General features: G+C 43.8%; 9 protein-coding genes across 18 annotated transcripts in view; 3 read left to right on the forward strand and 6 right to left on the reverse strand.

The window, feature by feature from the left end:
* Window positions 1-44749: 44749 nt before the first annotated feature.
* Vps36 (vacuolar protein sorting 36) lies at window positions 44750-58943 on the reverse strand. The gene is made up of 13 exons (XM_084601452.1): window positions 58706-58943; window positions 58522-58584; window positions 58363-58433; window positions 58191-58305; window positions 58058-58126; window positions 57849-57965; window positions 57358-57435; window positions 55971-56105; window positions 50744-50809; window positions 47029-47093; window positions 46585-46669; window positions 45310-45386; window positions 44750-44917 (listed from the first exon to the last, which is right to left on the reverse strand). The coding sequence occupies exons 1-13, from the start codon at window positions 58799-58801 to the stop codon at window positions 44821-44823; spliced, it is 1134 nt and encodes a 377-aa protein (XP_084457578.1). The 5' UTR covers window positions 58802-58943; the 3' UTR covers window positions 44750-44820.
* A 1335-nt stretch (window positions 58944-60278) lies between these two features.
* Taf1 (TATA-box binding protein associated factor 1) lies at window positions 60279-123520 on the reverse strand. Of its 4 annotated transcripts, XM_084601451.1 has the most exons (38): window positions 123367-123520; window positions 122819-122936; window positions 122513-122660; window positions 122234-122341; window positions 120831-120905; window positions 118265-118554; window positions 116671-116886; window positions 115384-115563; window positions 111856-111996; window positions 110352-110439; window positions 108404-108499; window positions 107194-107303; window positions 106956-107084; window positions 104283-104504; window positions 101597-101689; window positions 99211-99501; window positions 98007-98180; window positions 96246-96436; window positions 90451-90565; window positions 87322-87463; window positions 86916-87046; window positions 86261-86341; window positions 86043-86192; window positions 81064-81186; window positions 79865-79943; window positions 79118-79338; window positions 78491-78590; window positions 76561-76625; window positions 73757-73893; window positions 71701-71763; window positions 71526-71622; window positions 71075-71236; window positions 70324-70575; window positions 69162-69339; window positions 66252-66688; window positions 63761-63943; window positions 62296-62559; window positions 60279-60641 (listed from the first exon to the last, which is right to left on the reverse strand). In XM_084601451.1, exons 2-38 carry the CDS (start codon window positions 122921-122923, stop codon window positions 60339-60341), a joined length of 5940 nt encoding a protein of 1979 aa, XP_084457577.1. In that variant the 5' UTR covers window positions 122924-122936; window positions 123367-123520; the 3' UTR covers window positions 60279-60338. The 4 variants fall into 4 exon arrangements, with proteins under 4 accessions (XP_084457577.1, XP_084457574.1, XP_084457575.1 ...); XM_084601448.1 differs by lacking the exon at window positions 104283-104504; XM_084601449.1 differs by lacking the exon at window positions 104283-104504 and having other exon boundaries at window positions 123327-123481.
* A 2476-nt stretch (window positions 123521-125996) lies between these two features.
* Ilk (integrin linked kinase) lies at window positions 125997-143618 on the reverse strand. Its single transcript, XM_084601459.1, has 12 exons — window positions 143461-143618; window positions 143129-143236; window positions 141966-142131; window positions 138441-138536; window positions 137231-137327; window positions 137047-137127; window positions 135615-135700; window positions 135153-135384; window positions 133208-133329; window positions 130643-130742; window positions 129389-129519; window positions 125997-127824 (listed from the first exon to the last, which is right to left on the reverse strand). The coding sequence occupies exons 1-12, from the start codon at window positions 143616-143618 to the stop codon at window positions 127678-127680; spliced, it is 1524 nt and encodes a 507-aa protein (XP_084457585.1). The 3' UTR covers window positions 125997-127677.
* A 116-nt stretch (window positions 143619-143734) lies between these two features.
* LOC146191031 (MBT domain-containing protein 1-like) lies at window positions 143735-182409 on the forward strand. Of its 3 annotated transcripts, none has more exons than XM_084601456.1 (18): window positions 143735-143896; window positions 144822-144978; window positions 145727-145839; window positions 147229-147310; window positions 147956-148035; window positions 148439-148568; window positions 154769-154903; window positions 156072-156160; window positions 157239-157470; window positions 157966-158045; window positions 158547-158796; window positions 159228-159307; window positions 160549-160783; window positions 161284-161370; window positions 165951-166070; window positions 172503-172578; window positions 177620-177791; window positions 181783-182409. In XM_084601456.1, the coding sequence occupies exons 2-18, from the start codon at window positions 144822-144824 to the stop codon at window positions 181924-181926; spliced, it is 2262 nt and encodes a 753-aa protein (XP_084457582.1). In that variant the 5' UTR covers window positions 143735-143896; the 3' UTR covers window positions 181927-182409. The 3 variants fall into 3 exon arrangements, with proteins under 3 accessions (XP_084457582.1, XP_084457583.1, XP_084457584.1); XM_084601457.1 differs by having other exon boundaries at window positions 161284-161340; XM_084601458.1 differs by lacking the exon at window positions 177620-177791.
* Window positions 182410-185640: 3231 nt separating this feature from the next.
* LOC146191032 (uncharacterized) lies at window positions 185641-199925 on the reverse strand. 2 transcript variants are annotated; one of them, XM_084601460.1, is made up of 7 exons: window positions 199666-199924; window positions 199451-199585; window positions 199302-199385; window positions 197335-197459; window positions 195423-195468; window positions 193667-193929; window positions 185641-186362 (listed from the first exon to the last, which is right to left on the reverse strand). In XM_084601460.1, the coding sequence occupies exons 1-7, from the start codon at window positions 199789-199791 to the stop codon at window positions 186095-186097; spliced, it is 1047 nt and encodes a 348-aa protein (XP_084457586.1). In that variant the 5' UTR covers window positions 199792-199924; the 3' UTR covers window positions 185641-186094. The 2 variants fall into 2 exon arrangements, with proteins under 2 accessions (XP_084457586.1, XP_084457587.1); XM_084601461.1 differs by lacking the exon at window positions 185641-186362 and adding an exon at window positions 192629-192721 and having other exon boundaries at window positions 199666-199925.
* Window positions 199925-208677, forward strand: LOC146191033 (uncharacterized). Its single transcript, XM_084601453.1, has 5 exons — window positions 199925-200141; window positions 202022-202215; window positions 203690-203764; window positions 203863-207796; window positions 208519-208677. Exons 2-5 carry the CDS (start codon window positions 202031-202033, stop codon window positions 208621-208623), a joined length of 4299 nt encoding a protein of 1432 aa, XP_084457579.1. The 5' UTR covers window positions 199925-200141; window positions 202022-202030; the 3' UTR covers window positions 208624-208677.
* LOC146191034 (uncharacterized) lies at window positions 208642-219222 on the reverse strand. Of its 2 annotated transcripts, XM_084601454.1 has the most exons (5): window positions 219013-219222; window positions 218700-218844; window positions 213989-216599; window positions 211299-211493; window positions 208643-208848 (listed from the first exon to the last, which is right to left on the reverse strand). In XM_084601454.1, exons 2-5 carry the CDS (start codon window positions 218834-218836, stop codon window positions 208768-208770), a joined length of 3024 nt encoding a protein of 1007 aa, XP_084457580.1. In that variant the 5' UTR covers window positions 218837-218844; window positions 219013-219222; the 3' UTR covers window positions 208643-208767. The 2 variants fall into 2 exon arrangements, with proteins under 2 accessions (XP_084457581.1, XP_084457580.1); XM_084601455.1 differs by lacking the exon at window positions 219013-219222 and having other exon boundaries at window positions 208642-208848; window positions 218700-218840.
* Window positions 219223-219477: 255 nt separating this feature from the next.
* Window positions 219478-243438, forward strand: Mys45A (SDA1 domain containing protein Mys45A). Of its 2 annotated transcripts, none has more exons than XM_084601463.1 (20): window positions 219478-219606; window positions 219862-220065; window positions 225010-225192; window positions 225609-225674; window positions 226279-226371; window positions 226429-226506; window positions 226587-226688; window positions 231017-231086; window positions 231208-231311; window positions 231396-231453; window positions 231587-231645; window positions 231758-231834; window positions 231902-231999; window positions 232367-232443; window positions 233702-233816; window positions 236296-236450; window positions 238964-239193; window positions 239964-240048; window positions 240659-240814; window positions 243362-243438. In XM_084601463.1, exons 1-20 carry the CDS (start codon window positions 219517-219519, stop codon window positions 243404-243406), a joined length of 2145 nt encoding a protein of 714 aa, XP_084457589.1. In that variant the 5' UTR covers window positions 219478-219516; the 3' UTR covers window positions 243407-243438. The 2 variants fall into 2 exon arrangements, with proteins under 2 accessions (XP_084457589.1, XP_084457590.1); XM_084601464.1 differs by having other exon boundaries at window positions 238967-239193.
* Window positions 243439-244903: 1465 nt separating this feature from the next.
* The window catches only part of LOC146191036 (protein FAM114A2), a 17789-nt gene continuing 16853 nt past the window's right edge, over window positions 244904-245839 (reverse strand). For both annotated transcript variants that reach the window (XM_084601467.1, XM_084601466.1), the window contains exon 13: window positions 244904-245839. This exon is cut by the window's right edge and continues 1277 nt beyond it. The gene's annotated coding sequence lies outside the window, so the exon portion shown is untranslated.

Consider the following 245839-nt stretch of genomic DNA (forward strand, 5'->3'; position numbering starts at 1 on the left):
TTCCTTTCTCTCTTTAGTGTCCCTTTAACAGAAAAAGCATTGTGTTATGTGCTGAAGTTCCAAATGCAAACACCACGTCAAACACGTGCCTACGTAATATTATTCGATCAAAGAGGCACTTGGGTGCACCTTCGAAGAAATCTGGAAATACGTTCAGTATGCGCAAGAAAGCGCGTGTATAAAGTAATTGTTCTGAAGTTGTGAGACCGGCATGCTGCCTGTTATGGGAGCTGAGGCGCATTGTGGAAGCTGTAGAAGTTTTATATTACACTCTCCCGCGCACTGTTCAACAAAATCAGTGAAAGGTAGTACAAAAAATTTTGTCCACAAACAATCGTTGCGTTAATGATTCGCATATAGCAAGGGGTGTCCACGCTGTGCAGCGGGGTACAATTTCGGTCTTAAGTACAATCCGCGTGAATAGTGGCTCTTGCCGCAGGTGGTAACATTATTTTATTTGACCATTTGAACGATGCTTCTATTTGTCGCAGTTCTTATTATTTAGATCTGACCACGGTCAACAAATTAGTAGTACTAGTCACATCAGCTTTTGGTGTGCCTTTTCCGGTGAGCAGTCATACAGTCTTCATTGGAAAGGTCTCTATTGTGTTACCGAAGGCGAAGACGTCATTACGCTCTCATATCCACAGGTATCCTGAACTTTGAGAGACTACGAGTCACATCGCATATTTTTAGGAGATGAAAACTTGTGATAGATCCATGCTTCTGACACATACAATATTAACCTTGTTTGTTTTCGTATTGTTGAAGCGCTAAATAGACAAACAACTTCGCGTCGAAATACAACACGCCATCGATTGGTTACACTCGTGACAAATGCCCCTTTCTCGGCATACGTGTTTCAAGGTAACCTTGTTTTGAGACACTGTGGCAAAATATGGCAATGCCGCGGCTCGAGCACCGGCACTAGGCAGTCTCGTGATTAATGTCCGTGACGAGCGTTTTCGTATCACGCCTCGCCGATCGGCGTGTAGTACACCGACTCCGCTCGAATCGAACACGCCCGGACAGGACTGAACCGCCCTGGAATACAGTTTGTCCGCATGAAACGCTAGATTGATTGTCGTTTCAGGTTGCTTTAAAGCAAACAGAGACAAAGCGCAGCCGCCGAGCGGTGAGAATACGCACGGAGAGGCCAAGTGTTCGGCGCGTCATTCGCTACGCTAAGCATCGATAGGGATCGGGACACGAGTGGAGCGCGCAAGAACTTGGGGGCTCACGCGGAGGCGGGTTGGTGTGCAGGGAATAGCCGTGTTTCGTCGGATCGAGTTAAGGCGCAGATGCCGCCAAAGCTGCTGCCGCCTGGCGCGCCGCTCGCCAAGCATCGAACCGGTACATGGCCCTGCGCCAGCAGATGTGGAAGGCCCCACGCTTTTTTAGCCCGCAGTGAAGGATAAATGTTTGAAACGGCCTTCTACTAACTTCATTTCTCTTTGCGTGCGCTTTGGTGAGCGAGCTCGTAAAGTTGTCTTTGCCACATACTGACTACTATTGAGGCAGAGAAAGCTTTACAAAAACGCAATACAACCGACGGGTGGATTCCAATGCCAGATCGAAAATAAGCGCTACGGAATAAAAACAAGTAAACAAATTATGTGATGAGGCTTGGGCTCAAGGAAGTCAAAAATGTTTACTAACAAAGTGTGGCGCTGAATTAGAGCATTCTGGGCAATAAGAATCAATGGTAAGGGGAACCCCTAGAAAGTCGATATTTTGATTTCATTGCCAAATATATAGTAAACAATGCAAAGAGCAAACCGGAATCGAATCTCGGCCGCGACGGCCGCTTTTCGGCGGGTGCGGGAAGAAAGACGTCCGAGTGTTGTGCGATGTAGTGCGCGTTAAAGAACCGCATGTAGTCCAAATTTCCGGAGCCTTACACTACGGCGTCTCTCATTGCCTGAATCGCTTTAGGACGTTAAACTCCATAAGCCAAACTAAACCTAATCTGTAGCCAGTGTGGAACAGCTTTCAAAGTCATTTAAAAATGACATAAAATTTTGTGAGGCCTGGTGCTTAAAAAAATCACACGAAGGAGTTTGTTTATAGGCTGTTTTCATTTTTGCGTTGTTGCGGGGATTTTTTTTTTTTTTTTTACAAGACGAATGCACAGATCTGTAAAATGATTCAATTCCTGGCATGTTTATTACTACATATTGCAACTATTTTCATTACGGGCACGTTTTGTTGCTTGCTGTTTTCATCACATGTCGTCACTTTTTATTGTTTTCCTCTATGCCAGTGTACCTCATCTTGGCAAGAATAGTTACGAAGGAGATCAGGGAAATTAAATAAAATTTTACGTCGTACATTTTGGTAAGGAAGGTACTAGCGAGAAGACGCATCAAGAACTATCCCTGAGGGAAAGTCATTATGGTGTGGGTAAAATCCTGAGTCATACATTGAAGAAAGAAAGCTGGGCAGTTTGGTAATGAACAGTTTACTAGGAATAGAACAGCGCAAGAAAAGACGAAGGACAAAGGAGAAGAAGGCTAAACAGGCGAGCGCTGATGTGAAACCATACATTTTTTTCATTTCTTTTATTGAGAAGTAACCCACATTGTACCCATCATCGGCACGTGATACAAACAAGCCGAGAGCAATTGTGCAATAACTTAGAAGGGACACGTATACACGTATACATGTCATCTATCACGGGGTGAACAACTACCAGAACAACTCTCTCTCTCTCTCTCTCTCTCTCTCTCTCTCTCTCTCTCTCTCTCATTAGATAAAGTTAAGAATCCAAATTATCAAGGAACGAGACCTCTTTACCAACCAGCGCAACAGGAGGCTCGTCTGTGTAGTCACCTTCTGCCTAGTGCTGCTCCATCCTGAATGATCCCGTACCACATTCTTCGGCGCTTGAGTATGAAACAAGAAAACAAAGCTGCAGCAAACAAACTGTATTGCTTTAAGGTCGCAATCATTAGAAACAAAGTAACTTCAAAATTAAAATGTGGAGTAGCTTTTAGACATAAATAAAAAGCAACAACATTACACTCTCACACTAACACACCACCTTAAGGAACGCACGTGGCATGCCTTCATAGTTGAATGAGTAGCTTTGTACTATTTGCATGCTAATTTAGGAAGGAATAGAGCAACCTCTTCAACTCCCAGTAGGAAGTGCGAAACATAAGTTTTAAACCTTTTGTTTACACTGTTGAAAATATTTACAAATATTCGCAAACAGTGCGGAAGTGTCTACATCCTCTCCCGCATCACCAACAGCTACGCGATCATTTGCGTTGACTGCTCGTTAGCTAATACCTATTTACTCCTAAGAATTGTGTGTTCTCGCTTCCTTAGCAGCAAAAAAAGAAAAAGAAACCTGGCAGCTTCCGTATGATAGACCTTTTTATGTTTACGCTAACTGCTTGCTTTTTTTTTTTCTTTTGCAGCAACCGCATCGAGCTTTCTTTTTTTTTTTTTTTTTTCGTCAGCAAAGAACTTGGAAGATCAAGCAAAACGAAACAAACATAGACGAAAAAATCCAATAGCATGCCGGGCCAACGCGCAGCGAGGCAGAAAAAGCAAGCGCCGAAGGCAGCGGAGTGCCCGAGGCATCAGCCGCAGGATCAAGCAGGCCAACGTAGTGCCGATCGACAAAGGAGCCAAATAGGCCGCGGGAAAAAGCGGCGCCCGAAGGCCGATCACGACAGATTGGCTCGGCTCGGCACGTGGCTTCGGGATCGCCATTAGTCTGCCGGATAGAGAGGCGCGTGTCTCGTCTCCAAGAACGTAACTGAGAAAAGAAAGACAAGTCGGGACAAGGCGAAACACGGAAGATGGTGGAAAGTAGCGACCGCTGGAGGAGCGGTTGGTGAAAGAGTAGAGTACCAGAAAAAGAGTAGAGTGAAGGGGAAATACGAGACAAATTGTGTTATCACCGAAATTCCAAGCAAAAAAAGAGCAGGAGAAAGAGCAAATGAAAAAGAGCAGAAGCGTGCGCAAACGGAAAGAGCGCAAGTTGAGCATAAGTTTTGGTGGCAGTGCACCAAGCCGGGGGGAAGCGAGGCCCGCATAACAGATCGAGATGCACGTTAACTAGGGAAGCCTATACACGGCGACTTATTTCTGTTGATACCTGTAGTACGTCGCTGTCGGTTTCGTTAGCTGTGACCACCAAGAATGCTTTGTTTTTCTTTTTTTTTTTTCTGTGTATACAAAATGAAAGTTACAGTGCCCTTTCCGCCTGCTAGACAAGATTTGCGGCAGGTGGGCCTTTGACAGCATGAGACACAAAACTGGCTGGACGTGTGCGCCGTATCGTAATAGTTTAGACAGTTAGGTTGTATTAATAAAAGAAAGACCAGAGTTCATGCCGTTAAGTTATAATCAAACCCCGAACTAACGAGTGCCGTTCCCCTCCATCCGGAGTGCACCCATTCCCAAGCTTTTCTGAACACCAGAACACAGCAACTCAATCCAATGGGGAAAATGAACCACAGTCAAAAGTGTGGGGGAAAAAAAACGGACGAAAAATACGTTCGTGCGGCAACTGAAGGTATTCGTGGTGTAAAACGAATTACTTTCCATTGTTTCCTTCTATTATATTATGCTCACACGAACAAGTATTCGCGCACAGGCACCTCAATTGACCGGTGCTATGAGTGTGCATGAATCAGCAATGTTTCAATCCTCGCCGAGGCCAGAGGCATAGTGTCTCGAAATCGAAGGTAGCTTGAATTTGGTACACGTTGTTTTGGCTCCTTTACTTCTTTGGTCGTAGGTGCATGCAGCAGAAAAAGAGCTCACAAGTCCAAATCGGAGGTGTTCTTACTTTCCTCTCTTCCTGATGTTTGCATCGTCACTGAGGCGGCACCAAAAATATATTTTCTTATTTGGCGAAAGCGCACTGGCGTAGGTTTTTTTTTTTTTTTTGCTATTCTCTAACCCCGTTTCTTTCAGCCATAAGATGACTGTATTATTATTCAATACTTATCAACAGCACACTTGATGCCAGAGTCTTCACGCAGTGTTGAACGTAGAGACTATTTCATGCCCCTGTAGTTTCCCATTTAACTTTTCTGCCTATAATGATATGTCTAGTTATAATGTGATCTCCTCCGCAAACTTCCGTCATGGTTAATTTTACTCCTCTTTTTCTTCCAAACCTGATATTGACGTTCATCGCCCTAGCTAGAGGCACCCGTGCCCGTTTTAAAGGTGTTTCATTCAGAGAAGCCACGTGCACCTGGCTTCACTTGCTGTTTCAGCTTGTAAAGTTATGCAGGCTATACCGATTCCTCCACGAATCTTACTCGGAGGTCCCATTAGGCGAAACCCACGCTGGGTCCTCGATCTCCTGCCACAAACACACACGCCGACAGCCAGATGTGATCAATTCGTAAATCAACGAGACCTAGCTACATAAATAATTCAGGTCACAACTCCGACAAGCACTCACATCGGGGCGTTCGCTCCCTCACCGAGCAGGCGTATGCCTGTTGCTTAGCTTTCAGTTATTTCTTAGCTTTTCAGCATTTTTATCAATAACTAAAGTTTTGCTGTGTTTTGTCTTAGGCTTTAGAAAGACAGAAACCTTATCTCTGGTTATTATGTGTTGTTGTTTATTACCTTCCTTTCTCTCCTGTGTTACGCGTGCGTTTAAGTGGTAGGCTCACAATGAATACAACTAGTTCTACGATCAAGTGTTTCTGTCTGCAGCGAGGTAGTAGAAAAATAACTCTGTTGGTATAAAACATTTTTTCTTGTCTTCGTCATTTGAGTAGCTTCGCAGATTCGCTAGCAATCAACCTAAATGTTGTGTCCCAATCACTGCACTTGTAGTCCTGGAGACAAGAGCGCGCGATAATAGGGCGACTTGGAATAGTTTAACAACATCTAGTGAAAGCCCTGACCCCTTACACATGCGTCCATTGCCATTAAACAGGATACTATCTGCCCTCCAATAAATTTTTGAGAACGGCTTGAGAACTTCGCCTGAAGAGTAGACTCGAAGCGCCTTTAGCACTGCCTTTTCATTCCGCGATTATTTTTGTTTTCTTTTTGTTCAAGTTGTTTTTGGTAAAAGCAAGACGCATCACCTGTGTCTCTTCTCAATGGACACATACGCTCCTCCGCGCTACATATTGCGTCTGTTAGAATCCTTATAGTAAACTAGCTTCACAAATTGACTAGCAAATCTATGTCAAAGGGGAATGGAAATAGTACACCACCACGGTTGCGTCACTCTTTTCATACAAAATCAAGTGCAAATGTTCTCCTATACCGTTCCTCTCAATCTAAGTTACAGCGAAGGTTTTTCGACCGAACGAGCATTACCAACAGATGCGCACGTGAGGTTGTTTAGTTCTATTAACCCTCGTTCTTTAAAAATACTCATATGACCGCCAGAGCCGAGCAACTATCTTGAATCTTATGTGCCTTAATCTCGATTGGTCCCAAACGGACTTTCGCATAGTATCATTCATCTAGCTTGGATAGTTTCAGTGCTAAAGCACCCCTTCGCTAGGTCAAATCCAACCAATGATGTTGAGGCTTGCATAAGCCGAGTCGGACGAAAAAAGAAACTGTCATACCAGAGCGGATTCGAACCCGGCAATTTCTCGTGGGAAGCAAGTACGAAACGTTGTGCGTACCTCTCGCCGCAAGAGAAGCGAAACTTTATTGGGAGAAGAAAAGATGTGATAGAAAAGCTGGTCGGGAGGTACGTCAGAGGCCACGAAAATTTCTAACAAAGGCTCATGCCACGGTTGGAGCTCAGATGTCTGGGTCGTCGCTGACATTCACGTTATTCCACGTATCAAAAGAGGGATCAGAGGTGAGTTTTATAAAAAAAAAAAAAAAAAAAAAAAAAAAAGATGGGTCCAACAATCCAAAATGACGTGATTTAATGTTGCTGTTTCGCCACGAAGCGACAGGTCGGGCTAATGTCTGAGTTAAGGATTCCGGAAATGAGGCATGGGTTGGCGGAGATATCGGTTTGAAATTTCCTCCACACCACCTGTTACTTTCTGGATACTGAGCTGTGCGGTGGTAGGTATGTTTTTCTCCCGAGTGGGTGTTTTAATCTCGGTATGATGGGGGAGGGTCTCCAAAAGGCTCCAATCCAAAACGAGGTCCGCAACTCGGCTGAGTTCTATTCGAGCTTAAGTGCGGGCTGCCTCGTTGCCTGGGTTCTCAGCGTGTTCTTAGAGTGGGCACCCACACAATAGATCGATTTCTCTTAGTTGTTCACTAATTTCAAAGTTGATTAGTATGTCCCATGCGATGCTAGAGATTCTTTCTCATATATATATATGCATACGACGTGTTTGCAGTCAGTCACAATGATGGTGGCTCGGGTGTAGACTATCGCCGTCGCGGAGGCGCCTTCTTCCGCGGATAGGGAGTTGCAGGTTGTGATGTCTCAGACATGGTTACTCTATTTAGATTGTTTGACCCTACTAATAGTTAACATATGTGGGACATCTTCATAACTCACGGCGCCTACATTATAAGACGACTTGGAATTTTTCAGGTTTTTATGCAAGCCTTTGGTTTCCGCTTCTCGCCGGCCTTGCTGTGCTTGTAGGTTCATGTTCTAAAGTTGCGGTTTGATCCTAACCTGTTTTCTAACGTTCGTTGGCACTGGCCTTGGTAAGCAATAGCTGCAGCCGCTTGCCTAGAGTGCTGACTGCGGCACATTCGCGCACTGTAAGTTGCACGCTGTTGTCTCCATCAACTTCCATCTGTGCGCAAAAGCCTAATCCCATTTAAATTCTGTCATTTTTCTTTTGTCGTTTCTGAAAGCAACAGACAGGGCCTTATTTTGTAATCAGTTTTTTGCCCTTCTACCATTTGCAGGTGTGGGGTGTGAAATGCATGTGTTTATAGCTAAAAAAAAAGGGGGCAAACTATTTGCCCGCTCAGTTATCAAAGGAGTAGTTGAGCAAACAGAAGGAAGCCAAAAAGTTAATTGCGAGACGAATCGCCTTAATATAAGCCCTAATGTTCGCAAAAAATATATATATATAATAAAGTGGCCTTCTGTTTTCAACTCCCCGCGCATCTGAATTGTTATTATTTGCCTCCTTCCTTCACTTTGGTCTACTGTGTGCAGGGCTTTAGTGTACCGTTTGAAATAAAAATAAATATACGTGAGCAAAAAGGAAAATATCGGCTTTTGGAACCCAAAATTTTTTTTCACATGTGTTTTTGACGTTGCTGTTCCTTATTAATCAGCCGTGACCAAGCACGTGCAAAAAGGCGCCTTTCTGTGGAAACGTCTTATGTTGCGAGTAAAAGAGACAGCTGTTATACTATTTACTGTCTCGCATTTTCTTTGTATGGCAATTGAAATGCCAAAACTTATACTGAAATAAAAAAGAAGTTGTTTACGGGATGTCAAACTACGACCTTAAAAATATAGCCGCAGTAATGAACGGCTCACTTCGAGTATATGCGCCTGCGGCAGTTACATCTAAGAATGCAACTTTAGCATGGAACCGGTTTAAGAAGAAGAAGAAGAAGAAGGAAAAGAAGAAGAAGAAGGAAAAGAAAAAGAAAAAGAAGAAGGAAAAGAAAAAGAGAAAGAAAAAGAAGAAGAAGAAGAAGAAGAAGAAGAAGAAGAAGAAGAAGAAGAAGAAGAAGAAGAAAAAGAAACAGAAAAAGAAAAAGAAGAAGAAGAAGAAGAAGAAGAAGAAAAAGAAAAAGAAAAAGAAAAAGAAAAAGAAGAAGAAGAAGAAGAAGAAGAAGAAGAAGAAGAAGAAGAAGAAGAAGAAGAAGAAGAAGAAGAAGAAGAAGAAGAAGAAGAAGAAGAAGAAGAAGAAGAAGAAGAAGAAGAAGAAGAAGAAGAAGAAGAAGAAGAAGAAGAAGAAGAAGAAGAAGAAGAAGAAGAAGAAGAAGAAGAAGAAGAAGAAGAAGAACCTTATTCGGGAAAGCATTGTCGTACCTGGTAGCAAAAAGTAAAGGTAAATGAGGAAATAATGCCATGAGCCTATAACTAACGCTGAACTATTGCTTTACTTGAGACTGAGCGGGCGAACGAGAAACTAATTTAAACAGACGACAATATTAAAATATAACAAAAACTCGAGAACTTCCTTTCTACGCTCTGCGCCTATAAAATGTTCAGGGCGCTAAAGGAGGTTCGGGTCAAGAATCGGTGACAGCAAGGAAAGGTGGAGAGAGGGGAAGGGGTGGGCGATGAAGGGAACGAGATAAAATGAAAGGAAAGGAGAGAAAAACACACGAGCGCCTTAAAGCGGAAAAATCGAAGCTGGAAAATGTCCCACGCTACGAAGAGTGGAAGCAGAGAACGACACGGGCATGGACGAGGAAAGGAGATGAGCGGCAGAAGAACTGCGGGCGACAGAGAGTCATACAAAATGCAGGCGCCAATTCTGCCCGACGTAATGAAACAATTTCTGTCTACGGACCCCAGACAAGGCCTTTTTCTCAAAGAACGACACGGGGCGCCACGGGGGCCAGCCGTACACCGCGTCGCACGCTCCTATATCGCCTGTAACACGACACCGCTCCTGCTTCTCTTCCCCGTGTAGCTCTATCTCGAGGCGCAAGCGATTTCTCAGAGCAGCAGAAAAAGCAAACATGAAAATTGTCTCCTTTGTCTTTTTCTTGAAATAAGGCACAAGAAGACACTTCCTGCACAACACTCTGCCGTTCTCTTCGAAGCGGATACAAGCCAAGCAGCAACGAACGAACCAGCCGGGATAGCAGGTTCGACGACGAGCATTGGAACCATCTCTTGCAGGCTTGCTACGGAAAAACAAGCGGATACTAAACCTAAAGAGAAGTACGAGGGCAGAAGAAAGAAAAGCACCCTCCAAAAGCTCAGCCTCACTGTACAGGGAGAAAAGAAAAAATAAAATTATAATAAGAATTTAACGGCACATAGTAAGGCCACGAATCCCATCCGGATCGGCTAACAGATATTGTCTGTGTCCTTCACGGCGTGCAGTTCTTAAGCAGACCAAAAGACAGCAAAGCCGTGCAAGAAAACCGGGGGAAAAAATAGAAAAGAAGGAAGAAAATAGATCGAGATCAGCGGGATCTCATAGCCGGAACACGACGGTAGGCACACAATCCCCAGAGACCCGACTGTCGAAGGCGAAAGGTTGTTTTCCGTGTCCGACGAGAACAACTGCTGCTTTTGACGAATACAGCGTCACCATTGCGCCTCTATTGGCATTATTGATTCGGGCACTGGCGTCCTTGTCTGTGATGGACACAACACCGTAATTATACAAACCGTTTTTGACGAAGTTTTGAACAAGGGAAATGAGAAACGATATGCTTCATAAACTATTTTTTATTCTTCCAAAACTATACCTGGGCTTTAGAAAACTCGTTATAAATCTCCCCCTCCCCCTTAATACAGATATCCTCAACGACCGCCAAAACATCTCTACACAACTAAGTATTTTATTCTATTTTGCCTGCAGACTTTCTTTGGGCTGTAAAAGATCCTGTTCTTCACTTATCCACTGTAGCGAATAGAAAACGTGTTCCGAAGCATGCGCTGTAAGTCAAAGCCAAGCGTTTCAGATAACAAAAGAAACAAAAATTAAATGAAAGCCAAAAGCATTTAATGTCATACATCACCATCACGTTAATAGAGGTGAAGCGTCATATCTTTCGAGTTGTATCCTACAGATAACTCGAAGTTCTTTGCCAAGAAGTAGGAAAAATAGAGCCCTGCCCGTACGCGTCATTTAATGAAGAAATACGAGCTGGATGGTGACCGCATGAGTACCTCATTTAGCTAGTCGATAGATCTGCAAGACCTGTTGGCGTCGGTTTCGCAACAAGGGACGCGGGTTATCCGCGCATTACGGTTTTCAGTGACGCGTTACGGCTGGCTGCCAGCGAAGACGGCACCCTCAGCTGATTGTTACTAGCGCTCCTTCGTCGCGTTGCTACTGAGTCGAACACTCGAAAGGAGAGGAGGAAAAAGACAAGCACGAGGCTGACGAACATCTCCACGCTGTGGCCACCTCCGAGACGAGGCAGCAAGAACAGATTGTGTGCGCTCGTGTTACGAAGACAAAGAGAAACAGATTTTTCTCTACCCGCCAGCGGAAGAGAGAGGGGGGTAAAAAGAGTCCGAAGGGAAAAAAAATGAAGGTAAGGTCCGATAAGATATCCAAGTATTAAAGTTTCACCACACGTTGAAGAAGGACGCCGCAAAGAACAGGAAGAAGTGGCGCTCCGAAAGAAGGACGGAGCATCGAGAAGGAACGTCACAAGTACGCGCCTGGGAGAAAGCAGAAGTAGCAGAAGCAGCGGCAGCGCTGGAGGATCGTCCTCAACACCAACAAACAAAAAGGCGAAGCAACGACGAATGCACAAAGGAGACACGAATGGCTCTTGTCCCAAGGAGCAGCAACGAAGAAAAGGAGAGCCCCCGAAGAAAGGGAAGAAGAAGGGCAACAAGGCAGGAGGAGAACACAGCGCCGATACGCAAGAGGGAGATGCGCCGCCAGGATAACGGCGTCGGAGAGCAGCGCACACAGCGTTACATAAAATATTCAGCGACCGGGTGCGGAGGGAGCGGGCTTGGAGCACGCTGGTTGGCTGCCGCCGGACACTGGTAGCCAATTAGACGGCCGGCCTCCAATTCCGCTTCCGGTTGCCACGCCTATCTCTTGGCCGTCCTCACCCTCTTCCTCCCCCGCGTGCCCCCTCCTCCCCTTGGCGTTTCGATCTTTTTCCCCCTTTCCCTCTCGATTCCCCTTCTGTTGCGAATCTCCTTGCTCCTCTGTTCGTTTGCCTCCTTTGTTGGGAGAGAGTTTAAGCTGGACCGATCTTCTCTTCCCACATCTCGCGAAATAAAACGAAAACTCTCTTCCTTTCTCTTTTTTTGCTTCGTTTCTGCTAAACGCTAGTGCGGAACTCCACCGCCAGAGGGTGCCACCCGTCACGACAAGTCATCGCTGTCGAAGCACAGGTAGCCTTAGAAGCGCGTGCTTGCATCGCCATGAAAATGGAAACGTAAAGTCGGAACGAGACAACGAACCAATCGTCGCTCTAAAAGGACAGCGTTTTCCGCCATCCACCGCATCCCAAGGAGGCGCGACTCCAGCATGTGTTCCGCTAGCGCATCAAGAGCCTTCCAACATGCGAGGAAGTTTGGCGTTCGCGAAGTAATTTAAACTTTACAAAATTAGACAAGAATTATTTTTCTCTGAAAGGGGGCCTCGTTGAAACGTCATTCTGCTTCATAAAACCTCCTTCACAATCGGCTTTTCTTGTTCTGTAAAGCTGGTTCTTCCGCGCACTGACTAGTACTGCAAGGGTGCCCAACCTACAAAACACATGGTTCGCTGGGCAGCGCAGCGGCTCCATGTCCGCGAAATGAAATTAAAATTGCGAAATAGACGTAATTATTTGTCACACACAAAACTCAAAACAGGCTGCCTGCAATTAACTAATGTCTGACTAGTTGGAGTACTTTGGTATGGCCTAGTTGGTTCGACATGTTTGAAACAGAAAATCGGAGCGTATGAAACAAGAACAAGAAGGAACATAAACTAACAGGACTGGCATCAATGTGTTCTCGTTTATGTTCCTCCTTCTCCTCATTTTATTCGCGCCATAGTTTCTGTTTCAAACAGGTATGACTATAAACGTGAAAATCATAAAATTGCATTTGCCACGAAAAAAAAAAAGGGAAGAACAGCGCGGAATGCCGGGGGCTCACAATGTGGCAGGTGAACCATTAAACATTATTCAATTTGCAGAGTAGAGTTATTCAACTCTGATTCTCTTCTCTTGCGTTCTTTTTCTTTATTGCATCTTTAGCAGTGTGCAAAAACTATTCTATCCAATTATACTGAAATGTGTTACTCCGGTGGAGCGATTGCCGGCCTATTAAACGGAATGGCTATTTCTACATGCAGGCAACAACCTCAATCACAGGACGCCGACGGCACAGCAGTGCCTCGCTTGTATGTGAAAAGCGCAGCATAAAGGCAGTAATCCAACTGGTGCTGCGGTAATGCGAGCTTTCCCATATTTCGCTTCAACCATGGTGTTCAACAAACAAGGAACCTGCGGCCAAGTATTTCATCTCAACTTTGAGCGGAAAACGTTTGTAAGAGGTAAATAGTAGGAGATGTCGATGATAAAGAATTAAATAAAATAAGTAATCAATTGAAAATGAAAGATTGTGGAATACGGCCCCCGGTCTTTACCCTCAAAATGTAGTCCGAAGCGTGAAGGCAGGCTCTGCCACAACTCGAATTTTGTAGAAATTGGTCCCCAAAAGCGAAAAAGGATGTAACACCGCCAAGCATTTTACATTCGGATTAAGCCACTATACTTTGTATCGAGTTCGTAGGTGAGCCCCATGTGAGCGCTCGCCCTCTGCTTACTGGCAGCAAAAGTAAGTCACAAACTCGCAAATCAGCGATGTCCTACGGCTCTCCACCGTAGTCTATTCCTTCATCAAACAATGTCACCACTAACTGCTTTGAAGGTTTGTTACAGATTTTTGTTACAGATGCAATTGACCTCTACAGCATAAATTAGACTAAATAAAGCCCATAAATAGGTTCGTAAAAAGTTCTGCAACTATATTCAAATTCTCTATTCTAAAATTTAACGTAGGCAAAAAACTACCATAGCTATAGCTTTTTGCTTTCCTTTAAAATGTTTACAAACGCTCAGTAGATAAAGAGAAAAATAACGCAATTATGGAGATAGCTGGCTATAAAGTCAGAGAAAAAACTACGTGTCAGCAATGGGATCAAACTCATGACCTTCTAATATCGTGTCTGGTGCTCTACTAACAGAGCTACGGCGACACGGAGACTCAGTGCATGCTACTTCCGCTGCTATGAAAGAGGATGGCACAGGTGAAGACTCTCAAGGATAGGTTCAACGCAACATAAACACCTAGGAAAGCGTAAGCTTGTCGTTGTAGCCGAGTTGGTAACCCAACGCTAAATTCGGAGGTCATCGGTCCGGGTCCCAGAGGCGCCATGAGTGGTTGCTTTTTCTTTTACTTTCTAAAAAAGTATGTTCATGATTACATCACTCTTTCACATTTGTCAACACACACAAAAAAAAAAATACAGCCGAATACGAAGTATGTGAGCCACGAAGTCGCGTTTCACTTACCTCTTTGTTCGAAGCTAGGGTTTCAAGGTCAGTTTTCAGTCATAAATCGGTAAAGACAATGATTGGGGACATTACTGGTAACGAATTATAATATATTGGAGCCACTTAACGCCCCTCAAGAGGGCAATGCGATAGCGGTGTGTTCTGGATACATTGTGCATGGATGAATTTAATGAATACGACGACGCGCATTGCACAGCGCGAGAGATTGGCGGTTAAGCACGCGGGCTCTTCGGCTACGGCGATACCCTATGATAGCATATCTGCGTCGATGACGTGGTGCTCCAGTATAGTGACCAGCGGAGCTAGTCGGCTCGCTCCGCCCGGGATAGAAAGCCAGTCGTGGCACAGCAGCCGCCATATTTATTTTATTTCAATGTCAGAGGCTTCAGACATTCAATAAGCAGCGGCTTTATTATTCTTATTTCCAGATTTTTATTTTCAAGCGTTCTAAAATGTTTTCTTTGCATTCATGGATAGTATGAAGAGATCATACAAATTCTAGTTAGGTCGTTTTCTCCGCCCAGTGGAGTGAATGCGAGATATACAGTACCTGCGACCACGTTTGAACCGATTAAGAGTATAACCACGCGCGAGTACAGAATTATTTCGATGTGCTTTACGAAACGTGGTGACTAAGAACCTAGAATCTTCAACCGTCCTCTTAAACTAGAACAAAAGAACCTTGTGAGTGGGCGGCAGTCTCCTGATGAAAGAAAAAGAGGGGGGGGGGGGGGGGACTGAACGATCACCTTAGCTATTTGATAGCTATTATCTGTATAAACCTATGCGAACAAAACATTACTACTTCACACGATGCGGTGTCCAGCATACAAAGGACGTTCTCAAAGTTTCCCAGTTGAAACATCATTACCTCCGTCCGAGACTCGCACCACAAGCAAACTGCGTTTACTGTGGCTTCCAATTTTCCTTACACCGGAAAGGAAAGTAATAGCAATTGAAGAATAAAAGAAATAAACACATAAGAGCTAAACAAGTAAAGAGCACAACGCTTCATTGTGAAACACTAAGCCCAGCGAACAGGGGAAGATTAAAAACAATTCTCGGTCCCCATTACAACTGACATAGCCATGCGCATACAAGCACTGTGAAGTTTATGTTCAAAGCGTAAATTCTGTCAGAAGAGTTCCAGGGCTGAGATGGAATGTATGGAATTACTTCTTGTTTGTACCTGTCCCCCTCACTTTTAGTTTTAGAGCGCAGCTATTTGGCGCCCGTTCCTGGGTTTCGCGGCGGCGTCGGCATGCCTCGTAACCAGTTCCGCCCCCCTTTCAGCCCCCCCCCCCCCCCCCCCCCCTAGTTCGAGCATGTGCTGCGGCAACCGGAGCCTCGCAGGAAAACAGGAAAGGGGGGGGGGGTACACTCAGTGGCGAACGATGGGGGAAGGAGCGCGCGCAGCAACCGGAGAACACGAGGAAAGGAGTGCGGGGAGGGGGGAAGGGGTCCCCGGAGGCAGCGCTAGCAGCGACCTGATGCAGCTGACGCCACTAGCGAGTCAAGACAACGGGCTGCGCTGCGTAGAGAGAGAGAGAGAAGTGGTTCTTATGTGGAGGATGAAAAGGGGGACGGGCTGCGTAGAACACCGTCGCCGTCATGCAGAAAGAGGAGGAGGGCCCCCCCCCCCCCCCTTCTTCATGCGTAGTGGCGAGGGTGCTCTGCGGTTGCCGAAACGCCGCGGCTCGCTATCAGCAGATCACGGTGCGTGCATCCCGTTCTCACTCGCTTCGCTCGCTAGCGGCGTCAGCGGCATCAGTCAGTCGCTGCTATCTGTTCGTCGCGCAACATTCCTATGAACCCACGCGCTGCCTCCCGCAACATCCCGATAATTCAATTGCTCTCTTCATTTCTCCGACCACTAAGCTTCTTTCATGACAGCCAAGAACTGTTTAGTGGAGCGTTTCTTGAAGGAATACGTATGAAAAATTAAAAAAAAAGTTGTCTGTAATTGTACATACGTGTTTTTCTCGAAATCTTTGTCTTAGTCTATCGAAAAGGTGAAACAGCTGATGAGCTGCGCTCAAATTTCGCACTAGGAAGTAACGTTATCGTGGGCAATTTTTTATTTCACTGTCAAAAAATACTGAACAGGTCCACACCACGGCGCGCGCCTGTGTCCTCCAGGCTTGCATCCAGCTGGCCCCTCTACGACTCGATCGGCTGCAGCCTCGCGATCCGTGGTGTTTCAAACAGCGTATACGCTCCGCCAGCCGGGCGAGTCCGAGAGGCAGCCCACGGGCTGGCGCACTCGCGCGCGCCAACTTCATTAGCGAACGCTCGTGCATGTTTTAACGCTTTCGGTAATCCGGTGTGCTCAATTAGATTCGAGCCGGGATAGGAGCCAGGAACACTGGGGCTCCGGTGCACGAGACGCGCATTCCGCGCCCGACCGGCAAAGGACGTGGAAACACAGCGCGGAGCGTCCAAGGACACGCGTCATCCGACCAGCAACCAACTTGCTCAATCCTCGCCAATTATCTCGCAGAATTTTCGATTGCGAGGCGGAAAATTCGAGGTGGAGGCGGAAAGTTCGAGGTGGAGGCGGAGATACTCTGCCGCGTATGGCTATCTTGAGTGAATACGTCTAGTATCAAAAATAAACAGATTCTTCTTCCAGTGCGGGAAGACCATTTTCCTTTAGGTAGAAAAAAAAAGGAACAACAGGAAATAAGCAGTACAGAAAAAATGCTGGTTGATTAGATGGCACTTTTTTTAGACACATTCTAGCGCCTGCTATCGACAACTTCCATCCTTGCACTAGGCCGAGTGGGTTTGTGGTTGAATGAGATAAATGATGCAACACCGACTAACTTCGAAAGGGACGCCAAACTAGTAATTTGTTCATGTGGCTAATCAGGTTAGTTTATTAGCAGGTTGAATAAGCAAGTAAATATGTTGTTTTTTTTTTAATTATTAGTTGGCCACTCAGTTGTTTGGTTGGTATTGTAGCCAGCTAGATGATAAGTTGCTAGCTTACTGGTTAGCCAGCTTGTTTGCTAGTTTGCCGGTCGGTCGGTCGGTCGGTCGGTCGGTCGGTCGGTCGGTCGGTCGGTCGGTCGGTCGGTCGGTCGGTCGGTCGGTCGGTCGGTCGGTCGGTCGGTCGGTCGGTCGGTCGGTCGGTCGGTCGGTCGGTCGGTCGGTCGGTCGGTCGGTCGGTCGGTCGGTCGGTCGGTCGGTCGGTCGGTCGGTCGGTCGGTCGGTCGGTCGGTCGGTCGGTCGGTCGGTCGGTCGGTCGGTCGGTCGGTCGGTCGGTCGGTCGGTCGGTCGGTCGGTCGGTCGGTCGGTCGGTCGGTCGGTCGGTCGGTCGGTCGGTCGGTCGGTCGGTCGGTCGGTCGGTCGGTCGGTCGGTCGGTCGGTCGGTCGGTCGGTCGGTCGGTCGGTCGGTCGGTCGGTCGGTCGGTCGGTCGGTCGGTCGGTCGGTCGGTCGGTCGGTCGGTCGGTCGGTCGGTCGGTCGGTCGGTCGGTCGGTCGGTCGGTCGGTCGGTCGGTCGGTCGGTCGGTCGGTCGGTCGGTCGGTCGGTCGGTCGGTCGGTCGGTCGGTCGGTCGGTCGGTCGGTCGGTCGGTCGGTCGGTCGGTCGGTCGGTCGGTCGGTCGGTCGGTCGGTCGGTCGGTCGGTCGGTCGGTCGGTCGGTGGCCACCATGACATCATCAAACCTTAAAATCCGCGTGCCTCTCGAAGCACTGAATTCGCTCATTAACGCTGGACCTGCTTACCTTGGCCAACTTTGTTCAAATTGATCTGTTCTTTAAGCAAGGCAAACGTAACGTGGGCACAAATGTTATCTCGCTATAAACGGTAGTGTCCATCGTTATCTACAGTAGATAGGCGGCGTTCTCGTAGCTACAGCTCTTGTAAATGAACCATCCCGCTCAGGCTAGTCGGCGGAACTTGGCAGTTTCAGTTAATAACAAAGACCACGACTAGAACCCTAGTTTGGATTTGTATGTTGGGTATAGTATAGGATAGTAAACTAATCTTACTTCTCCGCTCCGGCTGTGAAGTATCTCTGAATAAACCCACGCTTGGCATAAACAAGGAAATGAGCGTGTCGCAGCGTTATCGAAAGTGTCGCACGCAAAAAGCCCTGCGCGGCCCAGTTATGGCTCGGTGCCCTTTAATCCTATCGCTGCGCACCGCGCCCAAAAGCAACCATCGCCGACAAGCGCATCTGGTAAACAAAATAACGAAGTTCGTTTTCCCATTTTCGGCGAAGGCACCTTTCTGGGGCGTCGAAAATTTGGCGCCGAGAAAGAAAAAGGGCTAAAAAATATAGATGGACAGTGCGCACACAAAATAAAAAGAAGGCGCAGATTTATGCCACAGACAACCCGCCCATCTATGAAGGTCTCGGCGCTAAGCTGGCAGCGTTCTGGTTGCACGTTTTCTTTTCTTTTTGACTCATTTTAAATATTGATGTTTTTTTAACCAGATGCAGGCGTGTCGCAGCGGGGAGGCGCAGGCAGGACTGCGGCAGGGTATTACGGGATAGAGACGCAGTAAACTTGGATCTAGCGTGCGTCGTAATCCCGCGGTTTCATTAAGGACATCTGCGCCTCTGCGATCCAATCTGCATTGTCCATGCACAGCTGTCTTTTTCATTCCTTCTTTTCCTGCCTTTTCTCTTCATTACTGAGCGTGTATACGAAAGTGTTGGGTGTTTTCACCGTACGCGCAACAAAACACGCCCAAAGATCGCTGAGTGGTGAGCGCGCACTGAAAGCGGTGAAGCCGGAGGATCGTGATTATCAACAACTATACCGCTGCATTCAGAAATACGCACAGAAAAGCAGAGAAAAGAAAAGAAAACATTTGTTCGTGACTAGATTCAATGAATATAATCTACGTTAAAGAATCTCGTTTCATTTTCTTCATCCGAGATGAGATGAGGGCATGTAGAAAAGCGCGTCATTAAAACCATCAAGAGCTGTTTACTTGAGTTTACCCATCGTTCTTGTGTCCTCCACGAACAACTGTGACGGACTGATGCGTGGTGCGCCGACAACTATGTGCAGAGTGGATCCATCACACAAGTCGTGATAACTGACAAAGCCAGGTTAGGAAAGTAGCCACTGCTCCACTGCTGCAGCCTCGATGAAGCAACACCCCGCCGGGGTGGCGCAGTGGTTACGGCACTCGACTACTGTTCCCAAGGATGCGGGATAGAATCCCGGCTTGGGCGGCCGCTTTTTGATTGAGGCGAAAAGCAAGGCGCCTGAGTGCTGTGCGATGTCAGTGCACGTTGAAGAACCTCAGGTGGTCGAAATTTCCGGAGTCCTCCACTACGGCGTCTCTCATAGCCTGAGTCGCTTTGGGACGTTAAACACCACAAAACCACAAAACGCAAATGTTTCTTACCGCCAATGCAAAAAAAAAAAAATGCTAGAGGGCACTTTGGACCCCTGAAGTGCGATAAGGCAAAAGCCATTATGGCGCGGTGGATCGTAGCCCTCCACTACGGCACCTCTGTCTCCCTCTCTTCCTTCACTCCCACCTTGCCCCCTTCCTTTACGGCGTGGTACATGTGTCCGCGGGGAGTTGTGACATATAATGCGCCTTTTTTATCCTGTAAATCAATTTCAAACGCCGCTGATGCCTGCTGTACTAATGCCTCCGAAATTTCCGGAGTCCTCCACTACGGCGTCTCTCATAGCCTGAGTCGCTTTGGAACGTTAAACCCCACAAACCAACCAGTCAATGAAGCAACGCATGGAACCTGGGATTATCATCTTTCTAGTCAAATGAGGTTGTCGCGAACCTTGCATACGAAAAGGGGCTGAACTTGACGACTGACGGACTTTTGGATTGCGTCAGTTCTAACGTCAGTTCTAACGTCAGTTCTAAGTCCGTCAGTTCTAACGACTGACGGGCTTTTGGAGCTAGATTTTCAAGTACATTGACTTTCAGAGCTAGCTTGAACATAAAGCAGATGACGCCTCATGAATCTGGTAAAGTCGGATCAAGGATGGAAGGCGAGTCTACACCCATTTCTGTCGGCTGCTTTACAGCTGTCTGAAAAACTTTATTGCAGAAAGGAAACTTGAGGTGGCGGGGGCCACCTCTCACAATCACAAGGTGGGCTCCTTATTTCAAGAGCCCATTGGCGACACCGCGGCTCGGGCTCGGTGGACCAGGGCCTTCTGACTCGCCACGACACGAAAGGCAGCGATTCGTTTGGAAGCGCGCAGCCGACTATCTAGACAGATTCATTCCTCTCGAGACGGACTGCTGTATTAGACGTCACCTCATTCTCGTGTTGGTGTGCCCTCCATTACCACCCTCTTTATTTTTAACTGTTTCGACTATACTGTAATTTTTTCGAGTGAGTCGTGTTAATATCCATCACTGGTTGCTCTGTATAGAGTCTGTGGCCTATTTAAACGCACTTACAATAGCACCGGGCTCCCGGCCTGAGAACGAGCAATGGCATTCTACTGTGGCTGTGAAAATAGCAAATACATGACTTAAGCACTGATAGTGCACCTTGTCACTGAACGAACACCAATACAGTAGAGTTTTTTTCTTAACGCGACTGCAATATTGCTCCCCTTCCGCCAAGGTCGTGGTGGTCAGGCGACCGTGCAAACAGCAACCACCCCAGCGCCACGAGTGAGGCGGAATTCCACTGGAACTTGCACCGTACAAGAAAGTGAACCGACTGAAATCGGTTCTTATCGTCGGTTCTTATCTTATCGCCGACGTTGCGCAGAATCTCAGTGCATTAATTGTGCCCCCTTATGCAATTTGGGCTGGGTGTTCTCGGCCCCTCGAATAGCGAAAGCATTGCAACAGCCCGACGTTCTCGGCGTGTCGTAATGGAATATCTAAGAGATCAGCAGCGGCGTTAAGAGTGGTCGAAATAGAATCTAAGCGAAAAATATGCAATTATCAAGCATTGCGATCGGCCCAGTTGGAAAAAGTGCGTCGAAAATACTCGATGCAAGCGAAGGCGAAACGATTGCCACCTTGGCGTTGCCGATATATCGCATCACAATGCATAACCGGGCATTAGTTTTCTATCGTTTCGATAAGATATTTATCTCATTTTTCCCCCAGTGGATCTGAGCTTTTTTTATCTTCCTTATAGACTACACCTTATATTAAGACAGTTAAGTTAATCATGATCACCACCACTAGGGAACAAATCTTTTGGTCCTTCTCTCAGTGAAGTTCTTATTCCGCTCAGCTCTGTTCCATTCGCACACAACAGGTAATATTTTAGTTTGCAAGCTGTTTCTGATTAAGCGACAGCACCGCGCGTCACGTACCAGGAGTTCGAAAGCATAAATGAAAAGCGACAGACAGAGGGCACGAGGTGAATAATTATTTCTTCTTACTTTACTACAAAAACAACAATAGTTACGTGCATAAAGTTAATTCCAGACAACTTCATTGCATTTTAGCAATAATTCATATCAGTATGCACAGAGTAAAAAGAAAAGACAATGCTGTTTAACGTTCACCTGGAGTGCGCATAGAATTCAAGGTTTCGGCTTCCTTTCATCAAGACGTTATACGCGGCAAAGCCACACTTACAGGGTCAAAAATACACTGGATATTCTGATGTTACCTCAAAGAGAACAATAACTCCTTCGAAGCTCGTAGGTAGGTAAATAACTGTGAACAACGAACAGATACACGTACGGCGACTGTCACTCGCATTCTCCAATAAAATAGAGCATCTGTCTCAACCATCCCGAACTACGATCCCGAACACCGCTCTTCGAAACCGCAGTCTATTCCCGCAACGGCAGCGGAACCACTCCGCTTCCTAAGGCGTGTCCCAGAAGAGACATTCATCGTAGCATAGGCTACCCTCCAGAGGCGTCTTCGGTAGTGTTGTCCAGGACGCGACAATACTAGCTGCTTCACATCTGATTTTGATGAGCTTACTTCTGTTGCAGGCACACCGAGATCCCCAGCAAAAAAGATCAAAGCACAGTTATATTGGACTACATCCAAACTGTTGAAAAGTGTCGCCTCTCTCTTTCCTGCAGTAATCCTCGCGTAGAAAAGAACAGATAAGTCAGAAAACCACCCTGAATCAAAAATGGGGGTGAGACTAATCTCAATAAACGCGGACAAGACCGTGCTGCAAATCCCGGCCGTCTCCCTCTTCATTTCGGCGACCGCCACCGGGCCGCAGTCCGAGCCCCCTCAGCCCTACACCGCGATCCATCCCACTCAATTCGCGGTGCCGCTTCAGCGAGCATCATAGGCAATATACCGCTCGCCGATGTGGTGGGGAGACCGGTGGAACGCCGAAGAGAAAGCTACAGCAGACGACAAGACCAACCACCGCGGAGCGTCGTCTGCGAGCTTCAACGTGCTCCCCCACCCCCTTCCTCCATCGCTTCTTCACGTCTCCCACGAAACCAGCGGCGTGCCACCCACAGCAGAGCCGTCGCCCGTGCAACCCCGTTGGAGTGGCAGCAGCCAGCCAGCCAACCAGCCTCGCGCCTTCTAAAGAATTCATGCGGCAGAACAAATATGAAGGGTGCGCGCTGCCGCGCAGTTCCGCGACGAATGGTCGCCCACCGGCCCGACAAGCGCGAGATGGCAACGAGAGAGAGCGCGCGCAACCGCCGCCAGCAATCGGCTTGGCTGCTATGACGCCTGGGGGAGCCACCCATCTTGATTTGTCGTGAAGGGGGGAAAACCTCTTTGTGTGTATGTGTGTGTGTGCTCAAGGGCTCTTCCTCGGCGCCGCTCTATTGCAACCGCTTCCCTCCGGTTTGCGGGTGGGGCTGTCGACAGCACTGCTCTTCGAGCATTCGTCATCGAGACCGAACGTCGGAGAACCTGTCATCAGACGCCGCTTCTCAGCGTCGACGACGTGGTAAGGTCGATCGGAGAAGGTATCCACGACGACACCGACAGAACGGTTGGCGCGCTCTCTCCGCGTGGCAGCGGCTGAAGGTTTAGCAGTCACGCGCACACAGTCAGGAGCATCTCAGAAGGGCCTGTCCACAGGTTTGCGTAAAGAGTCTGCGCCAGGCTTTTCAGGGAAGGCGAAAGCACGAACTGCGTAGGAGGCTGCCTGACTCGAACGTACAGGCTGGTAATCGTCGTGCTCGTCTATTATCCTGGAAAGTGCTAAATAACGTGACGAAGTGCGTTTTGAAGATATGGCCCCGGCTACAGGAAGATTTGGTGCTACGTTAAATTAGCTCAGTGAGTTCCTGGTGCCACGTCGAGTTGTGACCGTATGCCTTGCCGGTCACACGACAGCGCCATGAAATGACGCACATCGGAGGTCATAAGATGCACCTTCAGCTGATGTACTCCGAAGTATTACGCTTACACGGGGATTTCGTTACAGTTAGTGCCCAAAACATAGCGGATCCTCAGCCATTCTCGGTGTTTTCTTTTTACTTACCTACCTCAGCTGCATAAAAATGGGAGAGTTGGGAAGGTCGAAAAGCCTGGGACCTCTTGAGACAGGAAGAAAAATAGGACACTCATGCACGACCTGTTTAGTCTCGCAATGAGCGCGAAATATTTCACACCTTGCCGAGCACGTCTTCATAGTGTCGCGCCAGAAGCTTAAGCGAAACATGTAAGCAGGAGCCCTGAAACTCATCGGGCCAAGCCAGTTAGGCTGAAATGATAAAGTGGAGCAAGAAAAGCGATTTTTGGTGAAATATATTGAGAAACTAATTAAATCTGGTAGGGCGATAGTCTGTGTTCTGAAGCGCGCGGTAGACTGAAGGAGTCAGCTTCCTTCCCTCGAGACGTTATTTTTTTTTTTATGTAGAGAAGCTAGATTGAAAGGGACCTATAGGGTTAAGAAAACGCTCTCATTCGTTAAAGAAAAAAGAAGGGGGGGGGGGGGGAGGGGGGGGGGGTGTTAACCACTCTGAAAATGCGAGTAAACTCCCAAGGCCTTCGGAAAGTGTATTTAGCACCATGCTGCTAAAAATCGTGACGACTTGAAAAAAATTCACAGCCGATCAGCGAGAGTCATGCCGTATGAACTCGAGAGCGTTATTTCTCTACAGCAGGCTAAAATGTAATTATGTTTCGCCTACGTAAAGGAATGACATAGATATTAATGCTCGTTTCCGAGTCCTTTATTGTGTCATGGCGATTTCCTTATGGAAAACCTTGGACCGATCAGTGCCCAACCATGTCACCTGTCAACTATCGCCTGCCAGAGGCATGGTCGTGATTGTTCAAGTCCGCGTGGCTTCAAACGGTCAACGACGCCAACGCCGCGGGTACTTTTTCTTTCTTTTTTTCAAACATGGGAGTACCAACGCTCTCGCTTTGAAAGTGTAAAACAAAACCAAAGGTCCGGGGAAGTTGTCTGAGCAATTATTACGCCATAGCGTTCAGAGCTCCGTTCTGCAGGAGATCCGGCATTGGCGTTACCATCGTGAACAAAATATTTAGGTGAAAGCTTTTCTTGTCTCATGAGTGTGCGCACGATATGTCCGTAGAAAGTTCCCGCCTCCCCTGTTTTGACTCATGGGCTGTTTAACCTTTAAGAAAAAAAAGATCACCCTCCACCGGGAGTCAAACTCCTTCATCACCAGCCGAGCGTGTTGACTACCTACGCAAATCCGGGCATGTAAGAAACGCATCTTAATTCTCCTTGTTCACAAACTTTTATTCGTTTGTGATAGGTAGGGCTAAAAGCCCTGCATGTGCAACCTGCGGGTGCGATGAGACTATAGGTCCCATTATTTGTGAGTGCCCCATATGCAGTGCGGAAAGACGTGTCTCTGAAGTGCGCTGGAGAGTCTAGATGGTCGCCCACTGACTGAAATCAAGATTCTAGGTCACTGGCCTTGGCGATCACCGGTGGTGAAGGCCTCCCAGGCACTCTCTGCTTCATGAAAACACCGGGCCTGAACGATAGGCTGTGATTTTGCTATAATGTGAGGTGATATGGCTGTAATGTGACTATACTGACTTCACTCATCCCTCTCTTACCCATCACTTTCATATCCACTCACCCCCTTCCCCTACTGCAGGGTAGCAAACCGATTTCTCCTACCGGTTAACCTCCCTGTCTTTCCTCCTCCTCATCGTCCTTCTCCTTAATTTTCCTTGTCTAGCGTTCCTTCCGTCTCCATGGCAAGTAGGGAGTGAGGCAACGAAGGTTTCGCGAAGCCCCCGTCTCCAAGAGGGAGCGTGGCGTACGCCATCTGCCGCCAGCTATGAAGACCAAGCGGCGTAACGAGCGCGCGCCATCGCCGCTGAATGGAGCTAGAGCACTGCACGGGCATCGGCCTGGGGCTCGAGCCCGTCCCGAGCCCAAGACCCAAATCCCGAGTCCAGGCCCACGACTTCAAGCCCGAGCCCGCCGAATTATCGCTCTACTCAGCCTACAAAGCTCGTAGTAAGACCATGGGGCCGGTCCAGTCTCGTTCTCACAGTAACACATGGCAAATATACTACAGAAATTAATAAATGGCCGAAAAAAATGTTAAGTCAGTACAACGCTTCAATTTTTTTATTCGAAAAGAAGCGATAATGAGGCGTGTTTCTCCGGTCAGCTTTTTGAGCAAAGATCGCTTAGACGTGTATGGATAACACAGAGGAACACGCAAGGTTCAAGAGATAAATGAAAGAGAGCTTGCGTGCGGATGTTATAAACTATTTCGCTTTCCCGCAAGATGTTTAATAAGACATATTTTACGGCCCACTATGACTAAATATTAAAGCGTCCTCGCTGCCATTGTAATTACATATTTTATTGAGCACGGTTTCATGGGTTGAATTCATGGCCGAACTGGTCGCTTTTCACTAGAGACGAAAAACAAAATGGCCGCGTACGATGCACGGCAAGCCAGGCTAGTGCTCCGGATCATTTTGACTACCAGCAGCTTCCTTAACGTACACTGATACCACCCAGAAGACGGGTGCTATGCTTTCCGCTTCAATCGCAACGCAGCCACCACGGCAGGAATCAAATCAGCTAACGTATCCCTACTCAGTAGTCGAGCGCTTCAATGAGCCACCGCGGTGGGCCAAAGGTATATAAATGCGTCAATAAACCTTAACTTTCTTCTCAACGTACCCTATGGCTTTATTTAATCCGCGTCGCTGCTGTAACGCCCTAAGTATACTTCACTCAGCCATAGTGAATCAAAAGCCGGACACAAGAACTCTCATGTACGGGCCCAGGCCCGGGTCTGGCCCGCAATTCTAAGCCTGAGTCCGGACCCCAACTTCAGACTCGGGCCCGGCCCAGGCCTGACGAAATAGCTCTTCTCGGCGGGACTTTCCGGCCTGAGCCCGTGTAGGGCTCTAAGTGGAGCTACTCACTTCGAATTCAGTACGGAAGAAGCCACTTTCCTGCCCTCTGTCATCGGCGGGGTTCTGTCAAATAAGCACGACAGTAGAATTAGCCTCAAAGGAGTTCGCCTTATCGCTCTTAATGGGTCTTAAGTATCTCAAGAATTTTTCGCGTGTATACTTCCGGTAAATGGCAGTTGGTAATTGACATATCCAAGAACTTATTGGTCGGTTGGTTGTGTGACGCCACGTGACCACATGACATGGCTGAGTTGGCAGGAACTGCCAACCCGGATAGCTCTTTTGAGATGGGACAGTGAAATGGGAATAGATATATTCAGAGTCCTTGGACAACTAGTCAGATAAGCTGCTCCTGGACTACACAGGCAGGTTTGTGCGGCTTGGTTGGAACGAGGGTTTACATCTGCGCGCATGTCAAGTGGTCTTTCACATAATAGATAAAGTCTCTATGCTAATGAGTACGTGAGAGACAATAGAGCCGTAAACTAAAAGATTAGTGACTGAGCGACTAGCTGCATGCATGTACACGAACGAGGATACACAAGGAAAGCCGGCAGACGGAAGACATCAACGCGATCGCGTCATAGCCTTAGAGGAGAAGGTTAAGTGTCCCCCTTGTTTTGTTTCAACTCCAGAGCTGCTTATTCGTGGCTTATAAAAAGCATCTGGGTTTGCTTGTGCTGAAATCGCGTCGCAGGACACAGCCGAACATTCAGACAGGAAAATTAATCTATCATAGGAGCACACCGCTCAGTTGCACCTCCCTGCAATTATGCCACTGACCCGCCGGGGTGGCGCAGTGGTTACGGCGCTCGACTACTGTTCCCAAGGATGCGGGATCGAATCCCGGCCTCGGCGGTCGCTTTTCCGTGGAGGCGAAAAGCAAGGCGCCCGTGTGCTGTGCGATGTCAGTGCACGTTAAAGAACCCCATGTGGTCGAAATTTCCGGAGTCCTCCACTATACGGCGTCTCTCATAGCCTGAGTCGCTTTGGGATGTTAAACCTCACAAGCCACAAACCATCGGCTACGTTTACTGTGAAATTTAGCAGAACGGTGCTACTGCGCTTACAGGGCTGTATATGACTTGCCTCATCAGCAGCACAACCGCGCACTACCGTCAAGTGTGATGAAATTCCAATGCTTTTGGAACGTTGCCCTTGCTAATTGTTGCGGTCACCCTGCTGCAGTGTGTCCACAATTGCAGCGCTAACGGGAAGTCATTCGCCATGATCTCGGGGTTGTGGACTCCTAGCGTGGTGTCTTAGTGACGCTTCTGACTAAAGGTCCACACGCCGTACTCTACTCCGCATCTCGCGAACTGAATATTATACGTGCTGTACCCAAGCGCTCTGAGCAGTTTTCACAACAGACGACATTTGCGAGTGCTCATTAGATATTTCGAGACGACGAGGTATTCCCTCATCTGAGAGAGGTACGCCGTTTGACGGTTAAAGAAGCGTTCGGAAAGTTTAACGCACACCTCTGAGAGAGAACAAATTATTCTACCACAATTTAACGCGCGCTCCTGTTGCGTAGACACTAGTCAGCGACGTATAGTGCGGAACGTATGCACGAAATTTATATCAAGAAAAACGTTTTTGGTCTAACTTTGAAAGGTTCCGTATTCAACTAGAACGATGTCTAAATTTCTATGGCAGGCTGCATTTGCGTGATTCCCCATTTTCGCCCCTCTCGCTTTCTTTTTCCTTCCCAGCGGATGCTATGCAAACGCGGATATCCGCAAATCACGAGTTTCCAAGCGAAAACACAATTCGTCAGCTACTTTCTGGAAATGTGCCGTTCTTGCAAGCATTGATGCGAGCGCTCAGCTATGATTTTCAACCACAAACTATTGCCTCATTCAGGCGTGCCAGAAGTATTCGCACAAGATTATGGTGTTCGTGCACATTGTTTCACATTATCGTGTCCCTCTCCTAGTGTGGGCGCTTGTCATTAACTCATCTTTCATCTGCAGGTACCGACGATACCTGGAAAAGTGCGAACGGGGCTGCTCAAGTCAAGTCGTGGAGCGAAAATGCCGGCCTGGTTTGTCATCAGCCACAATGAACGGTCATCGCACCTATTACGAAATGAAAAATCAAGTGCGCCAGTATCTTTGTATAAATCGTGATGTATGAATCACCTAGAATACTGACGGCCACGGACGAGGTTTTGACCGCCGGCGCTCTGTTGTTCTGCCAAAAACCTGTGGAGCTGCACCGCGAACTCTGCTCTATTCCGCTGAGAAATGCGCGTCGTCAGGGTGCTTTGCGCGGCAGGTAACTTCGTTAATCTCGTGGCAACAAGCGTTCCCCTCTTCCGCGCGGACAACCGTGCCGTTCGCAAAGCGGCCCGCGGCCGACCATACACACGCGGTCTGCCTACAGTTGGCCACCGGCTCGCATAGGTGACTGTAATTGGCCGCGAAACGAAGGCGTTAAGAGACCGTTAACCGGTGTGTCGATTAAAGATTCACGGCCAGCGTGGACCGGTGAGCGGTGCTCGACCGCAGTTTCCCCGCCGCTTGCACAAACAACCTCGTGGACCATAAATTCGCCCCGTTCGCCACCACGTTCGAGTGCGCGGCGCCGCAGGCCAGCCGGAATAAATGATGCATGGACCGCCGAGTATGCACGGCCGGCCCGATGCACAGCGGGTCGCGCAGCGCCATCTGCACGCAGTGGATGGCGGCTGCTAACAACGCGTCGCTACTGGTCTTGATTGGATCGGAAAAGCTGGTTACGACACCACTGCGCCCGATTAACGACCTCGTGCAGAGCCTGTGCACTTGGAAAGCGCGCGGCCACGAGACATCAAGGAGAGGCTGTAGCGGGCGCCGTTCCTACCGGTGTTCGCCTACCGCCAGATCGGATAGCGTGGGATGTACTATATATAGCTCGCAAAAGCGCAATGCCTTTAAGCCTGGAGGTAGTATACAGGTGCCTCCAGGCAGGCCCGCAAGCGTGTGTCTAGTTGGACCGGCAAGGCATGGGTAGGTTGTACGATTAACGTTTGCATCAGTGATCTCACTACACACGTCCCAAGGAGGAGGAGAGGTGGGGGAGGGGGTGCACACCCACTTGTTTTTCAGAAGGCACCCGCTTAATTTGTGATCAATATTATCTTTTGTACACTACAGGGAATTCCTAATAATAGCACCGGAAGACGGGCACGTACAAGAAGGAACACATCGTCCATAGATGTCTTGTGGTGGAAGAAACTACTACTTCCACACGAAAGACAGTACAACTAATACGACAGCAGTCCTGACTTCAAAGCGACAGGACCAGGGTCCATGCATAGGAAGCGTGCCACAATTTTTCTTATGAATGTCGGAATCATAAACGTTTGTAGCCCTACGCGACACATCAACGACAAAAGTAAGAAAATCAAGAATGGCTACCTCCAGTTTCCTACCATCCATGCCAACCTATTCACCCCCACTAGAAATTTAGAACTCCCCCTCCCCCCTTATTTCACTTAGTGGAAAACCCCTTGCTCCCCCCCCCCCTCACAAGAAATATAAGAAAAGCTGCAGCAGGAATAAACTGAATATGTGCTCTCCCTCGCTTCATCCGCGAACTTTTTACTTTGCAGCAGCACCGCCAGGATTTTGATCTTTATGCCTGAATCCCTTGTTGCAAATTCCACCAGACGATTTAAAATAGGCAGCCGAAGTTCTTGCACTGCTATCAAATCCGCCACGCCACAAAATGGCTCAATCCTGATCGACCAGCGAAACGCAAACCTGTTAAAAAAAATAATAATAATAAAATGGAAGTTTAACGACAGTTGTCATGTTCAGTCGGTGCCAGAGCATATTATAGTGCTGGTATTAACCACAGGACTGAGCTAATCAGCGGGCTACAAGCAGAGGTCAATGTGCCCGCTGTGGACGTATTCGGGTTGATGATGATAATGCCGCTTATTAACACCGAAGCGTTTTCGTTTACAGCAAAGCTTCATAATTATACTCGGCAGTCTTACCGCGCAATTAACTCGTAATGACTGCTGCATTTAATCAGACCTTGCGACGAATATGACGCTATAATTATTCGTCAATCGCCAACTATATATTGCTCAGCTCTGTCTTCTTTGTGTAAGGCAGGTCTCCTGTGTCATACAAACTTTTGCAGAATAAGTTTACGGGACATACATTCATCCACAGCGCTCGAATGGAACGGCCCTGTTGTGCATTTCTCAGAATTGCCGCTACGTAGCAGGCCCGACACAGCTTTCCAAGACATGACGAGTTAAACGCTGTCGACGTGAACGTACAGGCGCGACAGGGTCAAGTTTTGAGCCCTGCGAAGCTCGCGAATGATAAAAGCACGGTGGATAAAAGTTTACTTTCATGTGGGCACTAGCTCACAACGCTCTAGGCCGATGTGTATACGACTGCGAATGTTCCTTCCCAACCACCAGACGACTGGCAGCAAGGTAGCGCTACAACAATTTTTTTTTTCCGAGTTAACGTACCTTTGCTGAAGATGGTACAGCATGGATATAATAAGTAGGGAGAATTATTGTTTGCGCACTTCCGTCCCCCTATTCCGCTATCTGAAGACTAAGTATATGGCTACAATGCAGCAAATTTCCGATGACGGGTAAGCGCCTCGCCCAGAGCAGTGTGCTAAAGTTACCTCGTGTGAAATCGAGGACAAAAGTGTACGAGGTTCTCAAGCAGCACCAAAAACTCGTGGCTTTGTTGTTGGTCGCTAGCGTGGCATCGCAGGAGGCAGTGGGAGGCAGGAGAAAGGAGGAGGCATCACGCCACTCATCGCAAGGCCTGTTTTGACGAGTCATTTTGCCGCCTTTAACCGTAATTTTTTGGGTAAGAGTCTATTTTGCGATATTCTTGCAGATTTATACCAAAACTTCACCTTCTAGAGACGTTGCACAAAAATTAGCCGGTATATTTAGATCCACTGAAAACTTAACCCTCTTTTAACTCCTGTTAGCAATGACGCGGCTCATATCGAGGACAAGATCGGAAAGTACGTTTCAGATGCAAGAGTCAAAGACAAGTTACTGACCAGACGATATATTTCCGACCTCTTGTCAAGAGCTACTGATGCTAAGGACGTCCTGCACAAATGCGCTTTTGCAAACTGCCACGGTGATGTTGGGCGAATTTTTTTACAGTGCATAAACAACGCCAGGCGAGTCTTGCACGAACACGTAAGTGGTATGCTGGAGATACCAAGTACGAAGCCAGATATTTTTCATGCATTCAGATATAATTCTCGTTTTTTTCTATAAATGAGCAAAATATCTGAGCTGGTTAAAGATTTCCAGGAATGTTTCATTTTTTTTTTTTACATATTTCTGCCAAAGAGATGGCAGTGGTTTAGCTCTGGTTAAACATAGTTGAGTTGCAAAAGCAACAGCTGCATGGCTACGCTTTAGATAGCTTAGGCTACGTGCTGAGCATTGGCCGGGGCGCTTATTACCAAACTACATCCCGTAGGAGCACTCGAGCAGACGACGCCCTGGCACGTGGATGGATGAACGGAATATAGGAGTGTCCCCTTTGAAACGGGGTGGTAGCAGTTGCTATCATGCTCATTTTTCACCCTATATCTTAATTATTGTTTTAGATTGGTTAACTATATCATCATTCTATTTATTGAATTTTTGTTTCTGCTAACATTATGTCACTTTTCTGTTATGTCACATTGTGTCACGGCACATCGCTGGATCGCAGGATCCGCGCTTCGCAACAGGGTATCCCAGGTTTATCCACTTGGATGGGACAAAATATAACAAGTAGGGAAGCCTGAAAATGACTAATTTTCCAATCACGTGAGCGGCAAAAGAATAACTGGCAATGCTATGGAATTTAAATTTAAAGGCAGCGTCCGTGTGCTGTGCTATGTCAGTGCACGTTAGAGATCCCCAGGTGGTCCGAAGTACTCCGGAGTCCTCCACTACGGCACGCCTTTTTCTCTTTCCACTTTCAATCCCACATTCCTCCTTTCTCTTAGAGCGCGGTTCAGGTGTCCACAGAATAAGTGAGACAAATACTGCGCCTTTCCTTTCCTGTGAACCCATGGCACAGCACAGCCCAAGATGGCATCAAGAGGAGCCGGAGCGCATTTTCCCAGTTTGGCGCATACGAGGCCCCACCATCAAACTAAGATGGCTGCGTCCAGGCATCGAAACGCATGCCTCGGTAGAATCCAGACGAAGCCACAGAACTATTGTCTGTTCTGAAAAAACGACGCCACGGCAAGCGAAGACATCAGTGATGGCCACCACCTAGGTTCTTTAGGCGAATTCAGCCAGGACTCCGGAATAATCGACATACTCTTGGAAAGGTTCGACCTGTATGCAAGCACCAAAGATGTGAATTGACATGAAATTATTTGTTTGCCATCGAGTACAGATCGAAATATTGTAGACAAAAAGCTGTCTTTGGGCAGCTGGTCGGGTACGCAATCCCTTATTTCGGCTGAGAGGCAGCATCGCATATGCTTACATACACTTCATATATACACACATAATAATAGGAAAAGTCTTCTGAACTTGCCTGGAAAGGCTTATGCGACTCTGCGTCGAAGCCCATACAAAGAACCTACAGAAGCTCTCCGAAATCACTATGCACTAAAATGGGCAGTGGTTACAGAGCGGTATCACTTCTACCAGCGAAAGCAAGAGCCGAACAGAAGCCTGGGAGAGTGCGTTGTCGATCTGAAAAATTTGGAAAAAACATGCTCGTTTGGATGTTCCTTGAAAGAAGCTCTCCAAGATCACCTTATTTCTGGTATGGATGCGGATTCTATCTGATGCCGCCTTCTTGCCCTGTCAGATGACGAAGTCACCTTAGAGTGAGTCTGCAAAATCACCACCGCCTTGGAAACGACCCCGAAAGGCACCCAAGAAATACTACCTGAGGTGGTCAGCCGCCAGTTCCGCTGACATCTGCTGACATCGGGAACCCACCAAGCAATCCAGGTGACATGCGGCGAAGGACAACACTGCTAGCGAAGAGCAACGTGCCCCCAAAACGACCCGGATAAGCAACGTGGGAAAGGCACTGTACGCACTTGTCATAGAAGCAGCAGCCTGCATGCGCCAGTGATTTGTTCCTTTCTTCAATGTTCATAAATGCTTCAAATGCTTGAAGTCAATAAGTTATGTAACGAAAATGTGCAAAACAAAGGTCGTGAAAAGTTGATCTCTTAGCGGCAACCGACTTGCTTGCGACGAATCCTGGTCCGACGAATCAAGTTACGGCTCACACCTATTGTGCTTAAAGTAAACGTATAGATGGCAAGGAAACTCCGATTAAATTAGACACGAGAGCCGCTTAGACCATATATAATGTCTGAAAAAGATTGATGAAAATTTCCCAAACCGCCCATGTTCGAAAGACGACCTAGGTCTAGGTAACCTGCAATGAAGTTTGCAGTGTCGATTGCCGCGCCGTAACACATATCCTAGCGAGAAAAGCAAATACTTTTGAGGCGGCTTTTTAGGGCGTTTTCACGCCACCTGCATGAGCTAACAGAAATCAGATTGCACTCTCTGTCGAAGCTTTGCATGGTGTGTGCCAGGTAACTGGGCTACGTTGAGAGCGCCTGGGCAAGGACGTTATCTGTCACACGTGTATCTATAATGGTGCTGAATGTGCTCGGTCGTTTATCGCGAACCAAGCGGCTAACAGCAACATTTTTGAGTCACGCTGCGGGACAATTGCAGCGCTACCTATGCAGTGCAGGTTTCCTATAGAGGTGTGTGTAAGTGTATGTCACTCAAAGTGAAAGGCGTAGCAAATATCAATCTTATCAGAACCGAAGCTATTAACTGTCTCCGATAGTTGCAAAGAAAGAAAATGGAGCTCGCATACCGATGCTTTTAGGTTGCATTTGGATGACGGCACTAAATGTTGATCTGCAGAATTTGTTGATAGTGCACAGGATGGCAGGAGGCAGATGGTAGCAGCGGAAGCTGAGATATTAAAAAAGCTGTACGATGATGTGTTTGGACAATGGTATGGTTCTGTCCAAGGATTTACTGGTAGCACTCCAATAAAAAACGATCTGCATCCTATCATTTGTAAGGCGAGACCAGTGCGTATGCGTTACGCGAACAAGTGGAGAATGAATCACATGAACTTGAAAAAGTTGACGTGGCGCACAGAGTAAGGCACAGTGCTAGGGCTACACCGCTAGTGATTGTCCCAAAAAAAGCGAAAAGCCGATTATGATAAGTGGGGATCATCAAGTGCGGGTAAATTGGGATATTGAACTCGACCACTGCCTCTGCCAAAGGCCGTATTCGCGTCACTGCTCGTTCTAGCTGTGTTCACTTTACTTTATTTGTCTAAGGCTTACCTGCAGCTTGAGCTTGATGAACAAACACAACTGCTCATGGTTAATACGCACATGAATCTGTTCACGTCCTGGCTTTTTCCGTGCGGAGTGGCAAGCGCACTCGCAATGTTTCAGGCCGTGATAACTGCTCATAGTTAATACGCACATGAATCTGTTCAAGTCCTGGCTTTTTCCGTGCGGAGTGGCAAGCGCACTCGCAATGTTTCAGGCCGTGGTAAACCAGCTAGGTTTTACTGAACATCTCTGGTAGCGCTTGTTGCCTGGAAGATGATAGCAAATAAAGACCTGACAGATTGCTATCACATTTCCAAGTGCTAAAAGCGTTTAGTAAGTACGGCATTTGTGTAAACGCAGGGATACAGACATATTTTCGAAAAAAATGTTACCTGGGCCATGAGCTAGACAAACATGGTGTGCACCCAATAGTGGAAAAAGTAAAAAGAATTCTAGATGCGCCAAAATCAAGCAATGTGACTGAGCTGAAGGCATTTTTGGGCCTCGTAAACTACTACGCCAAATTTTTGCCTGACCTAGCAAACCTGCCAGAACCTATCCACTAACTGCTGCGCAAAAGCAGCACATGGAAATGGTCGAGACATTGTGACGCATGTTTCAGACTCTAAGAATTTGATGAGTGAAAACATGATTTCATATCTGTATGATATCAAGAAGGAAATAGAGCTGACATGTGACGCTTCTACTCACGGCTTAGGTGCACGGTGTTGTCGCACGTGATTGGGAGTGCCGAGATACGACTCCTGCCGAGCGTAACTACGCGCAGGTGGAAAAATAGGTCCTTGCAGTTCTTTTCGTAGTTAAGATATTTTATAAGTACTACCTGTATGGGCGTAGGTTCAACGTGATCACTGATCATCAGTCACTCACCGTCACTTTTGGTGCAAAGCACCACACAAATGCAGTAGCTGCTGGTCGTGTGCATCGCTTGGCAATTTTTCTTGCAAACCACAACTTTCGCAATTTACACAAAGCAGGAATAAATATAGCCAATATAGATGGCTTATCCCGCCTTCCACTGCCGGAAGCTGGTGACGAGGCAGAGCAGAAATCTTGTTTTTTCGCCTATCAGTAAACTCTCCAGACTATTGACAGGTAGAAATAACGAAATACGGGTTAGTTGGTTGCCACAGTCAAGGTAAGAATAAGTGCAAAATGTCACGGTGCAAGTCAACGTTAGGCACCGTTTCAGGTCCGATAGCATGTGTGTCCTCCTCCTCTTTTCCAAACGTCATCGTCTTGAGTGCCACCTAATGACACCTGATAGCATTAACAGTCACGACAGTAATTAACGGCCACGGATAGGTGGCATGCACAGTCGCCGCCTGATTCAAAGGGTTTAGCTTTATCTATCGATTTATTCATTACAAAAGAAGCGTCCGTGGCGGCATGGCTTCGGCGGTTGCGAAATTTTCCCATTTCCAGTGACTTTTCAAAGATGTAGATGGCGACTCAGCACAATTGCGCCCGCATGAAACTACGTTATGCCCAAGAAAAAGTGAAATTAAAAGTAAAACTGGCCTCCAAGATCTGGTATTTTGAAGCGCCTCTCTCTGAGGCTGGAACGCTTCGCCAACTCCGCTAAGTGCGCTAAGCCCAAAGTCGGCCGCTGGGGCCCTATGAGAGTGGGGCTGTGGCAGCTCTCTTTCGGCGACCGAGTGTGAGTGAGTGAAAAACTTTATTACAGGGAGGAAGCTTGAGGTAGCCGGGACCACCTCTCGCAATCGCTAGGCGGGCTCCTCATTACAAGAGCCCATTGGCGACCACCGCAGCTCGGGCTCGGTGGACCAGGGTCTTCTGACTTGCCAGGTCCAAGCAGCCGAGCATGGCTGCCTCCCAGTCCTCCCGGGTGGGGTTGGGTTTGGGGGCGATTTTCGGGTTTGATTGGCGTGCCCACACCATGTGGAAGATGTCCGAAGACTTCTCCGCGCAATGTGGGCATTTTCCTGTACAGGCAGGATCAAAGTAGTTTAAAACTGCAGGGCACAGCAGCGTTGTGGTGTAAAGACGAAGGTGTGTGGTGCGTCCCCCCCCCCCCCCCCCCCGCACTAAAAGCACTCACTCAAAGGAAGCACGCTCCAGTGGGTGCTCTTCCCGCCGCCCATCTGTAAAATGCACATCCAGCCTATGATCCTCGCTCTATATACAAGTCGCCACCCGCCTACCTTTATTCCCCACCTGGTCCTTCGCGGAAGTTTGGGATTGAGATAAGTCGCGCCAAGCGGCGTGAACGGCGGGCAATGATACAGCGACGTCATCCACTTCCGCCAACAGCCAAAGGTGAGACTTCACCAAACTAGTGCTTTCGCATTAATACTAAATAGGTTTAGCCATATTAAACCACCGCATATATTTATTCAACTGTGGAACGCAGCCGACTAGCTCAAGCCTAAATGATCAGCATAGTATAGTCTCGTCGACCGGAAAGGGAGATGGCTCAGGTCCAGCTTCCTGGACTGAGGAGCCTATCCACCTTGAGCGAATATTTCACGCCTTCTTTGAATAAACGTTTATCCCTTTCAACTGCAGTGATACCGCTGCGGTTAGGCGGATTATAACGACTAATTACTCACTTTAATGAATGAGATGGCACAGTGTCGTGGTGCTTTAAGAATTGCTCAGAAATAAAGCAGCCAATGCTAGGCCGATATGCCGGTGATATGCGATCTCTGAGAACATAACATTACAACTTTGGATGTTTTGTCTTTTTTAATTAAACTGAGACAATTGTTTTGGGACAAACCAAACCTAAACATCTTACTTGTGTTTGACATACTAGCGAGAAGGTTCGGCTGCTGAGGAAACCAAGCGATATGCACTTCACATGACTTTCAGTAGCAAAGGTTTGCATCCACACGATGAGAAACTAATATTCTGAAGTCGCACTGAACAGAATAAATACAGTTTGGCTTCGTTAAAGCGAACTTGCTTGATAGGAATTCTCGGAAATAACGAACGCAACAACCGGGACCGCGTAATTCGTCATGTTTTATTAGTATATTAGTACTTTTTGTCAACGTTATGGCATTGGCATCATCCGCCACAGCTTGCGTGTCACTGGAAAGCTGCGACTAATGGGAAAGATCCCAGACTAAAATGAAATAAACGTTAAAAAATACATCCCTGGACTGGTTTCCCTGTCATGGCACTTTCGGTTAATTCAAGCAAACCTCAAAATTTTAGTTGGTTGGATGTGGTTTCATGCTTTTCGAAACCTATTGATTCCGACCGTGGTTTCGCTTAATTTCAAACTGCACTCCCGGTGCTGCGTAGTGGTCAATCCATAAACCCGCGACTAACGAACGAACGAACAGTTGACGACCTTTCTTTACTGGTACTGTTCAAGCCCATCACATGCTGGAATTTGAGGCCGCAGAAGAATGTCGTCCCGTGTACTGTGCTCGACGTCCACACCCATAAATATGTCCGCCATATGCTTATTAAGGCGCTCAGTGAGCCAGTTCGGTTGGGGTTGTATGCAGTAGTTCTGCGGTTGTGCGTGTTGCTCAAACGCAAAATCTCTGCTATGAGTTGGGACATGAACGCGGCACCGCGATCAGTAATCAAGACCTCGGGAGCACCGTGACGCAAGATGCTGCATTCGACGAAAAACTTCGCTACATCAGCCGCTGTTGCAGACAGCAAAGCTCGCGATTCGGTACACCACGTGAGGTAACACGTGGCAACAGCAATACAGCGGTGCCCCAAGTTGAACGTACGAAAAGGTCCAAGCAAATTCATGCCCACATGCTGGAATGGAGTCATCAGCAGCGGGATGGGGTGTAGATGCCTTGCAGACTGAGCGGACGGAGTCTGACGTTTTTGACATTCACGGCAGGTCCGGTGTAGTACTGATCAGTCTTAGCTAGTTGAGGCCAGTAGTACTTAGAAGCGAATTCGTGCGAGTGTGCGACAGACTGCACCCCAGGTGTTGCCGGTTGTTGGGCCACCATGACAAACCTCAATTTCATTACGTATAATCAGCCGGAACAAGCAGTAGTCAAGACCTTGTACTCGCTGCGAAGTTTTTGTATAAAACGTTGTTGCGAAGGTGTAAAGCAGATAGTATAGCACGCGGAAGAAGATGCGTAAGGTGGTGCCTGTATGTCCCAGATAGGCGATTTGCTGAGTTCAGTGTCGAGTCGTAGCCACGCCGCCATATCGACAGTGCTCAGTGCTCCTAAAAATGCGTCTTCATTCTCGTCGTCTTGACCTGCAGGTGCTGATCCTACAGGGGCTCTCGAGAGGCAGTCGACATCGATGTGCTTGCTACCGGACTTAAACTATCGTAGCGCCGAGTTCTTGCAACCAAAGGACCCATCGTGCAAGTCGCCCATAAGGCTCTCAGAGTGATGAGCCAACATAGAGAGTGGTTGTCGGTAACCATCTGAAATGGGCGTCCGTTTCCAGCCCTGCTTGTGCAGGGCAGGAACTTAGTAATAGCTCAAACTACCGCGAGACATTCTTTTTTAGTGGTCGAGTAGGTTTCTGCCTTCGATAATATCCGACTCGCGAATGCGATTACACGCTCGGTGTCATTGTTTCTGAATGGGCACGGCTGCTCCGAGGCTGGTAGCGAACTTCAGTCTCGGCGTCCTGGTCAAAGTGCCCCAGTAAAGGATGGTTTGGAAGGTCCGCTAAGGCGGTCGAATGCACGCTGTTGTTCATGTGACCACTGGAAAACTACGTTCCCTTTCGTGAGGTAAGTAGCAGCGGCATGTGAAAAAAGTCCAAGTACCTAGCTCCTCACAGCGTTCTTGTCCGACGGCGTGGGGAAGGAGGCGACGGCGGCTGTATTACCGGAACCTGGACAGACACCTGCGCTACTGACGAAGTGACCAAGAAATCTGAGTTCATCATAAGCAAACACTTGGTTGGCTTCAGGATGATTGTTTTGTGTTGGTTTGTGGGGTTTACCGTCCCAAAGCGACTCAGGCTATGAGAGACGCTGCAGTGGAGGACTCCGGAAATTTCGACCACCTGGGTTCTTTAACGTGCGCTGAAATCGCACAGCACACGGGCACCTTGCTTTTCGCCTCCATCGAAAAGCGGCCGCCGAGGCAGGGATTCGATCCTGCATGCTTGGAAACAGTAGTCGAGCGTCTTAACCACTGCGCCACCCCGGCGGGGCGGCTTCAGGATGAGGCCTGTGCTTCTTATAGATGGTATAGGAACATGCTTGAGAAAATCGCATTGTCAAGGTAGACCAGGCATGTTTACCCATTGAGCTCGGCCAAGACGGTGTCCATAGCGCTCTGAAAGGTTGCGGTACAGAGGCCGAAAGGCATCACTTTAAACTCATAGAGGCCGTCCGGAGTGATAAAGGCCGTCTTCTTGCGGTTGCACTCACCGACCTCTATGTGGCGGTGTTGGTAGTGGTTATTTATTGAATAATCGAACAAAAGGAAGGAAAAAGAGTACTGCCGGCCGCGGCAACTGCCATCTAAGATCTGAACCATCCGAGCTGCGACCGGCGGGAAAGCAATAAAGGGATAAAGAGAGGATAGCGAAGGGAAGTGCATATGGGAGCGATAGCAAGAAAGGGCAGGGAGCTTTAATACCGCTTTTCAGATCGATGGACGAAAAGTAACGAGCATTCCGTAGATGATCAAGTGCGTCATCGATGCGCGGAAGGGGATAAACGTACTTCTTGGTGACGTTGAGGCGGCAATAGTCAACACAGAAACGAAGTGTCATCCTTTTTGTTTGCTAGCACCGCTGGAGCTGCCCATGGACTGTGCGAGGGTTGAATTATATCATCGGTCAGCATTCTGCGCACTTTGTTCTGACTGGCTTCGCCTTCTTTGAAATAAACCCGCTAAGGCGACTGACGAACGGGGTAAGCAGCGTCATCGGTAATGATTCTATGTTTGGCAATGGTCGTCTGGCGAACTCCGGATGAGGTGTAGAAGTAGAAGCAGTCGTCGAATCCTGTAACTATCAGTTTGGTTCTCTCGATCGCAGAGATTTGGCGCAATGCTTACACCCAAAGGCGCACCCTTCTGCTGCGAAGATGGACGGAGAGGAAGCAATGCGCTCGATATATATGGTACCAAGAGCCGTGTCTTGCATTAAGGTGCTGCGGAGCGCTGCTAAACTGCGAAACATGATGTTGCCACCTCTTCCAGTTCCGTAGTGGCAACACCCTGTTCCGGCGTTTCGACCAATCAGATGACTCGACTTCACGTGAGACAGCGACACATCGATAACAACGCAAACTCAGAATACGCGTGCCTTGGTGACGTATGCGCACTGCGCAGCCTATATACAGCCGCGCGAGTCCTCGAGCAGCGCGATAGTCCCGTTCAAGTAGCAGCTCAGCAATTCCTTCCACTGGAACTTCCCCACAAGCAACCTGGTCGGACGTTACAGAGAGAAACACGCTCGACTGAAGCGATATAGCCACGTGCTCCGCCAAGCCGCGTGCCGTGTTAACCTCGGGCTTTGGTTGCGGAGGTAATGCGAGGTCAACGAAGCGTGAGGCGGAGGTCGACAAGGTCGATTACAGCGCTACAGTTGCTCAAAATATCTATGCCGAAAATGATGTCTCTAGAACAGTTCGGTAATACAACTGTGAAAGGGCACACGAGGCCGTTAATCTTAACACGTGTAGTGTATCTGCTTAATGGTTGCACGAGGGGGCATATCCAGCGGTTATGATTTCGGGGCCATCCCACTGCGTCGTTATCTTGCGAGGACGGCGCCATATAGCTCCCCACTCACAACAGAATAGTCTGCACCGATGTCAACGAGTGACGTCGCTTCGTATACGTCGATCACATCATGATTATTGCACACCGTCTTCTATATCACCCCAAACAATGCACACAAGAAACGCCACCAGCAAACGGCGTTGTGTATGAGAACTTGGAAGCACTCGAACTGCGCTAACGGCGCAGCCGCTAACCGGGACCCCGACGTAGACCCTACCGATCTGGACCAGGACACTTATCCTCTCTTAACTTTTCAAGAAATCTGTGCCTATTACCGGAACTCGCACCGTCAGTACCCGACTCCTCTCAAGGGACTAGGGAAAGCGGGCGAAATAATACTTCTTAGACATTTTACTAATACTCCACTGTGCCCGGCAGTACTCAAACATTTCGACCCTTCCTTTTCTGGCCTCTGCCCTTTCTGTGGAGAGGTGGCTGACACCTTTCACATGGTCTGAGCATGCCAGCTAAATCCTTCTCTTTTACCCATAACTCCTTCCCCTACCCGAGAGGACTGGGAGGCGGCCCTGCTCGGCTGCCTGGATCTAGCGGCACAACAAGCGCTGGTCCAGCGAGCTCGTGTGGCGGCCAAGACCAATGGACTCCCGCAATAAGGGACTCCACCTAGTATTGTAAGGGGAGCGGCCCACAAGGGGTAGCTCTTCAAGCATCTTCTTCTCCTTTTGTATTAAATTCTTACCACCACCACCACCACAACGTTGTAACGTTCGGGTTTTCCCGCCGTCCAGACCACCGCGTGCAACGCAGCCAACCGTCCGGCAAATGACGCTGCTTTTCAAAAAAGTAGGTCACGCGCCGCGGTGTGCGCATGCGTGTCTCCATATCTCCCGTCTTGTCGGCAAATAGGTCACCATGCTGCTCATAGGTTACTGTGCAAAGGTTACTTAACAATAATTTGATGGCAACCTGTAACCTTTAGTATGTGCAAAAATAAATAAAACATCACCAAAACATGAAAACTGGCTACTTGCAACCTTTACTACATAAGTACTGACGTCTAAAAGTTATAGGTTACTATGTTTAGAGTGTAGCTCTCACCGTCACCGTAACTGGTACACAGCTTCAGCATTCGCAATGCTGAAACAGTCACCGCAGCAGGGGAGGTTACCGTTGCGCTAGCCGACCCTAATACCAATATCATCACATTCTCAAACAGGCTATCCGTAACTACGATGCTAGCCGTATCTCCTGCCAGTGTTACACATTCTACTTTCTACTCCACTCTCTTCCACCTCTCGCTTATTTCTTTGGGCTCCAGCCCACGAGTCGCTCAGCGGAAATGCCCTCGCACAAACACTCTTGCCAGATATCTCAGCTGCCGAGCCGAGTGTGTGATCAGCCACTCCGCATCCCCCGACACCAATACCTCAAGCGCTTCTCTTCACCACTTACACGGACATCCTTTAGCACTACCGACTCAAAAGATGCACCGCGATCTAAAAGGACGAGAGGCAGTCCATAGGTGCAGACTACAAACTGGAAGATTTCCGCACCCCATCTTAGGCTCTTATAAAGCAGGATCTTTCCACAACATATAGCCCCCATGTGCAAACACTGCTTAACTCCGGCCACTCTCATACACATGACGTGGACTTGTACACACTACAACGCAAACACCCCAGAGACGTGGGAGCCTCTCCTGCGTACTTCTGAACCAGCAGACCAACGCCGGCTTTTCCAGCGCGCGGTGGAGGCCGCGCCATACCATGGGATTTCTGCCATGGCTAAGCCAGCGCAACCGGTCCTTGGACTGGCCCCCCGTTTTTGGGCGTATCAAAAGGGTTTACCACCACCGCTAGCCGTATCAACAGCAGGCGGGAGCATCTGTCAAAACTCATCTCGGACAACTTCGCGGATGATCTAACGCATGTTTGCGGCGTCGAGGAAATCGACCGGAAAGCGGTCAACTGAGAGGTTCGAAACGCTACTCCAGCAAGGCGGAGATAATATTCCGCCCGCGTAGTCAATGCTCGTTCGATGTTCGTCGCCTGTTACAAAATCAGCCACTGTTTTCGGCGGCGGATCTCGAATAAAACCCCCGAAAATGTCCCCCTTGACGCCCCGCATGATTGCGCGCAGCTTTTTTTCCTCGGTGACTCGGATGTCGGCCCGGCACTAAAGCACGACCGTCTTGGAAAAAAAATTATTTCATCATCTAGGTCACTGTATCTAGTTTGCAGGAAGTCTTCTGCTTGCTGTCGCCGATATTTATTGGCGAAAGTCCTCCGTAACTTGTCCTCACCGACGTCCCAGGATGCAAGGGAGGCCTCATGTTTTTCATACCAGTTACGAGCAGTACTCTAAAGGTAAAAATACAAATTCTGCAGACGGTGTTCGGCAGTCCAGCCAATGTGGCCGGCCACACATTTGTACTGCTTCAGCCAGTCCTCTACATTTCGGAGGCATCCCTATGGAACATAGCAGCTGTATGAGGAGCAATCTGTAGGTAGACCACGTACAGTGCGAGAAAAGAGTCCGTCTTTTGGTATTTGGTCGTGGTAGTCCAGGCCATTGTAAGTCATATCATACCACTGTTGCTGGAGTTTTCTTCTCACATAAAGGTTCAGAAATACTGCTAATATAGATGCACTTATAACACAAATAAAAATATCTGGTTGCTTGAACTTTGCATTACTGCAATGTATGCGAAGTACTACATAACCCGAACTGCTTCACGTGTGCTTTCCTTCTAGCTTTCATAGCAACCGCGAAGCATGCATAACTCCATGCAGCTTAGTGCCCAACCTGAACTCAGATCAAGGAAGAAAAAATACACGGACAAGATGCTTGTGCGCTGGAATAGCCAAATATGAGAGCTGGCGTACTTCCACACTTACGAGTGTGCGGGAGAAGCATGTGGCAGGTTACACACTTCCTCGGCAACGAATGGGAAGGTGCATGATGCAACTGCTTATAGTTTTAAGACCAATGTTGTTCCTCAGTGGGATCATATAGCATGCTTGTGTCATACTACAGCTGCCAACCACACCCACCTTTGACCATGAGTCATGCTATCCCTTTAATGCTCTTGGGAGCACTGAGTGCGTGTAATAAATCTTTTCTGAAGTACTTGTCCATTTCATTCACTGCTTTTATGCAACAGACATTGGGAACCATCTGGCACATTCCCACATACATGAGCAAGGTTACATGCCAGCATATATAATGCCGAAGAAATGGAGCAGTCATTTCAGGAAAACCATACTTACTAAAATTCTCTTTTGCAATCTATGTATGAAACGCAAAATAAACAGACCAATATGAACAAGAACAATTTATCAACAGTGCTTTTATATTTACACCTGCACAGTTTACCCAGAATGCACAACTCTTTAGTCAAGCTTCTCCAAGAGCAAGTTGGGGTAAAACCTGAGACCTTCAACGGAGTCATCCCGACAGAGCAGCCCTTTCTGCTCTGCGCAGATTAACCTGAAAACAGAAAATGAAAAAGAAGTACGAATACAGCAATTTGCTAAATTATTTGTTGAGAGCTGGTCCCACAATATAAGGTGTATTTTCTTCCCCTTAAAAGCGTACTTCCTTTTACGATATGGTATTCTGTCATCTATCATTATATTAGAGATACTACTATGATGCCATCATACACACTGACTCTTTTAATCTATGCTCACTCAAAGAAATACAAAATGAGCAATTCTTATAGAAAGATAACAATTTTCATTATGCAGCAGCAGCAACACAAATCTTTCAAATTTTAGCAAAGCTCTACAGACTGTAACCCAAGTTTCCCATTCAGAACACTCACATGACATCAACTGGCCCTGTTCAGTGTTGTCCATGTCCCCCAAAACAGCACTCACCGTTCTTTGGCTAAGATGACTGGAATATGCACAAGGGGCGATAGCTGCTCAGCTGATAGGGAACCATGCTCATCAACCTGCAAAAGAATAGCCATCGAGACAAAAAAACCTATTTTCTTGCCTTTGATTCAAACAAGGCTTTCTGTAAGTTAGAAATAGAGGAAGGGGACACTTAAGCTTTGCCTTCAGGGGTATGACGAGACAGCGTTAATAGCTCCCAATTGCTGGCATCCTTTGCAGACCCTCGTTCATGTACATGCACTTTGCTACTTGCTTAATCATTAATATTTTAATTTGGGCTCCTATTAAATACTGATTAGCATACACTCATAAACTACCACATTATATAAAATATCACTTAGCATAGCTATAAAGCCCAGCTTTACCCAGGCCTTAGGGATGAATGCTTGGTCTAGGGGCATCGTGTCTAACTCAGGATCGAAGGGTCCTGGAGGGCTGAATTTTGATCTCACCCTCCAATTTCAGAGATGAAGCTTGAGTTAGCAACACCTAACAAAAAAGCCACGTCATGTGGCCTCATGACATCGAGCAACCAATGACCAGTCAGTGCATGGCCATGTCACCTACCAAGCACCACCTGCCGGAGGCCTGCCCACGATTTTTGGCTCACAACACAGGTACTGGATTTTCCGGAGGACGGGGTCCTTAATTTTATTGCATTAAAATGCTAGAGTGACAGCTAAGGTATTTTTTACAATCCAAATTTGTCATCAATGTGAAGCCTGCTACCGGCTAATTGTTTTTCTTAGCATGGCAATAACTGCTTCCCTGCCTTGTTTAAAATGAATGGGTTTTGTCTAATTTCTTCGAAGCAGCAGTGCAAATTTCGGAGGTCTTTATACAAGCTATGGAGATACACGTGAACCCTGTGTCAAAAAGTAATGGCTATGCTAATTATCCCGGGAGGTGAGCAGAACCTAACATTTATCTCCCCTCTTCCCGTATGCTTCACCTTTTGGTGGTTTCATTTCATCCCCATATGCAAGCGGAACATTTGCTCGCTACGGCGGTTGCATTTGAGTGTTGTGTTGCTTTGTATTACTCGAGTGGAATAAAGCCTGCCTCGAGTACGCAATTCGTGTCTGTCCCCTCTGGTCCGGACCAGCTGTGGTGGCGACTTCTTGTACCGCGGGTTGAAGGTCACAACTCTGACTGCTATGACTGGTATGCTGGTGCTAGAAGATGACTCCCGCGTTTAGCCCTCGGAGCGTTACCACAAGAATAAACCCTATAAAGTTTGAAATCAATGCTTGCCATCTGCCGTGTCTCTCCACTTGTCTTCTCGTCATTTTCTGTTGCCAGTTTCAGCACTGTGACTCCACTTGCAAATACATGCAACCTGTGGATAGGCAATGATATTTGGCATATCGCATAAAGAGAAATATAAAAATAAATAAACGAAGAGAAATGCATGCATTCTCAAGTTCTCAAACATGAGTTGCAAATATGAAGGTGGTGAGAAAAAATGCATAAAAGGAGTAAAATTCTACAACCTGACAGCCATGCATACATGCCAGCTAACTATGTCTATGAAATGGCAGCACTATTGTGAGGTTAGCATGTTATGAGGTTAGCATGTTATTAACAGGCTGGCTGTCTTGGCTGACAACGGCCTCACTAGCACATATGGAGCGGCTCAAAAACATATGTAGACCCGTTACCCTCAATGGCACAATTTATTGACAATTTGATACTTACTTCAATGGAAGCTGCAGTGTTTCCATAAGCTTGCACGCATTTAAAAGGTCCTCTGGTGATAAAAGCTGAAAACATATTAAAAGACAGCACACCACAGCATGATCTCTTTAGGCAAAAAGAAGTGCCTTAGTACAGAATACACTGCTTGTTCACCTCAGAAATTCTACCCCTAAACAATGTTATCCCCCAAATATACCGTGTGTACGCATCACTTGAATTATTTAAATTTACAAAAATCACTCACAGGAGGAAGAGGTTTTGAAGTTGTCAAGTAAATAGTTTTTAGATGAAATACAGCAAACTTTCTTTAAGACTTGCTTGAAGGAATCACAAAGAATTGTTTGTCGTATTAGAACTGCCCAAGGAAAAGGTATGTGAAGACACTAGGTGTGTCAAATTATCCGTTGCACTAGGAGAATGAATAAAATTACCATTAAGTGGAAAGAGATAATTGCAAAGAGAGCACTATGCATGGAGTGAGCTGTAAAGTGAAGGCAAGAAACAAGCTCACATCCTATTAACCGAAACGATCATTGCAGCAGTTCTTTTTCATCTTTTTTTTATCTACCTTCCACAGTGATCAATATTTATGCTCTCTTCCTGCTTACTGCTTTCACAGCAGTTCCAAGTACACCGAAGGTGACCAGCTGGCTAGCCATGCAGTATAAACTCTGAAAATATAGGACTTTTCTCTCTCTATTATCACACTCCTGCTCCTATCACACTCCTGGAGCAGGAGTGTTATCAAATACCCGAGCAGGTTACTGTGCATGTGTCACTGATATATGGCCATGTCAAATGGGAAAATGATTGTTGTGACACTGCATCAAATTGAAAATTGGCTTCCTGCTAGCTGTGTAAGCACAGTGTCAATAAGCAGATGTACAATACACCTTTCGTCCGTCGCAGGCAATGCACGGCACCAGATACGCGCATAATGCTGAGAATGGAGCAATGCGGAGACAATGCACAGGAATCCTACCTTCCCTATCTCCGCTAGCAAGAATGCTTACCTGCACTTTTGCAGGAAGCTAGGGGGCAGCTACCTTGTGCAAGAAACTGAATTTAGGGAAGCTCTCTTGCGGGGTTTTCTTACGACTTTAAATTTTTTTTCTCTCTTATGTTCGAGTTGACAGTGCTGTTCAGATGCCTTGCGAGTAGAAGTACCCATATTCACCATGGGTTGCAGTCACTGCGAAAGTTCTTAACCAAAAGACACATGAAACAGCTCGTTTTAATAGAATGTTCAGTTGGGCAAGTTGGTATAGGTTCATGGTTAAAAAAAACAGCGTACAAGACTAGGGACCAGAAGAAAGACAGCACTCGTCCTGTGTCTGTCTTCCTTCTGGTCCCTAGTCTCTTGTGCACTGTTTTTACCAACATTGAGCGCGTCTTACGCAGATTTCTTTGTTTTTTTTATGGGGCTGTGGGAGAACAACTAGAAGTTCCTGCATTGCTCGTCTTATGTGAAAACCTGCCTTAGCAGATTTCGTCTTCATGGAAATATACTGAGCACTGGAATACCTAATAGGATAATTTGGAATGAACACTAAACTTATTATAGAAAGAAAATCAAGCTAACTCATAGCCAATGTCAAAATGTCAGCCTTATCGAGCTAAAAAGGTAATGATAAATTGCAAAAAAAAAACTGGCTGCCCCTCTCGTTCCTCATAAAAGTGCTTTTCGGGAGGAGCTCTATTCATAAGGGGAAACTGTAGGATCTGCATCAAGGGACACGAGCAAAACAGTCAACTCCTGTTCTGCCTCGTCAAGTACCAAACCCACGCAGCAGAAAGGTCACAGGCCGGAATAGCCTCATGTTCCTTGGCAACAAGGTGAACGTGGCGAATTACCTCTGCACTGCCTTAGTCATGTACCCCGTTAAAGGGCCACTGTCCGCCCTCCGGTCGAAAATATCTTCTTCCCCGGTGACTGTGAGACTTCTCCCCCAGAACGCAAGGCGGCAAAATGTTTTTGAAAAGAGTAACTAATAACGCAGTTACAGCCACCGCAATCACCCGATTCTGTCATGTTTCTCTCCTCCAGTTCTCTCGCAAAGGTTTTTCACTCTCCCGCCCGGTCGTCTAGCCACCGCAAGCCCAATTCCCCTTCCTCCTCCGCGTTTGGCGGATAGTGGGGCGTGCTGCTCTACGTGCGCGAAAACAAAACAAAACAAAACAAAAAAAAAACGAGGGAGCGCGCCACTGCATTCAGTCCGGCAGTGGCGAAGGAAAAGCGTGCAGCAAGCGGTGGACACAATTAGTGGTGTACGCCCATCCTTCTCCCGTCAGTCAGTGAGACAGACTAATGGATGTCGTTTGCTAGCCCGACAGGCCAGCGTTGAGAACGGGGAAGCTGGTTTCTCAAAGCGGAGGATGAGAGAGCTTTGATCTGCATTTTTTCTGCTTTGCGGCGCGCGTATCGCTATAGTATTTTGCACAGACTATCTTCGGTACCCGAACGAAGCACTGGGCTCCTTTGCTTAAAAGGTCATACCCTGGAGAGTGGCCCTTTAACACTCGCTGTCCCAACAGTGCTGTACAATTTAGCGCGCTTACATGGATCAGGCTAACAGCAAGCCATACAAATCATACAGCATTAATATGTGACCCGTAGGCACTGCAGAACTAGTTACTTACATATGCATATATCAGAAAATGCATACGATACATTGTACTGAAAGAACATATGCTAGAATGAAAAGGGCCCCAAGATAATCAGCTGCAGATGCCATGACAGCTATAAGCATCTCTATCAATGCTGCGCCATTATCTAGAAAGCCATTACAAAGGAATGAAGGGCTGCTTAAAATAATTTCACAATCTCACTCAGTTTGGCGCAGCTAAATTAGATTAAGTTATGCTACGCTAAGCTAGGCTAGGCAGGCTAAATACACACTATTCTAAAACAATGTAAGTCTAGCAAGTCTCCATTTGTCAGAGAGATCAATGGCTTTCCAATAGGAGCTGGCTTGCTAGTTCTAATGAAAGGATACTTGATCAACCATTAATCCACTGTTTCCTCTATTGCAGCAAAGACAGTACTTAAACTCTGTGCAAATAGACTGCTTGAGTGAGAAGTCTGAGAAGCAATGTCTTCAACAACCTCACATCTCCCCATCTTTTCCCACATGGGGGCCTTTACATAAAGAACTCTGCTTATAACCACATTCAACTGTGTCAAATGCTTAAAGGGCCCATGAAATGCTATTTATGAAAACTAGAAAATGCGCACGAGCAATAGGTATACCATCAGTTATCTCCGCAATGCAAAAATTTTTAAGCTATTTTTATTACCAGTGAAGATAAGGCCCCCGCAAATGATGCCCCTCTTCTCCCCCTCAACTGAGCCCATGCAGAAGCAAAAAAAAAAAAGCAAATGAGGCACGATGGCACCCCATCATGCCTTGTCCCGCCCACGTAACTCGGGAGCGTCCAATGAGCGGGAGTGCGCAGCGAGTCCATGTAAAGTCACATAGGAGGTTTGCATGCTGTGTGTGCGGGGATGTGTCACCTCATTCAATCGTGAGCAGTCACCAGGAGTACTTTTTAAAAATTAATTGTAAATTATATGCTTCACGCAAAGGTTTCAAATTTGACTCGAATACTTATAAGGACCACCTCTAGCATTTTTTGTATAAGAATACTTTAAGAGCACAGAAAGGGGGCAGTAGAATCTGCTTGACTAGAAAATAATAAGCGTGAGAAAACTCACCTCTAAGCCTCGTGCTCTGTTTATCCTACAGTAGACATCTGTCAGGGCAAGTATTCCTCCACTGTCCTTTTATTTAAAAAAAAAAAAAGAAAGTCAGAGGTAAAGTTAAACTAGACACTCTGGCAGCAATACCGTGCTGGTTCTTATACCACCAATAATCTTTAATCAGTCCTTAATGGTGAAAATGTGCACTAAAATCTAACGAAGTATAACTGAGGATGGCAGCAGGTTATAAATGACAGGTACTAGCAATGAAATCAAACAAGCAAGGTCTGTTCCTCAAATGGTTCAACGAGATAACACAGCATGTTGCAGCTAATTTCACACTGTGTTCCAAGCTAAACCAACATGAAGAGATACCGTGCTGGTTCTTATACCACCAATAATCTTTAATCAGTCCTTAATGGTGAAAATGTGCACTAAAATCTAACGAAGTATAACTGAGGATGGCAGCAGGTTATAAATGACAGGTGCTAGCAATGAAATCAAACAAGCAAGGTCTGTTCCTCAAATGGTTCAACGAGATAACACAGCATGTTGCAGCTAATTTCACACTGTGTTCCAAGCTAAACCAACATGAAGAGCTCATAATTAGCTAAGGGGTAAAATATTAAGAAAACAGAAACAAATGACCACATCAGAGCCTAGTCTTCAATTTTAGAAGCCTGTGATGGAGATGAACTTATCTGACTAGTACAGACTGCATAGCTTCCGAACTATATTTTGGCCAATGAGTATAATCTGCATCATCAAAAACTAAAATGAGACTTAGAAACGCACTTTGAAAGTAAAACAGTAAACCATGAATAATTTGGATTTCATAGGACAGGCAAAAATGCTGAGTCATACAAATGTCGCATTACAGGAGGAGCTTTGTTTCTTATAGAACCCTGTATTGCTTAACTGCTTCGTGACAGAAATCGGCAATCGGTATTTTTTCAGTTCCGCCAATCGGGCAGTTATTCAGTGTGCACATGCTGTTGCATAAACCTACACAAAAATTGTGCAGTACGCTAAGGGATCAACAGCCTCCCGTATGTGCACTCCACAAAAATAAAATGCACACCCTGCACAAAGAACAATGTAAATTGATTTCAAGTTCTGCAAAGACACGAAGAACAGTGACGCACTTGCAATGAAAACAAAAAGGACATGATGTAGCACAGCATAAAACAAAAAAATTACAGTATTTCAAAAACATTTGCCTTTCTCTCTGATTTTCCTTTCTTTTTCCTCTTTCCCCCTTTTCTCTTTCCCTCTCTATATATTTTTTTTTATGTAATTACTCATGCGATCAGTGTATTCAAACACACATTTGAGGGCTCGAACCTATGTTTTTGCTATCCTTGTCATCGGTATCATCGTCACTTATACCAACTATCAATATCCTTATCATCATATTGCTGTCACTATCACTAGCTATCACCAGCAACACTAATACTACCATTATTATCATTAACTACCATCCCTTCTACTCACTATCTTTAGCATTATCACTATCTATCATCATCAGTATCACTATCTATTTCTAGTATCAGTATCACTAGTATCATTGAACAATTATTTCTTTACTTGCTATGCGACTGATGATTGAAGTTCGTTCAGTTCAGTTCAGTTCAGGCGTTCAGTCGTGTCCGACTCTTCGTGACCCTATGGACCATGTCACGCCACGCTTTCCGGTCTCTCACTATCTTCCTAACATCACATAGCTTCGTCTGCAATGCCTCGAGAATGCCATCTAACCATCGCGTTCGCTGCCTACCCCTTCTCCGGCGACCCTCAACCTTTCCCAACATCAAATCTTTCTCCAGCGACTCCTCTCTTCTCATCAGATGACCAAAGTAGCTGAGCTTTAACTTTAGAATTTGACCCTCCAATGAGCAGTCAGGGTTTATGGTCAACAATATCGACTGAGTTGATCTTCTGGCAGTCCAAGGAACTCTTAACACACTGCATACATTATGTCAAAAGATTTGGACAACCCTGCAGTGGCCACAGGATTGGAGGAGGTCAGTTTACATCCCCATTCCAAAGAAAGGCAGTGCCAAAGATTGTTCCAACTACCGCACGATCGCGCTTATTTCGCATGCTAGCAAGGTGATGTTAAAAATCCTGCAAGGTAAGCTGCAGCAGTATGTGGATCGGGAGCTTCCGGACGTGCAAGCTGGGTTTCGCAAGGGCAGAGGAACTAGAGACCAAATTGCCAACCTTCGCTGGATCATGGAAAAAGCAAGAGAGTTCCAGAAACCCATTTACTTCTGCTTTATTGATTATGCGAAAGCGTTTGACTGCGTAGATCACAGCAGATTGTGGCAAGCTCTCCAAGAGATGGGAGTTCCAATTCACCTCATCTGTCTCCTCAGGAACCTTTATGAAGGGCAAGAGGCCACAGTCAGAACTGGGCATGGTCTTATTGATTGGTTTCCGATTGAGAAAGGGGTGAGGCAAGGATGCATACTGTCGCCCTGCCTATTTAACCTATATGCAGAGTGCATCATGAGGAAGGCCGGTCTGGACGAGTCTTCAGCTGGAGTGAAGATTGCTGGAAAACGTATCAACAACCTTAGATATGCGGATGATACCACTTTAATGGCAGAAAGTGAAGTGGAACTCAAGAGACTTCTGATGCGCGTACAAGAAGAGAGTGAGAAGTTTGGGCTTAAACTGAACATTAAAAAGACGAAGATCATGGCGTCTTGCCCTATCAAGTCCTGGAGCATCAGTGGACAAGAAGTGGAAGCTGTGACAGATTTTCTGTTCTTGGGCGCCAAGATTACCTCGGAAGGAGACTGCAGCCATGAAATTAGGAGACGCCTGCTTCTGGGAAAGAGAGCAATGGTTAGCCTTGACCGCCTAGTAAAGAGCAGAGACATTAGTCTGCCAACCAAGATCCGTATAACCCGTGCTATGGTCTTTCCAGTTGTGATGTATGGATGCGAGAGTTGGACTGTGAAAAAGGCTGACCGCCGAAGGATTGACGCGTTTGAATTGTGGTGCTGGCGAAGACTCTTAACAGCGTCGTGGTTGAGGTTTTGAAGCAACTCAGCTGGAATACCATCAATTCCGCTAGCTTTGTTCTTAGCAAGGCTGGCTAAGGCCCATTCAACTTCACTCTTCAGGATGCCCGGCTCGAGATCAGCAATCACAACCGTCCTATGTTGGGTTTGCACATCCGGGTCCTTCTTGTACAGTTCTTCTGTGTATTCCTGCCACCTCTTCTTTATCTCTGAGGCTTCAGTGAGGTCCTTGCCTCGTTTGTCCTTTATCACGCCCAGCTTAGCACAGAAGCTTCCTTTGATATCTTTGATTGTCTTATACAGAGCTCTTGTGTTTCTTAATTGGCTGTTGTCCTCAACTGCTTGACACTGTATGTTCAGGAAGGCATTCTTATCTCTCCTTGCTATTTTCTGAAAATCCGCATTGAGAACCTTGTATCTTTCTCTTTCCCCCATACCTTTTGCCATCCTCCTTTCCTCAGCTATTTGCAAAGCCTCTTCAGATAACCAGTTTGCTTTTTTGCATTTCTTTTGCTTTGGAACTACCTTAGTAGCAACTTCTTGTATTATATCACGAACATCAGTCCACATCTCTTCGGGCTCTTTGTCTTCTAGATCTAATTCTTGAAATCGATTCCTCACTTCCACAGCATATTCTAATGGAATCTGATCCAGATCATACCTGAAAGGCCTTCTAGTTTTCTGCGTTTTCCTCAATCGAAGCTTAATTTTGGCAACAAGAAGCTGATGATCGGTGCCACAATCGGCCCCAGGCCTTGTTTTTACTGCTTGTATAGCGCTTCTCCATCTCTGCCGGCAAATAATATAATCGATCTGATTCCTGTACAGACCGTCCGGTGAAATCCATGTGTACAGGCGCCTCTTGTGCTGTTGAAAATGAGTATTCGCTATGGTCAGGTTGTTTTCTTGACAGAACTCTACTAGCCTCTGCCCAGCTTCATTTGGCTCACCAAGACCGAACTTGCCTGTAATTCCGGATATTTCTTCACTCCCGACCTTAGCATTCCAGTCTCCTATGAGAAAAACGACGTCTGATGATGGGGTGCGGTCTAAAAGGCATTGTAGGTCCGCATAAAATCTCTCAACGTCAGCTTCTTCAGCAGCAGTGGTCGGTGCATAGACTTGGATAACTGTTATGTTGAAAGGGTGACCTTGGATCCGAAGTGAAATCATTTGGTCGTTTTTGGGGTTGTACCCTAGCACTGCTTTGCCCATTCTTCTGTTTACTATGAGAGCGACCCCATTTCTTCTCTTGGATTCATGCCCACAATAAAAGACATAATGGTCGCCGGAGTCAAATTCTCCCATTCCGGTCCACTTGAGCTCGCTGATACCCAAGATATCAATGTTCAATCTGTCCATTTCTCGCTTGACGATATCCAGTTTACTTTGCGTCATAGATCTTACATTCCATGTTGCTATGTGATATATCTCCTTGCAACATCGGACTTTCCGGTCGCTTCCCGACACATACACAACTGAGCGTCCTTTTGGCTTTAGCCCAGCCGCTTCATTCGTCCTGGAGCTACTAGGAATCGCCCTTTGTTCATCCCCAGTAACATGTGGGACGCCTTCCAACCTGGGGGGCTCATCTTCCGGCGCCATATCGATAATGGTATTGTGACTGGCCATAGGGTTTTCTTGGCAGGAAATAATGGAGTGGGTTGCCATTACCTTCTCCAGTGAATCACATTTTGTCAGAACTCTCTGCCGTGACCTGTCTATCTTGGGTGGCCCTACACAGCAGAGCTCACGACTTCATCGAGTTTCGCAAGCCCCTCCGCCACGACAAGGCAGTGATCCATGAAGTTGAAGTTCGTGCACACATATTTTTGCCCGACACGCTCTGTCTAGGCTATGCCAGCATGAGCCAAAATAGGCTTTTGCCTTAAAAAGTGCACATTACCTTCTGCAAAGATGATCATAGCAATATGGTGCCTTCACATTTCTAGGGGACACTAGTGCCACTGGCACTATAGTGGACTCAAACACCCCAAACTCTGGCATGCCATGCACACGCAAGCTCCACCGCCTGCCCAAATTAACCAAAGTGCAGCTGAATGCCTCTTCACGCCACAGAAAGGAACCTAAGTTGACCGAGATCAGGCGATGAGCCCTAAATATCTTGATTTTCAAATTAACAGCAGTCGAATTAATGAGGTTTTATTGTACTAAAGAACACATGTAAAAAGTGACCATGAAATACATACCTGAACTGGTTTTTCAAGAACTTCAGCTAGCTGTTTGGCAAGCTCTCGGTGGTAGGTGGCCCCTGAGCCATAGGCACTTTTTGTGACAGGGTCGCTGATTCCCAGAGATAACAAGTGTGACTTGAACATAATCGTCTGCAAGTACACCAGCAGTCAATAAGAACAAATGGCACTAAAAAAAATTAAAACCTGTTTGGCTAGTTTTGGACATGCTAACAAAATATTTGACAATGCATACCACAATTAAAACAAAAGATTGGATGAAATGAAAGGTAAGACACATATGGTAAGCATGTCTGTTTTTCTCCCCATAATTTTGTGCGCCCTAAACCATGATTAGGCTTACATCAGAAACAACCTATCCTCACCTGATACACTGCTTTTACATGAGAGGTCATACATGGTTATTTGTCTTGCTTTAACTTCTCCAAACCCTTGTGAAGGATCTGTCTCCCTGAGCTCAGCATCCATTAGGCAAAGGCTAAAGATGGTGCCTTTGTATTGCAGTAGATTGAGCTTGGTAGACAACGATGCTAATGATGAATGAAATGAATGTAAGGATGCCATGAACAAAAGCTGGCCAGTTTTCCTGCCTATGGCTACCACCTCATACAAATTATAGTCATAATAAAATTGCAAAGTGCGGGGTTTTAAAGCACCAAAGTGGCACATGGGCTGTGAGGCACATCGTAACAGAGGAATTAGGATTAACTAAGGCCATCAGAGGCTCTGTAACATGTGCTTACAATGCACAGCACAAGAGTGTCTTTGCATCTTTGCCTTCGTTGAAACGTGGCTGCTACAAACGGCTTGGGATTAATTTCCAAGCACCAAAGGCACCACGTCATCACAATGTGCGAGTCAGAAGAGAAGAATGTGCATGCATGCAAAGGTGAAGAAAGGACTAGAGAATTTTTACAACATGCAATTCAGTGCAAAAGCACAAGCTTTTTTATGGCTGTTTTTACTAATTTTACAGGCATGAATGACTGCACAGGGGCACATATAAGATGACTGATTCGATTTGCACTCCTTTTTTTTATTGGACAAGTAAAATTATAGAGGATTAACCCTGCTCAAACCTGGTAATAATGAGTGAAAGCACCTTCTATGGTAGTTCAATGGTTAAGATGCTCAGCTACTGAACCCAAGTACCCGGGCTCGAATCCACACAGCTCTGAGATTTCTTTGTGTGCGTGTGTGTGTGTGTATTGTGTGTGTGTGCATGCATGTTTGTGTGTGTGTGTGTGTGTGTGTGTGAGCGAGAGAGAGAAAGCATTAAATTCGGACACACAAACGTTAGACAATCTCGCTATGCTCTGAGCCTCTGGATAAGTGCTTTTGCATTTAAAATGCAACTGGACATAAAATAAAGCCCCTTGCTTGCCTCGTCATCAGTCAAGCTGCTCCCTTTCTCCTTCAGCTTTAGTGAGATGCTTTTGGATAACGACACCATGTCCTTGGCCTGAAAAGAGAGAAGCACACACCCCGAGTTTTTGTTCCAAGAAAGGAATAGACTATTACCAACAGGTGGTGCTGGTAATAACAGCGCCCCAGAAGCACCAGCAGTTTCAACGAACAACGGTAGCCAAAATAGTACACTAATGATAATGTGGAACATTCACATAAATTATTAATGTGACATGAACAAGCCATTTACAAGTTAGTCATCTAGTCAAACATGGCTTTAACTTTAGCATTAGCTTGTATCTAAACAAAACTAGCATTATGCTGCTTTGCAGGACATACTACGAAAACAAATCACACTTATCAACCTTTCTTTCACAATTTTTTTTTTAAACGAGATCACTTCTAAATGTTTCAACAAATTTTATTTATATACTATATACACATACAGGTAACAAATAAAGCACTTGCCATTTCCATCAATTTGCTGAGATCCTCGAAAGCTGCAGATATATTCTTGTCCGCTTCGTCATGTTTGGCCTGTATTTGACGTTCAATGCCAACTATTCCGGAACGAATCTTCTTGCCCTGCCAAACAAGGTGCGTTCTCGGGCTTCAAGCTGTCATTTCTATAAAATTTCGATGTCTTTATCCACTCGGAAGCATGCATAGTGGCTCACCCTCGAATCCACTGTCGGCATTTTCAGCCAGTCTTTCCTCTGCAGCGCCGTTTGCATTTCCTGGAAGAACTGATACCACAGACATACACGTCATTCGAACTCCGTTTGATCAGTCTTAAAATCCACGTCTAACCTCCGATGCGCCTCCACTTCGGAAGGAAAAGCGTACATAGTCGAAGGGGCTGCTCTGGACGACTCCGACGTGCTTATCGTCAGTCGGTGGGGCGACATGGGCCACTATCTTCGCGCTGTGGTGCGCCAGGACATTCGTTACACCACAAACAGGGGCCACACAGCAACCGTACCTTTTACTCCAGCTCCCACTCTGTTCCTCGATGAGTACCACCAGGCTTAGATGCAAGCTTATTCGCTGTTTCTGTATGATAAATAAATAACTCAATGAATGAATAAGTGAAGGATCGTGGACAAAGCGGCACTGGAAACGTGCCTGAGGGAACATCTACCTCGGGACCAGTCCAATAGACTTGATGCGATGTCAAGACCAATTCGCCGCCGACAAAAGGCGTCTGGAACGACAGCATGTCAAGCCCTCTTTTAGCAATGTAATTACACTGAGACCAAGAAAATGTGTTATTGCTGTGTTAACAACACAGCTTGCATGCGATCCCATCACCGGGAGCCCATCACCTTCCTTTCGCCGTCGTACAGCGCTACACCCGCTTGTTGCCGAAGGACCACTTCGCCGTTCTGTAGATTTTCATTCGACCATACGAACCTATTCATTGTGATGTACCAAAATATATTGTCTTTGTCACCTGAAGTCCAACACACGGAATAAATTAAAAACTAACATGCAATGATCGAAACACGGCACACCCACTCCACCATAAAGCGCCTTGCCGCTGTGCCGCAAAACGTAAACAAAGCGACGTTAACGCCACCTTCAACGAAACATAGGAAGTAGTCGTAGACAAAAAAATTCATGCTACACACTCATGTGTTTTTATTTGAGCTCGCAGCAAGGTGCACGTAAAAATTGCAAAACACGTAAAGCCTTTGAATAAAACACTAAACTTGTTACGCCACATAGTCATACGCACAAAAAAAAAAAAAAAGATCTGAAAAAAGAAAAAAGGAGGCAAATACAAAGCCGTGGCGTCCGAGACCACCATGTCCGATACAGACTTTTTGTGCCACCATACTAACGATACTCTGAATTTGCTACGTCCGTGGCTCATGTGTACCTAGTTTTTCCTTGATACACTTGTCTGTCCAATCTGTGTAATTTTGCGTAATCGCGCGCAAATCAAAGCTGTAACTACTAGTCTCGGAGGCAATGTGTTATTTCGTGTTTTTCCTAGTTTCCTGGCTGAGTAACAGCCTTAGTAAAGTGAGCTAGCCTTAGCTTCGCCTGGCTTCACTATGGCACCTTGCTTAAATCCCGCCCTCCAACGCGCCACCATGCGCCACCCTTGTACCATTCACGCGATTCACGCCTCTGAACAACACGCCGCGGAAAAATTCTACGGCGTGTGGAAAGCATCGGGGGTAAATTAAATTGCATTCCGTAATTTTTGTTTCTATTTCTTCGTTTTAATCCCTCATTCTTTTCCCTAGTTAGCACTTTCGCTTAGTGTCGCGCGCGCGCGCACGCACGCACGCACGCACGCACGCACGCACGCACGCACGCACGCACGCACACACACACACACACACACACACACACACACAGGAAAAAAAAAGTTTAGCAGTAGGCAAACTAACCTCTGCCAGCACATTTCCAAGTTTCGCCTGTGTAATCACTTCCAAGGTGACTGCAAGCTTTTGGAAAACTGTGCCGAATTTGGCCTTTCTCTGCAAATTTGCCCACTTCTATTATGATCACATTGTTAGAGCAAATGAACGAGAGTTTGCTCATTCAAGCTCTAATTGCGAGAAAAGTAAGCAAATAGGATGAAGCTTTATTATTTCTACGTCCCTTTTGGCCTCCAAGCAGCGTACAAATTACACAAATACATCTAAACCAATAGGTCATAAGTGAAGTCCCCAGCAGAACAACATTTTAACTGAAGCAATTAAGCTCTCTGCTAGTTAGCACAACAGTTATATTCAAAACGGCACATCAGTTTGCTGCTGGCCTGAACTTCGAAAAATGTGAGTGCTATTTTACACCTTGATGGCAGCCAATTTATTTTTGCTGTGCATCAATAAAACTAAACTCATTCCTTTGAGTGATGCTTTAAACTGTGACAGAACAGCATTTTGTGATGAGCAGATGATGCATGAGATGTTTATTCATATGTACAACAATATAACAAGGTTAAAACCACAGGTCCTCTTCATCTTTTTCTGGCGCATCTTGGAGGTTCAGCAGGTCCCCCCTGTCATCCTGCTCCTCTTCAGACTCTGAGACAGCTAAATCTGTACTGATGACATTGTCCTGGGCTGCAGATGAATCGACACCTTCCATGCGTTCAGCAGTCCCCACATCCATTTGATCCTCCTCTTCAGCTGCCATGGCAGGAGTGGCATCGCCTTCCATCTGCTGGAAATGGTACTTGCCCTGAAGAAGGAACTCTGACGGGTCATAGTTCTCGTCTATCATCTCCGTGTCTTCCATCACCTGGGGACAGAGCAAAACAGAGCTCACACAAAAAGAATACGAAGCAACTTGGCACTGCCCAATTTTTGTGAGCAAGGTAAGTGCAAAGACATGCTGTCATGTAAATACTAAGTTATGCCAAACACACATACTGCCACTCTAGGTACTGATTTATATAAGGAGTGGGAAATGCAAAACAGAAAACAAAAGCATACAAAAAAAATGCCAGCAGCATCCTGTACCACTCAACAAATTTGAATCTTAAGTAAAAAAAAAAGGTTTCTGGCAAAAACATTCTAGCTTTCAGAAGCTTGTGGGAAGCAAACATATTCATTTGCAGAGCCCAGTCCATTTATGACAAACCTAACGGCCACAGGGATTGCATTCTTTTCAGCTGAAGATCATAGAGAACGTTCAATATCGAATATATAAAGCCAAGCAAAAGTGGCATTTATTTTTTAGAAGAGTTAGTTATGCACCTAACAAGAACTTATCACAGCACTTTCCAAGCACTCCAGCTGGGTACTGTGCTCCTCACCATGACCAATGCTGCTGATGCACTATTTTAATGATGCCACATTACTAATCACAATTAGAGCTTTCATGCCAACTGGTCAGCCCTCTTGTCTCCAAATCTCAGCAAGACTTTACGGATGCAGTGACAAAGTTAGCCCAGCGTGCATGCTTGCAAAATGTACCACTGCCTGAGAACAACGTGGAAAGCCAATTAGACAGGCGAGGTGTGTTCATGTGACCAGCTGAACCAGCAATGATCAAATGCGACTCGCATTCAGCCTTCTCAGATCGCTACCACTGGCTGATCGCTAATCATGAACATCAGTTATGCACATGCATGCACCGATTAATCTTGTAGCTTGTCAGGGCAGTTCACTGCAGTGAACTTTCGTTAAATTTTCGTGGTTCTAATATTCTTTTGAATGACAAGGATCACAGAAATGGGAAGTGCTCTGTGGTCGCCACCCTAGTGGGAAGCGCTTTTGCTTTCGACTGTGACAGCAAGTTTCTGTTGCCTCCTCGTTAACTCTAACGGAGTTATGCAGCCACAGCAATTGCCATAACCCGTATTTTGGCTACAGCAGCACCTTCATTCGTAATCAGCGAGCATTCATTATATATCTGAGCCCAGCCAAACTTTGAAAACCATGAAGCCATCGCACAAACAGCGGGCATCACTACATGCGATAAATATTCTCCCAAATGCCGTGACCACTAACAAAAAAAAAAAAAAAAAGAGATAGAAGACAAAAATGAACTTTTGTTCATGCATTCTTCCAAATTTTCTTGACCCCAAGGTCAAAAGGAGGTCAAAGGAGACTTGACAATTGGTGGCAGTATCACAGCAAGCAAGAATAAAGTCAGAAAAATGGAGCAATCAGTTGTGATGTGTCCGAATAATCAACAAGGTCTGAAAAATGAGAGGTTTGAATTTTAAATCGGCGATTATACTAAGTTCATAATGACCCCTGGTAGAAAAAAAAGTTTTGTACACTGCTTAATTCTGCACAGCCCAGGCAAGTCCTGTCTTCATGCTAGATTTTTCGAGCCTCCTTTTTCACTCCTGTCCTCTCACTTTCAATGCTCTCAGTTTATAGCACTACACTTAATTTCTGCACAGTGCTCAGGGTGGGAGCTAAGCTCAGCAGCCATGTCCTACCTCTGGCTCCTGCACCATGGAAGCCCGAGTCATGAGCACATGGGGATGATCCTCATCCGAGTCTCCCGTCATGTCCTCTTCCTCGGGCTCACTGTTTTCAGGGGTGATCTGCAGGTCCTGGTCTAGGACGCTCTTGTCAGGCCCAGCTGCTGATGACGGACACCGCTCCTCAAGCAGGGAGGCTTCACCTTCCTCGTCCCCTTCCACATCCACAAACTCGCAATCCTCAGGTGCTCCACTGTCGCTGCGCTTTCGCGACGACGGCTGCAATGCACAAAAAGTACAAAGTCCTGTGAGGCTTGGAACACAAGAGTGAAGGGCATAGTGCTAGGAGATGTATACTCCCTTCAAGAAGTGAGAGTCTCAACATTTAGCTGTGAAACCTCTAGCACGAGGAAGCTTCGGGATGATGGCGTCCCAAAAAGGGCAGCTTCTTCCAGCAAAGAGCTTAGCATGTTGCCAAGTTGAAAAACTACTGTAGTCTAGAGTTTATTAGGTAAATGCAGGTCAGACAAGTGCAATTCCTTTTTATGTAATGTAAGTCTTGAAATCCCAATATGCTGTGCTTTTTTTTTACCAAACAATTTAGTCTGCATCAACAAGTTTTCTTGTTTGAAATTTTATTTCCATGCCCTCAAGTTCTTTTTTTTTTGTTTTAAGTGATAGCTTACAAAAAGCCGTCGGTACCGTGTGTCAGAAATAATGGAAGGCTGCGTGAAAATATCGTGCCATAGTAATATGTGATTCTAGTGATTGATGACTGACTGGTGTATGATAGGCGATGATGAGTTAATGAAATCAATGTAAGTGACTAATATATTAATTAAAGAAATGAAAACAAAAATTAGAAAATGGGAAATATTGGTTTCAAATGTGTCAAAATGCCCAGAACGAAGAGCCAATGCTTTATGATGCTAATTAAGAGTGTAAAATTAGCTAACTGAAATAATTGAAAACAAAAATGAAAAACTGAAAAAATAGGGTTTCAGAGGTGTCAAAATGCTCAGAATAAAAATCTAATGGTTGATGATGCTACCTAATTAAAAAATTTAGAGTGCATAATTAATCAATTAATTGAAAAAGTGAAGGACTAAAATATATGAAAAAGGGGGATCAAAAGTGTCAGAATGCTCAGAATGGAAAGCCAGTGCTTTTTGATGCCAAATATCGGTGTATAAAAAAATTTTAAAAGAGGAATGAGAAAACATCGTTCATGCATGGGAAATTCTACCGCATCATACCCTTAACAGCAGAACTTAAATGTCCCCTTAATTTGTTGGTGTTTTTAACTTGTTTTCATTTTACAGTAAAAAAATTTAAATGACTAAGAATATGTTATTGTAGAATGAACTAGCTGACAAGCCCTGCAGTGTCAGCAAAATGCAATACTGGTGCTGTTCAAATGCATTCTAAGCCATGGAACAGAGTGGTACCAAGTGAAGCAGTGAGAGAGTAATGTAATTACTCTGGAAGTGCTCGCATATGCTTGTGGATCCAGATCTTCCCGTGCCAGATCACTTTCAGCCAGTGTGCTGTCTTCCGCAGGGTAGGAGTTCCCTGTAGCCACCGAGTCAGTGTCAGCAGCCTCCAGCGCGGCTTCCTGGGCCACCTTGATGGCTTGCTCCAAGGCGCTCAGCTGACTGTCATGCTGCAAAAAAGAGTGCCAAATTCATGCCAACTATGCTTTTCACTTGCAGGTTCTTTATTTGCCAGAGCAGCTTGCAGCCTGCACTGCCAACCTAACTAGATAGCCAAGTAATGCCAGAGCGTGACCAGTCAGATTCAAGTTCTGGGACTCCCATAAATGCAACAAAAGTCACAAAACCCAAACTGAAACTTAATGTTTTTAGTTAAGAGTTTTGACTGCACTTACTTTTAGCATAAAAATACACATAATGATAATGCAAACACCTGGACCCATAACATGAGCCTAGCTAAGATTTGCAAGATTACTATAAATGTATGCCACATACAGCACCTCAGTTTCATCAGACACCCAATATGCTAAGAAAACAATGAGCACGGAGTAGCCAATTGCAATAAAAAAATGACTGGCAATTAATCACGGTTAGGTCAAAAGCGAATTAGGTTTACCAGCACTTCAGTTTTAACTCCGGTTTTAGGCTGCACACACTCATTAGCATAAAATCATCATTCTCCAATTTATATGAAAAAAAAAACTGACCTATCACGCTTCATCCATGACGTATGAGCGTACCTGCATGGCCTAGGAGCAGCGTGTCAGACTCCAAATTCAAGGGTCCGAGAGAATTCGATTCACCTTAAAATACTGCGCAGCTCCTGCCAATTCGGCCATGATATGTGGTCTCGTGACATTGCTCAAGCCAACAAAATAACACAGACGAGAATGCTGCACAAATGCTGCTGCCACACGAGCCTGCTCGCTTCAGACATCGCACAGCGGCTAAATGGCTGGGTGGAACCTTTAGTGACAGTGTACGAAATATATTATGCTGACAGGACTTCTATTCGCCGTGCCCCAAGTCAATAAAAGTTGAAAGCTCCATTAATGAAGCAGCACTGGTAATGCTACCAGTTTGGCTGCCAGTATGGACTGGTGGTAGTGGTTGTGAAAGTATTAAATGGCTCAGGAGGAGGTCCCCTGCGCAAGGAGGGCCCCTCTGCCCAGGGCTCTCATGGCTTTTGCTGCCAGCTTAGCACGCTGCACCAGCTGTCATTGGTCTTCCAGGCTACAAGTGGACAGCATGTCCTTGGACTACTCAGGGTTGGTGCGCGGGTAACAGAGACTGCTTTTACTTTCAAGCAAGGCCATGCTGTACGATACAAGGCGTCGCACAGTGGGCATTTGTTGATGTAATGTGGGATGTGTTGAACTGGCAATAAAGCTTGTTCAAGAATGCCTTTTTAATGTGCCAGCCCTACAGCTTCCACTATGCTGAAAAACAGTGGTCTGTCTGTCCAGTTCTCCTCACAAGCATGCACGCCTCTCGTAGGTGGTAGCTGGAAGGTGACGTGACCGGACATTGTTTAGTCAGTGGGTTGTGTAAACTCATAAGACCACATTCATGGTCGAATTAACAGAAGCTGTCAACTTGAGCAGCTCTTTTGAGATAAGAATCGAACCCTCTGAGACCCTCGGAACCCCAAGAAAAAGCACAGTACCCCTAAGCCATACAAATAAAGAAACAATAGGTCACACGACCTGGTGAAGCAATGGAATATATCATGTGACCCCTGTGCATGTGCCTGATGTTGTCCTGTAGGCGATACTCGTTTTGTAAACTGGCGTCTTCAAACAGAACCTTATCCTCTTTTTCGATCATTTTTTTAAGGATGAGAAATATCGATTAAACCAAAAACTACATGTTCGAAATAAACTTGAAAGGCATTACCAAACTATGACGGAAGTTTCAGCGCCAGCTGTACGTGGAAGCAGACGCACAAAACAGTATATGACAGGAAGACGCGTTTGGGACGTGACCAATCTATCATGTAGTGGCGGCAATGAATGAAGTGACCTTTTTATGCGATGACATCCCCTAATAAAGCTGAGGACTATTATACGTTAGCATAAAAAGCTCGTTGTGACAGAAATTTGGAGTCGTCAGGTAATGTCACATTCCGTCGATGTATATCTTGAGACTTCGCATGGCTCGTCATAAAACTCGCTATCTGTCAAGACCCAGAGTAGTAAGCATGCTTCATACACCAGGTAAAATTTTGTGAAAGGTGTGCAAGGAAAGGTTTCTGCCACAGTTATCTAAGGCACAACATTTAGAGGGCAACTGCAACCTCTGGGTAGCTACGAGTGTGAATACACCCGGTGATGAAATTTGTTGCACTCGAAGTATGCGTGTGTTCTTCACTGAGCATATACAAATGCGCTCCTTGTACATCTCCTGCTCTTGCAGAACTCTATTTCCCACTATAAAGCTGCCCGACCACATTCACACTGAACTCTCAAGGCCACCAACCTCATCGAGCGCTGCACGGCAAGCATCAACAATCTCCTTGGCCTTCTGAGTGAACTGGCTGTCGGCACCATTGAACTGCATGCTGTTCCGGTACAGCAGCTCCACTTCGGCAAAGAAGTCCTCCCGGTTGTGGTACTTGTGCGCCTTGATGTTCTTGATGATCGTGTCCAGATCCATGGGGTTCTTGATGACCGTGTAGTAGTCCTTGACAAACTTCTTGTTGACAGGCTTGTGAAAGGGCCACGACTCAGGGATGCTCTTAAGGTGGTCGCTCACAATGCCCTCCAGGATGTAGGACAGGGCCACCTGATCATCATCGTCCAGCAGCGGGTTGATGGCCTTCTCCAAACGCATGAGCTTCTCCTCTTTCTCGCCAAAGCGCGTGAGGCACAGCTCAAGCATCTTCTGCGCTGCTTGTGTTAGCGGGCTCTTGGCACCTGGGTGTAGCCATTATAATCAATGTGACGATTACATGAGTATATACACACACTGGTGAAAATTCAGATACCAAAGTAGTGTGCTTCCTTGTGGCACCTGTCACTGGCCTTGTCTTGCTAAGAGCTAACCAGCCAGGCAACATCAGAACGGTTTAACGACAACTGCTTTACGCTGCCATGTTGTCATTACTGGCTGTTTCTACATGAAGGAACCAAAACAGTTACTAATTGGAGTGTAAACAATAATGAGGCCTGAGTTTGTAATTCCAATATATGCCACAAGTTTATAACACATTCAATACAAGCTCTTTTTGAATCCCTGATGCCAATGTGTTGTGACACACGAGTAAGTCGACACCTATAGTCAGTTTCAGTCTATGTTTACATTTTGAGCAAGTACTTGAGATGTTGGCGAGAAATCCCAGGACCTGACGATATAGCCTAGCAAAACATTGCTAACCAGATGAAAGGTAATAAAAGCTTAAAGGTTTCTCCATAAAATTTAAGACTTTTATTTCATTTTGTCAATAAAAAAAGAAAAACGCTTGTGTCGGGAAACCCAACCTCATCTAACGCACCGTAAGCCGCCAGTGAGACCCCACATTAGGTCTAAATGATACAGAGGCTTGCCATTAGACCAGGCATTCTCAAAAAGGGTTCCGCGAGCTCCCACTTGACTGCGCGAAACAGAGGGTCGCGTTAAAGGTGAACTCCTTTTTTTCTTTCAAATTTGCAGCAGCATAATTGGGCTCATTATGCGAGTGGGTCCATTACGTGAGTAAATACGGTAGCCAAGATGCCCATTAGCCCTCAAAGACATGATGCACCATTAAAATAAATGGCGTAAGTCGATGTTGAGCGCTGCCACTCCGTCAAGGGCATGGAGCAAGAGTTGTGAAATTATATTTGGGACACGCACTGCTGTTGCTGTGAGTGAGAGATGCTTTGATGCCAGCGCCTCCACTATAAGCTGCCTTGACCACAGCCTGGCAGGAGAGGAGTGAAGAATGCGTGCACTAGTCCAGCAATGCCCTGACGAAGCACCAAGAGTATCCACGGCTGCACTGTAGTAAAACATGTCTCTACCTCTGCACATGTGCACTTCGGTGGTTTGCAAGCCATACCACAGAGTGGTTTTCTGTGCTGGGAGCTCAAGGGTTGGGGCGCTACAGCATATTAAGCATAAGCATCGCTTTGCGACGCCCTTCGCGGCTTCTGAGGGGCCGTCGCAAAATTGGGATTGAGCATTTCAGCAAAGCACCATAACCCTTCGAATTAACAGGGCTGGTGCCGGACATTGCTTCAAATAGCATGGTTAAATTTACCTCGGAAGTTATCCGGGACCGCAGATATTCTTCTAATTATTCAGAATTTCGAATCGAGCGAGTTTGAATTATTGAGGTTTTACTGTAATGTGAACAGCAAATTCAGGCCTTCACAAGGTTACAGTACAAAGAGATGCTCAGTGTGTCACAGGCAAAATGATGCTTGAGCCTGAAAATGGCAGACATAATTCATGATTGGGGTGGAAGCTTTAACTGACGTAATCAAAGGCCAAAATGAAGAAAATACAACAGATTACTCCAAAAAGCAGCTCCAGTACCCTTTGCCCATAAAAAAAGGGGAATGAATGTGCCTGCGCCAGTATATGATATGACAGACAAACCAGTCTTATAAATAATTGATCTCATTAAATAACTGCAAAGCTTAGAAAACAAGTTCAGTGTAAAAAGGCAAACGAAAGGAGCATTTTTATGAGACACAAAGATTATTCCTTAGTGAAAACCAGAATTTTCAAAGTGGTGCACGTAAAAAATTTATTTGCACATAAATTTAAAATTTTCGTTTCAATGAACCACACCACAGTGCAGCTAATGGAGCCTCCTTTTATATTAGTACGCAAAGAAAGATTTGAGGATACACATTGCTCGAGGAAAAGAAATTTTTCAGTGGCAAAATTTGAACGACACAAAAATTCACAAGAACTTAAAACATATCCAGTAAGTATAGATATTTAAATTTTATACACTATTATATGATAAACAGGCAGTATTCGAATTTACAGAACTGTTTCATGCCATCACCGCACTACAACTATATACTAACGAGTAGGCATGACCCAAACTGAAACCGAAGTGTTAAAGCACCTAATTTGCATTTGGCCTAAATCAGCCGCAATTTTTTTCAGATACCTTTTAAAAGACAAGACACTCGCTATTCACTATGCCTGTGGCAGCAGTCGTGATCTGAAGTTAATCCATGCAGTTCTGCAAATGTCAATATGCTCTTATGGCCACGACTCTACTGCCTATCAGTCCACCAGATCTGAACCTATGTAGTATACTGTTTACCTATGTACTATAATTTTCAAACATCAATGAAATTCTAGACAGTATTGTGCAAACAAGCTCATTTGAATGATGAAAACTTCTGCCAAACGATAAGCTGCCTATGAAAGTTTCAGGACCCTCACCATTGTAGAGGCTGCTGTTCTCAACTATCTGGTTGACGTCAGTGAGGAATTCCTCGCGGCTCTGATAACACTTCTCGTGCAGCTTCTCCCGTATCCGCTGCAAGTCCATCGGCCGAACAATGATCTTGTGGTAGTCCGGCACTGCCTTGGCACTGACAGGATGCCAGAATGGCTGTGTCTGTTTGAGGGATTAGGAAGACGTGCACTTAAGATGGCTTCGAATAATGCTCAAACCGTTTTCCCACATTTATTCTCTATGTAACCCACAGAATAGGAAGCATGATCTCAAGCATGTTCAAGATGATGCTGAATAACGAACATATGACATGGAAATGAAAGTGACAACTCGTGCTTGCATAGGAAGAAAGAATGAGGCCATTATGCCACAATCTCAGATGCAAGTGAAGTGCTGCGACAGAGACAACCTTGACCACAGAGGTCACGGTGTCGACTGTGTGATCAAAAAGAAGTTGTTAAGAACAGTCACATGCAGGCTTGAAAACACACACACACAAATGTCGACTCAAAATGCTTTTCTTTTTCTTGTTTCATAATAATGCCGCATCCCCTCCTTCTGGTCTGTACTCATGGCTACAAAAGAAACATATCATATCTACACGATTCTAAGCATCCCCTTTTTCCCATGATAGACTTGACCAAAGGGAAGAGAAGGAGGGGAGGGGGGGGGGGGGGTATTGCTTTGAATCAGGGAGTGCTTAGATTTGCCAAAATATGGTAGGCTTCAGACTTGTCAGTGATATACAAGACTTGTGCTGAATAAACATTCAGAAAAAAGTATAAACATACAATAACAAGGTGCAACCTGACACTGCTTAGCAACTAGCAAATAATGCTACGGAGCATGAAGCAAAAATAACAATGGCACTTTACAGGGCAACACTGAGTAAATTCTTTGTCAAAGGCAATTGGCATAATAAACAGGTGACTGAGGCTCATGCTGGGGCACCACAGTTTCGCTTCTATAACACAGTTGGTGCTCTGAGCCCCCAGAAAGGCTCTTCTTGTCAGTCTACAAAGATTCCAAACACCAGAGGAGTCCCAGTGGAGTTTAACACACCATCCACACATCAGCTCCAGCCATGCATACAAAGACTTGCATGCAAAGACTGCAGCACTAGGCCAGCAGTAGCTTGAGCCCTACCTCAGGCAGGTCTCGCATCTCATTCAGGATGGCCTCAAGCAGGATGGATAGGGTGACCATGGGGTCGGTGCGTCGGCGGTTGGCCGCCTTGTTGGGCTTGCGGAGGTAGTCGCAGTGTAGGACAGTGCCCGCACGGCGCCGCTTCTTCAGGGCCATGGCCTCCTTGGGGAACTTGAGCACCAGGGACTTGCGCCGAATCTCATCGGCATGCTTGATCAGCTGCTTGGACAGTACCACTCGCGTCTCGTCCACCTGAGGCCATTCACAACGACGACAAAACAGTGAGCAGCCCATCATGCAGATATCAGAGTATACAGCCACCTGCTTCTATGTTAAGCAAAAATTGTTAGTCGAGTGCTGACTTAAGCAAAAATTGTGTTTTCACAAATTAACAAAATTAAGGCAGGAACACAGAGCTACTCAAAAAGGTCAAATTAGGTTCCCAATACATTAACGATATGTCCAAAGGGTCGCTCACAAACTGTCCTTTTGAAACATGTAGCAACAACATACTGACGTGACTTCCCGTGGACAATGTGCTAAGACAAGACATCCATTCCGATATTCTACTTCTGCTTTCTTTTCTTATTTATAGACATAACCACAGCAAAGTATTCTAGTTATTCCCTCAATGCAGAAAAATGGTACCTGCTACATTACATGCATACTATTTCTATTGGTAGCTCCGGCCTATTATGCAACAAAAACCAGTGACTCTTAACGCTGCACAGACAGGCTGTGCAACACGTGCCTTGACAAGGTTGTCATCTTGCAGTCCACAGCCCTCCTCTTCTTCCTCTTGCTCCTCGGTCATGGCCACTTGCACGGGTGGCAGCGGAGCCATGGGCTGGTATTGCGGGCATGCCTTGTTGGTGCGCATGTGTCCGATGGCACCACATGCCCCACACTTGAGCTGCACAAGAGAAGCTCAAGTTTTAGGGAAAACCACAACTCAGCCACAACTATAACATAACATAACGAGATGCAGATAGCCAACTGCACACATTTTATTCCAAACCAGAAGCATTGAGGTACTATATAAAACACACGAAGATACAAAGGTATGTGCACATCAGGATCTGGCTTCTCCTCAAGAGAGGAATACATATCCTTCATACATCTGGTTGCATAGCTAGACAAGAAGGGAGGAAGGGGAGGGGAAAAACTCACGTGAAAGGGGGTTTCAGCGAGCTGGGACTGACCTTCAGTTGTGGTTGCTCCTTCTTCGGTTTCTTCCGCATTGGTAGATGCTTCTCCTTTTCAGCATTGCGCTTGAGTCGCCGCAGTTGCTCTTGAATCCTGTTTCAGTGAGGTTCATGGTGTCCGTGTCAAATCCACTGTTGAAAGCTTGCAACGAGAACACTGGAGTAAGCTCACCTTCGACGCTCCTTCCTGATCTCCTCCTTCTGATGCTCATCCAGAGTCGATGCAAACTGGCGTCTGCAAAAAGCAAGCACCACACTCCAGCCTGTGCACAACCACACCACTGCGTAAGCAAGCTCACAGTTCTTCATTTTTGGCCACAAAGCAAGAACAGGTGGACACGCCTGAAACCCCAATCTCTGTCTCTACCACAGCAAAACAATTCCACTAATACTGATATGATTTTATGCATTCATCCACCTTTAAAAAATGCCCCGCAACCTAATTTCTACTGTTAGAGGCGAGTACAAGAGTATTGGTACATACTGGTAGAACTTACCACTTGGTGGCAGTATCGAGGAAAGAACTTATAAGGAATTTATATTTTAAATTAATCAGGAAAGTCAGGTTTTAGTGAATGGTGGCGCCATACTGTGTTCTTTCATTGCTACTAATATGTCAACTGCTTGGAGTCTCTGCAGTGAATATACTATGTTTTATCACTACGCCACAGTTACAGCTTTTATTCTTTAATCTTCCTTGATTCCCTTTTAAAATGCATTCAAAACAGAAAACCGCACAACCAATCACGCCGCCATACTTGTAACAGTGCTGCTGATGGCTCTGCTGCTAGAGACAAAAAAGATTGTTGGTATCTGCGGTAGATGTCACCAGGATTATTTAGTTTAATTATTCATTTCAAGCTTTGTTGGTACCCTCAACTATATTTTAACAAATTCTGTGCATCTCAGTCAGACGTTCTGCACGCGACTCAAGCGGCGCTGCGGTTACTGTGTTCATAGAGCTGCACGGAGTTACTATACCAATTGTATGTCATGTCCACGATGTCAGTGTTTGCAGACGCGAGCTACCATAAAGAAAACGAGTCTTTCGTATGAAAAAATTAAGTTTTAAACAGTTCTGCCATGATTCTCACAGCCGGGCATTAGTTAATTTGAGGAGGAGCTATCCAATGAAGCAAAAAAGAAAAAGAAGAAAGAAAAATGGGGGCCCTTTGGAGGGCCCCCATCAAGGCAAAGCGTGAGGAGCACATCTTGCTAAGTGGCACCATTACAACGTTCTTTTTTTTTCTTTTTTTCACATGACCCCAAGTCATTTGGTGTTCTCGTCATTTGCTCATGTTTGCACGTTCTTTTTCACGTCCTCACTCATAAAGCTTTAATTGAAATTTCCTTTAACAATATATATTACATTTATTCTGAGTAATGAGTTATTATGCAGAAATAGAATTATCAGACAACATAACCAGCAAAATGAGAGCCACAATGGGCTTTTACTGATGATTGAATCCCGCTCGGTTAAAGTGCGATGTCAGCGCACTTTAAAAGAGCCCCAGGTGGTCGAAATTTCTGAAGCCCTCCACTTCTGCGTCTCTCATAGCCTGAGTTGCTTTGAGACGTTAAAGGGAAGCTGCAGAGGTTTTTTGACATTTGGAGGAGATACAATGATTCGAGTGCACTAAGTTTTTAGGTAAAGCATGTGAATTGGTTTTGTGCTAGTATTTAAAATGACAATGTATTACAGATTAAAAGTTAAGCCTTCTCCTCAATGCACCAGAGTAGTGCAGAGAAACTCGCGATGGCATCATTGTTGTCGACTTTTTAGATTTCCCCTAGCTCTACCAACATGCTGATGTGCGTCGTCCGATGTTGCCAAACAACTGTTCATGAGCTATAGGTTCGCTGGTATTTGTTTTCTCCCTTCAAGCAACCTTTCCTTCGCTTGAAACGTACTGCCGCTGTACATAACGTCATTGTTGCGGTCCACAGTCCAATGCAGTGCACTGCGGTGAAGTCTGAATGTTTACGTCACTTAATCGGTAATTCAAATGCTAGCACAAGACTTGGCATTTATTATCTGCAAGTTTCATACAATTGTCCCCTTTAAGCTTGCCGAAATCTGAAACATCTTCAGCTGCCCTTTAAACCCCATAAAACATACCATCAGTTTATTCAATCTGGCATTTTGGTCACAATTGCAACAAACTGCCAGACCCTTCCGAATTTGAAACACTGAAAGTCAACTGCATGCAACCTCTGGGATAGCTTACATGAAGTTTGGATCCTTGGTAGTACGTATTCGAACGTATGTGTCAATGACTGCTGGCTTTCGCACTGTCTCTATGCGGACATATTCCCGTCCTTTGGAATTGCGGAAAGTGCGAAAGATCTTCAGGATCCGACCATTCTGCAGGAAGAATATATTTTCGAAGACATAAAAGAAATGCTTGCAATAACGCTAAGTAAAATTTCCAAATGGCATCAACAATCAACAACTTTTGCAACGAGCACAGAATTCATGACCACAGATGATGTATGATGTCATGTACTAACCGATGGGAACAAGGTTGTTCAAAAATTTGTAATTAAGTGCCACACAAATCAGGACAAAGGACACATATCAACACAAGATGCATGGGTCCTGTCTATATGTGCTTCATCCTTGGCTCTACAGCACTCCATAAATCATGAAATCATGCCAAATATCAAAACACCAAGCTCTCTCCATTGTTCTAGATTTTCATTAGCAATGACTACTCTTGATGTATTGCCACCTCTTTTAATACTTTCCTTGCAAGTATCAGTGATGGCCACAAGCACACTGATAAAGTAGAAAAACAATGACATCTTGCACACTGCAACAAATAGAATAGAGCCTCGCTGATATGTTCCCAGTTCATACGATTTCCCGTTTCATATGTTCAAAATCGCGGGTAGTAAAACATCTCCCGTAAAGTTAACACTATTTTTCTCCCGGTTGATATGCTCCCGTATGACACAATTTCCCAGTTATTACATTTGAAATTTCAACAAATTCTGTTCATATAATATGTTTTGAGATCAACTGAACATGTGCTAACAAGCGCTCGCGATTTTATAAAAAACTGATCAGCGGTGCTCACCCGCCGCAGTTGCTTTTCCGCAGTGCCTAGGTGCAAAGGGGGCGAAGCATCAAAGAAAGCCAGTGAGCCAACATAAGAGGTGCCCGTTCCCACGGAAACATGACTTCATGAGGAGAAATGTGATGGCTTCTTTGCAGTGCCTTAAGGGTACAGGGGCAAACCATTTGATAACTACAACTATTCGCTTGCATACGAACGGGCCGAATCTGGAGGAAGCAGCACGAGCTAAAGCGCGGGGCGACTGTAAGCCACCACAATGGTTTCTCCACATGTCATTAGAGTAAGGGAGTGAAGGATCCTGAAACACCTATGGAAGCGATCCCGGCTCGTCATTCCTTCTACGAACCAGATCTGTAGCTAAATTTCCTCCGTGCTTAGGACAACGCATATGCGGACTGAATTCTGCAAGGTCTAAAAAGGGAGTTGTGCATACTTCATGTCCATAAATGCTAATATACACTTTTATGCAGTTTTAAGCAGTGAAAGTCTCAATTCTAAATGCCTTTGTATCTCATTCAGAAGTTAACCTTTTTCTTTAATATCAGGCAGTTTAGATCGTACGTTTTCACGGATAATAAGCTTTTTTCCGGCGTTTTCTTAATAACATATTCACGAGGATTCACCGTATTCCAGTACTTATAATCTTCCACAGCATTTCACTGAAGGTCCAGTCATTTCCTATTTTCAACCTCATAACAAGCCTAGCATTAGCTTGCATTTTAAAACCAACTCGCCCAGTGGAACACATTGTGTCTTTGAGGGCTTTCATTTGTGTAAGCATGCCTTGCTAAGAACTAACTACAATGGCACATAAATGATATTCAACAAGCTCCAAGCAGGAAAAAAAATTTACAAGATTAAAAAAGAAGTTGAAAGGCATAATCTGCCTTGATCTAAAGCAAAGCAAGAAATGATGAAGTGTGAGGACAACTGTAGAGTAACTAACTGAATGTGACAAAAACAACACAATGACACAAAGAGAGGTAACTGTCGAATGGTGTGAGAGGCACGAACATGAGCCAACTAGTTGGCTACCACCGCTGTATCTTCATAACACCATGATAACAGCAGCATGAATTATGGTGCAAAACCTTACTCCATCACCATCAGTCACCTGTGCAATAAGACCTACCACATAAGCGGGCACAGCTTGGTAGTGGGCAGTTCGATACATCCGTTTTATTTAAGGCCAACCATACTCATTACAAGAAGTAAGGATTGTATGTGTTTCTTAAAAATATTTTCAACCTAGCCAATAATTTGCAGCAACCATGTTCACTGTGTCAAAGTATGAATGTATAGTATGTAGATTTACATATAACTGCAGTATATGTAACATCAAATATTTATCAACTTCGAAAATAAGTAAAGGCCCAAGATATTTTGCAAACTTGGAAAAATTTTATCAAAAATTTCATGCACTGCGGTTCAGGAAACTAGTCCTAAATTGGAACAAAAAAACTGAAGGAATGTACTTTTGCCTCTGAGCCCTGACTCTCACAACTACAAAACAATTACTGGTCTTACTAAGTAAAGGGGCTTATCATTAGCTCAGCACAAAATCTGTTTGAAAACTGAAATCTTTTAATTACTCACTGACAATTATGACACTAATTTCTAATTTGCCGATATGCATGCAAACACACCCTCGCTGCCAATTCTTAACAGTAAATTTCTTTTAACACTCCCTATCTCTTAGGGCTACAGCTGGCTGCAATAATCTGTTAGCAATGTAATACAATATCCTCTATCACCTTCAGAGGCCCTTACATAATTGCTACCTATCTTTATGCCCCCATAACACTGCCCCTCTTACAATTAATGCACCTGGGCTGTGCTTGCCTTCTACAACAGCTCATGGTACTTACACACAACTATCCAATTTTATCATCTATTTAAAGGCAATACCAATAAAGCCTTCTAGAGAGATAAGTGCAGAGGTTGAAACTCACCTCATTGGACCGCAAACTTGCCATGGAAGCATTGTCATCATCCTTGTCAGACTTCTGCTTCCCATCTGTGAAGTTCAGAAAAAAAAAAATCGACTTCTATAAGAATGGTACATCAACAACTGGCGTGATGCACACTGTTTCCCTGCCTAGCAGGAGATGCCAAATAGCAACATTTATGGTAAAATGAAATTTAGGTCAAATAATACTAAGCAGTGACAATAAGCCACATTACAAACAAATGTTAAATGCTGAAAACTGCACTTGGAATGATTAGGCCCAAGCAGAAAAATCCAAATGCCCAATCCAAGAGAGCCACATATTCTATTCGGCAACACAATGCTCCTATCTGGCGCCGAAACAAGCCGTGCAATCACTTGAGGACACACATCACAGCTTGAATATAGCATAAAATTTGATAACAAAGAGGACGATACTGCTTTCTTTAAACCCTGCATGCACTTTGTGCAGAGCACCTTTCTGCACCGTTGTTTTTAGCCACAGCAGACATTATGAGTTATTGGGCACTGCAGCAAGCGTGATGACGATCTGAAGTCCCTCAGTGCTGAAATATAGCCCAATGACATAGTTTTAGTTTCGGTTCTCTTAACTCTTTCGTTGCCACGTCTACTCAGATCGATCACCGATGCTATAAATCACCGATTTCGACATGTTGGAATCTTTTCTCGTGCACCTAGTGCCACCTAGTGGTTAGTCTAAGCACTGCACTTCGTTCGTTATATCAAGGTCAACCGCCACAACATGTTCGTTACATGGAGTTTTCAAATACATTTACTTCAATGGGGCCGGCGTTGGGGAATTGAAAAACTTCGTAATATCGAGGAATTCGCTACATGGAGGTTCGTTACATAAATGTTTAACTGTATTCCTTAATAAATTTTTTGCTTTGTAACTTATGTTTTTGAAACGAGCATTCCATTACATGCAATTTGGTATGCTGTAACGTATTCTGCAGTATTAATTGTACTGGCAAAAAAATATCTTCCGAGACCTATGAAAGGCGGCCATTTTCCCGCAGCAACGAAAGAGTTAAATCCGTGCCATTCCACTGGTGCCGTCAAGTATGTGCATGAGCGAGTAGCGCCGTATCCTTTGCGCATCATTGTTTGCTTGTTTTTTTCCAGATGGCATGACGCCATTCTAATGCCTACGCATATATCTCTTTTGAATCTCATTATCGATGTGCTCCCTCTGCCCTAAGAGCATGCTAGACCGTTGCGTTTTGAGGATATTTCACTGCAACGTCCATGCAGTGAATCATCCTCAAAATGTGGCGGACCCGTTTGTGAAGAGGCACCACTATATTACTGCGTCACACAGCGAAAAGGTCTGTGGAAGCACTTATCATACTGGAGCAATTCTTCAATGTTCCGGACAGTGTACACAAAGCAAATCACTTGACGAAGCAAAAGACAAAATCATTGCAACTTTGTTTTCATCTCAAATTTATAGGTGACCTATATTCCAGGTGTTCATTAGATAAAGTGACTGTTATGCAAATGGTTGTCAGCAGTTCTTTACCGTCATTCAATAATTCTAAATTTCGAATAATTGTAAAATTTCTATAACTTCAAAAATTACTATTAATGACACTGACAACGCTCCTTACCTCAAAGAAAGGCCCCAATGCAGCCTGAATACTGCTACTGCTAGGCCTCACACCATCCTACTACTGCATCTTATAACTGCAGAACAGACTACAGTCACAATAATGAAAAAAAGCAACTTGCCGCCAAAAAACCAATACAATATAAAAAAAAAAAGAAAAAGAAGTAGCTTTTATAACTCGGAGAAACAAGCACTATGCTTTTACTCATTAATACTAATTAAGTTTGAAACAGCCAGCACACACAAGCCACACTTCCACTAACCATTAAAAACGGTTACAAATCTTTGCAATGTGCAAGTTTACCTTTGTCCTTTTTCTTTTTGTCGTCGCCAGCACAAGAATCCTCACCCATGATCAACTTCTGCAACTCTCGCCTTTCTGCCTCCTCCCTCTCGTGTGACAACTGCAAGGTAAATAAAGTGAGTCCCTGGTGAGAGCTAATAGTTGCTCAAGAGCAATGACAGCAGTAAGCTCATGTGAGACCAAACTAGATTCAAAGCCACGTATTTTCAGCAGCACGTGTACCGCGTACTGCCCATCAGTCGAGCATGGTGCCATGACAGGTGGCACAGGAAAGGTTGTGGCGCCACTGTGGGCCTTCAGTCTTTGCAACAGTAAGACGCAGAACAAAACTCCCTTCAAAAAAAGCACAGTGCAAAAAATGATACCAGATGTCACACGCTAATTACATGTAGCACAATGCGGCAAGGACAACCGGACATTTAAGATTAAAGATTGTCATTTGAACCGTCTTCGCAAGGAGTGCATGCTAAGCGATATTGGAACACATATTGCAAACCACCAGGGACAGTGTCGTACAGCGTGCAGAAATGTTCAAAAGGAAAAGCCGAATAATGAAAAAATAAGAAGACGCAGCCATGGAAGGGGAAAGTAAATGAATCTGCCGCGCTTTTGGTTGCTGTTCCCTACCTGTGAGCTGGTCTTCTTGTTAGACAGCATGTTCTCGATGTTCTTGCCCATCTCCTCAATGTCCGAGTCGTCCTCTGAGCTGGAGTCCTCATCTGTGGATAGCACCTCGTTGGAAGAGAGGACTCTGTTCTGCAGGTCGAAGATGCGCTGGCACTCCTCCTTGTAACGCTCCTGGTGCTCTGCTATGCTGAACCGGTTGCCCCGTGCAAACTTACTCATGGCTACAAGTGGAAGAAGAAAAAAGAGAACATCGCAATCTGAAACCCCTGGCACCGATACACAAGCACCTCAGAAGGAAAGAAACTGTAAACTGTCCTTCTTGTAAGTTACCAGAGTCACATAAACATACAGAAAGCATCCCAATTGTCTGCCTAGTGATGCATCAATTTTTTACAATCTGAAGAAATAGTTTACATTTCACGTTTATTCAGACAAGCTTTTTATTTGCACGAGACCTTCTATTGTGCTGCCTCAATCCATAGGTGAAGTACAGATGTAATTCTAGAAATTAGCGAGCAAACTGTTACACAATTAATAGCCAGCTCCAGCTCAAGGCACTCGTGAGTTCTTTAAGCAATGCTTGGTCCCTCTGAAAACTTTCAAAGGCCAACCTTAGCTCTCTGCAAGATCAGGCAGCTATGGTTCGTACCAGACTTAAGGCCAGCACGCTAATGTTCAGCTTCAAAGACGGCCTGTGCTATCATTTTCGAAGCTGTGCAATGTAACTAAAAAGAACACCGGGCTCACCTTCCTCTCCAGCCTTTGCCTGTTCTGTAGAGAGTGTCCGCACAACATCAATAACCTCCCATCGAGACAGTTTCTTGATCTGGAAAAACCGACACAAGGGCAGGGAAAAGTGAGAGGAACAAGAAATTAGGTAATGCTGGACAATGCTACCAACACTATGATATGCCAGCAATAGCAATAATGAATCAAAGAGGAAACCTACAGCAAGAAGCCATGACTGCACAGCTACAATTATGGTCAGATGATTGTAAACTATGCATGCTGCCATAAAAGACTGCTGTTTGCACTCCTGGTTACACAAGCAGCATGGTACAGCCCGTGAAGATTATTGTCTTTTAGATGGGTTACGTAAGCAGCATGGTACAGCCCGTGAAGATTATCGTCTTTTAGATGTGAGGAAAGATGTCAGTAAAGTACCGATAACCGAGAGTTGGCCAAACAGAGTTGCCATTTTATAAAGAACACCAGCCTCCATGGTTAGTTCTTTTTTCTGTATTGAGGAAGTGGAAGAAAAAAATCTTGTTAATAGAAACTAAACATTTTTCACCCTTGTTTTAAATGAACTAGACACACAATCAAACTTCGGCAAGTGTAGCACCATTACAGAATGCACCAATGATCTCTAGTTTCTGTTTTTCCCTCTTCCATCTCTGATGAAGCAGAATCAGCAGTGCAAATACTGTTTCAGCGCAACTTCTGTAAGGTATGGGTGAAGCATTACAGATAAGATGACTGCAAGAGCTGACACAAACGAATGTAAAATATTTTTCAGTGCTTAATAAGCGGCCAGTTCCATGGTATTTTACAGTTGAAAAGAACATTCGTGCTCACCGCGAACTCTCTTACAACAAAGTCTGCGCCTACAGTGTGCCAATCTGCTTATCCTCTCTGCAAATGGAACTCCAGACAAACAGAACATATTTACTGGTCCCTTAAGCTTACATTTAAAGAGAGCCCACTACAGTTCATTTCCTGGCATCAAAAGTAAAGCAAAATTCCTGCAATAAATGATGATGACAAAGTTCACCCACATATGCCCCTACAGCATACTATAACTAATACTATAACAAAGCCTAATTTGTGTAAAGAGAGACGAAAACTAGCTACAGTTATAAAAGTAAAAGAAAACACATTCTACAAGTCATGCACTATTCCTCCTGCAACCAAAGCCCCAAGTAAATTATCAAAGTGACACAAACCTCATCTTCAGGGACACCAAACTTTCTCAGCAACTGCTTGGCATTGCTAAGTGACAATCGCCGGAGATCCGCGTCAGTCCCCGTCACAGTCTTCTTCACTGGCTGCTGACTTCCACCGTCCTCCTGGAAAACAATTAGAGGGCAGTGGCGGAGTGTCACTTCGCCAGAAAATGCCTGCATGCCAGCCTCATCGAAAGTCGCACGCAAATTGCACGGTTAAAAACACAGGAGAGCCCAGTTTTCTTTAGAAACAATTTCCTCGGGCATACGGCCGAACACACTTCTGAAAGGGCCCACACACATACTTTCCGGGAATTTCTGGTAAGCAGCTACTGCAAATAAAGATGAAACTGCATTCAGCCCAAGTATGCCAAATCATAAGTAGTGTAATGAAAGTAAGCCTACAATAAGCACAATAACCTAGGAGTACTATCAGTAGCAGCAGCTGAGGAAGATACATGCTTTCGATTCTTTAAGAGCTAATTTTGTGCTAAGTGGTGCCCAGTTGATAGAATAATAAAAAGAAAGCAACCTTATCCAAGCCTTCTACACAGCAGTGAAATATTTTCCCATACCATTTCTTTTCAAGGATGAAATTATTTTTAACATTCCATTGAAAAACGGCAACAAATGGGCCACTACCCCGTAATTTTAGCCACAAGAAATAAAATGTCCACGGTAGCACAAGCTAGGTTAGAATTGATGCCACAGTGTAGCAAGTGTAATCGATATCTTTCAAACACTAACTCAAATTGGTCACAAATAAAGTCATGACACAGTTTTCAACAAGAGGATGTAATTGAAAAGGGAACTTAGACTTAATCACAAGCAAACAAAGGGATTACCAAACTGAGCCACTTGCAAGGCATTCGTTGGGTAATATGACAGGTGGTACTGTCTACTGCACTGAGACCAGTAGAGGTAGAAGAAAAGAGCTATTTCCAAAGAGAGCTTCCAAAGCATTATATACACCAATAACAAGACAAGACAAACGGCCAAATTATGTACAGATGTTTAAAATAACCCCAGACAACATGACCAACAATTGGGAACAGACTAGCAGCAAATGAAATGCTTGCTTCTACATTTCATAACAAGACATCAAAACTTTTGACTATTTTGACTTGATAGATTCAAACTTGAAGCCTACCACTTTGATGCGCTCACGTTATCACCTGAGCAATGTCGGGGCTTCCGTAACTTCAGCACGTTAGTAACACTTCAAGTACGCCGCTGTAAGTTTGACATGCTTGTTATTAACAGAAGGCATTATGGTAAAGTACCTAGCTCCTTGTTTTCCAAGCGAAAACATGAAAACAACTCGTGCAGCTCTTTGTACCTGGACTAGATTTTTAATGCAGTTTGCGATATCTTTGCTCGCTGCTTTAGTTTCACCACCGGGGATTCTAAATGCTGGGAGAAGGTGGTATGTCATGTGCACAAAATATGCTCCATGCTTTTTCCAGTGAAAGAAAATTTTATTTGTATTAGCCCCTGTGCGATATGCATCATACCTCTTCCACCAGTGTGCTACCATCAATACAACTATGATGGTCCCTATAGTGCCAGCATGCAACACACAACAGGCCAGCAACCTGCTGTTTTTCATGGTCGCTTCATCAGATTGGGCCGCATCCCATTTTTTGTAGACAATATCATTAATGGCCCGCTATGTGACAAAAACCACTGCTCTGCAACAAAATTTGATGGCAAAATCGTGTTTGGAGCAGCTTTGAAGCAATATTGTGTTTTAGAGCAGCATGGAGCAAATGGCGGCACTTCCACCCCTGAAAGATTAGCTATAAAATTCATATCCAAGTTCCCAATATAATGCAAGATGCATTCTGAGCAGATGAATTGAGGAAGAAAAAAAGAAGACTCATTATATTCGTGCAAATATAGTAGGTCAGAATTTAAAAAAAGAAAAGGAAAACATTGTCACTGAAAACCAAGCATGCGGAGTATGTGGGAGGAGCAAAAAGGAGAGAGTAGTAGTGACTTTAATGGCATCAATATGTACCATTACGAATTACCAATATGCAACCTTTAACAGAACATGGCTACAGTAATAATTATGGCCCACCATAGAACGCAAGTACCTTACATACAAGCAAAGTACAGTTGTTGAACGATTTTTCCAACTCAGCGGGACCTGGGAAATCATTCGAACAATCAGAGTCCGAAAAATTTGTGAACTTGAAAAAATCACTTTTCTGCAAAAAATCAGCTTTAAAATGACAAACTTCACCATTCTCCACGTTTCGCTTGTAAACCGATCATAGTGTTATAGAACAGCGCGATCCGCTACCGTGATCTGCTTCTCTGCGCACAGGGTAGCGTAATCCGATACGGCAAGCTGCCAGTGAGCACTCGCAAACTAGTCCCAATGCAGCAGGCTCGCGCGCCTCCGGAAGCATGTGGCTCCCTCACGGCTATCGCGGTGGAACCTCGTGGAAGCGGATCGCGTTGTACTATCTCTGATTAGACTATCTCAGCCTGAGTCATGCTTTCATCATGTCCGTCATCACCACTTCAACTCATGAAACCATATGACACGGCTGAAAATCATAACGTGAAAGTCATGCGCAGCATGAAGCAGTAACATTCCGTTTCCATGGGTAACGACAATAGTGAGGACCGCAAGATGGAATAGACTGAAGAATGCGAACAGAATGAGTGCGTCGTAACAACCCCCGCCGTTGTGACCACAACTCTGCAGGCGGTGGCGTTGCAGAAGCCGAGGCAAACACTGCGCCTGTCCCATTTTGAATGCAATTGCACTCTCTTTGGCACCTTTCACAGCCACCAAAAACGATCCCCACAGTGTTTTTAATGTCTATTTTGATCCAAAAAATTGAACTTTCATCGGTCCTGAATATTTACACTTCTTATGAGGTGCGTGACGGTCACTGAACGAAGTCCAAAACATCGCAGAAGTCCGAATTATTCGAGTCTAAAAAATCTATCCACTACTGCATTGGATGGAAGTATAGCTATCAATATCATGCTTACTACTATTCTCAATGATGAGGCACAGTAAGTTTTTAATGTATAAGCGTTAGGAGACTCAAGAAAAATAACATGTTGTTTGTCATAAAATTCAGCGAGGGGCTAACAGGAAGAGACATCAAAAGACCAGAAACGGTCTGACTGACTGGAGGTCACTGACGTCACCAGACCAGAGATAACTAAATTTTTCTATGTATCTTCACTGCATCCCCATCAGCAACTCCAAACATCTTTGGGAATGCATCCAACTACAAGCTAAATGACCCAACATGTCAGGTTGCGCACGGACAGACATGTAGAGATCCGCAAGCAAAACTATGAAAGCACAATACAACGCTTGATGCAAAGGCGTAAGTACCTTCTAGCATTCGAAATTGCGAATACGAACTGAATATGTTTCTTCGATTAGTAGTATTTGCAAAACTGATATTTGAAATTTTTGAATATTCAAAAATTACCGAATATATGCCTGTTCAGCAAGCGTAACTTGCTCCAATTGCATAATTAGCACTACTATGATAATAGCTAATTATTGTAATTGATTATCACTTTGCTCAATTTTAAGTGCACCCTCACTTGACTACGTCCACATTTATGAAACTGCTTCTAGATTTTAAGTTTTTCTCAGTTGTCTATTTCGCCCTTCAAGCGAATGGAAGAACACAAGAAGTAGAGTCGTAGGCCTTTTGTAGGTGGTGGATGGTGGAGGGCCCGATGTTCGTTCTCTTTTATATCATAGTAGTGCTAATTAGGCAATTGGAGCAAGTTACGCTTGCTGAACAGGGATTAAGGCTTACTGATAAGTATACCTTGTACTGGCAATTGACAGAAGCACAATGCACTAATTACTGTGCATGTGCTAATTAGACAATTGGTAATTAGCAATTAGTAAAAGTTTACGCTTACAGAAGTGGGACTTTAGGTTGTACTTCGAAAATGTTCAAATTCCCCGCAGTTTCATTGCACTGTGTGTTTAAATGCAACGCTTGCCCGCGTGGACTTGCAGTGCCGGAAAGGTCCTCTTAACACAATTGCAGGTTCTTTTTGATAAAAAGGCCCCGTTGCGTTTTGAGGATGCTTCACTGCAATGCCCGCCCAAATTGACTGTGCAGTGGAGCATCCCTAAAACGCAACAGGACGGTTTTGTGAAAAGGAACCTTCGGTTCTGTGAAGAGAGCCTTTCCAATAGTGTAAAAGCGATGCACTTGACGAAACCAGGAAAAAACATCGTTCTCACTTCGGTTCCATCTGAAGTGCAGACAACTGTCATGCAGGTGCTCACCAGATAAAATTACTGTGATGTAAATATTTTTCGGCAGTTGTTTCAGGCCCATTCAATTGACATTTTCTGTGGTCCCTTGAAGGCTGAATTAACGAGAGCTTACTGTATTCAACATTTATAATACTGCTTTCGCCATGTTTCATGCAGGTAATTCGCGTACAGAAAACTGGTTTAAAGAATTCTGTATATAATTTATACTGTATTTTTCAGTAGAGCACGCACTTCTGTACAATTCTAGTTTATTTTATTTGCAAATACATGCAAATTCTCAAATAAACAAGACGAACAATGTTTTCTATTTTAAAATTTTCTTTTTTCTTTTCATTGATCAGATATTCGATAATCAAAGGCATTTTTTTTTTCATATTCATATTCAAGAATTTCAAATGCACAACCCTAGTAATCAGGCCTCCCTGTGAATTTTTCTTTATTAATCTCTTACTCTGTTGCGTTAAGCTTTAAGGGTAGGCAGACTAGTGGTAACAAAGAGCACATACGACTCCTTTCAGTAAGGAAAGTTCAGTTACAGGTGACTAAATCTTGAGGAGGAACAACATGGGCTAAAACAGTTGGACTAAACTGGCACAATATATAACTGGTTCAGAAAAACACGCTCCCTCTCTCCAGCTCCCTCCTAGGTTACTCCCATCCCAGCAAACCCTCAAGCACTGCGAGATGATATTCCTACCTTTGACTGCTGGGGTTTGTTTGGTACGCGCACATAGGAGAAGCCCTCCCCGCAGCTTGTAGGGTCGGCTACGCCGGTCAACTGCAACAGGCACTTGCCTTTCACTGAGGAGATGAAGGCTCGTGTTGTGTTCCATGGCGCTGCCTTCACCTGCACAGCACAACAAGTACCAATTGTGATGCAAAGCCAGGGAGAACAGGAGCAGAGCAGAGTCTCACCTCATCATCCATTTTCACTTGCATTTCTTCGTCATTTTCATCTTCTGGTGCAAACAGAGACTTCTCTCCATAGCCGGCATCCTTCAGGAATGCAAAAGATTAACAGGTCCATAAAGTTACCACCTGCACAGCTTTTCTCTCTTTCTCTCTCTCTTTTTATAGCACCATAGTATGGCTACTTGCAAAAGGACAGAGGGCAGAAATTTATACTGCTGAACTGCTGAAGTATCACTTCGTTACTGCTATGCAAATCCGTAGCTGCGACTGGTTTATAACCTGCCATTGGTTCTTACTTCATTCTAACAAGGTTTTATATTATCAGCCCTTCTAATGTCAAAACCTTGATCTGATTAAGTTTTACTACAACTCAGGAACATTTTTTTTTTCACCTGTGGATGTCACTAGGGCAAGCTATCAGTGAAAATATAATAGCATGCTCAAACTGCAACACAGTCAAGTATACATATCAGGGCAGTAAAATGCAATAAAAGGAGTTCAATGTCAGCTCTGCTTGCTTTGTTCCTTCTGTATTTCTTTTCTTATTTTAAAAATGCGATGAAGCTCTGAAGGACATGAAAATCACAAGTCCATGGCTGACATTACACCCTCAAAAAGCTCTTCATAAACACAGGTATAGTTGGAGTACCATCCTTACCTTGAGCCTTTGTTCAGCAGAGATCATGCTGTAGTAGGCACAGCACTGCTCTGGGGAAACCATGGCCCTTATCTCATCCTCAGTGGGCAGTCGGAACTCTGGCTTGAGGACCCACCAGTTGGAGTCCATTCCTGAAAGCACAGCCCAAGCAAGCAATAGTGAGCTTAAATGTTGGCTCGTTCATTACAAACTGAAGGAGAGCACATCTCATGCTCAACAGTAGGCTGGCTCAATTCATGGCTGCTACTTGATGCCAACTTTATTATTAGAAGGGTTAGAATAAGAGTTTCACTGGAAGCAGCTGTAGCATATGCCATCAAACCTACTTTTGGACAAAAACACAACCCAAGGAAGTAGTAAGAAACACTCACAAATAGATAAAAGGACATGAAAGAGAAGCATGGACCTGTTCTCTTGAAGTCAGCACAGAGCTTGAGTCGCTTGCGTATGCTGCTCTCAGAGTGAGATGGGAATGCTTTCTTGATGTCCTCCATCTTTATCCGCCTTGGGTTATCAGTGCTTTTCCAAAACAGCCTGTATATAAATACCTGGCAAAGAATAAATAAATAAATAAAGCAGCAGGTGACTCTAATGGGTAACTCGCAATAAGTAAACAATACTAATTAAGCCGTTCCTGGATGCCAAAACCTTCAATTCCTTTCTCCTTGGCAGTGTGCAATAGTGGCATCAGCAGAAAGTACATATTGTAATGAGCACACATTCTTTAATGAGCACATATACTAAAGCGCAATAGAGCTAAACCTAGTTACATTGAATACGAAGGCGCACTAAAACTTGTCATATCCCCTGCAAGCACTGAAAGAGCGCACACACAGGCTTCTTATATTCAGTTGACTTAGAAGTGGCAGGCAACACATTTAGGTATAATTAACATATGAGAGGATGGCATTTCTCTCTGTGCAATTATAGCATACTTCTCAATAAAATTCAAATACTTGTAAGTTTTCCTCCTTTAGAAAATTTGGACCTCGTCGGAATATCCTTTATTCTCTTTAATTATGACTGATGTCCTTGACCAGCAATACATACTGAAAGGGCTACACTTCTGTAACGAAAGGTTAACATAGTGATCTGTTCAACAGCCCAGAAGTCATATGCATAACACCTAAGGTAAAGTTAAAGTTATATGGCCTCCAATGATACAATTCAAAGACTTGAAATTTTGTTTCTAGTCCCCATAACTCCTGCAGACAAAAATATGCATGACATATTTCTGGCCCACAAATGAATCGGTTTCGAAAAGCACAAACTTGTATCAGGATGGACCAGGAATGCCACATAGCTATTTATATAACACCAGAAGAATGCTTAGTGGTATATAACGCAAAAGAAGGTTGATTTCAATTAGGCATTAAGTCTAAACAGGCTTAAAAATAGAAGTTCAAAAGACACTTATTTCATTTTCAATGACATTTACTTTACTACAGACTGTTTCCCTGTTATGAAGTTTAACTTGCAGGCTAAAGCTCATTAAAATGAATTTTGTTATCTGAATTTCTGGATAATTCGAACTATACAACATGGTCTGTCCCCACTTCATTAGAGTCGATGTAAAACATAGTCTGTTAATTCGAAAACAGAGGCGTCACAGCAACCGGTAGCTGCATGACCTCCAAGATACACACCTAACTATATCTAGCGGCTGCTGATCTTGAAGGCTTCAGCTGCTTGCTATGTTAACAATGAGGACAGTGCAATCAGTGTCAAATTAGGTACATCACCGCATAACTGGCAACCATGAAACTACTATCACATTCACAAACCAGGATTCCCTGCATGATTTTATTGTGAAAGTGGTTGCAACGCCACTGGCAGCAGCAACCACAAGTTAAGCCTATGCTATGTGTAACAGTGTAGTTATTTAGATATGTCCCTTTGCGCTCATTATGGTGCCAAAACACTTCACGAAAAGATTGAAACCATGCGTGAAGTGACATTGGACTGTTATCGAAACAATACGCTGTTACAGTATGCAGACGTGAGACAACAAGGACATCGTTCTGGCAAAGCCTTGTTTGTTGATGCTGATAGCGCTGAAGCTAAGGCTGCATTCTGAGAGCATTTTCGCTGGTAAACAGTTATGCTAACCAATCAGTAACTGCTTGTAACATTTTGATGGAGGTGCTACTCCAGGACCACAACCTGGATCTCCACAGTGACTGCCAGCTTGGTGGTATCACTAAGCTGTCAAACACTACCCCGTCCACAGTGGCAACACCAGCGCCGAACATTGTCATGGGACAGCCTCACGATACAGGCACCTTTTGCGGCACTGATGATATCGACGTCGAAGACTGGCTTGCTATGTATAGCATATGGCAGGTAAAATGCATGAGGAGGATCTGACCTCCTGAGATATTTGTAAACGGAAGCTACAGCTACACATCTGAGAGACTGTAGGCAACATCCTTAGGGGGATTGCCGACAATGCGCTTAGCCTTCTTTGCAAAGGCTATGCAACAGTCGACTCTGTCGTCCAGGTACGCCGGCAATTAGGGCAAGCTAAGTAATGCCGTAACGCTCCCCATTTCAATTGTCTGCCAAACACGGTTTCGACGTCCTCATGCGAGTACCTGTCAACACTGCAGCAGCCTCCCCATTCAACGATTTTGACCAGGACCCTTGCCTTCATCCCTCGAGGAGCTCAAAAATGTGGGCCTCAACTCTGGCCCACCCTTAGGGCAGCCCTCTTGGCAACCCACCATTCTGCTGGTAGTTGCTGCAGCTCCTAAGCCAGCCTTAGCTTCAGTGCTGTCACTATGCTGCGCCAGACCAATTTCCACTTGCATACTGAGACAATACTGCTAAAAAGCACGCTTATGGGTTCAGTGGCTTGCAACTTGATGTCACAAGACCAGAGAATGGAGCAACATGCAATTGTCCAGACTTTCAATTTTAGACAGACACGCAACCTTCGCAACTCTACAGTGTTAATTTGCAAGCTGCGGAGGTTGCACTATCATTTTGGTCAAAATGCGGCTGTAGCAGGATTGCTGCATCTGCTTATTTTCCAGCGCAGTAGCCATGCTCACAGGCAGTCGCACGACTTTCGTGACTCTGGATTCTGGTGTGGCCATCCATACAAAAGTTGGCATGCATTAAATGCTGCCCCCTCTTCTTAAGATTTAAAGACAGAAAAAAAGGTCTTCTCTGTCTTTGGATTTCAGAAAAGACGGCACTGGCACAAGGAATTCTTATGCACACATTCTAATGAAACTACCAAAAATTATTTTTTACACGACCACTACTGAGAGCAACCTTGGGCTTCCATGCAGCACAGAATTCATGGCCGTAACAGTAGCATAATTTGTATTAGTTAAAAATACACAACATGTAGAGGACAAAGGAGAAAAATGGAATTGATTAGTCTGTTTCTTCTTTTTTTTTTTCTGCTCTGCCTAGGTTGCACAAAAAAGTAAAACACCTAGACAAGAGCAGCTTTGTATACTTCTACTATGTCAGCTGTCTAATTTGACTGCAACCAAAAATCTACAAGATGTCAAGAAGAAAGTACCTGTAGGAAGTCCCTGACAAAGTTGTTAGCCCGTTTAGAGTTTGGACCAGGAACTTCGAAAAGGGGCAACTCCTGGCCAACAGTGTAAATCGTCTCCACCTCTCGTATATAATAACTGGAAGAAAGAAGAGAGCAAATACCCTGTAGTACTTCCCAACTCAGCCCCAAAATAATAAATTTGTCATTTATAGTGATAAATTACCCAAGAACATTAAAACAAAAAGAGCTTGGCCATCCCTTTACCACTATCACACTTCCTTTGTTGAAGAAATCAAGTGCTGCAGCTTTTGCAAGACAGAAAAAGGCTGAACGAAACAAAGGCTACAAATACTTCCACCAAAGAATTCATATAGGCTACTGCTCCAATACGCGTTTCATAAGTCGTACGCTATGATCATTTTATGTCACTAGCTGATACATCAGGTTGCTCAGCAGGTTATGCAGATGCAGTAAGGCCATCGATTCAGGGCATCTTTTTTTCAAATCAGGCAAAATCTGAACATCCTCGCACCGAATTTTGCACATTTCATGCCACAGTAAAAGCTCATTAATTTGACCCCTGTTAATTAGCAAATTATAATTAAAACTACAAGCACAGCCCCAGCCATCACCCATGTAAGTCCATGGTGTCAGATACTCATTAACTTGGACATGGGCGGGCTCCAACTGGTTGATTCGGACAGAGGGTCGCGTCAAACTATGACCCGGGCAGCCAGTGAGCGAAAATAGACACCTCGAATTGAACTGCAGAGAACAGCAGTGCCTTTTCATGACGCGTCCACCACGAAAACCACAACAACAATTGGAAGGTCCTCCTATCTACGAAAAACAGTTCAGTCCTATAGTTTCGGTTCTGCTTTCCTCAAATTCAGGTTAACGAGCAGCTGCGACAAGGTGAGCACATCGGCAAGTTACACTATTTTGGCTCTTACCTAGTGTGCCATCAATCACTCATTTTTATTTTGGGATAGTGTCATGCTGCTTTAATGCCCACACAAATTTTCATTGCTAACATCCACATGCTTCTTCTAATATGCTGAAACCACACGATTGTCCATGCAGTGAAGAATCCTCAAAACGCGACAGGGCAGTTACTAAAAATGCATCCCTGTTACTGTGTCGCAATTGCGAAGTGCGTAGCAGAGGCCTTTACGATTTTGGAGCAATTCTAAAACATTCCTGATAGTAATATGCACAAGGCAAAGCAGACCACTTGATGAACTGAGGAAAAAACTGTCGTTCTCAGTTGGGTTTTATCTCAAATTCAGACAACCATCGTACAGGTGCTCATTTGATATAATTCAGTTCAATTCAGTTCAGTCATTCAGTCGTGCCCGACTCTTCGTGACCCTATGGACCATATCACGCCACGCTTTCCGGTCTCTATCTTTCTAACATCACATAACTTCCTCTGCAGCGCCTCGAGGATGCCATCTAACCATCACGTTCGCTGCCTACTCCTTCTCTAGTGACCCTCAAACTTTCCCAACATCAAAGCTTTCTCCAGCGACTCCTCTCTTTTCATCAGATGACCAAAGTAGCTGAGCTTTAACTTTGGAATTTGACCCTGCCAAAGTAGCTGAGCTTTAACTTTAGAATTTGACCCTCCAATGAGCAGTCAGGGTTTACGGTCGACAATATCGACTGATTTGATCTTCTGGCAGTTCAAGGAACTCTCAAAAGTCTCCGCCAGCACCACAATTCAAACGCGTCAATTCTTCGGCGGTCAGCCTTCTTCACAGTCCAACTCTCACATACATACATCACAACTGGAAAGACCATAGCACGAGTTATACAGATCTTGGTTGGCAGTCTAATGTCTCTGCTCTTTACTAGGCGGTCAAGGCTAGCCATGGCTCTCTTTCCTAGAAGTAGGCGTCTCCTAATTTCATGGCTGCAGTCTCCTTCCGGGGTAATCTTGGAGCCCAAGAGAAAATCTGTCACAGCTTCCACTTCTTGTCCCGTGATGCTCCAGGACTTGATAGGGCAAGACGCCATGATCTTTGTCTATTTAATGTTCAGTTTAAGCCCAAACTTCTCACTCTCTTCTTGTATGCGCATCAGAAGTCTCTTGAGTTCCACTTCACTTTCTGCCATTAAAGTGGTATCCTCTGCATATCTAAGGTTGCTGATACGTTTTCCAGCAACCTTCACTCCAGTTGAAGACTCGTCCATAATTACTATGATGCAAACGATTTCCTATACTTTCCCAAGTTTGGTATGAGCGTCAACGCGGTATTTGATTGCTGCCCAATATATTTTAATTATTGAATGTGAGCTTCTCGAATCAAATGTAAAGCGAACGACAAACACATTCAATTTGTCTTCGAAATTTATAATATTTGCACCCCTCTAATAATCAAATTAAGAAACAAATTATTGGGAGCCCGTGGAACCCAGTTTGAGAACCGCTGTGCCGGAGTGGCATGGCTGCAGATCATGCTGCGAACAATTGTACGCACCATACAATGCAAAGTCATTTTTTCTATGAGCAAACGATGGCCCCGAAGACACGATGGAACTGACTGGAAGGAGGCGAACAAAAAGAGCGCCACCAAATGCATTCCCTCATTTGTCTGCCCTGCTTTTAATGCAATCGCGCACTCTCTGTAGGCCACCTCGATGACAACGAAGATCGTATCGACTATCTCAAATGGCAATAACAATCAAATAGCCAAGCCTATCCAAGCGAGTATTTCTGAATGCCTCCATTTAAATTCAAGGTGGTGCCTATTATGGATGTGAGGAACCAGTTAGTTGCGACAGTAATGCTTACTGCCAAGCAGTAATGCCAACAAATTAAGCTTTCACTCGAAAAACATCTCCACAGAATTGCCAATGTCTAATTCAGTCTAAAAAATTGAACTTTTGGACTCTGTAGAGTCCAAAATATTGGTCATGAATACTGTATTTGCTCGCATAATGATCGCACTTTTTTTTTTTTTAAACTGACGCAAATTTCGGGGTGCGATTATTACGTGGGGTAAATTTTCCACAAAAATTTTTGAGCGCCGAAAACGCAAACAAGTAGCAGGTCAGACGTCTTAGAACAGATATCTCGATTACAACCAAAAATAAATGTTGAGTAAGGCTTACCTTCGCAATAAATGCACACACTGTATAAGCATTATATGAACTGCACAATGCCTATTTATTTTTTCTCATTCAGTACTCTGATCCGAGTCTGAATCCTTGCCATCCTCACTTTCATTGCTGCACGACTCATCATCTGAAATGGCAGTATCGTCGCTGGGAGCATCTTCACAGTCCCGCAGAAAGTAGTCTTCAGTTCCATCCAACCCGTTCGATATGCCGGTCTTCTTGAAGCTCTTGGCCACTACTTCGTCGGGGATACTGCTCCACGCTTCTGCGATCCACGAGCAAAGCATCTCCATGGATGGCCTTCTGATCTTTCCGCTCGGTGTCAAATCATGCTGACCCATCGCCATCCACTCTGCATACAGTCTTCGAACATTGTCCTTGAACGGTTTGTTCAGCGACACGTCGAAAAGCTGCAGCAGCGAAGTCAGACCCCCAGGATTAACTGCAATGTCCGTGCGCAGCTCTTTAAGCCTAGCACGCACGCTGCCCACAAGGTAACCCCTGAAACTGTCCAAAACCAGAAGCGAGAGAAGCAGAAGTGCTCCTGGTCTTCGTCCCCAAACAGTCTTAATCCAATCGACCATCGGGTCTGCAGTCATCCATCCTTTCATTTGTGCACGTATATGGATGCCACGGGAAAAGTTTCCCTTCGGAACAGTCTTCTGTTTAAGGATGATGTATGGTGGTATTCTGCCCGTCGGCCGTCACAGCAAGCATGACTGTGCATCGCTGCTTTTCTGCGCTAGATGTCTTCATGAGGACGCTCCGAGCACCCTTCTCGTTCACAGTTGTGTTTCGGGGCATGTTGAAGGTCAATGGAGTTTGATCAGCGTTTCCAATTTGTGACATTAGGTAACCACTTTTTCCGCGAAGCCTAGTAACGAAGTGATGGAAGTCTATCACTTTGCTTTCATACGCAGATGGGAGCCACTGGCACAGCGACGTCCGCCGCCTCAGCGAAAGTCCATTCCGTCGCAGCCAGTCGTCGAACCGGAGCTGGTGCGAAAATCCTTTGAAGCGATTCCCAGCTTCCTGGCAGTTGTGCGTGCCTGTGTCTGTATCATTTCTATTGATACTGCACAATCATCTTTGCGCAGGTACTTCACGTATTCTAGGACCGCCTCCTCAACATGAGAGAACTTGCCCGTTTAGGGTCCGTGGAAAGCCCAGCGAGTCTTGTTTGTAGCCATCAGCTTCTCGCGCTGCTTCTTCCAACAGCATATCCGGATTTCGTCGACGCCGAAATGCCTGCCAGCAGCGCTGTTGCCATGCTCCAATGCATAATCAACAGCCTTGAGCTTGAACGCGGCAGTGTAGCTGGCATACCGCCCCATGGTGAAATGGCATAAACTTACCCAAAACCACAAAAGCATGCTGCCAAATTGCAAAATGCCGAATGCCACAAAGCGCGTTTTAATCAAAGAATCATGGGAGCTCGTCGGAATGCATTCGCTGCGGGATGACTGCAGATCAACCAACAGGCGGCTGTCGCTATAACAGTGCCAGACATGAAAACAAAAATGGCGGCGGAGAAAAGTTTGGGGAGCGGTCATTGCGCAGGGAATATAAAAAATCAAATTTTGACCCCAAAATTCAGGGGTGCGATCATTATGCGAGTGCGATCAATATGCGAGTAAATACGGTGTATACATGTTGCAATGGAGTACATGGCAGTTTCCAAACGAAGACCAAATATTGAAGTCTGAAAAATCGGTTAGCTACTAGTATACAAATATACTTGTGTATGAGCATATTTTTTATATCTTTTGCGACTTTGGCAGGGTGCTACATTGAATCAGTAGTTATGCAGCAAACATTTTCCAACTTTAGTACGGCGGCCGATTATTCTCATCAATTTATGTGGAGACATACATTCTTGTGACAACTTGGCATGGACCTAGCGAATCCCTCAATGAAGTAATGTGCTTAAGTATGGATGACACAATGATATCCTGACGATCAGCTTGGGCCACCCAGAATAAAACTTGCTTATGGCTCGTTTTAATGGCAGATGTCACATAATCCTTAGTTACGCTGAATAACAATTAAGTCGGAGATGTGTGCACATAACTACTGAGATCTGTATATTTACCATAAAGACGGTTCGGCCGATGGTTCAGAAAGGTGCTCTGCACGTGCAACTCGCAGCTCTCACTTGGTTTGCCTTTCCGTTATCTTCACTGTCAAACAATTGCGGAAATCAACCATATCTCCGTCTTAATGTGACACACAGACCTTTTATAAGTAAGCTGTAGGTGGATTCAAAGCACTTCCCCCATGGCTTCTACTCAAAACATGCTACACCTAGCAATAGATAGATAGATATGTTTATTTGAGGGTGCCTCAACAGCCAAGTGGCCTAAAGGAGCACACACTAGGTCAGATACATCAGAATGACCACATGAAAACATTTAAAGCCAGGCATGAAAACAGCAATTAGGCAAATATGTCCGTGTCAATAAACGTTTTGTTATACAGGATTTGTAAACGAGTCATTGGAGAGTTGGAGTGCAAATCGGGCGAGCAACACATTACCAGTCTGGTGGCACGAAATATATATGTTTCCCTTAGGTAGCAGAAAATATATCAGGCCTTGGAAATGCGGCAAAATCAGCAAAGTAATTCACGGACGAAATAAGACACTTGTGATGTCACAACCACACCATGGTCAAGTGTGCCACTATACTACTCACTGCTGCCTGGTACGAATGACGAGGAAATCGCTGTCTGGGAGATTGTGCTCATAGATGGGAGCACGGAAGAGGTTGTTCTCGAAGGCCTGCAAGCTCTGGCCAGGCGCCAAGGAACCCAGAAAGGGTGACGTGTGTGCATAGGCAGTCTCACCATACTTGTACTCAGGTGCGCCGCTGTCCTTGCCCGGCCTCTGTGCACAGGGAAAAGATGAACCAAATTATCTGGCGTGGACGCAATTTTAGACACACTTGAATGCAGGAGCGAAACCTCACACATCGAATCTTGAGTCAATGCAGCCCTGTTTCTGCTATCACAGTGCCTATCCATGTGTGCTTGCACGTTCGGGGCCAGGAAACATAGTGCTCAGGCATCATTAAATGCACCAATTTTTGCAGCAGGTAAGAAAACATTACAAGGTACTGAATCTGAATGCTTAATGGAACCAAAAAAAGAAAAATGAAAATGTTAAGTTGGCCCCTCGCTGCTTTTCTTTACCCACTGAAAACAACAGCTCAGGGTTACTGCTACGAACCCTTCAATATCGAGGTGGTGACTAAGTAAACAAGCTTCTGCTTCTACAAACACTACAAAGCACTGCAGCTGAGGTAAAAATCCCTAGCAGATTACATGAGGTGCCATTCTTGGCCATTCACACTTCGATGGTCAAACTGTCCTAAAAAAAAAAAAAAAAAATGCATTCCCAGGTGGTTAAATTACTTCATCACTGATTTTGAAAAAAAAAAAAAAAAGCAAAATGAGTTCAGACAGAAAAAAAGAATACTAAAAAAGCAGGGTAAGTATATTGCTTACAGCATCACTTCAAAGTGCAGAATTATGCGATGTTCATTAAAGAATGCGGTCAGAGCCAGAACTGGTGGAATATATATAGCTCGCTGACGGAAGAAGAGCTAGGTTTGTTTTTTTTGAAGATCAGCTGTGTATGAAGTGAAATCCGAGTCAACAGAGGCATAGCTGTCAATGTCAAGAGAGGAGACCATCATACGCAGAATGTCCCATTACCAGGCATCTGAACAACTCGGATGAAACTCAGTAAACCCAGAGAGTAATAAAACTAAAATGAGCGCTTTAAAAAGATAAAAATCCGCCTTTGCAAGGGCTCAAACAGCCTGCAAGAGAGTGCCAATAAAGATCGAAATCTTTCGTGTGCTTTTGTAGCCATCACGCAGAGGAAGACCAGGCAGTGAAACCGAAATCTCGAAAGTGCGTCCTCGTAAACCAGGTGACACACTGAAGACCAAATAAATTCTTATTTTCTCCAGAAGAACATATCAAAAGCAACTTTTATAACATTTCTCATAAATACTGGAAGGTCTTGGCAGCTCCCAGTGTGCATGCATATTCAGTAGGGCACAAAATTTAAAATGAAACATGGTGGAAACAGCGCTAACACAGGACGGAGCGAGAACAGAACATAAGTGCAGGCTTGTTGAAGTGTGCTCCGTATTATTACGCCCACAACTATACATGGCAATGCTCAACGTGCACCAACTTTAATATTTATGAAAAAGGTACTATCATAATTCACATACAATGCTAGTATGAGGTACCCAGCACTTCCTATGAAACAGTTTTACCCAAGAGCCACCCCGCCTAAATAAACACATTCACTCACTCCATAGCAAACCCCCATACATTACAGCTCCAATACACACAAAACAGTTTAGAGTCGATCAACGCACAGTGATGGTTTAGTACTAAGGTGCCAACAGCAGCCTGTAAAATGTCACAGGAGCGCATACCCTCTTGTAGTAGTTCTTGATCTTAGTGGCCATTCCAACTTGCATGACCAAAGGCGGATGCTCTTCCGAATACTCTGACAGGATCACCTCCCCATCGCGGCCGGTCAGGTCCTCAGCCGTCCTCATGAAGAACATTTCCCCACCGCCAGATGCTTGACGCTCCTGTTCCCGCATCTGCACATTTGGGATGAGGGTGAGAAGACAAGGTAACACTCAGTGCGAGCAGTGCAACAGGGATGTTATCGCTCTCAGCCAACCAGCCTGCGCGCCGACAAAAAGAAACTCTCCAAGGCACAGGAAAATTTGCGCTGCCAAGGTCAAAGGCAAAGCAAAAAGAAAAAAGCACATAATTACAAGCCAACCCTCACAAACTACATCGCAAACCATCCCTTGCCTCAGCAAAGATAAAATGAGCATAGGCGGCAAGTAAAGCTACCATATTTACTGGTGCATAAGTCACAATTTGGTTCTTGGATCGGTGCATCTTATTCAACAGTACGGCTGTTGGATTAAAACTATACTTTGCCATGCCTAGTAACCATGTTTGAAAATAAAATCAATCAACAGAAACAAAATTCGAAGCATTTTAAAATGCTATCTTGTGAGCAGAATGGCATATTACTGCAATGGATGGACTCAATACAGAGAATGCTGCATCCATCTGGATAATTTTCATCTCTACTGCTGGTGAAGTGCAAGCATTCTTCATTGTAAAATAAGTTCGCACTTCTTTCCAGAACACCGAGATGTGCTGTTGTCGTTTTTCTTTCGGTTTCATACAAAAGAAATTCGGGCTGCTAGACTTTTCATATGCAAAGGCATGAGCCAGCAGCAACTACAATGCTCCGGCAATTTGCAGTATCGCCGCATTACAGTTTTAGATTGCGAAAGACCAAAAAACCTCTTCCTCGATTTTACAAACTTTCCAATTTAATTAAATAATTCGAGCCTGCTCATCACTTCGTTCTGATTGTACAATGCAAAGCTGTCTTCAGTCCCGTATGCTCAGTGTTTCACTAAATAAACTTATTTTTGTCATTTTATTGACAGCGAAATGCTCGTCACATACTGTCTCTCTGCATTTTCTCTTTGTATTCAGTCTCTCTAACACTACAGTTTCTTTGTTTTAAATTCACAGGCTCACAAAAGGAATTTCGGGACACACTCTACAATCCAACTCCGGAGCGGGAGCCTGTGGGCATACCTTGGCCTTCTTCTTGATGTGCTTGAGCAGAGGGATGACCCCGTGCGGCCCTGGCTGCGACAGGGCGCCGTGCGAGTAACGCTTCAACGTTGGCCGGTGGAAAGAGCGCAGCTTGAGGGGTCCCATATGGGTGGGGAAGAAGGGGGCCCGCAGCTCAATGGCAGGGATTGAGTGCTGGATCAGGTTGCCACCCACATTAGGCTTGAGGGCAGAGTCCTGAGTCAGCTTGGGGTTGTAGAACTCATCATTGGAGATGTTGTACGGGTCCTTCTCCATGTTCTGCACTGGAGGCTGCATGGTGTGCACGGAAGAGAAGCATCGGCAAGAGTGTTCCGCCAGTATCACTCTGATCAACACTGCCATGATTTCTGCGGTCAAAAGTATTAGCCTATTTCATCATTTAGAGCAGGTGCCAGAATGAAACACTTTGCTTGCTAAAAAAAAAAAAGAAAGAAAATTTATAGGGACACTTGGTTACATGATGTGTTTTGTGTTAACCTTATATGGTTGTGTCTGCATACCCCTCATCTGCCTGCATCCAACCATAAATCCTTTTGGGTCACCTGGCTAGTGTTCAGACCTTTCCTCGAAGGTGTCTAGCGGTGCCGACGTACACGCAATGAAGATATATCGTAACTATACTAGTTCTCACTTCTTTCCAGCCAGTGACCATGACCGATGCACACATTTCTTCCTCTCGCTAGATGCATCATATCCCATATTATTGATGTGGCTGCTTTAAGAGCTAACATGCCCGCTTTGGCAGCTTAATCACCTAATGGGACAATTCAATCCATAACACACTGTTTTAACTCTGCCACTTTCAACCTCCTCAAGCCCAACAATTGCAGCTCTAAGAATGAACAAATTTTCATATTCACAACAAATTAAAGCTGGGTTGATCTCAGTTAACCTACTGTATCTGAACATTTCATGCTTAACATCTGCCTGTTCTTTGCAAACACGTTTTTGTAGTTTTGTTCAACTAATGATGGCATTGACCCCGCTGCCTCTTTTCGCACAAATGCATAATATTAAGAAATACTGAATCCCAGTGTTCTGGCAACTTCAATTATAAGAAAGAAAAAACAGATTTCATATAACATCATCACTATACAGTAAAATACAAAAAAGCTTGCCACTTAATGTATTTGCGGTTCCCTCCCCACAGAGTATACACTGGGGCCAGTTGGTCAGACATTAGCTCAACGAAAAAAACGTAGCCTTTCACCAGGACAAGGAAGACGAGGACAGGACAGAGCCACATGCAGCTTTGTCGTGGCCTCGTCTTCCCTGTCCTGTCAAAACACCGTGTTTTCCGCTGAGTTATTCTTGACTTATACTGCATAGCCTACGGCATAACAAGGTTATAAAAAACATTTATTCTGAACTCTTTTCTGTCAAATTTTGACAGTTGCATGCCGACAAAAGTGAATTGAACAAACTGCAAAAAATTTATTTATTTGCTCATAGCTAAACAGCAGACAAAATTATTTTCAACGCAATTTTTTACTGTTGGAAGCTAACAACGGAGAAGGTGGTACAAGCTTATTATGAAAAGTTGCAGCTATATATATGGTTCTCATGAAGTGCACAGTGAATAATGCTGCACACAAATATGAGATAAGAGGTATCTAATAAATTATTTCCTTAGTGCCCATAATAGCTGGTTAATGGTTTGTTTGTATTTGTATGGGTGAGAATGCGACCCAAGCTAAAACCTAAAAAATAATAAATGCATGACGCGAGGCAGTTAGCTCTCATAAGTATATATTTGAAGTTCTAAGTCTGAAATATGCTCTAACTGAGGTTACACAGCCATTTTGAGTCATTCATCACAAGTGAACCCATGTCTGATTTCTGGAGCACTAACAGAAAGTGAACGAAAGTACCAAGAACAATCGTGTCATGTAGTGGTGACGACGTTCCAGGAGTCAGCGAGACATAAAAAGGGCTTCCTAAAGAAACACTTTATTAAAACTGATTTGCGCCCGCAAAGAACTGAGCACTTTGGTGGCAGCGATAGTGACAATCATGCTTGGCAGTCATCAATTAACAGAATGCCCACTGCTCTCAGCAGCACTCGATTTAAAGCTGGAAAAGAAACATTGAGACAAACCCACCAAAGGCACCCAGAATAATCTGGAACAACGTGGAAGCAGTTGCCCATGGCTGCGGCCATTCGAGGCAACTGTCAACGTGTCTCACACTACAAAGAAAGTGATAAAGCTACGACTGGTGGCAGTGAGCGCGAATGAACAAACAGACCGAACAAAGCTACTCAGCAATATGATGCATAAACAAAAATGAATACGCTGATGCTACGTAATGCTCTCAAACCTGCTGCCGCAAGAAATGCGGCGGTAAGGACATCGAGAACACTTACCGGGCTTGGTGGTTCAGGCTCAGCGATGACGCCCGCCTTTCCCAGCAGGATCCGAGACTTCCGCACCATGTCCTTGCGAATGGAATTGAAAAGCTGCACCGCCAGTCTCATTAACTAGTGGTCGCAACAGCATGCAAATGCCCTTCCACACACAGCTTTTAATATCCCCCATTCACACTCTTTTGTGGTCCCACCTTGAGGCTTGGCCTGAAGCTGAATACACACATGCACACGCAGTCTGCAGAATGGCCCACCTGATGCTAAGGTTGTCGGCTGTAATGGCACAGGTAACTTACACTTTAAAGCTTCCAAAAAAGTTAGCTGCACATTGCACACACGTTTAGTGGTCTGGCCTGCCCATTATGCAGTTCTGCAACACATACACATCAGGCTAAGTTCAAAAAGGTCTCAAGTATTCACAGGCCCTTCTCATACACACGCAAATGAAAAAGAAATAAATTAAAGAAAATTTTTTGTTATCGTGTAGCTGCACATGAACACTAACCAGTAAAAAGGCAACATGGCTGCAGGCTACAGGCAAGCAGGTATACCATGCAATATGCAATGGAAAAGACAGAGTGCAAAGAGAGGCGAAAAGAATATATATAGTATACCATTTTTTAAACAATGCAATAATCTTGACAGTGCTCCATATACATTCTATCACGCCTAAAGGTAGTGCAACATTGATTTACTAATGCCAGGGCTCTGCTGCCACTATATTGATCAATCGATTCAGCATTATCCCATCATCCGATCAAAGCTTCTAGTAGCCAAGTGCCTCCCTGCACTTTCGAAAGACTGAAAAGCAAACTTCAGAATGACGACAGGAAAAGTACGGAATACATTCCGAGCACAGGCCTACGTGACATAACGTGAGATTCTGACTGTAGCTTTGCTCAATTCACTAATTTTAGTTCGCCACTCCAATGGCACTTTGTGCACTCCAACAGATATCTGCTTGGATGAGCAAAATTCATTGCAAATAAATCCCAGACAAGTGGGTATTTTTAATACTGCTGACAACGCTACATTTTGTAATAGATTGATATGCGTGTAGGGCCCTCATACCGAAGGGGCGAACAAGCTAATATCTCCCAGCTCTCTGCTACATCACTGGTTATGAACGTACAGCATATACTCAATTGCTTCAGCCAATCATACTGGTATTAATGCCATTATGAATGGGGGGTCATGCACAGCCCATGAAGGCCATCAAAAACAAACAGGTAAGCATGCATCCAGCAACCGATATTACCCTTCGCATATATGTATATATTCAAAGGGCAATACTGGTTGCTGGATTATTATTATTATTATTATTATTATTATTATTATTATTATTATTATTATTATTATTATTATATAAAGGGACTAGAAAAATGGCTGCAGGAACAAAAGCCTGTCGTTCTAAAATGCTGTGCACAGCAAAACTATCCTCAGAAATAAGCTGCCTCGTGGAGTGACAATGGACATACGAAAAGCTCAGAGATAGCATACAAAAACGAAACAAGTCAGGAAGTATTTTTTGCTCATTCCAAATGCATGTTCACCCTGTGGTAAAATATAAATCCCAGTAAATTCCAAATAGGCTAGCAGTGAATTCTAACAAGCGGCCCTTTTTGGACCCACACGAAGGAAGGTAAATAAATGAATAAATAAATGGAGGCAAGTATGCACATGTATATATAATTGTTGTATTACCAGCTCAGAGAATGTGCTATAAAAAAAAAGCTACAATGCTTAGGAAAGATGCCATCTCGCATGTCAAGATGCATAATGCATGTCCGCATGCGTTAACTGATTGCATGTGCGTGTCAGAACTGCGCAGCTGCAAATTTAAATTGTGGCACAGCTCTGCTGTCTCTCAAGCTACTCAAGCTAGAGGTCAAAGGACGACCAAAAAAATGATGAGGACCAGAACACCACTTGGTTCACAAGCTGTGTGAGTTGGTCAGCCCAGTGACCTCACCTGTGAGAACCAGAAAGACACAAAAGCCTCACCCTGGTTCATTTGCAAATAAAAGTGTGCACACTAAGTGCGCTCAATAATCCTGCAGCTGCCACAACGTGTGGACTTGCGTCACAATTATGTAGGTCAAAAGGCCTTACAAAAGGAATCGAAGCTGCTGCTTTTTATTTTTTTAAGAAATGAGGTTTGTGATTGTTTTCACAACCTTGAATGGCACTTATGAGTTCAGCGAGGAATTAAGTAAGGCCCATGCTTCTTTCACTTTTTCTGGAAATTCTCCATCTATTTTTGTAGCAGCGTGATATAACAAACCAACTGGTCCTTCTCAAAAGCTCCTAAAGAAAAAGTTCCTAAAAGCAAGCAATTTAAAGCAATGAAAATTTTCATCGTGCCTATTTCACCCCTCCCCCCTCTCAAAACAAACACACACACACGCACGCACACGCACGCACACACACACGCACACACACACACACACACACACAAACATGCACGGCAAAGGACAGCGATGATGGCTATTGTACTAATTGTGAAAAAGACATTCAGTGCGTCCAAGTGTGAAGGTTAAGTGAGAGCTTATCTGCCTTCCCTCCACCGTGGTAGGGAGGACACTTGTGCAAATGGACACGTGCTTGAGAGCTACACAAAGAGAAGGTCATGCATGTCCCACGTGACAAGAAGCAGGGTCCACCACCGGCGGCATGCAGGGCTCACGTTTGCCACAACATAGGAGCGGCCAATAAGCACATAAGAAGAATGAGGAGCATGAGCAGAGAGGGTTGTGCCAGCGCCAGGAGCCATGCCAGCAGATACGGGCACCCGGAGTGGGGGGACAGGCAAGAGACCACAGGCGGGAGAGCGTGCTGGATACGGTGCAAAAGGAACGGACGCCCCAGTAACACCTGACGTCAGAGGGGCACTACCGGTGCCCGGCGCCTGGATGAGAACAGCAAGGTGAGCAATTACGTAGTCCTCGTTACACATTTCTTCAACAGCGATTTTTTACCACACTTAGTGCTATTACAAAAATTAGTACCAACAAACAGCGTTTTATACTAGTAGCCAGCATTTAGCTGCAGCGTTCCGTCCGGCATTGTTCCCAGGAGATATGCGCAAATGTCACCCCGTGATAATGCTTTACCAAGAGCTGGCATTTTAACAGCCCATCTACAGTGAAAGCAGAGCGAAACAACAGCCAAAGCGGGGCGCTACACACCATCGACGCTAGGCACCGAGTTCAGTGAACATCGGTACATGGCAGGCATGCTAAAAAGTGGCACAAATTTTGTTACAGCGGTTGCATGAAGGTTCACTGACGCGCTGACATGCGCGAAAATGAAACTAAACTGCAGCAGGCATGCGGGCAGCACTGTACAAGACGCAGCAGTGCAGGTCAGCTTTGAGACTTTTTTTTTCTGTGATCCGCTTTTTTTTTTTCTTTCCATCTTGCCTATTCACCTGCAGCTTAAAAGGCTCAATTTACAGACTCCAATAGACAAGAATTGTGTGGAACTAAAGAATCTGCCAAAAAAACAGTGCAGAAGCGTGTGTGCGACGCAACTTCACCTGCTCTGCATGCACTCCCTCCTCGCTGCTGCCTCCCTTCACCCGACAGCTGATCAAGCAGTAAGAGAGCCATCACAGAGCACTTATGAAGTTCGAAGAATGTGGAATGATCCCGAGCCGCAAAGCCTTTCAAATTTTGAAAAGCCGCATTGTATGCACAAAAAAATTTCCGAAATGTGGCACACAATAGCATTCGACCTTTGGTAGGTTGAATTTGGCTACAACATATATATTTCCTGGCAAGGTATGTTTTCTTCCAGTGGTCAAAAGAAAAATCTAACATAACAGCGAGGTTCTACTGTAGGCTTTCTATGCCTTTGTTATTTACTATATTCCCTCTCATGATGGCACACTTTAAATGGACACTGAGGACAAATTAAAGTTGCTGCGCCTCAATGGACCAATGTCAAACCGCACGACATTAAATGTTTCTGGCTATACAGAACTGTTAATAAATATTTTCCATAAACACAAGCAATTCTTACTCTATATATCAAATGCGGTTTACCATAAAACAAGTATATGGTATTGCCCAGCGGTGAGCTGTGCCCCCTCAGATGATCATTTATGTAGTGCAGCAAAGCCTGCTGCACTACATAAATGGCCAGGGGATGCTCTAGCAAGTGTTCACACCAAAGTTCTCTCTATCTCGCACCTGCCAAAAGTGCCAAGGATGATATAGCAGCGTGAACATTTTGTAGCCAGGGGATTAGTACCATGGAGATCGGCCCTCTTTTGCGTGCGCCTCTCGCACCCCCATCGACATTGCCTCAGAAGCAGTGACACTGTTTGGTGTAACCTTCCAGTAGCCATCCCATGCTTGTGTCAACTGTCATAGATGTGCCAAAACTAAATGACAGCTTTTGTCCTGGATCCACCACACAAATTCTTCATGCAAAGCCGCTCTAAAGCAGAGTAGCCACTTCAGCTAACATTTAACAAGCTTAAATTGTATATTATAAATTTCAGCTGTGTCCAACTATTTATTTTACCATGTTATACTTCTTTGCTACTGTAAGAATATTTGACTGTAATACATTTGAAAATAAATGCACTATTTTCGCTAGAAAGAAACCTTTATAAAAGGCAAAAAAGACCAAAAGTGAAAACAGGTATTGCCACCGAGCTACACCGTCATTCAATTTGAAAAAGATATCAGCAAGTTCTTTTCAGCTTTGGCGTCACCAGTTTGAATCGAATGGTGGGAAGAAAAATATTTTAATGTAATTTTCTCTGCAACAGAACCACTTTTAGAAGCAACTAACAAATCGAAGAGAGCCACAGAATCACATTTCGATAGAACAAAAAACTGGACGGAGATGTTCTCAGTGTCCCTACAACACCACTGCGCCTTTCCCCCTTAGTGGCCTTGGACAAGCCAGGCTCGCCACCAGCCGACTGTCATTTTTGGCTCCTTTTGAGTCCTGCCTGTCCTATGCTTTTATTTACTCAGCGCTCGGTTTACAGCGAGTAAGGCTCTTTCAAAACCAATAGTACTTGGTCTGCCATCAGATGGTGGTACCTTACGAGTGCTAAAATTCCATTCTGGCTAGAATTTCGTAAAAGAAATAACAAGGTTTGCTGGGAGTTAAGTAGTTGGTGCGAAATTATAACAAATTCGATCGGCCCTCACTTACATGCACAGACACTCAATTACCATGGTAACTGAGCAACTTTGAAGAAGTTAAGTGGCAGGCCGCACAAGTTCTGCATACGTGCTGTGATGACAGAGAAATGACAAAAGTGCACAGAAACCAGGGAAGTTTAAGAGGTGCGCAGCAACATGCAGCATGCAAAGAATGCAGAGACATATGCGTTCACCTTTTTCTCCTTCACTGGTTCGGTGTTAGCAAGAGAATTAGGGTCCGGATCGTCAGGCACTCCCAGGATGATGTTCTCATCATTGGGATCTAAAGTAAGAATCTGAGGTTCCGGCTTCTTCACCATGGCCTACAATGAAGAAGAAAATTCAGTAACAGGCAAACGGCATCAGAGAGAGCATGCATTTTCCAGTTCCAAGTCTGCACGACCTGAAGAGACTTTGTTCAGAAGGCCAGACCTGTGCATCCCAGATGACTTCATCTTCCCAGCAGCCATAGACAAGTTCTTCATTTTCCACAGGAAATATGGAGTACCACGTATCATCTCTGTCATCGCATACGTCTGCTTCTGCACGTAAAGAGAGTGCACAGTCGAAAATGTAAGAGGTACAGTAGTATGTATGTATAAAAGGAACAAGCAGTAACTACCTATCCAAAACTGCAAACAACTGCAAGAACTGTGCATGGCTGACATCTAGAAATGCAAGTGAAATACAGTCGAACCCAGATATACTGAACTTGGGTATATCGAATTACTGGCCACATCAAACTGCCTGAATATCCCCTTGGAAATCCTATGCATAAGTACAGCCGTGTTGTCTGCGTTTATAACTTTTGCTAACGGAACATTCAATATTTCGAACAGTGCACCATGCCCCTGCAAGGGGCGCTTCTCCTAATGGCCCTTTAGCAGTAACTGTGCGCATGGAGCTGAGCATTCTGGGGCACCTACAGGCAGCGCTAGCGCTGTAAAACTGCACAATGTGAACATCGAGTGTGCTTGAAGTGGCTTACAGCTTGGTGTGCTTATTTTGGACACATTGCTGCTATGTGGGGAAGCCAGTCATCGTGCTATGTATCCTAGCTGACTGACGGATAGCGGCGGCTCTCGCCTGGACTGCGCCACTGCTGAAGGCGACGATGAAATCAACTGTGCCCTATGTTAATTGAGTTATTTCATTTATAGTGTACCAGTAGCAGAATTACACTTCTTACGACCAGTGGTGGCTTTTCTTAAAGCACTGCCCCTGCAGCTTTGACGCGGGCCGCTACTCCAATGGCCCTTCTGCCAGACAGCACGAGACGCAGGCAGGCTAAGCTCCAATGCTTTAGTCTGGCCCATGAAGCGGCCCACGAAGGCGTGCCCAGCACTACACTTTTTGACACCTGGTGCGAGGCGCTGCTCGGCCCACTCGCAGTGAGCAGTGTGCTGTCAATTATGCATTGGGTTGGCTGCACACTGCTGAAGAAGGCACGTCCCTAGCGTGGGTACGTCTTCTGGTTTACAGACGAGCTCTCCTGTTGACATCTATCAACACCTTATATATATATGACTATAAATGCAAAGCACCTGTACCCTGGCTCTGTTGCAGAAGTACCGCAGGCTGTCTGAAGTCATACAGTCATGACAAGGCTGCTCCAAGAAGTAAATGAAACATAAGCACTCACTTGCGAGCCCAGCTTTGGCTCCTGCTTTGGCCAGCATGCCAGGAGACATGCCTTTCTGGGAAGCACCTAGAAGTCCAGCTCCAGAGACACTCTTGGCTGAAACACAAGGTATGCAATGGTCAGCATACCTTCGTTTTAGAGGCACAACAAACACTGCTGCAGGCAAGTGAGGATGATGGTTTTGAGCAGCCATCACCAAAGCACAGCCTCACATGAGTGCACCCTTTAAAGGGACACTCAGAACAACTTCAACACAATTAGTGTTCTCAGCAAAAATTGATCCTCTGGCTCTTTATCGCTAATGCTGACATTTCTTCGACACCGAAGACAGATTTAAGGCGAAAAAAATTGGATATAAAAATCCTGCCAACTGACTAAAGCATGTTAGTATTTCTCTACCAAAAAGGATGGTTGGTTGATTTGTTTGCTTATGAGATTTAACGTCCCAAGGTGGCTCAGGCCATGATAGATGCCGTAGTAGAGGACTCTAGAAATTTCGACCACATGGGGATCTTTAACGTGCCCTCGCACAGCACAGGAAATAATAATAATAATAATAATAATAATAATAATAATAATAATAATAATAATAATAATAATAATAATAATAGGTTCATAGGAAAGGAAAGACGCCGCCGTATCTGTCACACTTGTTCTGTAGACACCTGAACTATGCCGTAAGGAAAGGGAGGAAAGTGGAAGTGAAAAAAGAGAAAAGGGAGTATGAAATTACCACCACCTGGAGTTCTTTAATGTGCACTGACATCGCACAGCACACGAGCGCCTTGCGTTTCACCTCTATTGAAAAGCGGCTGCTGCGGTCGAGGTTCAATCCCACATCCTCGGGCACATAAGTCGAGCGCCTAACCACTGCACCACCACGGCAGGCAAAAAAAAACGCTGTTTTGAAGTGAACAGTGGTGTAGCATAGCTTCCAGGATCCGCGGCAAAAAAGCAGTGCCAATGCACACATTTCACATAAAAAATCAGCGGGTAATAGCGACACTGGAGTTTGTTTTTTGGTCTTTCCTAGCTCATAAAAGCTCTGTTTTCGACAACAATGATCTCTTTGCGATTAGAAATCTGTACCCTGTCAATACAGGCCCTCTAGTTGTCCTCAGTGTACCTTTCACTGGCGCATATAGTAAATGAGAACACCACAGCCAGTGCACACTGTGTGACTGGTAATTATACTGTCGGCAATGTATTGACCGTACGTCACCAATCACTCATGATGTCTATGCTGCGCATGCCACACATTGCTGCTCAGTGCTCACGATGCACTCTGAGAAAATATAACATACAGCTCAGGATGCCGTAACAGACTGAGTGTTTGTGTCACTTGTAGTGGCACCGAAAAGTGCTCTGAACACCCAAAATTCTGCCCATTGTAATATATATAAGCTGTCCAAGATATCTTAGGAATTCGTATCATCCAAAACTTTGTACCAGCTGTAATTGTATGATCAAGATTCTAATGCATTAGTTCAACCCTACTATTTGAGATGGAATAACAAAAGTGCAGGGAGGCTAACCAGGCCCAATACCTTTTGGCTCCTTCACACATTAGATAAAAATGAAAGCTTAGTCTATTGTACTCACGGGTCGTAATAATGATCATCAGTTTGCCATAGCCGATAACTACTACAAATAAACTCCAGATGTGCTCTAAATTACCCGGTCAGAAAGCGTTTTTATACGTGCAATCCTAAGGAGAAACTGAACAGCAAATTGAAGAAATCCTTTCCGAAAGAAAAAGGAAACAAGAGAAATGCTGCAATTTGCACCGGCAAGTATGCAGTATCTTTTTCCCCTGTTCTTGTCACGCACCTGTCCTACGCCCTTTCTTTCTGGTGCACGTCTCACGAAATTTTTCAAAATACCATGCAATACCAACTAACCTGTCATCACACAACATGTAAGCACTGCAGAGCATGCTCCAACGCACCTTGCTGACTGAATGCTGACGCCGTTCGGTTCAGGATAGAAGGAACCCAGCCAGCCGCATTGTTCTTGTTATTCAGCTTGGCTAAAACCTGTTAGCAAAATGTGCGGGAAGACGGCCGGTTGGGTACACAAGAAAGACTACCGGTCCATTATGACTGCCATATTTCAGAGCAGCCTCAAATAAAGTGCAAGAAGAAGAAGCCAATGATCTTCAACTGGTCACGCAACAGACTTCCACCCTCCCTGTAGAAAACCAAATACCGGAACTACAGCCAACCACAACAATGAGTAGATCTCAAATACTCTGTGCTCAAACTGCATGCAGATGATAGCCTTCTACATTAACACTTCTTTTTGGGCGAGTTGGTTCATTTTTGGAAAACTTTAAAAGAGCGCAAACACACACGACCACTAAGGACAAGAGACGCTTGTGTCTCGTCTCTTGTCCTTAGTGGTCGTGTGTGTTTGCGCTCTTTTAAAGCCTTCTACAGAATAAAGCAAAAGACGAGAAGCTGCTGCTTCTGTTCTGGAGAAAATAAATTAAATTCACTTTTTAAAGTTGCAACAAAAAAAAACTATACACTAAATCATTTACATGTATGCTTTTTATTTTACCCTGCCAGCCTCACATTTGGTTCAAAAGCTACATAAACAGTGCAAAAAGGGGCAAGAACTTTTTCTTTTTTTCTATTAGCAAGTTATAAAGCAAGCAATACAGCAAATCATTTCGTATCATCCACTACGCAGCCCAACTTTCAGCCCAGCCAACCTCTTCAGATCAATTATGCCGAATCAAGGCAGGTGACAGGAGGAGGAGGAAGAGAAAAGGAGGGCAGAAGGCAAAGTAAGACAATCCACACAAGCTTCTGCTTCTTTTGAAAAAGAAGTAAAGAGAAAAAGAAAACGAGAAATGGTAGCTCATCTTCTCTTACATAAAAGAGAAATGACAGTTTCCATAATATGTTACAAGCATGTTCACAAGCAGTCCAAAGCCCATGTAGAAAGATTTTATGCACTTCTATGCACTTCTGAATAGACAGAGAAAATTAAATATGTTAAAGAGAGAAAGTCAAATATTTTATCAGACTTCAGAATAACAAAGAACCATGCAGAAGTGTTCTGCTGAGAATCAAACCTGTGATTTCACCTGTTTGAAAGAACTGTTTGCTACGCCTTGAATGTGCGTAATTAAAATAATATTACATTCTTCAAAATGTAACTGCACACTTTAGATGTTAAATGACCATTTGCAGCTCCACAAACTAAAGAAAGAAATGTCGGTTTTATAACGTACATTCAATAAACAAGTCCAATAAGCCTAAATAAAGGCCACCTTAATGGTCATCTCTAAACTTCAGATATCAGGAAGAGCTCAGAAAATAACCAGACTTCATTTTGCAGAAGTGAAGCTGTTCACATATTCTGTTTCCTCACTTTAGCACTTCTCAGTTTGAGCTCGAAAAAAAATGTATTAGCAGGTTAGAAGATGTGCAACTGTTCCAAACCTTGTGTTTGATGTCCTCTGCATTCCAGATCACATCATCTTCCCATGGCAGCTGAGATACCATGAGGTATGCGTCATCGGGAAAATCTTCAACGTCCTTCAGCTCCATCGTATGCGGATACTGATCCCTGTCTTCGTTTTCCTGCAAGCGGAAGATAAGGACAGCCAAATGATGCCATCATGGTGCAAGTTTACTATTTGACTACACACCACAGTCCCAGATTTGCCTAAGGTATGCTTTGCATGTGTGGTAAGGAAACCGCCTGTCACCTATGGTAGCAAAGATGATCGATTCTTTAGACTACAGCAATTTGGACTTCCGTGTAGTTTCGAACTTTAACGAGGGACTACGAGTACCACACACCCGACAGGATTTTGTACATACTCATGATGAATATTTCTGGCCTTGTGAAGTCTAAAAGTTTGATTTTCTGGACTGAAATAGACACTATCAGACTGTGAAGACTCCAGAAAATTGATTTTTTTTTTTTCTGCCTAAAATAAATGTGAGCAACGCTGACAACTAGTAGCCTCCTCGCTGCTGTGGGAAGCCCTTTCTGGGATACAAACAAATGCAATTTGAACAGAATGGCTTGGATAAGCATGGTCACAGGCACTCAATTTGTTAGCTTCTTCCCGAGATTTCTCTCCCTCTGCTTTTGTGCCCGTTGCTTCTCAGGAAAATGAATTTCGCCCATGTTTCATATGACATGCATGAAGCAGCAAAAGAGAGTAAGTAGAACTTTGATATCATCATCAGCAGCCTGATTATACCCACTGCAGGGCGAAGGCCTCTCCCATATTTCTCCACTTATCCCGGTTCTGTGCTAGCTGCATCCACTTGACCCCTGCGAACTTCTTAATCTCATCCGCCCACCTAACTTTCTGCCGCCCCCTGCTACGCTTTCCTTCCCTTGGAATCCAGTTTGTTACCCTCAGCGACCATCGGTTATCCTCTCTTCGCACTACATGTCCTGCCCATGTCCATTTCTTCTTCTTAATTTCCACTAGAATGTCGATAACTTGAGTTATTTCTCTGACCCACTCTGCACGCTTTCTATCTCTTAGTGTTACCCCTACCATTTTTCGTTCCATAGCCCTCTGGGTTGTCCTCAACTTAAGTAGAACTCTCTTGGTTAGCCTCCATGTTTCAGCCCCATAGGTGAGTACAGGCAAGATGCAACTGTTGTATACTTTCCTCTTGAGCGATACCGGTAAGCTGCTAGTCATAATCTGCGAGTGCTTGCCAAATGCGCTCCATCCCAATCTTATTCTTCTTGTTATTTCCTTTTCATGGTCCGGATCTGCGGTTACTACCTGTCCTAAGTAGACATATTCGCCTACTACTTCCAGTATTTCGCTACCTAATGTAAACTGCTGTTCCTTCCCGAGGCTGTTGAACATTACCTTAGTCTTCTGCATATTGATTTTCAAGCCTACCTTTCTACTTTTTCTGTCTAGGTCATCAATCATTATTTGCAGTTCATTCCCCGAGTTGCTTAGCAAGGCAATGTCATCAGCAAACCGCAGATTACTGAGGTATTCTCCATCTACCCTTATCCCCAACTGCTCCCATTCCAAGTCTCTGAATACTTCCTCTAAACAAGCTGTGAATAGTACTGGGGAGATTGTGTCTCCTTGCCTAACACCTTTCTTTATGGGAATTTTGTTACTTTCTTTATAAAGAAAGTAACTTTGATGTAATTATGAATTAATAATATTTGCAACTATAACATAAAAAATGGTGAAATAAGCGATTTTTCAAGCTTGCTTCTCCCGGAAAAATGTATTCATTTAAGTTCACATTTGTCTGGTCTGCCCGGTGATGCAGACCAAACTTTAGCAAATAGAGTCCGAAAAGCCTATTAGCAATGGTATATACCATGCCCTGTTTCCTGCAGTGCAACAAAATAATGCAGATTTAAACATCTTTTGGAGAGCTGCGTGTTAGCTGCCACATTCTCTTTTTCGGCCCTACTTTTGTTGACAATATGTTTGAAAAATGACTACAGTAAAACCTCGCTAATATGTTCCCTGTTCATGTGCTCAGAACAGCATGGAGTAAAAATCCCCATAAATTTCCACTAGTTTTCTCCTGGTTATGTTCTTGGATTACGCGATTTCCCAGCTACTAGGTAAGTTCCAAATTGCATCAAATTGTGGTCGTACTATTTCAATGTTTAGCAATCAACTGCATGGCGAGCCGAACCTGGGGGTACACGACCCGATCTGTTGAAGGGCAGCGGCGCCCACCTATCGTGGTAGCTTCTTTGCGCAAAGCAAAGGGGCAAAGCAAAGAACAACCACAAACCAACAAATGAGAGAGCCGTTCCCATGGAGACACAACATGAAGGGGAGAAACACAGCAGTTTGTTCGAAGTGTACTGGGGATATGGGCGCAACATATTCGAGAACTACAGCTCTGCACTTACATAAGTATGAGCTGAGTTTTAGGAATGCAAGTCAGTCGTCGTAATGCACTTGCACTTGTAATCCACGGTGCACTTGTCTAAGAGGGCAAAACATCCAGAAACGAGGAAGTGATTTTATCAGGCGTCAACGAAGCGGATGTTCTACGTAATTTCTTCCGCTCTTCAGAGCAATGCAAATGCGGACTTAATCTACAAGAGCTAAAAAGCAACTGTTTATACATTGTCAAGAAATGTTTTATTACACTCTTATGCAGTGAAAAAGTCAACATATACCTTTGCACCTTGAAAATCTCAAAAAAAAAAAAAAAGTCACGTGAAATTTATATCTTGGTTTCGAATACAATGCGAGGTAAATTCTGAAGCATTACTTGATATCTCCTGTGGAATATCGTGGATTCTTTATTACAACTTGCACAATTTAAAGATTTTCACCGCAGAAAGTTTGAGGCCTTAACTATGATTAAGAAATACCTTGCCAAATTTTCGCAATTTTTATTTTCATGGCCTCAACGGTTCCAACTCATCTTCACTGCTGCTAAATGTGCTGCTAAGAAGGTACTGCAACGCATCAGTGGCTATGGTGCTCTCTTGATTAAAAAAAACTGATGGATGATACCAATTCCTTGACTCAGCCACCCATTGCAAGCCCAATACATTCATAACAAGTGAACATGGCAAATTAATCTCACAAATCACCCTCCACTGTGACACTCACTAAGCCTGCTACAAGGAAATAGTAACATGGCATCAAGGTTGACAACCACTGGTTTTAAAGTCATTTATGCTGAAGAGTGCAGTATCACGGTACAACATATGAGGTTTAAAAGTTAAAAGCTGCAGTGTTCTTTCATGTGCAATGACATCGTACAGCACGCAGGCATTTTTGCATTTTGCCCCCACTTGTAATACAGCCACCACAGCTGAGCCAACCTGGCGTCACAGGGCTCAGCAGCCAAACAGCATAGCCACCATGTCACCGCAGCAGGTCACAATGCAATTTCAGTTCCTTTCCCCTGTGGTTGCAAAGAAAACCTGGGGATCTAGTAAAGAACCCAGTTTGAGTGTAAGAAAAAGATGATATAGCCGTTCAAACTCACTGCAATGCATTGGAAGCCATAGTCAAAAGTGTCCCCAGTTTCTGGAATCCCGTACATGTCATACCACAGCTGGGCCGGCCCGTATCGCCAGTCTGCCACTTGTGGTGAAACATCGGAGGAACGCGATGCTTCATTCTTATTTCCTGACGCTTGCTCCTCCTCGGGCCGCAGTAACCGCATCTACAAAACATGGCCCATGGGGCTGTGTGTCATTTGGAGAGCAGGACACAAATTAATCACATAGACAAAAAGGATGCTAAAATGATATGCCTATAAATTATGACCTCATTCTCCAAGTAAGTTCGGAGGCATGTTTAGGGTAAGAATGTAAATACTATGTTGCCCGATAATTAAATGTAATTCTAGACAGAAATATCACTGAACATCTAGGCAATGCAAACAATTTCATGCCCTTTCTATAGCTCTTTAGTTCACACTGTCCAAGCGGACATTCCTATTTGACAGCACAAATACTAGAATTATTTCCGGGATACTCTAAGCGACAACCAATATGGGTACAAATAAATATAAGCAGTGCCTTGGAACCAAAGGGCATGGACATGAACAAGCAAAAAAAAAAAAAAAACCGTAGATGCATTCTTTAACACATTTGTTTTTAAGGAAACTGAAGGCATGCTTTATTCACTCCAAAAGAATAACCCTCCTGGTAAACTATCAACAGATGTGCTGCAATATCTTCTGGTGGTAACTTTCTTATCAATGCATGCTAAGTAATTTTATCTTTTACACATACAGCTGCATGCATTCTGCCATCCTGCATCTTGCAACTGACTCCTTGAAAAGGTCACCTCTGGATGAAATTTGGATGGTCATTTCATGTAGAAAGAAAGGTCCACTTATGTTTACGCCTAAGTACACGCATGCAGTTTTTGTCTTTTAGGACATTAAGACATCTGACAGAACCAAGGTCAGTTCTCTCAATAAATATGTCACAGTGCAACAGTATGGAGAAAAAATGTTGGAAAGTTCAAACGTATGTTAATACTGGCAAGAGTTAACAAAAACTCAAGTATTGTTTAATAGAGTATTAGAACAGATTAAAAAGTATCGGCAGGTAGGGTACTAAACGTGTGAGTCTGCACAGTTGCTTATGAAACAGCCAAAATGAGGGAAGCATGTTTCAGTGACAGATACGGTAGTGCATGTCAGCTAACAGAGTCGTACAAGGTGGACCTTATATAAGTCGTAGCTTAATTACTAAAAGAAGGCAAATCAAAATCATTAAAAAGCAATAGTGTAAAATGGCATGTGTATGGATTTGCTGACCTCATCGTCTGGCTCACACATTTCTAAAGGTGGAGGCGATGCCACATCAAGATGCCACTCATATTCCTCTGCACGGCCACCACTCCCATCCTGGGAGCTTCCATCAATGTCTGCGGATGGGCCCTGCTTCTTCCGCTTGCGCTTCCGAACACCACGCCAAATTTGCGGCAAGCTCGATGGCTTACCCGGGCCAAACAGCCGCGAGAAACGCAGCACCTGCAAGAAAGAAGGTGAGTAGCTGTATAAATAAGAAGTTAAGCTCCCAATAGCTTTAAGCATACCCTCGAACTAAAAACAATCTCTTCTTTCAAACATCTTTCAGAAGATATAAAAAAATTAATATCTGAGACCTGTACTTGTATGCGGCCCACCATGATGTGCACAGGCCTCAGCATTGCCAAAAAGTGTTTATTCCAGTGGTCCACATAAGCACTAGAGTCATAAATTGGGTAATGTTTACGATTAAGCACATGCACACAGTTTTCGTGTTTTAGAAAATTCCCTGTTAATGAGTGCCTCTGCCTTTTCAGCCACATATACTGCCGCAGCCAATTGAAGTTTTCTCCCATGACACGACCAGTACTACAATCCCACAGTGTCCCTTGGATCCACAGCTCAGATGAGTGAGCATCGCACACCAACTGGCTGTGGCAAGCTACCTTAAACACAGGTACTCATCCATGGGTAAGGTAGGACTCCAAATTTTTAGGCAGGACCAACGGGCAATTTTAATTTCACTCCTATGGGTAGGGCTCTGCTATTGGTTCTTTGTGATCATGTGACCTCCATGACTTCATAACTGTGTCGGCCAACCATAGAATTGGGGCCATACTTATGTTGGACTCCTGTCTTGTGCTTACTAAATTTAGTCATTTTCTGCTTTACTGGTGTGCCCAAAGAACTGTAGCTAAATGAACACTGTCCATGCACATAGGTGATGATGCCGGAGGAATCCAAGTGTATATTCTGCTACAGTGCATGGTTCTCTTTAGTTCTCATGCCATGGCAGTGGAGAACCACTTTTCTCGTACACTAATGCTGTCTAGGCTGTCTTCCCACTGTACTAATGTGGAGTGGGGAGTCCTCCTTTAGTCGACACATCCACTAACTCACCCGCCCTCCCTCATCCATGGAGTTCAGTGGCATGTGGACAGTGGAGGAGAGACACTGCACTGAAGCCAAGGTGAGTAAATGGGTGGGAACTAAGTGGGGAGCTGGGAGAACTCCTCCCAGGTAACCATGCTCCTCTTGTGCAGCTTGCCTGTCTCTCTGCCCACGCGACTGAGATGGCTGTCAACAGTGAGATCCTTTTAGCCTGCTGCTATCCTTTGCAGTTACACTGGTTGTCCAAGGTCACAGGTGTGGCCGGACAAAGCAGCCCTGGGAGCAGGGGCTCTTCCTTAGCTGCAAACTCAAAAATGACCATCTCCTTCCCTACAGCTCCATACACACCATAACAATATTTCATTGCACTTTCAGAACCATGGCAAGGAACTGCTGCTACAACTACAAAAGTGCGCACGGTTGCAAATTGTAAACCAACTCCAGCAACGAGGATATTAAATTTCAGCAAGAAGTTAAATAAAGAACTTACCTGGCCAGGTCGAAACTCTGGGAAGAGTTCGGTGACATCCAAGTCTGCATACTTGGACGGCAACATGGCTGCCAGAGGGGTGTCGAGGTTGCGCTTTGGTGCCGAGGACGAGTCATCGTCTTCACTTTCTTTGGCTTCCTCAGTTCCCTTGCTGGAATCTTTCTCAACAGTTGCACCGTCTGGTGGGAGGGCCGGAACTGGTGGTGGTGGCATCAGTTGCGAATCTTCAGACGTTTCCTTGACGGCCTCTTCCTGATCTTTGACTTTTGCATTATCCTCACTTCTCGGCTCTGTGTGTAACAAGAACTGCCCTTGAGTGTCACAGTTACTGGCCTATCCAAAAGTCACATACTAGCAAAATACAAAAATAAAGAAGTGCTCACAACAACACGAGTGCAAAAATTAGGGGACATTTGAACTCCACCTTTAAGGATGTGAAGCAACAGCATTAATAGCTACTGTCTAAGACTCTCCTTGCAGATGCCTGTTGCGCGTAAATGCACTTTGCTATGTGCTTAATCGCTGATTCCTTAATTTCTGCCTCTCCTATCTTACACACACTCATTAACATACAGTGTTAAGCTACTATATTATTACTATATTTTGTTTAAGACCACCCGACATAAATACAAAGTCCTCCTCTTTAAGGCCGACTCGCACGCAGGTCCGTCGGACCACAAGCCATGCATCACGTGTTCACATGTCCCTGCAAAGTGGTCTGCGATCCGATGCTGTGAAGCGGACTCGGCAGACCAAAAAAGAAGATGATGCACTGGACGAACTAAAATTTCTAGACTACTTTTAACCTATTGGCAACGCTGAGAAGCACCAAAAGGAAGGAGATGAGCTTTTATCGCACGCACCTCGGGCTTACCAACTTTCCCTCCTCCGCACCCCTATCCTGAACAATCAGTTAATTACAAGGCAGCAGTGTAGTCGCAAAATGGCAAACTGACTTCAAACTGACTGCAGTTGCAAACTGACTGCAGTTGCAAACTGCGTGCCTGCAGTAAGGAAGTCCATTTCTGGAAAGAATAGGCTGGTTGCCAAACCTAGCACGAACACCTTCGCGGCCCGCCGCTAAACCCCGTTTACAAAAGCGAACTGACACTTCTCGTTTCACCAGCCCGCAGGTTGACAGCATGCCTCACGTAGTAGTGACCTGTGAACATGTAATACACAGCCCGCAGACAGACGGTACCTCGTGTGAATCGGCCTTTACCAGCCTGTACACCGTACAATTTACCCTCCCCCCCTCTCCAAACGACTGCCTAAGTTGTCAGCTTCAGCCAATTCGGCCATGCCATATGGTCTTGTGATGTCACACAATCCAACAACCAATTAGTGCCTGGCCATGTCACCTGCCAGCTACCATCTGCCAAAAGCATACCTGTGATTTTTTTTGCTTAGAACACTGATGCCAGATTTTCTGGAGAACCAGAACTTTAATGCTGTTGCATTAATACACACCACAGAAAACAAAAGTGCATAACCAGCACAGACACAAAGAGGGAAGGCGACATTTTAGTCTGGAGAATAGTGAACAATGAAGAGCTGCCCCAATGCCTTACTACCAGAGTGCTAAAAAAAGCAACTTCTCCACTTGAAGGCCCTACAGCAGTGCTCACGCAAAAGGCACATGTAATAGGTACAGTGGGCCAACTGAAATAACAATTTTCTCATGAGAACTCTTTGCAAGCAGCTTATTTTCAAGGGAGCTTTATGAAATTATAAATACTATCCATCTCTCAATATATGACACTCCTTTTTAATCCAGCTGCAGGGCTCAAGAATAGAATATAAAAAGATAATTGCAGAAACTATATCTATATTTAATCCAATATGTGTAAGGAAATTACACAAGGTGAAGTAAATTTGTAACGGAATGATTACTCAACTCATTATCACGCGCCCAAGTGTGGCAATACGCCTACAATGTTGTCATATGTCTATAATTTGACAACTAATCAGCTATGCTTCAAGTAGATCGATTTGGCTTCATCCTGCCATCTGTCAGCCTTCCTGGTTAGCTCAGTCAGTAAAGCAACAGCCCCAGTCCTAGGTATGAACACTGGACTAAAAACTTTTCTTTAAACGAGAAGCTTCCATGAAAATCGCATTACTTTCCTTTGTACCTGTATAGCTGTGCTTGGGTGAATACTAATGTGCAGTTGCCCCTTCATTATGGATTAGCTAAAATAAATTGGAATTTATAATGAATGAAAGATAAATTCCAACAAAGTACACTTAAACTGGCCACTGCCATTTTAAAGCGGATGCCATTAGAACTCATTGACATATACAGCACTTCACAGTAATGCCCACTCGACAGAAAGACAGGATGACACTTCATACTTTTGTCATGTCCTATTGTTCACTTTCCTCCAGATGCATTCTCTTAAGACAAACATAAACAAGCTCAGCCCAGTCTCATGCATCAGGCGCACCGTACACAGAGAAACCCACACACAGTGCAGTGCATAAAGGCCATAGAGGTCATTTCTCCTCCGGGTGCAAAATACACACAGTGCAATTAGGTGCAAAACCACAGGGTTATTAATAATACCTTGATTACGACAAGCATACAGCATTCGCTGGAATGCACCCTCGAAAGTGTCATTTTCTTCAGCCAGATCGGGCCCTAAAGGAAGATGCCGCAGCAGAAGGCAAGTTTACACACAAAGTTCACTAGAGCGAAATTATATTTATGCCCCTTCTTTGCATGCCTCTCCTTAAAAATAGCAAGTAATTTTTCCATGATAGCAGACTCCACAGAACTGCATGCAAGTGATGCTGGTCTCCTGGGTCAGACCTAAGAAAGCTGAAAGGGTTTCTGCACATGAACAATCTTCCACGTGAACAATCTTTCAAATAAAGACCCAAACTCAGCAGCTTTGCATATTCTGGGACAGTAGTGACACGTTTGCACAAACCCTATGCAGCCTGTATGCAGAGATTCAGTGGATGATCTCACACAAAATTAGTTTCATTTGTCCATGTTAGTGTTGATAAGAAGCTGTAAAGAGTGATGGTGTCTAATAGTGGGTCTCAGATATTTTCAAGATCCACACTGCGTCCCATCAAATGAAGTATTTGGGTAGGCTGCAGATCTTATACCCCTGTCACACGAACAGTTTCAATTATCATTGAACTCGATCTGCACTCAACTCAATGCAGATCGTGGTTGTCACACGGCAACTTTCAAGTGCAATCGAGCTCGAGCCTGCTTGACTCGAAGCTGCTTCCTCAACCACTCGAGATTTCAAGCACACTCGAAAGCAGTCATCGACGCCCTCGTCAACAGCGAGCTCTAAAATTTGAAAACGAATTAATAACATATAAGTGTATTAAAAGGCATGATAGAACATCTTTAGAACATTGCTAGAACATTCGTAGAACATTAAGCTTGTGAGCTAATTTTATAATCTCGACACTATGGTCCACCGCTGGTGCAAGCAAAGATGGCGTCCTCTTCGACTGCGCCGGCGTGGAAACTGTGAAGCGAAAGAGAAACTGCAGCACTCATCGACTGCTGGGAAAGTGACCTGAGGCGCCAAAAGCGAAATGCTGCTGTGTACGCTGAAATCGCGCAATCATTACCCCAATCTCCCGTTTCCTTTAGAGGCTCATTGTGATTGACAGCAGACGAGAGACGACAGACCACGAAGAAAATTTTTAAATGCTCATTGAAAATGTCCATGTATCACCGGACGCTTCAATCCTTTTTGAAAGCCTCAATCTAGATCGAGTTCAGTGAGGATCGAAAGTGTTCGTGTGACAGAGGTATTACACGGCCAATACCAGTATGCTCGCTCAATTACTTGTGCTGTGAAAGATATGCACTTTCTTGTATGAATACTTGGCAAAAAACATTATAAGCCATCCCATCGACATCTTGAGCACTGATTTCCTGCATTATTCTCTGCTCACAAAGCATATAGAAACCTAAATAAACTTGCAGCCACTTACCGAGCACTGATGTGTCAATAGTGGCCTCCTTCTTTTCATCATCGTCATCGTCTGCGAGTTCTTCGAAATCGAAGTAGTCCACTGACGATGGCAACTTCTTCGAATATTCTGCAAGGGATGAGGCAAACAAAACGCTAGAGAAACTCTTATTGAATCAATATCGGCTGCACTGAAGAAATAGCAGTACAAGTCGGAACCATAAAGTAGTTGCGAAATGTTTTCCAGTGGCTACAGCAGCACTTTCGAAAACTTCGCGAACATGCACGGTCATTACGTCACCTTCATCACTCTGTGAAGACTCCTCGTTATCTCCGCCACGGGGGCTATGCCCATCCTGGGAACTTTCAGCTTCCACATCCTCGGTGATCTCTTTCCACATGCTACCGATGCCAAGGTGGGTGATCTGGTGCAGGCTCCGCTTTGACTCCTAAGGCAGGGTGCATGTTACAAGGAGTTGAACCAAAGTTCACTAACAGCCAAGGCAAAAATCATGATGGTGCATGTAATCATTCGCAATGGGCCTCACGCCAAACAATCAAGAAACGTTAATACAGTTGCCAAAATACTCAAAACCTAGCCTCTCACCGGATCCAGGAAGTCATCTTCGAGCCTTCCGTGTTCATCGATGTTTCCAAACAAGAATCCTGTCAGGACCATGTCCGGCTCTCCATCCTCGTCACCACTGTCCATGGTTTCTGGCCGACTAAAGCAAAGATCAGAAGTAAAATTAAATGCCTCAAACTATATCGTTTTTGCAAATGAGTATTTCAAGCTACAGAACGACGACAATTGCTGCAGTAATTGCGAAAAAAAGCAAAGAACGCGCGTTAGTTTAGTTCCGATGCAAGCGGTGAAAGGTTGCTCGTCTGCTTTCGGCATGTTTACATGTGTATTCCTGCTGTTTACAAATCCGTCAACAATAAGACTGTGTGTTGACTGCGAGTATATTGGCGGACACTCCTGCTACTTTATATTTTTAGATATAAATGACGCGCTACAAACACAAGACTTTCGGCGCGATGTCAGCGATAACCTGTTCACCCAGCTGGTATTTTTCTCCGTACTCAAAAAAGAACTAGTAAAAGAAGAGTACCTAGGTCATTTTTAAAACAAATAGACAACGAACATCTCACTTTTCACGGCATTTCGTTGCAAATACTACGTAAACAAAGACAAATCTTCGCGACCGCACTGAGCACGACCGCTCCGACAGGTCGTCACCATTTTTAGGGTTAGAAATCACCGCTGTCGCCTCCTGACGGTTTCAGAACTAAGCACGGTGGCGACGGCGCGACGGTTGCATAACGGTGGCTCGCAGCCTTGGCTCGCAGCGGCGCTGCAAGCGCTGTTTGCATTTTGCATTCCCTGCAATGTTCCCTTTTGTCGTCTGCTTCGTTCGCTAAGGCTAAAGCATTGCTTCAATGGCTAAAAGCATCAATTTCATTCTTTTTTTCAGTCGTTAACAATTTGTGAGTTGTTGGTACTTGTAAGTTCAAGGTATCAAAGTCTATGGCACCGAGGTCTACGGTATGGCTTTGCAGAGCTAGCGTTTGTTTCGCACATGGTTTCGCATTTTGGCCCCGAAACCGAAACTCCGAAACGAGACGGGCACTGGCCGAGATCGACATAAAAGCGTTAAGCAAGCAAAATGTATTTACCAACCTGTGCCTTTTAGTCATGATTCCTGTTGTTCACCGCATAACATAATGTCATTGAGGTCATGACATGTGTTTTGAATTGGATATTGGCGGCTTTTTACACATTAGCATCTTCGTCAGCCACATCAGCAAATGCTTATATACGATGTGGGAATTCACAATCCCCTGCCCCCATTATAACGGCAGCGCGTAACTGCGTAACTATAAGGAGAGGGCACACCGCCCCAGGTGGTCGAAATTAGTCTGGAGCCCTCCACTACTGCGCCCCTTCTCTTTTTCCGCTTTCACTCCCACCTTCCTCTCTCCACTTGGACGAAGGATGGTGGTGAAGGGTGGCTGATACTGGCCATCAGGTGGTGGACGACGGCTGTTGCGGCACGTGTCTTTCTCTCCCTCTACTTTTTCTTTCTCCTCTACTTTCTTTCCTCCCTTCCCTTACGGCGCGGTTGCGGTGTCCACAGAAAACAAGTGAGACAGTTACCGCGCCTTTCCCTACCTATAAATAAATCAGTGCAATAAATCAGTTTTTCTTTTGTCCGCACGGGAGAGTTTCACTTCCTGCGATGTCAGTGCACGTTAAAGATCCCCAGGTGGTCGAAATTACTCCAATTACTCCGTAGCCCTCCACTACGACTCCTCTTTCTCTCTTTCCACCTTCACTCCCACCTTCTTCCTTTCCCTTAAGGTGTGGTTGAGGTGTCCACAGAAAACAAGTGAGACAGTTATCGCGCCTTTCCCTTCCTATAAACCAATTAGTTTCACTCCCACCTCCCTTCCTTCCCTTACGGCGCGGTTGAGGTGTCTACAAAAACAAATGCGACAGTTGCCGCGCCTTTCCCTTCCTATAAATCAATCGGAGAGCGGTGGGCAGTTCCTGGCCCTACGGGGCTGCGGCGGTAGGTCGTACGCCGCTTGCGGTGGGGGCTAGCCAGCCACCGAATTTTTATCTGTTGGACGACGGCTGTTGTTGCTGGCGCGCGTCTTTCTCTCCCTTTTCTTCTCCTGTCTTCTCTATTTTCTCTTCTGTCCTACTCGGGTTCGAACCCGACCTCGGCGGCTGCGTTTCGATGGAGGCGAAACGAAGAGGCGTCCGTGTGCTGTGCGATGTCAGTGCACGTTAAAGATCCCCAGGTGGTCGAAATTACTAAATTACTCTGCAGCCCTCCACTACGGCTCCTCTTTCTCTCTTTCACTCCTACCTTCCTCCCTTCCCTTACGGCGCGGTTGCGGTGTCCACAGAAAACAAGTGAGACAGTTACCGCGCCTTTCCCTTCCTATAAATAAATAAATCAGTGCCTCTCTCTTCTGTCCGCACCAGGCAGCGGAGGTGGCTCAGCTACAGAGCCAGTAGCAGACCCGAGCGTGGTGGACAACGGCTGTTGTTGCCGCGCGTCTTTCTCTCCCTCTTCCTTTTCTTTCTTCTCTATTTTCTCTTCTGTCTGCACGAGGCAGCTGTGGAGGTGGCTCAGCTACAGAGCCAATAGCAGGCCTGTGCATTTTCTTTTCCTTCTTCCTACAGCCACAACCTCTCTCTACTTACGGCGCCGCGCGGTTCAGGGCCCGTATTCCGAGTTTGCGTCGTTATCGAAAGTGTCGCTATCTCCCGGACCTCGAGTCATCTGATTGGTGGAAACTCCGGAACATGAGGTTGCCACCTCTTCCGGTTCTGTAGTGGAAACACCCGGTTCCGGCGCTTCCATTAATCAAATGGTTCGAGGTCACCTGAGATAGCCACACTTCCATAACGACGCAAACTCGGAATGCGAGCACAGGGCCCGTATTCAGAGTTTGCGTCGTTATCGAAGTGTCGCTATCTCACGTGACCTCGAGTCATTTAATTGGTCAAAATGCCGGAACCGGGTGTTTATAACAACGCAAACTCTGAATAAGGGCCCAGCATCATAGCCTATCATTTGGAGAGGTCATGTGGCTTGCACAGATAGATAACATGAGTAGGTCTACACAACTAAGGCAGCTCAAGCTGTGGCTACACTATGGAAGCAGGCCCATTCTGATTTTGCCTTTGGCATTCTGTCTGTGTGTGTGTATGTGTCAAAGACTGTAAAAAAAAAAATAAATGCAGAATAACATGCTAATGATATGCATTCTTTTATCCATGGATTAACAGCAACAGTTTATTCTCATAACAACAGTACAAGTAGTATTTTGGCAGTGTGCTTCCTCATATATAATAAATGCAGCATTCTGTCACAACATCAACTACTGTGACAGAAAAGTACACAAAAATAGCACAACAATGTTAGCCATACAGTTAATGGTTTTTTTTCTCAATAGATTATATGCAATGCCTCCTGTTTTCTAAAAATTAAAATCCTACTGATGAAGAAGACAGCAATGAAAACTAAAATCTCGAGGAGTTAACAGCACAAGTGACCATGAGCTAAAATATGTTAAGCACACAATACAAGTCATCATAAATATATTGCTAAAAAAATGTTACCTTGCATAGGACATGACTTCTTTGCAAAACACAAACTACAAAGCTAATTGTATTCGGTTATGATGTAATTCAAATTCTGACATTGCCGTGCAGCAAAGTCAAAAGATTGTGCAGCTGGACTAGTAAGTTTGTCCCTACTACTGTCTCTGAATGCAAAGCATACCAGCATCTGTAACAGACAAACATACTTCATGTGTTTGAGTAGTTATTAAGCAAGAGCTTTAAAGCCTAAACTGGCTACCAAACTAAGAAAAGTATACTACATCGGGAAGTTTTGCAGTGAAAAATAATTATTTTTAAAGACAGTACCAAAAATCATGACACATGTTTTCAGGTAAAACTACTGGACCAATTTAGGTGCAATCTTTAACACTGTTGCCCACTGTTGCCACTGCAGCCTTAGATGCAAGGCTTGAAATTGCGTTAGTTTACAAAATGGAGCAATAAGAGCACTTAAAATATAGAGTACACTGCTTCTTAGCGTACCTAGGGCACTTCCCTCCAACAAGCAATTAACAGCGTCACGGTATACACAATTAGTTCAGACCATTTTCTGGCCAAGACAGCCTGTATGCTACAATGGCGTTTTGTTTCAGAAAGCAGACATGGCCCCAGCACTCATGCTGCCATAGAAGAATTCGGTGCCACAAATGCATCGAAGCTGAAAAGAAATAGGCAGTGAAAGAGAAAGAGTCATCAGATAAACACATGAATCAGCACTAGTCAATGCCCTCTTTTCACAAGGCTGATAAGGCACAAGCAAGCTTCAAAGTGGGAGTGTTCCTGAAAGCTGAAAACCTTCAGATGAACACCTAATTTGCAATTTTTAGGCACCAGACAAACAAGAACTACACAAGTCATGAAGTTTGTCGACCTTCATTAGCCAAATAAGATGAGGCCACAGAACAAAGCATGCTAGGCACTTAGTTGTTAGCAGTCTGATGGTGGCACAGCAGCAGATGCCAACATAACAGCAGATGATGTGTTAACACTGACCTCCTTCATAGTTCTTAGAGCATATGCGTGATCAGGTGACTAACCAAGGGCTGTGTTCAGCATCTGCTTGTACTTTTACTCTCCTTCAGTCACAGCACACTGACTGCGAGCAGACAATGCAGAAATGACATTATCCATGAGGCCACATTCAGAGTACAAAACGCACCAACTTCCTTTAGAGTAATGCCATGTTGGCTGGTGTCATGGCTCAAAACAGCATAATTCGAACTGTAGTGAGCGAAGCAGAAGGCAACACCGCAATGTTTTAGCCTCGGTGAGCAGGCTCATATGCAGCGCAATGCTGCTTGTGGGTGAAATGTGCACCACGTTTAGTGTTTCATCTTTTCCAAGATGGGCAGGATCATCTCGAACGTGGGCCTCTTGCCTGGATCCTCATTCATGCAGATACGAATGAGTCGGCTCATGTGAGGCGAGATGCCTGGAGGGATGGTTACTCGCAGCTCCTCCAGAGCCACCTGCAGCGAAAAAAATATTTACAGGACAGTCACGAGTCAGTAATGCAAATTTTTTAACAGTTGCCACGGCGTTACATCAGAGCATTTTTTTCACAGGCATGTTTTATTTTATTTTTTATTTTGTTCTCACAAAGTCAAACAGCCATTGGTCGATCCAAACTTGTCTATAAACTGCATGAAAAGTCTGAAGTGAATTTCTTTAGAAATCGATTATAGCAGTGATAGTAAACCTATACATCTATTTAGACACTCTGGTAAGAGCACACAAGCTTCAATTGGAACCTCCGTGTGAATGTGGTAACACAAGCCACCTTTGCAGGCTGAGCTGTTCGAAATTAAGCTTGTTCCCAAATGGGCACAGCCAGATTTGCACTGCCTAAGTGCACACTTCAGTTATTCAGCGGTATTGTTCCAAATCAACCACAGCCAAGGTGGGTAGCCAAGCCACTGTCGCCATCTGTCGCCCCCGTCCTCCTGCCTCTCCCGTTACCCTTCTTTCATCTCACCAAAAAAGGAGAGGGGAATTTTCCTCTCCACTTTGCTACACATCAACCATGGCAGGTGATGCTGCAGATGCCAACAATAACAGCGTGAAACTGAGGAATAAACTAATAAAAGCTAACACTCTAAATAAAAGATGTCAGTGAGAGCGGGTGCAAGCATAAAAGCTGTCTGCAGTCTGAACAAAGCTGTCTAAACCAAAAAAATTTGTGTGCAGCAAAGATGGTAAGCACATAACTGCTTCAGCAGAAAAAATACATCAGCATTACTACATTTTAAAGTAAAGGAGACAATTGTACAGAAAATTTTCCCATGTCCAATACTCTACCGGCTGAGCTAGCGACGGCGGTTTTAATGTTCCGCTTTTTTAGGCATTTATGTTATGTGTAACCTACCCATGAGTGTGTTTGCCAGCGCCTTCATCCTCGACAGCGACAAAAATGGAATGTCCTGTGGTACCGCAAGCATCACATAGAAACGTGTTCCAATGGGGAGAGTGGGAGCTGTGTAATAACCCTCTTACCCTACCTACGATGTCAGGGCCACTAGATTCAATGCCCTTGTTATGCTAATCAGCAAACAAAGGAAGTTAAAATAAGGCACTTCGTTATGACATAACATACATAAGAAGGAAGCCAGCAGCCACTGACACAAAAGAGAGCAAAGGGGACTTTTTTTTTTTTCCCTTGTTAATCAATGTGACGTAGTGATGTAATCGTGGAGATGACTGATCAGAAAATGGAAGAAGAAACAATCACATGTAGCCAGTGGGAAATTTGGAGTTCTTGGGTTCGGATCCTACAGGTGACATGTGGTTGTTTCTTCTGCTTTCCGATTGATTATCTCCACTATTACAATACTACTTCACATGAAAAAAATACAATAATAATAAAAGTCCCCTATGCTCCAACTGCTCACTATGTATGTGAATATAAAAAGTGAATAGGGTCTAGTTCGTTGGAGCTCTCGGACAGCATAAGAGCATGCCAAAGGCAAAAAAGAATAATGAGTGCCACATTTACGTAGCCCTAACAGGACTGCTGGAAAAGCAGCTGTCGCATACCTTCATGCCAATTTCCATTGGAGACAGGTCAGCGAAGGGAACTTGGCGCGTTGCCAGCTCCCACAACAGTATGGCAAAGCTCCACATGTCAGCAGCCTTCCAGTTCATTTCATCCTGCTTCTTCTGTAGTGCTGCAGCAACCACATTCATAAAGTAAGAAATTAAACCAGCGAAAAGTTGTATCAGCAGACAGACCAAGTTGTGAAATAAAGAAAGTTTAGCTGGTGTAATATGCACGAACCTGTATCTTAAAATGAGATGCAGCCCACCCCTAGCAAGGCATACAGATACTTTTCACAGAGGACTGAATGATGTGTGCAGTGCTCCAAGCCTTGCCAGATAAACAAAAGCACTTTGCCAGTCAAAACTGAGCTGCAGGTTCTCTAAAAATGTCAGCAATGCTGCAGCTTAGAGCGAAGCTGCAGCATAATGTTGCTCGTAGAAATCATAAAATAAAGGTGGCTTGAAAGACTTGAAAATCTTAACAGTGCACAGTTTCATAAAGCCAGTAAAATTACCCTCATATGTTTGCACCAGTGTCTTATTATCAATTTATCATAGAGGTCGGCTTTACAGCCAGACTGTGTGATACATATTAGAATAAGACGAGGTGAAAAACTACAACATTAGACTAGAGGGATAAGGAATATGACCATATTGGTTTGGTTTATAGGGTCTAACGTCCCACATAGACATGGACTATGAGGATTGCCATAGTAAAGCGCTCCAGGTTAATTTCCACCACTGGGGTTCTTTATTGTACCCTAACATTCCATATTACATGGGCACTTTGAGTTCTGCCTCGGTTAAAATATGGCGGCCATAGCCAGGATTGCACCTGCCTCCCCGTGATCAGCAGCTGGGTGATCTAACCACTGAGCCATTGCAGCAGGCTGGCAATATTAAACGACAGCAAGGGAGAAGACATCCTTGGTCCCAAAATCCAAAAGCAAGCAAAAAAAAAAAAAGAAAAAAAGCCTCCCAGAAAAACCAACTCATTATGCATTACGCACTGCACAGGTGCAACTAGAATTGCAATACAGGGTTGCCTTTCATGTCTTGCACCTCCCATGCAGATATTTGATTTTACTTGCATCCAAACAATGGTGAGAGGTGTTTGACATTACAAAAAAATTCCAAATGACCGTACCACGAAGCAACAAGAATGACAACAACAGTGCATTTGTAATCACCGCACTTGTTACTATAAAGTATCCACCCAGAGTTCAGAATGACCGAATGCGTACAGCTCACCTTCAGGTGAGTACCAGGCCGGGTTATACATTTTTCCCCGCTCTTGGAAAGAGAACTTCGCATCAGCCATGTTTACATAGGCAGTCATTTCCTCATCCACCTGTCAATAACAAGTGGAGGCATAGCTCAACCATTGAGTACAAGTCCAGCAAAGCACAGGCAGTCACTCTGACAATTACAGAATCTGCAGACCGCCATGAGTGAAGAAGCTGAAAAAGTTAGTGCAAGAAGAGCCACACAAATATAGTCAAGAAAGCAACACATTTTATGAGATTTCTTGACTGCTTTAATAATTTTCAGCACACAAAATAGTGCTTCTGCAGATTGCCCCGAGTTTGGTTAATGCCTGCCCGGACAAAATGATTTTATCGTTCGTGAGTGACACCACTGGTATCAGATATGAAAAAGCTGCTGGTATTGGGGTTGCCGACGTTGCAGATGACACAGATTTAATTAATTTTGACTGCATTACATAAGCACGTCAGCCAAATATTGTATTGAAAAGACCGTTGTATGCCATCTGTGCATAAAATTTCAGTGTAAATAAGCAGGCGATTTAAACAAGAGAAGCAGTTTATGGTGTACGCTTGGCATTCCAATAGTCAGAACAAAAAGTGCTTGAGATGCTCTGGGATCACAAGATCAACAAGGCACGATGGACAAGTTAATACACAGTTGCTAGGTGTTTTATATATATATATTTTTTGTAGCTGTATAGCTTAGCAAAAATGGTGGCATTACTGCTTTAAACCTATGCTGCTCACGCACTATCACATTTTTTTCCTAACCATCATTTCTCTGAAGTCACAATTTGCCAAAGCAAACTTTTGGTGGTTCAACAAATAACTTTTACTGCACATTCTAATACATAGATCACAGAATACAAATGTGTAAAAGTTAAAATTGCAGACTTTACAAGGTATTGATAGCTGCAGACTATACAGAATTTTCTTTTACAGTATCACGCAATAGAGCACAAAATGGCCAATTTAATATACTAGGTGTGGACTATACGCTAGGTGAAGGCCATGTACAGTCTTTGTCAAAAATATATGACCCAAGGGGTTTACCTCTAAGCCCTGTGACGGGGCTCCTGGAAACAACACTGGTATAGGAAAAGTCAGGAAGAGTGAGGGCAATATCTGCCATCATCTATGAGACTGAGTGCTGGAGATGTCGAGCAAGCCTCGTTACCAGGCTTAGGTGCAAAGCCTTTGGGCCACATGTTTTTGACAAAGACTGTACAAGGAAATGCAACCAAATTTTAGAATTGCATCTGTTTTCAAGATAGCCATTATAACTGGTCAGTAATTACAAATAACATCACTGCAATGCAATGCCCAGGGTGTTAAGTAACTAAAAAAAACCTGACCAAGTTTTTATGTCTGCATGTTCACAAAGCCCTGTTCTGTGGAACAAAGTTATTATTTCTATTTTTTTTTTGTTTATATTCCCAAAACTCATGAAAAAAAACGAAAAGGGAATTCAGCATGCACATTTACATGAAAACGATCTTTAAAAAATGGCTTGCGAAAAGTATATTGCATATACACATAGAATAACAGAGAGCTTTATTACATTCCTGAACGTCTCAGGATTCATGCTCAACAAATAGTATCATTCTACATCAATTGTTCCAAAATGCTGAAAAGTTGAGCGATAGCAATTGCAGGAAAGGTAAAAGATGAAAAAAATCAGCACAAAAGCTTATTATGCGACAGCATACACTGATCGTCCGCTCAAAAAGTGACCGGTTGGCATCGGAGAGCGAGGTCGAAAGAAAGCATGTACATGATTTCATATTTGATGATTTCATGATTTGCCTCCCATTTAGCATCCATCCGCTGGTCAAGCTGCAGGCTAGTTTGTGACAGGGATTTGGACTAAAGACATGAGTACCTACAACTGTATGCTGTTAATTGTGTGTGTAGGTATCCACCAAAAAGTGGGACACATATTGTACCTTCCTTTCCCCAAAAACCACACCAAATATAAAAAATTGTGAAATGAAAAGGCAGCGTTACAGGCGCTATGACGTTTATTCTTATGCCAAAGATTAAGCATCCTTCTAAATTTTCTTTTTTTTTTTCTGTCTTCCACATTTATTATTTCATTTGCTTTTAATGTTGGTCACCAAAGTGTAGCACTTCTGCCAGCAGAACCTCCGATCTCTAACTTTCATGGTAATTTGAACTGATACCACGATGCCAATTATCATGCGTCAGAAATCTACAGAATCCGTAATGCAGCAGGACCATCAAAAGCATAATTTGCTCACTGTTTTCATCGATCACACATAAAGAAAGTATTTTTTTTTTCCCAAAAAATTTCTACTCTACAATTTGCTGTAAGTTTTTGGTACAAGACCAGACCAAAACCTAAGAATCATGAAAAGGAGGGCAGCATTTAAAAATCGTAAATTATGAACTAAACTGACCTTGACTGCCTATTCTGCAATTATTTTCTTTTTTGTTCGTGCGGGAGTGTGGGTGAAGGTGAAGGGGGTCAATTACAAACGCTTGCACATTATTAAAACAGGCTGAAAGTGCTGACAGTGCTACTGACCATAATGTGCTTGCTGCTCAGTTGATAGTTTGGAATCATGGGCTCCAGGGTATGCAGGAAGGCCATGCCGCGGGCAACGTCAATGGCGAACTTGAGTGCTTGCGCCTGGTCCACCACCATCCCTGTCGCATGGACAAAGCAGGTTACTGGCATGCAGCCCAAAATCACGTGCAGTAAGTGAAAAGTGCACTGCTACGCTGACTCTACAAAGAAAGAACAATTTATTAATGCAACAGCATTAGATGCCCACTGGGGGAAAAAAGATGCAGCAGCAGTCACACAACTACCAGGACTGGAAGTGATGTCACCAGACCAGTGATGTCACAAAGTTACAAAACTGGAAAAACAGCCCACTGACAGCATCTAGACTCCAGACGTGGACAGAGGGTGTCCACTGTGAACATAAAATAAACTGTGACCTACCACACTCGTGGGAGTGCACATGAATGAATAGTAAAAAGATGCCTATGACAGCTATGCATTTGTGCGAGCAGTACTGTTGCACCGCCAGCGTATAATGTAATAAGGTGTCCCTCCGAATTTCTGACAGCTTCTTTTCAACACAGCAGGACAGCCAATAAAGTGACTTCATGCTGAGTACTTAACTTAAAACATTAAATTTGATTCCTTGATATTTGAGCAACGATCTGTAAAAACAAAAAGAAAAACCAATCCTTGGCTTTTTTTTATGCTTGAAACATTGCATGAATCTATGTAGAGCAAACACATGCTAGCGACATACACGGAAGAAAAGAACTCATTTTGAAAGAAATAGGCGCTTTTTAGAGTATTAGCTTTTCTTAGCTCATTCCTCAGTTCCGTTCTCTTGTTAGCACCATCTACAGCACACACGTCGGCAGCGTGCCAAGATGCTGCGTGCCAGAAACAGCGCAGCATGTTTATGTTTTGATGGAGGCTTCTGTGACTCAGTCAACTAGCTTGGTGGCACACCGAGATGCTGCAGGGACAGTAGCAGCAAAGTGAATTTTTTTTAAGGCTCTTTTCTCTTACCACAGCTAACTATTAAACACTTGTAATCATTTTCAGATGTTTTGTTTTTGTTTACTTAACATGAAGACACTGTAATGAGGCATATTATCGTTAGCCACAAATCAAACCACAAATTTTGTCACCTGCAGCAACAGAACAATATTGGACATTTGTTAACCTGCTACACAACTGCACCCTTCAATGGCAAATAAGAAAGGATTCTTAGAGCTATATTTGTAACTGCACAGTACCGGAAACCCTGCTGAACGCAAGAAGCACGAGACCTTTCTGTTCACACTCACATGAAATGCTAGTGCTTGTTTCCAAAAGTGATTACATAACACATTCCAATAAAGCTGGCAGACATACACAGGTTCACAAAAATAATGTCTAATAATGGAAGCAAGTCCTCTACATATTTAAATGTGAGATAATGAGAAAAAGCGGAGCCCCAGAAGTATACTACAAAATGGAATTCAATGAATCCAAAGTGAAATAACCAATGAAATTTATCTGCCAATCTCTGCATTTGCAAAGTCACATTAACTCTCAGGTTGTGGCATCCATAAGAATTTGATTTTAAATTTGCAAGGCATTTAGGCAGAGAGAAGCATGGCTAAGAGGTTACCTCTTATGAAAACAGCAATGACATAATGAGATGTTATACTAGTGTGTTCTGTATGTCTATTCACAAGATAGCACTGGGTCTTCCACACAGTAGCACTTATACAGCTTAACCAAGAGCGCAATGTTTTATACATATCATTCGCCTTAAAGCTGTAAGGAAAACCAGCATCCTTTTCCTCCTGCATATCAGAGTGCTATATCTGAAGCGCCTGTGGCATGCAGTGATCTCACTCACTCCCCATCTTTTACCCTCTCCACAACCTAAGAGGTGAATTTATCATGCTCAAAGGTCTCGACAGCAAACAATTCGTACACAAGTGCTACACACCTGAAGATCCATGCAAGATATCGAAAAGTGAGCCATGTGGCAGGTACTGTTGCACAACGATCAAGTGTGGAGGACGGTTGACGCAGCCAATGACTGGCAGGACATTTGGATGAGAGAAGATGCGTAGGCGCGGGTACTGGTCGTTGAAGTCTCGCGAAATGCGCGGTGTCACTTCACCAACCTTGAGTATTTTGGCCACAATGTCATTTCCCTGCCAGGAGCCCTTCCAGGTCTGCAGAAAAATGTGAAAAGCCACAGCTTCCTCAGCATAACTGCTACACTTGGCACTAAACTGCTCAAGCTGCCTTTTGTGTTGTTTTGCTTTTTCAAGAAATGAAACAAATTGCTTGTCAATCAGGAACAGAAAAAAAGCTCATCATGCAAAGCAATGAATATGCAAGGTAAAAAATGCCAAGCATAAAAGCATCTTGTAAATATTCTGAGAAATCGAGGCAACCTAACCTCTCCAGAAGGGGTTGATGCAATCTGCTGGAAGAACTTCAACTCATCCATGTTAATGCCTGAGTGCCTTGACAATGTGGCATCCCCTGAAATAGAACAAGTGTGCTGTGCTCTATGAAAAAGGAAAATAAGTTTGGGAAATGCTTAAGCTCCGCTAGTGGAACATGACCATGTTAATGAACCTTGTCACTGCCTTTCCTCCCAAAAAATCCAACAGCCCATCAAAAGGTTGCAAACACAGAGGCATGTCTCCCAATGCCTTGCTCATCTCCAAGAATGTCACGTCTACTGGAGTAATTCCAGTTTGTTACCCGGTTTCTTCCTCTTAAGGTCCCCAAAGTAATCCACTGCTCTTCTGTACTTGTTGGATATTTGTATGCACCTTTAACATATTAGGCTTCGTTAGTGAAGGTTTTCTTCTGTATCTGGAAATCTTATTGAAGTGCAACTATACTTTTAGTTTTGTGCGTAACCTTTAGTCACTTTAATTACAAATATCTCTGAGTAAAAAATTTCATATTACTATTTTATTTTATGATATTTGCATTTCTACCCAAGTTTTACTATCATCTTAAATGAATTTTTTTATTCTAAATTTTCTGCAGTGTTACAATTACACAATTGCAGTTCAATCGCACACTATTCACAACATTTCTGTCCAGAGGTGTTCTTGTACTTTCTAGCATTTTTCAATAAAACTGTTGAGAGAAAAATTGTTTTATATAACGCTCCAAAAAAAAAAAAAAAGAGGGCTAGTTTCTATAAGGCAGGAAATAACTTTATGGCGTATTAAGGTGTTTACTAGTCAAGGCATTGAAACTTTCAAGAGCTTTGTGCAAGAGAACAAGTTTAATACATTTCTGAATTTCAGAAACTTTTTTTTTTCTGCATTACAAACCCAATATGATAAATAATATACAATTTTTCATAAAAGGTTGATTTCAAGTAAAAAAAATTCATATTACTGCCTAAAATTTCTACTTGAAAACCATATCATACAACATATTTAAATACACTCATTTTGATGCGCTGTGTCCTAGTGTAATCAATGTAGCTTTCACAGACAAAAATATTTAAAGGAAATTAGAAAAAATGCTTGGTTTTCACATGGTACATGAAGAGTTGTCCCTTGCAGCCTACTGTATCTAGCACTGAATAGCCAGCTTGTTGTTACATGCATTCCAGAAATATAATTTTACCAGCTAAAACTGCATTTAAAAACAGAATTTGGCATACCTTTAGCAATGTTTTACCTCTACTTATAGACATTCCTTTCCCCACCTGTTTCTTTGCGTATACACACTTTTTATGCATTGGACTTGTCCATTTCACCTGTGAGATCTCTGAGAGGACCAATTTATTGCAACAAAAAATGACAGCAATGCAATAAACCTTTTCAGGAAGATAGCAGTTAAAGAAAAAGGACACTCACTTGTCCTTGTTTTGGTGCCAAGCCAATTCTGGTCTTTGTAGTAAATTTTCTTCAAGTCTTGACCAGCCTGTTCAGCTAGCTCTGTTTAATAAAAGTCAAATATATACACAGTGTAGGTGCTTGGCACATACGAAACATGCACCAATGGCATAAAACTGCACGGACTCTGATTGCATCGGCTCACCTCTCAGGCGGATTCCCATGTGACCCTTGCATTTGTCAAGGGGTGTTTCCCCGTACTTGTTCGCTATGGATACCAAGGCACCACTGGCAATCAAGTCCTGCATTCATCAGAGAGTGGTGTAGTGATCTGGCTTATCTTGCCCAGTGCAGGTGCATTGCAAACATGCTCAAGCTGTACGCAAAACATGTTCAATTTAAGCTGCTTTATTTTTCTCTCGAGTCCCTTTAACATTAATGTTGCTAATGGCTAATAAATTTTTATGCGCCAAAACAATACAGTGGACTATGAGGGATGCTGTAGAGGTGGGCTCTGAATTATTTTAACCCTATGTATTTCCTTAACAGGAGTAATTACCTCAGAGGATCGGCACCTTCATGCCTTCCCTCCATCAAAACATGGCTGCTGTTGCCAAGATCAAGCCCATGTGAATGCACAATCTCTAATCCACCACCTGTAACAGTATTTCAAAGCCTGACCGCGGCAGGTGCATTTTGATGGAGGTCAAATGCAAAAACGGCCCCCTGCTGTGCGATGCGAGCACAGATTACAGAATACAAGGCAGTCAAAATTAACCCAAAGCTTTCCGCTAGATTGTCCCCCACAGTCCATGTGCAGCTCGGGGACATCAAAACCCACATTCCGTACCCCGCCCCTGAGCCATGGTGGTAGGATGGCAGAAGGCATGGTGCAGCAGATGCAAGACTGATACAATGCTTAAACAATCAAATGTCACCATGTCGAGCCCTTTCTTTTCTGTTCCAATGACGTATATGTAAGCGTGCTTCCTTGTTCTATCAGTTAAATGACCCTAAGGTAGCTATGAATTTTTCAGCTACACAACAGGTGTTATCTTGAAGCAACGCAATATATGAAGGCTGACAAGAGGTCGAAGGAGCACAGAAAAGTACCTCATAGTTTTTTTTATTTCGGTTTGGTTTTATAGGGCCTGACGTCTCAAAGCTATTCAAGCCTATGAGGAACACCAAAATAGAGGTGCCCTGGAAATTTCCATTACTTGAGGTTCTTTAACGTGTACTGACATCTCACGATACATGGACACCTTTCTCTTCACCACCATTGGAAAGCAGCCGTCATGGCTGAGATCGAACCTGCATCTTTGGGATCAACAGTCAAGTTCTCTAACCACTGAGCCAACATGGCAGTGTTTATTGCCCCTTTTAACCATTATGAAATTGATAGTGAAAATTACCTCTGCTATCGCTTGGTATCCCCAGAAGCAAGCATAGTGCAGTGGTGTGTTCCCATGTTCATTGATGGCATTAACATCCATTTTCCGCTTGAGCAGCTGCACGCAGAAGAGCACCACACTATAGTTCATCAGATGTTCCAGCAGGAGTGAGGATACAATAACTGCATTCTGTAGCCGATGTCTGTGTGTGATGTCACTGAGTACTTGATTTTACTAAATTCTGTAGCCTCTTGAACACTCTTGCACAATGCACAGAAAAGAACTGTCAATAGTTACAACACTGAATAGTGAAAACTTAGGCATCGGTTTTGATTTCTTTCGGTTGGCATAACTAATGCAATGTGGAAATTATTAGCAATGCACAATTCTATCACACCCTTCGCATGTTTCTGGTTAGTGCTATGCCATAGATTAACAATATTTGGGGAAATGCTTTCAATGTAACCTGGAGTAAAGCAGTCAGTATACGAAATGGACATGGCCAGGACATGTAGTGCGAAGAGAGGATAACCGATGGTCGCTGAGGGTAACAAACTGGATTCCAAGGGAAGGAAAGCGTAGCAGGGGGCGGCAGAAAGTTAGGTGGGTGGATGAGATTAAGACGTTCACAGGGGTCAAGTGGGTGCAGCTAGCACAGAACCGGGTAAAGTGGAGAAATATGGGAGAGGCCTTCGCCCTGCAGTGGGTATAGTCAGGCTGATGATGATACGAGCACACAGGAATGCCAACTGTGCAAGCAGAAGGCAAAGTGACCTTTGTGAGTAAGTTTACATAAAATGCAGTTAAGCACAAAGATCACACACAAGACTTGTGAGGCAGGATTGCAACTGAAAAAAAAAAAAAAAAAAAAAAAAAAAAAAAAAAAAAAAAACAACCTTACTGATGGGCCCATTGTACACACTAACACAGCAGCCAAAGCTACAATGCGACTCAAAAAGATGAATGTCCTCACAGCATAGACATGAGAGTGGAGACAGTAGAGAAAATTTCAATTTCCACTATACAAAATTGGCAGACTGCTAATATCATGTAGTGAAAGTGCCTTCAAGGCAGCACCGCAGGAAAAAATAAAATAAGGGGGACACTTAAGCTCCGCCTTTAAGGATGTAACACGATAGCGTAGGCTACCATCCAACATATAAAGCCCCGCTTAAACCAAGCCATATGAATGCACCTGCGTAACGTGTCTAATTCACAATGCAAGGCAGGCCGAGTCTGATATTACTCTCCCATGTGAAAGGACAGGCCTGAGTTGGCAGCTCCTGCCAAACATAACGTCAGGCAACCCGACATCAAGTCAGTGCGCAGCCTTGTCAGCTGCAAGCTACCACCTGTGAGCACCATGCTGGCGATTTTTCACTCGCAGCAGTGATGATGACAATGCCAGCACCAGATTTTCCGGTGAACGGAGCCTTTAATGCTGACGTGTTAAAAACGACGGCCGATTTAGCGTAGTTAGATGAAATGTGAATTAGATGTATTAGAGCTTTTGTTTTCAGAGAGATTTTGGTTTTGGTTTGCACGTACTCATTAGCATGAAGCAGTAATCTACCAGGTTATGTGAAAGATCACTCAACACATATATGAAGCCCTATTTTAACCAAGGCAGACAAACATGCCAGCATGACTTAGAAGTAGCACGTTTGATTTGGTATCCGAGGGTCCTGGTGGGTTTGACCCCCATCTCAAAAGTGCTGCCTAAGTTCTAAGTTGGCACCTCCTGTCAAATCAAGGCCACCCAGCATAGATATAAAACAATTAGTTGTGGTTTAGCTCTGGTTAACCCTAATTGAATTGTGAAAGCAACGGCGGAAGCTTCTTTTGCCTGCTACATTATTCCCCTATCACACCCTATCAGTGTAAGGTGCTACATTATTGGGCACAATTAAGCTTATCCTTTAAGAGTATGACGCGAGAGCGTAAGCTACCAGCCCACATATAAAGTCACGCTTCAATCGAGCCATATGGACGTGCCTGCGTGTCGTAGGGGTAATGAAAATGCAAACGGTTCTGGCAGGCTGATTCTGATATCACCCTCTCATTTGAAAGGAGCGACACGAGTTGGCAGCTCCTACCCGTGGCATAGAGGTAACGTGAATTCAAATGTCATGACAGGCTGAGGAGACCGTAGCTATACCTCTTCACGACGTAGCTGCCGCCACCCAAGGTCTTGAAAACCTACCGCAGTGTAGCTTTCACTACAAAACCTAACTTTAACCGAGCCGTACGAATGTGCCCTTATGGCTTAATAGTAGTATGTATGATTCGAGACTGAAGAGTACCGGTGAGTTCGATTCTCACCTCAAAAGTGCTGCCAAGTGGGCAGCAGTTTCAGACAGAAAGACAGTCATCGGCAAAATCAGTGATTATTGTGAGCTCTAGTGCTGGCACAGTAAAACTTGTGGTGAATTCTACACATACTACATAAAAACTCTGCCACATTTTTTGGCTCAAATTAGGTTTTATCAAAGGTTGAGCCAGGAAAGTTCATTTTGCAGTTGTACAAGACATCTTATTCAGTGAAAACATGAAATAGTAGTCTATTGTTAAAGCACAGAAAGCAAAAACACGTTGCTGGCATGTCCACAATTTCACTGTTTTATCCATGCCTGGCTGTAGCCTATGTGTAAACAAGAGGACCTTTATTAAAGCTTCCTCTGGAAGTGCAAGCTGCATAAAATGGTGCTTTAATAAAATTTATCTTATTATTTATTATTTAACTCATTTATTCACTCAAAAGTACTTTGAAAGTGGGGGTATTGCATGAGACAGTGAATGACAAACGTATATATATATATACACAAATGAATGGCTTCTTTCATTTGTGTGTGCCATATATTTTTGAAACAAAGAAAAACATTTGGAAGCCCTGCAATGCGAGGAAATCATTTTTTTTTTTTTTCCGTACGAGACCGACACAGAGTGCAAGAGACGTACAGCATGCTCGATGTGATGCCCAGTGAAGACATGTGCGGTGGCTACGGTGTTCAGTTTGAACTACAAACGGTATTGTGCCACACCACATACATTTTCTTGCCTCGCAGCAGTGTTCTATACATATGCTTTGAGATGCACAACGCTGGAAACTGACCATTACGATAAAGTTTGAGCTGAGCAGGCAGCACCAAGTCGTAACATGATCATGGCAGAAGACACATATAAGCCAGTTTATTTTTGACAGGTGGCGTGCAAAGAGCATCATGACAGCATACAGGTGACTATAAAATAATAAATCTGCCACCTATATGTCTAGCTCATCTCTCGAGATTTTCATAAATCATCTTTTCTTTCAAGGGTCCATCAAGTGTCTGATAACTTGAAACAAACTTCAAACTTGCAAGGTCAATCATTGCGACATGTATACAGACACAGCTGCTCATTTGCTGGCTGCACACCAGTGCTATTCTATGAAAGTCATTTCACAACGATGTACCACAACTAACAGCACTGTGCAAAAATCATAAATTCCTGCAGCAACAGAAAGGAAATGAACTTGCAACTGAGCGCAAGGGCCGGTCCTCTCACCATGTGCACTATGTCTCGGTGGCCATGGGCAGCAGCCAGGTGAAGAGCTGTATCGTCACCCATGTTGGTTGCATTCACTCGTGAACCCCGGACAATGAGCATGTCCACAATGTTTGCATGGCCTTCTTTGGCAGCCCAGTGTAGTGGGCTAAATCCGTGGTCGTCCCTGTGGAAGCCAAGTTCTGCGCTCACACCGTGAACACGCACAGGTCTCATGTGCAGAAAAACCACAAATTCAGATCAGCTGTTGCAACAATATCGGCTTTTCTTTTTCTTCACGCTGCTACAAGCAACCGAGGACATGTAATTTACGTCTAACTTTTAATTTGCACTCAAAAGAATATTCTTTCCGCACTGACTGCCTGAAATATTCCTTTTTCCCCCTTGCAGTAAGAGAGTGGAATAACCTTCGTCATCACATCACTAATAGTACATCACTAGATACTTTTGCAAAACTTGTTGAAAATCACCTCCTGTCATCATCACATATTCCAAATGTCATCCTAAATAGTTAACTTCATGTTTAGTGCTACATTTTTCGTTCATATTGTTTCTGTGGGATGCTATGTGGGCCACGCCTAACCTATCAGTGTGATCATGTTTGCCAGGCGTCGGTGATCTTCCCTGTATAACTGTATAATGAAGTGTGACACTGTACTCCCATCGTTTCACCTTTTAAGTTCATTTTGAGACTCCGCCCTCTGCATCTGACATTTTTAGCCATGCAGTTCTTTTCACCCTGATATGCTTTGTACTAAATGCCCTTCCTGTTAAAATCCCCAGTGGATTGACAGTATGTCTAAATAAATAAATTAATTAATTAAGCTGTTAGCAGCTCGTGACGACAACCCCGACGGCATCGATTGTGCGTGTGTCGAAAAGGCGAACAGGCAAGCACATCCATCTCTATGCAAAGCCAAGGTAAGATTGATCTGCCTGTGGACGTCGAACGAATGATTGGCGTGGGCGCGTCGGCACATTGCCAAAAATGGAAGTTAACCTCAATGTCTCTTAAACAGCGACAACTAAGTAAAAATATGCTTGACGAACAAACCGAGAGACGGGTAAGGATCTGAACTAGCTGCAAACCCGGATGACTTCTAATACGTGCATTAGCTATGTTGCACGGTACGTACGGAAGTCGACGAACGTTTTCGACTCACCCCTGATTCATGTCATGTTCGGTGTCGTCGAGCCAAACGCGCACTTGGAACGCGTTTCCCTCACGACACCAGTGAAAGATGTCCTCCATTGCCAAGGCTTCACTTGTCCTAAAAATGGAATAGTTCTTAGAACAGTTCCAGGCTTTCAAGATCCCAAGAAAGCACTGTGCGAAAGTACAGATGGGTAAGAGCGGTAGCAGACAGCAATTTCTAATGAACCGAGAGAGGAAGAAAATGCTCGGTCACTGGCAATCTTCCAGATGGCGACGAACAAGTTCCTGTCTTCTAATCAGACACTAATTACGCTAAAGAGATGTTAACAATGAACTTACCTATCGAAAAGAAACTGTATCGTGCACGCCCAGTCACCAAACAATATCCATTTACGGCACCGAGTGAACCGGAAGCCAGGAAGGACAGCCCAATGAAACCAGCGGAAGTGTGAAATGTTTATGTTATAAAAGTCTGGATGAGCTAGATGGACGAGCATATGCACTAAATAAACATCTTAGCAACAGAAAACTACAGTTCAACAATGCAAATTTTCTGACCTACTTTGATTGCAAGAAACGCTTTCGCTTCTCAGCGGCTCCCTCTGGGCGCACAGAGCTGGGAAAAATCGCATCTCACGCTAGACCAGACCGCCCGCAGCTAGTGGTTCTTCCCACTTTTCTTTTTTCGGAGAGTTTGTTGCTGCCGCTTTATTGCAGTCCTGTGCTGCCTGTTCCCTGCTGGCTGCTGACTACGATGTTTTCCAGGCTGTGAGAGGTGAGAATAGCTTTTAAACTCTTTACAAGACACGCAAAATTGCGTTCCGCGATCGCACCGAACGCTACGAATATTTGTCAACTCGGGTAACGTCCTGCGCGCCACTAGTTTTCGCATTGTTGTGCTTCAATGTTTTGATCGCATGGCAGCCGTCGGCACGGGCACAACCCGCTTTCTTCGTCACCGCTACTGCTTCACATACAGGAAAAGATGTGCTGTCGTCGTCCTCATCGGATAATGACCCATCGCGTTGCCTGTTGCGTATGTTTGTATTGGTCGCGTTCATGAGGCGCTGCCCATAAATGGAGCACAAGTTCAGCATCGTCTTGGCGATAAGGTGTATGTACGAAACAGCTGCGGATCACATCAAGGTTGCGGTGACTTGCTGCTTGCCTGTTCTTACCTTTACCTACGGAGCTTATTCGCGCATGGTCCAACTGTTTTTGTTGCCGGGGGAAGGAGAGCAGTTTCTGACGTAAAAGAAAGGAAAAACGGACCGCAAGCTGACGCTGCGTTTGACGACATATCGAGAGAGTGCGGCGTCCGTGGCCGGTAGAAAGGATTCAAAGAACGCGTATTGCATTGTTGCGACCACAATCTTTCTTTTTTTTTTTTCTTCATAAATTTACGCACACTTGTTTTGTTATTGGGTCTCACTATTCGCGGAGGCGCTTTAGCGGAGGGAAGGGCGCTGAAATACCCCGAGACGAAAATCCAACCGTTTCTGCTGGGCAAATATTCTAGCGTTTTGCCAGCAGTAGAGTCTTCGAACGCTCAAAGCGAGACGAAGGAAAGTTACACGTATCGGGCCAAGCCGTGAGTATGGGTGCGCGATGTCAGAGTTTCGTTTCCGCGTTGGCGTTGTGCCCTTTCTTGCGCGTTGCTCATGTTTGACACAAGAACGCGCGCGCATCTTTGCTATTAGATGATGACTGGACGAGTGGTTGTCGACGATGATGACGACGAGACGACGAGCTCGAGCGAAGGCAGCAGCTCCTCATCAGACAGCGAGACAGATACTCCTTCGAGCGCCCACAATGGGACGAAAGCTCCTCTGCCCCCCATTCGCAAGGATGGCATGGGTAAGTGGCATGCTTTATTCTTGTCGTTTCTGTGCGCGAGCGTGTGTGACGCCTACAGTACATTGTACAGGCAGTAACTATACTCTGGCCCCCACAACAGAGCACACATCTGCCAAGCTGCCAGAAGAGAGAATGGACATGCACGCATTCAGTAGTGTGCATGACACAAACACATAACTCGAAACGTTTGAACTAGAGAGGGTGCGCAAGTACACTTGCTAGCATATATCTGTGGAACAGAAGACTGGCAAAGACATTTTTATGCATTGAGAGCACATTGTTTTAAATTTGTCACACTGTGCAGTTTGTAAATCTATGCCAGTCTGGGTGCAAAACCGGATATGAAATTGCCTTTTGATAATACACAGCATTCATAAACTTAACCATGGGAGTACATAGCATAATACATACTTAGTGTTTGTATCAAGCAGTAGGATAGCACAGAATACAATCATTCTTTTCCTGATACCTTTAGACATGATAACTATTGTGTGCGATGATTGTATCTAACATCTATAATTTCTGACTTTCCTTTGCAAGAGCACTAGGGAGACAGCCGCTGGGCTAAGTCATTTTGCAGAAAATTGCTACAGGTTGACAGGGGGTCTTCCTTTTTACCCTTCATGTTCAGAACTGCTTGTTGCTCTCTCTCTCTCTTTTTTTTTTTTTTTTTTCTTTGCACTTTTGCCAAGCTTTGCATATCTACACAGCTTGTGTTGTGTAATGCTATTCATTGGACATTTTACAGCGGTCTGCGAACGATGTGGGACAGTTGGTGTGAAACACGCTTTCTACTCCAAGACTAAGCGTTACTGCAGTGTCCTCTGCTCTCGAGGACTCGTTCGATCTGGTGGTGGAAAGGTTAGTCTCATCTTGCTCCTAGGTCTGTTACCTTATTGATCTCTCCACAAAATTTGACACAGATGAAAAAAAGAAAACGTGATCAGTGATGCAATTGGCACATTTGTTGAGAAGACAAATGTCCAGCTTGCCACAGACTAAACATGAAGAGGCAGAAAGCATGGCGCTTGGACTGCTGCCAGCGCTGCAAAGCAGTAGTGATCAGGCTCTCGGTACGTTTACACCAGCTGATGAAACCTGGTGCGTGACTCACTTTGACTGCTTTTTCGACTGTGCCCAATCACCGCGTAGGCAGCATGCTCATTGCGTAGGATTCCTCCATGCTTTGCTCGCAGATGTGGCACCATACGCCCAGACCATGCATTGCAGTCTTTTTACCCTAGGAACCAGAAGTGCGTGCTCAGCTTTTGCAGCTTGTGCACCTCGCCAGTTTCGTATGAATGCTACAGATCTGACAACATAAATGTTCTCGCCATGTCATGCGCTTCCAAGTGAACCCCACAGGAAGTCACACATATTGTTTCGTAATCAGGGAAAGAAAAAACAATCAAGGCAAAAGCGAGCTAGAGCAGCCGGCAAGGTTTGGTAAGAAATAAAATTGTTGCTTGCAATTATATTCCATACTTCTCACAAGGCACGTGAGCTGTTTCATCTTAGTACACCATTTCAGCTTGCCGAGGTAAGAAAACTGCAACATATTATGCATAGGTGTTCGAGGTCTCATAGGCGAGCAAAACATGCAGAAAAGCCTACCTAACAAGTGCGCTTTCTGTACGTGGTGAGCTGTGCACCAGCTACCATCATCCGCCGTAAACATAATGAGAGCATTATCTCGGACCCGATGACTATTGCTCCACGGCACTGGCGGCAGTCCATTCCACACTTTCTGTCATTCATATTACGTCTGGGCAGCTGTACGAATGCAAGTGACTGGATCACAGTAAAGCTATCAAAATCAATTCATAGCCTTTTGATACAGCTTATTGTAAGCACTTGCTGCCTTTGACCGATAGAACACCAGTAAAAATGTAAATTGGCTTACAGGAAAGGAAAGACGCAGTATCTGCCACACTTCTTGGCGGACACCTGAACCGAGTCGAAAGGGAAAGGGGAAGGTGGGAGAGAAAAAAGTGCCATAATGGAGGGCTCCAGAATAATTTCGGCCATCTGGGTATCTTTTATGTGCACTAAAATCACACAGCGCATGCCTTTGCATTTTGCCTTTATCAAAATGTGGCCGCCGTGGTCGGGTTCGAACCAGGGTACCGCAGTTCATTACCTGAGCATCTTAATCACTGAACCACCGTGGCAGGTGTAGAACACCAGGCACTGTTCATTAGACCTGTTGCAGTCAAGTAGCCACCCACTTATTGCTGCTTCTTTTTGCAGGCATCAGTGACACAGAATCTGACCAAACGTCCCGTGTCACATTCACAGTCAAATGTTTCGCACTCTGTTAAGCCCAAACATGGTGAGTTCAGTTTAGCTTCACCATATGTTCTAATAGTCTCCATTTTTGCTCAGATGAACTTGATCTTTCCTTCTTTTTTTTATAGCCACATGAAATACTAACTTCCAGCAAGTGAGGTGTAGCAGCAAAAGCATTTTCTTCATTGACTGCACTGATTGTGTTTTGCATGCTTCTGATAAGTCATTAATGTCAGTAATGAGATCACAGTAGCACTTTACACTAAGAGACGATACAGAGACTACTCTTGAATGCTGGAACTTTTTCATAGCCCTAGAGCTTTTACACGAGATGTTTAGGAAGATAGCACAAATATGAATCGTAATAAGAAGAAAATTGTGTTAAAAAATAGCCAGACTGATGTCAAAAGCAGTAAGAAAGCCTCAGGATGTCAAGCAGTGGCATGTAAGCTATTAATCCTCATGTCACTAGCCTATTCAGTGCTCTGCTTGGGCTATTAAATGTTTTATCTGGTTGATCGTCTTAGAAATAACTAAATACCATGAAGTTCGAATGATAAAATGGTAGCCTATTATTGAGTTGGCAGCAGCATGTGCCTAAGAGCAGTATGGCTCTTAGGCCAACTTGGCTGGGAACAGTAAGGTGTGGTGTTTCAGTCTTGTGACCCCTTGACATTTATTTTTGCAGAATTGGTTACTTCCTTTGACTGGAAGCCGTACCTGACAAAGAGCGACTTTGTGGCAGCCCCTGTTTCTTGCTTCAAGCATGTGAGTCGTCTGCTTCTACGCCGTGGCAGCTGAGCACACAGTCTGCTCTTTAGGATGGTTTTGGCAACGGCATTAGCGGTCCAAACCCCGAGACTTTATATGTGCAAGCTTTTCCTTTTGCAGTCGCTGTCACGAAAGTTTGGGATTAATTCCGATCACTTCTGGTTCACTAACATTGCAAGGTACTGTTAGTGTTTCGCCTCCATCGAAATCGAAATGTAGATGCCGCGGTCGGAATTCTAACTAGCGACCTTAGGGCTGAGCAGCCGACCGTCATGGCTACGAGGAACAGTATTTTCCTTTTGCAGTCGCTCGATGCATACTTGGTAGAGCATGTCGAAGAGTGCTGGTGTCTGTTTTGTATTCAGCAAAGCTCATTAGTCTCTTTCTTCTTTTTGTGCAGGTTGCCTTTGCTGATTGCTGGGACAATGTGACTGTCGGCATGAAGGTAGAGGTAGAGAATAGAGACTGTGAAAGCTTCAAGCACATCTTCACCAGCTTTTACTGGATTGCTACTGTGGTCAAGATAGCAGGTGAGTTCACATTGCAAGTTGTGAAGCAAGGGGTGGGAACCATCATTACACCAAGGCCCAAGTTGTTTCTTTAGGTATTTTATGCTTTCCTTGTGCCATATATTACTTGTATCATTGTTCTTTGGACCTCAGCTTGTTGAACTCTCTGCTTTTATGAAAATGGCATGCATGTCAAAAGATTGCATCTTGATGCCCCACCAGTAGTTGTAACTGTGCAGTAACTGTGCAGTAATTGTGCGTCCTGTCGCCATTGTGGAGCAGCCATACCAGCTGGTCATGCCTTTCCTAATATGGCGGCGCAGGTGCCCCTCATTGATGGAGCGCATACTCAGCAGTTCACGTCTGACCCCCATGTCACAACAGGCACCTCCAAACAGCTTTTGAGTCAGAGGTGCTCAAGGTTCCATATTGCAATAAAACTCAGAGTTATGCTGCTGCTACACAGTGAACCCCGTCGCTGTCATCCCGTACCATGCTGTCGGAAGGGGTGGCGAGGGGGTGCTTTCGCCTTAAGCAAGTTGAATGACAAATAGTGCTAATAGCAGCAGGACTTGAGGAAGAAATAGAGAAACGACCCATAGAAAAATGTGATTTATAACCAGCTGAAGCTACTCATAAGTACGAAAAGGAAAGATGTAAAAATAGCAAACCACTGGAATGGAAAGGGGAAGCCATGAAACTGGTGGAATAATTAAATTAGGGAAGCCATCGAATAACAACGAGTAGCTTCAAGGGAACGCAGAGAGGAGAGGCAAAGAAGGTGAACTCTGGAGGAAATGGAACAAAAATGGGAATCTTATCGCAAAAAGAAACGAAGGGTAGGCCCTCGTCCAGAGTAAAATAAAGCAGTCCACTGATCGCTGGATAGCTGAAATTCGTGATCCAACGAAAGGTGGACCAGGATAATTCTGGAAGCAGGAATGGACTCAAGGTGCCGAGGGAAAATGTCTAGAGGGAGACGACACTGAGCTACATTACATCGGTTATAGCTTAATCATTTAAAAGTGATGGTAGGATTATCTCCGCAAATGAGAGAACATAGGGCAGCAAGACAGAAATTAGCTTAGAACTGACTTATCTAAAAGGCGGAAACAATTATTCCTTAATGCACATCCGCGAGGATAGACGAAATTCCAATCAAGCTGTTTAATGGACTTGGTCCAAGAAGGAAGCAATTGTTAAAATAAACATTTGAAACAGTCATAACGAATAAGCAAATTTTGGACAGCTGGCAGCAGAGTAAAATTAATTTGACTTATAAAGATAAAGTAATTAGGATGCACATAATATCCTACACACCGATTGCAATAACATACGTTATATACAGGCTGGCAATGCAGGTGGCTGCATTAAAAATGCAGTCATGAGTGGAAAGTAATAAGATACTTGGAGAACTTCAAAACAGGTTCAGAAATAGTACGCACTTGGGTGATAGCCGGTTCGTGCTTACTGAATGCATAGAAGTAGCTAGGACGGAAAACCTTCTATAGCCTTCCTAGACATAAACAATGCATACGATGTCATCAGGGAACTCCCATGGAACATACTAAAAGACGAATGTGTTAGTCATGAGATACCTGATTTTCTACAGGACATATACCGAGATAGCGAAGTATAAATTACATGGGAAGGGATAATAAGTGCTGAAACTGTCGAGGTATGCAAAGGATTAAGACAAGGTTGTCCTCTGTCACCTCTGCTGTTGATATTATATGATAAATATAGAAAGAAGGCTACGAGAAAGTAATCTAAGTTTTAATGTATAGATTAGATGTAAAGGTCATAGGGCAGCGGCTCCTCAGTTTAATGCATGCGGACGACATTGTATTGTTAGCAGGTAGCCAGGAAGATTTGCAAACTCTAGCTAATGCTTGTGGAGGTAAAGGGGACCTTTAGGCTTTACATTTAGCGTAATTAAGTTGGGTCGTGTGGTTTTTACCGATTCAACCGATCAGGTGCTTAAAATGCAAGGCCTTGAAATACGAAGAGCGACAGAATGTGAATATCTTAGGGTATGGGTAAATGGAGGACTTATATACATGGTAAAGCTCAGTTTATTTAGTTGAAGGGCTGTAAGGATGCCAGCATAATGAAGCATAGGGAGGGTATTGTTGGGGTCCAACAAGTATCGGGTATTGAGGAGTACTAGGAAAGGAATAATGATGTCGAGGCTTACTCTTGAAAACGTGGTTTTGTGCCTAGAGACAGAGGTACAGTAGAGATTAGGAGTAAATCAGAGTGTTGAATGATTAGTAGTAGGCGCCCATGGCGAAACCACGAACGAGGTGGTACAGAGGGATATGGCTGGGTTCAAAGCTTGGGAACCTCAGAGTAGAATATTATATGAGGAACTTGTGAGTAAATTGGACAATAACAGATGGGCAGCTAAAGTATTTAAATACCTCTAACTAAAAAAACAGTGGAAAAACAACTAGTAAACCAACCAGAAGAATGCAGGACACAGGGGCAAAGAAATAAAGGGCTTTAAACGGAAGGTAAAAAACACAAAAAGTAAAAACAGGATTATTTCAGTAGAAGCGAAAGCAGTGTAGAATTATATCTGAAGGGGAAAACGCAAATCATGAAGGAATCGTTATGTGATAACTCAAGATGTAGTGCCCTACATTTTGATGCTAGATCAGGATGCCTTAGAACACCAAGCTACAAAAAGAAATTTGACCAAGATGATGACTCACATGTAGTGTTTACTAAATTCGTGGAAACAATTGAGCATCTTATACTTCAGTGGGTTGGTATCCAATGTGATAGTATCTTTGTTGCTCCGCCGGGGTGGCGCAGCGGTTATGGCGCTCGACTACTGTACCCAGGGACGCAGGATCGAATCTCGTTCTCGGCGACTGCGTTTCAATGGAGGCGAAGCGGAGTGGCGTTTGTGTGCTGTGCGATGTCAGTGCACGTTAAAGAACCCCAGGTGGTCGAAATTTTCAGAGTCCTCCACTATGGCGTCTCTCATAGCCTTAGTCGCTTTGAGACGTTAAACCCCACAAACCAGTATCTTTGTTGAGGCAGGCATAGTCAAGTCACTCTTCTTGGAGCCCTAGGGTTAAGAGATAACAGTGAGTGGTCAGGTGAATGAATCTGCGGTGGAAGTTAGCAAAAAGCGATTGTAAGATCGGCGGCTGAAAAGCAAAAAAAGTGACGTAGGGTTAGAGAGAGAGAATAAACTTTATTTATATAAAGTAGTTACGTGGGTGGTTCACCCAGGTCCGGGAAACCATTGCCGAATACGGGCCTCCAGGCCTGTCTGATCAGCTGGCTCTGAAGGGGGAGCTCTGTGTGAGCCAGCTTCGCCTCCCACTGCTCATGGCTAAGTTCCTGTAAACCGTATGATTTACGTTGTTCGGGACAGTTCCAAACCATGTGAAGGATGTCGGACATCTCTCCGCAAGCCGGACATGCATTTGTGGGGTATTGCACGGGCCAAATCTTATTGTGTCGGGTTGGGCTTGGTAGTGTGCGGGCTTGCATGTTTCTCCATATAGTGGCTTCCTGGCGATTGAGGTCTATGTGGGGATCTGTGTATGTTCTGCGACAAAGTCGATGGTAGTTTCTTATTTCGCTGTATGTTAGTGGAGACGAAGGTTCGGAGGTAAACGGCGACGGGGCTCGGAATGTATGACCTCGGGCTGTCCTGTTGGCCGCCTCATTGCTCTCTTTGCCTTCGTGTGCCGGGATAATACTGTGGCGGGTGTGTGTACCAGGATTGTGATTTCTCATGATGTGAGCGGCCGCTTGACAGAATTCCCCATTGAGGTACGCTTTGCAGGCTTGCTGCGAGTCACTCAAGATTGTATTTATATTTGCTCGGTGGTGTAGGCATGCTTGATGGCAAGCGCGATTGCGACTTCCCCAGCGTCCGCTATGCTCGGCTTTGGACCATGGTGCTGGCTATCTCGTCTCCAAGGCTGGTTGTGACGGTTGCTACTGCAGCCGCCAGACCTTGGTAGGGGCTGGCGTCATTGTACAGAACGTTCGTTTTGCGTCGTATGACATTTTGTTGAATTTGCTTGGCTCGGGCCTTTCGTCGTTCACCGTGGTGTAGGGGGTCCATGTTGGTTGGAATTGGGAGGACATGGTACTTACTCTCCACGGGTGGCCAATGGTAGCCTGATTCGTGGTGTGTCAACGTTTTCTGTGTGGTGACGACGTCCCAGCTGCTGAAAGGACGGATAGTTGTTCAGCTGAGGCGCAGGCGGTGTTCTTGAGCAGTTATGAGGGCTTCCTTGTGCTCCACGTAGGTACCGAAGGCGCCCATGGCATGGATAGTGTGGGAATAAAAATTTAGTAAGGGAAATGGCAAAATAATTCACCTCTTTATAACAGCATTAAAGAAATACAGTCAAAGCTCTTTAATTCGAACTTCACGGTACCTGGAAAAAAGTTCGAATTATCAAATGGCATCGGAAAAACTGACAAGAGCCTCTTGCATTACTGTAAACTTATCTGGTGAAAACTTCTACCGTCGCCTGCTTTTTAGACGATAGTAGTGAGACTGGTTGTTTTTCACGTTCCCACTAATGCTTTATTGCGGTCATGCTGTTTCAACATGAAATCAGAACTGCTCGAAAATGGTAAGGGCCTCCCCTGCATCCTTCCAGTGTGACACAATAATGGCGTGCTCCCTCACAAGCAGCTTGTGTTGTGAGTTGGGCTTCACTGCTCAACGCAGCGAACAGAACTAGACTAGCGCACATTTTCAGAGCAATGGAAGAACCTTGTGGATGGAAGGGCGGAAACGCCCAGTGCTGCGAATGAGCGTCCAAAATGCTGCGCAACTGCGATCGATTAGCTGGCTGATGCGCAGTCGATAGCTGCCGTTTACGGCTCCGGACTGGGGCATTGATCAATTTTTCACCACCTTTGCACCGTCACTGCAGGCTGGCATGAATGGTGCAAAGCTCATAAAACTGAAACCGAAACTAAGTAGCCTGCCTATTACCCGAGCCGAGGCTGTTCCTGTTTCGCCACACCTGCTGTTGCGCGCATGTCAGAGGTTCGTGGTCAACTCCACAATGTGCAGTTCAGGTTTGAAGAGTGCTATTTTGACGATTGTTTTCAATGCCAATCATACCTGGATGCGGCCTTACCGGGTGCAAGCCTCGTAGCGCGTGCTAGTCTGACAACATAGCCTTACAGGGGCATTGGCTGCGACCGCGTAATCAGCAAGACTTAACTGTATTTCTGAATTAATTAAGGAGCATTTAGTTGCAAGTCTCTGAGGGCATGTGGAACACAGAACAGGCAGTCATGCCAGTCATGGTGGCAGTTTGACTTTACCCATTCTTTCATTGTTTCACTTGGTTCTACCTTCTCACCCCATTTTGGAGATGCATGGCTTCATAACTGTGCCGCCCTATCGCACGGGCACTTCTTTGTCCGTATGCTCGGCACCAGGCAACCCAGACATGGTAGCGTGTAGTTTGAAGTGTCTGTGGCAGAACCGACTTGAGTTAGGTTCAACAGACTGTTTTATACATAGACTTCTGAAAAATTCAATTATTGAGGTTCGAAGTAATGAGCTTTCACTATATAAGGGGAAAAAAATAAAAACGAGCATGGTGACAACTGTCACCACCTCGGTTCAAAAGGGGCACACTTATATATTCCATTCCCATTCATCCACTTTGCAGGCAGGCAAAAAAACCTTCCAGCTATCATAACCTGGAAGGATTGAAAACAAGATTTCATTTGTTGCCGTTGTATTGATTGTTCCTAAAATGTATTTTATTGCTCTAAAGAAGCTGTGGTAGCACTCTTACAATCTTCACCAAGTAGTCATTGTGTGTCTTATATGGTTGGTAGCAATAGTATTACGCTTGCTGCAGAGTTTTGCGGCTGGCCTAAAAATAAGTTACACATTTCAAAGTTAAGAAATTTTACCATTTTTTTTTTCCTCATCATGTACCTTCGAGTACCCTACGTTCGATACTGCATGCTGCTTTGTTGCCTCGTAGATTATTGACTGGCGATTGTAGCTGCCCGTATAGTAGCTGGCAATTCAACATTTGTGTCAGTAGACAGTTGGTTTGAAAGCCTGTGAAGTGCCAGTGAAAGCCAGGTGTACAAGAATCTTTCCGCCAGAGGTGGCCTGTAAAGACTGGTCATGCAGTCGTGGTAGGTGGGTAGATTTGTTAATTATACATCTTGTGTATGTGTTGTTTTTTTTCTCGCAATGATAGGCTACATGGCCAAGCTTCGATACGAGGGGTTTGGAATGGATGAATGCAAGGACTTCTGGGTCAACCTGTGTGTAGACGCTGTCCACCCTGTGGGTTGGTGTGCGTCACAAGGGAAGCCTCTTGTACCACCCAAAAGTGAGTGTTCCCGGAGTAAAATATGTGATGAAAGCTTGTGTATACTGATTTGCCTCATAAGTATGCAGGAAGCAAAAGCTTCTGGTACCCTTGAGACTATGGTTACTCGTTAGATAGTTTTTTGTTTTGTTTTTCAGGATATTTTCTTTAGTGCCTAGCTTCACAGCACACATGGAAATATACTAGTATAGTCAAACCCATTTAAAACAATTTTGAAGTGTCATGAAAATACCATTGCTATAACGAGGTTAAGCCATAAAAACAAAGAAAACATCACAAGCTTGAGAAAGTTTAATGAGGGGAACAGTGGTTCACACTTTTCACTTCTCTCCTGGCAGAAACCCATAATCAGTCAGCTTTGACTGCCATGCTTGTTGACACCTCTCTGCTAGGCGTCCAGCTGAAAGATTTTAGTGCAAACGAAGTCCCGGCACGGGCCTGATTATTCTTAGTGCTTCCTGTGTGGTTTGGCCGGTGCAGTTGCAGTATCTTTGAGTCCAGTCCTTTTTCTGTCAGGGTTGGCACGCAGTGACCAGATTTATCATTTTAACCGATAAGCTACCATAAATGCATTGCTGTATGCAGTTTATTTTACCATAGAATACATGGTAAAGCTGACGGTGCCGCGGTTGTTCATTGTTATGTCCGATATATTGTTTGAAGCGGTATTGTTATAATTGGGTTTGACTGTAATTTGAATTGGGCATGACATGAAGGGCTGCAGGGATGCATTCTAACATTGGGTGTTGATTTCCCAAGCTTTTGTTCACTCATTGAGTTTGGCTTCAGCATGCTTGCATTTAGCGTTACATTTTGCCAAAATATTGCTGTTCTGCTATTTTTTACTTTTTATATTTTTGCATGCAGACACCCACAGCCAAGCCACGCTGAAAGGTTTGCAAGGTTATAGTAGCGCCTATAATAATAAATACCGTCCTGCAATACTTTGATGCAAAAAAAAAAATATATGTATAACTTACCTCAAATGCGAAAGAAGTACTGAAAATTGCATCGTTAAATGTTTCGTTACAGAAAAAAAAAAAATCAAAACCAGCGTGGAATGCACTGGCTGAAAACAATGGTGGCTCATGCAACAGTAATTAATTCTCATTAGGTGAGGTGGCGTTGTAGCGACTCTAACACTTGTACGTGTTTATGTCAATTGCAGCAATTGAGCACAAGCATGGAGACTGGAAGCAGTTCTTGGTCAAGCGGTTGACCGGTGCCCGCACGCTGCCAACAAATTTTCACGCCAAGGTATTGAGACTGAATGCAATTTCTCCAGTGTCACACGAAATGCTGCAGACAAAATAATAAGAATTCATTGCATCAAAGCTGCATTATTTTTTGTGTGGACATATCTTCGTACCAAATACAAGATGCATTCTGCGCGTACTAAATAAAGGGCTACATTTTACTTGACTTTCCATCAGTGGCTTGCTGGTTAGTTGTACTCGTGATCTGGAACTACTTGCTCGAGCTTTGGGGGGTTACTCTTGTAATAACGCTCCAAAGTGCTAGACACGGAAGTTACCTTCTAACGCCAGCGTGCCAGCCCCATTAGTCAGAGCTGTGACACCCAAACCGCAGTGTGAGAAGTCGTCACTGCGGCTGGTTTGGGCCAGAGGGGACAAACACGAGTTGCATACTCGAAGCAGACTTTATTCTTCCCGAATAATGATACAGCTGTAAAAAAAACGCTCAAATACAACCTCCGTAGCAAGCGAACGTCTGGAGCGTTCATCCGCCGAAGGGCAAGAGGAAATCGCGGGAGCAGAGCCCGCAAGTGAACAACAGTTTGTGTCTCAGATTTCATAATGAAAAGAAAAGATATTCTTGCCCAGTGCACTTCCTGATCTGTAACACCGGTAAGCTGATATATGGCATTGTTGTGAATTTCTTTGTTGGCGGTGCCTCTCCGTGATTTCAACACAAAATAGGTACCTGCAGAGCCGCTCAGAAGTGTGGCAACACAGCAAGGCCCACGGATCACTCACCGCTAATTATTTTTCAAACCTTATAATTAAAAGATTATCAAACCGAGAAAGCCACTCAAGTGTTTCGTACCTGGCAGTTCCTTGACCGCGATCCTCCAACATTATGTTGTTGCTTGCTCGTTTCAGTTTTCCTCTAGTAAATGACAGCACTTATGCATAAGGTCTGTTGAGGCCACTTAAAACTTCAGAATTGATATGTGCTGAAGAAATGTTGCATGGCTGTCAGAATTGAGAGAAAAGCCTGCAGTGTAAGTTTCATTGAGATATGGTAACCTCAAAGAGGGCTCATTTAATTCCTACTGCGCGTGCATAAATTTTCTTTTGTGGTGTGTGTGCAGGTGCGTGAGTGCATTCGTGGCCAGTTTTCCATCGGTCTGCGGCTGGAAGTGGTGGACAAAAAGCGCATCTCCTCAGTGAGAGTGGCACGTGTGACTCATGGCGTGGGCGGCCGTATCCACATCTCATATGAGGGGCTCGAGGATGACGGTTTCTGGTGCCACGAGCGGTCACCCCTTATCCACCCCATCGGTTGGGCACAGGTCATTGGCCATGACCTCAGAGCATCTCCCGGTCAGTCGGTTACCTTAGGGCTGTTCAAATCAAACCAACGCATTGATTTTCTTTGTTAGATTTTGGGTCATCTAATTGGGTTAGTCGGCATGGATAATACTATCTTGCGAAAATGATCTAGTCACAGAATCTAGAGCATTTCTTATGCTATAGTTTGCTGAAAGCCACAGCAGCACAAGATATTTGAGTTTTGCATGGTTTATTGGGACAAGTCTAATTGCTTAGCTTTGAGCCAAATAGCGAGTGTGTCTGCCACTGGTTAGTCATTGCTTGCAGTTGCATGAAGCATATTGGTGAAAGAAATGTAGAGCGTGCCAGTACATCACTGCTAGGAGGCTTACGCTGTTGTGTTATAATAATTTTAATTGTCCGCCTCTTTCACGTCAAAATCTGCAGCAAATGCATGGCTTCAAAAGGGGCTGACCGCTGTTGAAGGATTTCAGTGGTTTAAGTGATTCGCGCTTGCTAATCTGTGCTTGGTTTACACATCTACAGAGTACGCAAAGTCATCGCTTGAAAAGGCGCTTCTGCGAAAATGTGATCCCGGTGAAGCATCATGGGATATGTTTCCACCTGTGAGTCTCTCTGCACATTACTTTTCTCTTTCTTTGTTTTAGTCTCACACATGTCCTATTCACAGCTGTACTGTAGGTCATCAGGTAACGACACTTCTAACGTTTTCTGTGTTTTATCCTCTTGTTCCTGTTCGTAGCTTAGCTATGCTTGCTAGCTTTCAATCTATTGTTCTAGGTCTGTATGTGGTGACTGCAGCTTTCTCAAAGGGAAACAGAACAGAATCTGTATTTTGTGCACAGTGTCAAGGCAGTCATGCCTTTCCAAGAAGTCTTTGAGAATATGGTTTCTTGCGCTATGCATATTTCAAATGTTCTATCACGCAGCCAGACATACTCAATACTGTTTTTAGGCTGATAGTTGTGTATGGTTCATTTTTAACCTTTCCTGCAATGCCGCAAATTTCACGCATCTTTTTCGAGCAGTTTTGCCACTGCTTGCTGCTTTTGACAGTGTGCTTGTGAGTGTGGATGCAAGGCAGTGTTGTTGCTGTTCTTTGACAGGTGCATACACCACAGTGTGAGCTGAAGTTCAAAGAAGGCATGAAGCTGGAGGCCATTGACCCCCTCAACCTGTCTACTATCTGTGTTGCCACTGTGACCAAAGTTCTGCGAAACAATTATCTCATGATTGGCATTGATGGCATGATGGCTGCCAACGGCTCAGATTGGTTCTGTTACCATGCCTCGTCACCTTGCATTTTCCCTGTGGGCTTCTGCGAGCTCAATGGTATTGAGCTTACTCCACCAAGAGGTACTTGTTTAATCACAAACAGTATTTTTCCCTTCTAATGTTGCATACTGTTTCAGGGGGGGAGGGGGGGGGGGAATGTTTGCTGTATTGCATGGTACTGGGTGAAACTTGCAGAAACCGTAAACTAAAATTAACAGCAGGATGACTGCTAAAGAGTCTCTGTTAAGCAGTTACTGCGAGACATACGGCAGTTTTATTCCAGAGATGGGCTCAGCATATTTCTTGTGTTCAGTAGATGGCTGCTTAATAGGGTGCTTATTGAGGACGTAGTCACTTCGCAAAGCACTATGTATTTTTGAGGCAGTCTTGATGGAGACCTACTGAGTGCTTGAACAGCAGGATGGCAGATTGCTATCAGTGGCATGACTTGGCTGAAAGCAGCCACAGTTCTTAATGTTCTGACCTGGGTGCTCTCATGCTGCTACTCTTAGGTCACAAAGGAGAGTTCCGTTGGTTTGAATACCTTCGGCAGACCAAGTCAGTTGCAGCACCCGTGGCCCTTTTTAAAAAGGTAAGGATTTTCCTTCCCCTACCACTACTGGCCACGAAATGGTTTCGCAGTAATGAGGTTTGCCGACCTGATGAATGCCGATGTAGACTAATTTGCTTATTCTGCACAGCAAAAAATATTAACCATCTACCCTTACATGTCTCTTCCTTGATGGCTTGTTTGCTGACGATTGTGTCATTTATTGTATTTGTAATGACTCTTTACCTCCCAAAATGTGAGTGCATGTTGCATTCACCTGGATTTCACGACTGTTTCTTCCTACCTTTGCAACAGGCAACGTACGAAAAGAAAGCGCGCAGTCAGTCAAATGCCTAGGCATCACATTATCAAATGATCTGACCTGGAATGTGCAATTGCCAGCATCATTTCATCAGCAAACAAAAAGTTAGGATTCCTTTGATGCCACATTTGTAGTTTGCCAAAACATTTGAAATTACTAGCATATAAATCAGACCTAACCTCAAACAGCTCCAACACCGCGGTGCAAGGTTAATCTGTTTTGTATATTCATATGATGTGTGTCATCTTTGAAAATCAGAAAGTACTAAATTGTTACTTTTTCCCCATCATTGGCACATTGCTAGCCTCTTGTCTTTTTTAAATAGCGCTGTATCCAATAGCTCATTGCACCAGCCACCTTACATCATACTCCACACATGCATACCTTAATGCACTATTCATCTGCTTCAAGTTTTTCCTCCATGTTCCTACATCACTACCTTCTCAGGCTCTTTTCTTTTTTTTCTTTTTTTTTTTTCCCGAGCAGCATCCAACTGCCTTACCAACCAAGTCGCAACCATCTCTTGTCCATCAAGGCTTTCCTTTTTTTCTAGAGATAACTCAGATGACTTTATAATAAACCATGTAATCTCTCTAGCCCCACCCCTTATGTGATATCCCTGAATAAGGGTATTTAAAGTGTACTGACCTGAATAAGTTACCATTTTTCATTTTATGTTTCTTGAAGGATTTTCTCAGCTAGACTGTTAATCCAACTGGATTTGATTGACAGAGCTATCAGACATGTCAACTGCAGCGCCTATAACAGGGGCAATTATTAAACAAGCTGCCCATGTTGCAGTTGTTCTGTTCGTGCTCTTGATGAGTGCCGGTGCTTCTCCAGGCTACTCGTTTCCCTGAAGGACTGGCCCCTCACATCAGCATGTGTTACTTCGAAATTTAATTTTTAAGAAGTGCTCTCATTCCTTTGTGCCCTTCCATCTTTCTGTCGGTGACAACAGGACATCCCCAAGCATGGCTTCCAGGAGGGCATGCATGCAGAGGTGGTGGACCTGATGGAGCCTCGCCTCATCTGCGTGGGTCGCGTGACCAAAGTCGTGGGACGGTTGTTGCGGGTGCATTTTGACGGCTGGGAGGACAGCTACGACCAGTGGTGCGACTGTGAGAGCCCAGACCTCTTCCCTGTCGGCTGGTGCCAGATGGTGCAGTACCCCTTGGAGCCACCGAGGCAGCCTGGTATACAGCCACACCTTGACGGGCCTTGCAGTGCCTCTGTTTTGTTTCGTTGCAATCTCTTTCATCTATACGAGCAAATGACATGGTAGTTTTCTTTGCATTATTCAAAGAGCACGCATTTTGACTTTGCAGGGAAATAACTTTTGTCGCATAGCACTTGCAGTGCGTTGTTTACCTCTGTAATTCATCCCGAATACATTAGAGAATGCCTCCTAGTCTTCTCATCTTTGCAACCTTTGTGCCTACAAAAAAGGCAAAAATGCCAAAGGGAATGAAATGGGTCTGCAAGTGATGCTTTTAGACAGAGAAGTATCATTACTGTCGCTTCTTCAATCAAATAGTAGATGCGAGGGCTTTGTTAATGCAGTTCTTTTGTGACTCAAAGCTGAGCAGCAACGTGTGACCTTTTCCCCGATTGCTGTAGTGCATCGAATTGTGACTCCTGTGGGCATTTTTATGACATGCGCTGTCTTACGCAGTTGTTGTGGTTTTTCTTGCAGACACCAGCTTCTTGAAAAAGAAGAAAAAGTACCAGAGCTACAAGGGTCCCCGCAGAAGTGAGTTTCGAACTCAGGAAACGACCCAAAGTTAGTCAAGCAAGCATTTTCATCCCTAACACAGACTAATGGCACCAACTACCATCATGTGCATGGCTGCCTCTTCCTCCTTCTGTTGGTATCTACTTTCAGCTTATGTTCTACTAATTTTACCCAAACTTAATCAACACTATTACAGTGAAGCCTCATTACAACAGATTTTGCGCCCAAGGTTTTGATCATTTAACTAAATCTTGCTTCGAGCCTCTACCCATATCAAGAGCTTACGTTAAAGAAGTTACGTGCTATAGTCGGATACAACTCAAGCAGTAGTTTTTGCATACAATTCCTCTGTTACAGACAGTAGTCTGCTGTTCAGTAGTAATTTCTGGTTACTGAAATAAAAAGCTAGCCATCGGACTAAATTATGTTCAAGAATTTCTATGCTCCTGGCATGTTTGGTATAGTCAAATATCAAAAACTGATTCTGCTTACTCTTCAACGGATTAATGCACACACCGCAAAACATTGCCCATAGTTAGCAACTGCTTTTTTTTTTTTTTTTTTTTCTTTAAATATGTATTCGGCTATAGTTGCTTGACACCCAGTATAGTTATCATGACAGCAGTAAATGGGCAGGTATGTGCGTCTGCTCACTTGCTTCCTACATTTTAGTGAAGCTTCCAGCCAGTAACATGCCAGCTTTCCTGTCAGTTTATAATGCAATAGTTCCTGTCACACAAAACCCCGATGCCACCAGCAACGAAATTTTCTGATTGATTGAGACAGTGATATCAGAGGTCACATGACCATTAAGTACCAATCACAGAGCACTATTTGGGAGATACTCCCAGGTTCGATGCCTGGAGTCGCCGAGTACCCACCGTATATTTTTTTTTTCTTTCTCCCCCCCTCGGTGAAATGCCTGGGAAAAGGGTCATCGACCAAAAAAAGGCCACATTAGGGCTTCTGCCGCAGGAAGCGAACCACCAGCGCAAATTTTTGATCGGTGGCCTTTTTCTCGAGCATTTCACTCCAGAAGAGCCGAGCAACAGGTAGGCGGAGGGGTGGAAATTTGTATTTATTGGAAAACCGGTGGGTACTGGGCAGCAGCAGAGATCGAACCTGGTCTGTCCCGAATGCGAGATGGATGCTCTAATACATGGCCACAAGAGTTTGAGTTCAAACATGGCCCTTTAGCCCGCCTGAAAAATTCGTGACCCTACCTCAACCACCGATGGGTGTCAAGTAGTGTGCTTATGAATGCGGAAACTAAATTGATGCAGACACACAGAGGAAATGTAGCTGAGAGCTCAAATTATATTGCATTATCCTCTTGAAGAGTTTCAAGTTGACTCATATTTTTTATGAGGACCCTTATTGTTTGTGACTGTCGGTTTTGGATGTAGTGGCATGCAAGGGATGAAACCGAAATGAACTAATTTTTGTTTTTTTTTGTTCCTGGCAAGCTGCGTCACTTGTTGTTTGTGCAAAACCAAAGCTTTAGTGTATCAGTAAGTAAACTTGCTCCAACAGGAGCGTAACCTGTTAAATGACATGGTACTATTATCATTTTTATGAATACTGCGTGTGGAAGCTGGAACGCATTATATCAAATTTTTTTATGTTGATAAATAGTCTACCTAATGGTTTCTTTTTTTATGGCACGTAAACCCAACCATGTGAGAATTAACTGCTGCTGCTTGGCACTCGGTGATAAATAGTTAGGATGTCTTATCGCAAGTGATGGCAGTACAGTGGAGCCTGTTCTCTGCACTGGTGAAACCGGCCGCAACTCCCATAACTAAATGGGAAAATTATAGTCACACTGTTGTATTAGATGCACTTACTGTGATCTGCAGATAAAAAAAAAGCACTGCGATGTGTAGTGTATTAGTAGACTGTTGTAACGAGGCTTCTCTGCACCTATGCACTTCCTTATGCATGTTGCTCCCATGGTTGTTGGAAATTCGCGGCAAAGAAATGCGGTTCAGTGGGAACAAAATTCTCAAGGCAGAGCATAATTGTAGTAATACTCTCAGGGGTAACGCCTGCTATTCCGATTTTAAGATAATTGTCTAAAAAGAGTAGCTCTTTCAGTGTGCATAACTTGCTGCTGTTTAGTACGGCAAACATGCAAGTTATTTAGGTTGCATAGCCTTTTATAGTCTTTTTCGTTTACTTTTTAGCAGACCAACAATGACTTCTGTTGTTACATTAGAGGTCTCTTTTATTCGTCTGAAATTTGTTCTGTAATTTGGCTTTTTGAATGTTTGATTTTGTAGTGGTAGCAGTGTGTGTCACAATCGTTGCAGTCAGGTTCGTGGTGTGCTCTCCCGAGTGTCCCTCAATGGCCCTCTGTTAAGAAAACAAATTAAAAATGTCTGTTATATAAGATCTATTCAGTCACGAAATTAGAATTAGCTCCACATGTTATGAATCTTCAACTACCAGCGTATAAAGATTGCTGACAAAGACGTGTTCTCCAAGCTAGTAGTAAAACCTTGTTGATACAATTTTTTAAAAATGCGGGGAAAGAACGTATTATCCAGGAAAACATATCAAAACTGCCTGGTTTTTAAGAATTTAACTTGTTGAGATTTGCACTGCATAAAAGTATAGATTGGAACTCATAGACATCCAGTATGCACAGCTCCTTCTTTAACTCTCGCAGAATTCAGTCCGTACTTGCATGTCGTAAATGCTGAAGAGATTTAGTAACAAATCCGGTTCGTGAAAGGCAATAACGAGCCGCGATCACTTCCTTGGTTGTTTCCGGATGCTTTGCCCCTTTACACCGGTGACATGTGGAGAAGCCATCGCGATGGCTTACAGTTGCCACGTTTTGTCTCATGTTGCGTCCCCCAGACCCAACCCATATGCAGGGAATATAGTAGGGAATACAGGGGAATACAGGGGAATACAGTAGCCACCCGATTTTTGGGACTCAAATAATTCGGACTTATGCGGTATTTCGGACCTTATTCAGGAACTGTCACACAGCCCATAGGAGCTTGTACATTTTCATGACATATATTTCGGACGCTATGGTGTCCAGAAGTTCGGTTTTTCAGACCAAATTTGGTGCGAGCAATACCCTGGAAATAGTTTTTTTGGCCGAAGGCTAATTTTTTCGGCCCCGTCGTTTTCGCAAACAACCGGTATTGCGTGGCCATGACAGCTAGACGAAGCAGTCATTCGGACGGACTAGCTTGGCTCTTTGTTCATCGTCGCCATTTGAGGCAGTAGCAGTAAGTGAATGCTCTACCTTTTCATCGCGGCAGCCTACAAATAGCATGCAATCGAATGAAAAATGGAACGTGAGCACCGTCTGCCGCAGCTCGCTTTTTTATTATTATTATTATTATTATTATTATTATTATTATTATTTTCTTTTTTTTTTTCTTTTCTTTTTTTTTTTTTTTTTTAATGTCGTGAACGCCCGTTAGCACACGTTCGGTTGACCGACTGCAAAACATATTGTGCGATTACAATTTGTCGAAATTTCGAATGTATTAACTGGGAAATCGTGTTAACCAGGAGAAAAATAGTGTAATTCTATGAGAGATGTTGTACTGCCGCAATGTTGAGCGTACGAAACGGGAAATCGTATGAACCACCGGGAACGTATCAATGAGGTTCTACTATATAGAGAAGGGAGAGGTTGATTTGAGAAAAAGGTAGAGAGCTTGGTCTGATTGACTATGTAATCTAGTCTGAAACTCTGCACAGGATAAGGGGCGGAGGAGAAGAAAAGGGTTAGTTAGTTATATGGGGTTTTATGGCGAGAAGAAAAAGGCTAAGGGTGCATATGGGAATGAAAATTGAGATGAGAATATGCAACATCACTCGGAAAGTGACTAATAACAACTGCAAGTCAAACCCTTGATGCCGAATAAACGAAAAAGCAATTGCGCACACACACACACACGCATTTGCACGTACACATATGCGCGCACCTCTGGAGCCCTTAAGTTGCATTTATATTCCTCAATGCAGCTGTGAGCAAAGCTGGGCACACCTAATTCAGGTTCTGTTTGCTGTAGAATTTTCTTTTTTCCTTCTCAGTACAGCAACTTGCAAAAAGTGGCGTCGTGACGGCATTTAGATTAGTACACACTGCTTGAATGTCTTCATCGGTCCACACATCTGAAAACCCTGGTTTGGTGGCATGGCACGTTGCAAGGCAGTGGATCAGAGCTTTATGGCTGGGGCTTTTTGCATAATGCGGTGCAAAGCTGCTGGAACCCTTGCTGGAGTCTGAGATATGCACATATAGATAGGTGCTGCTGGTCTAACAGCTATCCAGTCAGTACGTATTGGCCCAAAAAGAAATGCACAGGCTTGCATTCCTGCTTGTAGGCGCAGATGCATTGTCGATGCATCTTCCCTCTCACGGCACGGCTGACAGTAGAGTATGCTTCATGGTGTTGGTGCTTTTGCTTTACCATTTTATGCGTGTACCTTGTGCGAGGGTTGAAACTTGGTGCGAGCATATTGAATGTGCATGGGCATGCCCCTCTTCCCTTCCCCTTTGCCTCCTCTTATGGTCATGCTCATCCATGTAGACAGCATGCAGCCTGCATGTGCCACCTGCCCAATTTTCAGTGAACCATCATTCCCCTGTGCAGAAAAGAAGATGCGCCTCATGCCTGGCAGCCGTAAAAGCGGGGGAGCGGCAAAGGGTGGATCTCCTGGTGATGATCTCTATGGTGATGATGATGAAGTCAGAGTTGATATTGATGACCTTGGTGAGTAGAGGTTACGTGCTATGTGCTGTGGTGGGCCCGTAAATGATTGCTTTCGTGTCTTTGGGTATTTATGACAGATACCCAGTTCTAACACGTCTTCGTATCTAGCGCACATCCACTTTTTATGCTCGCTAAAACGTAAAATGCTGAAAAAACTCGTGTAGTACAGACTTGCATGTGAGATGCAATTTTGGAGTGTCGAAAACAGAAAAAAAAAAAAAAAAAAAAAAAAAAAAGCATTTCGTTCGTGCCTTATATACGGGAGTTATTCTTGTAACGTTCAAAGGGCTAGATGTGGAATCTCCTTCTAGCACCTGTGTGCTAGCCATAGAAATCAGACCTTTGACCCCCAACCTGTGGTGCAGTAAGTCGTCATTGCGGTGGGTTTCGGACCAGTTGGGACAAGCATTAGCCATCCACTTGAAGCAGTGTTTATTGCTCCTGCACGGCAAGAAGCACACGGCCACTATAGCGCCCACTGTGGTAGCTCAGTGTTTATGGCGCTTAGGAATTGCGGCACTCATCTGCTGAACCCAAGAATGCGTTATCAAATCCTGGCCACAGGGGCCGCCTTTTGATTAAAACAAAACGCAAGGCGTCCGTGTACGGTGCAATATTGACGCACATTAACTCTTTCCTACCCGTGCCTATTCTCATCGATAGCCCGCTATCGATGGTTTCACGATTCGAATTTTCCCGCTTTCAAAGCTCTCCTCGATAAGTGGCGTCATCCAGTATGAGATAGAGGAACTCTTCTTTCAGCTTCACTTTTGATTTTACTTTTTCCGCCGTTCCGCACCCGTCCAGATTGCCTCCGGAATCGGGTGACAGGCGCTCCTTGTTTACATTATGGCGTAGACGTTCCATGGAAGTTGACGTATCTGAAAGCTCGTTTTTGGATGTGAACAGCAGCAGTGATGGTTCGAAAGACGAATTCAGCTCTTCAGACTTTAGCACAGACAGCGAAACTGCGTCAGACCGACCCAGAACGTCAACAGCCATGCCCCAAAAAGTTGATTGTCACTAATACCATTGTGAATTCCTCCTCCTCTGCAATTTGATACTGGACAGTCCTGTACCAAGCGAGTTTATGTAAAGAAAAAAATATTAATTACACCACCTAAAAACCGCCACTTTTTTGTGGGCAGGAAAGAGTTAAAGGATCCCAGGTGGTCGAAATTCTAGGAGCCGTCCACTACGGTGTCCCTCATAGCCTGAGTAGCTCTGGGACTTTAAACCTCATAAACCAAACCTGCACCAAACAACCACCATAGCGAGGGGAAGTTCCGCCTATGTACAGGTTAAAAACCACAAAAGGGGAAGCACACGCCAAACGGGAGAGAAGCGTTCGGCTCACCTCACGTGGCTCCACGCTCACAGGCCATGGCAGTTAGTCGTGGACGATGAGACCATGGTAGTAGTCTTCTTGGCAGGCATCGATCTGCATGCGTGCGCAGTTTCCTGCCTGAAGCCAAGGGTCTCCCACTATGCACAGAAACAGTGCTCGCAGCTCGGGCAGGAATATGTGGCAGGTCAAGGCGCATATTGGACGCTGTGCACACACCACTGGCATGCAGTAGACTGATATCTACGTTCGCACGGTGGCACGTGCCTTGGAAGTAAAGAAAGAAAAGCTGCGCTACCGAGACAAGGACTAAGGAAAGACACATAAGCGCAGTTTTGAATCACGAACTAACTAGCCCTATAAGTCCTGTTGAACTCCCCTTGGAAGTAAGTGTCCATGTAGTCGGAGCTCGTCGGTGTCAAGTCTTGCGAAGTACTTTGTTGGAGACCTCTTTCGATAGAAACTTGTCTTAGGTACTGTCGAGCACGTCCATTATCTTGCATTTCTTTAAAAACGTGACAGGCAAGGTCCTCTATGATGCTGGCCCATACCTCTGTGATCTAACTCAAGAGAATGTGTCGAGAGGCATGTTTCAGCTGAGTACTGTAAAAAGCCCTATGTAATTCGAGGTTATGTCTTCCAATTTTATCCTGTCAGATTTTTGCCTTATTATGTGTCAGTTTGAACGCTTTCGACCATAAATGCACTTCTGATCTCATTATTTTTAAACGCCGTTGTTATTAGCCTTCCAGTGAAATAAGGCGATGTCTAATGGTGGTATCGGTTTCAACGCTATTTCGCCGAGCTGACCTCGCGACCATTGTGACGCACACCCTGCCGAAAGCAGGCCAAGCGCACCTGGCTTGATATTGCAACTGCAAGAGCAGCACTCAGCATTTTTGCTTTTGTCTTTCACGGGCCTCTCCAGCCATGCTGACCACACCCTACAGCCTGACTGTGGATGCTTGACTGGCATTCCCAAGGAGCTCATCAGTCACGGTTTCAAGAAATGCCGGGTAGCAAATGCTTTTAGAAGTGCCACAGAAGAGTTTCTACGGAAAGATGTCTCTAACAAGGGACTTTCAGCAGACGATCACCACACGACGATTGCTAAGGCCCCAAATCCGAGAGTATTTCCTGGGTCATAGCCTCCTTTATACTCTGCGTCTGTCAATGCGCCGCGCGAACAATAGAGCGGCGCCGTCGGGTAAAATTGCGCGGCGCTGCCGCTCCCCTCGCTGAGGGCGCCACTGACGTAGGGGGTCGAGGCGCACGGGTACGTGGACGCGGGGCAGGAGCGCTGTTATTCGCTAGCGTGATAACTGTTCCTAAGCATGAATCGTGCATATTCAGCATATTTACTTCTAAGGCCGACATTCACTAAGCATAAGAAGTGATCATGATACTTGTTAGGCAATAACACTAACGCTATATGACATTTTATATCAGGCAGTTTCAAGAAACAGCGCATGGCTCGAAAAACCGCATGACTGCTCCGCTAGCGCCAATGATAATAGAAAAAATACAATGCTATTCTACGCTGCAATAAAACAAAATTTAAGAAGAAAGGCACCAGCATTTATTTACACATTTCACAACAGCAATTGTGCAACAAAAGTACCATGTAGAAGTGGTGTGATGAATAGTTGCCACAAGTAGGAAAAAATGTTCACGGTGACTGCTGTCACTGATAGCACTTCAGAAGCCAGCTTGATTTACAGATGATTGGAAGAACTGAATCGCAGTATGCCAGTGAAATCTGTAAGGAGAACAATTTTGGTATCAGCTGTTACTTTCAATGATTCAGCGCATCATACAAACGGTTTATTTTTTTAACTTGAAAAACAAGGAAAGACAAATATACCCGTTGCATCTTTCTGTTTCGATCACTCCAAAATAATCATCACAATAGGCAAAGCTTGTGTTTTTATTTTTTCACAGATTTGCACAGTAAACGAAACAAAATATACTGCGCTGGAGCACATGTAACATGCCACACAGACGAGCTAACCAGGGAGGAAGTTAGCATCACAGTCCAGAAAATACACATGCACGTTTAATATTATTATTACCTTACTGACGCGTAATAAACACACTTCTGGTGCTGTCATTATTTTTCACAGGTCTTATTGCAGTTGAGTACGTGTTTTGCGGTTTCCGATGCTAGAGAGGGACAGCGATTTAGTTGACAAGGAAAACTAATATAGGCTTTGCACGATTCGGTTTAACTCACTTTAAAGTAGTCATCTTCACAACAGATAAATCTTGTGTTTCTATTTTATCACAAAATTTCGTAACTAATGTATACTGCAAAAAAAAAAAAAAAAAAAAAAAAAAACATTACAGGAGCACATCAAACACACTACGCAGGCGAGCTAGGCAGGGAAGCAACTAGCATTGCAGTCCAGAAAGCACAGGTGCACATCTAACATTACTATTGCAGTATTGACGCTTAATAAACACAGTGGTGCTGTCACTATTTTTTACAAGCCTCAAAGCAGCTGAACACTTTGCAGCGATTGCTGGAAGGACAAAGCAAAGCTGGCACTTACCAGTTCGTACAATGCTGCATTCCTGCAGCACCCGAAGGCAGAGAAAAGTAGAAGCATGACCTTGCACACTGCAGAATAGTCCACGAAACAGCGAGAAAGCGGCAGCACGTGGCTATCCGGCACGCCTACCCGGCAGTCGCCTGGTGAGGGTGGCCTTACGTCGCTGTCGCCATCTCTCGGCAGCCAGCGGCGTAACTTGTCAACGGAGGAGGAGCGGCGGCGACGGCCGTGGAGCGCGGAATTGCTAGGCACAGAGTGTATAAAGGAGGCTATGCCTGGGTGCATATGCCAGGCACATGCTGCTGGCCGGCACATCCCGCGCACAAGCTAGGTGCAGCACACTAGTTAACAACAATCGGAGGACCATGCGGCTTCTACAGTTTCCAGGGTGAATGGGAGCTGCTCTTCTCACGGTGCATGAAATTCTCTGATCAAGCATGTCAGCATGAGAACAGGAGCGAACTAGCACCGGCACATAAAGGTGCTTGCCCCTATTTAATGCCTGGCAAGGGGTGGCATTGGACGCACAAGCACAGGACGCATTCGCCTCACGGGGCAACCGTAAAAAGAAATGTTTTTGGTGAGCTTTCTTCATTCACATTATACGCGAATGGAAACATTAAAATTTTTTATTTTTTTTTCTTTTCTCTCCCAAGATTACCGCTCGTATTATATGTAGGTCCGTATTGTGTGGGTTTTTATGGTATATCTGCAGGCCCTTCCTACATCATCCACTCCACATAGCAGCGCTTGATGCGAGGTTGATGGTTTATATGTTATGTGTTCATTTTAAAGGGACACTGACTGAAGTTGTCTTGTATCAATAGCATACCAGCTCCTACTGAGAACAAAGTTCTTGTAAGGTATAAAATTATTGGGGACACCTCCACATTTAAGAATATGATGCGATAGCAGAGGCTACCATCCAACATATAAAGCCCCTCTTTAACTCTTTCATTACCGCGAGAAAATAGCCGGGTTTTTTTATAGGTCTCGGAATATATTTTTTTGCCAGTACAAATATTTACTGCAGTACATGTTAGAGCATACAAAATTGCTCATAATGGAATGCACATTTCAAAAACATAAGTTACTAAGCAAGACATTTACATATTAGGGAACACTCAAAAAAAAAAAAATTGGAAAATTGCCATTTTGCAGTGTGCATAACTTGCTGCTGTGGATGTCGTCACACCAGGTATTGCAACCAGCCAGATCAGTGAACTTATCTTTGAGGCTGTGGTCAGTATGACATCTGCACATATTAAATGGGACTGTTTTTACGTTGGTTCCGCTTTTTTTAACTGCAACCACGCACTGGGGCAAAAAACCGGAAGATGACAATAATCAAGCAGCTTTAGCATGATTTACCTTGTCATGCAGCCGCTCAGTGCCTCTCAGTCTTGCATGTCATGCGCCCAATATTTGGCATGCACAATTGATACCTTATACATGCGAATCGCACATGCATTTCCCTCGTGCGATTTTTTTTTCAGACCAATTTTTTATGCGACAGATATTTTTGCGTGTTCCCCAGAATACTGCATCTTGTAATGAATGGGGATTGCATGTGTTTTAGGCAGCTGCTAGACTGCTAGTGGCTTCTCCACGGTACATGACTACGATGGGGCAAAGCACTTGAAAGCGACACTGGTAACAAAAATATAGATTCCTTGCTAGTGGCCAGTAATAGACATATTAAAAACTCTATTTTCTCCTAAGGACCATACAGCTGTGAATAAAAGCCTACAAGCACTAGAAAAGCTCCTATTGTACATCATACATCATTCTTGAGTTGCAGTATAGTGTTTTGGATGATAGATTTTTTTCGATGGCACCCTTTTTCGTTAACCCAAAAAAAAAAAAAAAAGCTTATAATTGAGGCTCTTATACGTATTTTGTAAAGCGCTCGCCCTTTCGGCACTCAGTATTTGTTTTATATATACCGAAGTGCTCCTCTCGCAAGTAAAATCCGTCTTTTTGTATTGCAAAAATATAAATTTGTAATGCCAGTTTGGTTGCTACTCGTGCATGGAAGGAAAAGGTAGTGTTTATGCACAGCAGCAGCAGGAAATATTTTTCTTGAGAAATGTGATGGCGGAGTAGAAGGATGCATAGAATGTGTTAGAAAAGGCGATGTGCTGCAAAATCTACCACCAGATGACAGCGAGACTGGTTCCTGCCTTCAGCCAGGAACTGGGAGGCAAGTAGCGGTACTTTTAGGGGGAAGTATATAATTTCACTGCAAACTTGTACCGCTGATATAACAGCACTTTCTTCTGTCTTGTCATTACATATTGGTAATTGGGAAATGTGGGAAAGAGCCGAGTAAACTGATCTTGTTCACATCTGGATTCTATGCTGTCAAACAAACCATTTTCCTCTTTCATGTCTTCATTTGCAGATGTTTGTTAACTGTGCGGAGCTTAGTACCCAGCACCTAATTGGACAGCCCTGACCTGCTTCTCTCACTGTGCTTCACTTGTGAAACTGTAACCGAGGCCGTGTAAAAAGAAACCCACTGTTACTTTGCAGTTACATCATCATCTGATACAAGTGCCCTGAATCGCTCAGACACCAGTATTGCCGCACAATCATTCGGAGCCTCAAGGTGAGCTAAATCTGCTCAGGAGCTCAGTTCCGTCATGTGTGCGCGTAGCTGCGTAAGCCGCATTGATGCCGGTGGTTAACCTGTGTGTGTAAAGACCAGATTGTAGCTTGTCTTAAACCATTTAGACACTGTTTGCGATTTCTGCAGAAAATGTCCCCTTCCCCCCTCAAAAGTAGTATGAGGAGGTCTAAAGAAAGCACGTTAGCCTGGTTTTCGCTGAAAAATATTTGCTATATACTGTGTATGGGTACGCACACAGTTGCTTACAAGTAAAACTTGGCATTTGCAGCTTTATATCTAGGGAACGTGCAATATAGCAGCTTTATTTATTCATTTCCTTTCTGGCATTCTCGCCATTCTCAGCACCAACTGGCTAACTTGGGTTACACAGTAGGAACAAAAAGCGATATTTAAGTTTTTGAATTGAACTTTTTTTTTTTTACAATGCTAAAAATTGGGCAGACAATGTGAGAATTTTTTATTGACCAATGTTTATCACCATTCAGGTCACTATTTGTCCCCACAGCAAATTTGTTAAGGAAATGCCTTCAACACTTTTTGAGGATATCTGCATATTGTTTTTATTACTAAACAAAGACCTATTTTGAAATCTTTTCACATTATCATAATGCTCTCAGTACTTCGCATAGAGTCCAAGAAGCTCTCAGTGAGCTTCTAGTCTGTTTTCCCACTGCTGACTTTTTTGCCCCTCAGAAGACACGCAAAGCCCATCTAAAGGTTTCCACTTCGAATAATCCCAGCAGACTAGCTTGGCTACTCCGTATAGTCTGCCTTGTTCTTATACTAATTTTTTACAAGTGTAGAAGAATGCTTCGGGTCATCAGTTTGTTGACACACGTATCCAAAGCCGATTCTTGCATGCCTATACAAGCATAACTTTTCCAGCAGTTCATTGACATACTTTTTGCTTGCGGCAACTTTACATCATCATCGTCATCATTCTGTCTACACCGACTGCTGGGCAATGGCCTTTCTCTTATCCCTCCAATTAACCCGGTTCTGGCTAGTGTTGCCAAGTTAGCAGTTTTCCCGCTAAATTTATCTTGCGAGAAGTGAGATTTTTAGTGCTTTTTAGGTCCTGTTGGCTCTTTTTGTTTGGCGGTATTTGGTGGTTCTACAGTTTTTCTTTGGAAATGTTCCTTTAAATTATACACATTTCTGCTAAGGAACTTAGTGGTGAATGCATCATGTCACTGAGATGTCTAAGTGGCTTATATCGAAGCACGTCCAGTAAATTTTGAATTGATTTTTGGAGCCCTTTTTTAATGCAGTCGTTGAGTCTGCTGTTGTCAGGCATGCAGTCCGACGAACTGGGATCTGCCCAGTAAGCTAAAAAGTTTGAGTGACTGTAAGACCCTAAATTTTTATAAGGGATACTGAAAATTGCAGATGGAAATGAACGCTGTCTGTGTGGTTAGAGGCATTGGTGCCTGTTTTGTAATTCATGAGTCTACCGCGAGAAAAAAGAAAATAACTGCCATTCAAGTGCAGTGGAAAAAACCCACTATCGTCAGCGGGAAAGGAGTGGGCGCACAGCTGTATTCTAAGACAAAGTGACCAAGAACAAGCATGCTTCCGACAAAAATCTATTCTTTAAGCTGGCTGAATTTGCTTTCCCCATTCTGATGCTGTTCTGGTCGAAAGAGGCTGGGATGCATGTTCATTGAAATGAACATTGTCAGACGTAAGCACGAAAGAAAACGTGAGTACTCGAGCCAGACTGCGAAGGTAGAGTAAATGCTACTCAAACTTTCAAAACTTCGCACAAATGTAATCCATGACAGACAGCTCCTCTTCATTTTGAGCCACTACATCTTCCCTGCTTTCTCATATCACCGTCCATCTCCGTTGTCTTGCATTTGATTCCTCCTCGGACCTCCTTAATCCTTTAAAGACTAATTAATTTATTTTGTACTTTGGACAGACTTCACTTGCATGATGGCTCACAGTGCGCTCGCTCTGCACAACGGCTGATGCTGTAATATATTTACAGTAGAATGAAAATGCACACAATGGGAAGTGGCCATCAAAGAGAAATTAAAAGCAAACTGTCTCTTGGCACTTCTGTCGTGGCAGTAAGTTTAGCCACAAATTGATTTGATAAAGAAGAGGATTTGTTCATGTTGGTTTTTGCAAAATGAGGAATTAAGTTATATTTGTGTGTGTGTGTGTGTGTGTGTGTGTGCGCGCGCGCGTGCGTGCGCATGTGTGTGCGTGTCTCTCTCTCTCTCTCTCTCTCTCTCAATATGCCGAGCTTTACATGAATCAAGGAGTGCAAAAATTCTAATCTTGCTTTCATGGAGTACAGAGTAAGGGTTTTATGTAGTTCATTTTCAGAGAGAGAACTGGAGAATCAGAATTGCTGTATTTGTTGTAACTACTGTATCTTGGGCATGGCACAGTCCTTTAGCTAATGACTGAGTGGAGTCAGTAAATTAGAATCATTTATTATTATGACTTTGCTTTTGTTAGAAAAGGGCCTGATGACAGAGTTTGTTGTGTCATCAGGCAGACTAACCCCTCCCTGAGATAATGATTGAATCGCCTTAGGAAGATTTATTCTGTGGCAGATGTGACATCTATGGCATTTCCTGATAGTGGAGTATTTTGTAGAGGTTTTCATTCATTCAGCATGGTCTTATTTTTCTTGATCGCAACACTGTTCTGAAAGGGCACTGATGCTACACGAGAAAAGAGGACACAACTTCCATATCATGCATGTTTTCTTCCAACATGTCCACTGTTTAAATGAACATGTGCTCTGTGCACTGCTTCAGCTTCAAAGGTTATGTAGGAAGTAAAGAACGCTGAAAGCAAAGTGGGCACTCAGGAACCAACGGCTGGCTCTAGTAAGTTGGCATCCATGATTATCTTTCTTTAATGCAGTGTCAGTTCGAGAATAGCACATCTTTTCTTTTTTGCCATTGAAAAATTTTCTTAATTTCCTGTCATAGGTCAAAATGGCAGGCTCTATAATTGCACATTATATCTTCCTGTCAATACTTTCCCTGATGACACGATTTCTGGGCTACTGCATTGAAAATTTTGGCAAATTCTGGTTGTGTTATACTTTTCATGAAATAGCACATGTGCAAGCATACAAATGGGGGAGCTGGCGGCATACGGACATTAAAAGGTCGAGTGCAACGGCAGTCACCCGCCATGATTGCTGCTCTGCAGTTCCTCTGTGCAGATGCAAAAGGAGGTGCATTCAAAACAATTAGTGCGCAAATCATCCAGCCTCTGTTGAAATGTGGCCACCTCAGCTGCAGAGCGATTGCACACGAGGAGAGAGCAGTTTCAGTGGTTGGTGCGAAGTAAAAATGGCAACTTTGTGGAAGACTATGAAAGAGAGATCAAAGAGTGATGCTTCAACCTCCAACTTCTCTGAGAGCATTAAGCAATGCCCTGAGAGAGAGCTGTACATGCCCTTAAACGTAATGAGACACCCAACACTGCAAGGGAACAAGAAAAAAAAAGACCTTGTGCAAAGTTGCAACAATCTGTAGAACAATCCTCATAAATCTTTGAATTGCTACTCCTTTAGAAAGTGGCATACGTGAGGAGCTAGCGTGAAGCAGCCATGCCCCACAAGAGGCTAGAGGGTTGGGGGATTGCTCTGTGGTATCCGCTTTCTTAAAAGCAAACCTAGCTAGGAAAAGCAAACCCAGCAAGGGATGATAATATGAGCTTATAGAAAGACAGATGATGGCACCTCTCCAACCACGCCAGCTTTGCCTTCTGACATGTTTTTATTTTTTTTAATGCAAAGTAGAGAATGTGTGGGTATTGTTAATACACTGAAAGTTTTAATCGAAAAGCTTGTGCTGGATTTTTTTTTCTTTTTTTTTTTTTTTTTTTTTTTTTTGCCCAGGTTTGTGCTTTATTTTCAAGATGATGCAGGTTGCATTTTCAAGGGGTTACTGGTAATCGGCAATTGTCAAATTGGCAAATGAGTATTACATAATTTAACAAAGACAATTCTATGCTGCGCTGCACTGTCCTAAAAATGTCCTAAGCCAAAAATAAAGTGGGAAAATCAGCCTTCATGACATTCGTTGAAGCATGTGTACTAGGCTGACATTTTTGTGAAATATTACTGAATTACCTACACAACTTGAACACACGGGAGTATCGTGAAAGGTTTTTCTAGCTGTATTCTTAAATTGGGGTAAAGGAAGCCCTCCCATTGGTTGGCAGCATCAAATGTAGTTGTTGGCAGGATAGGGAATTAAGCCACCATGTCTTTGCTGCAGAGGCCATGACCAACAAAGGCAGATACTTATCACACTCTAGGTGTCTTTCGCTACGTTGTGGCTTTAAGCATACACTAGGCATTGTACTAGGCAAAACAGGTTGACTAAATACCCACTAATATATAACGAGTGAGTAGAAAACTTTCAGAAAGTAGGCATGCAATTTGACTTTGGTAACTGCACATATGTAGACGTAGCATCAACTTAAGCTCTGCCTTTAAGGGTATGATGCGATAGTGTGGACTGCCAGCCCACATATAAAGCCCGACAACGCCAACTCTGGCGGACAGCCGCTGACACTGGGCTTTCTGTGAATGGGGCTATAACGCTACTGCATTGAAAAGCAAGGTTACAAGAGGGGAGGCAATCTCCAGCCCCGACTATGGGGTGGGTGGAGTGTAAGGAGGTGAAAGTAGTTCCATCGTCGGAGTGCAGGGCTGAGAACACCTGAGCTTGTTCTGATGGTGATGGCAGAACCTTTCTATAGATATATAGCTTGGTAATGAACCGGCTGCCATTATTGGCAAAGCAGTGCATATGTGCACGGTGCCGTTCTTATATGCACGTGCTGGTTTGTCTATGCATGGTAATATGTATATGTGGTAATAGAATCTCTGTCATGAGCTGCTGATGCATAGAACACCACCTTAGCTTGAATTCCGCCAATTTGGGTAGCTGCTGAGAAGGAGCACCTATACATGCCACTGTTCTGCACGAATATGCAAAGCACAGGGTAAGCATGTTTCAAACCGTTTGTTGCACAGGCCCGAAGTAGGAGGCGAGGAAGTGGAAGAGGAGCGGGTGCAGACACGGGGTGGCCTGGGGCTGAGTGTGTCCCTGAGCAGCCTGCACCCTCGACGCTGGGGCGTGGCACACGTGGCACGCTTCCTGCGACTCAATGACTGCGCCTCCTACTGCCAGGGCTTCTGCCGGGAGGTGCGCCTTCTCTCAGTAAACTGCTAGCTGCCAAGCACTGCCATGCCAACTGTTTTCTGGCTAACGTGGAAGGTGTAGAATGCTCCTTCTTCATCAAACACTGGTTAAGTTGTCCTCATGTTTGGCACAGAGGTCGTCGCCTTTGCGTGCAGCAGTACAGGGCACCATTTGGCCACATAATTTGCCTATTAAATTTTTTAAGAGCAATCTGTTATTTCGAGGGAGTTGTAAAGGAAGCAAGCCAACTTTTGTCACTAGAAAAGCAGAATGCCCCCAAGACTTCCTCTGGCTTTTATGTTTGTTTTCAAGCAGAGGGCACTGCGGTTCCTCTGTGTGCATTACTTTACTCGGGGGGTTTTGATATCCGGCCTGGAAATTCATTTATTTATTCAAATACCTTAAAGGAAGAGGGTATTACATAAGGGGCCACACACAGAACACTAATAATGTCTCGCGAGAACTCAAAAAGTAGCAGAAGTAGCAAAGAACATCGCAGAATATGCAGAAACCATTTTTTGAAGTGCAATCTCAAGTATGCGCGAAAAAAAAAGGAGGAAGACTAAATAAAAGAAAAATAGCACAAAAATAACAAAGTGTGAAAATTTAAGGCCTCTGGTAGTCATAATACAAGGAGCAAGGCAAAATTAGGAAAGTTACAAAATATCTGCAAAATGCATTGGTGTTAGACCAGCATAAAAAAAAAATAAATCCAAAAGCACACAGGCATCGCAACCTGATGTAACTATGCAGCATTTCGGAAAATTGATCTGCGCGAACTTCAGTGGCAGTATTAAACGGGGGGGGGGTCCTGGGTATAATTGATTGTGCACAATGAGTTGAGTGACACGTTAGGCGTTTGACTTTGTAAGGGTGATCTCAGCGAGGGAAAACACTGATTACCTGAAAAAAAGTTTCGTGTAAATGATGTGGTGATGAAGCTTATGAAAGAGCATATGTAAAGGCAACTAAAAGAGCATAAAGCCTAGCATGTTTTCTTTGTAGTGAAAGGTGATCCACTTCGGCACAATTTTTTTAAGTTGTAACTCTGGAATACGGGGAATAGTCTGAAGAGATGAAACAAGCAGCACTGTTTGCAGTGATTCAGTGTTACTTATGATGTTGTCTTGGTCAGGTCCCAGATAGCAGATTCGTATTCAATTTTAGGTTTGATTAATATGGTGTATGAGAGTTTTTTAACGTGCGAAAGTGCTTGCTTTAGTCTATGCTTAATGATTCCGAATGTGCGATTAGCAGTTGCGAGAGTAACATTGATGTGATGATGCCAAGTTAGATTCGATTGAAAGTTGATTTCTAGGCATTTGTATGTGTTAGTAAGTTATCTAATGATAATAGGTTGGAATAAATGACGTGCACTTTTAATATGATTTAGGGTCATTTGCCAGTCTGAACACCATGCATTTAGTAGATTTAGGTCTGACTGCAACACTTAATGGTCAAGCACACTTTTTTGTTCGATGTCTAGAACAAATGTTCAAAAATCACAGACATTCTTCAGGTCTCATGTGGGTGAGTAATTAGCACTAAATAACAGCAGTTAGAGTTTGTTTTTGCCTTCACTCGGTGTGCAGTAGAGTGCCACAAGTAGTATAGCCGAAGTAAAGACCTTGCGATATGCGTATTGGCTGCAGCACTGAAAATGAGGGGAGGCTGTCAGCTGTGCTATTTTTCAAATGTGAAAGCTCCTTTTCAGGGTTTATTTGCGTGACAATTACTGTCTTATTAGTGATACAAACATGTGCACAAACGTTCCAAAATCCAAGATCTCTGAAAATTATTGCTCACTCCAGTATGTGCATGCTGCCTTAATTCTATGCATGCGCTGCAAATTGCATTTGCACCCGGTTTTTGCCTGCACTACTTTTTTTCAAATTGCATGCTTTTCTCGCACTAGACTAACAGCACACGGTAGTGTCACGCCCCACTTAAACAAATCCTCACACTATATAGCACAAGCGTCTCTCATAGCCTGAGTTGCTTTGGGACGTTAAACCCCACAAACCAAACCAAACTATATAGCTGACTGTGGAAGACATGTTTTCTCACTTGTATTGCGCGTCGCTTTACACGTGTGCCACTGCATTTGTTGTTAGGTGCACTGCAACACTGGCATAATAAATTTCACTGTTTCCTTCATTTTGTTGGGGCTGAATGTTTTGACAGCACCAGCGTCACCTTTTTTTGGCTGTGAATGCTTTGTATTGTTGATGCTGAACTGCACACTTGGCTTGTTTTTGTTGAGCCAGCCACAGACTTGAAAAGCAGTCTGGAAAGCAGTGTGCATAACGGCATCCTTCTTTTTCTCAGTGTACAGAACGATGAAGACTACTGCATGCATACATAGTCACAGAAGGAAGGCGAGGAGGCAAACTTATACCGGTTTCCATTGGGCGAACAGGAGCAAGAGCAACGAGCAGCCAGAGCAGCGTACGAAAGCACTGGGGACGTGCGTTCTCGTCTCCCCAATGGAACATTCACGCTGCTCGGAGAGCAGCGTACCGAGGTGGAGCACGTGACGTCAGGCGTCATGTGATCAAACTTTTCTCGCGCTTGCGTTGCCCGTATCTGCCGGCCGAACGCCACCGCTGCCGTCTTCCACCATTTTTCTCGACCGTCCTGCCCGGGCTCCGGGCGGCGAATAACCAGAAGAACGGCCGGTCCCGAGGGAGAGAGCGCGCGCGCTCTCCCTCGAGACCGACCTTGCCAGAAGTGACATCAAAAAGGTCACGTGACTTCCTTCATTCTCCCTGTACTCCGCCGCTGGCGACAGAGCTCCGAGGACTGCTCTCGGCTGCTCCCGGGACCCCAAAAGCGCGCCTCCTCTGCCAATGAAACACAACGCTACTGCTCCTGTTCGACCACTGGTAGGCGCTGAAACTCGCAAGAGCACTTTTAGTGCAGCTAAAAGTGCTCCTGTTCGCCCAATGGAAACCGATATTAGTAGCTGTTGGTCAAAGCGATCTGTCTGCTCCTAAGTGAAAGATGCATGAGCATAAGTTTAAAATTCATATCGCTGTATAAAGTGCCATTATTACTGTGAGTGTCATCATCTGGCGCCTTTTGACCTTCACGCTTTTTATAATGCTAGTGATGCACTGGTCACTACTTACTAACAGTCAATTTCACTCCTACACTTGTCGGTGCTTACCAGTGACTTCATCATTTTGCCAGATCAGATTGGCTTGCAACTTTAAATTAAAATTGGTACTTCTTTTCATGTGGCAGTAGTAATTTAAAATTTCCCTTAGTCATTACATTGCCTCCAGAGATGAATATTGTCACATGGCAGTGACAATGTTGTGGGCACAAAGGAGCAGACAGGTGTAGTACTGAAATCAAGTTTTTATTGCGCTGACCTGCCCCTGCAAAAGAACTAAGGAACCCGGTGGTGGTGATAGTAGTAAACATGCTCGCTGGTTATCGAATTACTAACGCCCATTGCACTTGTCGTCACTCAACTTAGTCTGTGAAGAAGCATCTAGATAAAGACATAAAAGATGACCGGAGCAACCTAGAACATTGTGGAAATGGACGAGAGTGCCTGGAATCATTGGGAGTAGTTTGTTCCTGGTTTGTGTTGCCATTTCAAGTAACTGCTACAGCTTTAGAGCATTAGTGTTTGCCTTTCTTCGTATCCAGCACTGTTATTAACTGGATCATGCTTTGGCGGGTGCATTCGGGTTAATTAACTATTTATTTGCCGCTTTTGTGCTACATGAAATGAAAATAGACGGCTGCCGAAAAATTTTCACCTTCTCTTTTGTATGTCGAGCTTGGCACAGGATGTGGAAGGTACACCTCGATTTCGAACATTTTATGGCAAAGGTGCGTTGCCCACGCAAGCCTAATTGGAAGTGCAGTAACATTTTGTGATAAAAGTTCTCGATGAATCGATCAGCCAGGAGAGTAATTATCTCGAGAGGTCCTCTGATGTGCATTGAAATAAGCCTCGCTGTCTTCTCGTCTTGCGCAGAAAGTTGATGGAGCCCAGCTCCTGGAGCTGACCAAAGAATCTGTCATGGCCCTGACTGACATGAAGGTGGGGCCTTCGCTCAAAATCTTCGACCTGATTCAGCAACTCAAGGCAGAGTTCAGGGGCAAGGACTATCTCAAGTGAAGCTCCCTAGAGGACTCTGCTGCTGTTGCTCCTTGCTTGGCCCATGCGAGTTGTCGAACTGGGGTGCGAGGACAGTTCCCCACGAGACTTTTCAGCATTTTTTTTGTGTCTGTGTGTGTTTATTTTCTTTTCATCATGGAAAAATGTCTGGCTGCTTGCACCAGGCGTTTTAAACTACATTTGTTTTGTTGTAGAGATGTGCAATTTTGCGGTGTGCCGAAACCGAAATGTGCATCACCGCCTCACAATGTGTTTCTCTCATTTGCCAAATGTTCAGAATGAGCAGCTTTCCTTGTGTTCGTTTTCTTTCCTTCTCTCTTCTCCCCTCCCTCTCTCTCTGCGCACACATTTTGAAGGCGCAGCATCACAGATGCACAGTGCTGGTTGTGAGGCTGTCCCATGACTGTCATGAGTTTCACAGAGGGATTCTATTTGCAAATAAAATGAGCCTTTTGAAACAAAACGATCGCATTTTTCCTTATTTATGTCCTGAACATCACTGCTGTCTACGTGTTATACATCTGCAACACAGATGTCCAAAGAAAATTTTGAACAAGGGGTCTTATTATTAAAAGGCAAATAAATATCAAGCTGCACACCATAAATGGCGACCATATGCCTCTGAGGACAATTGAGAGGAAAGTCATTTGCCTCTCAAGCTCAAAAAAACTGCCTTTAATGGAGCAATTTCAGCAGCCAGCATGAACTAAATAAAGTCGAATGAGATGTGGTGCAAGAATGTTGCAGCAAATGCGAGAACCCATGCTGTGATCTAAAGAGAAAATGCTACAGCTGTTGTCCAAAAATGCTCTTGGCACTTTGTTTCTGAACCAAGCATTAAATTTTTAAGCACATTGCCTGAATGGAATAATCTGCATGATTATTTTTGAGGAATTTAAAGATTCCCTTTGTTCGGAAATGTGTGTACAAGTGCAGTTATTCAACCCTTGCTGCAACTACACAACTGGATTAATCCCCCACGTTTTTATTAGGAAGACTGCTGAAAATTTGTGAGCACCATGTTGTGTACAAACAAAACAAGATAAATGAGAGTTCCAGAACACCTGCGTGCAATATGCATGTTTCGTGTACTTTGGGATAGAAACTTGAGCAGCAGTATTGGCACTATCCCTACAGATATTTCCTTTTTAATTTTATGCATCGCACATTCATTTATTTGTTTTGTTTATTCATCATTCTTTACTGGGCTTGGAAGGGTATTGAGTAAGGGGGGACAAAAGATGAACAGAAGCTATTGCACACGGCTTAATAGCAAAAATTGTACATAGGTGCAAGATACTTGAAGTACTTGTTTTCGATCGGGGAGATTTGCGGAGGATGTGACCACGGTCGCCCTCAACCCCAATTGAGTAATTTTTCGTAGGAAAATCGTGCTGAAACTCATTCTGGCCACAAATGTTGAATTACACAGTTCAAATGGGACTGTTCCCTCTAAGAGTGGCCATAAAGCTGCCTGTTTTTGATGGCATTCGTGTCGCCGAAAATAATGCAGTTTAAATATAGATTCACCAGCAATGCTTTTCTCGCCCTGAATAGATTCACTGGATAGCTCTGAATGATATGTCTGAAACCATGGTGGAAACCAACACTATAGTGATCGGCACCATTCAATGGTCAACAAGGGAACAAATGAATTTTATTCATTATTTCAAACTCTTCACATCGTGTCACTAAAAGCCAGATATGTTTAAAACAAGTGCTGTTTGTCATTTTTTTTTTTTTTTGTGCTGTAGGACTTCCAGGTTAAAACCTTTTTTTTTTGTATCTTAAGTTCATAAATTTGAACAAATCCATGACATTTACAACTGCTATGAATGCTGCTTCAGTGTCTTTTAAAGCTGCCACAGTTTTTATTAAACTGTTTGATTTGGTTATGTGGGGTACCTTGCACACAAGCGGTGCAAACGCAAACCACAGTTTTGTGGCTGCGTTCGGAAAACTGTTGAGATTTCAAAACTTACCGTAGCTTACCGTGCTGTACCTTACCTCACTAGTGTTGCTGTGTGAAAACAAATTTTATGTTTCAGGTGGGAAAATACAGGCAACATTCTTGGCTGCAATATGCCATTGGAACCAGTAGACCACAATATAAAAAAGGTGTTCTGGTAGGCGCGCGTTAAATAAAACATAGTTCTTAAATAGGCGTTGCCATAGTGATGGTCCCCACAGGAGGTCCACTTAAACACTGCGGGACTTCTCTTTTTTTAAAGCAGGCACGTTTTTGCTTCTTGCATAGAAATAGATGCTTTATTTAGCTTTTCTTATAGTGAAAAAAAGTCCTGCAAGAATGATGAGTCCAACATGTTATTAATAACTGAAAGCAACAGCATATGAGCTTTCAAGGCAAGTGAATGGAGCAATGGCTGCTGAAGCTTGCTAACTTCCTTCAAGCTGCATGCATGGTGGACAGTGTGAAAAAAATCTTAAATTTAATCACTTGATTCTGTTTACTCATTTGGGATTTTAGAACGATTTTTGTTACAGCACCATGCCTATATAACTTTGTGTTGCCTTGTATAGCAGGGTATATTTTTTTTTTCGGCAAGTGTTAGGGTACAGAAAAGTTTCACCAATAAACCCACGAAGTGAGTGGATGTAACAACTGCCAGTGAGAGTTGCCCCCTTTGTTAGAAAAGGTAAACTTTAGTTCAATGTTGCCAGCAAATGTATCAATAAAAGCAATGCATTTCACATCTTGTCTTTCACAGCTTTACTCTGTACACAAAGTAGAAAAATTTATCTACTTATACATTGCCTAGTCAATTCAGTGCGTTACTTAATGATAGCACAGCTCAAATGTGCTTTTATTTGTTTCAGTTAAATGTGCTTGACCGCTTCTGAGAATCATGTAGGCCTGTCTCGTTGCAACAAACAAGGACAGTTTTTTGCAGGGAAAGATAAAAACTTAGAGAATGTTTAAACTAAATACCTGTACCTTAAATGTGCATATGCATGACCCATGTGCATTTTACGCACAACCCATTCAGTGACCATTTTTGTTCACAATTTGGTTAGCTTCAATAGCAAAGAGCACACTCTCAGACGGTTGTCTTGATTACAGTAGCCACTAGCGATCAGCTTAGAGCACATAAATGTGGTTCTCTGCTCGAAGGTAACCGCGCACCTTGTGGTAAAAAACAATCTGGTGCTCTAAAAAAAATGAAAAAACTCATGTAAAACAGGAGTCTCAAACATGAGGCCTGTGGAGCTGTGCCATGCGGCCTGTCTGTTCTAAAAATTTGTTTATGTTCCGAAAGCACAAGCCAGCTTCAGGAGTCGATTTTTACGCCAGGCTCGTTTTCCAAATAAAACGAACAAGTTATTATTTGTGGAAATGAAAAGAGGCACTGGTCTCTTAATCTGCGTCAATTTGGGATGAAAGTGTCCCGGACAAACCGTCTTCTCTTTCATTTTGAATATACATTCTTTTTCTTTTTTCTTTAGGATAAATGACTGCGGTTATAACCACTGAGCCATATTGCACCGTTTTACTAGCACTCTGCAAGCTATCTGCAAGTTAGGAGTTCACACCACTTTTCTTTTCCATGAAGAATTAGAGTGTGGCCTGGAAAAGAGACCCTTAGGTTGATCTGTATTTATTTTCTTTGTTATTTATTATTTCTACTGTTATATTCTCCAGCTGCTGGCCCACGAGGGACGAAATTTTGTCAGTGTGGCTCGATAGGGGCTTGGGATCCCTACTGTAAAGGGCTTTTTTATTTCAGGGACACAAAGCATCTTCAGCATACAAGAGTAAACAAGGCAACTTGTATTTGCATGAAGCATTTTTCAATGGGTATATGTGTAAATAAAAGCTAATATTAAAATGACACTAACTGCTATTGACTGAAAAATACTGCGTATAACTATATAAAAGCAAAACAAAAAGATGTACACAAAAATAATAAACTCAGAGATCTACAAGAAGTACAATAATGTATGCTAGAAAAAAAAAGACTTGGCATGTAAAGATCTAGAAAGGTCCTGTGTGCACAGCACTAGGAGAACACATTGCTTCTGCTCCACTGCGACATCATGCAAAAAAGCTGTTGGGTGCCACTGCACCGTTTCTACAATTAAATGCAATGGCATCTGTTCCCGACACTGCTCGTAACTAGGTTTACAAGATTCCATGAAAACTACGCCTTCAGCGGCAACAGTCCTTCAGTAAAAAACTCTCTTCCATGCCCAATCCTGAGATGGCATTACAAGCCTTTGTAGCATTACTAGACTGAATGTTCGATGATGATTCACAATAAAATGTAAGGTCATCCCAAAAGTCGCCACGCGGCCCACATTGCATTTGTTCCCTGAATGCTGTTACCACCGATGCAACAGTGCTGTTTTTCACTTGTCCCAGCGCAATCCAGATGCCGGTCACATGCTTCCAGTCCCAAGCTTCTGCTGGGCTTCTCCTGCATAGAGGCCACACCAGTCAGAAAGAATGCTTCATATTTAGAAAGATTTCTACTTGCTCTTGTAGTGCAGTGACCAGATTCCCAAACTGGGGCATCTTTCAAGGAATGTGGCAGCTGCCCTGGCCGTATGCTTGATCGCATCATGTTAATTTCCAGCACTTGAAACTTTGCCTTCGTAACAATTCAGCTGGTTTCATGTTTTGCGGAGGCAAAATAATGTCGCTATGTAGTTAATATGTAGTTGAAATATCAAAACCAATTGCGTGGAGCTGATGCTATTGAGAGCAACAGTCTACAATAACAACAAATAGGCTTTAGCAGGCCTTTCTACAACATGTAGCTTACATCACTATACCTTAATTTCTAGAAAACATAGTGCAATTGAGCCCCCCCCTTGGAAAACACCTCTTAGAATCAACTTTCATTTAACAAAGCATTTTTGATGCCACATTACTGACCTGCACGATTTGACACAAAATGTCCAAGCTAAAAGAAGAAATGGTTTGGTCTGGTTTACGGCGTTTAATGTCCCAAAGAGACTCGGGCTATGAGAGACGCCGTAGTGGTGGGCTCCTAAGATTTCGACCACCTGAGGTTCTTTAACATGCATAACACAGATCAGCACAAGGGCACCTTGCTTCCCCCCCCCCTCTCCCCCCAAAAAAAAGAAGTGTGTGTTATACTCATTTCATCCATGCTGTCATAATATCATAATCTTGCCCATTAGCATGGCAATTAAATGTGAAGTCATCCCTCCAAGTCTTTGCACATGCACAACATGCACATAGCTGCAACTACTAGCAAATATGTTGGTCAGTGTGTGGTATGTGTCTAACTGCACGTGTTTTGTAAACAGTACTAGCACCAATGCATCACCACAAATACGACTGCTCAACATGAACAGGGCATGAACGTGAACTTAAGCACTGTCTTTAAAGGATACAGCGCGACAGTGTTAATGGCTCCTGTATGCCGTCTTCCCTTGTGGATCCTTGTCCGCATCCATTCACTTTGCTACTTGTTTAATCAGTAGCCTTTTAAGGCGATAGCCTTTAATGGCTCATGCTGTCGTGGACAAAGTGTTGTCCCGCTTTTGGGGGTTCTGAATGGCCGAGGCAGGATGCGTCCTTGCCATCTGCAATGCCACATTTGAACGCGCGCCAAGGAACGCCATGCGACAGGAGCGATGGTGTACCATCCAAACACACTTGCCGGAAAAAGTGCGATAGATACTGTGCCCTTCCTTTCCTGTAAAACAATTATAATTAAGGCGAATACCTTTAATGGCTCATACTGTCATGGACAAAGTGTGTCCCGCTTTTGCGGCGGCTGTCGCGTGGCGTTCCTTGGCGCGCGTTCAAGTGTGGGATCGCAGATCGTAGGAACGCTAGATAAGATGAGACTTCTGGAGGAAAGGCGCAGTATCTGTCACACTTTCTCCGACAAGTGTGCGTTTGGATGGTACGCCTCGCTCCTGTCGCGTGGCGTTCCTTGGCGCGCGTTCAAGTGTGGGATTGCTGATGACAGGAACGCTAGACAAGTTGAGACTTCACAGGCTTTCGCCTTTCACTACTTTAGTCGCTAAAGTTCCTCGTAATTTTTATTTGTGCCTCCACACATACTCATTGTCATTAGCATACAGTCATGAGCTGCCGCATCGTGCGAAAGACCACCCGACATAGGTATAAATTTCTGCTAAGCCGTATGAATGTGCCTACATGGCCTATGAGCAGGGTGTCTAACTCTGGATCACAGGGTCCTGGGAGGCTAAATTTGATCTAACCCACACATATCAAAGGCGATACCAGAGTCGATAACACCTGTAGGTTCAGCTAGTCATGTTTTCTTGTGAGTGCACAGTTATGTCACTTGTCAACCATCATGTCCATGATTTTTTGCTCTTAATGGCAATGCTGATATATCAGATTTCTAAAGAATGAGGCCGTTAATGCTATCGCTTAAAAAAAAAAAAAGAAAAAAAACACAGTTACATGTTTAAGCAAACCTGGTGCACAGGGCCTGTCAACTCTGCCAGCTATTTTGATGCAGGTCTGTCGTAACCGGTAACTTCATCAATAGATGCTATGATAACATCTTAACACACACTGAAAGCCTCACCTCAGTGGTTAGGGTAATCAAATGCTGCGCCTGTGGACACAAATTCGATCCTAGTCGTGGCAGCTGTGTTATGATGGAGGTGCGAGGCGCCTATGTACTCTGCAATATCAGTATGGTAAAGAACTCTGCTCTGTTACAGCAATCCATCAGTGTCATTGCGTACTACACCTTCTTTCAGCCCACCTCAAAATTTGTTACCCTATTTCAAAACTTTGTAAATCCACGATGATCGTAAGCCGATCTTGTGTGCAAACGTAACAGCAGAGATAATCTTTTTGCAAAGTCATCTTCAATTATTTTATGAATGACACACTATGTTAACATTCTAAAAACACAAGCCATTAGCATGAAGTCTTTACATTAACCTGAACAAACCTGTAGCAGAAAGAAAACACAATGTGTGTCGGAATTAGTCTGACTGCAATTTGGAAACTTCCTCCTAATTAACTAAAGTTAGATTTCTGTAAAATACACATAATGTAAATCAATTTTGATAATTTTTTTTATTTCTTGCTATACATAAGTAAAATATTTTGAGCATATTAGAAATAATTTTACAACTATACCCTAGCTCACATTTTGCTGTTATATCCCAAGAACATTGCTTACTGCTATATATTTTTTTCCCTACATTTTGTGAAAAACTTGCAGAGTTAGCAGAATACAGCAGATGGCTGGTTCAACATTCAATGTGCTTCTTCAGGCATGCCATACTCAAATCAAGCCATACTCAAAACATATATAATTTCTTTTTTTTTTTTTTTTGCAAAACTCATATTTAGAGCTTATTTTTGCAATAAGTGTTTGTTGATGTGTCTACACTGAGACAGAAATTTATTTCCATAAATATCAAATTTATAAATTTAAAAAAAAAAAAGAAAAGAAAATGTTCTGGCCTGCAATAAGGTCCTAGAAGTGTAACAAAACAAACGGGGTCAAAATAGATACAACAATCTTGAGCACATCTGCTTCACCTGAGTAACTAGTTAGAAAACTAGAATGCAGAAAAATGTCAATTTTTCTAATGTTTTTCTGACATGAAAGACATTGCATTTCATAAAATTACTTTTTTAGAGTATTATCCGCTGGATCTCGGCAAAGAAATTTCAGGGCAGCAGAGAAAAAGAGGCACACAAGTGGGCATAATGATTCAAAAAATTGTTTGTTTTTTTTGCCCTCTGTTGCGATTTTAAAAGCTGCATCCCCTTAATCACTTGAGACACACCCACGTCGGAGAAGCCCTCTTCTGCTTTCATAAAAAAAAAAAAAAAAGCACTTCTGAAGGTTCTGTGACAGTTTTCAGGAAACCGCGCCTTGGCTGTATGTAACATGGCGCTACTTCAGACAAGATTTTCGCATTTATTGCCAAGGACATGATTAAGAAAGTAAAATAAACCAGCCTGCTTGCCACATTAGAGTGCATCATTAGGCCACACACTGTCTAGCCTCTGGGCTCCTGGCTGCTCTTTAGCACTGTGGTGCTAGGTTATTATAGGTGAAATCTTATCTTCAGCCCCTCTTCATCTCTTGCATGCCCTTGGTTAGTTACCTGCTCCTCCTTCTCATCAACCTTTTCGCCAGTCATGCCAGGCAGGAATTGAAAAGGCATACTTATTTTCTTCCATCAACAATGTGCGAAAACTATAGGGCAATAATGTGATGCAGCGTTAGAATTTTCAAAACCATCACAGATGTACATGTGATCTCAGCGTGCAATGGGCTCAGGTGGAATAACGCAGTCAGATTCGTCAGCATCCTTTAGTCACTAGCAGCCAAGTTTATATTTGTAGATTGTAAGCACTGCATTGCAGGCTGTTATCAAAGAAGTAAAAGCACTGTTTTGTGGCACTAAACTAAAATCCTATTGATATGTTCCCAGTTAGTACTACAATTTTCCACTATATAAGAACAAAATCACGTTTCATATGCATGTAGACAACAGAAATGCCCCATGGATCTAACTACAATATCTTTCTTCTGGTTGTTAGGCTTCTGAATAACACAATTTCCCTGCTGTTATTTCCAATATTTTGATGAATTCTGGTCATGAAAAAATATTGAGTGACTGATGGCATATACGCAAATATCATCATCATCATCAGCCTGATTATACCCACTGCAGGGCGAAGGCCTCTCCCATATTTCTCCACTTAACCCGGTTCTCTGCTAGCTGCATCCACTTGACCCCTGCGAACTTCTTAATTTCATCCGCCCACCTAACTTTCTGCCGCCCCCTGCTACGCTTTCCTTCCCTTGGAATCCAGTTTGTTACCCTCAGCGACCATACGCAAATATGAGTCGACCAAACGTAGGCGAACACACCCGCTTTCATCACAGAGGTCTCTTTGCAGTGTACAGGCAAGAAGGAAGCACCCAAAATAAACTACGCTAACAGAGCTGGCCATCCCAACGGAGATGTGTATGTGTATGTGGAGATGTGTATATGTAGAAATGTGTATGCTCCTTTGCAGTGCTTCATCTACTGCACCCATTGAACATCATCAGTGTGCTAGCGATAACTCTGCATAATAACTTAAAAGCCTTCTGCGTAGCTTACCGACACGCTCTGTCAGTTGGCATGTAATAAACAAATGAGGTCTAGCTTTCAATCTAGTTTTCATTTTTTTTTCTTACGGCACCTTTTTTTTTAATGCACTTCAAAGTCGCAGTACATCTATTAGCCCACTAACAATGACTTTCATGTTGATTTCGGAGTCTTCCACATTGCTAACGAACATGCTTTGTAAGAAGCGTGTGATCAAACAACTGAGGTTTCATTTTTAATATTGTTTTCTTTTTTATCCCTCGACCCTCAAGGCACCATTTTTTTTTAACCACCGTAGCGTCTAAGTCAAAAGCACGAATGGCCAGCTCGAAAACGTTGCAAATCTCGGGATTTTGCCTAGTCTGCGGTTGATTTTATCGACATCCTGAGGGCAGCAACAAATCTGAACATTACTGCGTTTACTGTCAGAATTCAGTTACCATAACGATGACAACAAAAACCAGGCTGGAACATCGGTGCCAGTTTAACATCAGTGAATCCCAGTTAGTTTCATTTTTGCCATTGGCCTCGTTTTGCATATCCAGTTGTTATCTTTTATGAAGAATGGATCCTTTGCAAAACTCTAGAGATTGGCCTCTTCGCACAGTAAAAATTATTTCACCGTGGCGGCCAAATCTGTATCAGGGGCAGAAATTTGGTATCGTGACAATAATGGCTGCGTCCATTTCCTGCACGCCTCTCCTGTGTGTTGCTGCTGCAATTACAAGATTAAGAGCGCTCTGCGAAGCTAATGCCTTGCAGGTGCCATTCATACTACCTCCCTCATCTCCAACTCCTTCCAGACTCCAATGGTGAAGGAATACTGCTCGCCACGTTTGTGCACGGCATCAGGCTTGACATAGAGGTATTCTGCACTTCACCTAACTTCTTCCACAATGACTGGCCGCGCCGTCATGGTAAAGGAGTTCTTGCTATGCAGCAAAGCTGACTTGCAGAGTTTCCAAAAGATCCATACTACTTTGTACGTTTTGTATATTCCAGAAAAAAATTTAAAACTTTTTTTTACAGTTACAAATGCGATTTTACAAGGCTTGTTAAATTTTTTCATAAAATCTTGATGTCAGTGCACGTTAAAGAATCCCAGGTGGTCGAAATTTCCGGAGTCTTCCACTAAGGCATCTCTCATAGCCTGAGTCTCTTTGGGACGTTAAACCCCAGAAACCACGAACCACCACTCGTAAAATCTTGCCTTTGGTAAATAAACTTTTGTGCTGCAATGTATATTCATTGTTAAAACTTATACACCTAAAAAGCATGTTTTTTAGCTTTAATTTTGCATGTTACATAAGCTATTAAACCTAATAGCTTTCCCACCCACACATAAATAAGGCTACCGAAACCTACACAAAAAAAGATCATTTTCCCTACGATAGGGAAACAGTTAAGGGCTACAGGGAGAGGCATCTGAGAGCTACAACAGTGCGTCTACATATGGGCGGTCTGTATGTAGGGAACAAAGTGTGTAGAACACGAACGTTGGGACAGTCAGCCGCCACTGTTGCTTCACTGCACTCACTAATTAAAAGAGGTAAAGCATTGAAAAGCAGCGCGAATAAAGATTGAGACTGCTTTTGCCATTGCAATCAACTGTTAGGAAGGTTCAGAAGTTTATTTTGCGTAAGCATTGTATGGCTATGTAGACTGGTTTCGCATGGGCATGGTCTTGTCAGCGCTGTAAAAGAGGAACTAGTTGGTATATCGGGAAAAGAATGGTACCATCGGATAGAGCATCAAGGAAAGGTGTGCAAGTGACAAAATGGTTGATGTCAGTTAATTTGTTAAATAATTACAGCCGATTAAGTTAATCAGACGCTGAAATAGCCAGGACCAATGTCGACATTCAAAGGGGGTCATGTGGTACGTACTTGTCGTCCGGTGATGTAGGCCTAACTTCCAGTGGCGAGAAATTTGAAATCTTTGAACATGAACAAGCAGAAAAGGTCGTTATTTGCGTGCACAAATGGGTGGGAATGGTTAGAAACCAAGTGCAGTCTGAACAATTCCGAAAACACTCCAGAATCTGCAGTGCAGAAATGCAAGAGTCTCAGCGTTGCTGCTGCACATGGTACATCGCGCGCCCCTTGTTGAACACAGATTCTATTGAACGCATCGAAGTTCACCGGCGTTCTATAATTCTTTTATGGGCAAAGAAAGGCGCAGTATGTGTCGCTCGCGGAATCCTGCTGATGCATCTCACGGACAACACAGCAACGCTCAGGCTTACGCATTTCCCCAGTGCAGATTCTGCCGTGATCTCGGAAAATTTTCTGCGTGAAAGAAAACACAAATTCAGCCCGATCCTGTGGGAAATGGAAAAGGATGAGCTAGCAAGCTTAATCTGTCCTCAATTTTCGCAAACCTTAGAACACAGCACCCTCTCAAAATTATTTTTCCCCTGAATCCAATACACTTCATCTCAGCAGGACGTAACTAATGACAATGAGAGCATGCTCTGCAGTGCAAGCATTCGACTAATTGATTACATATGTTTTCTCTCTCTCTCTCTACATGATTACATGTCTGCCAGGACAATGTAAAAGCTCTCATGGCCCATCCATTGTTTTGGATGCACCTCAGACCATATTCTTGTCAGCACCCTCACATCTCCTTAACCAACCTTGTCGGTAACCACTCGTCCGCACCAGCTGTAAAACATGGTTCCATGGTTTCTGCGTGGGCTTGCAGCCTCCGCAGCAAGCACTGGAGAAAACCGGGATCCTTGCAAGCTGCCTGACACAATAGGCCAATCTCCTGGGCCCAGACTGACGCTGACACCTGCTCATCACTTGCAGCAAGCCTCTGTGAAAGCCACTGAGCAGTGTAACACGACACCGTTTGATAGACATTTTCCTCACAGCAGACAATTCTCAGCAGCAGCTCCTGAAAGAAAAAGGAAAGAAAACAAAAGTGAATTTCCACTTAACCTGGTTCACATAAATATGGTGTAAAATAGGTCTACGAGCATTTTCTGAATTCTTGAACATGTGAAAAATTAGAACCCTTCCTTCTTCCACATGTTAAAATATCTATGATAGATGTAGTATCTGCATCCTGCCACTTTCCAAAGCAAGAAAATAAAAGGTGCAAATCTTTCATCCCTCAAGACTACAAATGGAAGAAATGCTCGTAAAAGGTATCACACTCTACAGTGTCCTGATGCAATCTGGGGTTAAGGGGATGGAGAATGTGGCAGCACTCTCAGTGGTTAAGCAGACTTGCAGTGCCATCTCGTGTCAGGCAAGTAAATCAGATGGGCGACGCATCCTCCGGTGAAATGAACCATGAACCATGAAGTGTACAACACTCCTGAAGTACTCCGTGTTTGTGTAAGTAACAAAACCTTCCCGCAACGTAAGCTAGAAATCGAAGCCAAGCCACAGCAAGAACAAAACAAATATATTTTTTCGGTAAGAGTAGATACATGCCACAAAATGAACCGGACGAAACGACGAAATAGTGAAATAAACACGTCCTGTTCATTTTGCGCCGTGTATCTACTCCTATCATGTACCAACTAGGCCAACAGCCGATTCTTCTGAACATTATTTTTTTGGTGCCTACTGACTGTGGAAGTGTTCGTCTGGTAGAAACTCTCAAGTGACATGCAACATTTTAATGTTACAAATGTAGAAAGAAAAGGCAAAAAGTGCACATAGCATTAAGCTCCAATGACCTCACTGGGAACCAACAAGAACTGAAACCAGCAAGCCAGCAAGATTGGCATGCCACTGACGCTCGGATGATCAAGTTGAAATAGTATACCTCAAAAATTTTTGATCACTTCTAAAGAACGAGCAGCCCTTCATCAAACATGCATCCACAACCAGCAACCAGAGAGCAGGGTTTGCACAACAGCTGTGCAGACATGTACTAGTCTTTGATGTTATACATCAGCCATCTAATAAAGAGATAAGGAATTAAAAGGTTGTTTTAGCAGCAAATGAGTAAGGCATGATGAGCATTTCTGAACAAAACTGTGCATACTTTTGTGAAGAAAAATGTCAGTAATCACTGAGCCATGTCTTACAGGCATCAGGTTACTTAAACATCTCGAATTTAAAATTACTGAAAATAAAACTCGATTCAAAAGCTTTCAGTATAGTTTTGACTGACACAAGTGCAGAAAAAGTTCAAATATATAAATGGTCTGTACTGTAACTTGTAATGGCCAGAGATGTATGCAGTGAATGAAGGGGGAAAATAAAGGAGAACACAGTACAGTATATGCAACATCTCTCACCAAATGTCTTACCGCCAGGCATGGCCTGTCCAGGAAATATACCAATTTCTGTCTAGTCATCATTTTGCTATAGCTATAACCAAATAACTATATAGCTATGTAAATTACTAAGCATCAAGGTGGATAATCTTACAGGTGATGTCCTTGCCAACATGTCAAGCTGCATGTCCAAGGCATTCCTAGAAAAGAAAAGCGAAATAGAACAAAAGAGAAATTCAGTGTACATAGGGCACCTTGACCTATTTATCTCATATCCAATTTATGAGGCAGGCACAGAAGAAATGAAATAATCAGAACGTTCAAACCACCTGTTTTTACTTAAGTTACCCTTGTATTTCATGAACATACCAGAGGCAAAAAATAGCAACAGTTCTTTCAACCGAAGAAAGCACATGGAAGTAGCAATTTTTTTAAAACTGCAGTCAGCTGTTCTTTTTATTGGTTTAATTGCATGTGGGCACAAAAGAAGTAAAAGTAGAAGCAAAGGTAATGCGTCATTGCTATGAACCAAGCCCATGTTCACTGCAGCAACTTCTCCTCGGCCAACTGAGGTATAGTAGTGGCTGCTTTCCTGTATAGTAGAACCTGTGATATGAATCTCACGGGGTAGTGAAAACTTTTTGTATCATCTGAAAATTCGTATCGTCAAAACAAACAAAAATCAGTATGCAGAAGAATGGAAAAGGCATCCACATAGATGCGTTTCCGGCAGAAGGGATTTATTATATATGGCTGCATGGCCACAGCTGCCTACGAGCGGAGCGTACAGCACGAGAGCTGATTGTGACGGTGGAAATATGTAGGCTGCATGCCACCGCAAATTGCTCCCTGCGCATAGAGCTCAAAGAGCAATCACAGAGTCAACAATGTGCCAGCAGTGTGCAGTGCTGAGGGCTGCTGTCGTGTTTCGCACGTTCATATCATTTATAGTGGCTTGGGAGAGTGTTCAGAACATCCGCAATTATGATTTTAAACACTCACCATTCAAATTACGATACTTTTTTTTTGTTCATTGTTTAGTGTCCTAGTGCACAATGCACTCCAGCCGGAGAATTTTATAAATTCGTATGAACCGGGTTCACAGCACCAAGATTCTACTTATAATTGTGCATAAAAATAAATGACTGAGCTAGTAAGTGCTAAACAGTGCTGCTAACCACTATTTGTTACACTGAAACCAAATTCAACAAGTACAGCATGATTAATTTTGGAGCAGGCAACTCACTGAAACCATGTTTTGCTCCTTAATGCCTCTCTGATGCCATATCATAGGCTCTCACAATAGATTGTGAAGTATGTCTTTCACTGAGTTCACTGAAAACTGACTCATTACATGTTACCTCCTTTAATGACTATATGTGCACAGTTCTTGTCTTCAAAGTATTTTCTGCCTTGGCTTCGGAACAGGTGAACAATACAGCGAAAAGAAAAGTTCTAAAATTGAACTGCAGAATCATGGTGAATGTTTTATATCATAAGTTGTGATTATGACATAAAGCTCAAAATAAATGAGATATCACACAGAGAACAGTAAAAAGAAATATTTGAAGGTTTTGAATAATTTTGCATGTGCTCATGAGAAATAGAAATATACTTCTTTGAGTAAATTTTCTCTTTTATCAACAGTTCAAAAAAGAATTGTGCTAAAATAGTGTTGTGCACCCATAACAAATTACAAAGAAACATCATGATATATCAGTTGAGTATTAAAAAATATGGCATTAAAAATGGTATCACAGTGGAACATTAGAAAAAAAAGAAAACTAATGTATTGCAAAAACCTTTAAGTAAAAGTTTAGGAAACTACATTACACATATTACACATTTCAGCTTGCGCTGCTAAAAAGCACGAAAATTGCTGTTGCATGAGAAAAAAAAAGTTTTATAGAACACAAGGAGCATATATCATACTTCATATGAAAGCATATAGCTACGAAGCTGTTTCAAGCCCCAAGTAATTTTGCAGTGTAACTCATGCACTTAGAAAGACGCTGTTTGAGCAGCTTAGACAACAGCATGATGCACTGGAGCTGTCTACTGCTTACCCAGAGAGTGCAGACAGCTTTTTCATGTGTGCCTCAAGTGCTGTGCCATGCCGAGTCTGACTATTCTCTTCTTTAATGACCAAATCCTTAAGTACCGAATTAATCACAAGGACTTCACACACCACCTGGAATACAACAAGCATACAACTTCTCAAAATTATTTTGCAAAAGAAATGTTGACACAGGATGCAATAAGAGTGCCAGAAAGAAAAGCCAGAAGCAACTTATTAGATCTACTGGCATGAACAGGGGCAGGAAAGAAATAATATTTTTCAAAAAAAAAATTATAAAAATCAAAACATAAGTATTAAAACACTATCCCTGAAGAGAATCATTTGTCATCAGAAACTTAATCAGTAAAAGGCAAAAACATGGCATGTGTGCCATCACAAAAAGCCCCAGAAGAAAAATTTACTGCTTGATGATGTGAGAGCATATTCAGCGAGTAAAGCGATCGTAATAAATCACTCCTGTTACTTATTTTGGCAATATCTTGGAGAATGGCACAGCAAATGGCATAACAATCACTACAAATCTCTAAACCGTGTGGACCGGATAAGGGCTCCCCCTTCGTGTCTGCCATCACTGAAAGCAGCAAACATATTAGTAACTCACAAAACGTCTATGTTACAAGTGGATTAAAACTTCTGCTCTAGCTGAAAGCACTTACATGTTCTAGATCTCGGCCTTCTCAATGCAATAAAATATTTACATAGTTGTAACTAAGGCCACATTTTGGTTATACTAATTTTATAGAATACTACTATACTAGAGTACTAGAGTTTTAAGCACAGCAAGAAAAGCCTGAAGGGGAAAGCTTGCACACACACATTCCTTTTTCATTCATCTCAGCCTCCATTCTCACTCAAAACAGGTATGTAAGTGAACTATAAAAAATGGCAACAAACAGGACAGGGTATTAGAACAGCTGTGAGCAGAAGCTTTAAGGCAACAAGATTCATTTTCATCAGCGACACCATCGGCCAGACTATACCCACTGCAGGGCGAAGGCCGCTCCCAAACTCCTCCAATTAACCCAGGCCTGTTAGGTGCATCCACTTGACCCCTGCGAGCTTCTTGACCTCATCCGCCCACCAAACTTTGTCACCCCCACTACACTTTTCTTCTCTTGGAATCCGATTTGTTACCGTAAGCGACCATCGGTTGTCCTCTGTACGCACTACATGCCCTGCCCATGCCCATGCCCATTTTTTCTCGATTTTCACTAGAATGTCATTAACTCGAGTTATTCCTTTGACCCACTCTGTGCACTTGCTATTTCTTGTTACACCTACCATTTTTTGTTCTATAGCCTTCTGAATTATCCTCAACTTAAGTAGAACCCTTTTCCCTCACAATTTCACCACAGCCTCAAACCTCCGAGTCTAATCAATCATCAAGTGGTACATGACAATCACTGAACCTTTCATAAAATCAGACAAGGAGAAAACTTTTTGTATCTTATGTGAGGATGTGCATGCTGCTCACAAGGGCATCAAAGGTAATGGCTGTTTGACTGCATCATAACAAGACTTGCTCTTGGGTTAGCGAGTTGATGTAGAACGAAAAATAAGATAAACACGAAACTAAGATCCCAACCACCTCAAGGTAAACTGTTATTAAAACTTGTTTCCTTCACGTTTCCATATCAGCTTTTGTTGATGTGACACAAGTTTGTTTGCAAGAAGATAAAACTCAGAACTTTACATGACGAGCAAAGATTCAAACTGCTGGTTTTTAAGCAAAACACTGCCCTATTTGTTCTCAGTAGCGTCTACAGCGCGGAAAATGTCAGTAATGCGTTGGATTTTCTCTCTACTTGCACTGACCGCATTAAATTTTGTAGCGCTACATTTAGTATGGGTTACCTGCTTCCCGATTGTCATGAAGATTCACTCACAGCATCAACATTTTTATTCAGGTACCAACTGTCTTCTAGGAAGCAGGAACAACTACTGTTTGCATACCTCCAGCCAAGGCGCTTCAATCAGCTGAGAATTCAAGATGATTTCTACGGTCCCTTTTCTCAGCGCAGGGCACTGAAGAAGCTCCTGCAAAGTGAGAACGCAATATCAGCTTTTACTGTTCTGCTTGAGGCAGACATTACAATACTCACCGTTACCAGTAACTGAGAAGAAACCTTCAAGTCATCGAAAGTGACGACCCTTTGACCAGCGGTCAATTTGTTCATGTCTTTCAACAACATTGCGACGTCACTAGCGTAGCCTTTTGAAATGGCTTCGTAGTACACCTGCAAATAGAGCAGCATTTTCTCGTGTTAAACAAGAGTGCTAGTTTCGCGATACAGATTGATGAATAATAATGTGCCACCTTCTCACAGTACTTGGCCCATTGAATGCTTTTTTCGAGCGAGTTTCGAGTCCACAGAGGCTCTGTGTGCGCAGCCTTGAGAATAACGTGAAAAAAGTAGTACAAATTTCTAGCCAAAACTTCCATGTGGAAATAAAACTTAGGAAAAAGTTGCCCGCAAGCATAAAGATGCTGTTTTTCTGTGCTCACGCACACCTAACAAATACGATCAATTTTTAGCGCTGTTGACAATTGATGCCAATGGCGACAGCGACATTGGAAACCAGAGAAAGTACGATTAAGGCATCCGCCCCTCAAAACCACTAGCTCAGTTTTTTTTTTCTTTCTTATTATAATAAGTTTTTGTAAAATACAAGCAAATGAAATTATTGCATTTATAAATACCGCACAAGAGGTTTGTACGAAAGGCACGCACGTGCTTCAGCTTCGTCTGCTAGCGGTTTGACGCATCGTTAGAGACGGCTGTGGCAAAAAAGGTAACGTTCAAAACCAATGATTTATTCAAAGCTTCGATAACGTGCGCGTATGATAAATTTAGCTATAATCATTGTGCTGTTTCTAGTACATGACGCGGCAGATAAATGTAACGTTTAAAGCATCGTAATTTGCATACGGATAGCGAGTGCATTTGGCAGTTTTGGAGTGCTACCTGCAAACCTCATTCGCGCTGCGTACACAACGATTCAGAAATTTGCCTGAGAACTTCATCAGCCTTAAAATTGATCTCTGTCGCCCCGCACTTGACTAGGAGTGGCACATTAATTAACTTGCTCTGTGAACTGCGGGAGATGCGCATGCAGTGCTTTTCAAAAGCGCATATATGTAAATGGGCGTCGTCCACGATATTAGAGAGAACATATTGCATAAATCTACATATGAGTGCCATATATGAGAGCGAATGAAATATAGCTGCCTTTAATTGTTGATTTATGTTTAATTAAATCAATTAAGCAGTAAGTTTAATTAAGCAGTATGCATATGTATACCAAAGATGTAAAATTCTCATGTGTTTTAAAAAATTGGAAACGCCAAAAGGGAGCTTCTATTCTGAATGTTCAGAATAGTTAAGCACATAATTATGTCACTGCCTAGCAGCGGAGGTGGAAATTAAGCTTACTACTATAGAAATGAGCTCTAACATTAATTCACAAGTTAAAACACAACAGGAGTGCACGTTTTCTTCCAATATACATATGTACTGCATTTATGGTCGAGACTGTCGATGAACAAAGAATCGTAAAAAGATGCACTATATAGAAGCTTAATTTGCTAAATTGTATTCATTACTACAGTGTCAGTGCAGTCGCGGTTAATTAGGCAACTTCACTTGACAGGCAAATGCATGATCTAGGAGCGTTTGATGCTGAATTCAGACGTGCTTGGTACATCACTGCACTGAAATTGCAAATAATGAAAACAATTTAGAAGATTAGGCTCATAATTGTTTTTTCTTTTTACAGAGAGCAGAGTGCAGACCCCACTAAAAAAAATGAATCATTCATATTGCGCTTCCAAATGGGCTTTCCAAATATATCATATCAGCTTAAAGGTGCCATATTGCTTCCTCAGAGAAATATGGCTGTCAACTGAAATTAAGATAGAAGAGAGTCTGTAATTATATCTATATGACACAATGAGGTGAAGGTTCGTTTGGGACTGGATCACAGATCTCTTGCAGGTGTTTCAGCAAGAAATCCATGGAGGAAGTTTTTTTTCTTCCTCCATGAAGAAATCCAAGCAACTGATATGGGCTAGGGATTATTGATCCCAGTGCCTTCCCAGTAGGGCAAGTTCTCAAATTGTTTTCAAAAGTAATTCACAATCACGCAGTGTCCATCCAGACTCTGCAAGTCCAATTATGGCCCAAAATTTACATTCGACAAATGTGGAAGTTTTAAAACATACCAGAACACTCAGTAAAACTCACTACCTTTTGACCGGTGTTGAGAATGCCTGTCCATAGTAATTATGCTCTGTTCTGGATAGAAGAGCCATTCATACCACCACACAAAACAAATGCTGACTTTAAACTGAATTGAATTGTTTCATGTTTTTCTGCTGATCTTTTTTTTTTCCCACACGGACTTCATGAAAATTTAACGTGAGAGCAAAGCACAGTTAAACTGACCAGAAGCTTTTGCTTGTCATGTGCCACCAATTGTAGTAATAAGAGTGTCCTGCATGATTCCATTGTGTAAAGGAAAACAAAATAATGTTATGGCAGACCACAGTGTGCTGTAGTTCAAGTTTGGTCCAGCGTGTTAACTCTAAAGCTGATTTACACTTCAGTAACCCAACGCCCTAAAGTTTTTGCTCGCATCCTTTGTTCTCCTGAGTGTGGGTTTCATTCCTTCAGGTGTTCATCATGGATGTTTACGAAGAAGAATTTGGTGACCTTCTACATGCCCGAAGACGAACAGCCTATGAACAGTTCTATGCAAAAAACATAAAGAAATTGGTCACCAAATACCATTTTCTCCCAGCAGAGCTCATTGAATGCAGAATGCAGAGCATGTGGAACCGATGTTTAGCAAGAAACCCTCTCTTAAGGTATGTAAAACCTTGTTGAATGTCATATATGTTTCTGCTCCTGAATGTGTTACTGAGTCAGCATAAACCTCCACTGCACAATAGAACAGATTTTTGCCTAGCAGCAATCAATCACTCGCTTTCATATAAAATATACCAAGGTAGTGCAGGCAATCACCCTGTGCTGTCCTGTGTCTGTTGTAGTTTTTAGTCATTATCATTCAAATGCGGCTCGCATTTTAAAAAAAGTATTCTTTCAAACAAGGAGAGCCAACTAATTATAATGACAATACAAGGTTGGCTTAAATTGTCATTAAGACTTGTCATTGGGACTTAATGCATCCCATCCTACCTTGTGCATCATTAAATTAGGCTGCTGCAACTTCTTTCACCATGTCTCCTTCTTCACTGAAAGCTTGAGATGTAACCTTGTGCATAATTAAATTAGGCTGTTACAACCCCTTTCACCATGTTTCCTTATTCAGTGAATTATAGAGATATGCTTGTCTCACCAGTGTGAGGTGAAGTGAGCGTACATGAGCGCATGCGCGCTCAAACATGCATGCTTACCATTTGGACGGCCATTCTTGGGTGCATACCTGTATCAAAACCTTTAAGTTAAAGCTTTACCAGGCCCATTCATTGAAAGACCCGTCTGCCTCGTGCCACTTTCACGTTCCTCCTGCAGCAGTACTAAGAGAGTGAACGTGGATGGAAAGGGAGAGATACGGCCCTTGCATGCTAGGGAGTAGTGGAGAAATTATGTCAGTGCCAGAACGGCCGGTCGACATGTGTGATGTTTTGAAGGAACATGTACATTCTTAGAGATTCCAGCGTGTGAGTGCTTGCATGAATACGGGAGAAGCGGCTGTGCCAACGCTCTAGATAGCAATGTGAATAGGCTGGCCTTTGCAGTTACGTTCATATGTATCACATTTTGTCTCTACCAATTATTTTTTAAAGCATATGACTCCCAACTTGGGATGGGACCCACAATCAGTCTTTAATTACACCTTTTTGATTGAGGTGAGAAGACAGTGACATCATGAACGTACGTCTAACATCTACCAATATAAACTATGCCAAACTAGTGCACATTATACTAGGTTTAGCCATGTTAAACCTCCATAGTTGTTTTTCTCCTCTCCTTGATTTCACCAGCAGTATCTTCATGATCATACTTGATGTAAACTGCTGCCTGTCAGAACACCACAACAGTGCTATCAATTTCCCGACAGGTCTTTAGGCTTCCCATGAACACTTTCATATATATGAGTGCTATATATTGAATGCATTCAAGAGCAAGGCAGCTTCAAAGCTGTAGACTTAGCAAGTACATGACTTGTATATAACACTCCAAAATCTGGAGACAAAAATTAAAGGTTGCGCCTTTGTACAACTGTATGTCAAGAAAATAGTTTGTCTCAGTCTTTAAATTTGTATCTCTTTTTGTATGATTAGCTGCAACATCTAATCGACACAAATTGTATTCCAGGAAGAAGCATGAGAGTGAGGTTGAAGCTACAAGGCTCCTGCTTTCAAAGGGCAAAAGAAACAGAACCCGTCAAAGGTAAAAACTGCATCACTGCACTCTTAGATTAGGCATTAATTTAAAAAAAAAATGACAAGAAAGCTTAAGAAAATTGCACTACTTGTTTTCTTTGGCAGAAAGTTGAGGAAAAATGTCCAAGCAGGTCGTCGTCGCCTGCCAAGGAGAAGTCAGACGAAAGCTGAACGTCTGACTGACAGCGATGAAAGTGATCAGAGCGATATCTTTCACACCCCACTCCCTGGCTTCAGGCGCAAGAAGAGAACAACTGTTGAGGACCGCTACAGACCTTTGAATATTCAAGTCACGAGGACTACTCCAGCTCAAATAGGCAATCGCAGAAGAGTGGTCCTGTCTGACCAAAGCAGTGAAGAATCATCAGATGGTGCAAATAATGATGAAAATGACCTTCCACCAGAAGGTCAAGATATGACTGCAGACAGTAGTGACAGCATGTCAGAACAGCCCCAATCTTCCGATGACATGAGTGACCAAGAGGAGGTACAAAACAAAAGACTTCTGCCTACATCTAAGCATTCAACAACCGTACATAGTATTTTGACACATTTCCACGACACACCTTTAAAGCAGGGTGCAGAAAACAGATTCAAGACAGCAACAGCTATCACTAAGACTGACAAATTGGAAATGGTTAAAACATCTGAACCCACATGCAATACAGCACACAGTCCCCCGGTTGACCTGCAAGTCAGTGTTAACAGTTTAGCATATTTGGAGCATCAAGAGCATGGTGGTGAGAGGCCACAACGCGAAGAAAACTACAACACTAACCTAAATGCAAGTATGGTCCCTGGGGCAATTGCATCACAGTTTGAATCGTGCAGGGACCCAAAACTAGATGACACTGCCACCTTAAAGTCCACAGTACAGTGTTTTGAACAGGAAAGCCACAATGCTCTTCCCATGGCAGATAAAAAGAAAGAAAAGTCCGTGCACTTTCTCTCACAGACAACGGTGTCAATCTCTCCAAGAGAAAGTGAGAATGAAAAGAATGGTTTTGAAACGTCTGAAACTAGTAACAGTACTGATGACTGGAGTGCTGTGGCGCCAGGGCAGGCGGACAAGTCAACACTTCTGAAAAGCGCAGATTTATCAGCAATGGGCATGCACAAGAAAGCAACACAGATAACCAGCCCTTCACAAGAAAGCTCAAAACATTTCATAGATTACAGAACCATGGAGGCTGGCACTGAGCTGTTGGAGACTTTGCATGAACATGATAACAGCCAAAGAAAGCTGGTGCCTCATGTTCAAAGCAAGGCGAGGCAGAACATAACCATGCAACCCATGGCAAACAGCACCACATTGACAGTGAGGTCTCCAGCACATGATATCATGCCAAAAGAAACAGCAGAAAAAGTGCAAAGCGCAGAACCACACAAGGAAAATAATGCAAAGAACTTGTCTGACACAATGTCGGAACAGAATGCCAATGAGCCACATAAAACAGTAAGCATATTGTCAGTGGAAACCAGTGTTGAAAAACAAAGGTGCAAACAAATGAGTAATGAGAGGCCACAGCAGAGCTGCTTGAATGCAACAAAGCTCAAGTCAGTGGAAAACGTACAACCAGGAACGTTTGAACATGTCAGCACCAAAAACAGCCCAAGAGCGCTAGAATCAACATCCAGTCAACACAAGCGAAGAGGAACAGCAGCAAAAACAAAGCTCTCACTGAAATATTTGATGCAGGCTAACAAGAATAATGAGGAACATGCTTCCGCTGACACGAGGAATGAAAGGCAAGAGCCTAATTCACCTTTTCAACAGAACTTGAAGCCATTGACAAACATTGATACTTCTGAGAGTGAGGAAGATGTGCAAAAGAATGTCGCAGTAAGATCTGATGCTCAAAAAAGGCACCAGATACGTGAACAGGCAGTAAAGAAACTTGCTGCCACGAACAAGAAATTGCCACGAGTAGCATCAATAGGTGCTGCTCAATCTAAGGATGCTGAACTGCAAGAACTTGCAAAAATGCATGAAGAGGTGCCAAAGAAGCAAACAGGCAGTGGAAGAAATTCAGAACCGACAGCAGAAAGTAAAAGTGCTAAAAGCACAATCGATGCAAGAAGGGTTTACTTTACTGGCTCCAGAGCACAAGAAGGTGAGCACAAGAGCTATGAAATACAAAAAAACGAAATGGACAGCATCAAAGACTCAAGACCAAAGGACATCAAAGGCTGTGCAGAAAGAAACAGCGCTGAAACCCCCACAGCAGCCTTGAAAGATAAAACTAACCACAAAGATGCGTTTCAGAAGAAAAAAAGCAGCAATGAAAAGGCACGTCCAGCGATTAGCGTTACCTCCAGTGAACATAGGCAGGAAGAAGAAAAAAAGGCCATAATAGAATTTGTGGCCTCTGAAGTACAAAAGGCCAATCATAAAGGGAATCAAAATGGCAGAACAAGCAGCTATACCAAATCAGTGGTGAGCACGAAATCAGCTGAAAGCAGAAAGTATGCCAAGAATGCTACAGAAAGCCCACACCTGATGAAACTAAGGGACAGAAAAGTGGCAAGTACCGAAAGGCACTCAATGTCTAAGGCAAAAGTTCCTCCGTCAGTAAACTCTACCTGTGGTGAGGCGACCATGAAGCTCTCCGATGATGAAAAAACCATTGCAAAGAAAAATGGCAGACTTCACCACACTGCTGCAAATGATGCTGGCATGCCTGTGGAAATAAAAGATAAATTGCAGAACAAAGATATTTTTAAAACTCCGAAACCTGTAAAAAAAATACAGCGACCATGCCCACCAACACCACTCAAGCACAGGGTGCTTAAGGAGAACATTCCGGAAGATGCCATTCACCAAAACGATGATGCTAGACTGTTCCTTGTAGAGGAATTGCAGTGCGACCCTGAAACTCCTTTAGGTTCAAAGGCAAGATTTACAAAACACGCAAAAAATGACAGTACATTTGACAGAAGCTTTCAGAGCCACTATGAAAATAGTCAAATGGAATGGGAAAACGAAGTGGAGGAAGAAATGAAACCTATGAATGAAGAAGGGCAGCAAATTTACATGAAAAGTGCTAAGCACCAGGTGCTGTCTCATAACCCCAGACTTTGTGCTGAAGATCCCAAGATCAAAAAGACCATTGATGTTACTAGTGCTCCTGACAGCAGCATGAAAAACGCAAGAGGAAAACGTGTAACCTTTTCCATTCGAAATATGGATAGCGAGAACCCTGTGCTACCATCGAACCCATTGGAAGGAGCAGAGACCACTGTGGGAGAACAGCACCATGGCACCAACGATGAGGACATTGAAATGACCTCAGTGAGAAGCTCAAATGATTATCGTGGCTTGACACAACATCCTAACCAAGAATCGGAAAGACAAAAGGTGGTTCAAGGTCAGCTGCTGACCAAAAGAACACAACAGCATGTCGCAAGTGAAATGGAACAAGACGAAGACGATGACCTTCTTTGTCTAACACAGAGAATGAGTCAACTGCAGTCTTGCAGCCTTTATTCTCAGAACGAAGCCAGTCGGAGCAGTGCTGCGATGCGCACTGTCGGCAGTGCATTTGAGAGACAGCCAAGTGGAGTATCGGTTCTCGTAAGCATGAAACAAAAAGCAGATGGATCAAATGGTAAGGCAGCTGGAACCAGAGAAAATGACACAGGATTCAAAGAGCAAATGCCAAAGGAAGATACAGAAAGTGCATGTCATGTGATAGGAGAAACGCAGTTCGAAGCCGATGATGATGAAGATGCCTATTCTATTTTATTCGGCCCAGATGATGACAAAGAAACATCTGAAAGAGGGGGATCACAAAGCTTCTTCCAGATTAAAATCACTCCAACTCCGCTCAACTTCCTGAAAAGTCCAGAAGACGGAAATGAATCCGACTCCGATGAGGAACTGTTCCCTTGGCTGGTAGACAAGCCACAAGGTGGCGCAAACAAAAGGAAAGGCAAACCATTGCCTTGTGACGTTCCTCATGATGACTCCACAGGCAGACCCAGCTCCAAGAGGTTATGCCTCCAGCAAGGAGTGCCTGCCAGCCACTTGCAAGGACATGTAAGATCTTTCTGGTTCTCCCCACTGGCATGCTTGTTTGGTTATGCAAGCATGGCTATCAGCATGACCAGAGGCCTGCGCTTTCTGTGGCACCAAAATAGAAAAAGAATGTTGTGCAACTCTCAAAAGATATCTTGCCCAGTCAAGCATCTTTTTATTCACACCTCAAGCAATGTGGCAAGAGCTTTTTATTTTTTTTTGCATGACAGTCCTTCAGTAATATTAAGCAGTACTGTTGAGATGAACAAATTTTTCTCTCAATACACACAGACCACTCTATCTTAAATGTCATGCAGCTGTTGGGACGCATGCAAAACAGCATAAATAATACATTATGTGCACATGCTAGCGATACTTGCACTTCTGAGCCTGATTATGGCATCTTGCGCTGCCCATTAGTTCACGTCGCAGACATGATCTCATATGTCAATGACAAGATCCATGCCAGTGCATTAGCATGTGTCAGTCGAATAAGGTATGACAATGTAAAAAAGTAATTGGCACACTAAATGTAGCGCAGCCTTTATCGCAACTTGTTTTCCTTAGTGCCACGCATGCTCTTCAGTCTGCTTATCAGCCTGAAATATCACTTTTCAATATTATGTGCTGTAAAGAGTACTTCATGCTTATACACAACAATGGAGAGAGAAACAAAAGGCTACTCTTCACATAAAGTTCTCGAAAATGTGCTAGCACTAATTCAAACCTGACATTTATTTCAGAACAACTCCTCAGTGTGCAGCAAGTACCCCCCACTCCTGTCTCGCCGAGAGGCGCAGTACTTTGGAATGGGAGGTGATGAAGACTATAGTGAGGACGGAATCTGACCTCCTGATGTTAAATCTTCAAACCTGTTCAGTGTATTAAGCTTTTTGTTTTGCACCAGGTATTCAGTGTGTGTTATATTGTTTTCAAGGCCAAAAGAAGAAATGAGAGCCTAAAAAACCAGCAGTTTTAAAAAGTCACCTTGGCTACCGTTCCTTTATTGTCAAAGTTTTCTTCGGGTAAAGCTTCAGCTGTTCCAGTGTCTGTTTTGGGTTCACAGTTGTGAGCTGCAATATGAAATAAAGTTTTGTTCAGCTTCAACTTGCGTAATCACATTATTGCAACAAAAGTGGCAGGCAGCATCTACAAACACAACTCCACATAGACTGTTTTTGATGGCAAAGTGAAATCACATTGTTTTTCCTTTTTTCATGATCTGTTCATCTTGATTGTGGCTTGAGTAGGCCACCATATGCAGGCTACACTTCAAAACACTGAACAAGCCTTTCTTTCTTTCTTTTTTTTTTATAGATATCTCCAGATTTAATGCTTCTGTTGTTCACACAGCTGTCAACAAAGTATTGGCAATTTTCACACACTACAGGCAATGCCACAGTCTAGTTAAAATAGCGACCGTAAGAAGGACTCTGTCTGTGATGAGTCTTGTCGAAATAAGAAGCAGCCTGTGTCTGCAAACGGCCACCATGCGAGCAAAATGACTGTCGACCGCCTCCAGGGCGTTTTTAGTTACGTCAAGATCGCCAGCGCTGAGCGTTCCTAAACATTGGGAAGGTCAGAAAAATATGAGTATGCCTTGCATTTAATGCTGTGCTGTTACAGAAAAACAAGTCTTTTTGAAATCATTACATGAAGCTGAAAGCTAGAATGGTTCATTATGATTTCGCTTTCGACAGTAATTTACACACACAGCACCATTTACCTGGGGCCATCGCCTCAGTACAGCAGGCAACGTCTTTGCATTTGCATACGTGAGCAGACTTATTTAGGGCAGTACAACGGTGTGCTGTGGAAGAAATCCTTGCGCGCAACTGCTGCATTTAGGATAGCGCTATATTTGTTCCCTGCAATTCAGTGCAGTATTGCTTCAGTATGAGCAGACCATGTGAAATCAGTACCTACAGTTGAACTCCTCGCTCTGCAAAAGACTGCTTGTGCACTTCAAAACAAGCTTGCCCACATCTGTATGTTGCAACGTGAACTCGGGGCGTGTCCTTGGAGGCGTAATGAAATGAGTTATCAGATGCAGGCTTTTCTATGTTTCCACTTTCACTTGTCGATAATTCAATTTCCAGTAGTGAAACAGGTGAAGTGCAATTTGCCGAATGGGTCTAATGCTGAAAGTTACCATTCACCAGCACGTTGACTCGACCTGTCTCGTCGTTCTATTTATTATTATCCACTACCTCCTACACTCTCAAGTGCACTTGTATATTACCATTCTAATCTCTTCGCTTGGATGTGTTATTTTGTGGGCCCCGAAACAAAATTGTTTATAGACTAAACAAGCACCAATGGGGAAGTATAAGATGCAGAGAGAAGAAGGTAAAGTGCCGGCGCTTTATTTACAACTTAGGTTACGGGCAGTAAAATTTTACGAGCGTTACGGTTGCATTCAGTTCAGTTCAGTACGGGTGCATTACAGCTGCAATTACAACAGTTAAGCATTATCACCTTCGTCATTCAGTTAAAAGGAAACCAAGCTATAACGACACAGAGTTCTTACTTAAAAAATAGGGCTTGTAACCCTGAAAATGCCACAAACACAAAGTCAATGCTGCCATGACTGGCTTGACAATCTACAGTTTCTGCACCCAAAGCTGTGTTCTCTTTGGGCTGCTGACAGTGGGAAAGCAATAGAATGATGCCCCTAAGATTTGCACCTCGCTGACGTTCAAGCAGGCATAAAAGAGTGCTGCTGGGTTTTTGTTTTGCCATGATGCTGCCAGGGCAGCACTTGGCAGCACAAATCTGCCGAGTTCTCCGTCGACGGGATAGAGGCGGCTGCAGTGCGACGTCAATTGCATCAAAATCTGCCAATATTTTCATGGAAAATTTTGAAGTCTGAAAAGGTGGCAAAGCACTCGCAAAGAAGCAAAAAACTGTGCTGCGCCCTGCCGATCTTTCTTAGCCTAATTTGTGATGACACCGCAGTGTGGCATCAATTTCGTGAAAATTGCCAATACATAAATCCAGACCTCATTTAAATCCGTGGTATTTTTGTTGCAGTGTTTTCTACTGACAGTTGTTTGGAAGCTCACAACTGGCATTATCATTCCAATTCATTACAAATTTAGTGAACATCACTGCATACAACATTCAAAAAATGGTTGCGCTGATTTCTTGACAGCAACAAATATTTTTAGTGCTTTCCAAACAATTCAGCTTTACACAAAAAATAGTATTCCCAATTTCCTTAAACTGTACATGCAAAAAAATAAAGAGTACCAGCTTAAGTAAATTGCAGTAAGAAAGGAGGCACACATCTTTGAGCTTGTTTTGCTGTACTTCAACTCTGGCCACCAGGCCAGCCGTTTACTGCCATTTTCTGATTCTTTTGGCACGCCTTAGAAAGCATTGTTATTGAAAGTGTGGTTCAACTGTGGAATTTCCAAAAGCAATTTCCTCAGCCAACAACAAAGGTTTTTTACAAAAAGAAATGCATGGCACAAACGACTCCAGATCCCACATTTAAACACAGGTGATAACTGTCACTGACCTCTTGCCTGCGCCAGTTCTTGAGTATCTTGAACCTAGTGACAGGGTATCCCAGTGAGTCCAGGTACACAAGCAGCACACCAAGTTCAGCTGATGCTAAGAAACGTCGAGTCAGTGTTCGCCCAGTTGGCAGCTTGAGGCGAATCTGGACGACACGATCCGAAGAATCGGCTGGAGGCTCGGGAGGTACTGAAGGCTGCAAAAAAAAAAATGTGGCAGTAAGCAATTTATTATTTATAGTATAGAAGGAAGAGGCAAGCAGGGCACACTATCTCTACCTGATGACTATTTCCAAGTTCGTTCCTTTTCTGTATTAATTTTTTTCTACTAAAGAATTGCAACCGCAAAACACTGATCTCCATTCCAAATATGTAAAAACAATGGTATTTGGAATATTTTTGTCAATTTTACGAGCCATGCTTTGCAAAGCAGGCGAGTTACGCCTGTCAGCAACACATAAGTTATGCTCAAATTCAGCTTTCATCTTATCAATCAATCAATCTAGCTAAATGCTGTAAATAAGTTATTTTCCAGGAGCTCTACACTTTGCAAATGTGGATGTGAGCTACTTTTCATGAATGTTCTGCGGGCACTAAATTTCGAGCAGTACAAGTGCCAGGCCCCTCAGTGCTCCTTCTTCCATATGACAGCCACATGTAATGGCACACAGCTAGTGACAACATGCTTCGGAGCGAGCTCAAAGTGCGGAGGAACTATCAGTAAGTGTAAGGAAGGCCATTCATGTGAAATGGCTTTTAAGTGTATCATGAAATGAATGAATATGCTTTGATAGCCACTGTGAAATAAGTACTTTTGAGTTGGTGCAAATTCCGACTTAAAGAATTCATTTCATCAAATGTATATTGAAGAAATGAAGAACACCTTATATTTAGATTATTTAAAAGTTCTCTCCAATTATTCGTGGCAATAATTTTCCTAGAGCTGTATGCAAATAGTTAAAAATGTGAGAAAATTAAGTCATTCTGAGTACATAAGGAATGCAGGAGTTCTCTCACTGGGCAGATTCCCCAATTTTTTGCAAGCGAACAATGCAGAAGCACCAAATTACAAAAGGTATTTGTGCACATTAACAATTTTTTGCAAAATCTGTGTGTGTAAAATTGCAGATGCAGAGATCTTGCCTTATACTCCCTCATACCTGTCAATGAAAATCCCATAAAACAAGATAAAGCAACATCTTGCTGTGAAGCTTTGCTATTATTGATGCATCCTACCATGTGACCACACCTCTGTGAAACACAACTTATCTGCAGTTAAAAGTGCCACGGTTTCTTGTTTCAAGTGTGTTCGCCATATTTCACTATAGTTTAGGGTCTTTACAATGTGCCTTTCAAAAAAGTAATGTTCCCTTCCAATCGCCATCAAAATGCTTCCAGTTTTTGCTGATAGATGGCCCTACAGTGTTCTCCATTTTCTGGCTCAAGACCTACGAAAACTCTTAAATGAGACGTATGTCACTGTACCTTATCAGCCTAGGGAATGGAAACGTAAATGGATGCTGAACTATACTCTACCTTTCTAACCACTATCTGTAGCTGGGACTATATTAGTCTAGAGGTATTCACTTTTGTCCACATGCAATTGATATCACACTACATGACAATGGTTTCCAGCATCGGGATACGTAAAATAGGCACCTGCATTGATTAAAATCGGTTTTAAAAATTTCATACAAAATAAGTTTCTGTAGCATGGAAAAAAAAAAAACTGGGTCCTTCAACTTCTGCTGTAGTTCCTTTTAAATCTCTGACATGTAAATTTTGTCTCGATCGAAAAGAAATATTTTTCCACCTAAATTGCACATCAAGGCCTCAAAACAATTTGTTATTTTTCCGGCATAAAATTCTGGCAGTTAATTTCTTTTTGTGGGGATCTGCAAAATTTCATGAAGAACCACGGATTTCATTACTGTTTTGAAGGCACATGCAATGCTTGAAATTGCAAACAAGAAATTAGGGGGACATTTATGTTCAGCCCAAAGGGTATGACACGATAGTGGCTTGTCCTCTTTAATTACATACTCCACTGATTAGTATACAGCAGTAAGATTTAATTATTAAAACCACATTTTATTCAACTTTTGTGATGAAGGGGAGGAGGAAAAGCTGCCTCCATTTATTAGGTACTTCCTGGAGGCAGTACAGTATAGCACAGTCGTAAGATACTACTTCAAGTGAAAGACTGCACAACACACATACGAGCCATTTTCTCCCAAGCTGTACAAGCGTGTCCTTCATGCTTTAGATGGTAACATGTCTAGCTGACAACCCAAAGGTCATGGGCTTGAAACCCACTTAAAACCTAAAATTATTCAAATTTTTTTTTTTAGAGAAATCAATTACTTTGTAAAGGTAAATCATGCAGCAACCATTAAATCACATTACATGTAAAGTTTTAATCACTTTCATCCCACGTATGATGCTGCATTTACCATGAGCATTATGAGTTTTCTTGCAGTGCCCTGATTTCAACCATAAAAACAAAAGTTGTGCAACTATCACCCCTATGATTACGAATAATTCGGGCAAAGAATGGCCAGCTTGTTGAGGACAAAGATTGAGAGGACACAAAGCCATTTACTTGCTATAGTATCAGGAACACAATTCAGCCTTTCATAAACAGTAACCATAATCATTAATCCTGCTCATCAAAATGACAAACAGTAGTCACCTTGTCTTTCTGCTCTTCCTCTGGGCTGGTACCTTTGCGCACAATAGCACAAACACGTTCTTGCACAGGTTCAGCAGCGTTGTCTTCACTGCTGATAGTTTGCCCAGCATCTTCAGCACAGAGCAATGAAATTGGTGTCTCCTTAGTGGGCACTGTTATAGGCTGTTTGTCAAGAGGTGGTGGCAGTATATTCAGTGCAACATTTTGCACATTTGAAAGCCCAAGCATGATTACTTCTTTTAACAAGCTGTCATCATCATCATCATCTTGAATCAAGCAGTCGTTAGCATCTGCTTGCACATGAGCCGGCATAGGGTGTTCTTTACTAAGCGTTAAGTCATCAGCTGCAGGCAGTATAGTTTCACATGAGCAGTCTTCTGCAGTCACAGGAGGGAGGTCACCCTGACAGTCAAACATATTATCTCGGTGTTCACTACTTTGTTTTATGCCCTCATCACTACAGTGCTGTTGCTTGCTCACCACAGCTCGGCCAAGACTGATCACTTCAAGCAAAATCTTGCTGTCCTGCTCTTCATCACTGCTTTCAGACAAATACTGATTTTTATCCTGAAAGGACCTAGCTTCGGATTTGGAGCAAACATGACTAGGGGGAGTCACTGGCATTTCTAAGAAGTTTTCTTTCCCTTTTGCGCAACCTGAAATAATGCTGTGCCGAGCATCTTGATCATAATGGTGTGGTTTCAATGAGCTTGAGACAGAAATAGGTGTACTTGATGCTGGGCACTGTGGATATGAGTCTGGCTTCGGAGCTGCTTCGGGCAAATTTTTGGTGGGAGAAGTGGGCAACTCAGAGTTTACCACTAGTGCTCGGCCCATCATGACAACTTCCTGCAGTAACTGGGCATCATCCTCTTCGTCACTACTATCTTCACATAACGCTGGTTCCTGAACTGAGCCCCCACAGACATCATCCTTACCCTGCAGGCAGCTCTTTGACCTTATTGGTTCTGTGTAATGTGCCCCATCAATATCTCCAGCAGAGTTGTGTGCAGCGATTGATGCGCCTCTGAGGCCGCTGTTCAGCTCAACCACATTCCCAAAACTGTTGTTGCTCCATGACAATTCAGATGTGCTTCTCTCAGTAAGGTTACCGCTGCTCATCACACTGAATTTATATGACGGCACATCAGCATTTGATGGTGCAGAGTCCTGACTGACACGGTGCTGCTTGCTTTGACAGGATGGATGACTAGACGGCAAAGGAGATGAGCAGGAGAACTTACTGGTGACAGATGAAATTTTCCCTGGTGTTCTATTTCGGCTTCTTGGCTTTGGAATTGGTGCACTTATAGTGATAGAGTCCGCTTGCAATCCATTCCAGCTTCTAGCCTTTGAATGGGTGTTTGATGACTGAGACACCTGCCAGCCCAACTGGATACACTGCACTATGAGATCTGCACTGCCTTCTTCTTCATCAGAGACATCAATCAGTGCTTCTCTTTTAATGCAAGATGTCTTTAGAGATTGTTCAGGTGACTCCCAGTTTTTGCTTCCATCATGACTTCCACTGAGGTCTGTAAACGATGCTGAATGAGAAAGTACTGAAGGCGTGTCCTCAGTACAGTAAACACGCAAACAATCTTCTTCAAAGGACGGTGACGCTGCTTGGTGTGGAGACGGAAGATGACAGTCTTCATTGAACGACACATGTTTGTGGCACCCCTGTGACTTGGCCCCGCTCTGGCTGCTCTGAGGCCCGTCTCTTTGACAATTGTCAGGTGAGACTTCAAGCGCCTGTTCATCCGAACTTTCTGGATTTGTCCATGCCTTTGTACTGCCCAGGTCCGTTAGAGAGGGTGCATGGGAGAGAACAGATGGTGTACCTTCTGTGCAGTACACCCGAACACAGTCCTCAGCAAAGTAAGGCACAGCAGCATCTTCGTGTGACGTCCGCATCACACAGTCGTTAAATGAGACATGCTTATTAGTGACATGAGATTTCTGCATACGTTCACCACTCCATCTTCGTCCACGACTGCTCCCAAAGGACGCCGGCTGTTTTGACTGGTGCGGCCTCATCTCAAAGCCATCTCTCCAATCACAGCCAATGGCACTCTGAGAACAGTTGCCTTCATTTGTCATTGAACAAGGACTCTCAGGCCTGGAGTAACCACGAGGCGTACCTTCCTGGGCATACCGCCGCGTTGTGTCAGCAAACACTTCTGCCGCGCCTTCATCAATGCCACTCACACCAGAAGATTGTAGGTGGGCTTGGTCGCGGAGGTGCTTCCGCCCAAAATATGCGGAATTTTCAAACTGTGCCTGCCCCGCACCCTCTCTTTCAAAGCTGCTCCTTTGAAATGCACTGTGCTCGTCACTATGCCCAAGCATTTTTTCAATGTTGCCATTGTCATCATCTAATGTAAGAGAACTGAGGCTAGTGGCCTGTGATATACGACACGGAGTTCCTTCTTCAGCGAAGCTTCGAGGACAGTCTTGGAACACACCACCAACTGGCTGCGGCATGGGCTTTGAGCACGGGTGAAGTTGAAAGGCACGCTCAGGAGATCTGCAACGTGGACTTGGGGGCATTGTTTGGCTTGGAGAGTCTGGCAGGTCACTCGGAGAAACAGCCCCACTTGTATGCTGGCTGCAAAGACCAAATCTTGTTATAGTTATAGACTAATGGGCACATATACTCAGCATCATCAGGCACGTTATCTATAGTTTAGATTGTCTACTCTGAAAGCGCATCATGTGCATTTAAAGGGGCACTGTGGACTGCTCCATGGGCTTTTGTTCTTAGTATATTCCGGTAGCTGGCCTTCACTGCCTCTGTTAATTTTTGCTCAGCAAAAAATGCTTTGATTGCTGACAAATTTAAAGTTGGCATAGGAAGATTTTTTTTCCCTCAGTTCGGCTCAAACTCAATCCATTGGTGATGACATGGGATTTCATGGGTCACACATGATGTGAACCTTAAGACTGCTTGTTTCTTTTTTTTTTTTTTTTTTTTGCCAGCTTGCATAAGCTCTGTCCTCAAAGGAAATAAATAGCCTCTTATCATTATAAACAACAAATACTGTGATCTACACCTTAGTTTGTCTTCAGTGTCTTTTTAAAAAATATATGAAAAGTAACTTGCAAACAAGCCCCTTCACAGCACTGATTTGCTAAAAAAAAAAGAAGAAAAGACACAGCTGCAAATTCTCCAATAGCCACCAGCTAAACTATGCACTAAAGCAGCATAGGACAGTGACAACAAGCTACGAGTCCGAGCAAATCTCAAAGATATGTAGCGAAAGTATATTAAAACTAGAAAGCAAATATACAATTTAAAAAAAAAGGGAGAACATTAGCTTGAGTATCAACAATGTAGCAACAAGCAGTGCACAAACCGCTAACTACAGCTGTAACTCTATCAGTAATCATTTCATCTCTTGACAAGCTTAATATATGCAGCTACTATGAAAATTATGACATGGCCAGTCCAGAGAAAGTCTAGGCAGATTTTTTGCACCACAGGAAATAGTACTTAACACAATGAAAGCATACAAAACAAGTATGATGAAACTCAATTCTGCTAATTTCTATAGCAATAGAATTGCACTCAGTGATGAGAAGGGTTAACAAGGTTAACAATAAGTTAAAAAGAGTGTGCTTCACGCTGGATGCCTTAGCAATTTTCTGAAAAAAAATTGAAGAGTCTGCAAATATCAAAGCGATCTTCAGTGCCTGTTAAGAATGGAACAACCACTGACTGAAAGCAGTGCTATGTATGTTCGTTCTCTTCCTAGACTTCAATTTCATACAGCCAAGTTTGCATAGACAACATCACATAGCGATAGCTATCCCTCTGTTAAAAGACGGTCCTGTTGGGTGACAAATTACGTCGGGTTATGTAACCGAGATAGTGCAACTGGCATCACTCTCACGTTAAGAGAGTATACCCAGTAAAAAAAACTTGCGCATAAAAAATACTTTGGAAAACTAATTGAAGAAAGCTAATGACAGAGGAGAAAATGCAAAACATAACTTCCACTGCCAATGTTTATTTTTTGAACAGTTTTGCCTAAGGATTCTAAGATGCACAAACTAGCCTTCCAGGAAGTATGCACGCCAAAGTTGCACAACGGTTTGGCATGAACTGCTATAGTAGCCAAACTCTTTTATGCAACCGGGATTTGCAAAAGCCGCATGCTCCATGACACTCTTCTGCCCGAAGACATGATCAGAAAACGCACGATACGAAAAGAAGCGATGCAACACAGAGAGCTTGTCAACTCTTCTGTGTCCTCTGTTCTTCTGATGTTCCTTGTCAACACTTCTTTTCCCCGTCATGCTATCGAACATGCACCTACCATTATCCTCAAGCACTGCTCAGGATGCAAAGCTATATTTGCATATACTACATATTTGTACTTTTGTCGCGAAACATAACAAACATGGTCATGTTTACTTATATACTCCACGACCGCCCACAACAAGGACGACATTGAACAGCTGATGAGAAAAAAAAAGTTTCAACAGTACACAGAGGAAACTTGGGAATGCGGCCAACAGTTGCTCGGCCCAATTGATTACAACATAATTTAGGCTTCAGAATTACGTGCACCTTCGCGATGACCAACCCAGAAGCTCAGACGCTGAGATTAGCAGCGCATATATCCAAATCCATGACGGCTCAGGCCAGGTAAATGATTAGAAAGAGATCGCTGGCACATCATGAAAGCAAACAAGGCCATACTACCTGCGATTCACTGCCAGATTGTGGGCGTTGAGAGCGGCTTGTTGATCCAGGCTGCTGAGCGAACCGAGAGAGCTACTGCGAGAAAACATCAGCGGAGTCTCGTTCGCAACGCTGGCCTCCCCGAAAACCGTAGCCATCGCGACGTCTGCAAGAGGAATGACAGCTTAGTTTCCCGCCGCTACGTTACTAAGGTCCCGATTCAACATTCGTTTAGTTTAAATGCCGCGAACTTGACGAAATGCAATGACACATTTAAATAGCGAGGAGAGGTAACGACAACGGCACGGCCACAGTTAGACACGAACGGATTTACCAGTTAAAGTTGCACCTAGTCAGCGAGACATGATCATGAAGTCGCTCTACTTGTCCACCACTCGCGAAGCATGTCGACGCCTTTACGTAGAGCTGGTTTGCAAAACCTGATCGTTTCCACCAGTTGGTAACTCATAAAGCAGAGTACAAACAAGGAAACTTGCACAAGTCAAAACAAAAACACAAGCAAACGTGACAACAAGATGCTCATGGCGATAGTGCAATAACGATAACGCTGCCGTGGCATGGCCGTGGTCTGTCAAAAGTCTGATCAATAAAAAGCAATACTAAATAATAATATAAAATATTACGTCGAAAAGCAATAAAATATTTAGGTAATTATTTATTGCTTGGTAAATTTTACTTACTTCACTGATAATATATGGCAAAATACAAAATGAGATCAATCGAGCCAAGCTAAGCCAAAACCTTTTTCTGTTGCTTGTTTACAGTTGGCGTCGGCACATAGTTTCATTGAAGCCTTGTGCTGAAGAGAAAAAAGATCATGAAGCAGAGAGCGGGAAACAAGCTACCTAATAATCTACCGCAACTACAAAATCTAATCAAACGTGATCCCCTGTCCTACAAAGATGAGGTAAGTAATGCGTCTGCTTTAAAACCGATGTGCGTGATGAGCTCTCAAGACAGTGCGTAGCTCCAGAGTGTGTTAACGCTGTATGCTTGGTGAATGCCTTCACAAAACTTGAACAGTTGAAGGGCAGGCCGGCAAAATTATTAAGCAGTGCAGTGTGTCGTTCTTTACTTTTCCTGTCTGCGCTTCAAGTTTTCAGTTTGCAACTGTCATCTGTTCATTGATATTTCATTATTTCTTACCGTCCTTCTGTTCTAGTTTAATCTGCAACGCCACTACTATGATTCGTTGCTCCAAGCTTTCCGACTTCGTCCAACGGAGCACAACAAGGAGCTGGACGATCTGGTTATGTTTCTCGCGCAAGTCAGCCACTGCTACGAAGAAGAGATGAGGCAGTTTCCCCAGGAGATTGTTGAGCTTCTCAAGAACTACAACACTCAGCTCAACCCAGAAATGCGAATGGTGCGTATGTGCTGAAAGTTTAACAAAGTACCTTTCTTTACAATCAAGGAGCGCAGGAAAGTTACAAGTGCAAAACATGTCTCTGCTGCTACTGACTAAGCTTTCTAATTATCGCATTTGTTAAGAAACACGGTTACCCATAAGCTTTCACGCGATGCAATCAATATGTTATGCTAAAATAAAGTGGAATATATAAGGTCTGTTCGGTTTGATTTAGGGGGTTCATTGTCCCAAAGCAACTCCGGCTATGAGAGACACCGTAGTGGAGGGCTCCAGAAAATTCCACCACCTGGGTTTCTGTAACGTGCACTGACATTGCACAGCACACGGGCTCCTTGCTTTTCGCCTCTACCGAAAAGCAGTCGCCGAGGCCGGGATCCGATCCCGCAAGCTTGGGCACAGTAGTCGAGCGCCCTAACCACTGCACCATCACGGCGGGGCATAAAGTCCGTTCGATTCGGCAGCATTCACTGCACCAGTTTCGTAAAAGTACTGCGGCGATGCCACAAGCGTGCATTGGCAGTTCAGGCAGTTCAAGTGCAGCATCGGCAACGGTTGCTTCTTAAACGAATGGCATAGTGCGGGCCTCGCCGTCTGCTAGCTTTCGCGTAGCCAACAAGCTGCGGTCGTCTGTGTGCCGCTCACATCAACCAGTGCCAAGATACCGAATACGGGGACTAATTTTCAAATAGCGCATGGAAACGAAGCGTACTTGCCGTGAACCAGCCTCAGTGCATTTGGCGTGCGTTGTAATCAATAAACGGTGAAGAGATACCGGAACAGTGACAAAGTTCGTCAAGGAAACGGGCACGAGTACTCCACAATTAACATATCTAAAAAGTAAACCTATGCATGTGTGATGCATGATCATATGTGTGCTTCGCACCAGCTGCTGCAATTCAGCTTGTTCGGGAATTGGGATACTGGCGCCAGTTGATCTGAGCAGCATGCTCAGCAGACGGCAGTGATTCGTGATTGCGGTACATGAGGAATTTTAAGCAGACCGATTAATTCATGCTCGGCTGTCTATCTGTGTTTGCCACTCACATCAACTAGCGCCAACATCCCGAATAAGCTGACGAATTTCCAAATAGTTAATTGTAATGAAGTATTGCCATGAACCTGCCCCTCGATGCATGGGCACCTTGCTATAGCTGGCATGAAACATACACACCTTTTACTACACAGGATCATCAGTAAAGTCAGCGCGCTTATCATATACCGCATGCACGTGCATGCCTACTTTTTATAGACGTGGTGTGTAGTATGTGTCGTTGTTTCTATGGCGAACTCAGACACCGGACAAGTGGAACAACTCTTAGTCTCTTCGCCATTTATAACAACACTCAAGCCATCAACTACTTCCATGCGACGGCAGAAGCTGCACCATTTAGGCACTCACAGCTGAGGAGGACCAGAGCATTCTTGAACTTTTCATTAACTGGACCTGTACGACGTCAGCACTTTTTGAAACGAACAGCATAGTGCAGAAGGCACCGTGTTGTACAGCTGAGGCGAATGGCAAAGTGCAGCACCACAAGAATAAGTTCATGTAATGCAGGTGAATCGAATGGACCTATAGTTTTCACAGACGTCACATGCAAGGGCTTTTGGGATACGTGCTGCCATCTTCAGGTATTAAGCAGACCAGCAGCGGCTATTGTAAGAAAAGTTGCAGTTAGGCACAGACACATACACTACTGTGCATATTTGTTTCTTTGTGCCGTCATGATGCTGATGTGTGCTATACAGTAAAACCTCGTCAATATGTTTTTTACAATTCCGGGAAAACCATTTTATCTGGGAAAACATAGTATTAATTAAAAAAAATTTAAAGAATTTAACTGCTAAATGTGCACAAAGGAATTTAGAATTGCGACTTTCACTGCATAAAAGCGTAGATTAGCATTTATAGGCATGAATTATGCACAGCTCGCTTTTTAGCTCTCACAGAATTCAGTCCATGTTTGCATTGCCCTAAGCATCCTAAGCACAAACGAGAGTTAGCAACAGATTTGGCTGGTAAAAGGAATGACGAGTGCGGATCACTTCCTTGCTTGTTTCCGGATGAGCATCCAAAAGCAAGCAAGGAAGCAATGGCTTCTCCACGTGTCACCAGTGACACGTGGAGATGCGTGGCAAAGTGCGTGGCAAAGTGCCAACGCTTGTCCAGTTGTGCAGGCCTCCTAATGCCTTTTGAAGCGAACATTGCTAATTGCCATGTCATGATTGCGACTGACCGCGTGCTTTCATGGATGACTCATGGGTGGAAGGATGGACGACTGTCACAAAAAAAAAATTGTTTTTCCTGCGTGGTGATTTGGTCCTTTATTTGAAAACGTGTGGCGCCTGTTCTACGTCATAGTCTTTCATGGGCATTGGTTGGGACCGTGCTGAGAGAAATACTTATCCGTACTTCCGAATTAACAGTTGTCGAATTAGCGAGTATTTTGTTTCAAGCTTCGGAGGTTGCGCAGAAGAGGAGAGCAGGCAGCCGTCGCCGCGGCTCTACCTGGTTTCATCCTCTGTCCTCGTTTTGGATGTGCACAGTCTCTAACTCTGCATCTCTATTGCAGAGGCATTTATTTGGCCATGTGCTGGGCGCCAGGCCGCTAAGACGCGGCGGCGCTTAGTTCAAATTATCCGTAACAGAACCGACTCGCGTTCGAATTAGAGGCGTTTTTTATTACACAGACCTCTATGCAACTTGATCAGACCAAGCAGTGTAGTTCGAATTATCGAGGTTCGAATTAACGAGGTTTCACTGCAGTTGTTAAGGCACCGCAAAAGGAGCCATCGCATTTCTCCTCATGAAGTCACGTTTCCGTGAGAACGGGCGCCTCGTATGTTGGCTCATTGGCTTTCTTTGATGCTTCGCCCTGCTGCATCTATGCACTGCAGGAAAGCAACTGTGGCGGAGCGCCGCTGATCAGTTTTTCACGTCGCGAGTGCTCGTTAGGTTATGTCCGGTTAATCCCAAACCATAGTTCGTCAAAATTTTGAACGTAGTAACCAGGAAGCCGTGTTTTCCGGGAGCGTATCAACCGGGAGAAAAATAGTGTAACTCTATGGGAGGTGTTTTACTGCCTGCGATTTTGAACGTATGAAACTGGAAATAGTATGAACCGGGAACGTATCAATGAGGTTCTACTGTATTCGGCTGCGCAAGCAGTTCATATCTTACAATAAGCAGGCACTGTTTGCCATAGTGCACGAAACTTCTTACCGAAAAGTGCAAGAAGTTTGCCTGGCACGGATCAACAATAAAGACTTGAAGAGCTTCTAGTTTTGGGGTCTTGAACTATTTGTGGTTTGTGGCTAGTATATTTTATAGAGGGTGATGGAGTGTAACCTAATTGGCTGTCAAAATTGAATATCTGCTCTAGGAGGTGTTCTCTGAGAGCTAAGTACTTACTCTATGCTGCTGTAAGAGCTTCACACTCGTTGAAGTTCTGGAAGAGCCACCTCATGGGCGTGAACTTACCCCCTGGTGAAAAAAAGTGAGGTAGCAGGTATGCAGAAATAGTGAGGTTGTGCAGCTGCTCAAGAGCGCGCCAGTTGAAAGTGCACTTTCGTTAAGTTCCTAATTAAAGTTCCAGGCTGATATTTACGTGATTTATCATCCGAGCTGAAATTGCAGCTCACAAAGTCGTCTTCAGACATTTTGTTACTGCTTTCAAACGAAATTCACGGTAGAAACAGCGGACCATTGGGAAAGCTGCCGAATTTGTAGCACTTCCTGTCATGAGCTCTTCGCCATTTTTATTGACATTTGAGACCACTCTGCTCCAAATAGTTATTTCTTTTACGTCGCCACCCGCCGAAAAAAAAGTCAACCATGCGGATAATCAAATCTACAGTTCTCACCATATCTGCCTAAATGCAGCTACATGTTTCGTCACATGGAAGTTTGCGTTTGGCAGCACATTGAAAACCATTGATCATATATGACCGATTTTATGGAGCAGTGCAAAAAGAGATAAACATAACGAGCAAACGGGCACGACTGTCAGCCTAGCTAGTCCACCATGGCCTGGTGACAATGGCAGATGTCCAGTAGAAGCAGCTAGTTGGGTCTGACATGAAAAAGGTTTATGAATAGTGTAGTGGATGGGAGTCTCCATGTGTACCCGAAAACGTTGCCTGGCCTGAAGCAGTTTGAAGGTTTGGGCCTTTTTGGTCACAAGAGTGTAGTAGCTGCCCGGCATAAAGTGAATATAATTTCCTGAAGTATTAGACCACCTTTTCTTCTGGCTTGACCATGCTGCTAACCTCATCGTCAACCTATTACAAAAGGTACAGCCACTATTTTTTAAGAGCGCTAGCTCTTCTCAAGTTTCTCGATTTGGTGTCCATGTGCATAGCGAGTCGATCGGCGTGAAGATCTCGAAGTCCAAGGAATTCAAGATGGCAGCCAAACTTGAGTGCCGATGATGACGTCATAGTCCAATTTGGCGAGTGGAAGGGGAACCACGTGTCTATGGCATCATGGGCAAAAATGGTGGCGTAGTTTTGGAATCCCAAATTCAAGATGGCGGCTCTCAGTGTGACGTCGTAGCCAAGATGGTAGCCTCTAAAATGAGTTGTGCCCATACACCCCACCTTATAATTTATCCGCTAGGCGGTGTATGTGTGAGTATATAGAGCCGTCTCCTTGGGAGCTCTTTTCAGATGCGCTCATTATGCGGATAGGGTGTCCGTGAAGAAGATATTAGTCAGTGATGTGTGTAACCGTTAATTTGAATATGTGGATGTAAATTGAATAAGATTGTGTTTATCGTACGCAAAATAGACGTTTCGCTTCGTACTTAGTATTTGTGCAACTCGTTTCAGTTTCATTCATATAAATTCCTAGTAAACCAATGAGCTAACGCTCATTACTTCAGCATCTTCCAGACGGTGGCGGAGTTTTTTGGCACTGAGTATGCATGGCTTTTTTTGTAGACGTTCTGCCGAGCCCTGATCCTGCTGCGCAACAAGAATCTTCTCCAACCAACTGACCTGCTTGAGTTGTTCTTCAATTTACTGAGATGTCAGGACAAGGCCCTGAGGACATTTCTCAAGAACCACATCATCCAAGACATCAAAAACACCAATGCCAAACGCAAGGATGCCAAGCTGAACTCGGTACTGCTTCATTAGCATTATGGCTCCATCTTTCTTTAATCAATATTTAAGAACCACTGCAAGCATGCTGCAAAGTAAAAAAGGGTACTTCACAGTCGGTGCTAACAAATAATCTAATCACTTCAAGCGTGCTGCGAAGTTCACGGTCGGTGCTAACAGATAATTTATAATGTGCTTGGCTTGTGCACAATGTAATGTTGGGTCTCATCACTGAACTTCATTTGCATAAGAGTTGGTTCTTTGGCTGTGGCAGCTTATCCATACAAGTAGGAATGAAATGAAATGTTTGGAACAGGAGGTGCAATTGTTATAGGGCAATGAACTTATTATATATTGACAGTTTTTGTGCAACTGTTAGAGGCAGGTCGAAATGTTGCCATGTTGGTACATTGGCCCTCTTCTGTATTCATTTTCAGACGCTGCAGAACTTCATGTTTACTATGTTGAGGGACAGCAACCTAGTTGCCGCAAAAACATCTCTTGTAAGTAGAAGCATTTTTCAACTTGAATCCGCCTTAAGAAGTATCTAAAAGATAATAGTGCTGGCATGCAAACTACATGCGAAATTATTCCAGTTTCATAATCTCCTTTATTCTTTGAAATACATAAATATTGCATATTTTTGACAGCCTGCACAGGCTCCTTGAAGTAACGTAAGCAGGAGCATGACCCCACAGCTAACTGTGTCCCAGTGCCTGCTTGTTTCCGGTATGAAAAAGTGGCATGTCTTTTTCTTAAAAATTGAGAGGCCTGAGCTCCTTAGAATTCTAGTCCTAAGGTGGAACAGTTCAACTCTTACCCCACACTTGCTTTGATCACCTCCTTTCGTTTGTGGGTATTTATGAAGGGCGTAGTTAGTGTTGTTGCACAGTGAACCTTGAACATGGGATGCAGTAGAGCTAGAGCATATGGAGTTGGCAATGAACATTTCTCGCTCTTTTACTTCACTCTGCATCTGACAAGTGCAGAAGAGTGAGAAGCATATCCATTGTGTATGAATGTGTCCATAGAGAAGCACCAATGCAAAATTAAAAGCTTCCACCCCTCCTCCATTTCCTTTTTTTTATTTTTGTAATTTTCCTGCAGGATGTCATGATCACTTTGTACAAGAAGAATGTCTGGAATGATGCGAAAACGGTGAACGCCATAGCCACAGCTTGCTTCCACAAGGCCACAAAGGTGATTGCAAAGGCATAAGCATTTGTGGCTTTTTATGACACTAGCTCCTCTACGTAGGTCCTGGCAACAGCACTCACCTTCTTTCTCGGTAGCGACGATACAGAAAAAGACGAAGACTCAAGCAGTGAGTCTGAGGTAGTGTATCCTTTTCTTGCCTTAGTTTTGAATCTAGAAGGTCCAGCTTGCAAATGGAATTTTGTGGTACTGATCCACAGCCTGAAGGACCAAGCATACAGGAAATCATCATGGCTCACCGTGTGAACAAGAAATCACGGAAGCGGAAACGTATGCTTGACAAGACCAAGCAAGCTAGGAAGGTGAGAGCACTTTCATTGCAACCGTGATAACTCATTTTCATGACCCTGTCATTCTGTAGTGAGCATAGATTGTGGGCTCGACTTCTCGCTGCAAGAACTATCGCTTCACTCTGAAGTGAAAGGTTATACTAGTGTCACAGAGGCACTTTCGAATCTGATCGATTCGAACCAGATGAGTCGATTAGGATTGAACTCTATGTTGACGCGACACTTCTACATGGCTAGTTTCACTTACAGTGAACCAGCATTATTCTACATCTAACCAGTTCCTAAAGCAAGGTGTTCATTTCTGTTTATGTAACTGCAACTGTTGCCCTTGTGCTGAGGAGGTATTCCAATGAATAACCCAAAAATTGCATGAAAGTATTTTGATCAAAAGAGTCCTTTGTTAACTTCACTTGATAGCAAACCCATTTGTTTGATACAGCCTATACATGTGGAACTATCTGGCGAGAAGGAAACTAATCAAGCCTACTCGCAGGTCAAGATAGGGTGGGAATTTTTTCTGTGCTGCTTTCTTGGCCATGCTGAAAATTTCGCTCGAGACTGGACTTGGGATTAAAAAGTGCCCATCTGACAGCAATACAAGAACGAAAAGGTTGAAGTTTCAATACCTGCTTCCGGACTCTGGTTCAACTCAGATCGGCAATTTTCCATTGTGCTGTGCTTAACCTCCCTAATAGCATTTTTATTTTAATCATATCATAATGGTTCATTTTTAACTTCCAGAAATATTAGTATGTTTATCCACAGCAGAAAAGAACATTTATTGCTTTTTTGATAAAACATGTTTATTTGGCATGTTTTTTTTTTTCTTTAAATGTGTGTATTTCAAAGTAAAATAGGGTAGTGTTTTATCCTAGTTGAATTGAGGAGGACATGCGAACGCTTTTGTTGTGAAAGTTGATGAAAATGCAGGCGTGCCATGCACAAAGAAAGAGTGCATTGCAATTTGCACATGGGGCGAGTGGCCATGGCGACAGCTATGACGTTTCGTACTCGCTTCAAAGGGAAATTCCTGTTAAAATTCCTGGATTTATATCCACCCCGGTCCCTTTTTTTTTTTTTAAGTGTGAAAACACAACAAGCAAGGCACTGAACCTCCTTATTAATGCTTTGGCTCTAATAATGAAACAGAAAGGGAGGGCTTCTTGTATGTGCTATGACAACGAGCATTGAAGTCCTGCTACTCTAGTTTGTCACAGTACCCCAGCACTCAAAGGAGATGAACATGCACAGGACTTTCTGACACCAAGTGCAACAAGTTTGCATTTTTATTGAAGTGTCTCATTACTGCCCCTCTTCAGACAGCATCAATTTTCGCCTTCTGATACATCGTTGAAAAGATTATCACTATCATCATGTTCTTCGCTCGAAGAGAGCGGGATGAGAGGGCTGTGGCTGTGGAGACAACCAAACGACGCCTTGAGAACTGGATAAGGCATACTAAATAAATAGTGTTGGTGGCGTTATGCCAGGGCGGGACCGACTCTGTCACAGTAGGGAATTGACTTGGCTAGGACCTGTCTGGTCCACCTGGTAAAAAAGGGAAGCCTCAGTACCAAACCAATCCAATCCAAGAGCAGAATAGTCGAGGCATCAAAGTGGTCATGATCACTGTGTGAAAACTGCAGCATCACTTCTCATATTCCACATGTCTGTGCGTGCAACCAGTAATTTCAAAGCCAAGGCAAAACAGAACAGCAGCCTTTCAGTACCCGTGCTACCATTTGTCAGCAAAGCTAAAAAATGATGCTCAGCAAGCCCTAATCTCCTTAAACAAGACATATAGTGCTGGAAAAGTCACAGTGTGCGTGGCTTGCCAGTTTCTGCTGGAAAGTTTATAACATCAATGTTGTCATGTGGCAAGGTTTTACCCACTGACTAAAGACGGGAGATACTGAATGAGATCATGTGACATGAGTAGTCTTGTAGGTGAAAGAGCACTGCGACTGAAAATTGATGGCAGCATTTTTATTGGCATTTTGTTACAAATCATAAAACTCTTTTCTTAAAGCCGCATGGTGACAAGAGGCAGTAACAACTCCTACTTTTACTCTCAGTGTGGTTCTGCTGCGGTAAACATTTAGTCTACGTCAAAGCAGTGGTCTAGAGTTACGAGCATTCACCTAGCATGCAGCAGGTGTGGGGTTTGATCCCCAACACCGCCACTGGGTACCTATTGGTGGTGACAAAATGGGTAAAAGCTTTCCCTTGGACTGTGCTCGGTATCTCTGGAGTGAATTGATTGGAAAATGAGTACTTGGCTCTTGCTTGAGTAAAAAGATAAAGTATCATATCATAGCACTCTTTGGCGGAAGCTGCCATCACGGCAATAAAGTACCCATCATCACATTTAGTTCATTGTCTTCGAACTAAGAACAGGCATATAGGCAACCTGCAATGGAGTTTGCTGAGACATGTGGCGCCACCTGGCGGCCGACGGGAGCTAATACTGAGGCGGCGCAGAAGTTGACGCCGTATATGCTGCGGCCGCTGTGTTTCTTCTGCATTCACGTTTTGTTATCCCAGTGAGTGTGATTTACTCATTTAGTGACTTCAGTGGTCTCGTGCGATGCTTCGACTACTACGGATGTGAACAAGAATAAAAATAAGCGCAAGGGCGGCGAGAAAGACTGCCACAATCACGAAGGAAACCTAAGCGTACCGCTTGCTGGGAGAACCTGGGGAGAATGATGAAAGAAGGAGATATTGGCTGCGAGAGAGTAATGTAACGGAAATTCATTTTGTTATGGGGCCATTGGCGTACAGACGCCAAGAAGCTAAAATAAGACGATTGCCCGTGAGTGGATGAAACGGTATGAACTTCTGACTCGGGGAGTCGCACGCTGGTTGGGGCACACTACTCAGTACGCGCTCCGTGCTGTAAAATTTGGCGTGTACTAGTATATGCTGCGGAAGATCGAGTGGCATACGTCCAGAAAAGCAACAAAGCCGTGCAGTCGCAGCATCGTGTTCCAGCCGCATTTCAACGGAGGCGAAATAAAAAAAAAAATGTTCGTGTATCTGTGAACCGGATTTCTAATGCGGTGTATTCTATTCGGAACCACAAAGCCAAAATATCTTCAAGACTTCCAATTACAGATTTCAATAAGCATATTTATCTGTAAATTAGTTCTTAAGGTGCTGAAAAAGTCGAAGTGGCGGAGTGTAGAGGCCCGTGATACTGTGTACGCTGAGAATGGAACTTTGTTCTATCGTTCCGCTCCAAATATTTCTTTCGCCGACTGCTCAAGCTACTCAAGATTCTCTTGTCCCAGACGATAGACTATTTCATCATTAGTAGCAACAGTAAAAATTCTAACTCTTAACGACCTCCTTTACGAAAGCTTTGCCATTGAGTGCCAGCATTACTCGCCGGCTTTCCCCAAGATTTAGGTACGAATCGGTACAAAATGTATGCCAGTTGTTGTTAAGAGCTTTATTTTTTCCAACTGTGTAGGAGGCCCCCTACTCCCCGCCCCCGGCACGCACAGTTTTCGTTAATGACGCACGCTACAACCGCACAGTGCTTGCAATCGCCACATCCGTAGCGGGTACCGCACCATGCCTCCTGTAACTTCCGCGGCACTGTCGAAAGGTGCACCACGAACAAAAGTGTTCGTCATGGTATTAAACTGCAAAGCAAAACCGCGAGGAAATTATTATGCTGCTGTAATCAAACAGGAAGAACAAAAAAAAGAAGAAATGGCGATCAATCTCTTCTCAGGTTCTCTCTGCACTTTCAATGTTTGGGTATGAGGTGTGAACGCAATAGGTAAATGAAAAACTGTTTACTGTATTTTTCATTCATTTAATTATTTCTTAATTCATCATCACATATCCGACTGATGCCCTGAGAGAATAAACTTCGTTAAAAAAAAAATCTCCGCCTACTCACGCGAAATTCAAAGCTGTGCGCGCGGGTGTACCGTCGCGAGCGGCACGCACTTCGCAGTGACGTCGACACCATTCACGTTTTAAGCATGAGCATTCTAGAACAGGCAGTGTCCTTTCGTCAGTATTGGTTTTCGGAAGTAACTCTGAAGACATTTGATTGCCTTAAAACCGCAGAAAATAAGAGCCGAGATGCTTCCAGCCGTACAACGCGAACACAACCCGACCGCGCCGGCCTACTCAGATTACGCGGCGCCGCCGTTGGTGGCGCTGAACGCTGCACTCCACTAGTGCCGCCTGGCCACTGCAGGTTGCCTATAGCGTGTTAGTAATGTTTGCACATTCCTACCCTCGCAGTGTGTTGCATATGTCAAAAAGGTTCGTGTTAGCAAATGTTACCCGATTCTCCTTTTTGCATTTTCTATTTACAGAAGCAAAAGAAGGGCAGCAAGGCACAAGTCTTCAACTTTTCTGCTCTTCATCTAATACATGATCCGCAAAGTAAGTTTGATTGCCTATCTTCTCTTCTTGCTTCACTTTTATTCTGCTGCTAATGTTGCAGACACGTCGTGTGAGATTTTGGTTTTTGTGAATTGCATTTACTCTGCTCAAAACCTTTCAGCCATAGCTGAGAAGCTGTTGAAATCTCTGCAAGACATGAATGAAAAGTTTGAAGTGAAGCTGCTTGTTATGAACCTGATCTCTCGGCTTATAGGCATTCATGAGGTGATTACACTTCCCCTATACCATTGTCTTGCTTGCTGGAACCTTGGAATTACTTACATTTGACATTTTAATTTCTGTGGCTAGCTGTTCGTGTTAAACTTTTACCCACTGGTTCAGAGGTATCTCCAGCCGCATCAGAGAGGTGAGTGCCGTTTCCACTTGTATATGACTTAAGACACTTATCGGCGTCTCGAGCTTCTGCACAGGACAGTGTTAAAATTTGCTCTGATCTTTCATGCATGCCGACTGCTCTAACTTTGGTCTTGTTCCCATAGAGGTGACAAAGATATTGCTGTATGCTGCACAAGCCTCCCATGAGCTGGTTCCACCAGATGCAAGTTTTATTTTTTCACTTTCTCCTGCCAGTGACTGATGTGCTACTGCATTGTGTGATTCTGCTTGGATACTGCCTTTTATGTGTAATTGCACGGTTTCTGATTTTCCAGGTCCTAGAACCAGTGGTGATGACAATCGCCAATAATTTTGTAACCGAACGCAATTCAGCTGAAGTCATGACTGTGGGGTAAGCTGATTTATTTAAAAGGGAGAGAGAAAGAGCACAAGTTGATGCCTACATTTGTCTTCTACAGTTTGAATGCAATTCGAGAAGTGTGTGCCCGGTGTCCCTTGGTCATGAGTGGAGATCTGCTGCATGACTTGGCTCAGTACAAGTCTTATAGGGATAAGAGTGAGCACATCAGTCTTCTTCATTTTGATATATAATTTTTTAGCGACTGTTTTTGTTCTTAGCATTTTTTTTTTTTTCGTAATTCATTGCATTGGGAAAATGTTTCACTGGAGGAGGTCTATCTGCCTGAGCAGTGAATTTCATACTTTGCTAAGGTTTGTCATATATCTTGATAATTGGTGTCAAAAACATTGTGAATTTTGAGGCTCCACTTGTTAAATCAACATATAAATTTGTATCTTTGGGGCATCACTTACGTCATGCTAATTTTAGCTGCTCTATATTACTCGCAGAAGAGTAACGGTCATCAAAGCAAAGAAAGGTTTTTTTTGCAGCCTTCACATTGAACCCAATTTCTCCCTTGCAGATGTCTCAACAGCTGCCAAGTCATTGATCCACCTCTTCAGAAATGTCAACCCAGAAATGCTTGCAAGGAAGTTCAGGGTACGCTTTATTGCTTAGTTGCTGACCTCTAGTTCTGATAAGATGACTGCCAAAATTTTTGTAAAGATTATTACATCAGTTTTTTTCTTTTTGTCCTGCATTTGAAAACATTGGTGCATTTGTTGCATATGTGTGAGTCACTCTAAATAATGTGGAAATTAATGGTGCCTATTTTGGTTTGCTTCAGCCCTTGCCTTGCTCTGGCCGTTTTTGTGGGCTGGTTGTAAACTATTTTTGTTAGCCACAGCATAAGGGTTGTTGTCTTGCAAGGAAGAGCAAGCTTATCTGATGGTACTGATATGGAGACTACACCAGTGCGAGCACATGTATATGGGTACGATTGCAGACATTCTCTACTTAAAGTGCGAGTGTATTCCGAACTTTGCAGAAATTCCTAGCAAGCAGTTCTTTTTATACCTACTTTCTGACAATGTTGTCATTCAAGGTCATCCTGTCTTCCAATTCAATGCTTTACGATGTCAATGAACATGATTTTGCTCTAATTTTGAGGAGAAGAATAATAACATTTTGTTTAGTAGTGGCATAATCAAAGCTACATCAATGAAACAGCACAGATGGTGCTTTAAAGTAATAATTAGAGAAGCAAAATTTGCAAAATAATAAATTGTTTTTATTTTTATTACACATTTGCCCCCTTGCTCAGAAATGTCATGTAACACGGTTCTAAAATTTGTTTTGTGGAAAGACACATTTGTGTTAAACTGGTGGAGCTAAAATTACAAACCTAGAACAAAAAGTACTTTTTCTAAAATTTCTTCTTTGTTTTCACTTGGTGAATTCACACTTCTATCTCAACTGAGACAAAAAGAATGAAATGTCACTGCAGGAATTCACAAGCACAGCTTGGTGATGACAGTTTAGAATTAAGCTGGTTGCTGAATAACAAAAGTGCAGACTTAGGACAAGAAGGAGTTGCCACACAGAGAGCAAGCCCAAATAAATGTTCAATAATCACAGCACTCCGTGTGTGTAGTGCCTCTTTTAGGTCCAGTCTCCACACACTTTTGTGCCATGTTCACTGTTGTGTGGTTATATAGAACCCTCCCTTCAATGTCCTTAATTTGGCAAGTGGCACATAACATAGCACATTAATGTGCAGATGTGTATATGAGAATCTTTCCTAGGCAGACGTTTTCTTAAAATTTATTGCAAGGATACTCACTGAATGCAGTTGCAGTGTCATAATGTTATGGTTTGATTCTTTCATCTGTTGTGATGCGGTTTGCTCATTTTGCAGGGCAAGCCAACGCAAGAAACACAAGAGCTCAAGGTTTTACAGTATGGTGAACTAAAAGCCACCAGCTTCGTGCCTGGTGCCGAAGTGTTGGATGTTGATGCAGAGGAGGATGACGGTGAGGACCTGCTTATTTGTTCAGCCAAATTATCTCTCTAGAACTAATAGCGCCAACTCCACATTTGTAACTGCTCTGTATTGTGTACCTAGTTTATGTACCTGTTGTGACACTCAGTGTGAACATCAGTACGTTTTCACGTGTTGCATAGTATGTAGCGTCTGCCCTTGTGGCGAATTTTGTATGCAGTGCATTTTTCGGAGCCCATATTATGTCACTGAACACTGTGACCATTCCAACTGTGAATTCCTGTGAATTCCAATGGCAGATCTGGATCAAATTTTTCTGCTCTGTTTTAGGCATTGGCGTTCCAATGGCAGAATGGGATCAGGTGTGATCTTGGTTCGCTATGCGGAGCAGCGATATTTGCACCGCCGTAATCGGGGGATTTGGCTGGAAACCCATACAATGTTTTTGTTGTTTTCGGTTCTGCTCCATTTCATGATCGGCGCATTGTTGCTACATGGTAGTCCAAGTAGCTGTTGTGGTCTTCTCCTTGCCGACCTCCAAGGGGCGAACTTTCACAGCAAAATTCTTGTGATTAATAACCTTGTACGGCGAGCTGCACCGATATCGTCGCACAGTCCTCCAAGCTAGAAAGGAGCGGACGCCGCCAGCTCACGCAGCCATCAATATCGCAGTGGGCAGCCGTCACATTACTTTCATTGGCTTCCAGTCGCAACAGAAGCGGCTACAGCATACAATGGACTAGCATGGACATCCAAAAAAACAAAACAGTGTAAAAAGAAATCTGCGATGGGCAGATATAAACAAATGTACCTCACAAGTTTGAGTAGCAGCCGGAAAAGTACCGCCTGACCGTCGACTACGGCATATACTGGTTGTCGCACGTGTCGCAAAGCATGTGTGAAGTATACGCATGATTCTCAACGTTGTTCATGCGCACTCTGGCAACAGCGACGAGACGAAACCCCACAACCAGCCATGACAACGTAGACATCCAAAGCATACTTTATCGGATTCAGATCTCATAAATGGTTCTGCGTCGCAACCGATGTGAGAATAGTGTTTTTTAACATCTTTTTGTGTTATTCACATTACAACGAGCAAGCCCCTGAATCACCGCAGGAAGGAAAAACTTGCATTCATTTCACTTGAGAAGCTGCCGTGCTGCACCTGGCATCAGCAGCTTTTTAATCTGACGTCTCTGCCGCTTCAAAGATGTGTATTAGCTTTGATCCAAGATTTGCTTATCCTTTATCAGAAATGCGGAGATTCATGCCATTAGACAGGCTTGTTTTGACAACAGTTTCAAAAATGTGCTCACAACAGAGCAAAGTCGACCGAAGGCAGTGACGGCCATTGCTGAGGGCGAGGCCACAAGAACCAGTTTTGCGCACTTTTGGCTTACATCCGATGCTGCTCCCATGGGAGCGAGCAAATTTTAATGCCCCCACCTTACGGGGTTTGGCCAATGTCGTTTCTGGCCCTCTGTGTTGATGTATAAAGAGCCCAGTACCCGGACTTCCACAGGTTCAGGGATTGGACCTGTCTCAAGAGATGGTGTAGTTTTGGCAGTGCATTTTGGTGATGGGCGTGCACAAATTCAATTGAAGAAAAGGATCTTCGTTGGAGCTGATGTGCTCCATTTGTGATCCGGCCAAGCGCCCGCGACCTGCCATTGCAATTGGACATTATAGTTGTGGCAGCGTGCTCATTAGCTCCTTGAAATGCCACCCGTAACATTTTAAATAGTCTCAGTATTGACTGTACCATAAATTTCAAAGCACAGTGGCCCCAAATTAGGTGCAAACTTTTAAAAAAATCAACTTGCAGGAATTTTAATGCAGACTTAGGAATTTTTATACGTTTTCATTTTTGGTGTTTGCTATAGTTTAGCAAACTGCGGCATGCCCTGTTTGACAGACTGCGAAGTCTGGTGCAGTGTGACCCACCATAATTGTTACAGTGAAGCAGAAAAACTTGTCCCGCTTTGAAACTAGGCAAAAAAAAAATAAAGACTGATGGTTAGATATGCTATCAGCTCACATGAGCAGATGTTGAGGAGCGCCATAGTTCAGCACTTTTTTTTTTTAAACCAAACCTTCATCTGAGGTTGTCAAGCTCGGCAGTTCCTCGACTTAGCCGGAGCAGAACGTAAAAGCCTGTGAGTTGTATAGTGTCAGAAAATGTTATTTATTGGTCCTATTGTAACAACATGTCTCTTTAGCTGTGTCTATCTGTTTAGTTATAGAGATCTGTTATTTTTGTGTTGGTATTGGATTCACAATGTATATTTCCCATACTGTGTCTTCACAGAGCTAAAGCTGTACAGAGAAAAGTGCGGTGCTTTTGTAATGTCTATATTTCTTATTTTTCTGTTCGTGTGTCATCCTTTTTGAGAAGTAACTAGTTTTTTTGTTTTGTTTTTTAATACATATAATCTTTCTTTTTATCCTAGCTGTGGAGAGACAAATCACCATCTTAAACTTGGAATGTGTCTTGTGGTACTTTGCAGATGAAGAAGATGAGGGTAGCGATGAGGATGACGACTCTGATGGCTGGGTAGATGTGGAACACTCAGATGACAGTGATGATGTTCCTGAAACTAAAGATGACAATGAAGGCAAAGTCAGAGACATCAGTGAGGAAACTGAGAAGTCCACTTCCACGGTATGCATTTTGGCTGATGAAGTGTAGGTGTCTTGTTTTATAGTCTGCCAAAGCAAGTAAGGGCATTATGTAAGCTTTTTATGTGACACCAACACTGCACCAAAACCCATCATAGGAGAATCGAAGTCATGCATACTAGAACCCCGCTATAGTAAAGTGAAACTGAGGTCCCAGTTCATCTTCCATAGACAACTGTACATTTTTCCTCCTTTATAGCAAAAACGTTTTTGGTAAAAATCAGTTATAGTAAAGTGCGCCTGGCCGCGGCGACGACTCCACGGTATGACATCGCCGCCTGCGCACTACCTATATAATCGCGAGGCAAAGAATTTCTGTTTTTGAAAACAGAAAAATAGCACTGAGTGTTTAAGTGGCTTGACCACTAGGCTTGGCAGCATCCAGGAGAAGCCTACTTTACGGAGGCCTTGGAGCCGTGAGGGAAAGCACGCAGTGCGTAGGAAAAAAAAAAAAGCGGTATACAAACATGGAAAGGAGGCAACGTGGCCCGTTCAGAAAGTAAAGGAGACTAAAATTGCAGCAAGAACTAGGGAACGGGAAGAAACGGGCAAACATTCACTGCACTGTGCAGCACGAATCATGAGGTAGTGGAGGCAAAAAGTGGAGTGCAGTCTTACAGCACTTGACTGCCACACGCATTTATCATTTATTGCCTTTTAAAAGACAGAAACAGCAAAACATGACACTATGTTCATGCGAGGCTTTGGTTTGTCACATGAAATTGTACTTGGTTGCATTCATAGCCACGTTGTCCTCATGCTTAAGAGGCACTTCCACAAGATGTAAAAAATTTTTATATCAATAAAATTGCACGAAGAGATTATAAAAGTGAGGTGGAAAGTATTTCAGAGTTTTTTTCATTAAGCAACAAGATGTGTTCAGTAAGTGCCTATTTAACTACCAGACAGCATCTCCAAGACCATATCGTCACCAACGAATTATATAGTAAAGACCCTGATATAATAAATATTTTTGCTGGTCCCAGTGACTTTACTATAAAAGGGTTCTACTGTACCAAAAGTATTTCCGTGAATTAATTTTGTGCAGTCTTCATATTAGATATGCGCATGACACAACTTTTTATTGAAAAGACTGGACAAACCACTTTGTGAAAAATGTGGAAGTGAACTTAGTGTGAACCATATTTTTTCTCACGCATAGAACTCGAACAGTTAGGAAGAGCTATTTTACTCGATTCTACAACGAATTAATCCCTTTCCTGATAAGAGACAATGCTCTCATTGAAATTTAATTCGTTTTTAGTTTTTTAGAGGAATCGGGGATTCTTTGCTTGTAATTACCTAAAAACTTTTCATCTTACTGACCAAAGGCTATCATTAAAGGGACAGAACACTGCACTTTAACCGTCCAATTTCTTTCTGTGGATTTCTTTCTCAGATTCTGTAGAGGTTTGATCAGATACACTGTAGAAAATTTTACCAAGAATTTTTTGTTCAGTGTATGCACCAGTTTTTATGTAGTCCGATGCTGGAAACCATTAGCAGTGACCGTGATAATGATTGTGTGTCGACAAAAGTGATGTACTGAAAACGAATTAAATTTTACCTGCCAGACAGTAATTAGACATTTTTCTTTGTAGTACAGAGTAGCATCCATTTTAGTTTCTACACCCAAGGTCACAGCGACACAAGAACGTATGCCTCATTGACGGAAGTTTTACTGAGCCACAGTAACCGCTTTATACAAGAAATTTAAAACACTGTGGCACCATCTGGTGACAAACGCTAAAAGCACATCATAGGCGATACGAAAGAAGGGTGTCTTTTATTTTTGCTGACGGGAGCACCGGATAGACTGCAAATTATAATAAAACAAGGTGAGCTCTCTTCGAAGAATAGAGGGTACTGGGCAATTACAAAAACCAAAGACATTCTCCCAAGATGTGGTCATGTGGGTTACTACAGTGATTATTACGGCGTTTCACTGCAAGAGGCCACTTCACTCGTTTTTATGTGATTTTCAGTGCAAAATTAAAGTTATAAATCCTCGTTTCTTAAATATTGTAGTGCTCAATCATATTACATGAGGCAAAGTCGTTTTGTTTTCACATTAATCTTATTACATATTTTGGTCAGTGTTCTGTTCCTTTTAACCTTGTATTTGGCACATGGTGGCCTTAGTCACCTGTGTGCCATAAAACTCAACACAACACCCATTGGCAGCATCTTTTAAGGTTTGGAGCTTGTGTTCCAAATATTTTCATGGGTTTCTGCTTCTACTGGGCCATTAATCTGATCAGGTGTCACATTTGTCATTGTGGTCTGCGTTGACGTCAGCCACATCCAGTTTTGATTAGTGGTAAGGCTTGGTTAACATCAATATTATCGAAGTTTTTTAACTTTTTTTTTTGTCTGCTTCCCCTCAAGCTGCTTAAAACCAGACCCATGTTGTGTTCTCGACTGCATTGCAAGCATGTCTGTGTGTACTCAGTTCTACTCTGAAGGCCTCCCCTTTCTTCTCTCATGGATAACTAGCAGAAAGGCAAGCCTTTGCTGAGTCTAGAAGAGCGGGTACAAAAGGCAGCGCAAGTATCAGAGACCCGAATTCTCAGCCAGCAAGAGTTTGCCAAGGTTCGTGCTGCTCAGCTCGCGAAGAAGATGAAAGCAGCGCTGCCACAGCGGTTCACAAAAAAGGCTGACGCCAAAGCTGCCACTGCTGCTGCGGCTGCTGCTGCTGCTGAGGCTAATACTGCTATTGGTGAAAGGTAAGCAAGTGCATTTGACCACATCATGCTACCATGTATTGTTTGTCTCATGTCTTAATAAACCAAAGCCAACTAGTTATATTGTTGTGAAAAAGAAGACAGGCAGTGGCGCGAGAGGAGCCCTCGCGTTATCAACTTTCATTCTGCCGCCATAGTGTGCAGTCTTCTTGCTTACCACCATGTATCAATATATTGGTCTGCTGCATAATATCTGGCTGTCAGTTACTGGGCTATGTGACACCCATTTTGTTTTCTTGCTGCATCCTCTTTTCCTGGAATGCAAATAGTCACCCCATTTGGTAGATTTGCTCGGTGTTGCGCAATCATACATACTAGTCCTTCATTGACACCATTAATCAAGACTAAAATGTTTCCTTGCAGCTGCTGCTTTCTGCGAAACAGTTCGGACAGGAGAGAAGAACGTGTAAATGCATAAATGTCTCAAGACATTTTGGAATGTGAAAGCAGGTGGATTCATCTTCAGTCAAAAAGTGGTTGAAGGGTGCTGCCATATTGAAGACTGGGCTGTGCCTGTAGCACTGGGAAAAGCTGGGGATTAGCTCCCACAAGCCTGCTGCACAGCCCAGTCAAACAGGTTTATCTAAGGTCATGTCTCCTGTTTTTATCGCCAGTTTGATAAGTTATGTTGGTTAACCTTGTGTAGCACTAAAGCGCACGCAAGCAGTTCAGTGTCGCGGTGCCATTGGCAGCTTTGTTGGTTCCTGCGATATTAGTTTTATGCACAGCAGCTGCTTTTTCTCTATCAACAGGAAAGAGCTCGTCTCTCTTAGGGACATAGAGAAGCTGGTCAAGAACCCGAGAAGCACGAAAGAGTCTCGACTGGCTTCAATCAAGGTACCATATTATTCTTGCCAAGATTTGATTATCTTGTTCCAGTAATACACTGTTGACGAGCCTTTGTTACAAAAGGAGATGCAGATGCTGCAACGAACTTTTCTGGCGAGAAAATTTCCACTCATTAAAAGTATCACCTGAGCATTAAAGCTTGTTATTTTGTCAGTACTTCTGTGCATTGGGGACTGGATCGGTTGTTGGTAGCAGGTGGTTTTAAACCTTTCAGAGCAATGCCAGAAATTTTTTAATCCCAGCATGCCATCCACCACAAAAACCAGCATGTTCTTGGAGGTAAGAAAAGACAAATCTTACTGAAATTGAGATTTAAACATGGTGGGTCCTAAGGGGAGTCAAATAGATTGAAATAAGGCAGGTGCGATAAACTCTGGTTAGTACTCCAGCCTTCATCTCCTATCCACCCATCGATACTAGCCAACCTGCAAGTTCGTCCCGGCACCTTCAACTAATTACAGTGCGTTGCCATCCATCCGGTGTCGTTTCCCACATGAGGCGATCCGTTGTATCTGAATTGCATTGCCATATACTTTGTACCCATTAAACGTCCCCATTGTACGTGCTAACTTGCCTTTTATGTTCTTTGGATCCTCAGGAGGGAAGGGAGGGCCGGGAAAAGTTTGGAGGTCGGAAGAAGAAGAAAGGAGAGTTTGCCAGCCAGAGCAACAAGGAGAAACGCAAGAACAAAGTATTCAGCATGGTCAAGCACAAGCTGAAACGCAAGCAGAAGCGCTCTTTCCGCGAGAAACAGGCAAGTAGTAGGCAGTGCTTTCAGTCAGTTTTTGCAAGACATCTTTCCTAGCCTTGCCTGTGACAGTGCCACATCATCAGGGTCGCTTTTGAGAGCTGCCGTCATTTCTTTGTCATCAAATTAAGTGACCAATCCTAAATTCGTGGAGATCGATGCTGGCTGCATTGGCCATATATTGTTAGTGGCAGAATATGCCTTTTGTTTTGTGAACTCAAGGTGGTCTAAATTAGTCTGGAACTCTCAACTATGGCATCCCTCTGAGGCCACGTCTAGCTTCATTGCACTCGAAAATTCAAAATCACCACTTTCCAGATAGATGACATGCAGAATGTAAAAGCATAGCATATGATAAGGCATAGAGATAGTATTTGTGCAGCATGCATGGCATGCCCAACACCTCTATCATGCTGCACTTGTATGGTTTTCAGTGGTACACATTCTAGTGCTCTTCTCTTAGTCAAAGACTGTGTCCAGTGGTGAGAGTTTACCTTAGTAATCCAAGAATAGCCATCCAGACAGTTTGCTATAATCCGGTTAAGGGCTGGAAAGCTTTGCTTCAAAACCCTTTCAATTTCTGAATTTCAAAGCACTTCAGCAAGGCAGGGTGATCATGTTAATTCGACCTTGTTCACTAAAACGGCCTTTTCTGAAGGTGGCATACCAGTAAGCAAATTTGTTTGAAAGTACTCCATTAGATTGTGACCAGACATAATTGAAGTAGATCCAGTGCTTGACAGGTAAGCATATCAACTGTACTGTAATTGACTCTGTCATTACCTCAAGAAAATGGCCATTTTTCATAGGTCTCGGAAGATATCTTTTTTGCTAGTACAGTTACAAAGCAAAAAATTAAAAATTGCCATTTTTGTGGCGAGTTGATAAAAATAAGGTAAAAGAGGCACAATATCTACAGATGTATTATATTAATAAAGAAACTTTAGAACATACATTTTGAAGATCAAGGACCAACACTGTATAAAGAAAATAAACTATCTGTATAGCGCCGTTCTTCAGCTACATAAAAAAATTTACAGGTGGAAACAGCCTCATTTCTCGTGCCATGTGGTGAAGCAGTTAATGGTTTTTGTGAGGCAGCAAAAATAAATAAAATAAAATAAAACTGCTGCAAATTTGCTGTAAAGGCTGGGTATATGTTGGACATGTGGCGGACCCTCAGGAATGTATCTTCATGGAATAAAGCCACCCATACACGAGAGTCAAAACTGACTAGTGAATAGCTGGCACCATTTTCATATAATTATCGCCACTCACCACCGATATCAAAGCCGGCAATATGATTCGATATTTGACTTGCTGGAGGTCTTTTGATCACAAAAATTTGATGTTACTGCTGCATTACCTCGAGTGACAGGTTTATTTTTTCTTTCAAGCACGGCCACCACACCCTCTTCCGCAACAACACACGCACATAAGTTCTCAGAAAGGTCAATCAAAAATCAGAATGTGGACAGAGCAGGAAAATTTAAACTGGTTCTACAAATACAGTGCCTAGACTAACCGCTAGGTGCACAAGAAACGATTCCAACATGTCAAAATCATCGATTTAAAGCATCCATCACTGGTGGTCAATTTGAATAGGCGTGGTAACAAGAGAGTTAAGCAGTGAGCAAATCTGTTTTTTGTGTGTGTGTGTGTGTGTGGCTGTGAGTTTCAAGGAAACTATGCTTCACATACAAGAGCCGTCTACAAGTGTGTAGCCTACTGCACTAAGGAATGCCATAAAAAGAGTACTTTTAAAGGGACAGAACACTGGAATTTAGGTCTCGATTTTTTTTTTTTTTTTTTGCCGTAGTGGAAATATTGATGTCTAAAATGTTCGATTCCATAATGGTTTTGTTAGAAACGACGTAGAAAATTTTAACCGGGAATTTTTTTTATCAATGCATGCGCCCGTTTTTATGTAGTTCGATGCTGGAAACCATGAGCAGCGACCGCGATGACTGGTGGTCGACCAAAAAGACGTACCGAAAGCAAATATAACTTTCACTTGCCAGACAGTAATCAGACATTTTTTTGCGTATAGTAATGTTCTTTTCAGTTTCACACTCAATGCTGTTACGGCACAATAACGCACGCCCTCGTCGACAAAAGTTTTAGTGGGCACTGTCATTGCTTCATTCACGAAATTGTATACACTGGCGCTATCTAGTGGCAAAACCTGAAAGCATACCTCTCGCGGTGCGAAAGCAGGGGTGAGCGCAGAATATAATAAATTATATTCCTAGAAGAAAAAAGAATGTGCAGTTACGAAAATCAGATATTTTGCAGACATGTAGTCATTTGGGGGGCTACACTGAAAGTGTTAGGGTTTCTCTGCTAGATAGCTCCTCTGTTGTATTTTCAATGGCAAATTAAAATTGTAAAGCCTCTTTTCTTTGATATTGTAGTGCTCGATCTGTACTATATGAGGCAAAATCTTTTCATCTCCACCATAATCTCATGACATATTTTAGCCAGTGTTCTGTCCCTTTTTCTTTTCTGCTCTGCACCAAGTATATTGTGTCTGTCTTCCTTTTGCCATTTCAGATTGCCCTCAGAGACGCATTGTTGAAACAAAAGAAGAGGAAATGATATCAGAAATAAATCTATCTTTTCTATATTTTTCATCGTCTTTTCTTTAGAGAAAAAGGAGAGAAAGTGACCGGCACACAAATAAAGACGTTTTTATTCATGGCTTGTAGGTTGAAGGCCGTTCCCAGCAGTGACTTCAGAGGGCAGGGCCACGAATAGGCCATTAACCCTGATAACATGCTTGCAAGGAACAAAAAGGAACTGGTTCACTTCAGCCACAAGTGTTATCCTCTCAATGTCAAGGTGTTGATGACAGCACAAAAATAACTTTTCACTGTCACATCATGCTTTACTCCAAATGTGACATGAAAGGGAACATGCATAATCTCACAAGTTCAGTGTGTTTCCACAACAATTAATATAGTGAAAGGCTTGTTAAGACACCAGAAGTGTTTGTGAACAACCTGCTTCTGTCCATGCAGGTGGGCTTATAATAAATTAATGTCGCAGGAGTAAGGAATAAAAGGCAGTATAGGTTCATCTACATACATGCACACGGCTAGATGAGTGCTAATGAACAGATGTTTAATGGATCTTTACGGGATTTCTTAAGGCCATAAATTTTGCAACACAAAAACAGCAGTAAATTATGAATGAAAAATTACATAGTCGCTTGTAAAATTTCAAAATGCAATGCTATTATGTTTTAAGTGCACTCTGGAAAACACTTGCATGCAGCAGCAAAGCAGATACTAATTGGGTGCACTGTTGAGATTGCATCTTAAAACACGACTTGCACAACATGGGCGAACACTAGAAAAGCAGGGAAAGCGCCATCCCCGAGAAGACGAAGAGATGAGAGAAAAATAAAATGAAGGTTACCACATGCCATAAGTTTTAATAGTTTGCATTTGTCCAGTTTTTTCTAGTACTATATTTGTCTTCGTCCTATAAGTTCAGCTATGTCCCAAGATACAGGAAACCGTTCCCTGCATGCAGTTGGTGCCAAGGCTTTTCACGTGGAATTAAATGGAACTTCCTTGCTTATGTGATAAGGTTGGCATTTATGGTTTGAAACTAGGGAAGTTTTTCAGCACAGAATGCATCAAGCTTACATTTCTCTCATATCCCATACACCTGGCGCTAAACCTTGTTTCGAATACTAATCATAGTCTGTTTAAAAAGATCCTCCCAGCTGGTTTCAAGTCAGTAATTGAATAACTCTTAGGTTAGTGGCTTGTTTACTTTTCTTTCCTTTTATGACAAGGCTGCCAATCAATCAATATGAAGGTCTTTATCGGCATTTAAATGTTCTTCGTGCTTTAGGTGACCCGTGATCACCCTTGCAAATGAATCAAAACTATCTCCCTACACTGAGAACGGACTGGCTGACATTTTCAAAAAATATTCTGTGTGTATAAAATACCCTAGTGTAATCAAACCAAGTTACACAAAAAGTAAAGCAAAGATATTTTCTAACAAGCCAGGCAACCGGTTCTCTTTTTCATTAATTTACAACACATAATAAAAGCGTTCAAGAACTGAGCACAGTATGCATAGACCATTACAAGCCTTATTTATTAGCACCCTAAACACGCAAGCTGTGCATGCGTGATAAGACAGAATGAGCATGCTCAACAACAGCACCATTTGGCACCAGCAAACGTGATGTGTACAAGGTGGCCTTTGAAAGTAAATGTAAACCAAGTACACTACATTTCTTGTCGGCATCAATGTATGCCACTCTGTGACGCAAGACCACAGCTGTGCATTGCCTGCATTTTTACCTCGTGCACCGTCAATGTGAGCTTGATAGTGTCCACTACAGGACAAAGCCCTCTCCCATGTGCCACCAACTACCCAGCCAGCACCAGTTGTGGCTAACCTATGCCTGTAATTTCAAAATCCTATCTCCTTACCTGCATATGTATTATCATCAGCTGGACTATACCTCCTGCAGGGTGAAGGCCTCTCCCAAAGCATCCACTTTACCCCTGCGAACTTAACCCTGCCCACCTGACTTTCTGCTGCCCCCTGCTACGCTTTCCCTCCCTTGGTATCCAATTTGTTACCCTTTTCGACTATCGCTTAACCTCTCTTGACAATGCATGCCCTGCCCATGCTTATTTCTTCTAGATTTCCACAAGAACATCATTAACTCGAGTTATTTGTCTGACCCACTCTGCATACTTCCTATCTTTTGTATTGTATAATGCAACAACTTTGTTCTCTTCTGGTATAGACTCTGCTAGCCTAAAACTGGTTGTATGCTACAAACATTAGGTGCCCTACCCGTGTCACATTGCCTAGCCCATATTGCCCTCTTCCCATCTCTTGACATCACCATCATCGCATTCATTTCCACAGCTTGACATGCTACCCTGATGAGTTTCCAGCCTTTTTGCTAGCCTCTAAGTGTCGATTCCACAAGTGAATACTAGCAAGATATAACTATCATCAAGTTTCCTTGTTTTGGGTACTGGTAAGCTGCTA

This window comes from Amblyomma maculatum, chromosome 4 (assembly GCF_055883805.1).
Source record: "Amblyomma maculatum isolate TAMU_Amacu chromosome 4, ASM5588380v1, whole genome shotgun sequence".
Lineage (NCBI taxonomy): Eukaryota > Metazoa > Arthropoda > Arachnida > Ixodida > Ixodidae > Amblyomma > Amblyomma maculatum.

What these genes read in the sequence shown, in the direction of transcription:
- Ilk (XM_084601459.1), bottom strand. Translation starts at nt 143,618, where the DNA reads ATGCTCGTCCATCTAGCTCATCCAGACTTTTATAACATAAACATTTCA. An exon ending in TGAGCAGCAAGCACATTATG is followed by an intron (nt 130,743 to 133,207) that starts GTCAGTAGCACT and finishes TGTTATTGACAG; the next exon opens with GTGGATGAGGAAATGACTGC. An exon ending in CAATGGAAATTGGCATGAAG is followed by an intron (nt 127,825 to 129,388) that starts GTATGCGACAGC and finishes TTTTCGCTGCAG; the next exon opens with GTGGCTCTGGAGGAGCTGCG.
- Taf1 (XM_084601451.1), bottom strand. Translation starts at nt 122,923, where the DNA reads ATGGACAGTGGTGACGAGGATGGAGAGCCGGACATGGTCCTGACAGGA. An exon ending in CTGCTGAACAAAGGCTCAAG is followed by an intron (nt 86,342 to 86,915) that starts GTAAGGATGGTA and finishes GCATTCCTGAAG; the next exon opens with GATGCCGGCTATGGAGAGAA. An exon ending in AAGTGAAAATGGATGATGAG is followed by an intron (nt 86,193 to 86,260) that starts GTGAGACTCTGC and finishes TGTGCTGTGCAG; the next exon opens with GTGAAGGCAGCGCCATGGAA.
- Vps36 (XM_084601452.1), bottom strand. Translation starts at nt 58,801, where the DNA reads ATGAATAGGTTCGTATGGTCGAATGAAAATCTACAGAACGGCGAAGTG. An exon ending in TCAGCAAATTGATGGAAATG is followed by an intron (nt 57,436 to 57,848) that starts GCAAGTGCTTTA and finishes CTCTCTTTTCAG; the next exon opens with GCCAAGGACATGGTGTCGTT. An exon ending in ACAGAGCACGAGGCTTAGAG is followed by an intron (nt 47,094 to 50,743) that starts GTGAGTTTTCTC and finishes ATATGTTTTCAG; the next exon opens with CTTTTATCACCAGAGGACCT.
- Mys45A (XM_084601463.1), top strand. Translation starts at nt 219,517, where the DNA reads ATGAAGCAGAGAGCGGGAAACAAGCTACCTAATAATCTACCGCAACTA. An exon ending in TGCTTGCAAGGAAGTTCAGG is followed by an intron (nt 232,444 to 233,701) that starts GTACGCTTTATT and finishes CTCATTTTGCAG; the next exon opens with GGCAAGCCAACGCAAGAAAC. An exon ending in CTCGACTGGCTTCAATCAAG is followed by an intron (nt 240,049 to 240,658) that starts GTACCATATTAT and finishes TTGGATCCTCAG; the next exon opens with GAGGGAAGGGAGGGCCGGGA.
- LOC146191031 (XM_084601456.1), top strand. Translation starts at nt 144,822, where the DNA reads ATGATGACTGGACGAGTGGTTGTCGACGATGATGACGACGAGACGACG. An exon ending in TTCGATCTGGTGGTGGAAAG is followed by an intron (nt 145,840 to 147,228) that starts GTTAGTCTCATC and finishes TTCTTTTTGCAG; the next exon opens with GCATCAGTGACACAGAATCT. An exon ending in TACTGTGGTCAAGATAGCAG is followed by an intron (nt 148,569 to 154,768) that starts GTGAGTTCACAT and finishes TCGCAATGATAG; the next exon opens with GCTACATGGCCAAGCTTCGA.
- LOC146191034 (XM_084601455.1), bottom strand. Translation starts at nt 218,836, where the DNA reads ATGGCTACGGTTTTCGGGGAGGCCAGCGTTGCGAACGAGACTCCGCTG. An exon ending in AGGAAGAGCAGAAAGACAAG is followed by an intron (nt 211,494 to 213,988) that starts GTGACTACTGTT and finishes TTTTTTTTGCAG; the next exon opens with CCTTCAGTACCTCCCGAGCC. An exon ending in AGAACTGGCGCAGGCAAGAG is followed by an intron (nt 208,849 to 211,298) that starts GTCAGTGACAGT and finishes TTCATATTGCAG; the next exon opens with CTCACAACTGTGAACCCAAA.
- LOC146191032 (XM_084601460.1), bottom strand. Translation starts at nt 199,791, where the DNA reads ATGGAAGTTTTGGCTAGAAATTTGTACTACTTTTTTCACGTTATTCTC. An exon ending in TTGAAGCGCCTTGGCTGGAG is followed by an intron (nt 197,460 to 199,301) that starts GTATGCAAACAG and finishes GTTGTATTCCAG; the next exon opens with GTGGTGTGTGAAGTCCTTGT. An exon ending in TGTTGGCAAGGACATCACCT is followed by an intron (nt 193,930 to 195,422) that starts GTAAGATTATCC and finishes TTTTTCTTTCAG; the next exon opens with GAGCTGCTGCTGAGAATTGT.
- LOC146191033 (XM_084601453.1), top strand. Translation starts at nt 202,031, where the DNA reads ATGGATGTTTACGAAGAAGAATTTGGTGACCTTCTACATGCCCGAAGA. An exon ending in GCAAGAAACCCTCTCTTAAG is followed by an intron (nt 202,216 to 203,689) that starts GTATGTAAAACC and finishes ATTGTATTCCAG; the next exon opens with GAAGAAGCATGAGAGTGAGG. An exon ending in AGAAACAGAACCCGTCAAAG is followed by an intron (nt 203,765 to 203,862) that starts GTAAAAACTGCA and finishes TTTCTTTGGCAG; the next exon opens with AAAGTTGAGGAAAAATGTCC.